Source organism: Anas acuta, chromosome 2 (genome assembly GCF_963932015.1).
Source record: "Anas acuta chromosome 2, bAnaAcu1.1, whole genome shotgun sequence".
NCBI classification, from domain to species: domain Eukaryota; kingdom Metazoa; phylum Chordata; class Aves; order Anseriformes; family Anatidae; genus Anas; species Anas acuta.
In genome coordinates, this window is record NC_088980.1 from 29,597,881 (window position 1) to 29,886,238 (window position 288,358).

General features: G+C 35.7%; 1 protein-coding gene and 1 long non-coding RNA gene across 7 annotated transcripts; one reads left to right on the plus strand and one right to left on the minus strand.

The window, feature by feature from the left end:
* Window positions 1–43,866: 43,866 nt before the first annotated feature.
* Window positions 43,867–159,740, plus strand: LOC137852381 (uncharacterized). Of its 2 annotated transcripts, XR_011093788.1 has the most exons (5): window positions 43,867–43,915; window positions 97,437–97,502; window positions 150,029–150,121; window positions 150,861–150,937; window positions 157,103–159,740. It is a non-coding gene; the product is annotated as an uncharacterized lncRNA (long non-coding RNA). The 2 variants fall into 2 exon arrangements; XR_011093789.1 differs by lacking the exons at window positions 43,867–43,915; window positions 97,437–97,502 and adding an exon at window positions 145,252–145,595.
* Window positions 159,741–213,513: 53,773 nt separating this feature from the next.
* ETV1 (ETS variant transcription factor 1) lies at window positions 213,514–280,511 on the minus strand. Of its 5 annotated transcripts, none has more exons than XM_068674081.1 (13): window positions 280,493–280,511; window positions 279,574–279,707; window positions 278,695–278,782; window positions 276,919–276,966; window positions 266,926–266,979; window positions 246,167–246,296; window positions 244,460–244,648; window positions 240,541–240,788; window positions 228,270–228,338; window positions 225,829–225,897; window positions 222,556–222,725; window positions 218,833–218,934; window positions 213,514–216,365 (listed from the first exon to the last, which is right to left on the minus strand). In XM_068674081.1, the coding sequence occupies exons 2-13, from the start codon at window positions 279,616–279,618 to the stop codon at window positions 216,144–216,146; spliced, it is 1,434 nt and encodes a 477-aa protein (XP_068530182.1). In that variant the 5' UTR covers window positions 279,619–279,707; window positions 280,493–280,511; the 3' UTR covers window positions 213,514–216,143. The 5 variants fall into 5 exon arrangements, with proteins under 5 accessions (XP_068530182.1, XP_068530180.1, XP_068530181.1 ...); XM_068674079.1 differs by lacking the exon at window positions 280,493–280,511 and adding an exon at window positions 280,219–280,404; XM_068674080.1 differs by lacking the exon at window positions 280,493–280,511 and adding an exon at window positions 279,844–279,975.
* Window positions 280,512–288,358: the final 7,847 nt, after the last annotated feature.

Below are 288,358 nucleotides of genomic sequence, written 5' to 3' on the forward strand. Positions count from 1 at the left end.
AGGGGTTCTATTTCTTGTATCTGATGCTATTCAAACTGCAGAGCACTAATTCATAATCTCTTTAAAACAATGAAAGAATAATGAGTAAGTGGGTCACTGAAGTTGTTTCAAGGCTTCTGCACTACCAATACTTTAATTCATATGTTATATATGATTGAAGCACTTTTCATTTCCTGAACTCTTAAAATTGTCAGGGAGTATAATCCATACTTTTTTCTTGCTATTTTAGTAAAGGCTGCTGATTCGGCAGTAAGTAAGTAAATTAAATTTAATATTAATACACGTGTTAACTAACTGAGTAATGACACCTACAGTACTTCCCATCGTTAATCTTTTCTTAAGCAGATTATGAACTAAGGTAAACATTACACACATATATATATGTCTATATATTCATATATGCACACATATTTACACATAATCCCAAGAAATATAACAGTATGAGAAGACTGATAGAGTGTAATACTACCATAAAACTACTGAGAATAACTCATTACATTTCTCTACATCTCCATTTATGCATGTGAAATAGGCTAGCCAAAAATTTGAAAAATACAACATTGTCCAGCTGAAAGCTCCACAGAGAACAAACTAGCTCTTAAATTGCATATTTTATAATAGGCTATTATATGTACTAAAACAAATTTGAAAGTGCCATTTAGAGATCATATCTTTTATGAGCTTCAGACAGGTAATTAAACTGTGTATAAGAGACTGAGATGATTCCTTTCCAAATTGTTGTCTAGGATTTGTTGTATTCAAGTATCAGATGTGATAGCCCACTAGCTCAAAACCAGCTATGTTCCAGATATGATTACTGTGGGCAACCTGATCTAGTGAAAGATGTCCCTGTTCATGGCAGGGAAAGTGAACTAGATGATCTTTTAAGGCTCCTTCCAACCCATGCTGCCTTTCACTCTCTCCTCAAAAGAACAGAGGGAGAAAATATGATGCAAATTGGCTCATGGGTTGAGATAAAGACAGGGAGATCACTCACCGATTACTATCACGAACAAACTCTTCTACCTTATCCCTTGTTTGAACTTACAGTTGAGCCTGCTTTGAGCAGGAGGCTGGATAAGAGGCCTCCTGAGTTCTCCATCTTCCAACAGCCTCAGTTATCCTGTAATCCTAAAGATATAACTGGATACCTACAGAGATTACTGTGCTGTACTGGAGAATATGTTTGTTCCCTTCCAGTGTTGCTTTGTTGTTGTTTTGGGGTAGTTGATTTTTCTTTCTTCTTCCAGAAACAAGTAAGAAAGCAAATTTCTACATTTTAACTTTTTCAGGGGCTTTGAGCAACCTGATCTAGTGGAAGGTGTCCCTGTCCATGGTGGTTGGAATTAAATAATCTTTAAGTCCAACCCAAACCACTCTATGATCCTATGGTTAAATAAAAATAAAAGCATGTACAGTAGAAATGAAATTGAAATTTAAAGTAATTTCTATTTAAAAAGCTTTTAAATTTCCCCAAATTTATAAGAAAAAAAAAAAAAACATAATTTAAAGAAAAATATATGTTATTGTGTTTTTTTTTTTGTTTGTTTGTTTTTTTTTTGTTTTTTGTTTTTTTGTTTTTTTTTTCTCTAGCTATCTTTTTTCTTCAGAAACGGGTATGAATCATGGTAAGTTTTTAATAGTAGTAATCAAAAGGCTTTGCAACTGAAACCAGTCAAATTATGGCTTCTAAATGTAGACTTTTTGTTGTTGTTGTTGTTAAATGTTTAGTATATCCATTCAGGCAAACATAATGTTGTTTTATGCTAACTAGCACAGATTGAAAGTATTTTTCAGTCTCAATGTTGAGTTCTCTAAGAACCTTTGTTTATATTGTATCCTATTTATGTGAGAAAATGAACTTCATTTTAAAGCTGGTATCTTTGAAATAGAGGATAATTTGCACTGCATGGATTCTGTCTGCAATATCAGTAAAGTTTGCAAAGAAAGATAGTGGTAAAAACAGTAATGTTTTAAGCAGTCATCTCTAATTTCTGTACTGATACAACTCTATGAATTAGAGGTGTGACAATTTACCTAAATATCATGCCAGTGTAAATCTTAATAACTTTTTGTGGAATTATATCAATTAAGAGTTAAATAACCAAATATTGCTTATGTCACTGAGGACTGCTTGCTGGCTTTCCATTTATGCTAAAATACAGGGTACAACCATTACATTCAGGAAATCACTCCTACAATCCCATAAAAAAATCTTTCTTGGGCCATTTCCAGAAAGGCTGAATTCCTGGCAGTCCTACCAAATGGGAGATTTGCTCTGTTTCTTGAAATGAACCATAGTTTGAAGACAAGATTATGAAGGGATTGGCTGATCCTGTATGAGATTTTAGGTATTTGAAAGGTACATCACTTTTCCCAGAGAAAACAAAATTTATCAGCCTGGGAATGGCTACGTGATATATAATTGTGGGCTTTTGCGCTTTGGGGTGCAAAACTCATGTATCAATATCAGGCTCACATCTAACCATCTGCATTGATAACGTCATATAACTTTGCTCCATGTCTTTAAAGCAGAACTCACGATTAGAAATGCAGAATCTAAGAGAAGATTAAAGGTCTTGTACTTCATGGGTACATGGCTACATCACTGATATTGTCTTTATTTTACAGAAAGAATTTATTATCGTAGAATCATATCATAGAACAGCTTGGGTTGGAAGGGACCTGTTATAATCACAGTGTTCCCTTCACCATACTGTTGAGTATCGCACAATAAAAAGTAGTCTTTCTTCTATTTCATTCTCAATGGATATAACTACAGTAGTAGATTAAATAGAGAAGGGGTACAAACTTAGAAAATGGCATCCAATTGCCCAGAAAGTTTAACTGTTATTATCATGCTCCTGGGCATAATTTTCTGTTGAAGTTTCTAAAACTTTCCCAGGCACTGTTAAGCATAGTTTGGAAGGTAGTTTGGAGCAAGGATTGTCACCAGTAAGCATTTTTTATTGACCAGCATAGAATCTGATATCTGTGCCTGAAATCGCTTGCTGAAAATTTATGGCTAGATAAAAACATATACCCAAGCCTTCTAGGACTTTTGCTAATGTCCTGGCTGATAGGCCATTATCTCTTTTGCATGTGGTAGCGAAAAGGAGCTTAGACAGCATGGTGGCTTATAAAGCAACCATACCTTTCCTTTGGTCTCTGAGTGTCCCTGCATATTCTGTTTTTCTCTGTTTTCAGAGGCCTAAATCTACAATCGTTTACTCCTGAAACTTAGCCCTTCAGTCTCTGAATAATCATATTATATTCACTACATATATAAGGTTCTGCTTAAACAGCACTTGGAGGATTTAATGAATAGACTGTGAAGTCTCTGGGACACAGCTTTTCTTATTTTTATGTTTGTAATTTATAGGGTCAATTCTCTTTGGATTTCATCTAAGCCCCAAGGATACAGGTGCTCTGTAAGCCTGAAATACATTCCTCACCAGTCACTCTTATTCTTGAGTACTTCCGATGCAACCAGACTGAAATGTGCCTCTCATATTCCGAGTGGCCTGGCTTCCTAACATTTTTTAAAGGGTCATTCATTTCAGTGAGAGTTTGCAACTGCATGAAAAATTCACTATGTTTGATTTTAAATTCTTAAACGTTAAAAGGACAACAATATACGAAATTATCTCTAAGAACTTAAAAATTACCACACCAAGATCGAATTATAGGCATGATGAAGAGTTACATCTTACCCATATGAAATACTATTATTATATGTTAGTCAATATTAGTATACCAGTATGAGGCCAGGAAGATTTTCAGAAGTCCTTAGCATCTAGATCTGGATGAGACTCAATGCATAGTTATCAGCAGTCTAACACTGTAACTGAACTAGATTTCCAAATGTTTTTTTGTCAGTATCATCCACTTTTAATGGGAGCAGGTGGATGAACACATTTGGAAATCTAATCCACTGCTGTACTGGGAGATCAGGTGTTTTCAAACACAGATATATTTGTTAGTGCCCTGAAATTACACAAAGCTGTCTAGTTATTTGTATATATTTCAAACATTTGTGTAGCAGAAAGATTGTGCTGCTCCCCAAAGGCCAAGTATTAGTCCCAAAACTAAACATGAAAAACAGTGATTCTTTTAGCTATCATCAGTTGTCTCATTTGCCACCAATTACAATTTAACCTCATAAATCTCTGGGTATTTAAAGAGTAAAGCTTATAAGCTTATGCAGCTTTGAAACTTTTTTTTTTTTTTAATTATTATCTGATTATTCACAGCTTGCTAATTCGTAATTGGACTTTTACAACTCAAAAACCTCCAGATTTCAGAAAAACTAATTTATTTTTTCTTGGTTTAATTGTGGTATTCACACTCAAAACTGTGGAGTGAAATTGCTTCTAGTAGGTTGTATGCAGTGTTCTGGAACTAATAAAATATATTATTGATTGCTTAATGAAAATCACTGCATTCACACAGATTTACTGTGGCTAAGGATGGCTACAACAGCTACTTCTTATTCTGTTTTGAGGATCACCTGCCATTTTACTTGGGTATATTGCTGCATATCAAGTGTGCTTTTAAATTAAGTTATGGTTGCCTACAGGGCACTATGTTGGGTGGTACCATTAAGGTACCCTTATACCTTTCCTTCCATGCAGTGCTACCCACTGCCTTTAATTTAGCCTAAGATCATCAAAATTAATTATGACAGAGTGTATTAAAAATTGAAATAGAAAATCAAAGAGTTTTATTAAGTACCCTTTAGATTTTCTTATGTGTTTAGGGGCTTTAGCTTTTTATTTGTTCATCATTGTCTAATTCATTGTGCTTGCTATGACAAGGATTGGTAAAGTAGAATAGAAATGTCTAACTATGGTGGAACTGACTCTCTCAGTTCCTACCTGGGCTTGAATCAGTTATATCATCCTCACATACTCTCACTGGATACCCCTTCTGGGGGAACTAAATGTACAACCTTTCCATCAGTGATAGTGGCCATTTGTACTTGTTGTCTTTGCCCTGTCAAGGTGTTTGGTCTGTGCACCAAGTAAAGGACTGATTGTACCTAAGGCATATGAAAATGCTGCTGATCCTCCTCCATAGTCCTGAAGGCAAAAATTCCAGAGCTTTATGGCACATCCTGACAACCATCATTGCACTGTGCTGAGTGTTGTAATGGGGGATGACTTCCCACAGTACCTACAGGAGGGACGTGGTGTGCCCACTGAACCAAGTGGTTGGAGCTGGATTTATTAGGATCTTTTGTTTCATAGTTGGTAGGAGCTGGTTAAGCCCCATCCAGTGGTCCCCCTGGGTGGGCCTGCTTCTGTATTATGTTGGTTGATGTCCAAGGGCACAGACCCTGTGATGTCCCTCATATAGAAAATTCTGCTGGGAGTTGGACTGTTAACTGGACCATTAACCCTGTGGTTCTAGCACATAAACCTTTAACCTCTTGCTAAAACAGAGCAAATTTTTTCACACAGATGCCCAAGCTTGCTCAGCTCTCTGCATCTTCTGCATCTCTGTCCGTGTCTTGCCACCTGGCTTCTGTGGCTGTAGAGATTCAGGACAGTGGGATGCATCTCCAACTGGAGAATAAGATCTGTCATTTTTTTGTGACATCAGATATACAAAACTCTACCCATGAGGCATAGTAACATCCATAGCAGTTTGCAAATTATTCACCTAACAACTCAGTATGGTCTTTGGTGGATAGGCTAACTATCAAATCTAACTTGCAAAAGGTGCCATGCATATGGTTCAGGGAGTAACTATTATGCTTTCATCTCATATTGCAAAGTCAGAGATTTGTAAAGGAAAAGACATAACCATCTATAACCACATTCAATCTCCTGCCTATTACAGGACAAAGAACATAATCCTTTAATTTCTTTAACATGCCACAGTTCTTTTGGCATAAAACATAACAACAACAGCAAAAAACACACACACAAAACAAAACAAAACAAAAAAAAAACAACACAAAAAACACCCAGACAAGTGTTACATAAGTGACATAGTGCTGGATGATAGTCATATCCTTTTTGTTCCAAAGTTAAGTCTCTGCTTCAAATATTGTCTTTGCTTCTAGTCAAATTTTGTCTAGATTCACTTGGGATCTTGCTGTACCTTTTCCCACCAGAATAAAGTCTTACTATCAGAAATATGTTTTCCATGTAACTAATGTGCAAGTTATCTCCAGGTAATCTGCCTGACAGATCAACCAAATTTGTGCTTTTTCCACCTCTCTCAATTAAGAACATTTTGAAGGCTGCATCTTTCCAGAATCACTTCCAATACTTCATTATCCTTTTAGAGCGATAGACATTAATTCTGGACACAGAATTCCAGTATCAATTCCAATATCATTAATACTATCTTACCACTTTTACCCTTGCCTGTAAATCAGTTAAAAATCATGTAAACTCACTGAAGGACACCAGTGTCAGCTGGTCATCTACCATGACAATAATTTTTCTTAATCTGGAGACAGAATCATTACTGTCAAAAATAGGTTTCCTCATCTTACAAAAGCTTTTTGTTTCTAGATAGACGACTTTGCATTTGGCTGCATTAAAACATATGTTTGCATGTGAACTGACCTCTCCAAGTGATCCAAGTCACTCTGTACAACTGACCTTTTCTCTGTATTATTTACTATTCCACCAATAGGTCACACCCAGTCCTCTGATTAATTGAAAGTAAAAGGAAATAGATTTTTTTTTTTAATATAAATTAGTTTAATGCATGACCCAAAGCCCATTAAAGTCACTGAAATAATTTCTATTGAATTCAGGGAGGTTTAGATAGGTTTCTGAGTAAGTTGGAGTTCTGTTATTTTAGAAATTGTACTGACTCCAGGGCTGAACAAAATACATTACAGGCTTTCCTTTTTCTTTTTCTTTTTTTTTTTTTTTTTCCCCTACCAAGGTACACCTGAAACATCCTGTTGAAGTTCAGCAGGACAAAAACTGTCTTCAGAGAACACATTCAAATTCAAAATAATTTTCAATAGCATAGAAAACTAATGGACTGTACACACTGTTTCTGGATCTATCCGTATCCATGGTCTTTAATGTGTTCTGTATTTTCTTAAAAAGTTAATTTGTTCATTCAGTTATTTGCCCAAAATCATACTAATAAGATATTTTATTTATTTATTTATTTTTATAATTCTGAGTTGAAACTCACCCAGGTTGTGAATTTTGTGGTAAAGTACAAAATTTCAGATTTTAATTCAAATTTGACATGCATTTTTAAAACACTGGCTAATCTTATAGAACACCTGTCCTTGTTGTAAATATCTCTGCAAAACTGATAATCCTTAATAGATGGCAAGTCTCGATAAAGAATAGAATACAGATTTTAATTCAAATTACCTGAACCTCACTTTCCAAAGGGAAGGGGAATGTGTTTCATTTGAATTTCTTTTACCTATATGAGTTACAAATTAATTTTTTTTCTATGACTATTCCTTAGTGTTTTTATGGTAACTTCTAATGTAGTAAGTCCCCGATGTCAGTTTAGATTAAGACACCAGTATAATAACTAATAATATTTTTTCAATTGAAAATAAGCTGTTACAGAAATAAAGAGGGGTTACTTTAAGGTGAACATTCTTCAGCATTGGCCAAAAGCCATCTTCAACAGTCAACTACATAAAGATTTATTGGTCAGATGACTTTTGTATATACAGCACAAACTAAAATCCCAATCTTGGAAATTTGTGTAACAATAAAGCTCTGGACCATCACTACATCTAAATTGTTGTAGAGGACATTAAGAATTCACACGAGTTTAAGAATTATAGCAATTTTCCTCAGTCCACAAATTATTATCCCTATAATTTTTCCTCAAAATCACAAGGGAGGTGAAGGACCTTTTCTGTGTTCTTTTCTTAATATTGAAGATAGTACCTACAAGTTTCTCTCTCTCAGTAGTTACAGATAGAATCTGCTAATTGTTGCCTATGTGCTTTGGCACACAAGGATATGTCTTAAAATACCAAAATAGTTGAGTAAGCTAATTACACTGATCCTAAAAGATTCAGTGCCTATAGGCTTTCCTTGGTGTATTGTGTATTTATATCAGAAATTAAGCTTGTCTTGTTTGCTTGCTGTGCTGTGCATGGGTTCTAAGCCTCCTGCTAAGATCCTAGCTATTGATTTGGGTTGGCTCTCTCTGTAGGTGCCCGGTGTGATTCATGATCCTTTATTTCTCAGAAAGCATTAAATACCTGCTTCTGAAAATTGGGAGTTTTGATAGTATTTTAAGATAGACACTGAACATTGCTGATGGCATGGAGTAACTTGAGCAATGGCAGTGGATGTCCTGCCCATTGTTGCATTGGATGGATGGCATCCTGGCATGCAGTTGATAGTTTGTTTACTAGTTGGTTCTATTGCAGCTTCCTGTGTTTATTTTATTTTATTTTTTTTCCCTTAAATGCTTCTTAATTTGTTTCAGTAAAAAGATTTACATACCAGGGGATAGCTAAGTCTTGCCTGTATTTATATAGTGTATAATCTGTTCTGTAATCTGTGTATATACTGTATAATCTGTTCTTCCATTGCACTGATAATTTGCAGTTCAGCAGGTGTATTTTTATTTGTTCATTCCTCAAGTCTGTTGTGAAAATGGGAGGGGAGAGAGACTGTACCATTCTCTGTGGTTTGTGGAATTGTTCAAAAGTAACAAAGGGGAAGTTCTGAAAACTTGTAGTGACAACACTGGGTGCTGTTCAAAAGTTTCACCAGGCAGTTTGAACAGGTGAAATGTCATGGCAGAAATAGCAAGCTATGCAGTAGGAAGGAAAACCAGGCAGATTGTCAGAAATGTGGTCCTGACTGAGTGACAGAGACCCACTCTAAACAGCATGCAAACGTGTGCAACTACTTGTGTGAGCAGTGTTGCTGAATTGAGGGAATGTCCAAAAATGAAAGATATTACTACAAATATATATATATACCCACGCATATATATATGTTTCAGGCTTTCAGCCTTCAGTCTTTAGAAAAGCTTGGATTTTATTGATCAGCTTTACAAAATACATTGAGAATACATTGATAGAGGCAAGTATCTGGGTAATCAAAACAGACTCAACATCTTACATTGATATTACTGAGATTCATAATATGAAAAATATGGAAAGCTTTGGTACAAGTAATGTAGAACATATTTGTTTCAGTTTAATAACCAGTAAGTTTAGGGGGCAAAATATTTACCCATTTCATTCTATATTTTAAGGATAAAAAGTTTCATCTTTGTTCCTCTGCTTAGCAAAGACTGGACAAACAGAAAATCCTGGTCTGTATTTGTTGCAGGTTGCGAGTAACCACTAGGAGGAGCTGACTGCCTTAAAGAGAAGGTAGTGGATTGATTTACTAACAATTCCAATAAAAAGTGTTAATGAAATGAGTTCAGTACTAAAAGTAGTGCTAAGCTAAGATAAAGTTGAAGTGTTTATATATTATTTACGATTGCTACACAATAACTTATGGGTAAACACTGTGTAATACTAATGTACTTCAAGGCAGCAAAGATATTCAAGGGCCTGATTTAAAAGCAAAGCTCAGAACTTTTCTGGCCTGAATGATAGGATCTGATTCATATCATTTCCTTAGAATATGCCCTGTATTTTATTCACCAGTGGGCTACACAGATAAAGTATCTGATTGAATAAAATAAAGAAAATATATGTATAGTATTGAATATCAGTCTATTAAGCCAGGTGGCTGTGTTCACAAGCGTAGTTCTTGGACAAAACAGCTTCTGAAGTCCATGATAGTTATTTTTTTCCCCTGCATTATAATCTCTTTATATATTTAATACCATAAATAAAACAGTGGCATAGAAGAGAACTATAAATAAAACATCAGCATAGAGGGGATATGCCAAAAATGATCTCTCAGCTTGTTTCTTAATATCAGTCCTGTAACTAAAAGAAAACTCCGTTCATTGCCAAGGGATGAGGGAGCAACTGTTGCAAACCATCCTAGACAGACAAACACAAATAGTCACATCAGGAAATTTACAAATGGCATTGTTTTTACAGATTACTACCAATTGAGGCTTTATTTTTCCCCTCCTTCCGGTTGAACTAATTTGTCATGCGAGGTGCCAGAATGATGATACTGACCTCTCATTAAGAGGTGCTTTGGAAAACGTTGCATATTTCAATCAGAGGGTACACACTTTGAACAAAGTATGTGGTATTGCTCTTCTCTCCCTAATTTACAACACTAGAAATGAAGAAGTGTGTTTGGCCCATGGCTGTAATGACTTGTACTTGTTCTGGTGAAGTGTACTTCAGGGCAAATGCATCCTGGAAATATTTTATTTTATTATTATTAAAAGGAAGGAGAAAATTTAATTTAGGAAGATAAATGTGAAATATAAACACTTCTATTTTCTTTCCATAATTTTATGAGAGTCTTGAAATTAGAAATATAGCAGCTGCCAAACTGTAGCCAAAGAAGCTTGGTGAAATAAGGCTAATTTTAGAGATCTGGAGAAAGAAGGAAGGAAGGAAGAGAATGGTAGATTCTCTAAAGGCAAATTTCAGTGCAGATGGAGATGTTTACTATAAAAAAAATGACCAAGAATATTCTTCTTTGGACAGAGGGTAATTATCAGGATAAAAAGGGACATGAGCTGACCACCTACATTGAACAGAAATATATTTTCTTCCATATTCAAAAGTATGTTTTTGTGAGTTAAAATCATTTCTACACAAAGGCAATTAGTATTAGTACAAGAAACATGTTTGTTTATAAGCGAGGAAAAAAAAAAACAACAAACAGTAATAACAAAACTAGGGCATGGTTCCAAAGCATCCCTTTGCTCTATGAGAAGGCAAGTCTCTGCCAATCAGCAGAGCAGTGCTTGTAAGGAGGAAAAAGCTCCTGTTCCCTCTCAGTTCATGTAGAAGATGAGCATCTCCCCGGTACAGGTTGTCCCATGCCTTCAGTGATGACTTTGGAGTTGTTGTTTAGCCCAGGCAGGCAGCTCAGTATCACACTGCCACTTGCTTACTCTCCCCAGGTGTGATGGGGAAGAGAATCAGAAAGGTAGAGTGTGAGATCTCATGGGCTGAGATAGACAATTCACTAGGTAAAGCAAAAGCTATGCGCACAAGCAAAGGAAAGCAAGGAATACATGTACATTCGCTGCCTCCCATCAACAGGTGGGTGTTCAGCCACACCCAGGAAAGCAGGGCTCATCACGTGTAATGTTTTCTTGGGAAGACAAATGTCATCACTTTGAATGTCCCCCCTTCCTCCTTTACTCCAGCTTTTATTGCTGAACATGACACCATATGGTATAGGATATCCCTTTGGTCACCCTGGATCAGCCATCCTCGGCTACTTGTGCACCCCTAGCCTTCTCCCTGGCAGGGCAGCACAAGAAGCAGAAAAGTGCTTGGCTCTGTGTAAGCACTGCTCGGGAACAACTAAGAACAGAACTAAGAACAGTGATGTGTTATAATCACTTTTTACATCAAAAATCAGAAACACAGCATTGTGTGAGCCTCTATGAAGAAAATTAACTCTATTCCAGACAAAACCATTACAGGAATAGACTGAGGAGAGCTGGAAACTACTACTTTCACAGAAAAAAATACTTTCACAGAGGCAAGCTCTTGGTTGGGGGGGGGAGGGCAGGAACAACTCCTGATGTCAATGAGTTCAGAATATCAGGTGAACAAGGGTCTAGGCTTTGCAAAAAGGAATTCAAAACTTGGTGGGAGCTTCCTTAATGCAGTGTTTTACCTTTGAGAATTAAACATATGGAAACTGCCAGATCCTGCTTCATTGTCAGTTCAGTTGAGGTGCTGTCTCTCAATGATCCTGCAGTGCCTAGACCTTGCCAAACACAGGCTGGGTTAATCGAGGAAGGTAGCATTTCAGAAGAGGAAGGGCGGTGATACAGTATACTGTCCCATATCAACTATTTCATATAAAAAATGTTTGGAAGAGTTCTTTATACATAGACTCCACTGGAAAATAAAAGACTCAATCTAAATATCCTTATTAAACATTTTTGAAATTAAAAAAGGAACAAAATGTTTTTCTAGTGTTGTTTCTCAGAAAGTAGACTATTCAGTCCTGCATGGTGAGTCCTGCTGTATACTCACGCTAAATTGGTTAAGCTAACAGATACTTTATGGGCAAAAGTAATGGCTGGCCTAGCACCAAAATTATTTCATTATGAGAGCTGAGAAGAGCTGTCCTTGATATAACTTAGTGCATGACAATGTCAACCAGCACACCAAGATTCCCACCCACTCTGTCACCTGACTTATTACAGGGATAGAGATTTAAGATACTTAAATGTCGCTGACATTCTCTCTATCTCTTCTACCAAATCTTTGTATTGTATCTGCCATCATCATTGGAAAACATCAAAACTCCTAGACCGTCTAAAATGGCATTCAGCTTCTGTGGAGCCTCCCATAATTAGAAGACCAGTAAAGTACTCTATTGGACCAACTGGTGAGTTGTTGGCAGGTGAATGTAGAAATCATAGAATAGCTTGGGTTGAAAGGGACCTCAAAGACCATCTAGTTCTAACCCGCAAGTCCTTGCATGGAGAGCATCTATTTATTGTTATCCTGAATTTACTGTACTTTAGCCAATTAATAAAGAACAGAAAGTCCCCATTAGAGACCCAAACTTATCCGTTTGGGTTTGATTTGCCCAGCTTTTTAATAGGTCACCAATGCAGCTTGTAGGCAACAAAGATAGTATATATTGGTTATACTAACCAAAAAACTTGAAGAAAAGCAGAGATTTGTAACTGTAACAACAGCAAGTCATGAAAACTATCTTCCTCTTTGAGTAAGGTTTAGTGTTTAGAATATGGTTGCCCTAATTTTACTTAGAAACTCTCTTATTCTGCTTATCTGCATCTTTATGCAAAAGATTTTCAAAATAAACCCTTCACAGTCCAGTACAGGAATTTTTCTTTTCTCTTTTTTTTTGCCTTATGGGAAATTGCCATGCAACTCAACAGGATCTTATTTTACCAGAGTAAATAAGGTAATTGTGATAAAATCAGATAATAAAATAAGTGAAAGTCCAGTGTTAACTTATGTGACTTCAGTCAAGAACTTTTTTTTCCATTATAAAGGTTTGTTTTGCATCTACTCACATTTTTATAGAAAAAAAAAAAAAAAAAAAAACTTTCATGAGTTAAAACATTTCTGGCTTATCAACTTTTACTTGAAGAAATAAAAGTTTTAAATTAAATGCAACCTTTCTTGTGTGAAAGCTACATTTTGTAGTTAATTACATGAATTCTAGATTGTTTGTGGACCATAGTTAAAGCTTTTTCTGATGTCAGTAAAGCTGAATTACTGGCTCATGAGTATTAGTAATTACAGTCCTAACCACTGTTTAAGAAACAACTCCCTGACAAATTCTCCATGTAAGCACATAAAGCTGATGGTTTGATGGATTGGGAAGTGCCAACCTTTTCTGTAAATGATCCTTGGTGCCACAGCCACTATTATATTTGAGAAGAGACCTTTTAAGAAGATGGGTAAACTTGATGCATCCAAAATCATTAAACACCTGATCCATTAATGACATGGAATTTGTCCTGTGTACAATTGCAGCAGCTTCCATCTGACAGTTCATCTGAGAGAATTGGGCCTAATAAGGAGGGCAGAGGTTCTGAGCTAATGAGCAAGTCAAGGTTCTGATCTATTAGGTTAGATATAAACTACCCGCCTTTGAGACTTAAAATAAGATCGGGTCTTTAGCCTTGTTTTCAAACATTTATTAATCATCAGTGGCTTAATACTGCAGGACTATTCACCTGAAATCAGTGGAACTATTCACGAGTAAAAACTGCACTATTGGGCCACAGAAGTACAGCACCTTCCCTGTGACTTCATTAAATCTTCTTCAACCTTTCAGCCTCTCTTCCTCAACATGCTGGCTCATCATCCAGAGAGGACGAGTTCAGTTTTCATTTTTTTTTTTTTTTAACTGCTCAACCCCCTCTTTAAGCCTGTGAGAAATGTAATAATTGGAAGAGTGATTCCTTATAATCAGAATTCTTGACTAGTAGAAAAGCAAGTGGACTTTTTATTTTTTTCACACAAAAAAAGGTTCTGTTCTTAGTAAAGTGGTAGTTCATCATGCTGACTTTTTACTTTCTTTTCCAAAAATTTAAAATGATTGAGATAATAATTTCTATTTCTGGAAAATAGTAATAAAAATGTCTTTTTATATTGGAGTTTTCACTCACCACATAAATAAAAATAGTAGTTAATTATTTGTGAAATAACAACAGATTTTGAGCACTTTGCTGCAGTGATGTCATTGTGTAGCAGCTTTGGTCAGAGCTAGATTGTCCTCTGTGTCACAATTCATTTTATTTTGCAGATGGGCCCTAAGAAAACTATACTAAAATCTCACAGGGACTTATCTCCACTTGAATTCTCTGAAACACAGTCCCAAAAACAATACTGAGCACCAGACTTTTATGCTGATAGTATTTTGAATATGACTTGGTGATTTATTTTTGTCACCAGGTATTCTGCTAGAGGTGGTTAAAGCACAATATAATGGAAATGTCACAATACTTTGAAACCTTTAGTATTATAGAAAGAAGAGTGGAAAGAGGAAAATGAGCTGAAGCTGCTCACCTGAGTGATAGTCCCTGACAAAGTGGTGGTAGGCCCACAATAATGAGACTGTTGAATGGAAGATAAAGGCAGTTTGATTAGAAAAGACTCAAAAGATCTATTAGAAATAAGGTATGAGAGGCCTGATGTGACATACAGTGTTTGGTAGGTCATGTGTGATGCTTGCCCTTATTGAACAATGCCTAAACCCCCAGTGATTTCACAATTACAATGAGTCCTTCAGCTAATGGAGTACATGATATTACAGTTTTGCCATGCCACAGTTAGCAGATGTACCCCATAAGAAATTGCAGCAATACAATCCTTTGAAAAATTGGATATAAACAAATATATATATATTGAACTAATTCTCACACATCTGCATGTAATAGTGCCCTCAGTATATACAGACCTGTGCAAAAAATTGTTAAACCACGTTGCCTTCCATGGCCAGTAGTGCTCTTGAAGGTGTTTTGGGTGTCTATCCTTTGTCCTTAATCTAAGACCTAGTCGGTAGCTATACAGGTTTGGCTGGTAGAACAGTACAGGTATAGTTTGTTAACATCAGTATAATTTCTATCTTCAGAAAACATTTTGTCTATATGGTTTGTGCTGATGAAACAGACACTATGCCAGTGTAACCATCTAGAGTATTTGGTAGATAAAAACATTATTACAGAATTAACCCTTAAATAACATTAAAAGTTTTAAATGTTGGGCTAGATTGAGATAATTGTTTACTGTTGATCTGACTTAAGATTTATTATCAATAAATACTGTGTTAAGTTAACCTGTAAGTAGTGCCACCAACTCCTGTGTTCCTTGGATGACTCAAGCAGAAGACTAGCCCACCTTACAAATATATACTCAGGCCAAATAAAGATAGCTATTATAGTGCAAAAAGATTGGCTTTATTCTCTATTGCACAGCTTGAATTATTCCCTGTTCAATGTGTGACAAAAGAAATCCTATCTTGTGGTTTCTAAATCTACGTAGCACAAATTCTGTTTTCACTTAGTCTATTAAGCAAGTCTGGTCTCACAGTGTAAGACAGCAATACTCCAGATTGTGCTAATATATATACTCTATATAAAGTACTATGTATTTTTCTTCTTTTCATCTTTAGAAAAGTGTAAGAAATGATTTAAGATCCTGGACTATATAGAGACTGCTTTAAAAACCTGCTGACTGGTGCTTCTCTGACATCAACGGCAGTTTTGCTAAGGCAAAGTAAATGTCATAAAATGTTTTGTTCTATAGCAGACACTGGCAAATAATTGGCATCTGTTTTCTGTTGTCTAGCTGCTAGTCTGTTTTCTGAAGCAGAAGCTTCAATTCTCATCTAATTCCTTGTTGAATTCAGTCTCATAAAGGACTGAAAAAAAAACGTTAAGGAAAAAATGTGAAGCATTCTGTTAAAGGAAACATAAAAAGTTTCATACTGATTTCCATCCAATTAATTGTTCAGACTACTTGGTATTTCTTAAAATAATCCAAATAAATTCTCAAAAATGTTTATCTTGACAGCTAAAAATTTCTTCAGCTAAATAGTCTAATTCCTTTTGCTCTTGTCTGGATATTCGTAATAAATTCCAGTGGAATACAGATATTTTTCTCATCAGCTTTACTATTTTATCAAAATGCAGCATAAGATTTTTGTATACAGTAGGTAGATTTTTCAATTGTATCCAACTATTGGCTGATAAGATATAATATACTTATCAAAATACGTCTGTATTCAGCTCCTTACTGCTAATGTTTTAAAGCAGATAAAATAGCACTCTGACTTCAGAAATTCTTTTGGCTAAACATAAGACATTAATACTCATTAACATGCTTTCAAATATATTGCCAGAGTGGTAATAAAATCAACACCTTCTAATTTTTATGTTGAAACTAAGCCAAAGTGTATTTGGTCTTGTCACTACATAGCAGTGTGCATGATACTTAAGATATCAGCATAAACACTGAATAAAAACATAATTTCTTTATTAAGTGAAGACATGTTGCAATTTTATCATAAACAGACATTGTTTGACTGCATAAGCAAAATGCATTGTAAAGGACCAAGAGGCAGGCAATAGGATAAGAGATGAGATTAGCTTTTGTTTTCATACCAAAATGTTTTCATAGTTTGTTACGGTAAGATACCAAATAACAACCAGAAAGCTAATTCTGTTTTTTATACTTACTGCTTGCCATGTAGATGAAGGCTCAAATAGTCTTAAGTTTATGGGCACTTAAGACACTTAAGTTTATGGGCAAAATTTGCCTAGAGTAATCATATACATTTTATAATCATATACATTTTATAATGCATAACCATATACATTTTCCACACTATTTCAGATCAGACCAAGATACATACATTAACTGTAGAATCTGTTCACAGCACTCTTAGTTTCAGTAGAATTCAAATTCTACAGTCTTTTAAAATGTGCTGGAAATCATCACTGCTGTGAAATTAAGATACAGTTTTAGATAATGTGAACCTCTGCTTATTTATGAGAAGTATCACTAAATAATTTTAAGATATAAATACATAAATGTAGACAGATATTTGCTTCAAAAGCCCTGAATCTTCAAGATTATCTTGGATGAGCTACAATTTCTTGTGGGATCATTCTCTTTTCATGTATAGTACATTTGAGACATTTCTGCATCAATCCTAATAAATGGCCCATGAGAATTATTGTTGTTTTTTTTTTTTCTGTCTAGTCCCTAGCAGATTTAGAACCCGAATCACCTCAGAACTTTACCGGATAGTTTACTGCGATATCACAACTGTGACCTAGAACTGATAGGCCAATGACACACAGGAGAAAAACATAGTTACTTTTTGAGTCAGAGAGGCTCGGTACTAGCAGAAAAATATGGAGAAGCTTTGTTTTGTAAAGTCCTTGTATTTCTACTAGTTTTGTGACAAAATTGCAATAATTTCATTTTGGGAACTGTAAATCTGTGTCAATGAAATAATGAGGTCTCACTATTATTTCTCCCAAACCATACTGTTCTATTCTTGGTCAAAAACAGTTGGCTGAGACTTCATTTTAGCTTTAGCATTAGTTACCCAGCATCCTGGTATTTCTCCTTTTCCATCAGTCTTAGTTACTCTTCCTAGTTTTCTATATGATATTCACCTCTCTTCTATTTCACTTCTTCCTACTTTAAAACTTCCATTACAAAGTCGTTATGATGTGTCACGTAAATTTTTGGTTAAATGTTTCTATAATGCTTTCAGCTCTTTTAATATCAGAATATGTACTGCAGTTTTGAACTGATTTAGTATTTTCAGAATTTTTCCTACATTCTATTATTCTAGTTCAAGACCAAGAAGACTAAAGACAAAAAAGAACAAAACCTGTGTTATGAAAGAAACACAAGTGCTTCTTCCATTAAAAAAAAAAAAATATATTTTTTTTTAGCATATCACACTTTGTTGCTTCTTTTGACACCTGAAGAAGAGATCCTCAAAGCAGATCCTCAAAGCTTTTATATATATATATATATATATTTCAACTTTACCAGTTTATGTAATACAAACAAGGTCTAAGAATCCTTGCTTTTAGATCCTAATGGCAGCAGCAGCACTATCACTGTGTTAAAAGTATTCTCCTTTCTACTGCAATTTATAGCAAATAGTTTTTGAACTCGTATCATAGCATAAGCATATTGTTACTATTCTCTGCATCACAGAAATAACTACAACCAGGTATCATAAAATAGTTTTCCCTGTAGCAGGAGGAAACACTCTGGTCAATTGAAGTTTGCACATTTTTCTATGACGTGCAAATCAGATAAGCAAACAGTTTCTGTCCTGTGACTCAATAACTATGAAGGTGCAGCATACACATAAAGACATACACATATGCAGTATACACACAGAGATATATAGCATAATTCAGTGAAAAGGGAGAAGGCAGAGTAGTTAGAATTTCTTCAGTTTATTGCAGCAGAACTGTCTCTAATTATAAATTTTGATTTGTTGACACCCGAATTATACTCTATAAACAGTTTCAGCAAAGTTTTTTTCATAATATTTGTAGAAAGTAGAACTTCTTGCTTCTTTTCTGTTGGTCTTTTTTTTTTTTTTTTAATGATTTCAATAAAACTGTTATATATTGTGGTATATTATATTAGAAGTTTCAGTTTATTTATCCACCTTTACTCCTTTTGGGATAGAATATAAATCTCTCATAAGGCTTACTTCTAGTCTTCTTCCTAACAGAGTTGGAGGTTTGTTCATAGGAATCATATGAATGAAGCAGTTGTAACTTGGCAAAGTGTCTAGTGCATTAAACATAATAAGTTCATTAGGATCAAAAGATAGGATTTCCACAATAGATGTTCTGTTATGTACCTAATGTACCTGTAACGTACAAATAATTGAAGACAATTCATTTTCAGTGATTTTGTCCCATCTAAAAATAAAACCAGAAAATTCTCAATATTTTGTTCTGAATTAAAATAGCAGAATGAATTGTTTCTTTGTGAAAAAAAAAAAAAATGCAGATTCTGAAATTAGAATCAGTATTTCAACCGAGACAGATATTGAAATAAAAAGGCATTGTCAGTATGCATTTTGAAACTGACCCTTTTATTAAGATCAGTGGAGCAGAGCTTAGTGATGGAAAAAATATGGGAAAATACCATTTAGAAAGCAAGGAAATGTTTTATGGCAGAATTGATTTAATGGAAGTTTCAGTGAAAACATGTTTTTTCTGCCAGCTATCTTAGTTCACTTCTAGGCTGGCCAGCTTCAGTCTTCTAATATGTTCAGGAATTTAAAAAATCTTTTCCAAAACTGGTATTTTTCCAGCTTCTTTTCATGGAACTAAAAAGATTTCAATATATTCTTCACTTTCACTCTCCCAAATTAGAGTGAACTGTTTTATTTTTGAGGCTTATCCGCTACATTTTTGTTGTTTTAATTTATTGTTATTGTATTATTTGACATATTATTTCCTGCTACCATCTGAAATGAATGAGTGAAGATGTAACTTCATTTCTGTCCCCAAGTAAATTGCTTCCTTTTCTGATGTCTGCCTTTTTCTTGTAGATCAGAGTTCCAATATGGCCATGCTGTTGAAAGGAAAGCACTGAATACACAGCTCATTTATCAAGGCAAAAGTGTTTAACTATGACCTTAAGCACATGCTGCTGCTTGTTAGTTTAACTGAAGCTACACAAACATGATAAAAGGTAACTGACCTTTATTCTGTGCTCTAGGTATCTGTTTGATGATGATCTCACTTTGTCCAGAGGTTTAGCAAGTGTTTATTTTTTAACTAACTCTCTGATTACATGATTCTCTTTTCCTGACTGTCTTCCTTCATCATATGATACAGCTTTTTCTTAAGTCTCTGACATTTCAAGTGAGGGTCACTGTATTTATGCAGTGCCAAGAACTAGGAACAGTCTTATGTGTTGAGTGTGCTCTTCCCCATTGTTCTGCAAATTAGTCAACATGAAACCAGATAGTGATAATGTGTTGTTATGATTAAGGTTAATAAGCTACTGATTATCTCCATAGACTACAGATCCAGACACATTATTTAAATGGACTGTTTTGTTGGAGTAGTTGATAAAAGATCAAAATTTTCCCTTGTTGCGTTAAAAGATGTTATAAATCTGTAGAGGAATAAGGAAACATTACACAACAAGAACAGTTTACTATGTCCAGTATATTATATTATATTATATTATATTATATTATATTATATTCATTTTATGATTAGTACACTGTAGCTCCATGAAATATTGTCGAGTAACAAAAAGATGCTCTTCTATGTCTCAAAGTTTAAGCCACCCAACAAAAAGCCTGTCTTAAGTGAACTATTGTTACATTTCTGATGCATGCAAGAAGTTTAAGAAACTATGTCATTCATTTAACCTCAGTTTCTAAACTTGATCAACTTGCAAGGCCACTAGTTGAATGTAATTTATTTTGTTTTTCCCCATTTCCCCAGGAAAAAAAAAATCCCTAGGAAAAAAAAAAAAAGTGTTTTCCATCATTTCATCTCCATCAATTAATTTAAAATGAAAATGAAAAACAAACAAACAAACAAACTAGAATTTGATTAATATAAGAAAAAATACAAAACTTTATTTAAAGAAAAAAAAAAGAACACCACAACTCTAGCTGAGTCCCTGGCAAAACTACCAGCTTGGAAAAACACTTCCTAAACCCTTAAGATTAAAGAAAGTTTTAAAGATTATAGGAGTAAAAAAACAACAAAACAAACAAACAAAAACTTCATACCACGAACATAAACCATATACCATGAACATAAATCTCAGATCAGAGTTTTTGGGTGGGTAGCATCTTAAAAATTGGGATTTTGGCCCAATAGGAGTTTTACAACTTATTTTAGATTATTTACTAATTTTGAAAATACTGACAGGAATACCATTTTCTTCTCTAGATCTGCAAGAAGATAATTTTCTTTGAAAATCACAGCCAAATATAGATTTCTTCTAATGGCCATGCCTCATGCTATGTTTTTCATTGGTCCTGGGCAAAAAGGAAAAAAAAAAAAAAAACAAAGCAGAAAACAAAACAGAACAAAACAAAACAAAACAACAAAAACAACAACAACTTGGAAGAGCTTGGAAAAGTCTCTCACTTTTTAGCCAAGGGTTCTGAATACCGCCAACTGGGTCATTACTGAGAAGCTTGTGTATTTACACTTTATCACGCTAGTTGGCAGTCACACACCCCAAAGAAAAGGACCTGAATATAGAGTTGAGAAAGGCCACTTGTTCTGCCAACAAAGTGCATTGTGCAAAAATACTTTGACAATCAATTATTAAGTATACAGAGATGACAACTCATATACATGTATATAAATCGATAACCTTTGGGCACTTAATCCCCAGGGATCACAGCAGACAGTGACAGAAAGTATCAAGGTCAGTTATAATGAAGTCAAAGTGATAAAGAACAGATGCAACCTGCTCTAGCCCTAAGAAAGAACACATTAAAGACGTGGTGAAAATTTTATTTTTCTTTAGTGAAATTGCAATATAATATCTCACTATGAGTATTAGAAAATAAAGATCATATTCAAGAGCTGGTGCTACAAATATTCAATTTTGCATGTGTAAGATGGGTGCTTGAATTCATAGCTTTATATCAACACAGTATGTTTCTCAGCATGTCTCCGTTACTTATGTATTAAATCTATGTGTACCTACCTATATAAGATCATTAGTCCAACAACACACCATGATCAATGAAATGATCACTATTATAGTTAGGATCAAGAAATAGTCTTTCTAAAATACTTATTCAAAATTCATAGGATAAAATTAGGGCTACAAAATTCATCTGCTGACAAAAATTGTGGAAATTATGTACTGTACAGAAGATGTATTTTTATTTGCTGTACTTTAAAAAAATGTGCTCATTACAATTTTGCTAGCTAGATTGGAAGTAAAAACGGGTCTTAAACTGTATCAGATATAAGCAAAAAGTGTCTTTTTCATTAACATAATTCTCTCTGTCTTTTCCTCTGAAAAAGGAAATTTGAAGATTTCTTTAAAACATCATATGAAAAGGAGGGAGAGGTTCTGGCTCTTCTGTCATTTAGAAAATACAAAGAAACCATATTGTTTAGAAAGAGCCAGTAAGTGATGTACCACTGTGATGAGGTAAAAGAGAACATCCTGTGTGTGTGTTCCATGCTGTTGTAGGAATGGGATATTCTATCACTTCAGAGAAGTCATGAATATTCTGTATATATACATATATAGACATGAACTGTAAATCAGAAATCATACATGATGTGGTCTGAGAGAATAATTTGTAGAAATATTATGTGTTTTTAATGTTTTTACAGTTTTTCTAATAGGCCCCCATTATTATTCTATGTCAAAGTTGTCATATTAGACTCTGTGGGCACCTCTGAGTTCCTGTTGACTACAGCCTGGTTTTAGGACTGATCTTGTCAGAAGCCTTAGTACAAATGGGAGCTAGAGACACTGAGGCACCACGTTTGTTTGCCTTGGCAGATTTTGAGTGTATTTGTGGTGGAAATAGTAGTGGAAAGAAAATGGAAAAAGATGAGCCTACTGCTTGGGCACACCAGGGATATAAACTTCTAAAGTATTTCAGAGTACTCCCTGGAACAAAAGGGGAGCAGGGAAAGGATGTCTCTTGGGAGTCATAATTCATGTTCCAGTCTGCTTATTGAATGGGGCAGCTACTTGAAAGATTCATAGATTTTAAGGTCATTTATGATTGTCTTGCCTGGCTTGTGTGACACAAGCCATAGAATTTCATCCCTTCAGTGTTGCCTTCCAGCCCATTAGGATTATATATTACCCCCAAGTATATATGTACTTAATGATTCTCCAGTACTAAAAGAAATAAAAAATTAATGGCCATAAACACAGCAGCTTGTCTAGTGGTGCTGAAGAGCAGAGTGCTCTTGGTGCTGCTTGTCAAGTTTTAAGTCATGTGAGAGGAAAAATAAATACCTAAAAACACACTGAATGCTCCTGATAGCTTTTCTTTGTGTAAATTGAAGGTAGTGAAGAGAAACAGAGCAATTTGTCCTGTTATATCTCTATTTGGGGGAACGATATCTATTCCCCTATCTGTGCTTGCAGTGTCCTTTGTGGAGTTAGTGCTACAGATGTAAGCAAAGGGGCACAGAGAAGAAGCAGAAGTGGCAGTATTATCATTGTAGAAGATGAATGTAGTGGCACTTCTAATTTATTTAGTATGCAGGATTTCGACTTTAATTAGGATTCTTTTGTCACATCATTCATCAAATACACTTGAAAGAAATGGAAATTAACACCAAAGTTTCTGTTGCCTCAGGCATGCTTTTAGTACTTTTACTCATTTTGGTTTATTATTGTTCAGTTCAGTGAAATAGTTTACTTGTGACAGTTCACTTGGCTGTAACTGAATTTCAGAAAGGGTAGAATGAATACATGCTCTTTAAAAGAGCTCTTTTGTGAAGCTTCTAATGCGTCTTTTATTAAAAAACAAAACAAACAAACAAACAAAACAACAAAAAACACCTTTTGTTCTGTTTTGGTTTTGGATGATTGGCTGTGTTATATAATGTAACATAGTACGCCAGCTTTTGCCCTTAATAGTAGCTTTTGCCCTTAATAGTCATTATCAAACTAACTAGCAGACAAAGACCTTATGACTGCTGGAATGCTTGTAAGTCATAGACTGTCTGTAACTTATAAAGTACACTTGTGTTTAGAGAAAATAAGTTATTTGCTGAAAATATTCCTATTTAAAATGAAGCTCAGTTTATCTACAATAGCACTGTTTGCATGGGGAAAAGTTTCTACATTATTTACCACTCCAGCTCCATTCCTGTTATTGTAAAATTTACATTATCCCGGCATAACAGCAGCTGTCTTAATAAATTATTCTTCTTATATCCAGAGTTTCCATCTCATATAGCAGAGGTCCAGTCAGACATTTGAATAAAAAGAAAGTGAACCAATATTAGTCTGAGATTATGCACTGTGCCAGCTACTGATTCTCAGCACAAAAACCATTAGTTGGACATCAAAATTCATGCTTAGTTTAAAATCAAAACTTTTAAGTAATTAGTTCTCAGAGCTCTGTGATTGATGATGCCTGATTTGTGGTGCTTATGGCTATGAACTGCAACATCTAAGCAACTGCATGTTCTATCAGTTTTCCTGCAGTTTGGAACACTGAAGTTTTTTTCCTCATGAATTCTCTGGTGTCCAATAATATGTAGTTTCTCCATAAGAAGGATCTCTTTCTCTCACCCCTGCCAATATTGAAGTTCAAAGAAACTTTGTCCCTTTTTCAGCCACCCTCTCATATGCAGCTGAAAATGAAATGGAAGAAGAAATATTTCTACAGACCTACGCCCATATAGTATTTTCACAGGGAATATTCCTAATTCCCAAAGGTAATATTTTGAGGGTATTTAAAAATTGCATTCTTATTACTAAAACTTTTTAATAGGTCAGGAATCTCTCTCCAGCTTTTTCTCCATCTTAGAAGTGCTAGAAATTAAACTTCAAAAAGGCAGACATTCTTTTAGAAAACATATGGTGATGGAAGCTGGATGCATACTGAAAAGTAAAGACTATAAAGCCTACAACCCTGCCAGTGTTTGAAATTGGAGATAGGCTTCTGCTTTACAAAGTGTTTAGCACACTTTTTGGTGGTACTATAAGATAATAAATAAGACACATCTGAGACAACCAGAATTGCCTATAAATTCATCTAGCTCCTGGTGGAATCAATTACACATTTCAACTAACATAAGTAGGAATGAGACCCAACTACTCCTCATAGGTTTTTGAACACTATCAAAAAGATAGGACACCATCAATCAAATACAGGAAACTAATGTTTCAGACCTTTTCTTTGCACTGAGTGACTTCTGCAGTGTATCAGCTCTGAAATAGAATACAATATTTCGAAGAACTCAAATGAAAAAAAAAAAAACACACAAAACATTATTAGTATAATGCAAATAAAAATTATGGAGTCTATATGTTTTTAAAGTTTGAACAATTTTAGCTAATTATAAAAGATTATTTCAAATAATTGGTATACTGGAACATATGTATATTGGTGAAATTATTATGTTTAGTCTTAAGGACAAACCCTGTCACCACATACTGCAATGGTGGTTCTAAGATCTCTTTTATTATAGGACATCATGAACATTGATATTGTGGGTGCCTAAAGCCAGTTCTGAGTATAAATAAATTGTAGCTCTGAGAATATTATCTATGTCTTGTACTTCAGAGCTGTCAGTCAGTATTTTTGATCATTAGCCATCTGTGATTATTTTAATTTTTGCCAGCAGGAGAAGGAACTCTTTTCCACCAGGGAGCTCTGTTATTACAATATAATTTATATGTAAAGAGCTCATTTCATTAGAGAAAAAAAAAAAGGAGCTTTAACATTTTTCCCCAAAGTTTAAGAGAAACTTGTAGCATGAAATATTTGTATTGCATTTCTTTTTATATTGATATACATAGTCCATGTAAAAGTAATGTTTTACTGGAAGAGTTAACAATAATTCTGTGTCTTTAGCTTAGGTTTCGTTTAACACCCCATACTAGAGAACAAGAAACTGAGGCAGTTGTGGATATATAACTAGATAAAGTACTATTTTTCAGCTCCACTTGAAATTACTGCGTTTTAGACACTACCTATGTCTTTACCACATGCTAGTTAAAATCCTTACAAGGTCATTTTTGATTTACCTCCCGTCAGTCTGTTGAAAGAATGACTTTATAATGACCTTGTTTTTACTAGAAATGACTTGCTGAAATGAAAATGTGGCATCTCCTTGATTTACTGAAATGAAACTCTGCCCAACATTATAGTACAAAGCTATATTTTTATTGACATTGTAAATGCCGACATTATAAACTGAGTTAAATTGGTTCATAGGAATACTAACATAAAATAAATTAGTTTATGAAATTTACTTAGCTAATTCTGTCTTTTTTTTTCCAAACAATCCTCGTTTGTCAATGGTGACAAGTACCTGTTGCCACTATTTTCAGCCTGACTTCAAGGTATTAAACTTTGTAAGTATTTAGGTGAACTTGAAAATAAACTGCATCGGTATGGCATGAATTGCTGCTGTCTGCACAAGATGCCTGTATTTAACTTCCTCAAAAGGGAATGGAGTTCTATGTATGCCAAGAATAGTTCCTATGCTTTTAAACACATACGCTCAAGTCTTCTGTTTCACGTGCCTTAACTGTGGTACAGATATTCTCTGTACATTTAGCTCTTCTCTTACAGATCTTCAAGAAGCCAGCCATAAAAACAATGAAAATTGACTACTGCAGTTGAATTGCCTTTTAACTAAGCTTTGAAGCTTTAATTATATTGTTCTTAAAGTAACTTATGCTATGTATTTGACTTTTGAATTTGAATCAATTCAATGATCTACTAATTAAGGCCAGATGAGTAGTGTCTGTCAGTTTTACACATACTTCAGCGTTTACAGAACATTTCTGTTTTACCCCATCTGATTGTCTGGTTTTATGGCATACAGATATGTTTCACATAACAGTTTTTCCAACATCTTTGATCAGAAAGATAACATGGATTTTAATAAGCAGTGAGACAATTATAAAAGACTCTCTAATTAAAAAACAAACAAACAAACAAAGCCTGACATTATAAGGACATTCAATTGTCCTCTATAATCTCTATAATTAAATTATAAAGCAAAGAATAAGAAGAGAGATATATTTAAATAGAAATCTTTGATGTACTAACTAGCTACTTGTACTAACAGTTTTAATTGGACTCAGTGTTCAAATCTTGTACTCCCAGGCTCCTTAGATTTGCCCAAGGTATGTATCACCTTGTTGTACCTTCTGATAATTCACAAGGAGATCCATAAGCAAGGGAAAAAATGTAAAATGATTTCTGTTCTTTTTTCCTGTCCTCACTCTCCTTCACAATCCCCTAGTGAGGGATGTGCTTTTTAACATTTTCAATGCTAGGCAATACAAGGTTCTCTCTTCCTTTCTCAAAATTATAGTAGCATATGCTGTTAGAGCAATTCATCAAGACTAAGTATATAAGGCAAAAGAGCTGTCTTGAGAATATACACTACAAATGATGGAGGGATGGATGCCTCTGATTATTTCAGCCCATGAATTGAAACTTTCTCTGGGATCTCTGTGTCATGTTTGCTGAAATTGTCTAGCAGATCTGTTAGTATAAGGATATAAACAGGTCTTGCCCAATTACATCACAAATATATATAAACCTTTTTTTTTTCCTAACTAATAATCTCCAAAATGACAAAAAGTTTAATGAAGATAACGTTCTATAAGCTTGTCTGAATGTATGATAAGTTTTGGATTAAAAAAAAAAAAGCTTGGGAAATTGTAAAAACTTGCAATTTGTATAGTAAACAATGTAATGGAAGAATCAAGTAGTAAAGATTTTCTGTATTTTTAACAAAACTGCCTTCATAGACTATCTTGGTTCTGTTAAACAAAAATATCCTTGGGACAACCTGAAAGTAATTCACTTTTTACCTCAGTATTGCTAAATTTGAGTTGATTTGATTGAGTCTATATTTATCCTCATGTGGCTCCCAGAGCACTCACGAACTTTCATAATATCAGGACAAATCTGCAAGTAAAAAACCTCACTTTTACCAGCAGGTATTCAATGAATGGCAGGTGGCAAATAAAGCACTTAGTGAATTGTTTTAATTGCATTTCTCTTGTAACTCTCAGAAAAAAGTTTCAGAAAGCAGAAGAGGAGCAGGATGGATTTATTTGCTGCTTTCATTTTGTACCAACACTGCTTGCTTTCAGAAAAGACATGCTGATATAATTTCACTGCCTTTCTGCCTTTCATGTATGGATGATATTTAAACAGGTACAACAAAGGGTATATTGTAGTGCAGTAGATAAGGACATCACAACAAATATGAAAGCAAAGAACTAAATTTACTGCACCTACTCAAGAATATAAAGAAGCTTTTAACCTAAGCCTGCTGACATGGAGTGCAGAACTAAACCCTTTTTTTCTTCAGAATTAAATAGGACTGAAGGTTAGCAGGTTTAGCTGTAGTTACAATTTCTGACACGGTTTCATTTCGTAGAATTGCTTATGTAATTTCAGGTACAGCCCACTGAAGTTAATATAGTGGTACAAAAAAACATTTACTGGAAAGCTCAGACTGCCGGTGTTCAGATCAAAAGTTTTCACTTATATAATACTTTTTTTTTTTTTTTATACTATTTTCCCTTACTTCATGCAACAAGGAGAGCACAGAGTATAATGCATATGCTGTATTAATGAGGCTTTCAGGGTGGGCTGGAGATTCTTAAACAAAGTTCAGTCAACGGAGCTGTTGAAGGTCCTTGCATATAATCTTTGTTTATGGATGGAGTGATTAAACAAGCAAACAAACAAAAAAACCCAACAACTTACCACAACTTAATTTCATGTTTAATTTCTTTATTTTCAAGGCTTTTGATTGGGACCCGTCTAGGACTGGTAAATTTAACCTTTGAAATATTAACTGTATGCACTGGAAAAATGTGAAGGAATCTTTTGGCATATAAATGTGGCAAGAAGCTTTATCCTGTAATAATTCATACTGCTGAAGTAGCTCCATAAAATCATGGAGAGTTACTGTAGTCTGGAGATATAAGCAGACTGAGGATCAAGGGATGGTAATTATGCTCCATTTTTCTTTGATCTTTGCAAAGATGAGTGATACCTACTTGTTCCTAAGAAAACTATGTGAAACCTTAGATAGTAAGATTAATTGTGATAAAAGATAATTAAAGGAAAGTATATAGATAAAGGGATCAATTAAAACAAGATGAAACTATTACTTGACTTATCTTTGTTGTTCAGAATTAACATGGAGTCAGTGCATCTGAGGGCTGTTTCATTTTTTGAGTTTTAGTTGTCCAATATTTCATGGCATGAACTTCTACAACTTGCAGTTGGATCTAGATGGCATTGGAGAGAGCTTAAATGGGTAATCAAGTGCCACCTGTGAAATGCATTGTCCTATAATATATATTTAAAAAATTGAGCTGAGAATGTTCTTTTCTTAAATCATGGTTGAAACGATGTTTCAGGACCAAGTCAAGCAACACTTCAGGGTAGTTGCCTCAGCTTGGAGATTTTCTGTGAAGTATGGTGTCAGTTCTACTATTTTTTCCTTCCCCTGTCCCACCTTTGCAGTTTTTCTCCATGTCCCGTATTATATTGAATATGCAGTCACACTATGCTTTCTATCAGGGACAAGTACCACATCTGAATTTTTACAAACTGATGATAATGTTTTATTAATTTATCTGAGATCTGTTACATTTTATAGCTTTTGGAATTTAAAATAAAATAAAAACGCTTAGAAAAAAAACTTCAATACAACTTAGTTTATCTACTTTTGCTTCTTTTGCTTCACAAATCTGTGTTAACTGTCAGGTAACTAGAGACACCTAGAATTCCACAACCTGTAGAAAGGTCACAAGAGAGAATTTCTCTTGCAGAAGTCCTCTTGTGTAGGTTCTGAGAGAGGCGGATGGTGTGTGAAGAGTCAAGGATTAATCTTTTCCTTTCCATTTACGATTAAATGTGTAACTTACTGATGTTGGTGGCATGCTACTCCTATGATTCAAGTGCTAACATAGGACTCAGAATATGAGAAATCAGTATCCTACTTTGCTACAGACTCATTAAGCAAGCAATCTGGTGTTTTATTTTCCGATCTCTAAAAAAGGCATCTATTCACCTATACTCTAGGGATTTTATTCAGGTAATTAGACATTATTATTCTTATGAGAATTCTTCCTCTTTTTATTATTATTCTAATCACAGAATCTCAGAATTCTTTGGATTGGAAGGGACCTTAAAGATCGTCTTGTTATAAATAAATAAGAATTTGTCAAGATGTTTCTACAGTTTAATTCCTTTAGCTGGAGACTGTAGTCTATATTCAAATCTGAATTTATAGTGTTGACTATGTTAGGAATTTTGCTCAAGAATGAAAATGTGTTTTATTACTCTGAAAGTTAACAGGACGGTTTTATTCCAACTTTATATTAAAGTTGGAAGTTTAGTTGCAAGGCCAGTATCAACCAAATAGATTATTTAAAGAGGAAGAAAAATGCAGCGTGCTAGGCATTCATTTGCTTAAAAGAGTTATTTGTTTCACAGTTCTGGAGGAAAAAGAAAATATTTGTAGGACATTCAGTTACTACTTTAAAGATTACAACATTCCTGCTCACTGAAGAGAGGCACCGGAGTGATTACTCAAAGAAAAAACTGAAACGAGTAATAATAAGAGTTAATGGGGAATATTCCAACCATTGAGGTTCAAGAGTTACCTTCAAAAGACAATTAAGAACTTTATGGGGTTGAAATCAACTTCAAGAGACACTCTGGGGCATTCAGTTTCTGAATTTTTGTATCTCAATTTAGTATTTAAAGTTAGGTAGTTAAGAGTCTGTCCACTGCTTTATTCTACTACTTCAAAGAATTATCCAGACTGTGGTAATTGCATTAGCCAGGATTTTCCTTTATCCCATAAAAGTCATGATGTTTTCTTCTTCCATATTTGTTACCGATAGTTTCACTGATGAGTTGCTGTGAAATCTCATCATACTCAAAACAGGAGAATATATTTCATGGCATTGTGGGAAATTATTAAATGTTTTAAAATTATTTCTGATTTTTTTTCATTATACTAATGAGTAAAAAAAAACAAAACAAACAAACAAAAAAAAACAACACACACACAAAACCATAAAACTTCATCAACAAAAACATCAAGCAAAGCAAAACAAACAACAACAAAACACCTCCCCACCTCTTTCCCCCATTCTTATTCCCCCTTTCAGTGTCTCCTCAGCAAGACTACAATTCTCTGGAGTCAATTTTCCTAACAGAGTCTTCCCTGACTATGTTGGACAAATGTCACGTCCCCTGGCTCTCTCAATCTTGTAATGAAAATAGACCTATTGCCAGCTACACCTTGCTGATTGCTTCCTACCTGCTGCTAAGGATAATTTGTGCAGTGTAAATGAAGACTTCAGCAGTTGCTGAAAGAAAAAAAAGGTACAAGAAGGGACTGTTGTTCACCATTTACATAAGACAGCCCACAAAGAAACAGCTCTATTTAGATGAAAATATATAAAGTGTATAAAAAATCCTTAAGTTTTCACAATCATAATTATAATAGACATCATAAATAACTTTTTCACCTGAAAGATGTATTACACATGCTTTCAGCTTTTCATTTCCTTAATCCCATACCAAGGATTTGTGTGTATGTGTTTCCTTATTTATTCTGGCAAACTCATATTACTGGATGTGATTGCTTTTGTTCATTTAAAAGTAAGCAATGAAGAAATTTCTAGTTGTTACTCTGCAGAGGATTGTGTCCATGCAGAATGTTAGTGTTCATATTTGTTAATTGTTCCCAAATATTCTTTCAGATAACTTCTTGTCCCTGAAAAGAGAAAGGAGATAATGGTGCTACAATGGGGAGGTACTGTGAGGAGGTGAATAAGACACTGAAATACCGCCATTTCCAGACAGCAAACCTCTCTGCTTTGCATGGTCTGGCTTGCCCTGTCCCTACTGTGTAACAGGTCATACTGCCTTCTGTTTGTCCTGTGTTATGAGAACAGTCAACACACTTGTGGGAGCAGGAACATTTCCTTTTCCTCATTCACCATGTTTGGAGAAAGGGAAGCATATTATTTCTACCTATTGAAGGACTGCTGTTGCATTTTACATCCATTTTCTTGGTACAGCCTGAAATTTAATTGGGAGTTACTGGGAATAGAGGTGGAAACAGTCAAATCTACCTCTAAGAAAGTGCATTATCTTTGAACTGAAGAGCCAGCTGACAAATGCTAGATGAGACATTCAGTACATTCTCTACAGTAGCAATTCAGATTTGTTTGGATAATTATCTAACCTTTTACATGCTGACTCTACATACAGCTTTCACGTCTGTCTTCTATAAGGAGACAAAAGAACTGCATCAATAATCAGCATATTTTATATACATTACCACTCTTTCTTACTCTCATGGGCTAGGGTCCTATCTACACATATACACACACACACACACTTTTCCTTTTTTTTTGTTGTTGTTCTAAGTAATGCTTGAGGCATCGGCTAACAGTAGATTAAAACACTTTCTGCAGTTTGACAGCTTGTATCTCATCCTGATGCTTTCTGCTTGTCCTTCCAAATTTGTGTCTCTTTTTGCACGTCTTAGCCTCCTCAACAAATTGTCTAGATATTATAAAGTTCTGATCCTGATTCCTAGTGATACTGTTTTTTCAACATGCCTAGACATTCTTTTCTTCCTTTATCTCTTTTCATCTCTAAAGACACAATAATCTAATTTACAGTGCTTTTTCTGAGACTCAAAAGCAAATGAACAACATCAAAAAAAAAAAAAAAAGAAACAAACAAACAACAACAACAAACTTTTACATATACTACAGATCAAACTGGAAACATCTGATTCACCTGAGTGCTTGGACAGCAACAGCAGATCACTAAAATGAATAGTAGATTTACACATTGGTCTGAAGTGCCTGAAGCCTTAAAACACACAACCTGCAGTCTACAGTAAGAAAAATAAAACAGTTTGGCTTATAACCACTGAAGATTATACCGAACTCCAAGAGGACCTGAAAGATCTTGAAAGGCCTCAGCCTTCCTTGGGAATTGGTAGATTACCTCTCTTTTCAGGCTTCAGTCCACTCAGATGATAGGACTGTCAGACATGTAAGACAATAAAACTCTCAGCTGCATCTGTTATCCACACTGCAATGAGTCAAGTTGGGTTTTAGGGGTTTACCAGTTAAATCTTGACTTTTCTACACACCAGAATTCATCACAAGTTACTGAAGGATTTTGTTTTATAAAAATAGGGCCATTTTTTATATTTACATTTTTTACATCTTTTTTTGAGTGTTTGCTAAGTTCTGGAAGGGTAAGATGGAACATTTTGATTTGTTTAATTTTTCTTCCAATGAGCAGTGCCTGTGTAGGATTTCACTTCCCATCAGAACTACTGGTAGCATCATTCCTGCCCTGAATATTGGAGCTGGTTTACCACTGTTTCTGAAAATTTTTTGATGTTCCCGTGGGCCAGAAGGCTTGAGGTATCATTTGAGTGCATTGGATGTCATTTCTGTTCAGCTGTAATGACATTTCAGGGTAGCTCTGGACCCCAGAAAAGAGGAATTATGCTCTTGTCCAAAGTCATCTTTTCCAATAACCAGATCATTGATCTGCTGGTGGTGGGTGGTGGACTGAGACAAACTCCAACACTACAAAACATTTACTGTTTTTCTTTTGTTTTTATCTCTCTCTTGAAGATGATGCTAGACGAACCTTTTTTTTTTTTTTCCCTTTTAATAATAACAATAATGCCGAAACCGAATCAGTGAGTTTTGCATGCATTGAGAGAAAAAGGACAGCAGCTGTCACTATTAAGAATAATTTATACATTGTTTGATTTACCCTTCTGAGGTTACAAATGTTGACAAGTTAACATCAGGGCAAAGGTAGATCAGTCTGTCAAGTTTCTGTTTTCTGCTTCTTGCTCTTCCACAAAGTGCTGCAGTGATTGATTGATTTGATTTTAAGGAGTTCAGTTACATCATGATGACACACTCCTCAATATGAATTTAAAGAGTAAAATTGTTTGTTTAACTTGTTTTTATGTTGACAGGATCTTTGCACTCTAGACAATCACTTTGTTTTTCTTACAGCTTTGCTCTTTAGCCACCCAAATGTTGAATGTCACTCAACCTTGTCATATGTTTTTCTTGATGTTCTCTATTAGTCCCAACCACACTTTTCAAGGCTCTAACAAATGTGGATACCCTTTTGCCAGTCATTTGTCTGATTGTTTGCCATTTTAGGCTTTCTGTCCCTTTGCTATACTAAGGGGATTTCATCATGAACATCATTTCCCTCTGTAAGATTTCAGCTAAGCATTTGAGAGAGAAGTTACTGCAGGTATGATCATTTAATTAAACCAGTATAAATGTCCAGAATGAAAATTACACTTTTGAACTGTCACCCACGGTTGAATTTTAACTCACCTCCAAACATCATGACGGAATAAAGTAGTGATAATTCCATTATGTGTCTCACTGTATTTGAGGTCTTTCTGAAAATGAGATTTAAATTTCTTCAAAATAAAACTTAGGTAATGCAAAATTCTGACCATTTTTTACAAAAAGGACTGTCCCATTGATCCTTATCCATCTCATAACTTGTACATATACTTTTAATTTCTGTCTTACTCCATCTTATGAACTCATTTTAGTATGACATTCTAATTCACATATGCATCACTCTTATTTTTATACATATGGAGAAATGAGATGAAATGCTCAAAAGAAATTCACAAGTAAAAGAATATGAGGCGTATTATGTATAATACAGGAAAAGAAAAAAAAAAAGCAACCAACTAACCAACCAAAAAAAAAAAAAAAAAAAAACCAAAACAAAGCATGCATTCTTGATCTTAATGGTCCTTCATATGTAAAAGTTTGAAAATAGACTATGAAGTTGTCACAATGAAAAAGAAAAACAACAAACAACTGTTGTGTATGTAGGAGCCCTTATTTGTTTAAATCCCAGTGATCTGAGTCAGGTTTAGTGGGGTTTAACACTTAAGTGTTAAAAAAACATGGGCTGGTAAGTATTAGGAATACAGAGTTCATCGTTATTTTTTTTATTATTATTTTTTTCCCCTCAAAAATGAGAACTTAAATGTGGGGTTCTTTCAAAACCACAGAGTTGGAAAGAAATTTTCATCCTAGCAAGCTTCTGCTCTTTGCAGCTGCAGTTTTGCTGATTCTCTGAAGTCAGAGTTAATTGATAGACAATTTGGCCTGTGGACTTTAAATAACATACTGAAAATCTCTGCTTTGGGGAGAGGAGGGTTTAAAGTTGATTATTCCCCAGAATGACTTTTTCAAACTGAGTACTAGAGCTGGCAAAAAATATTACTATTGAATCAGACTTCATTTCTGTAGATTTTTTTTGTCTGTCATCTAAGACACAGGAAGTGAGAACACTTTTCCTGAGATAGGATAAAGTTGTTTAGCACAATGAAATACATTTGTCTACCTGAGCTTCTCCAGTTCACTTTTCAAAGACAGTTTATAAACCTGAGTTAAGCAGGCACAACTCCTAAATAGTAGTAGCTAATTGTATGTTTCCAGTTTTGATCCCAGACTTTTTGGGCTCTTAATTTCTGAACTACACTTTTATCCTTGAAAGTAAACAGATTTTTTTATTTTTTATCCTTTGGGTATGTGACTCTCCTTTCCTGACTTTAAACCAAGCTCTTCAGTAGGTTTCATTGAACTTTTTAGAACCTTCACTCTTGTTGTGGAGGGTTGTGTTTACTTAGTGTTCTTCTAATGTTTTTTCCCCACAGTGTCAGCATTTATCTCTGACAACTTGTATTACTGCCCATTTATATTGTTTTTCCATTTTTTCTTTAAAAAAAAAAAGAACACAGTAATATCATGAACCAAATTAGAATCTATTTTATTCAGGCATTTGCCTCTTATGGTAAATAGATTCCATATTTCTCAGTAACAGCTGCTTAGTGCTTCAAGGCAAGATTCAATTTCTATGGCAAATACCACAGCTTCCTGGAATGTTTTGGGCTTTTTTTTTTGCTTTTTTTTTTTTTTTTTTTTTTTTCCCTTTCTTTCATTGAGCTTAAATTGAAAATCCAAATCAGTTGTTAGACATGCCCTGAAAATATATCTCTGTAGCTTTTCTTCCAGTTTATCTAAGGTTCTTGTTTTTACTTCTTGACTATCTGTTCAGCAGAGAATAAATTCTGGATTACTCATGGAGATAAGTCTTTTCTAGATTGCTAAAATGCTAGTTTCTTTGAGGTTTTGCCATTTATTTTCTCTACGAAGTTATACTGGTGATCCATTTGTTTTAAAATTAAGAGGCAATTTACAAATAGATGTAAATAGATGGTTCATATAACTGTATTAAATGAAGGGCAGAAGTTAAGCCTACAAGTGTCAAGATGTTTTAACATGAGTTAAATATTAATTATCTAGTCTCTAATTTAGTTTGGTAATGATATAGCTCTAAATTTAAAAGATGCATGCAATGAAATATGCATGGACCTACTGAAATGTTCATCATTATAGCATAAAATGGGAACAATTAATTAAATAATTCACATCAGAAGTTTAAGGGTAACAATTGTTTACCATACTTTACTTATCTATCATAATTTTGTTCTAATCTGAATGACAAATAATGTTATCTCTTGCAGAAGTGGTATTTTATTATTTTCTGTTCCTTTTATGTTATTGTTGTCTTTAGATAGACAGATACTTTATACATTAGAAAACATGTATATTCACTTTTGGCTACTGATTGACTGGCTGCATTAAATTACAGCTTTTCAAAAGGGAGTACTTGTCATAAAATGACCAACTGTTTGCCTTTCCTTATATTCACAGGAAACAAACAAACAAAATAACACTCAGTAGCATTATCAATAGTTTCCGAAGATTTCATCATTATTTCTTTCAAATTCAAAAATTTAAAAATTTCCTTTGTGCACTCATTTCTGAAAATATGGGAAAAATCCTACATACTTGCCCAGAGAAGTTTGGATTTTAATATTTAGAAACTGAGAATATGTTTGGAGTGTGTTTGTCAATAGAATTCATGGAAACAACTTAAGGAGTTAAATATTTCATATTCGGACATCCTCAAATTTTTATAGCTTTTGAGTTATAGATAACACGAGGCCTGACCTGTGAGCCCCCATTTCTTGGTGAGTTTGAGTTTTCCATATCAGGTCTGTGTTTAGTAGAAAAACACACATTTTGTTGTTCATGTTTGCATTCATTTGCATCATATTTGCAATTTGTAATTAATTTTGTAGTCTATTTTTTCCTGAAGTACTTCTCAGTTTATTATTATTATTATTATTTAATATAGCCTGTGGAACACTGAACACTGATTAAGTGTTGTATGCTTTCTGTTATCTCTGAAGCATAACCGATGAAGTATTGTGAATTTGGCACTGTGTAATGTAGCATTTTGCTTGCTGTGCAGCACTAACAAACAACACATCAGTAGTCATGCCTGTCTCTCATTTAAATGCAACCTCAGAGTTGCGCTGCATGTTACAAATATCTGGGAGCTGTGTGATTAGTTAACATCTTGTGCATAACCCTTAAAATTATAGCAAGTTCTCAGGAGATAATTAGCTTTCTGGATACCTCTAGTGAAATGAACTATAGCTTAGCAAGTGTATGTACTATGTGTGTTAAGACTTCAAGGAATGGTGGCATGAAAATGCCTTTAAAGCATAGCTTACATGTTTTCAATAGAGAGAGAGACAGACAGACAGACAGAAAGAAGTCCTTACTTATTTATTGCATGTTATCAAGATTCCATCTTTTAATTTTATGTTCTTTCATCTATCAGCAGTTCTTGTAGTGTAAATAAAGGATGTTCACCAGGTACCAGCCTCCCTCAATGAAGTCAGCTTGCCTTTACCCTAGAGTCCATGTCTCATATGCTATGTGTGAGTAAATAGACAAAATACATCACAACTAAATAATCAGGAGGCTATGATACAGTGTTTTTTCTTAGCAAATGCTTGAGACTTCAGTTCTTCGTATAGATCTAGCAAAAACAATGTTTTCCATACTTTGTTTCATGAAAGGATTTCCCAGCTATATCCTTGTGCAAGATGGATTTTAAAGCTTTTAATCTTATTTTGAAAAGACTATTCTAAGCTTTCAGTGTTCACAGTATTCTCTTCTAGAACCGGAAGTTTCTGTATAACAACTTCACAATTAAAGTGTTTTGGAAGCTTCTAAATATAAGTTATAGCTGCAGCTGTCAGGAAACAGCATTTTGACAAAATTGAACTTTATGAGGAACATTTATGAGGAACATTCTCTACATTTATTGGAGTATGATGTTGCCATTTGTTTCAAAATTATTTTTCGTTATGAGATGCATTTAATAATGTGATATATAATCAAGAGTTGAAGTGTTTTTAAAACACCTCTATATTATTAAAATAAAACAGTCCTATTGATCATTAAATGATTCCCCCCCTCAAATATTTGTTTTATAATAAACTTCAAATTTTATTTTCATTTTATTTGCTCAAAAATCTATTTTAAATGGGCAAAATTTCTTATGAAATTCCTCATTTAATCAATTCTTGTTATATTTTCCCCACTGAAACAAAACCAGTTGGTCTGGTTGAACTGATTATGCAAAGATATAAGTCTGCATTTATCTGTAACCATATTGGTCAAATTGAAGTGCTCAAAATAATTCAGTGAGTTTTCATCACTGGATCTTTTCCAATGGTTATATTGCCCATGTAATTCAGTCATCAAATTTTAGCTTTATTATTCATCACCTCTTTAAATGAAGGCTTGGTGAGCTTTTCTGAGAGTGTTAGTGATGAAAAACATAGATGTACAGACAAGTCTGAAGAGCATCAAAGGCTCAAGATATACCATGGAAGGAGGCCTGAAGTCAACCTGTGAGTAAGGATGGCAAAGGAGAAATTTGCCATCCTTACCTATTTCTTTATTTTGTATTACCAATTTCTTACCTAGAGAGGGGGAGTCATAAGCCATAGTCCATAGTTCTACTTTTCTAAAAAAAATAAATAAATAAATAAAATAAAATAAATAAAATGAACAGGAAGGAGTTACTTTTTAATATCCAGATGTTTCACTGAGGATCCCACTAGCATTCTAAGGATCACTCTGTATGTGCAACCATTTTTCTCACGGAATTCATCTTTTCAACATCTCTTCCTCTCTATAAGTAACTATAAAGCAGGCTACTAAAATTTCTTTGGAAGCAAAAGAGTGAGGATTTCATCTAGTATTGGCTTTGTCAAATACTGATGACATCTAACATGGCATGAAGCCAAATATGCTTGCTGGCCCTTGCTTTCCAGATGGAAGAATCCCTGGTTAGGCAATGAGGCTCCTTCCCAAGAGTACTAACAGAGTTCCTTAAAAATTAATTGAAAATTGAAATAAAATCTAAGATGTGTGAGGCTAGCTATACAGCTACAGACTTAACAAATGCTTAGGACAAGACTCCAAGCTCTACAAAACTTCAGGACAACACGTCTTTTGTGTCCTTCTGAGGCTTAAAGAGGCTTAAAATTCTCTCTTACAGAAAAGGTAAGGCCTATTTTGATGTTCCTAATTTGTGCTTGCTTACACCTGTTCAAATGCATCAAGGGGGAAAGGTCAATATTTCCTTCAGTTTATGTCATTCTCAAGTGCATAGTTAATTGCATTGTGAGTAGAAACTGGGAGTGTCCAAGATCATCTCACCAGATCCCAGATTGATATGCCCTTCTCTGTCTTCTTCAAAGCACTTCAAATGTTCCTCATAAAGTTCAAATACCATTTCAAAGACCACTGAAAATTTGCTGAGCCAGATGGAAAGAGAAGGTGTGTGTGTGGAGGGGGGGATGTCTTAACTCTGTATCTGAGCACTAGTTCATAAAGAGAAAGATGTGGTTTCAGGACTTTTCTATCAAGACAGTTGCTGTGTTGTTCTGTAGGAAAGTGAGACATTCTTGCTAACAGGAACTGAAATCCCAGTCTTTCTCTATCATTACCACTCCCTTTCTGCTTTTCTTTCTCATATTCACAAGACATAAATTATGTGTTCATATACATGTATATATGTAAGATATCCTTGAATCCTTGCTGTTTACCCATACTTTAAATTAAATTGAACTAGCTGGCATGCATTAGACTTGTTAAATCATTACCTATAGCACCTAGGAACTGCAAACAAGCAGCAAGAAAGGTAGAGACAGAATAGTTTGTTGCTCTTTTTCAGGATTGCATGGGAGTTTCCAGCTTAATAGTTTTTCACCAAAGCAGGTAAATTCTACATAAATCCTATTTTTTAATGTTTAAATCTCTACTGGATCTGAACCTGAAGGTCAGACATCTAAAGTTTCCTGATTCCCATCAAAATCACTAGGTTGAGTATCCTTCCCTTTTATAAATGCAATTATTTGTCTCTTCAGCCGTACCTCCCTTGTGTATAAAGTGGGAATAAAGGAATATCTCTTCCTTTTTAGAGAGCTGGAATTTATTAACTGTGGTAACAGAAAGTACCTAAAATCACTTTACTCAAATTCTTCACAGAGGTCAATAGACAAATGCTATGTGGCAAAATAATTCTCTGCTCTCCAATCCAGAGCTGAATTGCTAAACTGAAGGACACACACTCTACTCCATTACCCAGTCCTCCATATTTTACATTTTTGTCAATAAAAAATAAGGTACAGATAGAGTGTGAAATTTTGTTCTGTATGGCGGGCCAACAAAAGGCCCATGCCTCACCAGCTTTCCAGAAGAGAATGACACTTCTACAGGCCAGTCAGTGTTAATGGTTAAAAAATGAGACATTCAGATCTTATATGTCAAATATTTAGGGGCAAATTCCTGACCCTCACTGAAAGTCCTGCCTGGCTGAAAAGGACGTGTAAGACAGAAAGCTGCCTTTGGCTGAAGTAGGTGATCATAAATTGACTTGAGAGAAATGGCAAATATTCTGGTTTTCTTTCTCTCTTTCTCTCTTTCTTAATTTTTTATTTATTTATTTATTTATTTATTCATTTATTTATGATATTTTCCTTTGTAGGTACAGCATGCTTTCACATTCTCTTTAATAGAAGTTAAGGCATTCAGTGTCTTGACCATAAAATAGGTCCCATTGTCTCACTATATAAATCAGACACACACAAGACTGGTTTGGATTCCCATGGAATGTTCCATGACACTTTTACAAAGACAATCTTTTTTTTTTTCAAACAGTTGCCTAATTTCTAAGAAAGAGGATTGCAAAATAGTGTAGTTCTTCATTTTTCCTCTTCATTGTTTAAGGTAATGTTTTTAACCTTTTTTGGTAAAATGGAAACAGAAAAATTCTTACACTGAGGAGATAGCACTAGTATAGGACAATTCAGCCTGACATTGGAGAAGTAAGGTTATTCATACAATTTCTTCCACCCTTATTCTTGAGATACAAGAGAAAAAAATATCAGTAAAAATAGATGTTCTACCTTAATACTCAGTCTCCTAACATTCCCTCAGGCAGCTGTTACAGTTTAGTTTCCTTGTTACTTGAACTGGATTTGGGCTTGGAAAATAGAGTTAGCCAGCAGTTAAGTTTCATGGCTTTGCCTTTGTGAGTTGACATGTAAGTAGCTTTTCTCAGCAATATTAAAATAGCTGTTCCTTCTTCATCTTAAGTTTGTTTAAATTCTGTAGCTGGTATTAACAGGCAGTATTTACATCTGGATGAGTCAGGTCTGTAACTGAAGGGAAAAGGGAAAGGAAGTGAGTGAGTAGTATATTCAAAGTTTAGCAATACAGTGCTTTAACCTGGAGTTGACTGCAACAGGGTGTCGTGTCTTGCTGCAAAAATAGCAGTGTCCCATGTATTCTAACATGGTCACCAACTGCTCTTCCTGAATAGCACTTCTGCTATTGCAATGGAGTTGTTGTTTTGGCCACTTGTGGAGGAGATGATTCACTGCAAAATGCCATTTGTAGCTAATGATCACCTGCAGTGTTACAGGGTTTTAAGAAAGGTAAAGCAAAGAAGAAAGAGCCACTGTTGAATTAAAATCACACAAATTTTTATTATAAAATTTGTAGTTCTACTGTTTCTTGTTTGTTTGTTTATTTGTTTTGAAAAGATCTGCCAGTTCAAAAAAGTCACACAGAAGAAATAGAACTGTAATAATTGACAGAGTTCAGCATGCTGAGGGAGCTTTTTAATGGAATGTTTTGAGTTTTATAACTAATCTTCCCCTTGCAGACCTCAGCTGCTTGAGAATTGAGTTCTTAGTTGTCTTTTCACAATGATTTTGTTTTTGTAAATTAATGATCTAAGTGATTTATTATTCAGTTCTTCCACTGCTGCTTTATTTCTGTTGATCTTTGTTTTTCTGCTTAATTTCTATAAATTACCGTACAGTTTCCCATAAGGTATAATTAAGCAGAATTGCTAAAGTTTTAATTATTGTGTATTATAGATGTTGAAAGCAACATTAGCACTTAGCTTTTAAAAATGTGATAGTATATTTATAAGAGAGCATTTATAAACACATTTACATATAGTTAAGATGAAAAAGGTATTTGAATTGTAGTCATTAGCATTTCTTCAAACATATGGCATACCAGCAGAGGCCATGGGCCATGCCTTCATTAACTGAACACTGTTTCATCAGTATCTCAGCTTCCTGCTGTGCCACCCTGTGGCGTACCCTTCTGTCCCTGAGGTTTCAGTGACAAGGGACAATATGTCCCCAAGGTGAAAATCTGGGAAATAACGCAGATTAGCCCTTAGAGGAGTTCTTATGATTATTTAATCATGCTTAGGAAAGAAATACACAGTACCACTAAATAAAAGCATTAAAAATCCTACTGGCCTACTATTTCCAGTATTGCAGGGCATGATGGTCTCTTCAGTGAACCATCAACATAACTACACGGGAACATGACATTTTTATGCTGCCCATTATAATGCTGGCCTGTTTCAAATTTGCTTGTATAATGGGCAAAACCTACACTGGTAGTAATAAGTATCATGGGTCAATTATCATTCATTGATTATAATGTTCAGGTGATAGATCAAGATTTGTCTTCTCTTAACCATGGAACATGCAACCATTTAATTTTATTCCCTAATAAAAACTGGAAAAGGAATAAAAATACTCATATAAATGTCACGGTCGTATTTTATTTGTGCATTTCTCAGGTATATAAAGATAGGTCAATATGACAGGCATAGCCATTTATCTTAAGTCATTAAGTTCTCTCATGCTCTCATGCTTTACCTGTCATAATCATATTATATTCTTTGTTAAATATATATATAATATGCACATATATTTTTTGAAAAGCTCTTAGTAGGAATTTAAAAACAACTAACACGGTTTATTTAACAATATGACTCTGAAAATAAGGTTAGTTTGTTTGCTTTTTTTTTTTTTTTTTTTTTTTTTTTTTTTTGTAAGATGTGTCTTTTCAGTATCTCCCAGCCTAACTTTTTCTTCTCATTGTGGTATCATTGTGGCAACTGAGAGTAGGAAATACTGGGAAATCAGTATCAAAATTGTTTATGCAGTTTGCTATGGATATGGGTCTTCTCTCTTGCATTTATATCTATTTGCTTTAAGAAGAGCTAGAGAATCATAGAATATCCTGAGTTGGAAGGTCCCTTCCAACTCAGTGTCCTTCCACAAGTGTCCAATTCCTGGCTTTACATATGACCACTCAAAAATCAAGCCATATGTCTGAGAGCATTAGAGCTTTATGGATGTCAGTGAGCGCACTCCCTCTTTGGAATCCAGACAGTAAAACCTGCTCTTGGATTAAGGAGTGGCAAATATCAACTAGCATTGACATATTTAAACTATAATTATGAAATCAGCTATTGCAAAAACTTTAATAATAGAAAAAACACATATTATGGTATAATCAGTCCTATCCTTGCACCTATATAAAAAGCTATTTTTGAACATTCATTTAAGTAAAGGAATATAAAGTCTATTACAAGTTAGGCTACTGTAGATAGAGAAAGTGTGGATTTGTAAAGCAAGATTTACTTCAAATCATTACAATTATCTGATGCAATTTATGTATTTTAAATATTTTCCCACAGGCTTGGTCAGGCCTGGATGTAATGATGACTGAAGATTTAAGAACATTTTGGTAGGTAATCAGAGTATTTAAACTGGCATCAGTCCATTTTTACCTTCATTCTTTTTACAAAAGAGGAATCTGAAAATCTTTTGCTACAGTATCCACCATTAATCAATGGTGCAATGGAAAGCTCTCATTAACTTTAACCCTCCGACCCTGACATTAGTCTACTCATCACTGCAATCATTAGCAAAATGAAAAACAATCAGGCAGGGTATCTACATTTTAATAATATTAATGCTTTCACTCTATTACACACAAATGTAAAATGTGACAAAAATCACTGAACTTCACATATATACATAACAGATTTTGATATATATAACGCAGCAGTTTTTGTTATTCTCACTCAACAGCAAAATTAAAGATACACTGCCAAGGGGGCCCATACCATTTGCAATCTGTAGCATTTCCAATGTATTTTCAACAATATTGTAAATATTTATGGAGTTTATAAAGACTCTATGCTTCCTTCTGTTTGTGATGCATCAACAAGACTCAGTAGGATATCATAGGCAGATATTTACTTCTGGGAATTCCCTTTTGGACTCTTTTTGGTTGAAAACCGCTTCATGACTTACAGTACAGCAAATCCCCAGAAATGTACCATGCTATTATTGCCAGCTGAGTTCTTCCAAGTAAAGATGACATCAGCCATCTGTCATGTTATACTAATCCTAGGAAAGAAAGCCAAGTGAAGAGAAAATAAATACCTTTCATATCTATTAGCCAAATATTTGTATAACAAAAAAATGAAATGATTAAAATCTTGCTAGTGAAGCTAATTCTTGTAAGTGAATAATCCTTTCTGAGTAAACTACATACCTAAAATGTATTTGTCTTTTTACCTACTTAAAGCAAATTATGCCGTGAACATATGTTTGAAATGCTGGTCTCCTGCTACATATTGGTAGATAAGGAAATGCACCACCAAGCAGTGATTTTCCTCTGGTCCTGCTTACTAAGCCCTGCCAAGTATCGCGAAGCTGTGTGACTGTTCTGTACTATTCTGCTGAGGTAAATGGAAGTTTCCCAGGATCTAGCAGAGAATAAATTACTTTCCCCATCATGAACAATGCTGCCAATCAATAAGGAGTGTGTCTAAATTAGCAGTAACATCGTAATGAAATGTTTTAAAAGCCTGAATGGTGTCAGGTACCTGCTTCCCCAGAGAGCAGGGGAGGTGTCAGTGAGGAAAACTTTTGGATGAGCTGTATGACTAATTTATACAGAGACTAATTCTGTGGGCTTTTGCCTTGTTTCTCTGTCACGGACAGTTACTCAAAAACATACTTCCAGCAGTTCAAATATTAATAGTAGTGTCTAAAAGAACTGTTTGTGAGAAGTCATCACAATATAATTGGGGCAAGAACAATAAATATCAAGAAATAAAAAACTAAACAGTCAGCTAGACTATTCCCTGATAACAGTGTATTGCAATAGAAAGGGATCCTAAAGCACATTTATGTTCAGCAGTATAGGTGTTAACACTTTTAGCACTGTAAAGGTTATTTTCTCTCATTTAGAGCTGTAGAAGCAGAAGTACAGAATTAAGCATTGGCACACATAACTACAAAAATGAATAAATGTATACTATCCCATCTCCCCACATTCCCCACCCCCTTTCTTTGTGCAGTATTTTCCACTTAAGCAACAGGCATTGTGAAGGAACAGGCTTTCTTTCCAAACAAACAAACAACAACAACAAAAACAACAACAACAACAACAACAACAAAGAAAAACACATTTTGGGATGTATATTCATTATAAAATGGAAGATGGTGACAATGGAAGTTTCATAACTAAAGTTATGTTTCTTGGATTGTATACTCGTTTGACCGATTTCTGATAATATAGAACAATGAGGTAGATGAAATGAAATCTTTTGTTAGCTAATTCATTTCTACAGAGGTAAGAATCAATAAACAGAGGATTTCCTTACAAGTTCTTCCTGAGCTACTCAACTGGTCTTCTGATGGTTCTAGCTGGTTTCTAATACTTCTGTTTCAGGGCCTTGAAAACTGATGGGGAAATATGAATCCTTTGTCATCACCACTCATTTGATTTTTGGTTTGGAAAATTCATTTGATGTAATTCTTTCAATCACAAATTTACCTCTGTATCATACATATCTGATTCTTAGTATTTGTAAAGGATAATCAAGCCTAGTAGAAATACTACCTTTTATGTATGTACTACTTGCTATCACAACTTAAAATATCTTATCCATTCTGGAATTTGATGGTGTATTTAGGTAACTACTTTTGCTTTGACACATGCTCAAAAATATTCATAGGAAACTGTTTATGCTAAGCTAGACGACTTTAAACATTATGCAAACCCATCATCAACTCAAAATTAATATTGACTGAGACACTTCTGATGAAGAATGTTTCTTCAACTAGTATTTGTTTGTTGAAATACTTTGATTTAAAAAAAAAGTTCAAAGCTTTTAATTGAGTGTAGTAATATGCTGGAGAAGGCTGTTCAGTGTCAAGATAACATTTTTAATGCAGAGTAGGAGAATCATAAAAAGTCATATACAGTAGTTTGGCAGCTTATGTCATCTCTCAGAAATCTTTGTTCAAAATTACTTTTCTTATATTGCCAAAACAATCCTGGACCATGACTGTCAGGACTATTTTGAATAATACTTTATTTTTATTTATTTATTTATTTGTAGAAAGAATTTAATATTTCAAAGAAGAGGACAGTCTGGATCAACTAGTCTGGGAAACCTTAGTCATCATTTTTTTTTTCATACTTTTTTTTTTTTTTCCACCTGTGTTAATACCCTTTTTTTCATGTGCATAGCATATTGCTTCCCTCTCACACAAATAAAACAAAAAATTCCAAGTGCACTTATGATATGTGTAAATAACATACAGACAAATTTACAAAACAGAGCTTGCTCTCACTGTGGAGCTAAGGTTGCATGCAGCCACCTGAAGCAATTATGCACCATAACATAATTGATAGTTTCATAGTAAGAGAAACCTTGAAGCTGGATGAGAGATAAAAATTTTAGTTGTGCTTGATAATGTGAGTTAATGACTCCAGAATCACAGTCAGTAATTATTTCCTCAGGTTCTCTAAAGATGTGATTGTCTGAATACTTTTTTTTTTTTTTTTTTTTCAAGAAACAGTAGTTTGGTGTGGATACTGAGAAGATTTTATATGTGAAAATAAATAGTTGTTTCATTTTTTGTTGTTGTTGTTTTGTTTGTTTGTTGATCTATGCAAAATTAAGGTTTCTTCAAGAGAAACGTAACTTGCAAACTTCTTTTTCCTAAGCTTCCTATGTATAACTTAGGTTGGAAAGCTAGAGATCTACATCTGAACCCCAAGATAGGGAAATATCTTGAATCAGAACCTACTTCTACCAACTCCTAATTACTCCAGATTTTTCCATGTCTTGCTTATTTATTTTTATGATTTAAACTTCAAGAAGCTTTAGGTTTGTCTTGATACAAAAACTGAAATTTTTAAATCTGTGTCTGCATATATAAAATTGAGGCAGTTAAATTTTGCTTTCCACTAGTAAATAAATTCTAAAATTCTAATTACCCAATCAGATATTTAACCATTTCTATATTTCTAGAAGAACTTAGGTTTTTACTTTTCAACAAATTCTACTGCCATTTCCAATACTGTCAAACAGCATTTTCTTCAAGGGGCAATTACCAATTGCCCCTTGCCAATTAGTCAATTTAATGTGTTCAGAGCGTGTATCTCTAACAAAAGATTCTCTCATGTTTGTGTGCCTGTAATATCAGTGCTGAGAGAACAAATGTTACTAATATAAAATATTGAACCTCTACATTTATCATCCTTTTGTAGCAAGTGAGCCCTTTCTTGGGCAGGGTTCCAAATGCATTTCTCCTGAATGGGGTGCCTGAAAACTGTTATGTAATAATATGGGGTTGAAATTTTGTAGCTCTGGATTTTGTCCCATGAGGGTTTCTCTCCCTCTGATCATCTTGAAACTAAGCCTAAAATAATTTCCTTTTACTTCTACTACTATAGAAATCCTCACCTTTCCATAGTTTTTAATAAAAAGGACTTCTGAGAGGATCAAAGTGTGATTTTTCTGCTCACCTTATTTGGAGGAAGGGAGGGGAGCCTAGGGCAAAATACTCATTAAGATATGAATTCTGGAGGCATCTGATTGAATTTGAATGCCCCCCCCCCCCTTTTTTTTTTTTTTCCGGTTTGCACTTTTGTTTATGTCTTAGTTAAAAAAAAAAATAAAAAATCATTATTATTGAAAATAATTTATAGCAAAACGTGACTCGGTGTCAGTCTGCAGCAAAACATGCATGGCCATATGGCTTTGCAGAAGCAGAGATGCATACTGTCTCATGAAACCTAACATGATTGCTGATGATAGACCTGCAAAATACACACACAGATTCTGTAGAACTGAAGATGAAAATTATAGTGAGCCATATCCAGTCCATTCTTCCAATGAAATACATATTATCTGTAGGAGTATAGAAGCACACACCTGCTGACAATGCAATTTGATTTCTCCTGGGATCAGGAAATGTGTAGAAATGGAAACTAGCTGCATTGCCACCTCTTTTCCCTTCCTCTTCTGTTCCAAGAATATGCAGGAGATTCCCTGATTACTTTAAGGGGTGAATTTCTTGGCTTTCCCAAGTTTTTACTTACATGTAATAAACAGTAACAGCATGACTGTGTTTTGATTTCTTTATTCTTTCTAAAATATTGGACTGGATGAAGCAGAGGCAGGAACTGACTGGAGTTACTTTGTTCTGAATTGTTACTTAAGATCTTAGAATCAGAAAAAGATCATCTGAACTTGGAAGGCAAAAGGTGTTTCAAGAAAAAAAAAAGAAAGAAAGAATACACGTATTGCATATAGGCCATTCTGTATGTCAGTCATAGTAAAAAAAAAATACACATTTATGTTGGAGTGATTTCTTCAAGTCATCTTTGTCAACCTGTATTGTTACCATTCTTTCACCATTGAAAACCCTATTGAAAAATAAGATGTTATTTTTAAGATATCATTTTTGTGCCTTCAGCTTGTTTACAGAGTTAGGAACTGTGAATTTATTAGCGATCACCTATCTCAATAAGAATATACCTATTTGCTTTGCAACCCCATAAGATCTGGAAAAAAAAAATAAAAATGTTATCATCTTGCACTGTAAGACTTTATTCACAATAAGCCATTTCTGAACCCAGAAAAACTTTAGAATTATCACCTGCAATATAATATCTCTTTATTGAATACAGTAGCTGAGGAAGAAAGTTGAACTCTTATTAAAGATAAATCAGAAGAAATAATAATTTTAAACCTTTGTTTTGCAAACAAAAATAATTCCATGTTTTAAGTAATAGATTTCATATTAAAAGAAATTATATTTTGTTTAAATTTTTATTTCAGTTGTCTCTATTTACTAAAGAGGAAAAATATAAAAACTGGAGATTTCATGCCTCCATTTTTCATTCTGAGATATTAAAAAAAAATAAAAAATAAAAGGAGCAGCTTAGAATTTAAGCAGAGGTAAAAAAAAAAAAATCTGAAACAAAAAAGAGAAAATAGATCATTTTTTTTTCATTCAAATTTCAATCAAATTAAACCTTGATATAAAAATGTCAGGTCACTAGTTGTACAGTGATCCATCTCCATTTTGAAGTACTTCCAGCTCTGTCTATGGTACTCGTGTATATTTTTGTATTGGGTATATTTGTGCTTCTTCAAGAACATGAAATTACCTCTGAAGACTATGTTGGATGAATTATTCCAATCATTTCAAAAAACAAAACAAAACAAAAACAAACAAACAAACAAAAAACACCACTGTACTGGAACACTGTAAGGCTTGGTTTGCTCCTTTTTAAATCATCATGATGAGGTCTGACAGTAACTTTAGGAGGTTGCATCCTGAGAATTGCTGCCCCAGCCTAGCATCCCATGAAAACCCTTGCGTTCATCTGGTGAAAACACTTCTTTCTCATGAAATAGGTCAGTACCTCTCTGAGATTAATGTCTGGGTGAAGACAGCTGCTGAATTTGGTCTTGAAAAAGATAAATTGAGATATGCATGGAAAGACTGACATATTTTGATCTTTTTTTTTTTTTTTTTTTTTTTCAATGTTTTCTCCCCTTAGTTCCACACAATGATTTAGGCCCCGAGTCTGTCTGGTTTCTCTGCTGCTACATGTTCAAATGGATATGAGAGATGAATTAGCTAATGACCTTCTATGACTGACTAGAAGAGTGATGTCAGACTGTTCATATAACCCATTCAGCGAACATGAGAATGGTTATATTTACCTTTCTAACTTCCAGTTGGACTATTAAATTTTAAGCTATTTCAGTAGAAAAATGAAGAAATCTTGTTAACGTAGAGAGCAAAAAACTATTCCAAGAAACCTATTGACATAGGAAATTTAACCCATCATAGATAAGACTGTTGTCAAAAGGGTAGAAAAAGTTCATTTCTGATTTATTTTTTACAGTTGTCTATAAATTATCTAAAATTAAGAATGAAGAGACAAGAAGCTTGTTTAAGTGATTCAGAGAGTTGTGAAAAAGAGTCAATGGGTTGTGTAGGTTAAATCAACGGAGAGAAAGTAGAAGGAAAAATATACCACCACCCTAGTTGGATTTTGGCTATTTACTCATTAGGAGGCACTCATATACTAAAAAGTCTCACTGGACAGATAAATAGCAATGTGCAAATATATACTGCTGCATATATTTAAGAGGAAAAAAAGACATTACTAAAACCTGAATTTCTTTATTGAATAATTTACTTTGTTATCATAAATGTAATGCTATATTGCCTTGCAGTAAAACTACTGGAGAGATGTGTTGGTAAAGCCCAGTCCCAAGAGAGATAGCAGAAGAATGATCAAAAGCTTGGATTATGATTTTATTTATTTATTTATTTTTGCTTAGGTTGTTATTATCATTTTGTTTTCGTTCCCTGGATTTCATATTAATTTTGCAGGGACTGTCATAGACTGGTTTTGGGACTTCCTGTTCATTTAGTTTAATGGATGAATATTTTTTTCTACAAAAATTGTAATTGTAGGAAAAGTTTGTAAGAGCATAAGCAGCAGACTGAGGAAAAAAAAATCAGAAAGAAAATATTTGTTCCTGCAAAGGGTCAGTGATTAATTTTGATATCTGTGGGTCTCTGAATGCACAAGTCATTTGAAACTTTTATTTTGTACTGACAGTGTTTAATGTATGTAGCTCTTGACTACCAGGGCTTTGATGGTGTCAAACACCCGTGCACTTATTAACAAAAGTATGCAAAGTTGGTGAAAAGGAGTCTGGGGGAAGAACTGGTCTCCTTCTTTGAGTTCAAATTTAATGACCTTCCAAAACTCAGTGTTGCACATGACCAACTCTTCCTGCTTGCTGTGTGAATAATCAGTTCATAAAACAAACAAACAAACAAACAAACAAAAAAAACAGAAATTTTGTTTACTGGTTTTCCTAAGTGGTAAGATTTCAGTGCTGTCTGCGGTCTACTTCTAGTTTAAGAAAAATGAATAAGGCCATCCTCATTTCCCACACTCCAGAGAAAAAAAGTGTAAGAATGCTAGAATGTTCTTGGTAACTAATCCATGTTTCAGCAAACTGAGGATGACCTTTATTTAGTAATGTGGTGATGGCACATGCCTCATGTTGCAAACATTTAAAAGGATCAAGTTAAAAAGCTGTAACTTTGGTCCAAAGTTTTCCCACAATTATCCTGGCATAAATTGATCATAATTGAGGTCAGGCTAAAGCACATATTATGAACAAGTTTTGGAGTATTTTGTCTCAATTTGGCGGAAATGAAGATGGCTGGCTCACAGAAAATCTGGGATTTAAGCCTAAATATACTTCCTAGCCCTAATCTGAATACCAGTCCCTTTGCTAACATGGGTAATTGAATAACCACATGATCTTTCTTTTGTTTGCCAATGTGAATGCATTATTTTATAGTCCCATGCTGGTATATAGAAATAAAGTTGTCTCTGAGTTTCAGAAAGGATAAATTTCTATCAAAACGGAAACGATGGTCTACTGAAATTTGCCTAAACACCAGCACAGTGTGCCCCATTTGTGCAAACTGGTTGTATAGATGATTTGCAAGAAACTAATAGGGATTTGGGATTTTTTTGCATTAGTAAGAGATCACATTGTGATTACTTTTCCTGTGTTTTTGATGTCAGTTACTACTTGTGTGTGTGGATTGATTTGCAGGCATCTAGTATTTCATCATATATGAAAGTAGAATCTGATCAAACACCTCACATATCTGGGACGTTTGAATGAAAATTGCAAGGCTATCTTGTTTGAGGTGACAGACAAGATTTAATTTCATTCTCAGAGTACTTTCCTTGGTTGCAAACAAAGCACTATACTTACTCTAAGTATGAAAGGAGCCATTTTTCAAAACCTTCTCCAAAAGCTTGTACCCATTGATTTTCTTCAGCTCAAATCATGTTAGATATAATAATATTGCACAGCTAGCTGTAAAATATATGTTTTAATTTTCCCAAATGAAAGAAAAAGTAGTGAGGATTACTTTTGATAAATGCAGCATATTTATATATTGTAAAATAGAATACACTTCTTTGTATGTATTCATATAATAGTGTATATTAAAAAGTGTATTTCTTGAGAACAGAGGAAAAAAAACTAAACATATCTGCATATTTTAATAAAAAGATAGAGCTGTTCCATTTTCTTTCAGCATCTGAGGGATCTACCTTCATGAAGGTCATTCTGCTGTAGGAATTAAAAACAAAAACAAAAACAAAAACCCTATCCTTTTACATTTTGCATGCATGAACAACAGGATTTAAATATTTAATTCAGGTTTAAGGTAGGGGATCACATGGGTGGATTTGTAATTGGGTTCTGTAGGACAGCACAACTGTTACAGATAACATTTCAAAAGTGTTTTCATTCTAACCTTCAGGTGTCGCTCCTAATTTTTATTTTTTTTTTCTTTCTGGGGGGGATGTTTTTAGATGCAATCTCCCCACATCCTTGCTCTTTGCTGTTTACTTTCTCCTTAGAATTTTATTTTAATTTTGCTATTGTATATTTTAAATTTAACTAATTTTTAGTATGGAGAGGTAGGGGGAAAAATCACTGTCTTTAAAGCTATAAAATAATTATGTAGCTTTTTTTTTTTTTTCTAAACATGAAAAACTGCAAGTGATAGAACGCAAGATGTGCTTTGTTAGTGCAAAGAGAAACACTTTGTCTGATGAAACATAGGTCTGATGAAAACCTATGTTGATTTGACAGAGTTTTCGGCCATTCAAAGCCGCCTTCCTCATCTGAACACTGTGCTTTTATACAAGAGCATTCAGCTTTGTTCATACTTTCTTTGCAATGGAAATTTAATTGCTGCTATTTCAGTAGAAATAACACTGGGTTAGTAGTGAGCATTTTGGAAAGAATTGCATGATGAGAGAAGGTTATAGAGATAGATACTGCATGGGTGCCTGGTGTTATTAGCAGGCAATGCCTTTTGCTTGTTAATGATGTACTTTTGTGTTCATGCCAGGAGGAGTTTCAGTGAAAAGTAGATTTCTGCTCCAAGATCCAGGTGAATACTTTCATGGCTGACTCATCATAGGTAAGATTGCTTGAGAGAGAAAGCAAACTGAAAGTGTTTATATTTGATATCTATTCAAATATAATGTGGTAGAGTAAAAATAAGCTGACCAGGAGCATTGCAATAGAGGTTATAATTAAGACCAACCTTTCCACAGAATTAGACTCTTCAACTTGGTGAGAAAATAGAGAGAAGACAGAACTTATCTCCAGGACTAAAACTGTAAGCATTTTAGCAAAAGGATCTGAGGAAGAGTCTAGTGCCATTTTTATGTTACTTTGGTTATACAACGGGATATACTAACTAAATTGTTGGTGAGGCTCCTCATGGTTCTCTCTTTCGTGCTTATGGAACCATAAAACCCTGCTAAGAATCTGAGTCACGCAGTGCAAAATCAGTAAGCAGATTTTTAGGATCTCTTGCCCACTGTCAGTTTGTTTGCTCTCTAGATACTGGAAGGCAGAGCAACCAAAAATCCTGTTCCTTTTATTTACTTGTGTACAAGCAGTTTTAAATAAAAACTGTCAGAACTGAGAAGTGTGGTATGAAAAACTGGCAAGCATTTTGCTTGGAACATTCTCTGTATCCCGTTTCTGAAAAAAAACACATCTTTGTGCATATCTCTTGTAAACAGATTATCAACAGAAGGACATTGCTTTAACGCAACAATGTAGTGTCAATTATATTTAAAGATAAAAAAGTTAGGCTTTTGTTTCTACGTATCTTTCTTTGTAAAATAGTTGTATACACTACATAAAATTGTGTTGCAGTTTTAAGTATGATCTGCGATGGTGTATCAAATATGTTCCTCTTTGTTTCTCCGTTTCTCACAAGTTACACTGATAAATGAGTGATCCTATCTCTCTTTGAATTTAAAGGGCTGTCAGACATTGGCTGATAGATCAGAGCTGAATTTAAAAAACTAAAACAAAACAAAACAACAACAAAAAAAATAAAAACAAGCAAACAAAAAAAAACTGTCCCGTGTAATTTATAAACCAGGACATTTAGGATTAATCTGCCTTCTGCAGAATGTACCAATCCCAACATTTGGGAAGATGTCCACATTAAACAGAGACATATCTGTGGGAGCCACAATACAGTTACAGCCAAGTTGGGTTCAAGTCCAAATGCTAAAATGTTCTTTATTCAGCTAAAAGGGGGACTTTTAAATAAATTCTGGAACATTTTCCTGTAATAATCTCCACATGTACTTTTTATAAATGTAAACATTAGCTGTTGCTATGCCCCGATTTTATTTTAACCTGAACTGTATTTACTATACCTAAGGATAATTCACATGGAGCAAAGAGCCCTAATATTTGTATTTTAGAATAAATATTATGAATATCTCTCTCAGGGGAAGAAAATGTTTAGATAACCTGCCTTTCACACAGAAAAGCTGGCTGCTGAACCTTCAAGCCAGCAGTTCTTCCCTGTCTTTCTCACTGAAAGACAGTACTACTTATGAAAATTCAGTGCCTCCTGGCCATACTTAACAAACCCTATTTCTTTGTGATAGAAGGAGTACGTATGGAAGCTGTAAATAAATTATGATTGCCGAAGATCAGAGGAATTTTTGCACAGGACCAAAGCAACTTAAACTCATTTGATACAAAACTTTAATAATTTAACACAGTGGTAATTTTGGTATTGCTAGAATTCCTAACAATTACACTGGTCTCCAGGTTGTTAGTGAATGATGAACAATTGTTCTAAGTAATTAGCAGCTGATCTCTGCAGAAGTCATAATTTGCAATGTTTCATTTAAGCAATCGGCATGCTTTCCTTTCTAAGAGGCCTTGAAAATCTCTGTGAAAACACAATGCTCATTTGAAGAGGACATACTATTTATTTCTTTAATAAGTATTTTGTAGTCAGATATCAAAGGTAAACACTCTCTGAGTCTCTTTCTCAAGTTATTCTGAAACGTGATTTAAAAAACGACGCCTTAATATAGTAGCATGGTGGCTAACAGAGAGAAGAATCAACAAATCTTCTGCATCCTGTCTTTCCCAACAAGAGTAACTAGAATAAGTATGCACTCACAGAGGAAGGATCATCCACTTTATAAGCACAAAAATTTTACTCATATGTTAGAGACTCACACCGAGTCCATCTTCAAACAAATATAGGTTAGAACTGGGACACTCCTATGCAGGAAGATATTTGTTTCTTTTCCTCCAATCTGTCAAGTCCCAGGCATTGAGTCTGATGTATTGGACAGTATCTTTCTTGTGCTGGCATGCCTGCACCTCACACATGTGCAGGGCAGCACCCCACAGCCCAGTACTACCCATGCCAGCACATATTGCATAGCAGACCCCCTGGAGGGAGCACAAAGCAGGAGGGAGCACAAAGAACTTCACAAAAACAGTATTGACTGCTTCCTAATGAGGTGCACAGACCAGGCAGCATTCTTCATCCCGCCCTCCTTCTCTCAGTGTTTTAACACCCCATTGTTTTCCTTTATGATGGGACTCAGATAAACCTCAATGCTCTTTTAAAAGTCAATCAAACTGCCATGTGTACTTTTCTTCAGACCAGTCAAGGGGTGACTTGCACATTCAGAAGCCAAGAACTCTGACAGGCCCATGTATTGAGGGGGCTAAACAATTTGAAGTGATCAAACTTTCACACTGGAATATAACAACAATAGACAATTCAGAGTATTATTAAGGCAAAATATTAAACCAGAAAACACAGCAAAACTATAATCAGTTCCACTTAGTGATCTGATCTTGCTTAGATACTGTTATTTTACCGTTTGTTTGTTTTTGTTGTTGTTGGCTGGTTGGTTGGTGATTTTTTTTTTTTTCCTCGGTTGATGTTAACACTGTAATTCTATTGGAGACAGTAGAGAAGCCTGACTGGTATTGGCTTAAGTTCTGGACCTACATTTGTAAGCTCTCTTCTCTTCTAAAACACCTCTTTGTTTTTATTTTATTTACCTAATGCTAATAATAGTCTGTATTTTTTTTAAATAGCACATAGACGGGTGCACTTTTAATAACAAGTAAAAGATTCAAATTCTAATTGAATTTGAAAAGGAGAAAAAGAAATAAAGAAAGAGAGATAAGGAAAGAAAGAAAGAAAGCATAAACAGTAGCGAGCTGGCAAAACAGTGAACTTCCAGATGTGCATTAGTTTATTTTCAGGCAGGGTCAGTTAGCATATTTCTGTTCTGGCATGTGCATTCATCTTCTGAACAGGGTGGAAATTCAACATAATGAGCACCTGATCATCCATTACTAATGAGCCAGATATGCCCTGTTATTTAATTTGCTCTTTCATAATTTCATACACTATATATTGTGTTTAACACTATACCAGTCAGTCTAATGGAGAAAGCTTGTCTTCATCCCTTTCTCCCTGCTAGTAAATGGATTTAGAAAAAGAAATGCAGTCTATTATTCAAAGATGGTTTCTAAGATGGTTCACAACAGGTTAATGAATGATATCTCATATTAGACCAATCATATTAATAACAGAGAAGAGCACATGAGGGTCACAGTGCTAATTGCATAGGAGGTCCAGCCAGAAGGCATCTTTATCTTAAGATTCAAGACGCACCAAGTTTGACTAATCACCCACAGTGTGTTTGCAATTAAAATAACACTGTATTAACCCTGCCAATGTGAGGTATCAATATTTTATGTGTGGCTTGACAGTTCTAAGCTGAACATTTGTGGTGCTTGATATCATGCTCATATAGAAAGCATGCAGCTCTTGCTCTGCTTTAGACTGCAACTGAGGTTGTTACAAAGGTTGGAAATTTAAAGGATTTTTTTTTTCCAGAAATGTAATTTGCTTTTATTATTTTTAAGTAAGGTATTAAATTCTTCAAAAAGAAGGATTTTTATAACTTAGTTTGCTTTATCCACCACAACACAAAATTCAGGTGGTTTTGAATGTGTTGAATGAAATCCTATTGAAATCAATGGTAAGACTTCTCTGACTTAAGTAGTCTTTAGCTCCACTCTGAATTGAGGGAGAGTAATATTTTTATTTTACTATGACCTGAACTGTCAGACAAACATTTTCAAGGTAGGCATAATGCATGTTGAATTTGCAATAGCTTCTTGTGTGACACAGATCTTCACCCAGTTTAAATTGGTTTGGGGCTCATGGCATATATATTATGTCAACCATGTAAGCCTCTGGTTTGCACAAGCAATGTGCAAAGTATGAAGCAGTTTAACTTTCAGACTGATCTACATTTCCCAAATCTTGTTGGCAAAGAGGAAAACATTGGCTGTTCCTCCTTAGCCCACATCCCAAACACCCTGCTCTACTCTCTGCTGTACGTCTCGTTTCTATTTGCTCCACTGCTGTTATATTTGTGATAGCTCATCAGTAGCAAACACAGCCACCATTGTTTGAAAACCCACTCAACCTTCATCATTTATGACTTAAGAAAATAAAGACCCCCCCCATTTCTTCCCCAAATTTTGATGAGTTTTGAGGGTACTACAAATGCAGAATCATTGCATAACTTTTTATATTTTCTTTAAAAGAAGCATTATATCTGAGAACCAGGTGTTTTTTTTTTGAATTCCACTAAGCTTGTTACACAACAAAATAAAAACTGCAAGACTCTTGAAAATGTCTGTTCACAGTGAACCAGCTCTTGCTTCTTTGTTAGTTCTCAGATGTTTTATATATTTTTGTGTCAGTAGATTTTTTTTCATTCTTGTTGGTAGTCTGAACACTTTCAAATGTTTGTCAATTGATGGTCTATACATAATGGGTACAATCTATATCTGGGTCAGACCTCCTAGTTCAGATACAATAGCTTCACTCCCTAGAGCAGTGATTTTTTTTTTCCTTTATTTTTCATATAATAGATTTGTAAAGAACTGAAATGATGCCAAGTAGACTTAAATGGTTTTCCTCAACTTTTGCAAATGGTTGTGCTTGGATCTTCTGCAGACAAAATTATATAAAATTATTTCAAGTTTTAAAGAGAGGCCTGTGAGACATAAAACTAGGAATAGATTTTCTTGTTATGCCCCTGTGTCATTGTATCTGTATCTATCTTCAGAAATGCCTTACTGATTTCTGCTCTTATAAATGTAATCTAGGTTTTTAAACCACAGACAGAAAACCATAATGTAAAATTTGTAGCAAGTTTAATAAAAAAAAAAAAAAAATCATTTTTTCATGGACATTTTGAAAACCACATTTTTTCCTGCCCCAACTACAAACCCTCCCAAAATGAAAGTTGAAACTATGAATCTTCAGCTTTCAAAGGATTATGGCAGTGTGTGTGTTTTTAAATCAGACATCTGGAATTGATTAGAGAATTTCATTCCTCAGATTTGAGGGAAACTTTTCAACAAAGATACCAATTAAATCTTCATGACTCCACAAGAGATTCAGACAGTGAAACACAGGCTTTGCTCAATGAACAGAAAAAATGTGCTGGCCACATTGGGCACCCAGACCCCAAACTAGCTTCAGTGTAATTTCTGAGAGTGCAGTGAGCATCTCTGATCATGTTATCCATCTTCAGAAACCTAACTTAGAGAAGTACCGTATCAGTGGAATCTGGTTCTCTGTCACACTGGTCTGTGTGTGGGTGCTATAGCAATCTAGAAACTCTTGAAATTATTATAGTGGCAGAAGGGCATTAAGGAATATTCATACAGAAAGATTTATATAGCTCATATATATGTACATATATGTGTGTGCATATATGTGTGTGTGCATATATATGTATATACACACATTCAATCTTATATAAGCAGAGAGTTTCAAAAACTTCATGTGCATCTGAGGAGAAGCACCTCCACCTCATATCCCCTCTTGCATCAGGAGAGGAGGGGCAGCAAGTTGGTATCCATGTTAAACAGCCAAAGTATGAACACCAGAGGTGGTGAAAGAAGTATGCATCCTAAAGTTCCTCCTTCAAAGGGTTGCTGTCCTGCTATGCTTGGCACTACAGCAACAAAGCAACACAAACAACCACAACAGCAACAAAGGATATATATTGATCTACTCAGGTGTATGAGCATTCCAAGAAAAGCTGAAAATCCAGTACTTTATGCAATTTATACAGGTAAATTCAGACAGACATTGCCTTGTGAGGATTGGTGGGTTTTGTTTGTTTGTTTTGGGGAGTGGGTGGGCAGTGATATTGTTTTATAAGATTTGGTGTATGTTTATTTTCTTTATTGTTTTAATAGGTGTTTTGTTGAATTGCAAAAGCTAAAGGTAAATGCAAAGTTCCTTATTGTATTTCAAAGAGGCATTGGAGAGTCTACAGGTCACACAAACAGGATAGTTTTTGTTTTGATTTCTAGGCACGATTTTGTTTCGATTTCTAGGCATCAATTTCTTCCGCCTGATACTGGGGCTGAGAGTCTCCTGCCAAAGTCTCAGAAAGTTAGAACATAACAGAGCAAACTGACAGGAACTGGATAGCAACAGGAACACAGCAGTCAGGAGGGAGAGCACGTATATGCACATATGCAATCACAATGGTAGAGTACTCAACACTTTTCTGAGAACCAAGAAAGCATTTAGGAAACGTCTCTACCTCAAATGCAATGAAACATGTATGCTAGGACAGGTTATTGTCTCAATATGCCTGCTTATCAGGGCACTGAACTATATAATTTTTTCTCTCTCTCTCTTTCTTGTTCTTTTATATTATCAGGGGACAAAAATTCCCTCAGGAAGCTGGGGAAAAGGAGTACATCAGGCAGTAGGGCAGTGAGCTAAAGTGTTGTTAACATTTCATTTATTAACATTTACTTGGTCTACTCAGTCTCTCTAACCACAGTTGTGCACAGAAAAGAGAGCATATGCCAGCCTTGAGCTAAAAAATTCAGTGTGTGGCTGTTGATGAGTTGATCGCACTCTAAAGTGCCTGATGAATTAGGCATAAAGATCTGTATGATGAGGAGGGTTCATTAGCATGAGCTCTCCCTCACCATTGTAAATCATACATCCCCAGACTGCAGGATGACTAAGGGGAGAGGGAGGGCAGCCAGCCAACTCCTTGCCAAATCAGTGGCAAAGGCAGGGAGCAGAGTTGTGCTCCCACTGTGACCTTTCACAGGGTGGCAGACGGTTCAAGCTCTTTGTCATTAACCCTACAAGGGACTGAGTACCGGAATTATATAAAGAAAATCACAGAATTTGTTTATCATTAAAAGTTCACTTTTTTTTTTCTTCAAAGTTTGTTTTTTTTTTTTTTTTTGAAAGCTTATTTAAACTTTTTTTTTGGTCTGGAAACACATCCATACGTGAATTTGGGTATTTCCTGGTTTCTTCCAGACAAGAAATCATGCAAGGCTTTGGCCTTGATTCACCCTTATATTGGGCATATGTTCTCTGTACTAGCACTAGGTCCCTGCAGGAACTCATCCTCTGTGATCTTCACCAGTGGTCTTGTGTGGAAGTGACTCATGATAAGGGCATCCCTGGTCATACTGGCTAAACACACTTTCTGTTACTGCAATACAGCCTCAGCCCTCCTGGAAAAAGGATATTGCTGGGGTCTTGCATCTGAGGATAAAGTAGAACCAAGCCCTGTGTTGCTTACATCCCACTAACTAACTAATAACATGTTTTCTATAGGGGATACTTTGCAATCTTGTTAGCAGTGTATATACTATAGTGTTTTATTACAATTAAATTTTATTCACAGTCTTTAGTAATTTTTTTTTTTTAAACCATCAGGCAAATTATAATGAAGTAACCTGTATCTGAGCTTCATCTATGGTTTATGACAGAGAATTTGGGATTCAAATTTAGGCAGAACAGAGATGCTGAAACAGCAGATACTTCAAATGCACATGTTTTCTTCAGGGAATGAAGAAAATTATAATCATTTATTTTATTAAGAAAACTTCATAAAGTTGAGTTAGCTTTTTAGAACTGAGCTGTTATTCATTGAAAGCAGTTTGAAATACTGTATTCTATGCAAAAGACCTTAGACTGAGGTTATATTGGAAAACAGATCACTCTTTTGCCCTGGTGAGCTTGCAGATTCAAGTGGGAAGGGGGAGGGAGTCAAAGTGTTGTTTGAGGTTAAATAAACCATTTTGTTTTGATATGTCTGTGTTGTAGTTTTTTTGTTGTTTGTTTGTTTTTGTTTGTTTTTGTTTTGTTTGGTTGATTGTTTTCTTTAAAAATTTATTTAAAATAGTATGGAAGGAACTAAAATTTAGGTCAATTTTAAATGAAAATTAATATGGTTATTTTGAAAATGGTGAGAAGAAATATTTCAATTCCATTTGCTTTATCAGAAAAGAGATGTAAGGCAATGATAAACTGAGTATTGTCATTTCTTGCAGAATAAGGTAAAAATCAAAAGGAAAAATGTTGAACTGTTACTGTTGTTTTAAGAAAGATTATAAAGATCAGTTTTTAAAGGTATCACACTTGAAAATGTAAATAGGCATTTTGGAGAAATTTTCACTCTACCTCAGAATTGACGATAGACACACAAACAGTTTGGAATTTCTCATTAGGTAACTATCCACATTTTAGATCCTTCTGATTCCCCTCCCTTTTTTATGTGACTTAGAAATCATGTTACCTGTGAATTTCAGCAAACGCCTAAATCAGCATTGAGAACCTTGATTTCTAAGGATTAAATTCAACATATGTATGTAGCAGTGTCCACATGGTCTTGAATACATAGAAAGCTTCAAAAATGTCTAATATGCATTTAATATGCATGCAGCCTAATTAGGATACCTAATACATACTTAATAGCACCTCTGAAAAACTAGCTAGTTCCAAGAATCATAGGAAAATTTGAGCTCAAAAAGGAAGCAGTAACCAGCAATGTGCAAGTATTTCTTTGTTTTCTTCAACTGTAGAAGTAACTTAGAAGGTCATAGCACTCCTACCTTCCTTCATGCATGTCTCTACAAACTAAGTGAAAAATAAACCTGCAAAATCTTTTGTATTTTGTCTAGTTCCAGCACAGGAAAAATATAACAAAATATATGGCCATGGGGTAGTGGGAAGTTGTGAATAGCCGTTTTGGCAGAAGAAACATCTTACATATCATCTTACATAGGTTACAAAACCACACTTAGATACCATCAGTTGAATTCTGCCTCTCTCTTTTTATAGGCTTTCAAAATCTTCCCAGGGTAGATAAGAAAGCTCTTAAAATATCATCTCAGGTGTTCACTTGTCCTGGATTAAGACATCTAACTGTTGTGTCTTTGAAAATAGTTCCCTTTTATTTTAGCCTAAACTTAAAACAGACTCAGTAGAAAACTCTAGGATCCAGGGGTGCTTTTTGTCATGATGACACAGTTTATAAGTCCTGTATGAGACTCAAGTTTCCAAGAGTGATTAGAATGGTCTGAGTTATATCAATCTGTGTTTACAGTTGGATATTTTTGTTCGTGTATTTATTTTAATATTGTACTCTGCAAAACATAATTGGCCTTTTTCCACCCAGTTTAAATGCATTAGATAAATATATAAATTTAGCAACCAAGGTTTTTAAAAGCTACCTTTTGGATTTTGACCCCATGGGGAATATTTGTGCAATCTAATGTAGTTGTTCTGAATATCGTCCTAAATAGGAATTTAGAAGCCTAAAATAGGCTTCTAAATAAATAAAGTTAGGCATCTACACTAAGCAGAAGGACATAGGCATTTCACTCAGAGGGTGGTGAGGCTCTGGAACAGGTTGCCCAGAGAGGTGGTGGAACAGGTTGCCCAGAGAGGTGGTGGTGTCCCTGGAGGCATTCAAGGCCAGGCTGGATGCAGCTCTGGGCAGCCAGCTCTAGTGGCTGGCAACCCTGCCCAGAGCAGGGGGGTTGAAGCGAGATGATCTTTAAGATCCTTTTCAACCCAGACCATTCTATGATTCTACGATTTCTAGAATACATGTATTATTCCAACAAACTAAGTTAGATTCCTGAAAACGGACAACATGCATATTTCCTCATAATTTGACATTTCTGTTCACTTTGAAAGTTCACATTTCTAAGTAAATTTGGTTGAAAATATGGCAAAATGTTTTTTCCTTTCTCAGGTTCAGAGGAGCTGCAGTGTAAGTCTACCTTACATTTCCCAATCTGTGCTTTTGCCTAGGGAAGATACTATATCTAGCAGGAGTTTACACATGTTTTACTGTGCCCCCGAATTCAGTCCACTGTGTTCAGCAACACTATGTTGCTGAAATGGCTTGCTTATATAACACTCTGGCTCTGCTATAGCCAAATGCAGTGGTAGTTTTAGGATCAGAGCATTGGCTGCTCCACTATCTGGAGAAAATTTCAGTCTGTAACAATGCTGAATTGAAAGAGGAAGGGTCCTTTCTGTTCCAGAGTAATGACTGCTTTCTCTTTTGCCTGTGGGCCACAAGAAGTGCATTTGATGAACCCACAGGACAGATCAAGGTTAGAAACTATAGCCTGCTCTGTTCTCCAGCCACATAAAAAACATGTCAAAACCTATTCAAGGAAGTCTCACAGCCCTTACCAACCAAAACCCAAACTCCTTATTTTGTTTTGCTAATTATTTTTATTACTACTTAAGAATCACATAACAAGCCTTTGGATGGAAACAAAGTGAACTCAATAATGAATTCTGAACTGAAGGCAAAGTAACATTCTTTATCCCTCAAAAAGTCTCTAAGTCATTGTTTCAAACTGATTTTTTAAATAAAGATTTATGGTACTTGCCTTCTAAGAAGTGACATTAAGAGGTACTTGAATGGTTAGTGCTGTTTCAGTGAAATCCTAAAATCTCATAAATCTATATTCATATTTTTACTGACAAAATATATAGTGTTTTAATTGCATGGATGAGATTTTTGCATTCTTCTCAAGAGACATGCTTATAGTATTGTAAAGATGAGTGTTTGTGGCAGTAGAACATCATAAGCTTGTTTTTAAGATAACAAAAACATCATACATGAAGATCTAAAAATAGAAAAGTAAGTGTAAATTAGCAGTGTTTTTCTTTAAAAGCTAAAACATTTTAGTCAAAGAGTTCAATTATTTATCTTTCAGATAAGATGAAGGAAGGAGGAGTAATAATGCCACTCTTTATTTTGATAGAAACAAGACTATGAACACAGTTTTTGGAAGGGAATATTTCAAGATTGTTCTCAGTTTCTTATATTGAAATAGTTTTATGAAGAATTCAAATACTTCTGGATATAGGAGTTGGAATTCAAGTTTACACTTCTAGGGGACTGCCCAGAGTGCTGAGACAGAGTCATTCTACCTCTTTTTCTTTATTTGAGCTGAAACAAATTATCTGGTTCACTACAAATGTGTTTTGTTTTTTTTTTTTTTTTTTCTTTTTCTTTTTCTTTTTAGGTCTGGTAATCAAAATGAAAATTCAATTACTTACAATGTCCCAGTCAACCTAAAAAAAAATCTGTCACACCATAACTGTATTAAATCAGTAGAATTTATATGCTGCTTCATAATATGTATATAAAAATACAGGACTCTTCAACTCTTCTAAAAATAAGTGGAAATGATACCACAAATTCTTTTTTATGTGTGAAGATTTTACATTTATCTGTATCTGAAAAATAAGAAAGGGAATAGGAAACCGTGATTACAGAAGAGATCTCAAATAGTATATTAAATCTTGGAAAGAATGTTTCATTTTTATTGTCTAATACTCATCTGAGAGAAAGAGTGTGATACCTTTATTAAAGTAACGTAAAGCAGAGCTCATCCATAATTCTGAGCTTAATACAATGATTTCAAAGTGCCACTGAGTATCGTAAGTATTATTTTCAGCTGTCTTCTAAAGCACAGTGTTAGAGTAATGTTTCTGTCTGACTCTATCATCTTAACAAGAGTAGCTGCATGCTATGATATCTGATAACTCTGCACTGTCGAAACAGTGCAGACACTTCTGCCCAGCAGGCACTTCTGCCCAACACAATTCACAACACATTATTATCACAGCATTTTTTCCTAGTATTTTGTCTTTCTATCCTTTTTGAAAAATAAAGTAGGAATATTTTTCTTCAGTTGTCCAGTACAAAATAAATAAATGAATAAATAATGATAATAATATATATATATACATATTTTGTTGGTACTAGTGCAATGGTGATTCAGTAGCCTTCTTAACAGCTGTTGTTAACAGGCACAGTTGGAAATTTTCTTATGAAACATTCCCTTGGAATATGCAGTTTGCTGAAAGTGAAACTTTTAAACTTTTTTCCAAGATCATATGAACCTATTACAATAAGGCAAGAATTTCTGATCAGGGAGAAGACAAGTGCACTGGAGTAAGACCCATTATTCACCTGGCTCATTTAGAATATTTAAATGTGTGAAATGAGTCTGGGGACAAATGTAAATTTAAAGTGTCTTTATGTCACTAAATATTATAGAACTACTTCAACAGGTATCAGAAATTCAGGGATTGTTGCACAAAGAGGCCACGACTGCATGTCTACATATAGAATGGAGAATAATATTACTAACCTATAGAGTAGGCATGGAATAACCATAATCTGGAAGCAGTATGGTTGTGTCAGCCTGCTGCTGGACCTACATATTTTACCTGTGCTGAGGATTTCAGTATACTGGTTCAAAATCACTCTGTTTTCTTTTCTGCCTATTTGTGTGGTAGGTTTCTGGTAGTGTCACTGTACCTTTTGCCATATTGATTAAGTCAGCTGTAGCTCAGGATCTATTCACTAGTATTAATATACATATATATATATTATATATATACACACACACTCTTCTGAATTTCTTTTCATACTTCCCATCCCAGCTTTTTTCCTCTCTGTTTCCTTTTTATTTGATTTGTTGTTGTTCTCCTGGTTCAAAAGAAGAAAATTTACAGAATCTTGTAAAAACTTCCCTTGATTGAGAAAACAGCTTCCCAGACAGTTCTAAACACTGAAGTATCTGGATGGAGAGTAGGGAGGAGGTGGAAAGTAAGGCGGCTGTAATATATATTTATAGCTCTATCTGTTAACCTTAGCTAGAAGTTTGATTGAAAGCATGGTTTAAGCACAAAAACTGCAGAGTGAAATCCTTATAGTATATTCTTGTCTTCTATACGCTAATGTTAATATATGGTTCCTATGAACATTACTGCTTTCGCATCTGAAGTACACAGTAGTTGCCAAGGACAGAAATACCGATTGATAACAAGTAGTGAGTGGTATTTTGTCTGTCCTCTACAGAACCTAAAAACTAACAGAAAGTCTTAACTTTAGGCTGATGCTTAACTTTAGTCCTTTGCTTCTGAGACTGTTTCCTTTATTAGACTGCAGTCCAGTGGCATCTTCCTTTGAAAAAATACATGATAAATGCTTAAACTAAGCCCCATGGTGAAAAGGTGTAACATACAATGAAACTGCTAATACCCAAAATGTACTGTCAACTCTTCCAAGCATGTAACATAAAATAAAATAAATAAAATAAAATAAAATAAAATAAAATAAAATAAAATAAAATAAAATAAAAACATTTGGTTCCTTCTGTCCTCTCTGTCAGGGCCAAAACTTCTTTTGCTTTCACTTTAAGTTTTAAAGCAACTTTTAGACTGAATATTTCCTAATCATGATCAACTTCATATACACTGCTGTTTTTAAAGAATTACTGTTTTATAACTTTGTTAGATGAAGCACATGCAAGCAATGTGAGTTGTTTAAGGACATATAATGTATTTGTAACACAACTAGAAAGGCAATCTGAATCAATTGATTCTCAGAATTAATCTCTAAGCAAGAACGAAATTCTTAACATCTAATTTATAATCCAAAGCTTCATGCTTTTGTCCCCAGGTATTTTCAAGTGATACTATATATTGTTAAATTTTCTCTAACTTGACTGCTGGCTGTCCTTTTTAGGCAGGCCACCAACAGTATTATTTCTATCTTACAGCTAAGTTTAAAGCTAAAGAATACTTGTCAAGATTATTTCTTTATTTTTTTTTTTTCACTTGTCACATCCCTGTACCTAATAGGAGAATAGTATTCTATTTATAGGACTGTTGGGTTTTAGTTCTGGGCTAGCCTATCATTATTATTTGTCTGTTTCTCCATACCTTGCTAGAGGGTCAAGTCCCAAGAACAGGCTGGGATCACTGGTTGAGTGTTTGTCTCTTTTGTAAAATCTGGCCTTCTTATGCCAAGATAAAACCTTCTTCACAGGCTTCAATTTTTCCCCCTTTTTCTCAAAATTATGCTCTTTTCTGAAACTTACATGTGTCTGCCAAAGAGGCAAGCTCTTTAAAATGAGATGAACAGGCGGGGGAACCCACCACCAACAAAACACTGACTTGTTTTCTCCGGCTTTTAGCTACAAGTTGAGACCCTTGCTTTGTTTTCCTCTAATTGGATGCTTTGGCATGAAGCATCCAAAATGTAGATTGTTGGACTTGTTCATGGTGTTTCAAAGAGAGTATCATTTGGGACATATATTAGCAAGCAGGCGAGTAATTAATAACAACACACGTGGAAGCAAATGAATGTTTTGCTTATTGAAACAGAATGAGAAAGTCAGACAAAGGCCTAGGCTCTATGTCCTTGCCCTCCACAGCAGCAGAAGAAATAATGTTATGAATAGCATTTAACTTGAATTTGTAGCAAACTGCTGCTTTTATCATAAACAATTGCCAGATGGTATACATTATCTTCCTTTTTTCTCCTTTCACAAAAGCAGCATTAATTGCAGAGCAGCCCAGGGCTCCACTCAGCTCATCAGTGTGATAACACTTCATGACCCTGATTAGCCGTCAGTCTACTCAATTAAAAAGATCATTTAGACATTCACCCAATCATTTGCCTATCGAGCCACCTGGGCCTCAACCAGGGGCTCCATTTTTAACATTCTCCTGCCCTCTCTCATCTCGCCTAGCTTTTTTACATATCTCCAAAAGACGTAATTGAATTAAATAAAGCGTCTCAGGGGCAGCTGCAACATCTGCTGTTTGTGGTATGTCAAGCCTTCAGCATTAAAAACAGTTACATATGCTCCAAATTAGCAGGTCGCAGAGATGAAACAGTCGATGATAGTGTTTTTGTGCCAGCGTGAGAAGCAGCTCACAGCTGTGTGCAATTTACAATTAAAGGCTTTATCAGAGCTCAATTGTACTAGTGAATCAAGTGGTGAGAGGTCAGTTAGTGAATTAGACCAATTAGAGCTTGTACAGTTAAATTATCTGTCTTATTACCTACTGATAAACAGCCTTGTCATATCTTTACTCAGATGATGAAGCTTGGAAGTATTTTATGGGGTGATATTGTACTTTTGTGGGTATGTAATGGAACTCAGTACGTCAGCAAAGTTAGTCTAATGCAACAAGCATATAGCAGACAACTTTTTGAAATGTAGATAAAAAAAAAAGTCTGCAATTAGAACCTTTAAGCAAAATTGTTAGAATGGGAGTTAAGATTACAAATATTGGCTGTATTTCAAGATATATTTTTCTGCTTGGTAAAGTATAAATTCATAAAGTTAACTGAAGGAAATGCTATGCTTCTGATTTCTAGGATTTATTTAATTACTCTCTTGCTCTCTTTCACTCCCACTCTGAAGGAGGGATGGGAGGTAAAGGTGAGAATTCTCATAAAGTCAGGCTCTGATTTCATACTGTAAAGTAATACAGTAATAATAGACAAAGACAGAAGCTCCTGCTTCTTAGTCTCAGGATTTACAAAATTCTAAGAAGCTTCACTTGTAAGTCTGGACAGAGATGACTAAAGATGGGTTAATTGAACTCAAGTGAGCCACTACAGCCTTTTCAGAAGTGCTATGGATACAAGTGTGTCTGCTTATAGCTGGGTGGTATTAAGGATCTGTTATTGTCATGCCATCCTACTGTGTGAATGAGACACAAACTGCATCAGATGCTGTAGCATCAATCTTTTGAGCAGCTCACCCTCAGAATGAGGGACTTGCTATTAGGGGCCCTGAAAAATCTCGGGGAGTAGGAGGTGGAGGACATTAAGATTAACCAAAATTTTGACAAATGACACATCCTTTTACCAGGTTAGCTTATATAGAATCATTGGTGACAGTGTTGCATGGCAAATTCTGTTTTTCTTCTGTATTTAGAGGATCAGAAGTTTCAGAAATCTTTCCTATCTTTGCTTTGTACTTGAAAATGAGGTAAGAGGTGTGTCCCAGTTCATTTCTCCCAGGGAATAATGCTGACTCATTTTCTTCAAGTTTGGGACTTCCATTTAAAGAAACTCTAATCAGCATGGAATAGGCCCTCTTTGAAACATCAGATTTAACATTTTAGTGTCTTTCTTCAGTGCATTGACCATATTGCTAAGCTTCAAAGGTTTAAAAAAAGCAGCTGAAAGAGATTTTTTTGAACTTGTGGATGAAAGAGAAAGATAGAAATATTTTTGGTGTTTAAAGGAATGTATTTTTCAACCATCTTGTTCTTCCTAGTAGTAAAGCATAGAATCATAGACTATTGTGAGTTGGAAGGGACTCACAAGGATCATTGGATCCAACTCCTGGCTATGCACAGGGCTACCCAAAAATCAGACCATAAGCCTGAGAGCATTGTACAAATGCCTCTTAAATTCCATCAGGCTTGCTGCTTGTCTCAGTGAAGAAACCTTCCCTTACACTCAACCTGAACCTCCCTGGTCGTAGCTCCATGCCACTCCCTCGCTCCCTTGGTTCCTGTTGCTGTTACCAGAGAAAGATCAGTGCCTTGTGAGGAAGCTGTAGGCCCCTGTGAGGTTTCTCCTCAGTTTCCTCTAGGCTGAACAAAGCAAGTGATTTCAGCTGCTCCTCCTGCATCTTCCTCTCTAGACTCTTCACCATCTTTGTAGCCCACTTTTGGACACTCAGTTTTATGCCTGTGGCACCCAAAACTTGCACACAGTACTCAAGGTGAGGCAGCACCAGAGCACAGCAGGACAATCCCTTGCCTCAGGCATCTAGCAATACCATCCCTCATGCACCTTAGGATACGGTTGGTGCTTTTGGCTGCCAGAGCACACTGTCAACTCATATTCAATTTAGCATTGACTCCCAGATTTCTTTCTGTGTCTGGTCCCCCAATCTGTATGTATATCCTGGGTAATCCCCTCTCAGGTGCAGAATCTGACACTTGCTCTTGTTGGTGATTGCCCAGATTATCAAGATTTCTCTGTGAGCCCTCTCTACCCTTGAGGGAGTCAACAACTCCTCCCAATTTAGTTCTGTCTGCAAATATACCTAGTATACCTTCAAGTCCTGCATTCAAGTCATTTATGAGGACGTTAAAGAGAACTGTCCCTAAAATGAAGCCCCAAGTAACCTCACTAATGGCTGCTAGTCTGATATAACCCCAGTTACTGTAACCCTATGAGCCTGACCTTTCAACTAATTGTTCACTCATTATATTATGTATTTATCTAGCTGTATGCCAAACATTTTGTCCAGAAGGATACTGTGAGAAAGAGTGTTGAAAGCTTAGCTATATATATATATATGTGTATATACATCAGCTGGTTTCCCTTTTCCCTTGGTCAACTAGGTGGGTGACCTTGTCATAAAAGGAAGTTAAGTTTGTTGAAGAGGACTTTTCTCTTGTAAACTCCTGAAATCAATGCTATTAGGCCCCATAGGCTTATATGCATTAAAATATGTATATTTAAACAAATAATAATATTGCCCTCAAAAGGGCAAGACACCACTTCCATTAAATGTTCTTTCTTCATGGCTGTTTACTTCAGAATTCTCTTTAGTATCCCACTCCCAACACAACTTAGTCCCTAAATTTGTGAATGTCATTGACTAGTCTATAGTAGGGATAAGCTTCATTTGCATGTGTACTGTTGTGATTGCAGCAGCAGGACTGTATCATTATGACACTCTTGGTGAGGGTTTCTCCATCATCACAGTGGAACATGATCTTGACAGTCCTGGTCTTCTGGGAAGGACAGTACCTGCCATGCATGCAGGAGCTGCAGTACTTGGGATGGTATTTCATAATGGAACATCCAACATAAGTAAACTTCACTGGGCATAAGGACTTCTTAGTCTTGGTATATTTTTCTTCCCCTTAGGGAGGCATAACTAAACTGGCCACATGGCCCCACTTCACATATCCTGGTGTCTTTGATGAGCTTGCAGTCAGGATTATCACTGGTAATGAACTTGTGGATGAAAACCTAAACCTACCCTCTTTCAGTTTAAAGCTATTACCTCCTGTCCTATCAGGGGAAACAAAATCACCATTTTAAAAAGGGAAAAAAGTAAGACCCAGGGAGCTACAGTCCAGTCAGTCTCACCTCTGTGCCTGGCAAGATCACTGAGCAGGTGCTCCTAGAGACTATGTTAAGGCATGTGGAAAATAAGGAGGTGATTAGTGCTAGCTAACATGGCTTCACTAAGGGCAAACTGTGCCTGACAAATTTGGTGGCCTTCTATGACAGAGTTACAGCATTGGTAGATAAGGGAAGAGCAACTGATGTCATCTACCTAGACTTGTGCAAAACATTTGACATTATCCCACATGACATCCTTGTCTCTAAATTGGAGATGGATGGACTACTCAGTGGATGAGGATTTTGCTGGGTGGTCACTCTCAGAGTTGTGATCAATGGCTTGATATCCAAGTGGAGACCAATGATGAGTGGCATTCCTCAGGAGTCAGTATTGGGACCAGCACTGTTTACATCTTTGTCATCAACATGAGTAGTGGGATCAAGTGACTCCACAGCAAGTTTGCCAATTGACATGCTGGAGGGAAGGGATGCCATCCAGAGGCACCTCAACTAGCTTAAACCCATGTGAAACTCATGAAGTTCTATAAGATTGAGTGCAAGGTGCTGCACCTGGTTTGGTGGAGAATGGAGTGAAAAAAGTCTTGGAGAGAAGGACTTGAGCATACTGGTTGATGAGAAGCTCAACATGAACCAGCAGTATTCACTTGCAGCGTAGAAAGTGAATTGTATCCTAGGCTACATCAAAAGAAGTGTGGCAGGCAGGTTGTGGGAGGTGATTCTCCCTTTCTACCCTGTTCTTTCTTCTATAACTTAACACTGTGTAACAATCACATTGCTTCCTTGCATATCACTGCAGTATAGATGGATGCATCCTGATGTCACTACAAATAATAATAACAAAAAAAAAAACACTCTATCAATGACAGGTGCTGCCAGTCTTCCTCATTCCAAAAATCTCTATTCTTCACAAGCCTGCAAACCACAACACACAACACATGCTGTGTACATGAAAGTCAATAGCAGTGCTTGCTTTTTCCTGTCTGATTCAATTTTGTTAGCATCTACTATTCTAGCATGTTTTTCCTTGCCTGTCATGCAACACAGCGTCAGTACTAAAAGAGATCTGAATTGCTCATGAATTGCAGCTTGGCTCCCTGGCTGGGCATCTCTGACCTGAGCAACTCAACCACAGTTGTTTTCAAGAGTGCATTACAGAAAATTGTCTGGGACTGTTAAATGTTTAAGAACTAGTATATGATGATAAATATATCTGTTTAAATCATGACTAAGAATGTTTGAAGAGGTGAAGAACAACTGATGTAGCAGTATTTGTCTCATTGGAACAAACAGATCACCCAGGGAGAGGTGCTTATATGCTCACAATTGTTTTAATTTTTACAAATAGTGTGAGTTTCTTTTTAAGATCCTTTCTTACCTATTTCCTAAACAGCACTGCCACAGAGATACTAGGAATATTTGATAATAAAAATTTCAGTGAAATGCAATAAGACAGTGGAGTAATTTGGCAATCTGGAATGGTAAACTCTGATTTATAACTTGTTTTTCAGATCCTTTCTTCCTTTGCAGTCTTCCAAAACTAACTTCACTAAAACTCAATGACAGGCTTTTTTTTTTTTTTTTTTTCCTGTCCTCCCTTCCCCTCCCCCCCCATTGTTACTTTTCCCTGGCATAAAACTCTCTTGCTTTGCATAGCAAATCTGAGCTGTCTGAGACGAGAGGACAAAATCTCTACTATTTATGACTCTGAATAACTTTCCTTTTTAGATAGCCATAGTGGTTCCTTTATTTGTTTGTCTACCCACGCTACCTTCAGAGTTTCCAGGCTTGTCTTGACTGTTAATATAGAGCAAATAAATCACCACAGTTTACAGTTCAGCTCATTCTGTTAAATTAAGGATTTCAGTGTTTTCTTTAACACACTACTGTGTTAAAATATATATATAAAAAAATTACATATATTAATTTCAACTTTGTAAATGTTGCATAATCTCAAATTTTTGAGTACTCAGACAGTGATAAAAAAAAAAAAAAAAAAAAAAAAACAATTAAGAAACCAGACAAACCTTTCTGTGTTGTGAATGCCATTCATTTCAAATATGACTTGCTAGTAAAGTGCTGTTACAAGCAAAGTGAAATTGTTAGTGTCTATCGAAAGCAGATGACATTTTAGTAATATTCAAATCGTATTTGTTTTGGCAAACATTTAAAAGCTTTGACATGTTTGTTTAACCACCCCAAAACTGTAATCTCTGGTGTTTCACTGTCTGCTAGATGAGCAGGTTACCTGCCCTTGTACTGGGTGAACAGACAGAGGGGCAAGTGCTACACAGTTGTCCTAACGTAATTGTTCCTAGTGATGGATCAGAGACTTTCATTTCAATCTCCAAAACTTATTCCTTTTGCTTTTTCCTTAAAAATCCTAAAGTATGGGTAAATCTGATGCATGTTTTGTGTCTATGTCATCTTCAGGTGTTTGCTTTCCTGTGTTTGTACTACTACTTCTTATTCACTGTCTCATTGCCTGAATATTTTTAGTAACATACAGTTGTGTCAAGGGTGAGTAAATATATGAATTAATGTGGGGAAGATCCATGCAGGATTTCTTAGTAAGCTTTTGGAAACAGTTGGCAGGAGATGACTGTATCAGAGGTCTGGCAGAGGTGGTGAATTTCCATTAGAATGGTATGCAGTGGAATGGCAGGAGATCAAAAAGACACTGGAAGCAATAACAAATGTGTTTTTAATTAAGTATACATAGAACTAAGTTCTGAGGTTCATCATTGATTTGTCAAACTGAGTAGACACCAAGTGATTCCTCTGTAACACAGAAGCTTTACCTACTTCTATGCAAGCATCTGAGAGTTTTGGTCTTGACAAGGCAGGTGGAAGTACAGCTCTGAGCTTCTAAACTTCCTTTATGGGTTCTTCTTTGTTATCCATGTCCCTCTACTTTCTCTATGGAAAAAATGCAGAATAAGTCTATAAGCAGTTCCATTCTATTATTCTATAAGTCTATAAGCAGTTCCAAGTCTATTAAATCAGTTCCACCAAAGCAATCTCTATTAGGTTACATGGGTTCACAAGACATGAAAGTATGGTAACAGTTTAAAAATGTGGCTTTATTGCCTTTCTGATTTGTAACCCTCTAAGTAACTTTCAACATTTACACTTCTTTCCTCTTCCTTGGTCATCACAGAATATGGAATGTGCAACAGAGAGTGATATAGTTTATCGGAGTATTAGAGTTTATGAGTAGTTCCCAGGGTAATCATTATCAACAGGATAACTTCTCTGACTACTTGACAACCCCATGTCAATTCAAGGAATAACTTGCCCATACATTTGTAAACTCTTTTTTGGATATAGTAAATAAACTGTGGTTTTACTGCCAGTCTTCAATTTCTAATCCAATTTATGATCCTGTCCATTTAGCAAAAATAAAAGATAAATGGGAGAATGAATCAAAATAGATCTTTGGGCTTACATCACAATTCTGAGATCTAATAACTGCTTTTTTAGAATGCACCAGAATAATGTAAAAATCAAAATTATGAGCACATTTACAATATTTGCTCTCGCAGTGAAAAATATCTACTAAATAATGTTAGATACTAAATATCTAACTCTCTTTGTTAATTTAGATAAATGCAGGGTTTTTTTTTTTGTTGTTGTTGTGTTTTTTTTGTACCACACCAGACCATCGTATTGCTCATGAAAGTTTAATTCTTGTTCCATTATTATTTTTACTCTGTGTTAATAATGTATTAGATGTGCTTATTGCATATCTGTAGATGTATAGATGGGTACAATTCGGTTAGACCAGTCAGAAGTGTTGAGATCACTCTCACTCCAAAAGGATTCTAATGCTTATTGGTTTCATGTTTTAAGAGAAATGAGTCACTGCATGAAGGAATTTTATTCAAGATGTACTTATTAGATGTGTTGCCTTAGTGAAGATTATACTTTCTGTATTGATCAAACCACTCTCCCCTGGTGTACAGATGATTAATTCCCTATTAACTCCTAAGATATGACTAACCCAAAGAGTATATTTTAATAAGTGGCACTGCTTCCTGCAAAGTGCACACAGAAGCACTACATTAAAATTAAGTCCTCTAAAGCCTTGTGTGTTCATTTTTTACCTGTTTACCTTGATGTGTTGTTTCTCTTAATATAACACTTTCCCCTGATTTTGTTGAATAACTTCTCTTTACTTTGATATTTCTGGTGTCAAAGATACTTCTGGTGTCTTTACTTTGAAAGATACCAGGTATGTGCTCTGTGCATTTTTGTATCCTTATGAAGATACAAAATGAGATAGTGATATGTTTAGAACTGTTTTTAAGTTAGATGAATTTTTAATTGAAAAAAGAATTACAACTCTGCAAAGTTTTCTGATGCTGGAAATTTCTGCCTTCCTGCCCTATATTAACCAGATGTTCCATAGGGAAAAATATGTATATAAAGTCCATAAATCCTTGCTCTGACCAAGTGAGACAAACTTGTGAACCAAACACCTGAACCTGTGTTTGTGATTCTTGAAAAAAAGTATTTGGATTGCTGGTTATTGTGAGTGATACTCTTCCAGTTTCTTCTATTGGTTTTGTTATGTATTGAAGTTTGTGTATATGAAGTTTGTACATGTAGTTTTTTTTATGCATAGGGAGTTTTATTTATACAAAGCTGGAGGAATAACTGTTCTGAGGCCTAATGATTTAACATTTCATATAATCTGTGAAAGACCTAGGTTGGTCCAAGTAGCAGAACTAATGAAAACTTTGTCACGGAAATCTCTAACAAAAGACAGAAGGGGTCTTAATTCAAAGTAATCTATTACTCAGTGATCTTGGCTTGCTCAGACAGTGCGAAATGGCAAAGCTGGAACTGAAGCCTTTATGAATGAGTCTTTATATATGTACGAGAAATTTCAGAAAGGTCATGATTTCATCCTTCTGCAGAATAGAAAGAAAATAAATAAACCTAACAACATCAAATATGAAAACTAATGCTCTCATCTGCAGAGAAAAAAAAATCCCAACATTTCATAATTGCCTAACAATACAAGCCACAAACTCAAGGGTAGAGTGATAGGCTTTCTGGTCTATCAAGGGTAGGCCTTGAAAAGGTTTTAATCAGAAATGGCTTTTTTGATAACAAGCTCAGAAAAAAATAACAAGCTTTTTCGATAGCAAGCTCGGAAACCTTTTATCTGATCAAAAGACAAGGAGTGAGAAGTGTAGTCACTCCAATCTCTTCCTGGCAGATACCATTTTTGCTACGATATGATAACTTGGTTACTTTGTGTGTTATCTTACTACACATGGATGGGATGGGCTAGGCTAGCAACACAGAGGAAAAACTTTGTACTTTGTCCATAGTGATCATATGAGAACCTAGAACTTGAGAATAAGATATGCCCTGCCAATTGACCTGATGAGAATCAGATCAATCACAGTTGATCTGATGAGAATCCACACAAAGGATTCCTTATGAATTGAGCCCTTGGTGATTGAAACTCCTTAAAGACATACATTTTTTCAAATGCTTTCCAGGTTTTGGTAAGAGGCCCTCAGAATTGTTTGCAGTATTTCTTGATTTTTTTTTTTCCCTCTTTGCTAAATCAAATGAGACAGAATCTTGTTTTCGGTGACTCTCTACATACACACAACTGAAATTGTTATTTTATAAAATTTTATTTTATAATTTATTTATTTATTTATCTCTTATATGATCTCTCTTGCTGTTATAATTCTGCTTTCAAAAGAAATTAGTAGTGTTTTTTGTTTTTGCAGTTCTGTTACTATGGTTGCTTTACCTAAATTTCACATTAGCTGCTTTTTGTAAAGCTGTTCCTGCAAAATGTATGTGTAGGAGAAAACTTGATCATATGAGCAAACCACTAACACAGTATACAACTTGATAAGAGCTGTAATTTTTTTTTATTTTGTGTGTGTGTGTGTGTGTCTGCCATTCTTTGTAAAGTGTAGTTTTTAATTGTCTAACATCTCTAAAGTGGATCTAAACTTGACATCTCTGTTTCTGGCTGTGACAATGTCTTCACAGATAACAGTAATCTCTGATTTTTATGACTGTGCAGCTTTGTCTTTTCTTACAGATCATGAATGAAGCTGTTAGTCTGAATCTACTACTCGTCACTTTGTCATCTCATGAAATACTAATGTATTAAACATCAGCCCGATTGTCAAGTCTTTTCCTCTAGCTAGGCTCACAAAGTTATTTGAGGGCTTCAGAGGATTAGTGAATGCTGCAACATGGATTAAGTACAACTAAGACTTTCAGTGGCATTATGAACAAATGAAGGAATGTTCTTTGTTTTGTTTTGTTTTTGTTTTGTTTGTTGTTGTTGTTGTTGTTGTTTTTTAATTTTGCAGTATCCCACCTTTTTTTCCTGACAACTGTTTATTCATATCATATTATTTTATAATGTTGGTGCTATATATTGGAAGCTTCAAATAATATACATGGTGAGTTGCTTTAAAAAATCACAACCATCTTTTGTTGTGAATTAAAATGAAACAAGTCTTACTTTTAATTACAAGCATTTTGAAAAGTGTCAGTTTCCTCTATTCAGAACTGTTTCAACACAAGTATTTTAGAATGAATTTCATAATCCATAACAAATTAATCAGAAAATAAAATGACAGCATTGGCTATTTTGTCTGTTTTCTGAATATGGTTCACAATTTTTAGCCAAAATTTAAATAATGAGACTGTGGATTGTTTTAAAAGACTTTAACTTAATTTTAAACTGTTAGATTGCCCTGACTAGACAACGCTTCTGTTTTTTGTTGTTTGTTTGTTTTTTAATACTTTGCATATAACCTCTATCAGCAGGATTCTGTAGGGAAAAAAAAAAAAAAAAAAAGAATTTCAAATAAACTTTATTGAAACTCTCCAAAATGCCTGCTTAAAATGTCATAGCTTGACGAGCGTATTTTACCCTACTGTGAAAATAAAAACGGAAAATGAACATGAAAAGTCAAAATAACAGCAAAAAAAAAAAAAGGGAATAATTTATTTTTATTTTTTTTTCTCATCAATGCTCATCATTCAGTATTCATCTAATACTGAGTATTCATCTAATTCATTCAGTATTCATCTAATACTGAGTATTAGATGAATTAGGTCATTTGGAGTTTAAATAGTAGGAAATACCCCAAAACATCTTTTTAAAGCCTGCTGAAGCATGACTTAAATTTGTCTTTACTAAACGTCCTGAAGTAAATATATATTTTTTAATTATTGCATATATTTATTATAATATTATGCTATAATATACATATAATTTATATAATTATATATATTATATAATATATATTTATATCTATATATTATATGTTATTGTGTGTATATATATATTTAATCATATATATTCTTTTGAACAGGAAGCACAAATATTTCTATAAAACTCTTCTAGAATCAAAGAGACACAGCAGTAAATATCCCCTGCTTTATCAATACAAAACAAACTTCCTTTGAGGAGAACTGATCCATAAGTCCATCTTGTTCACTCTTCAGCACTGGAATAGCAGAAGCCCATAAACCTGCTCACGAACTGGGTATGCTCTCCAACATCCACAATCAATGGATGAGGGATAATAATAATAGGTGTGCCCACCTATTTCCTTTGATATCTACTTTTTAAACTGTTTGTCCATTTATTTCTTTATTTTCTTCTTGAATGTAGTATCTGCTCCAACAGTGTATTTGACCCCATTACAGAAGCATTATATTTTGTATAGAGAAGAACTTTGCTATGTTTTTTATCCAAGCTGACATCCAGATTCAGCAATTAACTCTAGTTCTGGCTAGTGTTGTGAGATTTGTTGAACAGTGGTTTTGCCACTAGGATCTTTCCTGTCACCTTTATCATAACCTTTCTCATACTATATCCTTGCACACTTTATCTCTCCAGTTGAAAAGTCCTAACACTTGCTAGACTTTACCTTGCAACTCTGTCAAGACAGCTTCACCATGACTTTAAATACCTTCTTTGCTCTTCTCTTTGTCTTTCCTAACTCCACTACATCCTTAGCATGGAGACCAGTAATGCACACATTTCTGCAGTGACAATATAATGTACTGTATCCGTTCTCAGAGGAAGTGATGGTGCACAGCAGTTTATTTTTTGTTTCTTTTTTTTTTTTTTTTCTTGCTTGTTTGTTTGTTTTTTGCCTCTGTTGGACTTTGAACCAGTGGATTTACAGAGCTGACCATGACATCTCTGGCTACTTTTTTTCTGAGTATTTAACTCTCAGTCACAAGTTTTTCATGTGCCTAAAACATTGCAGAGGGCTCACAGAAGATAAAACAATTTCATAAGGAAAGTCTGCAAGGCAGATTTCAACAGATTTTTTTTTTTTGGGAGTGGGTTCATAAAGGAAGTAAAGTTTCACATTCTGTAATACTTTCTTCATTCTATCAAAGGGTACTGTTTAGATAGTTAATATATCAGAGCATCTGTATGTGGAAGGTTCCCTAACAAACCTACACACAAATATTTGCCATATGTCTTATTAATTTCTCAAAATACTAATACAGAATTATTAATATTATATGTGCTTTCTGAACAGGATGAATAACTTGATGTGGCTACATCATCATAATGCAACATTTGATCTGCATTACACTGTAGGATCAATTCAATATAAATATCACAGACTAATTGTTTAACCTATCTTCCCCCCCTTGTTCAGAGCACTTCAGTGTTAAGTATAAAATGTGCCAGGGTTACGATTTCTGGCAAATCAATGAAACTGAAAAAGGATTTGGGACCAAAGCCTTAATTGTCTTAACAAGAGCGTGTATGCCTCTCAAACTAATGAATCATCAAGTGTTATTGGATTTTTTCTCCCCTTAAAGTTTTTGAATATGCTAGACTTTTTAAATAGGAGAGTAAATGTTAAAAGCTTTGCAAATTAGCTGCAATTTGGTACTTTGGACTATGACACTCATTATGAAACTTTTGTTCTGTCATTTCCTTTCTTTGATAAATGTGTCTGGTTCAACTGTTTCTGCATTTTTGTTTTGTCTATTTTATCTCTTCATCAGTGTGTACAATGGAAGAGTTTAAGTCAATGTTACTAATTACACCTACTGTATAGAAGAACAGACCTCCCCTTACACTTTTCATTTAGGGCAGTATTGTATGGGGACATTTAACCAATAATGAGTTTACTCAGATGAAGTTTAAGGTCTCTGAGCCTGGGTAAACAGCACTGTGTCTAGGACTCTTGTGAGACCATCTATGTTGTGTATAAGCTGCTCCTTTAGAAAGGATGCTTTCTTCCTCAGAAAAACATATTTACACTCATGCAAGTATTATAGCAGGGTTGGTAGTGATCCTTCTGCTTACTGCTGAGCTGTTGTGGAAGCTGGAGGACAAGAGGAAGGAGATAATTTGCAGCAAATAAAGAATGCAGATGATCTTTCCAAAGCTGTTAATGAAGTGTTTCTTCTACATGGAATTTTTGTTTACAGTTTTAATTTTCCTGGGCCCAATTAAAAAACACAACTGTACATGTACATTTATTTTTCTTTAAGTAAATGCTTAAATCTATTTTAGTAGGATTTTTCATATGTGTCAGGAGTAAAATCATGGACTTATGTGCTTTGATAAGTGAGTGTAGACTGCCAGACCAGGGCCTTAATGTGTACATGTACTTTTGCCTTTAAGAAGCCTTCTCTTTTTAAACCTACTGAAAAAATGTTACTTTTAACTGATTTCTAGTTGAACTGGGTCTAGCATAATATCAAAGTGTGTTCTAGAGGCCTTCAGCAAAGTACTATGATTCTATATTTAAGTCCATGAGTAGTTACACCTGTAGGGAAACCATACCAGACTTAAAGTCATGAAATGCTCTATATAGAGAGAGGCAAGATTTAGGTGTCATTGCCCTAATGGACTTAGAAGCAGTGAACAGAACAAACATAGCAGCAATGTGATCAGCTTATTTAGTATTACCTAGAAGGTTAGTTTGCTTTCAAAATTGCTGAAGAAAATGCAGAACACCTCTAGGAAGCATGGCATAGAGGACGTAGTAATAATACCTGCATGTAAAAAAAAATGGCTAGGTAAAAGCCTTAGCACTAGTGTTAACAGACTATCCCTACAGGCAATAATTTTGAAGTGGCTTTAAGAAAGATATGATCCACCAGTCTTACAAAAATAATCTGCATGGAAATATGTGTTTCTAGAATATCCATGTAGATTTTTTTTTTTTTTTTTGGTTTAGATTTTCCTTCTTATATCACATCTCTGTGAAAATGTAAATGTGAGAAGCTATTCGTATTTACCTAAGCAGACACACAACTTTCAGCTTGTAGATCTGCTCAGTTTTCATTGATGATAGGCTACTATCATTTTTCTGTGATGTTTAAAGAACAATCCTGGTCTAATACACTAGAAAGTAAGTTTATCTTATCTTTACAGACAGGATTTATGTTACTAATTTAATTGAGGGTTTTTGTCCCAGGAAGTATTATTCCTCAAGTTATGGTGTAAGTTTAACCAGCAGCAAAAATCCCAGAGGAAACTTCAAATGCAATTAACACTAAACATAGACTGAAAAACTAATGACATCTATGCAGAAGTTTATCAACTGTGGAAACTCAAAGCTTATAAATGTCTCATGCAGACATAAACTGTTCATGCTTGATTCTTTTCAATATCTACGAGACAGAACTCATGCATACATACACTCCTGGGCAGGTGATTGAGCAGATTTCTTATCAGATCATAAAAGACTTAATGGTAAGACCTCATCTTAGAACTCATAGTACAGTGATATAATCTGGAGATGGCAAAGACAGAATAGTTCATTATTGGTTTGATTCTGCAGGACAGTTGACAATGTGAATGCTGAATATAGCTTAAGAATTTGATTTGATTTTTTTTTTTTTTTTATTATTATTATTTTTAAGTCCAGGGCAGCTTCCTATTATTTACTGGAGAATATTGCAGACAGGGAGTCTGCAAGTTTGCAGATTATTTACAGGAGTTAAAAAATAAAATAAAATTATAAAGGACTACTCTAAAATACCATTTCTAGAGTAAGGAAGTACATAACCTCCTAATCATAAATAAACCATGAAGGTCATGGTCAACACACAGATGACAGAATGCAACTGAAGGACCACTTCAGTCAACTCAGCCTTAGGCACTGGAGAAAAATTGTACATAAGTGTACTGATATGTCAGAAGGCAATAAAGAACCAGAAATGCCATCAACTTCAGGATGACATTTGCAGAAACCTGAACTCTAACAGCATTGATCTTATGTGTAAAGGCAGGCAGAAAATGATTGAAGTTGACAGAAATTGTGAATTTGAAAGACAAATCTTAATCCTAAATCAGAAATAATGAAACTAATAGTGTTTGTGAGCAATGTACTGTATATACATATAACATAATTGAACATGCAACACCAGTGCAATAGAGAGTTTAAAAATAAACTGAAAGTAATCTGATGGCAGAGGTTACTAAACAATTTGATATGAATTATGTACCTTAAAAAGGAAAAGTAAAATATTTTAAGAGAATATCTTGAACTGCTGAATGGCATCCAGATTGTCGTGCATCTGGAAGTATCATTGCTAGTACCACTAAAACAATCTTTTAAAAGGGTTTAAAAGTTATCTTTCATTTTTCATCTATAATTAGGTATACTATGGATGTAAATGACAGTTTTAAAATATATAATTATCTGGGAACACCTTTATATTTTCATCTGGTGAAAATTGGCATTTGCTTGTTCTGAGTCAACTGACTTGCAGGGACATATAACAGCTAAGCCTATGGCACTTTTTTTACCACTCCTATCTTCAAGCTATTTCCATTGAGAATTTCAGGTACAGAAATGCAGAAGCAGTCTTTCAAAATGAATTTCTAATATTTTAATGGCACTATGTGTTTTCTGTAAGAGGTTTTGTAGAAACCTATTGTTCATATATTAATCCTAGTGAAAAGCTAAAATATCACCTACTGTGGTAGTGAGCCTGAACTTCCATTCCCACAATACTTAAAGCAAGATAGTGTGTCCTTGTCTCTGAAGCAAACACCTTTGATGGTTCTTTATACAATAACCAGAGTATAGATCTCCCAGCCTCTTTTCTTATATTTCTTGTAATTAGATATATGCAACCTTTTTATTTGACAACAAAAATTAAATGAGCATTTAAGAAAATTTAGAAGCTGTGAAACACAGTTCAGTATGTTTTAAAAAGACTGCATTTAACTGTAGTATAATACCACATCAGATACTGATGGTTAAATAGGCTTTAGGATCTACCTCTTTTCAGCTCTGATTTTATGAGTCCATATAGATTATATTCTTGTTTTAATTTCATACAATCAAAAAAAATAGTTTCTGTAAAAGTGGAGAAAAGTGAGATATTTTAGTTATGTATGAACCAGTAAGATTTTTTTAATATAATGCTCTTGTGTTCTCTACAGCATTTTAAAGTATATCACAGTATCAATAGCTGAATACTAATTTCCTATCTACTTATGCGTTAAGTCCACAACACACCAAAAGTATTCAAACAAAGCTTGCAAAGTTAAGTGACTCTTACTGGTTTATTACTGGAGATTTGACAGCATTGTGAATATAGTGTCTCAAATTAGATTTTAACAAAACTTTTTTATTGATGTTTTATATTGTTTTGTATAGGTTACTTATTTTTATTTCTGCAAATAACTAAGCTTAAAAAAAGAAAACTCTACAAGTGAAGTATTGAATAAGAAGTGTTTGTAGGAGCAAAAGGCAAAGGAATTACAGACAATTCACTCAACATCAAAATTGGTCTACATTCTATTCTACAAGGTAGTGGATTAAACGCTGTGACTCCTACACTACACTTCATCAGGTGTTTCTCATAACATAGAAACATACTGCTTGGTTTGAGCTGTGGGGAATAATTGCAGAACCATTCTCTTGTACTGAAAGCTAATCAGCACAGTTCAGTCAACAATCACTAGATGGAAGAAAACCTGAGTCCTTTAAATATGCAATCATCTTATATATTAAAAGAACCACTGCCCTACATAAAAATAGAAAATTGGCAGTACATTTGCAGTGGATGAAGACAGCTGGTTCCTAATTTTAAAAATATAGTATCTGTCCAAAGTTCTATTTTTCCTCATGTAGGTCTCTTACCAAGTTCACCGTCTCTTAGTATGCAAGTCTAATATAATGGGGAAGACATTCTCATAAATATTAATGATTTGTTTCTGGAAAGAGAGGGATATGACAAAATGAAATAATTTCAGCTCAAGTTGGTGATGCTAAACATTAAGCAACTGACCTATAAAATTGCCTTAGCTATCAATACCTCTAAACACTGAATTTGTGAATGTTGTCCGTTGTGTTAGCTTTAAAAAGTCTGGTCATTACCTGGAGTTAAAGGAAATCCTTTAATCTTGAACATCTGCAAGCTAGGACATGCATTGTAGATGATATGACAGCTAGAAATATAACAAAATAAATATGTTCATTTCACTTTTTTTTTTTTTTTTTTTCCCAGAGTCAACTATCTAAACTGAGTTTTGTTTAACTTTGATGTTTAACCACAATTTGTTTGCTGATTTGTTTGTGACTAGAGGACTAATAATCACCTTGTATGCTTTGGTAAACCAGTTGGCTACAAAAACAGAATATTGCCCATTGCCCATGCCAAAGTAAACATTTTGAAATCCTATCAGAATCCAATTCTGGTTTAAACTGAAAGAATGCAAGAGAAACTAACGTGCTTATAGGCCTCTCCTCACTTGCAACAACTCACATTAAGGCCTTAATGAAACTCATTTGTTTTCTGAAGTTTTCCCCTATCCAAATACCTTTAACAAATCAAGATCAAATCCAATTCAGCGGCTGCTGTGACAGGAGCGAAGAGTCCATTGAAAGTCAATACCTTTCTTGTCTTTGTCTTGGGCTCATCATGGAGGATCTTAAAGAATCACCAACCTAATCCCTAACCAGAAAATGAATCTAGGAAACTAAATAGCTCATCTGAGTCAATATTAATTAAAAAAAAAAAAAAACAACCAAGCAAACAAACAAAAACCTTCCCTCCTCCCCTATCCAAATTTATCTCTTCTGTCATCTCAAATATTTGAGAACTAATTTTAAACTGAAATTATTTTCGGACTTTGATTCAGGTGGAATTAGATCTAGTTTGAAAGAAAAAAGAAGCTCTCCGGTTTTATCTCCACAACTATAACATTAATGTCTAAGGTATTCTAAAGATATTGGTACATATTTTGACTCTTTTGCAACTAATTCACTTCATAACAACTAAAGAGAACTAAAAAGAATATGATTGTATCTTTAAAAACAAGCAATTGTTTAAAGACTTTCATAAGAAAATTACATAACTGTTAAATTGATCTGAAAAGAGAATAATTGCTCGTGTTATTGACCTATAAGAAGAAAAACAAACAAACAAAAGAAAATTGAGTGCTAAATTTATAATGTTGATTTATTGCTAACATTGACTAAAGCTTTAAAAGTGTTCTCCATTAAACATAGCTAGAAAATATTTTTCAACTTCAATATTACTTCACTGTTCCCATTACCAAAACTGAAATTAATCCCCTTTCAAATGTTTTCTCCTATTCCTTCCTTTAGTTCTTTCTTGATATGAGAGGACTTGGGTTTGCCAACAGAGGGCAATAGTCAAACTGGGAAAGAGTGCATCCATCATTTTTGTAACTTCTAATGAGTCAGAAGGACACATAGAATTCTCATCTGCTTTTATGGATATTGCTGTGTAATTGCAGTGTAATTATGGCGCACAACAGCTTCAGAAAATTATCCTCGAAGAAAACAGCTGGTTCTCTTTAACAAACAGAGATGAAATCTTGTCAATGTTAAAAAAAAAAAAAAAAATCCAAAGGAAAACTGCTAAAAATATATGCCAATAATAAACAGGCAACAACAACAACAACAAGAAATAACATAAAAAACCTGAAATGGATAAATGAGAGAAACTGCTATGAAAAATAAGACTAAAGTATAAAACATTAGAAAATTACAATGATATGAATGAGCTTTCATTATAAAGCTTTATGCTACTAAGCAAACAGGCTCACTGAAAAGATTTCCATTTTCCTTTTCCACTCTTATGTAGTATGTAAGACCCCAATCCTGAAAGTTCTTCTACATGCTTTCCACACAGTAGAAGAAATCCCCTTGGTTTCAGTGGTGTATGATAAGGCCAGCCCCATACTATAGCTCCAAAGTCATGAAGCTTGCCAAGCCTTCATCTGCCAAATAAATACCAACACGGTCTGCAGGTGAGTTGGCGGGGGAGGGTTGAGGGACAAAGTCAGGGTGCTGATGCCTGGGGCTAGGCCTAGGTGGCAAGATGAAGCAGGAGGGGAAACTGTGAAGAGCTGGGCATGGGTGCAGTGGTTCTTGGGTATGGGGAGCAGAGCTTGCAAAGAGCAGGTTTTACGCAGTTTGGGAACAGGACCAAGCCACCTCCATCACTGGCCTGGAAGTATACCAACTGACATTATCTATAGACATGGCTGTTTAGTGTAGTTCTATAATATGGAAACAACAAAAAAAGGAAAAGAAAATGTTAGAAAACACTTTCTAGTAACTACAACAGGTGTCTCCAAGATTTTTGAAATCTATATTGATATACAAATACAATTATTATTATGTAATTAAACTTTATTAAAAACTACTCTAAAACAACAATACATGCAGAAACGTATACCATAAAGCAATTGTCTGTAAGGCCTAGGGTGAGCAATCTTTCAGTACTGAAGATTTACATTATTTCCATATGGTAAAGTGGTGAATTGAGGGAATAGACTTATTTCTCATGGATTAATTTGCATACCTGTTATGTGGCTCTTCTGTAGGTAATAAGTAAACAGATAAGAAGAAAAAAATGTACATGTACGTCATACCAGCTGTACATTTCACAGATTTGTGAAGTAAGTTGGACTATCATCAAATTGACTAAATTAAACTTGAAAGCCAAGGTTATACAGAAGAATTTTATTTGAAACACAATATGATCTGTAAAACTTTGAAAAAGATTGCATCTTTTTGTTTATCAAAACCATATTAGCATTTCCTAATTTACAAATGTTTAGAAATTTTATGAACATTTGAAATATACATTAATTCTGTAGTCTATGTCTGTACTACATTATTGAAGTATCACTTGTGGCTCCTCAGTTAAGGATGTGTTTTGCACTTGAAATAGGGTTATTAAGGTAGAATGATACATTTTCAGTCAATAACATAACTAATACTAAATTAAACCCACAGCATATGCTATGTGAAGAAATTAGCATTTCTGAAAGAACTGTTAAACTTCCTTAATGGTGCATGACTTCTTAGCTTCTTGCATTCCATTTTCCTATTTGCTTAAATTTGGTGGAAACTGTTTAGGCTGAAGAAAAGCTCAAATCATAGAGAGAATTCATGCTTGAATATGTGAATATGCTTGAATATGTGAATATGCTTGAATATGAATATCTTCTCTGTGTCTGATGCATCATGAGACTTGCCCAAATATTTGTACAGGTTAGTCTCTAAAAGTTGATCCACTCTGTGAACAATGTTATTGCTCCATTGAATTGAAGTCTGAATTTAGTTCAAGGGGTTTGAACAATATTGGGAGTGTTAGAAGTATGAACAACTGGAAATTGGGTAGGGAGCCATGTACTTGTATCAGTGGCCTAAATTCTACCTGCCATTTTCAAATGTGCATTCTGGATTGGCAAAGTGGCAATATGCTTAAAAAATATGAAGAATATGTATACAAGCAACATTGCTACTAAAAAGTAACTAACTTAAGAGAAGAAAAAAAATCTAAAACTTAAACTAAAAACCATTTTTTTCCAGTCCTGTGACCTGGTTACAGGTTTATGTATCCCAGGTAAGTAGAAGTAGCAAGCACCTACTTCCTTTGCTTGGGTGTGAGGGCTCTCACAGTGGCCCATGTGTTTTGATTCCTAGTTTTTGTCCTCTTGTTTTCATACAAACTTGTTGTGACTCAGTTGCTTTTTATACAGAAACTTAGGAATTGTGGCCTTCTTTGTGAGAAGGCTTTCATGTCTGTGTTGCCAATTATGACACTGAGAGAAGAAATGGAAACACTTCTGTTGGAAGAACATAACTCATATGAGCAGAATGTTTGTGGGGAGTAGTATTTCAAGGCCATGTCTCAGACTTATTTTTCATCATGCAGAAAGGCATAGTAGAGTAGATGTAACTCTATCTCAGTGATTATGGGAATGTCAAGATTTTCAGTCTTGTTTGCAGCTCTACTTAAAATAGTTTTCTGAACTTCTGCTAGTTTAGGTGGTGTAGTAACAATGGAAGTTTTTTCAAGTCCTCTATTTTATTTCTACTTGTAGTGAGATGTCAGTTTTAGAAAATACTTTCTTAATGCTTGTTCATTTCAAGGTCAGATAAAAGAAAGACTGTGTTTGCATCAACTCAGAAAATTAAGCAAAATGTGTATTTATCTGAAGTTCAGACATATATGAGTATTTGAGATAAAATTCATAAAAAACTCATTTGAGACTGGTGAGATTTTCACATCCACATAAATACCTTAAAATATGGCTTCAAAAAGATATTTAAAGTAAGACATGTCTGTAATCATAAGTCTTGTATCTCAATAGCTTTGTTTTAGGTGAGATTATTCCATAAATCTTAATGACTATATTCTTTATTTTTTATTCCTTTGAAAATGTATATGGAATTTAGTTCCCTGTTTGTTAATGAAGTTTTGTAAGTCATCCCAAATCTCATTCCAAATTTATATTAAATTTAGAAGACTTCAGAAGGCAATCACTATCCCAATTGTTTCAATTTAGCTTGTACTATCAAGAATTGTTTGTTGTGAGATATCTTCAAATAGTATTTCCCTCAGCCATCCTGAATCTGCTACCTGGTAGTAGAATGTCTCAGAGAAAAGGGCAGGGCACGGAAGGGAAGGGAAGGAGTAGATTGTCTTTCTCTTTGCACTAGTTCTGCAGTTGAACATCACTTTTAACTGTTAGGTGAGAAACACTTGTTTTCTATTAATTTTCTATTAATACCCTTACCCAAATCTACCCAATTCTAAAATGCAGGTAGTCAGAAGCTCCATGAATATAGCTTAGCTTCTCAAGGAAACCAACAGTCTCAATCAATAATTTATTTTGATTTTTGCTGCTAATTTTTGAAGTCAGGCTAGAATTACATCACTGCATAGAAAAATGTGTTGTCTTCCTAAAGAATTCCAACCAGTGCTATGGCCTGTTCTGATAAGAACCACACAGCTACAAGCCAGCTAAAAAATCACTGTCCTCACTCAAAACATTGCAAATGATTTAATTTTTTTCCAGCTAGAGAATCTCCTATTTCAAAAGAAGATTTATTTTTAAATTATCCTTAGTTGTGAAGGGGAACACAGAACATAGGTGAGCATTTCCAATATATTTCCTGCTACTGAGACCTCCATCTTCCATCTAGTCAATTGCAAGTACCCAAAGTTGGCCATGAGCCTGTTTCTGAGAGACCTTCTTCTGAGAGACCAACATATGGCTGTGCTCAGAATGATTGCTCTGGCCTTCAGTATGTTCATTTACATCTAATGAGGTCCACAGAGGTGACTGTATGACTCATACAATGAAGTCATTTTTTCAATTAGTATTCTGACAAATGCATTATAAGTAGAGCTTCAGTAGGTCTCTACAGCTGGGGGAGAGATCAAATATCACAAAATACTCAGTTACTTTCTTCTGATCTGATCAGAGAAATTTCATTCACTCTTGAGTATGACTGTTCGTACAACAGATGAATATTGCATGTCTGAGGAGTGTGACCCATTCCTAAATCAAATTCTTTCTGTATCTGCAAGCCAAAGTGCTCATGCAAGGCACAAAATTAACCTTAGACTTTGGTAGGTAGTCATAATGTTCATTCTAAAAAAGCCTTCCTTTTTTTAGGAAGTCTTTTATTCATTATTGTGGGATATAATGTTTAGAAATGTAAGCAGCTGACACCTAACGGAAGAGTTTTAAGCAACTAATTGAAAAGACATGCTTCCTGTGTGCCTTTTTCTTTTCATTGTTATTTGTGAACGTTCACTAATACCGATTTTGTTGCATGAATATGCAAAGAACAAGGGAATCAGAAATCACCTAAAGAGTATGCATTATTTTTAATTTGTTATTGGGTAAGAATTATTTATTTTCACATTTAAAACTCTTTGTCTATTTAGAAACCAAAATCAAAACCCAATGATTTAGATAGCGATTATGATCTACAAATTGTGAATAGTCAAAGTAAATTGTCAGCAAATCACCCCAAGTACTGAAGTTCAATACATAAACTGTTTGCAGATCTAATGAAAACAATGAATAATTTTATAGGCACTTAAATTCTTTACCAAACAATCTGGAACAGAATAATATAATATGCTATTTTAGACAATTTATGCATTATGAACAATTCAGCTATCACTAATTGAGAATTTTCTATGTTAAAATAAATAATTTGACCCCACTTGATAAAAGATTGAAATTTCTATGAACAGTTTATTTTTCAAAAGTCTATTCAGTTACGATATATTTTCAGCACCACTGCCAAGTTAAAGCTGCAAAGAATTGTACAGAAGCTGTTTCAGAGAGGAAAAACAAGTCTCTGACTTGACTCCACAAAGCAACCAATAACTCAACCTATGTCTCCCTTCTTTTAAAACTAGTCTGTTTCAACAATATTATGGTGCATTCCTAACTTTTTTATTTCATTTTTGTCTTTATTTCATTTTAAATTTGAGGGTATGTTGTATCATGGAAACAGATGGGGAACAGGACACATATAACCAGTTTATCCCTACACAAAGAAACATCATTTAGCCATGGTTCATTAAAATAAATAAATAAATAAATCATTAATTAATTCATTAATGATTTAATTAATAATCCCTTCTATGTGATATATCTTTCACATTTCAATAAGTAGATCATCTTCAACCATGTAGGAGTACAAGTATTAGAGGTAACATGAAGTCGTATTTAGTTTTAATGTGTACACACTCAAGCAAGGAAACCGTCTCAAAGTAGTAATCTTGCCACAGGGCTCTGACATACTTGAGGTATGATTTGGAAAGTGTGATAGCATCTGTTATTAGACCAGCCACCACAGTTGGGAAAAAATACCAGGTTTTTGAATGCATAAGAACTTCATATTTGAAGTAGATGAAGAGAACTCCATAGCTAAAAGCACTTCATGTGGTGCTTTCAACACATGCATAAACACCTGGAAAGTTAATATGACTCAATACAAATCCACAATAGGCAGTTTTACCTAGACAGAGAAAAAATCTAAAGGGACTGCAGTGACCAAATAAAGTATTTCTGGATGCAGTCTTTTAAGCAAGTTTTACTAACTCATATCCATGAGGATAGGTAGCACAGCTAACTGATCCTGAATTTTAGCAAGCCTTTGAGTGATTCAAATACCCTTGTCCCACTGATTTTCAGTTACAGAAATTTCCTTTGGGAATAGTAGTCTCCTTTCCTATTAGGAGATTCAGTTCACTTACCTGTAGGTAAGCACAGAATAAATATCTACACCTAAGGCTGTTCCCACTATGGAAGTGAAACAGAAGAAACTTGAACAGAGTTCATCTGACCCACCTTTGGTAGCAAATTATTTCAACAGCAGGTGACTTGCTTATCAAACAAGGGGCAAGAGAAGTCCTCTCTGTTAACAGAGTGCCCTCTAGAATTACAGGTAAGGGGTATAATCCATGTATTTTTGTTTGTTTGTTTGATTTTGTTTTTGCAGATCAGGAAACTTTGTTGTTTCTCTTTTACTCCCTTCAGTAAAATAGTTTTCTAATGGTCTCAGTTAATGTAATCTGCTGCTAGCATTACTCTTTACAAGCATGATAGTGTAATTTTCAGAGATCCAATAAGTGTATACCTCCCAGTAACTTAAAACTAATCTGCTAGAATATTATTTGTGTATCTTTTTCTCATATGTACAGTCTATAAACAACATTCCCCCCCCCCAAAAAAAACAAAAAGCATTTAAAAAAAATAGTCTGACAGAAAAAAAAATAAGACTAAATAGTCTGACAGAAAAAAAAAAATAAGACTAGAAATGGTAGTCTAGAAAAAAATAAGGAAAAAAAAAAGAGAGAGAGAGAGAGGGAGAGAGAGAGCAAGGTAGTAGCTTTCTATGATTACTGAGGAGACAATATATTTGATGATCTCATCATGAAGGTTACTAAATAAAAGAAAGTAAATGGCTGGTTGATTCCCTTTAATTCAACATGTGGTGTAGACACTTCCTTCCCATTCCCTCACTATAGTACATTGGATCACATTAGGCTTGACAATACGGATTGACTTAGTGGTTTTCAGTTCTGTGTAGTGATTTTGGTTCTTTTTCAGAATGATTTACTGCTTGCTGTAATGTGCTTTCTAACTCCTCATTTTGTTGGTGCTGTTTCTGTTAACTTTATTTTGGAAATTGTTACTAGAAATTTATTGACATATGTTAGAAATTTTCAAAATCTCCTAATTAACTACATATATATATTTTTGTTATTAAATCATGGTCCTTTTAGTTTTCTATTTTTTGTTTGTTTGTTTGTTATGGTGGCAATTTTTATTTCACTTATTTATTTATTTATTTTGCACTACGCCTTAGGTAGATGATGGGATAGACATAGTTGTCAAAGATAATAATAGGCAACCGAAGTTACAATTGCATTAAGGCAGGTATGAATTTTAAAGTGTGCTTGACTTGAAGCAGGAATCAGTACAAATGCAAATATTCCCTGGTGTAAAATAAAGCAAATGAAAGGAAATGAACAAAGTACTGATTCAACATAATCAATGCTAGTAAGGATGTTGGAATGGATGGTTTAGAATTTCTGAAGATGGTTACACAATATTAATCCACTGTCTTGAGTTATTTAATATGTCCTTGATAGATGTTAGGCATTGGTGAGGCTTTGCATATATCCTGGAATTAGTGTCATTTAAAGAATTATCAGTTTTTATCACCTCTCTTCGCAGTCAGTACAAGTTAACTTATTAGATTGTAAGAGACAGAGAATGATGGAGACTGCAAATTCTTCTTCTTTTTTTTTCTTTTCTTTTTTTTTCCAAATTTCTCATAATCATCCTTTTATGTGACTTTCATCCTTATTGCTTAATGACTATGATCTTTCTCTATTTTATTAATGGTAGAACTTTTGCTTTTAAAAATTGGTTGACCCAAGCAAGTCTTACAAATGTCTTCAGATATTTTCATGTACCCAGTTTAATTAATATGTTACTTACAGACTTTAACAAAAGTCATTAGATATGGGCTTTTTCACCATTAAATAATTTAATGGCTAAATCAGTTTCTGGTTTATATTATTAATATTGATTTACTTTCATTTTCCAAAAATACCTATCTGATAGCGCAGTGCAATGGTGCTGATACTTCATTAGTTTTTAAGTCAGCTTTTCAAAGAGATTTTGGTCTTAGTCAGGACTGTTTCAGCTAAAGTAGAATGATAATCAATAGAGGAAAAATAATGTTGCTGTCCTTTTGGGATAAAAAAAAAAAATTGAATTTACATCTATATTTTAAGTAGCTAAAGCAAAAAACTTCTTCCTAACTTTTTTTTTTTTTTTTTTTCCATTCAGTATAAAAATGGGAGTGTAGCCAGGCCTCTTAGGTTTTTTGTTTTACCTTAAACAGACCATGTTTTTTTATTTCTGCACATTTTCACTTCTGGAGCACCCAATGCTTTCTGCTGTCTCTGCTCATGTAGTCAATATACCTCTTCAGCAGTCCTGTAATCTGGTCTGACTGTCTTTGAAGAAGGAAGTTATTTATTGTAGGTAAAGACTAAAGAAGGTGGGGCTTAAAGATCATATAGGCAATCAAACCTGTTCCTGCATCTTTCAGTGAACAGTAACTGGAAGCACAAGCAAGTTCTATTGATACTAGCAAGTATTGACATTAACATGATAGCTGGAGGTGTAAAAAATGTTCACAATGAAGCCAAACTCCTCTGAAGGTTCACATTTGTCTAAAAGTCTCCCATGCTAAATCTGAACTGAATCTTGAACTGAACTGGATTTTGATATTAAATTTGGCTCAGAACTTCATCCTTGCTTGAAACCTATTGAGAGGTTTGTTATCCTACTTCTGACTGCACATAAGCACATCCAGACATTCAGAGCCATGACTGAGTCCCCTGACCTAGTATCTAGAACTATGCAATGTTTAAAATGTCATTCCACATTCTGGGCCTTAAGTTATCTTTAAAAAGAAAGAGAAAGGGGAAGGGAGGAAGGGAGGAAGGAAGGAAAATGCCTCTATGCCTGCACTCCTGCTGGGCCAGTTTTGTACTTACATAATTGTGAATATATGTAGAACACACATTTAAATTCATTTCTGTGAATGACTGCATCATGAAGCCAGTGAAACTCAAGAAACTATAAAATATTGCCTATTTTATGGTCCTATCTGTTTATGGTAAATATGATGAAGTATGGAATGTAAAATGACTGTAGTATGGAATATGTGAATATGATTTTCTTTGCCTTTGGTAGGTGAGGGCATCACCAAGCATGTATTCTCCCCCTCAGACGTGTAACTTACCATTGGACCAGAGTAAATGTGCACTGGAATGTGGGATTTGTGTATTTGTAACAGAGGGCAGGGGCATGGTCTAGACATGGTCTAGTCCTACTAGACATGGAATCTTTGATGCAGTAAATATTCTCAGTTATGAAGTCTAAAGGGAAAGGGGAAGGTAGGAAAGTCAGATTGTGGCTGTCTAAGGAGGTGAAAGGAACAAAGACTGCTTCTTCCTTTGTACTCACCTAAACAGTGACCTGTGGACAATTTCTGCCAGCACCATTCTGACCTGTTGTGAGGGTACACATAAGAGAACAAAAAGGAGAAAGTTGCCTCCATCAGCTGTTGTATAGATGCACAAGGACCAGGGACAGATCTAATCAAAAAGGACCTGGTCTGATCTAATCAAAAATTCTGATTTTTCTATGCATATTTCAAAAGGTAATTAGAGCTCGTAATCCTAAATAAAAGTTTGTGTCTCTTCTGATTCTTCTGATTTCGCTTTACTGAATATTTGAAAAAATATATATTTAAATAGAATTTAACTATCAAACAATGAATGAATTTAATTTTCCTCTCTTTTTCTTTTATGGAAAATCATATAACTTGCAACTTAACAAAAGCCTTCAAAATAGGACTCTGACTCTTCCTTAAAAAAAAAAAAAAAAAAAAAAAAAGAGTGAGATATTTACTCTAGCACACTGTAAAGATCTTATCAAAGGATTAGCAAAACGTATCACCTGCTTGGACCTGAAAGCTGTGATTTCCACTCACTTTTTCCACAGAAAATCCCAATGTAGAAATAAATGCCTATGACTCAGCTGTAAGACATTTCACTACATGAGAGCCTCCATGTGCCATTTAAAATGTATAAGTGTCATCATAAACCTCCCACTCTCCTAAGAATAGAGCTATCACTGGACCCTGTTATCTCGCAACCCCAAGGTACAATATGGTAATGATACTGCATAACATCAGTGTGTAGAGAGAAAAAAACACTGAAGATGCCGCAAGCATCTCAACTATAAAGAAAATCAAATTAAAATATTAATTTACTGATTAATATAACATTAGATGACCCATTTCTCCAGCTTGTTAAACAACAAAGACTTGCAAAACTAAATAAAAGCCTAAGAGATAAGTGTTTTAAGAATTCCCATAGAGATGTTTAGCTCCTTTTTAAGCATCATTAAAGATGTACTTTGCATATAACAGGCAGTTGTGTTTTTTTTTTTCATTTTTTTTTTTCTTTTTTTTTTTCTTTTTTTCTTTTTTTTTCTTCCATGACAAGTCCTGCTTGTGTTTATTAATTTGCTCTTTCAGAAAAGGTTATAAAGTGGGGGTTTGGTCATAGAGACTGAACCAGATCACACTGCAGAGTGATAGAATGAGACAATGAATTCAAGGCAGTCTTGTGAAGAAGAAAGAGAATATCTTGCATGTTAATTGTGAGACAGAGGATCCAAAGTTTGGTGTTTAAATAAGCTACAAAATTTAACCACTTGTACCCTCTGTGCCTCTATTATCTGGCTGTAAAATGAGGATGAAAAACGTTCCTTTGCTGATTTTTTTTTCTATTTAAAATGTCTGCTGTTCAGTATCATAGGAAATGGAAGACATGTTTTGTATAAAGGAAATGACAACCTAATTAAAAGTAACTTACTTTAAAACTAAAAATAAATAAATAATGGTGAAAGACAAAAACAATTACTATAAAATATCAGTAATATTGAGCAAGGTTTTTAGAAAATGTACCTGTCCATAAGCCAAACCCTAATAGCATTAGAATTGTTATTGTATTCCTATGAGCCAACCTATGGCTTATTAGGGCAAGAAACTGTGCATCTTCTGTTCCTATGGATAAATGCCTCTATTGTTTTCTTAGTGATCTACAAAGTACCAGCCTGTGAGCACAGATGTTCACCTTGCATCTCTTAATGTTTCTTAAATTTATCTTTCTGCAAAGTTTTACAGTTCTAACCTCGGCCACCTCTTAAATATTTGATTACATAAAATAAGAATAGGGCGAATCAGGCTTCTTAAAACATTGGAGTTGGAGTATGTCCCACATACATACAGCACGTATCTCTTTTTTTGTTTTTGTCCCCCAGTTGCTGCCTCCAGGGTACCAGCTATCCTTATCACTGCTCCCATGGCAACAAGTCTCTGCTCCAGAGGTAATGGCTCTGTCTCTTCATCTTCTCCCTCTGCAGCTATGTTCTACAACGTGGAAGTAGCTTGATTTTCTTGCACTACTTTCTTTCCTTTATTTATCAGGCCATCTGTGCCTGTTCCCAAACTTCCACTGTGAATATACAGATTTTCTATGTGGCTCAACTTTAGCAAAAAAATGACTGTGAATTCAGGCCTTCTTTCTTCTCCTGACATACTCTGAACTCTTTTCTTATATGCTTGTATATCTGAAAGAGGAAAGAATTATTATTTTATACATTGTCCTCCCACATTTCCATGGCAGGATCAGCATGAATTGAATTGGAAACTAAAATATTTTAAAACTTAAATTAGATTAAGAAAGGTTAGAGTTGTATGTGCTTTAAAAACACTCCAGCTGGTACCAAATTATTTTTGTTAGACAGTATGTGTACAGAAAAAAAAAAAAAAAAAAAGTTCTTATTTTTAAAAATAACTTGCTAGCATTAAATGAGGAAAATATTTTAGAATAGCCATTCCTTTTCATTTTTTGTTTGGCTCCTTAATATTCTGAAAGGCATTTCATAACACAAAATATTCATGTGGGACCATGATTTAATTGTGCAAACAATCCAGTAAGAGCTAGCAGTTCCAGAATCAATATGCAGCCATCTAGGAATGCCAAAAATACATGGACCAGAAATGATGACAACAACAACAACAAGAGAGGATCACAATTTAATGATAGGGAAGAGAAAGAGCCAGTTATCTGGGGGAGTGAAAATTCCCAGGAACATAGTAAAAGAATCATATTATAGGTAACAGTAAATATGTCATTTTTAAATAAAGCTGTTGACTTGCACTTTTTTGGAAGAAACAACGTCACTGTTAATGAATACTTCACTATACATTACAATCACTAGCACATTATTCACTTCTATATTACACTGTCCTTTTTGTTTTCTATACATCTTTTTTTTTTTTTTTTTTTTTCTGTTTTTGTTGTCCTTCCTTCCTTGCTTTCATGTTTTTCTTGCTTTTCTTGCTTTCTAATATCTAATGAGTTTGGGATATGAATGTTCCCTTAATCTTAATGGAAAATATAAGATATTTAGTAGATGTCAGGCTGCAGTCTCATGTTAATATGGCATTGAATAGATTCATTCTCCTGAGATATAACTAACTGTATCTTAGACAACCCTTTGTTGTGTTGTTTTCAGGGGAAGTGATGTTTTTAAATCTATACAAGTTGGAAGCCAAATGATTGGAAGCAGCTAGAGCTGTAGAGAAGGACACTGGGATCCTGGTGTTGAACATGAGTCAACAGTGTGCACACCAAAAGTAATTAAACTCCATACTGAACTGCATTAGCAAATGCACAGCCAGCAGCTCACAGAAAATGTTTATTGCTCAGTGAGCTTGTGTGAGTGCTCACATCTGGAGTGTCATGTTCAGTTTGGGGCTCCCCAGTATAAGAGAGGTACAAACAAATTGGAACAAGGCCACAAAATGGCAACCAAGATAAGCAGGAGCTGGAGAACATGACATGCTGAGAGAGGGACTGAAGGAAAAAAAGGAAGGCTAAAATGTGATTTTAATAATAATTATTTTTTTTTAATTTGATATTACAGAGATGGTTGATTCAAACTCTTTTAAGTAAGTCACTTAAACTTCTTTAACCTTGGGCAAACAATAGAGCCCAAGGTTCCAATTTTCCTCCAGTAAAAATGGAATGAATAATATTTCTTTACATTCTTCCTAAGAGTAATTCACTTTTATGCATTAGGGTTTTTTTACAGACTAAACAAAATCAGCTAGAGGTCATAGATTCTATGGTTTTATAGTAATTGTAATAGTGTTCATAAACACTAGTATAGAATCCATGGATAAAAGGGGTAAATAAATGGTCCCATAGACTTATAGAAAACTGTTTTGTGTATGTCTGCAACCCAAATAACTCTTAATTACTATGTCTAATAAACACTTTGATTAAGATATAAACACAAGGAAACAAATGTCTTTATCTCAGCCTTATGACTGCTGGAATTAGGAATTGTATCAATTTTCCATAAATGTATGCTATGTATCCATGTACCCCTTTTCCATATATTGATGCTTCAATACCTTTTCTGCCCTAAAAAAAATACCATCTCCAAGTCCTTCCTTTATGTTCCTTCCTGCTATTCCAGGTGGAGTGCTCTGTTTCTTGGCTGTACAGTGGGACACTGTAGGTGGCAAGTCAGTACTTTGTGAATGTTTTGTGGTTAAAACCCAAAGATGTGATTTGTGTTTATAAGCTTTAAATTGCCTTCCTGACAAAATATGCACAAGCTGAAAGCTTCTGGTCGTGTAAAATTATGATGGGTTGCATTTTATTGGAACTTATGAATAGCTGTTTGATTTGAAACAATTAACCATTTTAATGCCTTTATGGTGGGATAAGGGTATCTGTATCTCACCGTCACCGCTGTCAGAGTGTAACAATAAGAGATCATTTTTAAGGAACCACACATTCAAAGGCACATATATGTATGCACACATATATAGGTATACACATGATCACATGTTCAAATTTACAGAAAATGACAAATAAATTAAGTTGATTTTTTTGTTTTCAGAAATAGGCTCAGCACTAAATATTCAGAATACATGGAATATGTAGATATATGTCTATATCAGAATATAGACACTGTATTTAGATATATGCATGTACAAAATATAGATACGGAACTTAAAACATTATAAATTGAAAGAACTAGAACTTCTCTGAAAACTACTTTATGTTTTTCACCTATAACTAGGTTAGTTAAAATATTATAATAAGAAACAGAGATAAATATATTTTTCCCAGGACTTTGATTTGTGTGAATATATAGATTTATTAATGCAAATATACCTCTTTGTATTTCTTTACATCTAAAAATTTATTGTCATTATTTAAACTTTTATTCTCTGCAATGTTTACTTGGTTTGGCATCCCCAAGTTAAAGATAAGGAAGCATGAAGTGAAGGGAGTATAAAATCAAGAGTAGATTCTTTCTTCTCAGTGGAGTCCTTCAAAACAGGAAAAAATGTTTCATATGTTTGTCAGGAAAAGAAGGAGAAAAAACAGAGTTAAAACTGTCTGTGAAAGCTTGTTTGGTTGTTTTTTTTTTGTTTGTTTGTTTGTTTTTGTTTTGTTTTTCTGGCTAGGAAGCTTTTAGCAGCAATGGTTAAATGTCAAATATGATTAGACAAAACTGCTGTTTAAAACTGCAAATAAAGTGGAACATATTTGTGAAGACTGTCTATCAGAAAAGTAGTGGTGCATAATTTATCAGCATTAATAGCCTTGGGTGCATTTCTGAGGGAATTAACCTAAACAGTCAAACTATTTATCACATTACAATACATAAAATGTACTTTTAATTAATAAATGGACATTCTATTGTCTTTACAGATACAACAAATCAATCCTCCTTTACCTTTTGTCTACAGTTTGGGTTCCTTTAATGGGTTTTAATGGGTTTTACATTCTACACTCACAGAGCAAAGCTTATTTATTTGCTTCCTGGAAGACTTTCTGTACTTTGTGGCATAATCTCAGAGTGTCTTTGGTATGCTTCCACCAAAATATCACTATGGACATAAATAATAACTTTGTTACCCTAAAGCATCATTCATTACTCCAGAGCTGACGTTTGATTCAAGCCTAGTAAGTAATGAGGTTACTGTAATGTATTGTAGTTCTCGTTAATAGATTAAGTCTGTGAAGTCCTTCAGTTAAATCTTTTTTTTTTTTTTTTTTCTCTCTCTCTCAAGGAAGTAACTTGTTTTCAGTTGCTCTGAATGGCTAAGGATAATATACTTTGATTGCATAGTGTCAAGTCAGTTGTCAAAGGGGATCTATTCCACTATTTTACACAGAAGGAAACCAGGTTGATCCAGATAGACCAGATGAGCCAGATAGACAATAATTTTGTTGGGACATAGTGACATATGCTGAGATAACAATTTAAGATCTGAGGGTTGTAGTGCCTTTTTTTTTTTTTTCCATAAAATGTTTTGTCATAACTGCTTCTGTGATAATATTATGATACCAGACAGTATTTTATTAGTCAGCCTTTGATACCTGGAGCATGCAGTTAGCTAAAAGAAACCTACAGAAAGTGTAGCAAAGATATAAAGGCATACGCATAGTGGAAATTCTTAGCCCTTCCAAATTCTGAAAAAAATAAAATAAAATCCAAATACCTGGCATGGTCAGAATTCAAATAGAAGACAAGAAAATGCATCTTCCATTTTGCTTAAGTTTAATATCTGTTGAATGTAAGTGGAAAGAAAATAAAGACTTCAGTGATGTTATAAAACTACTGCAATTTGTGACTTATGTGCCTGTATTGTTTTGCCAAGGTATACATGTAAACTACAAAATAGCCAAAAAAAAAAAAAAAAAAAGAATTATATTGTCATTGAAAGATTTCCCACACTAGTCTCACATGAGCCATGTTTTCTGGTTTGATCCTCGGGATAGTTTTTCATATGTAGCACTGCTAAGAGAAATCTTGAGACAGTCCTATGGAGTATTCCAGAAAAGAAAAATGACTCGTTTGTATCCCTTATACTGCTATAACGGTGTTAAATGTATTAGATGCTGCAAAACATCATTAAGATTTTTCGCCTTGTTGTGAGTCTCTGTTCTGCCTCCATAGGAATGAATTAGAGTATAATTTAGCAGAGAACAAAACATAATAACAAATATAACTAATCTGACCTCAGACAGTATGTATGCATACATTCATTTAGACATAGATAAATCATCTTTGGAAGAGTTTCAAGCATAAAGAAATTAAGATTAAAAGTATATGTTTTTATATCAAAATATTATAATTGAAAACATGTGAATGTCATGAAAATGTAAAACTGGTATCTTTTTATTGCTAAAACTGTGCTATAATCCCTAAACAGTTTACCATAAAACAAAGGAAGGTACAATACTGCTATTAACATAACAGGGGTGGATACACAGAAACATATAGAGACAGTTGTTCACAAAGCAAGAAAATGAAGCCTGAAATACTAACAAAACAACAACAAAGTCATTTTTCCCTTTCTGTCTTTTCTTCATCATTTCCATGCCTAAAACCAGATACATATCTCAGGTAATTAAGTCCTGCTGCTCTTTCATACTTCTCACAACTTCCTTTCCACTCTATTTTAAAGCAAAGTGTCTGTGGCTCTTTAGTATTTATGGAGATTCACATCTCTACTTCATCTTTTATAGAGCTCACTCACTGAACCAAGACCGCATACCAAATTGACACCAGCTGTGACCCATAATGAAAAATTTATTCCAAGAACCTACAAATACCATTTTAGAATTTAGCCCATCATACCCAAACCTAAACTGTTGACATGACAAAGCCTATATAAACCACTCAGAAAATAAAATATCAGACCATGTGTCTGAGAGTGTTCTCCAAACACTTCTTGAAGTCCTGCAGGCTCGGTACCGTAACAACTTCCTTGGTGAGCCTGTTCCAGTGCCTGACTACCCTCTTGGTGAAAAATCTTTTCCTGATATCCATCCTGAACCTCCCTTGCAGCTTCAAGCTGTTAGCCCAGGTACTATTGCTGGTCACCAGAGAGAAGAGATCAGTGCCTGCCCTTCTGCTCCCCCTCATGAGGAAGTTGTAGACCATGATGAGTTCTCCTCCAGACTGAACAATCTAAGTGACTTCAGCCACTCCTCATAAATCTTTCCCTCCAAACTCTTTACCATCTTTGTTGCCCTCCTTGGGATGCTGTCTATCAGTTTTATATTTTATACTGTGGTGCCCAAAACTGAACTCAGTACTCAAGGTGAGGCCATACCAGTGCAGAGTAGAGTGGGACAATCACTTCCCTTGACCGACTAGCAATGCCATGGTTGATGCACTCCTAGATATGGTTGGCCCTCCTGGACACCAGAGAACACTGCTGGTTCATGTTCAGCTTTCTGTTGATAAAAACTCCCAGATCCCTTATGTGGGGGATCTCCACTCTCCAGCATCTCATCCCCCCATCTGTATGGGGCAACCAGGGTTGCCCCTTCCCAGGTGCATAATTTGGCATGTGTGTGTGTGTGATTTCCAAATTTCCAAGTAATACTAAAAAGCAAAGTATATTAGAAGGTTCTGAGTACAGTACAGTAAGAGTTGTTATTGTGCATTGTGAGAAGAGGTTCATATGTTAACTCTAACTTTTATGATTGTAAATGTTCAGCTGGCAATGGCTATAAAATACCTTTGAAGGTTTATTTACTTTTAGGGCATTGCATATTTTGAATCTGTATGTAAAATTAGCTGGGACTAAAGTTCTGATTACAAAGAATGGAGACTAAATTTTGCTCACGTTAGACTCTATATACCCATGGTAGCATTTACACAGTAGTCAACTTTTTTTTTTTTTTTTTTACCATGATTTAAATTCCATCCATCTTTGTATCTCTGCAGAGATATATGTATAATCTTCAAATCTTAAAGATCTGTAATGAAACTGAACAATGTTTGGTGTGATTTCTTCACATTTCTTTGACTTGCTTTTTGTCATAACTAAAATAAGTAGCTGTATAGATTGCTACCTCTATTAGCAATGTGTGTTTTATATTCTGAAAAATGTATTTTCCCTTCATATCATCACACATACTTCATAGACTTTCATCAGGGTGTTGATGCAAAGCCTATTGTGTGACATATTTTTGTTAATGAACCATATAAACTTTGAAGAATAAATTAGATTATCATCAGACTAACACCATCTACAAAACACTGTAAAAGGTTAAACTCTCTTATATGCGGTTTCTGGCTTTTTATATGGAATTACAAATGTTCCTGTTAGAAGGTTATCCTTGTACCCATAGATTAAGGCCACTGCATGAACACTTTTTCAAATCAATATTAATTAAAAATTATTATGATCAGAGAACAAAACAAAGGGCCTGTGCTGCTAAAGAAAGGGTATGCCCCAGTGACAGATCACTGTTAAAACCTCTCATGCCATTGGGTGATATTTGCCATATGTCCAATGATTGATAGTAAGATTTAATGAGTTCTTACAAGCAATTAAATAATCAAGGGTTCCTGCTGTTACATGGCATAGCTTGATAGAACAGTGACAAATGAGAGAATATCTGCAACCTAATCAAAGGGACATATTTCCTTGGGAACAAAATAATATTATCCACCAGTGCAATCAAAGGACAAAAGAACACAGAGAGGACGCAACAGAATGAGATAAATTTTGTGCTCTTTTCATTATTCTGGCCATACAGTTTCCATTTATTGGATCCTATTAAATCAGAAAGAAAATTAGGCTACTTAAATATGTTTCATTTGTCATACACTGTTAGCTACTGGGTGCATATCCATATCCAGTCACCTCAGTTCTCCTTTCCCCAAAACACAATCTTAGGTCATTCTTATTTGATATTTATTTTTGTTGTGATGATTGAAGTCTTTTTATGGTTTTGTTTTTATATTCACTTTGACTAATGGAGTAAAAGTCACTGCACTATACCAAATAGTATATTTTTGATTAATTAATTATTTTTAATGTCTTTATTTATGTTCTCTTAGAAGAGATGGAAACTAATAGCTCATCATAAAAACTGGAAAGGTCACTGAATTCATTTTGAAATTGCCTAGATTCTGTTTATATATACATTTTAATTTGCAAATTAACAGTATGGACCTTAATAAATTTGCGGGCCCCTATACAATTTGCAGAAGAAATAAATAGTTTTATACTGAACTGTATCCTAAAGAGGCAACACACTATTTTCTTAGTTGCTTTTTGTAAGGAAGAAAGCTTTAGGATGACCGTTAGAGGACATTCAGATAACTCAGTATTTCACAGACTATGGACAGAAAATCAGTAGACAGATTTATTTCCCTATTTTTAAGTTAAAATTGATTGCATACAATGGGTATAGATACATATAGATAGCAGAATATAGATCCACTTATTCACACTTAAAAAAAAAAAAAAAAAAAAAGAAAATACCCTTGTGATTAAAGAGATCTACCTGAGTACCAATTAATTAAGCCAAGCTGTCCCATTAAAATCAAAACATGAACTTCTGGCCCAAAAGATGTCAGTAATAAAACTGCCTTTGATTACAAGTAAAGTCCATAGTTAAGTGTTCTTTCAACTCTGAGTTAATTTTATGTTAGCGTTAGCTCCACTCTTTATGTAGAATAGCACAATATTTGAAGAATATTTTTTATTTAAATATAAACTCAACATTTTCTCTATTATTTCTGTCAAATAGAAATAAAAATGTTCCAGTACTACAAGCTGCTTTAGAAATATAATTTTCACCAGCAAATTTAAACATCAGGCTATAGCACTTCTCTACTATATTTCAGTTAGCTGATGTATAGACTAAAATTTAAAGAAATGTATTGGACAACTAATAATAAAAGGTACGCCAAGTAAAGGTGGATTACATTCAAAAATATATATATATATATTATTTAAATATATATATGAATATATATATTATTTTTTATTAAAATTATATATATTATTTAAATATATATATAATTATATATATATATATATATATATATTTTATATAATCCACCTTTAGACTGCATAACACATAAACTTTCTAAATACATACTGAGGCCTGAGCTCAGTCTGTGTTGCTGCCATGTGGGAAGAGAGTGAGATCTTCTGGAGAAGACTGACCCCAGGAGAGAATGTTTCAATTCTACCACAGATTCAACCAGCTTATTTCTCAGACTGGAATTTAAAAAGTATCAAATTGATGGAATAACATATGTGTACTTAAAAGCAAGAACTCTGTTGTCTTTGGTAACTAATATATGGAATTTTCATCTATGTGTCTCACTTCAAAGGAAAGATCAAAAACATCTTTCCCATAAAATCTTGAATAAGGTGAAATGGGATTTATTTTGTTTTATTTTATTTTATTTATTTTATTTTATTTTGTTTTATTTTTGTTTTATTTATTTTTCCAATTCAGGATGAAAACAAGTGGTAAAACCTTGACATTTTCACAGAACAGAATACTTGCTTTCCAGCCAGTCCTATTCAAGAGTGAGGGATGTATCTCACTGATTCTATTTTTTTCCACTTACCAGTAGATTTGTTTTGTTTTTTCATACACAAAGTAAAACGTTTTCCAGAGTATGCAGCATATTTTAGAGATTAGTCATAATTGTTTAACATTGTAATGGAAGACATCCAGATATTACGGAAAAAAAAAAGTGAATTCAAATAAAAAATACATAAAAAAAAAAAAAAAACCACAAACAGATAAACCCAAATTTTGGGAATCAACAAACAATCAAAAAATTTCTTAACTTCTTAGTGATTTGAATATATTTAACTACAGATTATCTTCTATATGTAAATGTAAAAACTTCCTAAGCCAATGTCAATTTTTTATAAAATATGACTATGAGAAAGTTGCAGTTCAAAAAGTACTGTAATTTTATGTTGGATTTCAACTGTGAACTATTCTACTGAAGTCAGCAGTGATTCATCATGAAAGTGGGATAAAAATGCTTAAACTAAGATATGTTTTTTAGATTACAAATGTCTATTGAGTTTCTGTGTGTCTTAAACGTAAGTCGTCTGCCAAAAAAAAAAAATTTGCTTTCATGTTTTAGTCAACTACAAATATGTAAGGTCAAGAACTGCATAGAATCTCACTGTGGTTACCTGGGGACTTAGGAGATCATGACACACACTGCTGCTTGGCCACACATGTACAGCATAACTTTAATGAGCCTACCAAATGATACATCAGAATGGTTTTACACTGGACTGAAGTTCTCCTGCTCAGCCAGATCACTGATTGGGTCACCTCAGATCTGAGCTTAGTTAGGTCTGTGCTTAATCTGAGCTTGATTTATTGGAGACCATCTAAATGGGTTCCATACATAGTGGCATGAGTCAACATCTCTTACTAAAACAGTAACATTGTCAATGCAGAAAGCAAACAACCCCTCAGAAAATCTGGGAGAAATACTAAGTTTTTGGCACCATTAAATTCCTAAAGACTACTCTCAATCAATAAATTCACAAAAAGTACACACCTCATTAGATTCTGTACAGATTGCAAAACTAGCTATAATGTAAAAACAGGCAGACAGTCTGTCTCAATATTATTACAGGAAGGCTTGGTTAAATTAATAGCTTCTCATTGATTAAAAAATCTTGCATTTTACATGTTCTTAAGTTGATTCCCACCATTACCTTTCAATAACAGAATATGAGTCTTTGGAGAAATGTGGTTATATTGAACTACTGTTGAAGTACAAAGGTAGGCAAAATAAGTTGTTTACATTAGCCTGTCATTGTTTCCTGTCATAAAGTTCTGTCAACCTGAAAGATAAAGACGATACTATCAACATGTTCTAAGCATATTTATTTATTTATTTATTTATTATATTCCTAGGCTGCTAGGAATAGGGTTATTTTAGAATGTTCACTGAGCATGACCTTATGAAATTCTTTCACATCTCCAAGTGAGAAATCTTTGTGTCCATGCAGCATTTGCTGTTGCATATGATTCTCATATTTTACTCATTCTTAATTAATTAATTCTTAAATCCATCTAACAACAAAACAAAGGCTGTGATCCACCAAAGTACTTTCCAAAACATCCATGGTTTAAGAGTTTGCACAGAGCTCTTTCCTGGTTTTTAATGGCAGTCAGATTATGAACGTGCCATCAAAGAATGTTCTGACACCTTCTACACAGAAGTATTCAGGTGTGTATCATTGACATGTAGTGTTGAAAGACTTTTCTCAACTCCACAGGAGCATCTAAGCTGAATTGTAGTACAAGCCCACAGCATATATATATATGAAAAAAATTAAGGTGTCATGATTAATTCTGCCTTGTTCTTTTGTACTTGTGCAAACTCAGTCTGCACCACAATTATTCTTATGGGTCAAGTGTCTGCCAGCCAAACAACAGATGGATCAAATCTCCAAGTATGTCAATATGCTAAGACCCATATTTCAAGAACAATTTAATTTCCTTTTTTTAGTGCAACATATATGTTATATTATCTTCTCTTTTCCCAGCAGAAGCAGTATGTTGTTTGCTACATGGCGAACAAATGGAAGCTTCTTTAACTCCTGTGGCATGGCTGAGGTTTTGGGCTGTGGAATGGAAGAGACAAGAAGGTTGATTTTATGGAGCAGAACACAGATGAATGATTTCCATGTGTCTCAGACAATGGAACATGACGTACAGTAATGCTTTCAAACAAATCCTGATTTCAAATGCTTTCATTTTGAGGCCATTTTATTGCTGTAGCAGATGAACTGGCTATCTGTGGTTTTGATATTACCTCTGAAAAGAGACAGTAAGGTAGTAAACAAACTCAGAACCACTTCTGCTCCTCAGATGGTGAGGCTTATGCAACTTGTCTTTGAAAATATAATCATCAACATCATCTAGAGATGGTCTGGTCTTTTGCCAGTGGAGCCTTGACTATAACAACTTCCAGTAGATGAATTTTCCATTGCAAAAAGAGTCCATGTGTTAACTGAGTCCATTTTGTTATCTTACAACTGTGCTTTTGATATATCATGTAATTTTGTACAAGTCTTCAGGGAAATACTGAATCCTTATATTGAGTTGCTATCTTATTTTCCTTTGTTGACCACAGTGGTGTGTAGACAGTGTTGAAATGAGATTTTCCTCTCCCACGAGGTTGAGCCCCTTCTACATTACAGGGCTCAAGTTGCGTGTCCTCTTCTGGCTATTCCCCTCGTTGGCAGGGTGTTTGCAGACACCTCTCTTTTCCTTCCTCTGTTTTTAATTCATCAGAGCCCCTGCAGTGCAATGAAAAGATGTTGCTTGGTTGTCAATGAATTCTGTGGAAGTACCAAAGGGAAAGAATAAGCATCTATATTTGGAATAAATACAAACTATTATTAGACAGAGTTTTTGGAAGTAGTTGTAATTTATCTGCTATCAGGAGCAATAGAAAACCATATGGATGATAAAAAACATAACCAGGGCAAGGTCCTTCCTGTGTCTGTTGACAACTAATATGCACCAGGAGGGCAGTGCCATATGTTTGCATGTATGTTACCCCAGGGGGCAGTGACATATGTTCACACGTATGTCACCCCTCTGGCCTGCTGTCATAAGGCTGTTTCCCAAGGGGCATGCTCCCTTGAAAAACAGAAACCAAACCCACAAATGTAAGTTGCCTACATTTTCTTTGTCAGCAGATTCTCTCAGACCAACTCTGCATTGGACAGCAATCAGAACAGCTGCCCCAAAATAACAAAGGTTTCTGTAGCCCTCTCTGGTATCCTTTGAAATCAGTCAATGACAAAGAAGGAAAATACAGTCCCTCTGCTACAACAGTCATCCCTATTGAAATACTATAACAGACCCAAACCCTCAGGATGGTAAAGACCTGCTCTTCCCAAAATATTTTGTTGACAGTCCTCTTCAGTTCCTTATGGACTGAACCCAGTTTCATATAATAAGTACTCCTTGGTAAGATAAAAAAGTTTGACTACAGAGGAGTGCCAAAACAACAAGTGTTGTTCATGATAATTTCTTCTGTAGTTTTTGTGGGTTAGAGATGAACAATGCTATTAGATTATCTTGACCATTCCCCCGTCAGTGCAAAATTATTTCTTGCAATGTAATTTCTAGTGTTTTGTTCATTCCATTTAGTACTAATCCAAGCAGATAGCCTTTCTGTTGTATCTCTTGGGAGACCATTTATCCTTCAATCCACTTATTCCACTATTAGGTAGATTTTCTGAAATTTGCAGCATATTTTTCTTTGCTTAATTTCCTTCCTCTCTTTAATTATCCCTTTTGGTGCAAATGTGGCTCATCTTTATATATTTGTCCCCTCAGAGGTCATCCAGTCTAGTGCACAGAGAAGGAATTCAAACTGCAGTGTGAAATTTGCTTCTAGAAAAGGGTAACCAATGTGACATATTGTGTGCTGTCATATGACTTGTGACTACTGAACATTTTGGATGACATTGTGGGTGTGTATCTGTTTAACTAAGTCTTATTTTGTCTATGTCTGTTAGATTATTTAGACTTGACTGCTAGCAACCTTTCCAAGGGCTCTCTGTGAAAGTTTTAATAGGAACATACAAAGCTGCCTCCCAGTTTTATGAGGGAAATCTCTAAGTGGGGAAAAATGGTGAGAATCTTGTTTACTTGAGAGCAGCTCTGGGTTAGCTGAACAAAAGTCATCTCCTTTTTCTGAACTGATGCCAAGTCTAATACTTCAACATCCGACAGACATTATTTTCCATCATGCATAGCTGATGAAGCTATGCTTGCCCTGCATTTTTGTAAAGATTTAGGTATTCGCTAGTGCCTTGTATGAAAAGGCTCTGATTTTGGCTTGTCTCCTGCCATTTCTATTCCTTTTCTACCTTGCCTCTGTCTTAGTGTTCTGACAGCAGAATTACTCTTTTCCTGCACAGTAATTTCACCTCCTCCAGTGTCTGGAAGCTTCTCTGTGCTTTAAGCAGCTGTGTTTATAGCTCCAGAACCTCTCAGACAAACTCAGCAGGAAACAGAAAAAGGCAAACAGCTCAGGCAGATCCAGGGCATCATCAGAAGTTGTTCTCTGGGAAAAGAAAAGCAAACTGAGTGAGAGTCAGTCATGGAGAGGAAAGAGAAACCATGATGGGTTAGGTGGAGAGATTCCTTCTTTCTGAAGGAATAACAGGGTCTGCTCAGGATAGAAACTTCTGTTTTAGAGGATATGGAAGACAGGAGAGAGTCACAAAATAGAGATGGGGCTCTGTGTCTCAAGGAGAGAGTTGGAGACTGCTGCAAGAATCATAGAATCATAGAATCACAGAATATCCTGAGTTGGAAGGGACCCTTAAGGATCATCAAGTCCAACTCTCAAGAAGCGATAATGAAACAGCTCTGGCATCAGAGATGGCAGAAACAATAAGTTCCCAAGGATCAAAGGCTACTCTGCAGTTTGCTGCTAATGAAAAACCCACCAAGTTGACTAAAATCAGAATGAAAAGGACTCTCCATGCAAGGACAAAGTAATCAGGGAGAGATTTTGTCAGAGATTTCTTTATAAAGCTTTCTCTATTTCTGTCTTTCCTAGTCAGCCTAAGTTTTTCACTACTTAAATAAATAAATAAATAAATAAAATAATAGAAAAAAAAAAGTATTCTCACTTATATTAATAGAAAATCTAGATTTTTGAAGTTGCATATGTTTTTAGTTTTCCATTAAAATGTCACATTACGAGAAAGATCTTGAGCTCCAAACCCAGAGGGTTGTAATGCTAGCACCAACAAAACAGCCCTGTTCAGTGTTTTTTGTTTGTTTGTAGTTTTGTTCAGTGTCATATGGTAGAGGTGAAATTGGTACTTGGATTTTATAATCGTCAATCGTCATGTAGTTATGATCACATTATCTATCCTAACAAAGTAATATATAACTTTCATGAAGAACAATTCTTCCTTTTACAAAGGATGAGCAATGTAAATCGGTCATTAGCTTAAATGCAGCTAGTTACTATCCTGCCAGGATACTTTTGTTTCTCACTCTTGTATTTGTAAAAGTTCACCCAGTTGTCTGGCTGTAAGTCATACACATAAGACTTAAAATACTGACAAAGTTCTTGGTGTTAAAAATTTTCACACAAATGTAAGCAATCATTTCAAAAATAATTAAAAAATAGACAAAGCTGTAATTAGCTCATGGGTACTGTACAACAGGAAGAAAACTCTGAACTTGGATTAAGTATTTATTCAAAGCAATTTGGTTTATGAAATAAAGTAGGCCAGAAGTAAGGATACAAAATAGGTAAAAGTAGATACTGGATATGGAGATAAACCCAAAGAAAGATAGGAAGCACACCATTGTTCATGGAAATGGTCATGATGAGGGAGTGCAAACTGGACAATAAACAGCTAGGATGTTGAAGGTTTTCAGTGCTGTGACCAAAGACAATAATCTAAAAAGCCACAAAAAGATGTTTCATTTTGTTTTGTTTTGTTTTGTTTTAAGGAGAAGTTCAGAAGTTCTGAGGAAAAATGAGAGAAAGCGTAAGATAGCTCTGAAGATGACAATCATATTAGCAGTCATGCAAAAGAATTATGATACCTGTGTCAATCTGCACAGTAGTATTTTGAGATATTAAATATATACAGAGTTTAACTGACATACCTTTCTGCCAGTGATGGATCACACTTTCTTTTATGCTGACTAGAGAATTGGTTATGAATGTCATAATCAAGTTACTCTCTGAAGTATTCCCCTTGTTATCCATGTTATTACAATTTTCAGAGACTTGGATTTTAAATATATATTGCCCTTTTAGATTCTCGTTTGGGTGTATATGTTCCAAACAAAGGGTAAATACTGATATTCCAAAGTACTTTTTTTGTGAATGTGTGCTATGAACAGAGTATTGGAATTTATTAATGTTACAAACTAGGCATTAGAATATCATTTCAGCTTCCACTGTGCTTGCACTTCATAGAATCATAGAATGGCTTGGGTTGGAAGGGACTTTAAAGATCATCTAGTTCCAACCACTGTTCCTTGGGCAGGGATGCCTTCCACTCCATCGGGTTGCTCAGGGCTTCATCTAACCTGGTCTTGAACACCTCCAGAGATGGAGCATCAACAACTTATCTGGGCGACCTGTTCCAGACTCACCACCCTTTGAGTGAAGAATTTCCCCCTAACATCTAATCTAAATCTCCCTTCTTTCATTTTAAAACTATTCCTCCTTGTCCTATAATTATCTGTCTGAGCAAAAAGTTGCTCTCCATCTTTTTTATAAGCCCCCTTTAAGTATTGAAAAACTATGATGAGTTCTCCCCAGTGTCTTCTCATCTTCAGACACAACTTTGACTGCTCTCTCAGTCTTTATTCATAGTAGAGGTAACTCCAAGCCTCTCATCATCTTTGTGACCCTCCTTTGGACTTTCTCTAACAGATCCTTCTTGATCTGGGGGACCCAGACCAGGATTCAGTACATTAAGTGGGGCCTCATGAGGGCAGAGCAGAGGGGGACAATCACTTCCCTCAACCTGGTAAACATTCTTCTGTTGATGCAGCCCAGGATGAAGTTGGCCTTCTGGACTGCAAGAATGCACTGTTGACTCATGTCAAGCTTTTTGTACACCAGAACCTCCAAGTCCTTCTCTTCAGGGCTGCTTTCAACAAATTCTTCACCTAGTCTATACTCATCTGGGATTGTTCCAACCTAGGTGCAGCACGTTGCACTTGTTGAACCTCATCAGGCATTAGGTTCACATGGACCCACTTTTCTATCTTGTCCAGGTCCCTTTGAACAGCTTTCCTTCCTTCTGTTGCATTGACTGCACCACTTCCTTCTTTTGCTCCTGCAGATTTAAACTACAATGGGCAGAAGACAAAAATGCACCCCTTAGAACAAATAATATCCTAAAGCTTTGTCATTTACTTCAAATTGCTTCTTGGATTTCTTCGTTGGTTTTGTTCATTTGTTTGTTTGTTCATTTGTTTTATGTTTTGTTGACATTGTTGTTTTTATTTTGTTTGTTTTTATTTTGTTTTTGTCTCAGCTCTGAATCACAGTACCAGACCACCCTGGCTTTATAAACCAGAGAGAATTAAATCCCATTCATCTCTGCAATTCACATAGTCTGTGCTTCAGTAAGTTCATGCTTACTGAAAGTGAGCTAGGTTAGTCCAGACATTGGCCAGCTTAGAAAGACAGACTGTCCTTGTGATATTATGATTATGTTATCAAGTATTTGAATGTCAGTTTAATATATGAATCTTGGGACCCTTCAGATTTGCTGAGAAAGTAGATTTTCCACGGCACTCTTGTGTTGCAAAATCCAGACTAAGATACAACCTGGGAATGCAGAAGTGATGCATTGCAGTAGGATAAACAGAATGGTATTTTGTTGTCCATGAGCAGTAGTAGTTATCTGGAGCAGGACAGGGTAGAGATTTGTAGTGAAGAGAAGCAGCCTGAACCCCTGGGTTTGCTTCTTCTCCTGGGGCGGAGAAGAGGCAACAGGAGCTCTTGTAAGGGCTGCTTCCCTTTCCAGACAGCAGTCACTGATGAGATACCTTTTTTTTCTGTTCCTCTTAGATATCATTTAACCTTTATCTGCATTGAACTTTTTCCTTTATTTCTCCCACTGTCACTTTTTGCCATAATGTCCTTCCTCAGTTTTTCACACACTTTTGTACATGTTAACAATATGTTTGCATTATCAACACATGTGATTAACTCACCATGATTTGGGAATATTTAGGGAATGGCAAGAACTCTGCAAGCATACTGTCATTTGGAAAAAGGTTCTAGAGATATCACAAAGCACATGGGCTTGCTCAGATTTCCACAGCATTTTACTGACTGTGCTCTATCTAGATGTTTGTTTTTTTCTTGTTTCTATTGTCATAAAAGCAATTATCCTGTGTGAGCCTTGAATTTGTTCTTCACAAACTCTCTCTTAACCTAACCCAAAAAATAAAATAAAAAGTATTTAACTGCACTTTCTTTCACATGCACAAATATCTCCTGATCTCCATGGAGATCTTAGTTCAACACATAATCTGAATATTTGTTTGCAAATATTCCTGCAATTCTCCAGAACACTGGGTTATCCATAATCCTGTATATTTTCTTATCAAATATATATATATATATATTTCTTTCTGAGTTCTGACTCCCTGCAACAAAGTTAGTGTCTTGAATGGATGTTCATCTCTAAATTGTAAACTTATTGTAAAAATTGACCTCCTTGACATTTCTACACATTTCTCCAGAGTTTACATCATCCTTTGAATAAGATGGCAGGCTCAGAGCCATAGGATATGCCTGTAGTCCCTGCTGTTGTTTGTATTTTTGTATTTATTGCGCTTTTGTAAAATAATTTGGTGGAATTGGTAGCTCTCTTATTTTTCTGAGAGTGTAAAATTGTTTTGTCTTGCTACTCTTTGCACCAAGGGAGTATGGTTTATAGTTTTAATGATGGAAGTGGCAATTAGTGCTGCTGAGCTGTAGTGTCAGGTTTTGGACAGAGCAGCTGAACTTATTAAATTATGGTCACAGGGAGACAGGAGCAGCAGAGGGGGGAAGGAAGGCCTCAGAATCTGCCTAAGGAGCACATGAACTGGTAGTCTAGTGCATTACATCTCTATTCAATAAATGTCCATTTCAGTCTCTTTTTGCAGTCAAGTGCAAAGAAGAAACATCATCTGTAATTAATAACAGTAAAAAAAAAAAAAAAATCCATATGAATACAGTCCAGCACAAGGAATGAAGCAGCTGCAAAAAAGAGCTGGAAAAGAGAATAAAAAGTACTTCAAAATAGCGAAGGAGACTCAGACAACCACCGTGTGAGGTGGACAGAAGCCTCTAACACAAAGCTTTGGGAGAAAACATCTGATCTAAAGGTCTTTTTAAGACCAAGTCATATTTAATGAAGGTTAAAATATATCATCACAGAGTTTATTCTGTGTCTACAGTGTGTGTCTGCAAGGTAAGGTGCAAATCACCTTCTCCACGCATTTGTGCGTTTCTGCAGCCAGGATTGTCTATACATAAGCACGTGTGGCTGAAAAAACACAGAAACTTGTCCTTGTGTGTGCGCACAGGGGCATGTCTTAGTTGTAGTTGTTTATATTCCAGTTGTATACAATGTATGGCAGACTCTGTGCAAGTGATTAGCAAGAAGAGGCTTTGAAACACAAAGACTACTGTCTTCATGAGCAATAATCACAAATGGAAAAACAAACAAACAAAAAAAGCACCACCACCAAAAAAAAACCACCACCCATAACCACCAAACCACTCAAAATGTGGTCCAATACTTTGCCGTTGATTACATTTCTGCTTTTTTTAGAGTTGTAACTATTCCTAGTGTTTTCTTAGTCTTAACTGGTTATGTTAATATATATTTGGCCTAAATTTCAGAATAAGGCTTTGCATCAACATATGAACTCCTGCTGTTGTTTTCAAAGGAGTAAATATTATCTCAAGTCCAAATACTACTAACTACTAGTTTCTTAACAAAAAATATTAGTTCAATTTGAGAGGACACCTATTAGAGATGGACTTTCTGGAAAAAGGACAGTGAAATATGGCCTTAAAAGCCATCTCACCAGAAAAGTGAGAAAAGTGATGCATGAGTCAGGAGGGAATATATCTAAGACTAAAACTGCCTAAGACTTTAGGGATCTACATGTGCTCTTCTCCCTTCTTTGTGCCTGCTTATCTTTTCTAAGTTTACTATACTAACAAACTATACAAAGCCAGAGTACAAACTCAACTCAGACACTTTATTTATCACATTGCTTAATAATTAGCACACTTATTGGCATGATATTGGCACAATACTACTTGTAGAATTAGAGTTCTCAACCAAGTACTCAGCTCTCAACAGATGATCTGAGTGTAGCCTCTCTCCTCTAAGGAGCATGGAACAAAGCTGGATGGGTATCAGTCATGCCATGCCACATAGTCTCTGGGCCAGGGAAAATAGGCTTTGTCCCAATTAGTGCAGATATAATCTTTATAGCCTCTGTCCTTGTGATATCTTACAGACTGAAACTGTTTATCCTTTCTGTAGTCCTTCAGGGAATAAGGGGAAATGCACTATCCTCACACTAGCAGCTGGGGAGGAAACACAGAGCTACTATCTGGTAGAAAAAAAAAGAAAAAAAAAAAAAAGTCTATGCAGAAACAGTGGTGAAGCTCCAAAAGGCAAGATTTTTCATAAGGCTATGCCAAAGTAGTATTTTCTGCCTCTATTATTAGTGCTGGCAAGTAAATTGGAATTCAGTTTCGGAAAAATGTTGGGTTTGTTAGTTTAGTAAAAAACAAAAATCAGCTAGAACTCTTTCACACACACAAAGGGCAACAGACATACTCAGTTTCTGAATGAACTGTAACCCATGGTCATGATACAGCATGTTTATAGGAAACCCAGCTGCAATTTCTCTTCTGACCAAAAATTCAATAACTGAGTTACCAAGTGGGTCTCTGAAGTGCCATAAAAATGGTTGAGAGGGGGATTTAAATCTGCTGCTAATCAGTCCCCACTACCCAAGATTTTATCCAAATATTGCAATCATCTATTAAATATTCCAGCTTTTGAAAAATTAATACTTTCTGATTGGGGGACAGCATGTGTGTGAAGTCTTTGTTCAGTTTTGTTCATTACAACAAGACTGATTTAAGTTTTACGATTTGTACCGAATGCAAGAATGTGCTAAATCAGCTCACTCTGAATCAAAACTTGAGTGAGCCAGCAAAAGAGAAGTACTTTGATCTGACTTGAAAAGTGCTTTTCTCATACTCAGAGTGTCTAGCAAAAGTGAGCTGCTTTGAATGTCTATTTTGATGAATTCCTGTCTAAAATGCATCCCAAGAAGCTGAAGTCATTTTGCTTCTATTCCCTTATTCAATATTTTAAGACACACACATATTAGACTTCCACAGTGCAGGATGAATATTGCTCCCTTTACACAACTGACATGGTCTTAGTATATTTGCTCTAGGGACTTTTTGCATGACTTCACTAGTAACACATTATTTCAGGTTTCATTGTATCAGCTAGCTCAGCAAGAATGTCAGTGACTTTCACCTTGTTCCAGGTCCCTGTAAACATAATAATTACCAAAATTGTATTGTCTTTTAATCACTTAACAAACAATACTTTTGAAAAGAAATAGTCTGACATAAGAAAACATAAATGCTAGCAGACTGAGTCGTGAGTCTCCCATGCTTTCATATGCAGTTTCTGGCATTTTAAAACCAGAGAGCGAGAAAACTGGAATGAGGAAGAAACATCTCAGTGTATATGATCTAGCTTGGACTTTCCCTATAAATGTTCTATTGTTATTACTCTGTGCATAGTTTCGCCTGTATGTATGTAGCAATACATACATGCAAAGCACTGATGTCATCATCTATCTGTGCTTTCTATGGAAAATTATGTCATCATGTTCTTCTGTTATTTTGTTTAGGTCTTGGTCTTGTACTCACATTAGTACTTCATATTATCCAACACACAACTAAAGGATTTCAGCTCCTTCCTAATGTATAACTTAGTTCTTTTTAGGTAAAGTAGTAGACACTCTTCTGATGCAAAAAGACTTGAGCAGTGACTATCTAATCTACTGTATGTATTTATTTTACTTATTTTTAAAGACATTTTGAAGAAACTCCAGACAAGTATGAGACGACTGAAGTTCTCTAATTCTAAACTAATTCTAAAGCTTTTTTTTTTTTTTTTTTTCTTTGTTAGGAAATATTTCATCTTGCTTTAATAAAAGATGAAATATTGCTATTATTTTTAAGGACTGTTCAAAATTTAGGAGGTAGTAATTTAGTAAGTTAGACTGTTAAAATCTGGGGAGCAGACACTGTCCTTCTTTATACCTTCAAATCCCTAAAAATTACCATATGCAGGTTTCCCATTCTCCTCTATCCCATTGAGCATATATTAGCAATTTGTAGCATAATCTATTGGATTTATTCAGACAGTTCACAGAGAGTTGTTTTTATAATGAAAAATGCTATGATCTTTTAATGTCTTCACTGTTATAATATGTACTAAATTAACAGAACCCTGATGCTCTGATCATTTACACCACAATGTGCTATTTAAAACTGGAAGCCCAGCAGGAAATTTTATTTTTATTAATTTAGTATAATTTTAAACATTACAAAAATAGCTGTCTTACAGCTTCCCTGCTGAGCCCTAGATTGTTGCCACAGCCTCTGTAATACTTTATCAGGAGAGTAACACCACTATAAATACTGCATAGTTGATTCTGGTTTTAACACAGAATACAAAAGGATATGAAAGGCTGAAGAAGAAACAAAGAAGAAACAAGGGTTGTTCTGTTTTGCATTTTATTTATATTTTTGTTAGTTTTTAAAGGTTCTCTCCTCTCAGAACATTGTCCAGACGGTCTCTAACAGGAGGTGGGAATATGTAGTCAAAGACTAAATGCTGAGGTTTCACATCATAGCTAACTTCAGACATATCACACAATGCTACTGTAGGAAAACTTTTCACTATGGCTCCCTTGTCTATCATATCTTCTCCGTGACATTCTTCTATGGTCTAAATGCTACTGTGCTGTGATTTTTTGCGGCTAATGTGCAGTATATGAGAAATCTCACGTGAATTGCAACTTCAAAATTTTAAATAGAGAATTGGTTTCCATTTGCTCACATTTATGTGTATTTACAGAGTTTTCATCTGCCTGAAAAAAAAAAAAAAAAAAAGAGTGAGAAAACAGACTGATTCCATCCCTTGTACAGATGAGATTAGACATGATAACTGAGTCAGACACATATAAATAATATCCTCTCCAACGGAACCTGAGAACCCTCCATAACAGAGAGGTCTTGGCAATGAAGCAATCTTTGTTAAGCAACAGGTGTGTTTTGGGGCACCATGGTCCTGGAGTCATCGTGAGAAGTTGGAATAGACTGCTGGGGGGAATAAGAGACTATGGCTGAAGCTTATTTAAAGTAAAGAAGATGAGAGTTACTAGACTTATTGTGGAACTCTTCAGTGTTTGTATGGTTTAGTGGAGGACTTGCTAGTGTTAGGTCAGAGGTTGGACAATGATCTTGAGGTCTCTTCCAACCTAGACAATTCTGTGATTCTGTGATTCTGTAATTCTGTGTATTTTTTATACTCGTTGATTGTTCAATATTACACTTTATACTAAAACAAGTTATACAGCATTATAGAGCTATGTAATGTATTAATTTTATTATATATATATTTAACTGATTAGTGGTCTTATAGATAGTGTTGATGCTTTCCAGGTACAATTCTTAAAATAAAATCTGAAAACTGAATGAAACCCAATTTCAAGTTGTTAGGAGTAATCCTGTGACTACATAAGGAAACACATATTTTACTGACAGGCCACTCATTCTCTTGTAAGACCCTTGTAGCTTTCATTAAAAATTATTGATTTGGTAGATCCATGGTGCAGAAGTGATTGGCGCATATGCCCTCTTTTTGCATTTGAGAGAGGGGACCTTACATCCAAAATACCTTGACACTTTGATGTTAAATGCCATATAGGTATTGATTGACTGACACACCAACAGTATCTCAGACAGTGGCTGCATGTTGGCCTATCTGGGGCATAGAATGCAGGCAACCTTCCTCTTTGATGACCCATCAATTAACCCTAATTAAATCAATAGTTTGTTGTTGTTGTTTTTTGAAGCAGATCAATACTGACTAAAATGCAGCCATGAGCTCTCAGTCCATACAAGTGGGCTAACCAAGTGCCCATTAATCAGCTAAGGTAATGATGTTCATCAACAAAATGTTTGTTGCTGGAAAATATTGCCACATCTCTGTTGCTGTGATGTTTTCACCTGTGTACCCACATATGAGAAATATCAATTCATTTGCAATTCTCTCCTTTTTCTGTAGCTTCCAGGAGAATGTGAGTGAGGTAAGTCATTCCAAGGATACTGGAAGAAATGTGGCTTGAAATAAAAGTTTTCATGCACTCTTTGCTGATCCTCAGAAATGTAAGGCAGCTCACTGGATTAAAGAGAAACATCCAGTCATTGAGTAAAGCATGAAGACAATGAGGGATGAATCATATATGTGACACACTCTCCTGTCCAGTGTCCTCAGAGCTATCTCTCTGAACACATGCACATGATAATTACGTAATGCCTCACATGCTATTTTTCTTCTTGGCAATACCAGGGACATAAAATCTAGATTTTGCAGGATTTGGGATTTTTTTTTCTTTTCCATCCTTCCTTCTGTCCATCCATCCTTCCTTAATATTTCTTGAACTGAGTGTGTGCAAGTGACAGTGTCACAAATAATTAAGTATTGGGCAATTCTCTGTTCATAATATTTTTTAATACTAATTAAATTTAACAAGTGGATCAATCTCAGAAATTTTCCATCTGTTTCATGAACAAAAGCTAAAGGACTCTGAAAAGTGTTGTGGTGTGTATTAGACATCTTCCTGTAGAAACAAAGTAGGATTTTGCCATTTAACATTGGAATTCTCTTCATCTGAAGTAAATACCTGACACATTTTTCACTCTCATCAAAAGTAGTTGTGCTGTTGGCTCAGTAGGCTCATGTGAAGAAGTGACGTCAAAAATATTACCACAAATTCCTAGTGGAATAGGCTTGGAAGATGTCGGCTTGGAAGATTTGGGGTTCTAGCTCTGCGAACTATTCTCCTATATGATAATAACTCCCCTGAAAGGAAGATTGATGTGTTTATGTCTTTGTTGTGTCTTTTGTTAGACTGCAACAGGAAATGTATTAGTGCAATATTGATTTGGTCAGAAGGATTAAACTCAGTTTTAATATTATCTTCCCATCCAACCAGAAATCCTCTTCTTACTTATCCAAAAGGCAAAAGTCCCACAAATTTCAACTAGAGTAAGTTCTAACATTGTAGAGCTATTCCAAGATAATAGAAAATATGTATTTTTCAAGTTTTCTTTCATACATAGTTTATAATACTACTACAGAACCATAAAAGAGAAGATGTCTGATTTTTGTTTGCTCATGTGCCACTTAACTGTATATAAAAACAGCATACTTAAATTTCATAGTTTGCCCCTTTTATGAAATGTGGAATTCTACAAGAGTATAGGTTTGGATAACAGGCAATGAATTCTGCTAAAACACTACACAAGTCTATCAGTTCTGGAATATTATAGTTTGTTTGCTTGTTTGTTTATTTGTTTGTTTTTTAAATTTGAAATTAAATGTGTTGTCTGTGAGAAACAACACATTACAACTCTCAGAGCAGTTGTAAACAATGTGTGATATTGTCATAAAGAGAGTTCATATAAATTAGCTTAAAATAATCATTGTCATATATCATATTTTCAATTATGGATACAAAACTGATAGATTAGATTAAAAGTACATAGATTTTGATCAATTTTTTGAATTGGAATTTGCTTAGGCCCTCAGATATTGTAAAAATATTCTAGATATACTAAAAAAACTGCTTGAATCGTTCTCATTGTTTCTTGGTAAGGCACATACAGCTTTTTATTAAATTATTTTCCAAATGTTATTTTGTAAAGAAATTTAATAAAATTTACTACTCTGCAATCCATTGAGCACTTCCTAATTTAATTTTCATATTCTGCATTTCCTGGGATTTACAATTAAAATTGTGATGAGCCAGACATTCAAACTCTTACATGTGTGAGATTCTTTTTAGCTGAACAATATCAAAAGGATTTTGTTTTTATAAAATATTTTTTGAACAAAAGAGTCCAAGCAAATGCATTTTTTTTCTATATAGATTGTAAAGTTTTTATTTATTTTGACAAACATTTTCTTGTATTTTTCTCACTTCTTTACGTACTTAACTCTTTGGCAATGTTGACTGTTTATGCCAGTGCCAGATACAGTTAATAGAAAATAATAGTTCTGACTTTTTATACTCTCCAACATTGATCAAATAAAAATAAATAAATAAATAAATAAAAAGTATTCTCTAGAACAGGCGCTGTCATTAAAATTCTTGCAGATTTATTTTCATAAAACTCAGCATGTGTGTAACCAAGAATGAGCCATTGTTTTCAAGAGTTAGTTCATATTACTACTATTTTATCATGCAGAGTTCATGGAGATCACTAAAGATAAATATACTTTTTTCTCTTGTAGTAATAGTTATTTATTTTTTTATTTTTCTGTAATCTTCTTGAGCTTTACAACATATTACAAACTTTTCATTACTTATTAAACACTTCTAAAAAAAAAGGGGGGGGGGGGGGGGAAGATACCATAGTGCCACTAGCTGAGAAAAAGAAGCACTCCAAACAAACCCTAAGGATACTAGATCACTTTCATGTTCTTTTGATCATGCTAGATGCAGTCATTTTTCCTAACCTGAGATGGTTAAGAATCTTTGAGTAGTCCCTTTGCTGAGTTCTTATGCTCTAAAAGCAGTAAATGCAAAAATACCAAAGTTTGTTCAATAAGGTAATCAAACTCTATCCTTCAGTCTTTCTAGGAGGTACTTTCAATGTATTGAAGCCTCCATCATTTTCATATATATGACTCTTCTCAAAATTTAGCACTTTGAGATTACACTGTGTGGTTAGAAACTAACTTCTCTTTAGAGTTTTATCAAAGCAAATAGCAAGCCTAATTTATAGGAGAACACAACCTGAATCATTTGAGGATTGAGAGTCTTCCTAAAACATCCACAACATGGCAAAAAAAGTGGACGAGTTTTGCCTTTGTCACTAGGAAAGCATCGTAAATAATTGCCTCCAAATATGTAAAAGCACTCACAGACTAGTGCAGTGCCAGAGAACATGTAAGCTTAGAAGGCTTTGTATTTTGTCTGCTGTGATGAAATAACTTTTGTTAACATTTTGAAAACTCAGGTGTATTAATTTTCAGTCTGTCTCATCTCTTCACTCAGTGTTGAAGGCTCTGTCACTGGCTTTCTATTGGTAGTGTGTTGTTCCCCACTCTAACTGGGAAGGAGTGAGAGAGAAGTCCCACACCTCCTGATAACTGGGGTAAGGGGTGTCTTGGCACAAGCAGCTACAGCTGGTCCCACTTGTTGCAGGACTCTGCTCACAGAAGGCTGGGTTTGGCTGTATAACTGGAAAGAGTATCATAGTTAATCAAGTACATGTGTATATATTGTTGTCTCCATTGTACTGTTTCTAGACCTTTCAGTCCTATCTCAAGATCTGTTATGACAGACAAACTTGCTGAATTAATAATAACAACATAATAATGTTGTTATTAATAACAAATAATAACAACAATAACAACATGTCTGAGGCTATAAACGTTAACTAGGGCTAATAAAGCAAGCTGCAATTTCAAATGTAATTCTTAGCAATGTGAATAAAAACAAGATGAAAATGCTTTAAACTATTTTTCTGGTTAACACTTATCTCTGAATAGATTCTAAACTTTACCTACAATTCACTGTTGACTGCAACATAAAGGAGTGGCAGGTAGTTTGCAAAGAAGACAAGAAATGATAACATATTTGCACTAGATTTCATTAATGAGTAGCTTTCTGATCTTCCAGTTTTCCCTCCAGGATTTTCCAAAATACATGTATATAACACCTACCAGGAGAGAATATTTTATAATAAAGTAGATGAGACAGGTGAACTAAATGTTCAAGTATAAATGTTCAAATGAACAAAATGAAGCAAGTGCTTCATATTACAAGAAGCTAAAACTTTTCATCTAGATCTAATTTCTGTCTCAGCCACAATAACATAAAAGGAGAATCGAGGAAAGCTGCTGAATATATATATATATATATATATAATACTTTCTGAGTTGTTTGGGACAACTTTCGATTCTTCTTATAAATAAATAAATAAATAAATAATAAAGTCTGAATAACAACAGCATAGTCTGTTAGAAAAGTAGTAATCTTTGACCTGTCTCAATCAACTTTCCATAAGCTTGCTCATATATTATCAAGGCATTATAAAGGCATGCCATTAAAATGAAATTGGTACCAGAAAAAAAAAAATACTGTGCCTCTAACCGAATTCTAATATAATTCACAATATGTTTATTTAGTGACAGAAAACATTCCTCTAGCCTGGAAAGTAAATTTTCTGATCTCCAAATGGACATTTTTATCCTCTTTCCAGTCTGATCTTGTGGTAACATCATGAATTTTATAGCCAGCTTTGTTAATCAGCAGAGTACTCTAGAAGAGATCATTATTGCTTAAAAGTAAAGTTACTATTTCCCTTTAAATTTCCATGCTCCAAGCTCACAAAACATCCCTTTGGATCTAACACCTGAACACTATTGTTATGTTTATGGGATGCAAGAAACTAAGATGGGTTAAACTATTTCAGGTAATACTGAGGTTAGTTCAGACTACAACTTATATATACTTTTAAAATATTATATATGTCATTCTTTTTTCTTTTTTTTTTTTTTCAGTCTCATTGTTCCTGTGCCTTTGCTCTCACATTGCTACGCTTTTGCTAAAATTGCCACTAATGTTGCTACAGATTAAGAGAAATGTAAATTACAGTCCATGTGCCAGTGATCTGCAAAATAACAAATATTTTGAAATATGCATTTCCTCAAAACTGATGAATTTATCCCTTTCTCCTCCCCTCCCTTTCTTTTCCTGTGATTTAATGGTAAATGCTGGCATTTATTCTGGTTTTCTGCTATTAGCTTGATATAAAAATTCACATTAAGATATTCTGATAAACTTTTCATTTTAGAATAAGAAAAAATGTTCTTACCAGAGAACATCATAACTAAATAGTTATACATGCTCACATAAAGTGAAGCTTTATGTTTGTTCCACTGCTGAAAATTTCAGTACTGTCAATTGTCACTGAGAGTAAGAATGATATCATGTCTATAGAACAAAAGTAATCTCAAATGTTTTGTAAGCCATCAGTCACACACCATAACAAAAATGTGTCACACATCATAACAAAAAGCTAATGGGTTAAAATATGCAGTTAGGTTTGTCTTCAAAAGACAGGAAAAAAAAAGAAACTGATAGGTATTACTTTTTGGTTAGACTGGGAACCTATTCTAAGTTAAAATCTCTACATCCATCGATGAAAGTTTGTCAGCTAACTTATTTTTCATCTTTTATTACTTTTTATGTCTTTATTTTTCATATTTTGGATGGAAGGTAAGGAAATATCAAAAATTTTGTCTGAAAAAACATTATTATCATTTTCAAAACCTCCTATCTGTCTTTCTTTGTTTACATGTTAAACAATGTTCTTGTTCTTTTGTCAACATTACTGGGTTTATTTCCACCATAAGTATGCGCTAAAAATCATAAACATTTTATTGAAGTCTATATATTATGTAAACACCAGCTATATTTATTTTGCTGGATTGTTTTTCGTTGTTGTCTTTTTTTTTTTTTTTTTTCTGTGAGACTGGAATAAAAAATGAACAATTTAGTTTACAATCTAATTTTGAGGGAAATGAGAAGTGATGAAATATCATGAAAAGAAAAAAAAAATAGCTGAAATAAAGCAGAACTATTTCACCACACACACAAAATATCTCCATCTCTGTAGCTCATAAACAACAATAATGTCCATTGCCTATTATTCACTTATTTGCAAATAACTGGCGTTATGCCTGTGCTTAAAAAGTCAAGCATGTCACTAGTGTGGGCACCTGTTGCTCCTTTGCCAGTAATGCCACTATGCAGCCTACAAAGTAAAAGGGATTCTGATTCTTTTGCCCGCCTCAGATCAGCACAACACTGCTGCAAGTTGGGAAAGGAGTTTGCTGGGCAGGAACATCAAGGGCCACACAATTTGTGCTGAAAAATAAGTGTACAACTGTCAAAGAGAAGGGACTAGAGCTGGCCCATGTTCCCTGCCCTGCAATATTTTCCTGCAGCACAGCTTGTGCCATTCCAGGCAGTGGGGTGGAAAGGGCAGCCTGAGTTCAAGTGCGCTCAAAGAAAAATGCAAATATTGCTAGTGTGGAGGGAAACTCTGCTGAAGCTGACACTTCTGCAGGCATATTCCTCAGCCCTGTCAAGAGTGAGCTGAAGAATATGAGACAAAATCTGTAACATCTCTCTGCATCACATAAGACAGATATATGTAACTATATTAATTACATTATGAAAATTACCATTATGAAAAATGTCATCAAGCAGCAATATCCAAGTTATCACAAACAATGTCTGTTTTATACTATTACATTTCTATGTAAAATATATAACAACAACAACAACAAGTTGAAATGTATATTTTTTTATATTTTTAAATCATAGGTGTGTATGAATTATTTTTCTTCTGGTTGCACGTATTTCCAAAGTGCCAAAGTCAGCCTTGGAAATCACAATCCTTAGTAATGTGCTTTTGAAGCAAGGCTCATAAGCTAACATCTTGGCTTTTAAAATCTCCTAAGTATACTTGTACTATCTCTTCATTGTCATCTGCTTTGGCATCTAAAAATGTACACATAATTTATTCTACAGATAATTATTCCAGAATTCTGTTCTTTTCAATCATTAGTATTATTTCTATTTACTACTTTAAAGTAATAACATTACCTCCCCTGCCCCTGAAAAATAATCATTTTACATTTCTCCAACTCAGTTTCTGGAAAGACTTTCTAAGATTTATTTTTCACCCCAAAATTGTTTATGCAATGGTTTTGTATTAAGCATACTTTCACAAATACAAGAAAATTTACATCTGCATTATACAGTAATACAGAACACACTTTTGTCTGTTGGAAGTTGTGGCATTGCCGTACAAGATATACAAGACTTTAATATCCGTGTTATTTCTTTGCAGAAGTCTTTATGTATTTTTAAAGACATACACATACACACACACACACACAAAAAAAAAAGAAAAAAAAAAAGAGAGAGAGAGAACTATCTAACAGATGACTTGTAAATATTTGTGTCTTTTGGTAGTTATCAATTTTGTTTGTGATGTTTTTTTGGGGGGAGGAGGATGCATCACAAATTTTCTTTTAATACGTTATTAGTGGTAATCAGAAAAATTGGCCTTTTTTTGTATGTCGTAACTTGTCTTCATAATTGCCTGTTAAGCAGTATATGTAGCTCAAGATTCATCTTTCCTTTGATATTTATTTTGTGGAGTAAAATTTTATGTAGTATTTAGTTATAAAGCAAATTTCTGTCAATAAGACTTTTGCTTAAAAATAGTAATAACAGTACCCTGATGTCTCAGTCAAATTGATTTTTCTGATGAGAACCTAGAAGGAAGTTATTGTTTTTATTATTATTTTTTTATCCATCAGTCAGTCTCTACATGAGAATAAACCATTCATTGATATGATTTTAGTTTACTTTATGTCTCTTCTTCATGACACTATAGTTTGTTCATTCCCCGCCAAAGAACAACCAGTCGATCAAAATTTATTAGCTTATGTTGACCTATCTGGAGCTAGTTAAAAACTGTGGTGTCCTATGTTAACCATTTAGTGAAATTTTCTATGTAGCTGACCAGAAACACTGTTATGTTTGAGAATTTGCATCTACTTTAGTGTTCCCCTAAATTTAAGGGCTTAAGAATTAATTTTGGACTTCCTATTGTGCTATTATAGGGGTCTTGTTTAATTTATTAAAGAAAATGGATTTGTTTTATTATTAGACCAGTAGTATTTTATATAAAAGCCTAGGAAGGATGTTCATTTATAAAGGCAACTTTTCCCAGAATTTAAATTGGTGGTAACAGATAATGGACAGTTAAAAAGTGGTGTCATCACTTATCATGAGATATGGCTGAAGAGGATGAACACCTCTGAGTGCACTATTAAGATGAGCATTTAAGTAAATGATGGAAGAAACACATTCTGATCAGACTCTAGAGAAAGCAAGATATATTTAAGTTTTCAATTTAGTTTAAAATAATAACACAATCCCATGAGTATGTATGCTTAACAAATAATTAGGTTTAACTCCAGGCTTACAATGGTTTTCTAATAGGAGAAACTGAAAACCGTTTGATCTACACATCAGGGAACTGAAAAGTCTTTGTATTATTCTGGACTCCTAATGACTGTTTTAGAATAACTTAAAATCTGCAGTTTTTGGACCAAACTCTGTTTTGTTCTTAGAAATAACTAAGAACATGTAAGCAGCACTTCAAAAGGAGCCTAAATAGATATACTGTATTAATTCTAGGTACTAGATAAGTAATCTCATAATTAGAGATATTCCTAGCTGAAAACACTGTTAAACGTTGCCACTAATTAAAACATTCCGTCTATGAATCTGTTAATGTCTATAACTGGCTCTCCCATCCATCAAAAGGTACCAAAAATGCTTACCAGAAGATGCAAAATTTAGATGGTTTGTTCAATGAGGCCCTTAAAATGTGATTAAGTGGATCAAAAAGACCATGATTAGCTGTGCTCCTCCAGACTCTTTAATTAGTCAACTAACATTAAGATTGGAGAGTGAGGGTGTTTGCAACTCTTATTGTCAACAGTGTGAAAGTCATTATGCTTTGGCAAATTTGTTACTAGAACTTGCTGGCCAGCCTTTTCATTAAAGCCCAATGAAAACACTAGAGGGTTCCTGAGAACCATGTTTCCAAAAGCACCTTGAAATGGCTCATAGAACACAATTCCCTCCACTTTTCTAAAAGGCAGAATTGTCATGTCCTATTGACAGCACAAATATTTCTGTTTTTTTCTATTTTTAAGTACTGAAATAACCCTAATTTTTAGAAATTAATTATCTAACTTGCTCCTAATCTGATGTTTGATTTATTAAGTATGTCATTGGGTAAATCTATCTGTAGCTTAGTGTGAAACCATGTGCCTTATATAAACTGCCTTTTGTAGTCTTGCACTGCTGCTTTTCCTTTCTTAAAAACTTGAACAAAAACATATCATGAAAGTCAAGTCCTGAAAAGTATTTCTAGAAATAATTATGATTTTGGCTGTTCTTTACACACAAACAGGACAGTTCTCAGCACATGATGACCTTCCAATCAGATAACCTTAGTTCAGTAGTGACTTAATTTATGTCCTCAACAAATAATTATATTAAAAATTATCTATTGGAATTAAGTAAGAATATGAAAGATAAAAGAATAATTATTTTCATTCTAAAGTAGCCCCTCCAATGACCAGGGGCACATTGATTATTCTGCCAAAAATTTGCTAAAAGAAGAATACTTTGCAGTTTTGCCTGCCATAAGTCTCTACTGTTCTGCATTTGAAGCTCTGTGCTCCCAAGGCTTGCATCTTTCCTTTATTTTTGGTTCAATTAATTTTCAGGATAAAGGAGGTTGGGACAATTTTCCATTGATCTGTCTTGAACCTCTAACTTCCTTTTGTTCTTTCTGTCCCTTTCTCACCCATATGCACAGGTAGAGTCCTTCTTGTAATACATGTATATCAACTGCTAAATCTGACACGATAATTCTCTTTACCTATCAAAATTGTTTCTTAAACAAAAAAGCACAACAGATCTGTATATAAAGTTAATCCTCATGCAAATGAATGAGATTCATCTAAGAAACTTGCTTTTGTTAACATCATTAAAAAAAATCTCTTTCCTTTTAGGTAGATTTCCAATATACATATTGTAAAAATGTAATACTATACAATACACTTCTAAGTGCAACGAAGAACTAGTGATTGTATGTCTTTGTAGGTATGTGCAAGCTAAGATGCAGTTTATCCTGAATGTAAGCAAAATGAAGATATTCACATCATACAATAGGTGCATATACTGATGTACATTCATATTGCTGTTTCATGGCCCAATGTGATCACTTTGAATGCCACCAGTGACTTCTGTTTTAGTGTCATAGTGGATACCTTTTCTGTCTTGAAATAGCAAAGAAGCATTCATTGGTCTCTCAGGAAAGATCAGCAGCAATCCCTCCATTCTCTGCTCCTATTGGAGGTTTTCACACATGAGCTCAGATGGAGCAGGCCACAAGTTGTCTGGCACCTGCCTGGCATTTTGCAAATTGGATATTCCTACAGGGATGCGAGGCCCAGTGACTGTACCCACATAATCTAAGCATCAAGAAAAATATCACAATAAATAAACATAGCTATTACCCGAACTCCTTTTTGGAATAGTTTCAAAATAAATAAATAAATAAAGGTGTCGTTTGTGTAAAATTTTCAAATTTTTCCCTGATAATATATCTTATGATATCTTTTCACTAAAAGGTATCATATTTGACAAGATACGTATTTATCCAAGACTTCAGGCTTATGCCTGCACCAGAGACACCAAGCAAAGTCAGAATTTTAAATATTTTATGATTTCCATCCAAATGAGCTTTTCAAACTTCATTCTTAAAGACTGGCTAAAGAAAATCTAGGGAGAAGAAGAAAGGTGATCAAAAGTAAGCAGGACACCTAAAAATGTGTTTTGTTTTTTTTTTATCTCTTAAGTAAATAGAGCCAGTAATCCTCTAATTGATGTGAAAATTACTATTTTTTTACAAAATTGTGGGGGCTTGTTAGGCATGGATAAATATGAATCTGTAAAGCAAATAAGTTATAGATAATATAGCAGCCCAATCTCAAAATCCACTGATACTAAATGTTTTATACAAGTAATGAAACTTCACTGGGACAAGATATTAAATAGAAGGAAAGAATATATAGTGCTATTCTCCCACCAATCCAGTCACCAATACATTTTAAGAAATAGTTAGCCACAGTTCATAAATCAAAAGAAAAATTACATTGGAGAAGACAGACAGACAAGAAAGAAAGAAAGAAAGAAAGAAAGAAAGAAAGAAAGAAAGAAAGAAAGAAAGAAAGAAAGGAGGGAGGGAGGGAGGGAGGGAGGGAGGGAGGGAGGGAGGAAGGAAGGAAGGAAGGAAGGAAGGAAGGAAGGAAGGAAGGAAGGAAGGAAGGAAGGAAGGAAGGAAGGAAGGAAGGAAGGAAGGAAGGAAGGAAGGAAGGGAGGAAGGAAGGAAGGAAGGAAGGAAGGAAGGAAGGAAGGAAGGAAGGAAGGAAGGAGGAAGGAAGTTTTTGTTTTGTGGAAAAATTACTGAAACTCCTGAAACAACCATGAAGGAATATTTCAAAGTTCTGGCAGTGGCTCAGAAATGTGAAACTATTGTCATATTGACATTCACCTCTGATAAACATGATATGCACATTAAATCAAAATCAGTATAAAAGTTTGCCATGTGAGTAATATTTTCCATTGAGCTGACCTGTAATGAAAAAGTTAATCTTCTTCTTCCTCCTCCCCCCCAGCTAACAAACAAACAAACAAACAAACTGCAATAATATTGGTAAAAAGCTCAATAAATTGTCAGAATTGATTTCTAGTGACTTATAATGCCTAGCAATTTAAAGCTTTATCTTGCCAACTGTTTAATCTGTACTACGAGTAAAAATGTTCCATATGCATAACTTCTCACTTCAGTGATGATCCTGTTTAAAGATTTGTTCCAGCAGCATTTATTTAATGACCTTTATAAAGAATTTTCTCATTCTTCTGTGGGTTATATTTAAACTATGGAATAATAGAAATAAAATGCACACTGGGAGAAAAAACTGCCTTCCCCACTACCTATTTTTTTTTTAATATAATTATTTCTTAGGTAGCATTAATGAGGAAGTCTGGGAATATAGGCATTACAGTGTTAGAAACAATAATAAGCCAATGGCCATTATTTGCATCCTTATAATGTCAAATTGTATGGTATATTTTTTTCCACATAATACCTGTATCACACACACTGGGAGCCACAGATATGACTCCCTTTTTCTATTGATTTAAATATCCTTTTGCTTCTCCCTCCTCAACAGGAAGTATGAGGTCATTGTTATAGCTCAAACACATGTCTTGATAGAGCACTATTCAAACCAGATATGCACCATACTTTATATCATATTTTGAATTATTTATCTATCATGGGAAATAACAGGAGAGGAAGGAGTTAGCTGGGTGCTTGAAATGAATGTGGCAAAAGCATTAACATGCGGGTTCAGCTGCACAAAATCAGATGTCGAGTCCTGGTACAAAGGGTCAGAGTCAGCAATGGCAGTAGAGCTCTTGGTAATACCAGGAGAGCAAAGAGGCTCATAAATCCAGCAAAAGGCTATCACATGCTATAAACTAGAAATAGGTGAAACAGAGTACTAATTTCCAATGGGCCAGGGAGGACGGCTGCCTGAAACATACGTTTAAAACTGACATGTGCACGCAACCCTGCCATTCAAAAACTTCCATATACAGTATTGAGGAAAAGGTTAATCAACAGTGCTGTACAACTTAAGGAAATGCATAGGGTGGCTGACTGATTTGATTCATATGTTCCAGTGACAAAATTCTTTCCTGGAGATCCATAATGTCTGGGTTCTTAATTATCTGGTCTTTTGGAGTGTGTGTGTGTATTTAAAAAATGGTGAATAAAATGTCAGCCAAGAAACACACTGTTCATTCCTTTCAGGTTTATTTTAAACCTATTGCACTTAGGCTCCAGCTAAATCAATTTTTCATGAATATCTACCCTAGTAGATTACACCTCAAGCCAGTTCAGATCTCCAGAGAATTTGAAATAAAAAAAAAAAAAAAAAAGAGAGAGAGAGAGATTTATCAAGTAACAAGTAACACCTCAGGAAAAAGAAACAGGGTTTTTAATTGCTTTGTGTGCTCCATAATTGAAGGCAGGCACCTTCTTGAGGCACTCACTGCCAGGAGGAGTGTGACTCCACTTGGCCCTGCCTAATTAATCCTGTGATACAAACCTTCTGGCTTCAATTTTCACATTTCTGTCTCTTTTTAGAGGTGATAATAAAACTAAAAATTTATGTTGGTTACTGTATGACTATAACGGTGCCAGCAGAACACAAATAAAGCCATATGGATGAAAGAGACCTTGTCTTCCCATCCCTGGCTTCTCTGTTTTGTGAGGTGTTCAGGGGCACACTTTGTGCTAACAAGAAAAGGTAGAGAAAGATTCAGTAGCAGGAAGGAAGTGCAGGTCAACTGATTCTTGTGATAGTTTGCTCTGCTAAGATGACTCACTGAAGCATATGTCTTATTTGTTTATTGACAAGATCTCAAAATAGAAGTACACACTCTGGAAGCTCAACTGAGCTGGCTACAAATCACAAAACTGCACAACAGCTCTTAATGAAAGACAAATTGTGCAGCTTAGCCTTTAAAAAGCAGTTGAGGCTGTTTGTGCAGATGCCTTCAATCTTAATAGCTTACATACTGTGACCTGTGCAGAATGCCTTCCAGAGTCTACTGAAAGTAATAGACTATCTTTATTTTCCATGGAATGTGAAGATCTTCCTATTATTATTGAGAGGCAAGGCTTTAATTTTTGAGCACTGAGAAATTATATGTACACATAGACGTGTGGCAGTTACAAGATATAGCAGTACAAATGCTTCCAGTAAAATTGAGTGTGTTTTCACTGCTTGATATAGAAAGTAGACCTAGACCTTATTGCATTAAAGTGGGAGGGTTTTATCTTGTCAACAAGAGGAATATTTTCCAATGTATCTGCCACATTTATTCAGAAGCTATTAGTAATGACTACATCACTGGCCATTCTCAGTACATTCTACTCCCAGGAACCAACAACGCAGTTCCCTGCATTAGATTTTTTTTTTTTCTGTAGCTGAATATAATAGGATTTTATTGTGGATTTGATCACTTTCACTCAGGAATTTATCTGAGGGGCTTGGGGGTGGGGGGGGAGGGGAAGGAAGATGACAAAAAAGAACATTTTTCTTCATTTTCCTGCTATGTTCTCACTTCCTTGCCGTTGTGCCATGATAAGAAGTAATGATCAGTCACCTTGTTCAGGACAGGGACTGGAATTTCTTTCCATCCCCCTCTCTTTCATTAATCCTCTATCCTCTCATCCTTACTACAACTCTGATTAGGATGTATAATTTTGTTTTATTAGTTAAATTAAACTCAGAGTGCTACATGTATCTTTCCTTATAGGAGAGATACTGGTGGCATGTTTGTAAGACATTACCTGTCTCTAGGGATATTATTTTATTTAGATAATATTTTTTGGGTAAGAAAATGTTTCATCTTTGTGGTAGTATGCAAAATGTCTGCCACACAAGAGTTGGGAGGCTCAAATCTTTGGGAGGCTCTAATTGGAAACTAAGAGAATTTTGCTGCCAGAGAAATTTCTACTGAGCATCTACAAAATATTATTATTTTTTTTTGTGAGTTCAGAGCTTGTGTACATTGGGGCAAAAATTCTTTCTGGATGACAAAAACCATAGCCCTCAGCAATTCCTCAATAATTTCAACTGCTGTTTCTGAGACAAGATTTTTTCACCTGAACGTTTTTAAGAATTTACCCTCATGTCTGATAAACCTTGTTTTTAGAAATGGCATTGCGATTACAGCTGGCATTTTCACCCACAAGCAGGCACCAACTAAAGAAAGTTCAACCCAAGCACTTGTAAGCAAACGTAAGAAGAATCTTATAGGACCAAGTACTAAACAAATGGGACAGAGGTAAATGTCTAATGCAAGTATGTACAAGAAAAACTATATGGGAGTAGTATCAGAAGCAGAAGAAGAGGTAATTACCCCCATATTCAGTGGCTCTGACTGGGCATAACCTAGGGAAGAAGTGCTAAACTATTCCATCAGGATGTTTTGGAGAAGAGAGAGAATTTGCTTTGCCAAATGGTTTAGGGAGTGGAGATGAAGAGAGGGATAGACTCTCCGGGGATTTCCCTCTGGAAAATCTGAGGGGATTTTCAAGGAAAGAAAAAAAATCAGTATCAGTAAGAGTATGTGGAGAATGGGTTGAATAAATTGGAAAAAATAACACAATTTATATTGGTTGATGTAGCTAAGGAAGTTCATAATATCCAGGTATGTTGATTTAGCCAAGTTTCTATCACATTAATACAGGATGTTCTAGAGAAAAGGTTGTTCTATATTGATTACCTTATTTATCTCTTACTTCAAGAGAATCCAGATGGTTTAACCTTTTTTAATAGCATATCTGAAGCCAATACAGTGTGTTTTACTTAATTCTCATGAAATTTTGTATGTAACTGGAGGTAATCTGCCTGGGAGCAGACAGACCAGATCATGTACTTTGGTTGGTTGGTTTTTTAATTAAAGTATTTAAAAGTGTTGTTTTTTAATTGACAACAGTTCCTTGTAAAAATGTATGTGCCATCTGATAAGTCCCTGTGAATGGGTTGCTTTGCAATGCTCCTTTCACTAGAATGGAAGTAGCATATACATGTATACTACAAGGGATATATGTTGAAGTTAAGGCACAGACAGCATTTCACGGTTAGAATGACCTCCCTTTTCACTCATCTATTCTTATCCCCAGGCCTCAGGACCTACTCCTTCAGCTCTGACATTTATTGCTGGAAACAGAGCTGTCTCAGTAGTTTCTGCAGGATCTTCATGTTTCCCCCGGGATTTTTAAAAAAATAAGTAAATATAGGATCCAGAGAATGCTGCTCTAAAATATGCCAGTTTTGTTTCTAATTTGCAACAGCACTTACAGGAAGTGGGGAAGAGTTCAGTTCTTGAGATGGCAGGACTAGGCCACTACAGTTTTCTGAATGGATAACAGTAATCAGTCTCCAATGCTGTTTTTCAAAACCTTCTCAAGAATAATGCACATTCTTCATGGGCAGTGTCCCACAAATAATAGCGCACAGAAGTGGGTTAAATCTGGTTTTCTTGTTCCTTGCAATGTCTGGTCTACAACACTCAGTCTAAACTGCTCTTTTGTTGGAAAACTTGAGGATTTTTTGAAGCCAGAAATTGTGTTGTTCAATCTTCATCTCGCATGAAGACTTGTACTATTTCTAACCAAAGTATGTCTGTTTTCAATATCTTTTTGAGAAGTTGACACTTTTTCACTGGAAAAAAAAAAAAAGAGTATTTTTATGACCAATTCCATCTTTAACCTCTCCAGTTACATAGGCATGTGGGATTTTTATCTATCCCTCATTAGAGACAGATTTGTTACTGCAAGTCCGTGTGATGAATTTTCAGTCTTCAAAAAGCATATTAGCTGTCATCTCCTAGCTCTCAGTATATCCTGCTGTGGGTAGACCCCAAAGCATTACACTGGGGGTATAAGAGAGGAAAGTAGTGGCTATCCAGCTGCTTGTGAGAAGTCAAGCAGCCCAGAAACAACAGCAGAAAGGGACAGTTTACCTCTGGTGGAAGGGAATCAGATCCTCTTAGAAAAAGAAAAAAAAAAAAAAGGTCTACTGGTGCAAGTCCTATTACCTGAACAATGTCTTCAGTAATGTTGACATAAATGCACAAGAGGAAGAGGCAAAAGAATGATAAAGTTTATTTGGTCTAATCATTTAGTCCTGGATTTTAAATCTATCTTTTTTATACTGGGATTATGTGATGTATCTGGACCGTTCCTATCACCACTCTTTGAATGACTGGAATCAGTGCAGCATCACATTTCAAGTCAGGACTCATATAGCATTCCAATTACACTTCAATTTAATATTTTCATAAAAACATTAATTTCATGCCATTTAAGACCATTTCTAATATTTGATGGTGGGGGAAGCTAAAGTTAAAATGAGAAGTATAGAACTGCCTAGCCTGCAATTAAATTTTTTTATATGGATATTAAAAACAAAACAAAACACAGTTTTTCTATTAATCACTTTTTTAAAAAACAGAACTTCTCCAGAGCCTATGATTTAAATAAATTTGAAATAATACATTTAAATGATAGTCAGTATTTCAGTAAAGGAAACTATGGTATGTCTTACTAATAAAATCAAATGTAGATACTTTTCCAAATAAAAACGTAACTTATATAAACTTAAAATTATAGATGCATATAGTAACTTATAGCCAGATATATTACAGAAGTAATTTAAATAACCCAAGATAAAAAAGTAATGAATCTGGGAAATCAGAACAGGGTTTAAACTTCAATGTAATCACATTACATTAAAATATGAAATCATACTGATTATCTCAGCTCTGTTAATGTTGCTATGCAGTGACACACATGCAGTTAATATGATTATAATGAAACCACTTTAGTGTTTTTGTTCTCCTACAGTATTAAAAAAAAAAAAAATTGAAAGACCTTTTCTCTTCAAACTGCTCCCTCCCTGCTCCCAAATAAAGTGCTTTAAAATTTTATGCAGTTCTGGGCAGGTCAAATGTATGTAGATTATAAAGTGTTACAGTGATCCACAGATGTTTTACAAATTATAGTCCCAAATTTTGACCCAGTTTGCATGCCTATGCAGGATAGGAGGGAGAATAAAGGAATAAAACACTCCTTTATTACTAATACCCAGGGGAGCTGTAAGGGGTGAATAAAAAGAATAACCACAATAGGGAATCTTGCACTTCATGACCTAGTTGCTCCAGCATGTAAGAGCTCAGGCACTGAAAGGGAAAACCAGGAGACTCATTGTATCTTTGAGACATAATTTGCCTCTCCATTTACTTTAAGGCAATGCAAAAATATGCTTGGCTTTGTTCATGGCTCAAGAGCAGTCAAAACCTTGCAGCAATTATTTTTGGGAAAAGTATTTGATTTCTATGAATAGTTTTGGTATTTTTTTGAAATATCAAATTCATATAGTGTGTTATTCTTTATAATTAAGTATGATGCTTTTGCCGGTGTCATGTCTTCAACAATTAAGCCCAATCTATAAACTTCATTCTTTTCCATGTAGTGGTCAAAAGAGCTTGGATTCTTTTCCTGCCATGTCTTTTTCTTTTATTGAAAACAGTTCCACTTTCAGCAGAGGCTTAGCTGTGCAGTTGAACAAATTACTTCCATCACATTGAAATGCAGCTACCTCAAACTAAAATGCAGACTCGTGACTACATGATATATCATCTCATGTATACAGCAGACTACATTAAAAAAAAAAAGTATCTTTTTTTTGTTGTTGTTGGCTACACAAAGACACAATAGTATTCTTAATGTGTGTAATACAACGCTTTTTAAAGCAGAGTACTCAGGTAAAGTTTGATGCCTAGGAGTTGTGGTATATGCAGTAGAAAGCTGTGAAAAGAGTACCTGGCTATTATTAAATAAATAAATAAATAAATGGTACTCCCTAACCATAACAGAAATCATAATCAGATCATTTTAGTGATAATTCTTAACACTTAATCTTTTTATTTCACTTTTTCTAAAGTTCTCTGTGTCCTTCTGACAAGCTCTTCCTCTTCTCAGTGGGGGGAGAGAGTGGTCTGTATCTATTATGCTCTTTTCTATACTGCTTGCACATGCAGAGCTTTGATCAAGCAGTGCTCAATGAAAAATATATGTCACTACTATTCAAAGTCCTCAGTGATGTTATTAGTGTTTTTTTGTTGTTCTTGTTTGTTTTGTTTTGTTTTGTTTGGAGGGGTTCTTTGTTTGTTTTTAGGCTTTATTGTTTTTTGTTTGTGTGTTTGTTTGTTGAATGGTGAAAGATCAGATCTTTTGGTTTGCCTGGAAGCTTCCTTTGTTTCAGCTGTCTGGTTCCCCTGAAGAGCATAGTGGTCCTTTATAAATTTCTGGTAGTTACTAGAGGTGATACCTACCAGTTCATGTTATATTTAATTCACTATCTGTCAATATACATAGTGTTTAAAAATCACGAGATTAGCTTCCTTAAGGACAAATTCTTATTAATTTTACATCATCCTTCACCTACTGTATTCATTTGTTTCATATGATCATGAATGTCATCATGTCTTAGCAATAATGCTTTTCAATTGGACAACCACTGTTTTCAAATCTCCACTGGATTCAGTGGGATTTTACATGCTGCAATGTTTGTGGAAACTGTACCCTATACTTGAGCACCGTGTGGTACACAGGGAAACTTTCTCATATGATGTTGCAGTATCGTGATTATTGCAATTGTTGCTCCAATCCTCATGAGACTTCTAAATAAACTGTAAGATATATCATAGTATTAAATAATAATGTAGTCATTATACATTAGACATACACTAAGTCAATCAAAACAGAAAATATCTGACCCACATCCAAACTTTACTGTGTTTCTGAATTTCTGGTTAGAAGACATAATATATTAATGCCTTGCAACTTGCACTGTGCTCACTTTAAAATTTATATTAAGTAGATTGTTACATTATGGTAATGTACTAAATTACCTAAAGCAAAGTAATACAATGATTAACTGACCATAAACAGTGGTTTATGGTCAGTTTATAAAGTATTACAAAGATTAACATTATGCATTTTCATAACAGAAGAAAATTGCAGGATGAAATATCTGTGGATTGACTCGGTGCTATTAAGAATAATAAAATAGTGGTATAACTCACAACAGTCTCAAGTTACAGCTTGCAAGTAAACTTTGTTTTAAATCATCTTTTAAAATGGCAGAGATATTCATCGTTTTAAAAAATGCCCAAAGCTTTCCAAGCATAGAATAATGGTTTCCAGTATATGTTTTCTAATATATAATGTATTACCTTTTTTCCCCCCTTGCTTACTCAACATATCATGTCAGATTCTGACCTGGCATAATTGCTCTGATATCAGGCATTTTACCACCTCTTTTAAGCATATTATAATATTTGTCTTAAAAACCTAGACAAAATTGAAAACCTAGACATGATCAAATTAATTTAATCATGTACAGGCAAAAATTATCTTCACATATTATTCTAGGGTTTCATCTGGTCTATGTGTGAGTTCAACTCCATGTAAACTAGATTTTTAGTAGGACAGAGACTGAAGCTGGGGGAGAGTAAGGGAAGCATGGCCTGTGGAGTCAGGCATGGGACAAGGTGATATGGAAGGATCTTACATGTCATTTAAGAAAACAGAGCTACTTGAAACTCATCTCAAATGCTCAGGGTACACACTGCTCAGGGTACAGTAATGTTTGTTTGCAGTTACAGATTTACAATGTCATCAAAATTACAGATCTGGTGGACCACCTTAAGCATCTGCAAAGGTTTGATACAGATTTTTGAAGAAAAACAGGGGAGATGAGGAGCAGAACATTGCTCCTCATACTAAAGTGATGTGGTGTATGCACGTACCTCCTCCATTGGATGGGTGATAGGTCCATGGAGGACTTGGGGCCAGGATAATGTGGGAGACCAGAATGGGGAATACTGCAATGGATGTGAGTTGCAGATCTCCCAGTGAAATAGAAGAGGTATGTAATGTCTTTAAGCATCTGGAAGAAATGCTCCTATTACGGGCTTTTCAAGAGAGCAAAATTTGTTGTTCAAGAAATTGACAAGGCATATCCTACAGGGTGGCTGACATGAAGGGTAAAAAGAATTCCAGGAGAGTGGATCAACCTTTGAAGACAACTTCTTCAAATCACAAGAAGTATTCATCCTGACCTGCAAAAAAGGCATCCGTAAGAGGGGGACAGTACGACTAAACAAGAAACCCTTGACTGAACTGAAATGCAAAAAAGAAATGTACAAGATGAAGGCTACCAAAGAGGAGTACAAAGATATAGCTTGGGCATGCAGGTATGTAATTAAGATGGCCAAAACCTTGATGGATGTAACTGTTGAAGGGCATGTGATAGGCAGTGGAAAGGACTTCTGCAAATATGTAACAAGCAAAAGGCAGACAATGGAAAATGTGAGACTGTTGCTGAGGAACATGTGACCTAAAGACAAAGGATATGGCAAAGGCTGAGGATCTCAGCGTTTTGTCTTGGCCTTTGGTGACAAGGTCTGCTCCAAGTCTCCTCACAGTTCCATGCCTATAGCAAAGCTAGCAAGAAAGAGGTACTATCCAAAGTAATGAAAGTACAAGTTATGGCTTACTTATACAAAATTCAAATGCAAGGCTATGAGATCAGAAATGACACCTGTGGGCATTCAGAAAGATAGCCACTCTTTTGCATCTTTGAAAATTTTTGGCAGCTAGGAAAGATCCCTGATGGAAAATAAGAAACAGGATTTTGGGAACTACAGGTGAATCAGACTCACTTCAATCCCAAGAAAAATGATGGAGCAAGACCTCCTGGAAGCCATAAAGGGTAAGAAGATAATATGAAGAACTCAGGATAGATTTACCAAGGAATGGATCAACATGAGCATCCTTGGAACTCAGCAAAGACAAATGAAAACTCCTGTACCTGAGATACAACTCCTCCATGCATCCATCAGTACAGACTGGGAGCAAGCTGGCTATAAAGGCAGTTTGCAAAAGCAGAGCTGGGGCATTCTAGAAGACAATATGCTGAACACAAATCATCTGAACACCTTGCAGAGAGGAAGGCTCACAGCAAACTGGGCTGCATTAACAAGAGCCAGCAGCTCTAGGGAAGTGATTATCTCCCACTGCTCAGCCTTTGTGAGGTCATGTTCATAGACCAGTCTGGGGCTCCCTAATGCAAAAGAGATACTCAAAAACTGGAGAGAGTCCAGAGGAAGGTGATGGGGATTTAGAGAACTGGAGCACTTGACATGCAAGGAAAAGCTGAGGAAACTGGGTTTGATCAGCCTAAAGTCTAGGGGGGTATCTGTTTGCAGTATCCTGTTGCCGAAAATAGAGTTATAGAAAATACAGACAGATAATTCACAAGGGTGCACAGTGAAAGGAAAGAGGCCATAGTCACAATATGCGGAAGGGAAAATGCAATTTGAGGAAAAAAAAATGCATAAGAAGGATGATAAAAAACTTGAACAAGTTGTCCAAGAATCGGTGGGATACTGTCCTTGGAGGCTTTTCAAAACTTGGTTGGACAAGCCCCTGGGTGACATGATCCAGTTTGAAATTAACCCTGATCCAAGCAGAAGGCTAGACCAGATGGCCTTCAAAGCTCACTATAACCTAAATTTTTATATGATCCAATGTTTTTTTTTTCTGTGTTCCTGTATTAAAAATGCAGTTGACTACCCCTGCATTAAGATTCTAGTATTCTAAAGTTTAAAACCAGAGGTAATATTCATAATACCTCAATATAATAAACCTTACTTTTTAGAGAACATTTCAAAACTCACAAAATTAACATTAAGGACTTCTTTTTTCCTTTTCTTATCTAACTACAGGTTTCTGGTATGCTGAAGTGAATTCAGCTTTCTTTTTCAGGATTTTCTGTGCATTTATAAGGCCTAGAAATGTACTTTATTTTTAAATCAAAGACAAGTACTATAGGATAAGAGACTTTCAGAAAGTAATCAGTTAACACAATGCACATGATAAATTTGCAAGAAATGGTAAATGAATTTTTTTTATATATTGTTGATAGTTTTTACTTTCACTTTCTTTCTTCTTTCTCCTGCTTGTAAAGCTTAAAGATTACAAAAATTTATAGTTTCTATGCCATTTAATTTTGATTATGATTATCTCTCCTGATGTATGTTGTGTCTTTTAATAACCTTTGCAATATATGTATTTGCTAATTTATGTAGAGGTTCCACTTGTCCATACTGAGTAAGGCATTTTAAACATTATATAAACATCAGACACATTGATAATATATCATTGCAGGTTGTGATGTACTTTTCTGAAGTTCTTGACTAGAAGATCTTCTTTATTTATGAATGTCACCATGTCCGTTATAAAACCAAGGAAATCAAACAATAACATTGCTTCTGACTATATTGTGAATATTGAGGTTTCCTCTGGCATAAATTTTGTGAGAGGATCATCAAAACATAAGAAAGGTTTAGTATGTAGATTTATGAAAAGATGGCAATAAGGCAACACCAGAAAGCATAATAGAAGCAATGACATTTTACTGAGAAAATATGTATCCAAGCTTTTGGCTTTTTGGATTGAGTTGTGACTGAAATAAGTTCACCACAAGTATCTTTTTTTTTTTTTCTTTTTTAATGGCATTATTTTTTTCTACTTTTTTCCACCTATGCACATGGAAACATGATTGTACACAAGCTAAATAAGGTGGCATCACAATTACCTAACTGCTACCAAAAAAAAAAAAAAAAAGGCAATGTTTCAAGCCATAAATTTGTTGTAGCCATTCATGTCAAAAGAGAGGATCAATATTACAGACATTTACAAGCCCACTAGCAGCAAGTTGCAAAATAGTCACAATTGTGGGTATATATAACTTGTTATGTAACATACCTTTATTTTCTGTGGCATTTGATTATGAAAATCATGAAAGAACCTACTAAATATTTCTTAACTGTAGCTCTAGATTGAAGTCGGCCTGTTCATTCAAACTTGACTTTTTCATGCCTGTTTTCTGTTTGCTTTCAATCCCATTGAGAAGTCATTTTAAATAACTCCTTGATTCCATAGTTTAAGGAAACAAGTGTAGGGTTCCCAAAAGGTGACTAGAGGATGCACACATCTTTGCATATTGCAATGTGTAGGGTCAAGCTCTCTGATTCAGAGAAAAATGTGATCCCTTGAAAAGTGCAATGTGGTTGTTATTTCATCTCAAGCAGAGTTACTTTCTAAAGTAACTTGTGCAGTTGGGCAAGCTCTTACTGTAACCCAGCAGAACAGTAGCATACAGATGGTGGTTCATTTCATTCTATCTGAGGTATCTATTGCTTGTTCATGTTGTAAATACCACTCCTAGTGTTGTCACAAGTGTTATTACAGTAACATGATGAACAGGTCAGGTAATTGATCCAGACTGAAACAAACCTTGCAAACAACACATTAATGTTAATCCAGATCAGTTTCCTGATGTGGCCCACAGTTATACAGTGCAGCATGAAAGAGAAGACGTCAAAATTCTGAGAATAAGAAACAGGAGAGTAGTAGAAGGTAGGACTGCCCTTCTTGAGATACAAGCTTGGGTAGCTTCATTTCTATGAAACTGTCAAAATAGTTTAGGTAAATCTCCCTCTGAAGGTGTTCATTTTCTACTAGCAACTACAAAAGAGATCTATACAGTTATCTTAAGGGTTACAGGGCTAAAACTAATCAAAAGACCCTTTAAATACTGGACAAGTTCTCTTACAATGAAATGTTTAGAGAATAAGCTGATGTCCTTTTGTTTGTTTGTTTTTGTTTGTTTGTTTGTTTTATCCCATGTAAATTATAAACATTGTCACCGAGAGATATCTTGAAGCTGCTGCATTTATTACAGTTGATTCCTAAACATCAAAATATTACACTATATTTATATACACATTTGCAAGTAGCATATGTGTTATTTATTCATTAGGGAATAACGTATGAGCAACATCACCTGGTGACAACTGTCAAAAAATAAAAATAAAAAAATCCAACATGCAGTCTTCTCCTGTCACAGTAGTTTTGTCTGGCAGCATCTGTCTCTTTCCATTCACATGGGCATTTTCAGGAAGGAATGGGAGATGTGCTAAGCAACTGAGGCATTTCAAGTATTCTTACCCAAACTTCTCTGTCTAGCCATGGTTTTCCCAAGAGACACTTGGGAATGCTTATTCATTGACGCAATTAATATCATTCTCCATCTCTTCCCAGAAGCAGACTAATTTCCAGATCATTCCTTAAAATGCTCTACCTTAATATGTAATCGTTAAAACAGCTATCACAAATGCTTATGATGTTTTAATTGGGCCATTTCATATTTGATGTTTCATGACTAAGTTGTAGTTTAAATTTATCCCTGAAAGAATTAAGACAAAAGCTGCACAGAGTGCAAACACAGAAATAGGGCAGCATTAAGTGAAGACTGGAATCCAGAGAGAACATAAGGTAGGTGACTGGTTTTAAGGTGCAAGAACAACAAAATAGGGGACAGAGATCTAGTATCAACAAAGCAGACAGACTTGGGAATAAGCACCAAAAGTTGCAAGAAGCGCAATTACAGAAAACAGGTATTTAGAAAACAATATTCTGGTTTAAAGCTGGCACATGAGAAAGAAAAGGAATATTCTAAAGAAGGTTATGTCTGAGAGGGATAATAACAAAGGTATCAAGGACAGATTTTCATTCCTAAGAGCTTTTTCCCTAATACAAGAAAGTAGACACTTGCATTTGTAAGTACAGAGTATGAGTAGTAGGTTTAGGGGATATATGCTTCTCAAGTTAAAAATTATAAAGCTTTATTGCTACACTGACTATCTTCAAATCCATTCAGACCACATTTCTTTGTTTGCACCTATCCCACCTTCAACTGCCTCTATAGGCATGAGTGGGTGCCTGAAGGCCTGTACTTAATATTTTATTTCAGTTGAGTGGGACAGATTCCCATGGCACAAAAAAAAAAATGTTAGGCACAGTTATCTCTCTGGTACCACATAAATTAATCCAGGAATAGCAGCATTTTCAGGATCTGGAAGTGCAACCTGAAAATACTCTTACAGGGTTGATAAGATGCATATCTGAGGCCCCTGAGTACAGTGGAGTTATTGTGAAGTTTTAAGTATCATCTTCATGGATATGAAGGCTAAAATCTTTCCCATGCATTATCTGAAAGATTTAAACAAAACCATAATGGAATTTTATTGCAAAAATATATTCAATCACAAGTTTTTGAGAATTATTGTCTATCTAAACTGTTCTTTGAAAGGAGAAAGAGAGAACCCAGGTTTTTACTAAAGGAAAAGAATGGTATTTGGATTGTGCATATCTAACCTTGTAAACATCGTAATGTGTTGCCCTTCCTTATGTTACCATAAACTATGAGTGCTGATTTCCAGCTACAAAGCTCTACTATTATTAATCTACTATTAAGATCACCATTTATTATCTTAGATGATATCCTAATTTTCATTATCAGAAAATGGCTTTGTATAAATGGCTTACAGTATACACTGCTAAGTGGAGTGATAAATAATCATTCTTGATAAATAATGAAAAAATGTTCTAAGCTTGCTTTTCTGGCTTAGAATTCAAAGCTGTCATGCTACTGGCTCTGAAAATTTTCTGGCAACAGGCTGAAGGCTGGGTAGAGGTTCATGCTTTTAGTGACTCCAGAGAAGTCTATTAGTCCCAACAAGCCTTTAAATTTTTTTAACTATTAAAAGTATGTGCTTTGATGACAGGTTATTACCTCTGGATGCAGTTATACTGAGTTCTGAAGTTCCACCTTACAGAATATGGTCACAACAAACAATAAACATGAGAGTATAATTTAAATATTTTATGCTTTGCTCAAAGGCATTTTGTAGTGACTCTGCTCTGTTCTGAATTTCACGTTTTCTCAGGGTTCAGGACAAAAACCTCTAGCTAACACTTGTTTTGATAAAGGTATTTAAAAACAGATATGTTATAATACAGACACTTCTTTGGCCACTTCCAACTACTTGAAGAATAGCTACAATGATGGCATGGCTAAACTGTTCTGTTGGATGAACTACCAAGGAACAGTGGCCAGGGAATGTAACTCGAGAGGTTAGGCTGTGCAAAAAAATATCAAAAGAGTGAGGCACTGGAACAGCACATGGACCATGGACTTGAATCTCTGTCCTATGTGTTCCCAAGGCTCATCTAGACCTTCTGGGGGGAAGTTAGATCAGACTACTTCCAACCAGCATTTCTTTGGCTGTTTTCTCTGCTGAACACAACAGCTTACCCAGGCACACAGGCAAGTTTCCACCTTTTCAGCTGTCCATCTTTTGTCTTCAAGCAGCCTCTTTTCAACTAGAAGAAAATTTTGAACTAATTGCAAAAGAACTCTTTTGGCTTTAACTGTTGTTCAAAGGAATGTATTATGCCCTACATTGTTGAAAAATATTGCTTCATTCCCTCCAAATACACAAAATTATTCTTAAATTGAAAGGGGATCTAAGGAATGATGCTTCAACCAATGAAATGAAGAAAGGTCCATACTAAGAATGCTATTACTTATCTTACTAGGATTTTCATAGGCATTGCCTGGCTTTTAGATTAATGAAAATAAGCCTATAGTGCCACATAATACAACCAGCCATGATGTAACAGGCAAAACTCAACTAATAACAATGGTATGACTGCATGAATTCATGACTACATGAATTTTGCCTGGAATAACTTAATTCACACAGCAATGACTTTTACAGAGAATTTGTGAGTAGAAGAGTAATTTTCTGGAGGTGCCTTTGTAAAAACAGGTTAATGGTTCATTAAATTTTATTTATTTGTTTATTTTCTTATTTTAAATAAATAAATAAATAAATAAATATTTATTTTAAACATCATTAGTCTGGATACAGGTTTGCCTAGCCAAGTAGTCTTGGTCTTGGAACTCCAAGTCTTGGAAACCTCCAGCCTCCTCTCTTTTCCTGATAAAGGAAAAGGACATTGTTGAGAATTGAGATCTACAGTAATATACTAAACTTCAATGAGATTTCAGGTCAAGATACAGGCAGATACATAGAGACAAGGTGACTGCATGTCTGAACTTTCCTCAGCACCATATCTTAGAAACAGATTTAACCCCATGCTAACACGGTTAGAAAAAAACATTCATTCTTGATCCCAAAAAGTGATGGTTGTACTGAATGTTATCTCTCTCTCTCAATAAGTAAATATTAGCTCGCTAGTTACAAACAAGGGAAGAGAGGAAGAGAATATAACACTATTTTTTTGCAAAAGCCATCTGAGTCTAAGGAGGCTGTTTTATGGCAGGCAGAAAAAAATAAATTAATTAAAAAAAAATATACACTAACACTGTCACTTCTCCACTCAGCACAAAGGAGGAGTACCAAGACACAGTGCTAACCATGACTCTAAGAGCCTTCTCTCACATCATCTACACATACATATCCCTGTTGTTTTTTTTTGTTTGTTTGTTTTTATTTTTGTTTTTGTTTTTTTCTTGCTCTGCATTCTAACTCCCTCAATGCTGACTGCTGTGGAGATGGGTTGTGTTTGTACTTGGGCTGGCATTTTCTCATGATTGTCACAGCAGTCTGGGATTCCATGATTTTCATATCTTTCAGACAAATATCCATGACTTGTGACATTCTGGAGACCTATATGACTGCCTTCGGTCAGGGTGGACGGAGTAAGCCTGATTGCACAGAGTGGAACAAATATAATTGAAAGCAGTAAAGTTAAACTAGTCACTGTCTGGGATGCTAATAGAGAGCAGGAGCTCAGCCTGACAAAGAAGTCCACTAGCCCAACTTGAGATGAAGAGCTTCACATGATCGCACAGTAGAAAAAAATTCATTACAAGCCTTGATATCAACATTTTAAAAGCTTATATAAGTGGGTCAAGTTCACAACGAAAATTTGCTCACTACAAAAACACATTAATGATATTTGACACTTTCTGTGCCATCAGAGTTTTCCTGTCCTTTAAAATCCCAGCCTTGATATGACATAATTGCTCAGGTTCACTTAATTGTTTTCTGTGTTTGACTAAAACACCAAATTAGATAGGCTAATGATGGTCTATTCTGACAGTTTCGACATTAAAAAATGATTTCTGGGGATACTAGGTGTTTAGGGAAATGCTTTATTTTGGATGTACTGAAGGAATTAGTAATGATTTTGAAAGATAAGTCTGTAATTGAACACCCCTGGTTGTTTTTGAGAAAAGTGGCAAAAGGTGGAAGGTGAAATTAAAATAAGATATATTATTGAATATAGGTATATATGTATGACAAATAAAAGGCTAGGCCAAGTGAAGTTGAAGTCTTTTGATTCAGGTTCCAGTCTTTCTTCTTCTTTTACTACATGTTTTTTTTGCCATTGAAGTTCAACTACACTGTGAATTTGCTCTTTCAGAAAATGCCTTATTAAGAACACACCCTGGCTTATGGAACATGAAGAAGCTCAGAATAGCTTATCTTGCACAGCTCAGTTGCTTTGGCACAAATGACAGTTATATATAAATATTAAAAAAAAAAAAAAAAAAAAAAAAAAAAAAAAAGTAATACATAAAAGAGATATGAAAGAGATGCAGTACCAAAAAAAAAAAAAAAATCAACAAACCAAGTAGTTTGCCTAAGCTCTGAAGCTTGGGACTCAGCAAACCACTTAAGCATATCGCTTATTTGTAGCACATGTTTAGGTGTTTTTCTGCAGTAGAATTAAATAGAGAACCATTGATAGAGTTTAAATCTAAGTCTCCTGAATGCCAGGCCATTTCCTTAATCATAAGGCCACCTTGGCTATATGTGATAAACATTAATGGAAATTGAATATGTTTATGTCTGCAAATTTGTTCAGATTTTTGTTTTGTTTGTTTTGCAAAGCTAACTGCAAGAGAACTAATTCAGAAAGCATCTCACTTTTTATGGAAGGACATCATGACTGGCATATGAAGAGAAAGCAGACAAAGGTAAGATGTAGAAATTCCTTTAAAAATGAGAAAATTGAGATTGCAAGAGATCCCTGCAGTGTAATTCATAAATAGGCCTGTCATCCTTGTTAATACTATGTCATGTGTTGTTTCTACAGTAAGCTGATAATGCAGAAGTTATCATCAATTTGATGAAATGCATTCATAACCCACATCTGGAGTTTAGTGTAGTTTTTGTAGCTCCAGCAATAAAATTGGTCAGAATTGCTCTTCTATATGCAAAACAGTCTTTGAGTATGGAGTATGCTCTATCTCAGGAAAAACACTCAAGAACAGTTTCAGAAAACATGTACAACCTCTTTAATAACAGTAAACTAAGAATGGGATATTTCCTTTCCTATAAATGCCTAGCTGCATATTAATCAACCTACATTTTCACTTATATAGAGGCCAATCTGTATATATAGTCTAAAACCCAGGTCCCCAGGAATATAGCTGGAATGGGGTAAGATGCTCTGGTAAAGATCATGAAATAGGTCTGCTGTACCAATGATAATACCTGTAAGATGGAGCACTGATGTGTACACTGAATCTTCATGTCTTATAGTGTGATTCTGGCTTAGGGATTCTCAATGATGCATGTGTGTTTCATCTATTAACATTTTAAAATTAACATTTTAAAATTTCTTTTCTTATAACACTGTGTTTTCTTACGTTAAAAAAGATTTTAAGAAATATAATAATAACAATAATAATAATAATAATAACTTTCCTTGTTATTTAAGGTACCTAGATCAAGACATCCAGGACAAGAAAAAACACACCAATTTGTTCCCAGAGAGTTGCTTGTTATTCTTTGAAGGTGTGTACTTAACCTGCTGGAATCCTTCCTGTTGAACTGAGATGCCAGCAAAGTAATCCCCAGGGCCCAGGCAAATGTCGTATAGTAAAAGAAGGGTATGAGATATACAATAATATTAAAAAATAATAATACTTTTAAAAATTGCTGTATACTTGTCTCAGAATCAGAGACTGTTAATTCAGTTAATTTAAGGTCGAGTTCTTCTAGCAGAAAGCATGGCCAGGACTTTAGGGAGTTTTGGTGGTTAAGGAGAATTCCCAAGAGCTGTACACAAACTGTAGCAGGTCTTTTCCAAGCACATAAAAGAAGAGGTGATTAACAAACTTTCCATCCTCAGTTCCATGAATACGAAGTGGTGGCGATACCACCACCACTTTGTATTCGTGGAACTGAGGATGGAAAGTTTGCTCTAACAGGAGAGGCACAAGGGAAAGAACAGATACTGGAGTCAGTTTTGCTATGCATTACGTTCAATTAACATAAGTATATAGGAATTTATCTTAGTGACACAAAAAGTAGTTGACCGGGGACCAACTATTGCAGGACTGAAATTGCTTCAGAAAGTTTCAATTCACTCCCTGGATCACTGCTTATTGCTTTGTATGCTGTGTCAGGTACAGTAAGAAACCAAAGCCATAGGGTCTCATTTCTTAAAAAAAGACAGGTGTGGCTCCCACTGACAGTGAAATTATGTGCTGCTATCTTGTCCTTTTAATATTACTCAGGTAAGAAACAGTTTCAATAATGGGCTTCAACTATCTATCCTTTTCCAGTAGAATTTGTGAATGACTTCATCACTCATTTTGCACACTGCATGTAAAACATTCCTTATGGTGCTGTGTAGTACAAACAACAAACTATCAAAACACTTCTCCAAAAAACAGATCCATCCCCAGAAAACATTCTTTCATCCAATCTTTTGGGACACAGGCACTTGGATAATGTATATGCCTAGCGTATACTTCTCTCCCCAAATGCAGCAGCTGGAATGAAACTGTCTTTGTAGATAAAGTTGATGTTTTAATATATTTTTTTTCACCCCAAAGGATGATATATAATGTAGCTTCAATTTTCATTAACAGTGGTATAGATTGCTATAGGCTATATTCATAGCTCTTAGCTATGAATAAAAGTAAAGCAGTGAAACTCCACAGAGGAAAGTTTCAGCTAAATGCCATCCATGGTGTTTTTCAGCTATGCTAGGCATGGATAGGACTACAGCAATTATGTCTCTCCCCAGCTGTTCTAATACTAAATTCACCAGGATGATGTACTTTTTTTCCCCTGTTCTCAACCTTATGCCCCTAGGTAGCTAGAATGCTGGTATATCTTAATTGAAAATGTAAAAGGATCTGAATTAATAGATTTAAGAAAAATGGGATGATATTCAGAAAGAAAAGTTAAAGCTGAATATAAGGTATTAGAGAGGGAGAATTCCCATCTCTGAAATTAGAGTAACCTCCAGCAACATTGTTACTTTGGTAACTTAACATAGATATGTATCTCAAATACTCAAAAACAAATACCATACTGAATAGTTTAGGCAAGATGAAAAGTTTTTTTTTTCTACCTCAGGCATGAATATTAGTGACTGTGTTGGATTGATTTCTGAGCCTGTCCCTGAATGATGTAGTAGCCACAGACTTGTTTACATCACTTTCCAGAATTGGTGGAAGACTGCCTTCTGTCTTATCAGAAACTACCATAAACTTTCTGGTGACTGCAAACTTAATACTAAACATTATCAAATCAAATGCAGTCTTAATATGCATGACTGAGACATCATCTAACAATTACTGTGTTTGCTTTTTGGGTCAGTTGATTATACAATAAGGAGTTTTATTCACAAGCATGAACTGCTTAGGAAAATGAAGGCCGTTTTTTCCTTCCAGTCTCCTAAAAAGTTATTTTATGAATGGGACAAATTTCACAGGCTCAAATATGGCTGTCTTTAGGAAAGTCTTCGAACCTAAAGTAGTCCTTACATCATTTTTCAAAGCAGAATATTGCAGCTTTTATTTGCAAGACAATTCTCAAAAACATGGCTAGATCTTAGGAACACATGAGTGGTTTTGTCCTATAGGGACAGACAGAAACAAGGTCAGTTTCCACATTTCTGTTTCTTTCTTGATAAATTCAGAACTGGGAGCAGGGAAATTCCTCCTCAAATACACAAAAGAATTGTCAGAAGAGACCATAGGTATGGGAAAATTAGTTCTCATAATCAGATTAGTGATATCATGTACTATAACATTTACTGTTAATTTTAACAAAGAATGTATGGTCTAGCAAGTAGATTTCTGTTTTTTCCTTATCAATGCATTGAACAGTTTCTTACATGGAAAGTGAAATGGAAATTATGCAGCTTATATTTAAGCAGTCTGGCCCAAATAAACATAGCCTATTCAAAATGAGAGATTTATGCAGAGGACCTGTCTTTCCAATGTTGTAAATAACTTTAATTTATTTTCTTTATTCCTTCCTATTTTTAAGTACTTATTTGCCTAATGCTTTGAGACATCTCTGTGCTGATGGGGAAACTAACCTATAAGCTTCAATGATCAGAATGATACTGACATAAATTGAACATATCTTTAAAACATAAATTATGGATGTATTTACTGCTAAAATAAATCTACAAACAAATTTACCATAACATACATAAAGCTTTTCCTAGGCTTCAGATATTAGGAAAATAATATTCAATGGGGATCCATCTTGATCAAAATACAAAGCATCATTTTCTTCCTTTTCAGTGCTGTGTCAATCTTAAAAAGTGTGCACTTTCTGACTTGCTATTGCAGGACTACTTCAGGGCAACTTTTGGAGCAAGTGGAACTCCTGATTATTGTTCTTTCTGTCACAATGTGCTCTAAAGGGCTCAGGCACAAATCAGCTCATCCATGAGAATGCTTAGTGTTAATCCCATCAGTCCACAGCAAAGGGAAGGGGAAATAATTTAGTTTAAATCTTTTCCAGATAAGCTTCTCAGGCTCATGCCTAAAGGAAAGCACCTGTTGAGACCTTATTGTTATACCAGTCCAGCGTCCCTTGCCTCCTATGGTTTACAAGTGAAGATAAGGGCTGGAATCTCCACTCATGCTTGCTGAAGAGTACCCAGCCAGCTTTGATTTATTTCAAGGCTTTCAAAAAGCATGTTAAAATTTGCCTGCTGAATGTTCGGCTTATTTTACTGTTGAAAAGCAGAAGCTGTAATCATAAATAATAGTACTTTAATCTATTAGTGGCCTTACTAACAGTTATGTAGAACACTTAATAATAATAAATAAATAAATAAATAAAACATTTCAAGCTATAAATACTAAATCAAGATGCAGATTGTCTTATACCTCAATATAAGTTGCAGATACAATACCACCTAAAATTCAAGCTAAGATTTAAGATGATTCCCAGATACTTAAATTCCAAGACATAATTTAATATGGGTTTAGCTAAAGTACTAATGTTTAATTGCTCCTTACAAGAGCTCTTTCAACAAAAGACTTGATTATGCCTAAACCAGGCCAGAATTATATTAAAATCATGCTGCAGAGTAATATAAATTTGACCTATCACTGATGCAGTTCCATAAAGAATGGCACCATTTTCATGGAGAGCCATTTATTTATATTTTGCACAAACTTGATAGCTATTGAAAAAGTCTGAAAGGAAATAAGCTCTCAGAAAAAAAAAAAAAAAAAAAAAAAAAAAAACAGATGATACACTGAAAGCTTCCGAATTTGTTTAATCAATGCATTTCTTTTGCAATCAGATAACATGAAACTGAGCTACCTTAAGTATCTGTTAATACAGATAGTCCCTCTTAAAAAAAAAAAAAAAAAAAAAAAAAAAAAAAAAACACAAATAAATAAACAAATCCATAACATCCCATTATATTGTGGTATATCCAAGTAATCACAATCAGCAAAATATCAGGTCTGAGGGGATCTCAGGAGGTCTTTGGATGCTTCCTGCTCCCTTGGAGACAGAAACACATGCACCTCCATCTTTCCCAGCAGGTGAGCATTTACTTACCTCCACTGCATCCCCAGGAAACCTGTGTGTGCTTCACTGTTCTTATTGGACACTTAGAAAAAGCTAAGCTAAGTTTTTCTTGTTGAAATTTAAACCTACCTCTTGTTCCATCCTCTCTAAAGATAGATTATTTTCTGCCTTAAACTGATTTGAAAACTTTCTTCATGGTTACCTTTGCTCCAGAATTCCCCAGAATGAGCAACTCCATTTTTTTTTACTCTTTTGTTCCCAACTTCAAACCAGCTTGTCTTGAGTCATTTGGACTTCCTCTCATTTGAATCCTATTGTCTAAAACTGTACATAGGTAAACTGGTGGAGAGAAACTCTCCAACTGTGGTTCATATTCACATATTAAACATATGTTTCACTTCACTTATTTTGCATACTAGGGACAACTCATCACACAGCCTAGGGTAGTATTGCTAAGGTATATGCTAAGTTACTCTTTCCTGATAATTTCTGAACTGACAAGTTCCCCATCCTTTGTTTGCACAGTTGATTATTCTTGTCTAACTGCAATACTTTGCACATGTTCCTGATGATTTTCTTCTGGTTTGCTTTTACAAGCTGCTGCTTTGTTTGTCAAGATCACTTTACTTTTTAACCCTGTACTTCAGCATGGTTATTGCTACACATCGTGTTATGATGAACAAAGGTCAAAAGTAAGCTCTGGTCCTTCATCCAGGCCATTAATGAAAGTACCAAACACAATCACAACCAAGACAGACTATTAAGAAACCAACTCCTCACATATTTTCACAATTTTTGAAAACTGCTCTGTTGGTGTATTTATTGCTCAGTTTTACAACAGTTCTCTGTTAATTAAATCAAGACCATGCTATTCTGTCTAAATAATATAAAAGTGTCAAAAAACTTTGCCAAAGTTATCTACTGCTTTTCCCTATTTGCATAGTCCATAACTGCAAAGGACAAAATAAGACATAAACAATGTTTGAAGGCAAAAGTTTGACACAAGTCATAGAATCATAGAATTTCCCAAGTTGGAAGTGACCCACAAGGATCACTGGGTCCAATTCCTCGCTCCACACAGGTCTACCCAAAAATCAGAAGTCAGACCATATGACTGTGAGCACAGTCCAAATGTTTCTTAGATTCCGATAGGCTTGGTTGGTGCTGTGACTACATCCCTGGTCAGCCTGTTCCAGTACACAACCACCCTCTTGGTGAAGAACTTTTTCCTGATATCCAACCCCTCCTGTCACAGCTTGACTCCATTCCCTTGGGTCCTATCACTGGTCACCAGAGAGAAGAGATCGGTGACTGTCCCTCCAGTCCCTCTTGTAAGGGAGCTGTAGACAGCAATGAGGTCTCCCCTCATCCTCCCGTTTTCCAGGCTGAACAAACCAAGTGACCTCAGTTTCTCCTTTTATGTCTTCCCCTCTAGGCCTTTCACCATCTTTGTAGCCCTTCTCTGGACACTCACAGATAGTTTCATGTCCTTTTTGTACTGTGGTGCCCAAAACTGAACACAGTACTCAAGGTAAGGCTGCACCAGTGCAGAGTGCAGTGTACAGACAATCACTTCCCTCGACCAACTAGCCATGCTTGATGCACCCCAGGGTATGGTTGTCCCTCCTGGCTGCCAGGGCAAACTTCTGGCTCATATTCAACTTGTCATCAACCAAAACCCCCAAATCCTTCTCTGCGGGGCTGCTCTCCAGCATCTCATCCCCCAGTCTGTACATATAGGAGGGTTGCCCCTTCCCAGGTGCAGGACTGTCACTTGCTCTTGTTAAATTTTGTGCGGTTGGTAATTGCCTAGCTCTCCAATTTGTACAGATCTCTCTGCAAGGCCTTACCACCCTCGACAGAGTCAACAGCTCCTCACAGTTTAATATCATCAGCAAACTTACTCAAAACACTTTCTAGTACTACATCCAAATCATTTATGAAAACATTGAAAAGAACTGGCCCTAAAATTGAGCCTTGGGTTGATTATATCAACTGGATTCCCTTGGGTGACTAGATGGGTGATCTTCTCATAAAAGGAAATTAAATTTAAGCACTACCTACCCCTTGTGAACCCATGTTGGCTGTGACCTATGACTGCATTGTCCCCCAGGTGCATTTCAATAACTCCCAGGATAATCTTCTACCTAATTTTACCAGGAGCAACCATTTCCAGTACTGCTGGAAATGTCCAAGTGTACCTGAGGCAAAGCTCCCAGTGTTACAAGAGTGCAAAAAGTAGAAAAGCTACTGGATGGCCTGGGGAACTTCAACAGCTGAGGCAACTCACCTAATGGTTAATTTTTCATTAGCCATAAAATACAAGTTTTATCATATACCTGTTAAATAAAGTGTAAAGACCATATTTTGTCTTCTATTTGTTGTATATATTAACGTTCTGTATGTTCTTGTTTATAATGAATTTCATAGAATCATAGAATGGCTTGGGTTGGAGAACATCAAAGATCATCTAGCTGCGACACTCCCATCATAGGCAGGGATGCCACCCACTAGATCAAGTTGATCAGGGCCTCATCTAATCTGGCCTTAAACACCTCCAGGGATGGGGCAAATTGGGTACCTCATTGTGTGAGTCACAGCAGAAGCTGGTGAAATTTGAATTCTGTCTATGGAGGAGATTTGAACTCCAGAAAGGAGAGGTTTACAAGAGTTTTCCTGGGTCTGCTAGGCTTGTAAAAAAAAAAAAAAATGGGAGAATGAAACAGGAGATTTTGAAATTATTGCTTAACTCCTGTATCATACCACAATACTAAAAAGAAACAAAAAAAAAAAAAAGAAAAAAAAAGTGGGTGGGTGGGCAGGATATTACAGGATGTTGTTTAATAACTTTCTACTTTACTATAAATATTAAGAACATTATCAAAACAAGGGTATTTTTCCCTAGATGGGTATTGATTAGAGAAATGTTCTCTAAACAAGTATACTGTAACTTTTCACCTGAATCCAGCAGCACATCAGCAAGTCCATAAAGATGAACCTGGCCACACCCTGTCTAGTACAAGATAAAAGACAAGGCTAGAGAGTTAGTTTCTTAATTAAAGCAATTTGAGTAAAAATAATGAATACGGAAGTCACATTTCTGTAAAAGCAATTTGGCTAGCCCTCTACTTTATAGTACTTCAGTTGAAAAAAGGAAGACGCTATTAGTTGCTTTCTTTCTTAAGTGTTTGAATTAAAACCTTGGTGCCACTCATTTACTATTTGCCAGTAGCGCTGAGTGAGTAATTCTCTGACTATAATTTCTTTGACTAAATTAGACTCTTTTTCTTCTCATGGAATATCCATCAGCAGATCATGATTTTCTCATTTAAATGTACTCAACAAATATATCTGAATTTTTAGCCTGTGAACTGATTGCAAATATTTTAAATTCAAGTTGCATTGCCTAGTTGGGATTGGTAAATCAGGTCACATTGTTTATTCTCTCCGACTGAATGAGTTTGAGAAACACCACTTCTTGAGCAAACATTTGTGTGGTCCCACTCAAAATCATTCTTCCATAAATGTTCATGTGAAACAAAATTTACATTATTGCTTTTTATAAACCTCTCTGCTAAAAGTAAAATCCAACTGATTGTTCTTTCACAGAAAAGTGAATATGAATGTGTTCTCTGTGACTATAGACAAAGAGAATTAATTTAAGAGTTTTAATGATTACTTGTGGACATTTTTTGTGTTATTCATGCAGTGCTTGTTTATAGACAAGGAATGAATTAGATAAAAACTGCCTGCAAACCACATCACATTCTTACAGAAGACAGGGAAAGGACCAAAATAAGAAAAAGATACAAAATAAATAAATGTATCCAATATTCAGAGATGTGACTGCTGAGTCCTACAGAAAATTTCTGCAAAAGCAGAAAAATATGAGAAATTCAACCCCTCTTATTGTGCACTATATATCAAAAACTGCATTTTAACAAGCCAGAAATAAACTCCAATCTACATTTTCTGTTTTCTTTCCACAAAGCAACAGGATTCTTGTTAAGGTGGTTCCTTGTGGACTGTAATTGCTATGCTGTTTGCAAATGTTGATATAATTTGGAAGTGTAAAATTATTCACACATGATGGTTCCATGGATTCAGCCAGTCCACTGTTGAACAGAGAACAAGCAAAAAGGATAAAAGAATATTCCCAAATGTGGTCATTTATTTTTACAAGGGTTTAATTATTATAAACATAAGCATATATTTTCTCTCTAAGTATTTTGATAGTTCAGAGAAACAAATAGATTTTCTGTGAGAGCAACAAGAAAGAAAGGAGGGATTGTATGCAGATAGTGAATAGCATCATGGAAAAGCTCATAAATAAATAAAATGAACATGAACACTCACAGGGCAGTTGTCCTAGTTCCCATCTTCTACATGTCTCTTCCCTACAGGCCCTCTATTCCTCTTTACCCCTCCTGACCTACATGTAGGTCAGCTGCTTCCCCTCTCTTTAAATCAGCCATTGCACAACCAAATAGACTGTCCTAACCAAGACTGTTGGTAAGCACAGGCCACCCAAATGTTCTGCCACCCAACTTTTCAGGCTCTGCTCAGCTGTTTCCCAGCTTGCATACCACATTTCCTGAGGTGTGATCCTACCTAGGGACCAGAAATTGAAGTGTTATTTAGTTAATTCATGACTGTGTATATAAGGAGTATCTTTACTGCTCTTCCTTATAGCCAGCCACTCTAGTAATTTTACTGGGGACATAAAGCTCATATAGGTTGTGTACTTTTCAAGATGACTGACATAAGGAACATTCAGACTGCTGTACAAAATTGCTGGCCTGACAGACTCCAAAGGTAAAATATTCTAAAACAAGTGATCAGGCATCTGGACTTGATCTTTATAGGTCTCTTCCAACTGAAATACTCCTATTCTATTCTATTCTATTCTATTCTATTCTATTCTATTCTATTCTATTCTATTCTATTCTATTCTATTCTATTCTATTCTATTCTATTCTATTCTTCATTAATGTTAATCATTTTTGGCATTTTTCACATTGAATTATTTGAGTAAAAAAATATTCCAATACAGAATTCCGTATCTTTTCTAAAAAATATTTTTTTGGAAAAAATCTGACCCATCCCTCAGAAACACCAGCCATCTCTGACTTGCTGATGCCATTCAGACTTTCTATCATTTAAGCCACCAATCTCAGCAAAGCCCATTGCACGATCTTGGAATGTTTTTAAGATTCTTTCTACGTAGTTATTTTCATCTATTATGTTTCAAAACTGCCCCATTTTGAATCCCAGTTCCAGAATCATCATGGATATCAAACAAGAAATGCCCCTATTTAAACATTAAATCAAATATGTAAGTTTAAGTACTTAATTAGGTGCTTTCCCAAGGAGGGTCTCTAAAAATCATAAAAATTAGTAAAAATAAATAACTTAAAATAATATTTTTGCATTTTTTGCACATTATCTTAATAGCACAGCTTTACTCAAAAAAAAAAAAAAAAAAAAAAAGTGAGATCACAGGTTTCTATCTGTCTATAATGTTAAAAAAATTACCCATGGAAATGCAAATAAAAACAGAGAAAGTCACAATGGAAACTTTTTTTTTTTTTTTTTTTTTTATCAGTATCTCTGGCTTTCACATGTTTTTGCATAATGATAGGGCTAATATAACATAACAAATCCTAAACTGTTTTCACAAGGAGTGGAAAAAAGATGTGTAAAAGTATGCTCTGTCTTGCTTCCTTCTGTTCACAATGTATCTAAATACAACAAATGGTGTTCTTGCTCTTTCTGTCTGTTTCTCAATCTGTTTGGAAAGTAGCCATCATTCTGCAGCCAACCATAATATTTGACACTTCCTGACATCATGAAAGCCACCATCTGTCTATCATTGAAGCCCTGTACTTTTTAAAGACTGCTTGGCCTGATCTTTAATGAAGCTTCACTGTGAATGCACAGATCAGTTCAGATAGAATACTGGGGATGTCTGACAAAAGGAATCTGTGTAAAATCACGTTTTAGTTAGATTCAGTCACAAAACAAATGGAAATATCAAGACCTTCTTGCAGGCAGTAAAGAAAAAGTTTGGTTGCTTTTCAATTAGACTGAGATCCAAATTCATCATGGAAAGTTTGGAGGATGAAACTGAGTTCATAGGGAAAGAAAAAAAAAAAAAGATGAAACCTAAATTGTGGAATACATTTTCCTTCCCTCAGCTATATGATAAAGATATTTATCATATTCATATATGACATGTATCAACATCACATATTGTATATAATATGACATATATTATATATAATATCATATATCATATACTCAATATATCAATATTTATTGACATACTTCCAGTGCTTGTAAGGAGTATAAACTATAGAACATACAGTTCATTGGAAATTATCATTAGAGCTCATATTTAGTGATTATGACTATCTTCAAATATGAAAAACAAACAAACAAACAAACAAAAAGCTTCTCTATGGTTTTGACTTTTTATGTTATATATATATAGTATATATGTTTTATATACATATTTCAAGACTCTTCAAGACCCCAAAGGTAGAAATCTTGGTCTGTTTTGTAAATACAGCCTAGGAGGAAAGAGTAAAATTTTAGCCCAAGATGTAGTTTAAGAGGGAAATGTGTTCCTTGTGATATTTTAAAGCATGTGTTATTTCTATGATTTTTATGTATTTATTTATTCACAAAGCAGTAAGTCAAGCTGTAAAGGCTCTATTTAGTTTGTTTAGAACAGATTTGGATGCAAACCTTTAGAAGCCTGACTTGGAAAATCATGACCTTTGAATACCCTATGCTCCATTTCCTTCATCTACAAATTAATTCAAGTATCTCCTCGTGGTTACGGAGGCAGAACACCCCTTGCAACCTTCAAGACTGTTGCACTCCTACGGAGGTACAGCTCCAAGAGACACATAAATTCCTGGAGAGAGACCCTCGTCCCCTCTAGCTACCATCTCTTCTTTCCTCCTTCCTCAGCCTGCCCCCTCCACCAGTGCTGAGAATAGAGATGAAGAACTTCCCCTGCTTTTCTCAGCACAGTGCCTCTGAATGTGGCTGGCCCTTCATCAGACAATAGAGGTCAGGAGAAAGCCCTATGCACGGGCTGTGCTGCTGCCTGTATGAGGGCCAAGAATAACATGACTCACAACAAACCTCACAGGGTTACAGTGAAGAAGCAGCATTCATCAAGCCAGGAAGCTGCTTGAGGTCTCAGAAAGAGCATCTAGAAAAGAGCTGCACCTCCTTTCTTGCTGCTACTAGCTCTGGAAAACATTGCTGCTAAGGAGGCTGATAATGGGCTTGAGGGCATGAAAGGAAAATGTCTGCCTTACTACAATAGATGACAATAATAATAATTATTATCACTTAAGTAATTATCCCAGAGTTAGCCATAATAATTCCTAAAACAAAAATTGAAGGTACAAGCCTGCATTTTGTGGTAAGAAAAAATAAGGAGCCTCATGGTTTGAGTTCCTCTCCAGATCCCACATTCAGTCTTCCGACTCCTACTGTGTACACCCTGCCACCATACACTGCAGTGCCTGGAAGTTGTCCCCCTGTCTCATGCCAGATTTATACAGCTTATGTTTCCTGCTCTCCCGTTATACCTTCCCAAATCACAGCTGCAGAATTCAGTCTGCAAGAAAGCAGTTGTTAGGCATGCCTTCAGGACAGGATCAAGCAATATCTAACAAGATCTAGAAAATTACTTCTATCAGTTTTGGGTGGAAAGTATAGATTTTCAGTGTTCAGGAGCCAATTTATGTATGGTGTACTAAATGTTCTGCGCTCCCCCAAACTCACAAACACAAGACCATTTTTATCTGAAGCAGGCTTTACATGAGAGCTTCTCTATTGCTCATCTGTGGTATCTGTGGTATATGTCCACCAGGACTCCCTTCCTCCTTTTTTTTTTTTTCCTTAGCACCATGAATGACACCTAAGTATTTCACTATTTGTGATTAATCTATCCAAATAGTATTCCTGTGGAAAATATTATTGTCTACATCTCCTACTATCATGCTCTGATGGCAGGGAACCTTAAGCTTGCCCAGCACCACACCAACTCCTTGTAGCAGAGCAGGGAGCTATAAATTCCAGCTTTCCCAGGTCCTAATTGTACTGGCTAATTGTCCCACCAGTAGTTCCCATTGAGTCTTCCTCTTTATATGAGTCTTCCTCTTTATTGCTTTACCACCATCTTCAAATTTACTTCCTTTATTTACACCTTCCATTATTTTAAAGATTATTTCTTACTGTAGGTATTTTTTTTATTTAGTTATTTTTTTACATAGTTTTCACTTTATAAAAAATTGCAGCTGCTAACAATAATCTCTGGTTTGCCAATGTATATAGAGCAATGGCAGTTGGTTTGGTTGATTAGGAGACTTCATGAAAAGCAGAAGTGGAGTCATTTTAAAGAACAGGCAACTGGATGATGATTACATGTTGAAAAAACAACTAAATATCATATCACACATGGGTACAGCCACACAGTGGGGAGCAGGCATGCCTTCATACTACCAGGATAACACTGACATAATTATAGTACACTTACATTCAACACTATGAATATTGCCCCTTCCAGCCCCAAACTGCATTCAAGGAATCCCCTGAGGTCCTTTTGGTATTCAAGTCTGAGGACAGGACTATATATACCAGCTTCATCCAAATCCTGTACCAAGGGAACTTTCTGCCTGTGTGTTTTATGCTGCACAACAGACACAAAACAGAACATGGCTTTTTAGCTTTTCCTTGCAAAACACACTGAGAACATTTACCCACCACTTAAACATAAAAAAGAAAAGCAACAGACATTAATGCCATCTCTCCACAACAGAGAAAAGAGAGTGAAAAATAACCACTTCTAGCTAACACTACAAAGCAATAACAAAGTGGACTTCAGCTTTGGTACATTTTTCTCTTCTTGGGTGTGTTACCAGGATCCAAATTAGCAGGACTGATCTGGGCTTCTGGTGTGGATATCTCCCCAATTACATTAAATTAAAAACAATCCATACCTTATTTTATTACTGGGTAAGAGAGAGGGATGCCATCTACTGCAAATATCAGCATCAGACACATTCACTGCTCATTGCTGTTGTCTGGGAGTAGAGAAGTGTAGAAAAAGAGGACAGGTCTCAAAAGGAGAGATGAAAAGAGAAACTAGAAGAAACAAAGGAAATTGGGACCCAGTAAATAAGTAAATAAGTCATCCAACCACATACATAATAAGTGTATAAGTGTATAAATGCTTCATTCCTATCACTCAACAAAACAACATTTATTTTTTTCTAAGTTTTCACTTACAAACCAAAAGTGAGATGTGATTTTATATAGCGCTTCCATTGCTATGGAGTTAAGACTACTGCGTTTAAATATGGGTATTACAGCTTTTAGAACAGTAAACTGCATGGAAAAATGGATGCATGTTGGTTAAATAAAGAAAAAAGTATTTGAAACAGTTGTTCTGTTTTGGAGACTATTATTTTTTTCAATATTGATTAAAACCTCTAAGTCTGCCCTTGTTTTGGGCACACACAACAAATTATCAGTTAAGGTCTATTTCATACAAAAAATTATGAGGACTAACAAAGTTAATTATGGCCATGAATAGCTATATCTCTATACCATGAATAGAGCATGAACGCCTATAACATATATTTTGGTTTTGTTCTTGACCAGATTTATTCAGTTTTATTCTGTCATGCACACTTAGGAAGAGAAAAAAAAGCCGAAACCCTAGCAACCCTTGCTGCAAGTAAGGGTTCAGAGAGTAATGTATTCAGCCTTTGAACCTGGAGGCCATGAGAATTTATCATCAGTCAGTAATTTCCGCTATTTTAAGGAATTTTGAAGAAAAAACAGATTATAGCTCTGCTGAAATTATGTTGCATGCTAGCAGTGACTACAAACCTCCTTGTATAAAGACCTACATTCTCAACCTATTACCAGAGCTAATACAGGAATTTGCTGCTGGCATATTTTTCTGATGAAATGAGTAATTATAGAGCTGAATTGGATGGAAAGTCAGGAGATCTAGATTAAATCCTACATCTGCTACCTATTCCTGCATGACTGTGCACTGACTGCTCAAAATCTCAGTGCCTTGCCTTCCATTCTCTCAAATAGGGATGCTGATATTTCTTTTCCTCTCTGATTCTAAATATCTTGTTTCCTTAGAACATAAAACTCTGAGTGCAAAGGCTGCTTCTCATATATCAGTTCAATACTTAATATCGGATGTGCCAGCCTTAGTAGGATCAGTTACACAAAGTTTTAAGATAAATAATCATATTCCAGGTCCTATCTCAGCATCGCATATATTGTAAATATTATAACAACCTAGGAAATACTAGCTACTTCTAAAGAAGATTAATGTGAATTTGAGTAAGATAGTTTAAAGTGACAAGAGAGTGAATTGGGCTGGTCTTTTAAGGTGTAGTGCTTTTAATATCTGTCACTGCTTCTCTCAATAGATTCTGGAAAGACCTGTGGCATGAAAAGATGCACCTGGCATCCTATCTTCCTTTATTCTGAACATCTTCAACTCTAGAGCTCTTTTCTCAATAAAGTGTGAATTGGAGAGAAGGATAGGAAAGGAAGAAAGGAAGGAGAATCTGTTGAAGGTTAAAATATTTCATGCTAATGTTTGCATTCCTTCTGGAGTTCATCCAGTCACAAACTATTACTCTTCAATTCAGTCCTGCAGTTTTACTTCACTGTGGTTACATAGTGGATCAATTTATAGGCTCTTTTGCCCATTGTCTGTTTTTCTTCCTTTCTCTACATAATTAAGCATCTGAATGACTTTTCTCCTATTAACTTGGTGATTCACAAGAGCAGAAAATGTAAGGAAAAGCTTCTGATAACACAGTTATCTTCATTTTGACCTCACATTCAGGGGATCTGGAGATACTGACAGCCTGGTGCTTCAAAGGATCAGGCCCATAAAACGCTCAGTAGTTTGTATTTATGCAACAGAAGTTACATCCTGAGATAGCTAATCTACCGTATTCCCCATGGAGACATCCCAGCATCAGCTACATTTGCTATCTCTATTCCTGTTTAAAGGTGTCAGCCTAAATTCAAGCAGCTGTCAGCTACCTAGTGGGCTTGGCTCTTTTCTAGTAGTTAATTGTGCAGACACCATTGATTGGGGGTATAGGCCACTTGCACAGTCTTTGCTTTGCAGGAAAACAAAGAGGAAGAAAGAGAGGAAAATAAACCCATTCATTATATATAAGCCAGACCTAACAAATATAACCTCAAGGCTATTTGTTAAATTAGCTAAGTGTACATGCCTAATGTGCAGATTATTTTCTATATTCTGATTGTACTATCACCAAGATGTGCAGCAGAAACAAATGAGAAGTAAACTTTTTTTTTTTTTCAAACTTGTTTCTGATTCCAGTTAGTTTATTTTATAAATAATGTTCTGATGAGACCATAACCTTACAGAGGAAATCAGATTCATAAAGTTTGATGGTCAGAAGGGTGCATTAGTCTGACCTCTGTAAATCAAAGGCCATTACATTTCATCCAGTTAACCCTGTATTGAGCTCAATAACGTGTGTTAATGTCCGGTCACAGCAACCACTCCAGAAAGATAGCTAGTAGTATTTCCAAAACTGGAAAATGAGAAGTATGCAACATAATTAGTGGAGTGTTAAAAGAAATTTAGACTTGTTTCTGAAACTTTCTAGGCCAAATTAAGATTAATTAGTGATTTTTTTTTCCCCCTGTTAATGTAGATGTGTGAGTCATATTCATGTCACATGAAATACTATTCTGTCTTGAGATAAGGGATTCCTCCTTGAAAAATGGGTTTTAAAAGAATAACTTAAGTCAACTGTGTGATACCGGGAAAGTGCCTAATTCCTTCAGATTTCAGTAGTAATACCCATGTGTTACCAAGCAGTGAATGACTTTATGTACCCAGACCCTGGTAGACTTGCTCCTGCAAAGCAGTGGACGCCCTTTCTAAATCAGCTGATACTCCATGTGATGTCACTCTTCCCACAGCAGTGAATGGGCAGTCAAACACACCTGGCTCACTCTGAGGAGTTAAATAAAATAATACTGAGCCAGATAAAGCAGTGATCTAGATGGTGACTCGAATAGTGATTTTGTTAAATAGTTCCAACTCAACAACAAGATTCACCTATATTCGCCTCCCCTCACTTTTATAAGTGCTGACTTCTTACTAGTCTTTCTTCTGCAGGGGCCCCTAGCTTGTGCTACCAGTACTATAACCTCTGTGATTTCCCATTGCCATCTCTCATTTTTCCCACAGATGGATGTTTCTGATGTAAGTTTATCAATACCCAGATATCTAATATCAGAGTGTTCTATTTGTTTGCTTCTAGAAAGGTTCAGAAGACTTTTTTCTAGATGTACAAAAGACTTTAGTAAACTGAAATTTCCTATCCTTAAAGCCAACTAAGACAAAAGAAAAAGGTGAAACAAGATAAAATGATCTGAGAGTGATATTCCTCTCTTCCCCCATCCCAGTTCATTTATTCCTCCCAGAGAGGAACATGGGCATTTGTTTTGGTACACACAGTCTTTTTGCAAATCAGACTGATTGCAGATTGAGCTTTGTGTGCAACCACTTTGATTTGAAAGAAACTACATTTTCCAAAATAAAGCAAGGAGAGCTGAGAAAGGAGAGACAGCTGTATGAATCTACATGTCCCAGCAGTGGGTGCGGGTATTTTTCCTCCTTCAAGATACTTGATTCTTGGCTTTTATGCCCTCAACGGTTTCCTAATTTTTATTTTTAAAAGTAGGGGAACTCAGGGAATTTCTACCTTAAGGTTGCTGACTCTGCCTAGGAAAAAAAATTCTCTCTGGAATTTTGTCTGTGAATCATTTCAGTGCCCATATTTCTGTTCATACCAAGTTTAATGCGGAATTTAAAAAAATTTCCTGGTGCAGAGAGTGTTTGAACTAGTTTGTGGCATCAGAAAGGACACACACAAAGAAAGAAATACACTTTTTTTATTCTCTAAACTATCCTTTTAAATCTATAGGCAATTGGCACCTAGGTCTCTTGAGAATAGTGCCCCACCTTGGCGGTGGGCATAGTGCCATCCTAGCAGATGGGCATGAGTGTTGGCATGTTGAGAATTGGTATGTGCATCACGTTTGCGTACAATAGGTCAGCATCTCATCCAAGTACGTGGGAATAAGAGTGTTTGTGCAGAGCTTCTGTGCCAATGGTTAAAGGAATACATCATCATTAATCTAAAAGATAAGATTTTTTATTTTTTATTTTTTTTAATTAAGCCATGCTATAGCTACCTGGGAATACCATTTCTTCCACAATGCTGTGATTACTGAATCACTAATATAAGGAAAAATACATGTGCATACATGCATGTAGCCGAGCCAGGGAGACACCATCTTGTTTCAACAAAGATGCGTTTTTGTCCTATCTGGTTTCCTGGCTGAATGGTTCATCTAGGTACAAAAGCCAGATCCACAGAAGCCAGTGTATAATTTCAGCTGAATAGAGCCCTAAGAGCACCACAGTATTTGGCACAAAATTTGTAATAGAGAATTTAAAGGGGCTTTCCCATTCTGGAACCAATGGAGACTAATTTTGACTCAGTAAAAAGAAAAAAAGGAAAAAAAAAAAAAAAGAAAAAAAAAAGCACCTTGCTGAAAAAAAAAAAAAAAAAAAAAAAAAAAAACAGAATAGACTTTTTCAAGCTCCCTTTTCTAATCACTAATCACATGTGGAAAGTTACAGAATAGTAGACACCCTGTGGACTCTCTACCAAGCTGTCAAAACACTTTCCAAGCAGTATGGAGACTCAGGGCATTTGGACTGATTGGATTGTCTTATCACAACCTCTTTCACTACAAAATGTGGACAGCAAGTAAGATTGTCATTGTCAGTCAATGGTTTCTCTATTAGAGAGCATACACTAACAGAAAGTCAACAGTAGTTGCTTCTCTAGAGAGATGATGACCACTCAGACTTATTGATGTTCTTTGGTCTTATGCATTTGAAAATATGCACAAGATGCACTGTAATTCATCAAATGTCTTCTTTATGTCATTGAATATTTGGTTAGTGTTTCACAATGCCACTCCTATTGGAAAAGTAGACAGTTATGCCCAAATGAAATAAATAAACCTGCTGTCATCAGTTTTAAGCAGAGCTATAGAAGATATATATATATTATTTTTTTTTCCTGGATGGTATACAAAAATTCTATTTTTCTAGCTCATGTGTATAATCATGTCATGACATTTTAAAACCAGCTTTATGACACAGTCATGAAAAATAATTCCAAATTTTGTTCACTACCTTTCTAGTTGTTCTTGAGAATATGAGAGACTGATTATAATGAATCAGTGAACAAGTGATGTGGAAGAACTAAAGTCATATTTCAGGGTTAACTATTCTTGAAATGATCTAAGTGTTATTTGTTTGTTTGGTTGGTTGGTTGTTTTCTGTACCTCAGCTGAAAACAGATAAATGTAGAGGAAGATCTCAAGTCTATGTCCAACATCTGAGCCACAAAAATCTGAGCTTTGTGAATACAGACCTGTTCCTTGGAGGCAGCTCTGTTAATGAAGATTATAAAAATATTTGGGGTTTAGAAGAAGTCTATTCAGGATTAAAGCCAATAATATTCAGGTCTCATACCAACATGGCAATTAAATTTTACATAGGTAAAATGCCCTTATATTTTCAGAAGATCACTGAATTTTAATGATGTGAATTTTAAATCTTTCTATGAGAGTTCAGTAGATAATTTAAGTTGTTCTATCTTTTAAAAATCTCTCCAATATCCTTGCTATTAGCTTACAATACAGTTACCAACAATAAGTAATTGGAGCAAAGAAAAACTAGTCTTACCTTGTCTGCTTATGCCATTAGGAAACGCAGTTCCTAAGTGGCCTCCCATATCTTAGAATATAAAGGAAAGAAAAAGATTACACGAGAGACTGGTCTTCATTAACCTCATTCATTTATATGGTCTCACATTTTCCTGAATAAAAGCTGGAGAGAGGTTCACAATGTAGGAGATTAAATTTCTGAGTTTCTGATCATGCCTGCATTTAATGGCAGGGAAGTAGTAATGCAGATGAAGAAGAAATCACATTTTTATGAAAAACAAACAAACAAACAAACAAACAAACGAACAAACAAAAACCACAAATATTTACAGTCTGTAGTATTATTATATATAACAATATATGCATACAACTTATGACAATATAAACTGCTATAGTATAATATATATACTATATATTATATAGTATATATTATATATAATATATAACATATATTATAATATATAATATATAATGTATACAATAATATATATTATATAGTAATACAATAATATAACGTATAATACCATATAATAATTACAATGCTATTATAATGCTATATATATGCGTATAATGCTATATATAATGCTATTAAATGTTCTATATTATAACTTTTAGAACTAACAAGCACTTAGTGATTCAGAACTATAATATAACAGTGAAACCTGAAATCCTTGTTGAAGAGCTGAGAAGAGAATGTCTTTTTGTGTGTTAATTATGCATTGGGCAGATTAGCAGAATGAAAATTAGCAAGCTTTTACTGTATCATTTACTTAAGTCTTTGTATTTCAGACTTTACTCAAGTGAAGAGCTCCATCTGGCCCTTACAGTTTTAGTAGCGTTAACCATGCAATAATTGATTCTTCTTCCTTTTTTTTTTTATTTTTTTATTTTTTATTTTTTTAGGGAAAAAAGAACTACAAAATAGTTAGAATTATCACTATATTGGATGATATCATTGGTTCGTAGCCCTTTAGAACATCACTGAATCTTAATTAATTTTAAATTATTATAACTGGTATGTTACAATTTTTAAAACTCTGTGCAATGCACAGCTTGAGTTGTTTTCTTCCCAGTTTTGAAGACCTTCCCAATGCCCTTGCAAATAATTGTTTTGTTAAATAAAATCATAGAATCATAGAATATCCCGAGTTGGAAGTGACCCATAAGGATCATCAAGTCCAACTCCTGGCACCGCACAGGTCTGTCCAAAAGTTTAGACCATGTTACTAAATAATCAAATAGAGCAAGATGGCTAGTTCTACCATGTCTGTCTGTAAGAAACATGTCTCTGTCTGGCCTTGTGTTTCTTTAGAAAGGAAAGGAGAAGAGAAGTTCATAGGAGTCGCCAATGTGTCCTTGTGGCAAAGAAGGCCAATGGTATCCTGGAGTGCATTTAGAAGAGTGTTGCCAGCAGGTTGAGGAAAGTGATCCTCTACTCAACCCACGAGTATTGTGTCCAGTACAGCAGAGGTATGGAACTCTTGAAGAGAGTCCAGCAGAGGGTTATGAAGATAATTAGGAGACTGGAGCATCTCTTTATGAGGAAAGGCTGAGCGAGCTGGACCTGTTTAGCTTGGAGAAGGAAAGGCTTAGAGGGGATCTTATCAATATATAAAAATACCTTAAGGGAGGGTTTCAAGAGGATGGGACCAGACTCTTTTTGATGGTGCCCAGTGACAAGGACAAGAGGCAATGGGCACAAAATAAAGCACAGGAGTTTTTCCTCATCTCCGTATGAGGAAAAACTTCTTTACTATGAGCATGACAGAGTACTGGTACAGGTTGCCCAGAGAAGTTTTGTAGTCTACTTCTCTGGAGATATTCAAAACCTGGCTTGTCATAATCTTGTGCAACGTGCTCTAGGTGATCCTGCTTGAGCAGCAGGGTTAGACTAGATCTCTAGAGGTCCCTTCCAACTTCAGCTATTCTGTAATTTGGTAATAAAAATAGAACTTCCTCAAAAATAATGGTAGTAGCTGGAAAAATAGGACCAATTCTAACAGACTTCACTTCTTTAGTGTCCACAACCAGATGGTGGGGGAAAACATCTCTCTCCTTAACAATGAGGTGGGAAGACTCTTCACATTTTCCTGCTCTCTTGGAGAAAGGGTCAGGAGATATAATACAAGAAGTTTTAGATTGTAGTTCTCCTCTCTATTTTTTCCTCAGCTACTGCTTTGCCTAAAACAGACACACTGGAAAAAAAAAAAAAAAAACACTTTGAAAATCATCAGAATGGTAGAATTTATAACTAGAATGACATTGTGGAACCAAACTGTTTTATTTTACAGGATAACAGTGAGGACCCTGGAACTTCTGAGTCAGGAAGTACCATCCATGAAAGCAACTGTGTTGGTGCTACTCTTTCCATTAGCAGAGAAAGAATTCAGTCTTGCACCAGTTTTCTATTCATAATTTTATTACTTTGGTAAGAACCGCTGAACTGAGTGATCCAAGACTATTTTTACTGCCACTGGTAACCAAAAGAAAGATAAGAAAGTAAAATATTTTTAAGTTGTTAGTGTAAAACTTGAAATTTTAGCAGATAGGTTTTATTTATTTTCCTAGAGAAAATTGTCATTTGTTACTTCATCTATTAACTTCAGTTATATAATATCTCTTCCACATCTGCTTAGCAAACATATAAATTAAGTTCCTATGTTAAGCAGTAATTTGAACATAATGGCCAATTTTCATTAAATGTGGCTTTCTCTGAGAATTATCTATTTTCTATGCTTCCCCAAAACTGAACACCTTTCCTGCTAGGCATTTCTCCAAAAGATTTGAAACAGCTGGGACAGTGACAAAATAGTAGAATGCATTTTTGGAAAACATAATTTTCTTCATTAGTAAAATATTAATAAGTTAATTAATATATTTGTGTCCTTGGCTAATTCCTTTTTTTTTTTTTTTTCCTTCTGTGTGTGTGATACCATACAAATCCATACAAATTTCAGCTCCATAGATGACTCTGCCAATGTTTTTTGTCATACTAAGTTCTGTAGATGCTAATATTAATTGCACCCCAGGGCTATCACATTGTGCATGAATAGGCACCCAAATGAATGGCAGTGTTTGAGAAAGAAAGAAAGGAGATTTAGATGTATTCCCAATGACGGCTGCCAATAACATGATAACTGACATGCTACCCAATTACAGAATTTCCAATCAAGGCTATCAAAGAGTCAGCATTTTTTATCTGTCATGCCTTTCTTACACAAATTTTTCTGATTCTGAAAGTTCCTCTGTGGAAAAAATATATATATATATAAAAAAGAAATAAAATAAAAGCTTATCTTCCAAATTATTTTTCTTTAGAGCAGCTAGGTCAGCACCACAAAAGGTGATCTGTAGTCTGTTGCTTTTTGTTGTTGTTATTGTTGATTTGTTTTTAAATCATAAATGTTATTACAAAAATAGTCATCCAAGTTTCCCTTTTTCTGTTATTTGGAAGTGAATAACCAGAGTCTGTGGGGATTCCACATCAGAGTATGTCTGTTAAAAACTTTAGATGGATACAAAGATACCTTCATGTAGCTTGAAGCAATCTGACCTTGCTGACAAGACCAGGCCTTGTCATGTTACAGGAGCCCTCAGAATTGTCATTCTGGTTAGTAAAAAATTACTAAGAAATCTGCACCTTATCACAGCACAGCACATTGTTTGCATAACAGTTCTGCTTGTAAGGCACTAAAATAGCGGTTCAGTTCCTTCAGCAGTCTTTGGTATGTGTGTGTGTGCATGTATTCCATCCAATATGCGCCTTCACCTCCAGAAGCAAGACTCTAGGAGAGTCCCAAAGGCAATGGGACTCCCTGCAGCATCCATGCTGCCCCCCTGGGAACAGGCAGACACTCAGTAACCACAGGGCTGGATGAGCATCCCAGTTTGTAGGGCAGTGGTGTTCCTCAAAGGTCTCTGACAATGCTTATCTGAGCAGAAGTGGAGGGCCTGATTTCAGGGTCAGGTCTCACTTGTCTGTTTGTTTGTTATTTACTCAGACCATTGAAGGTATCAAGGCATAAACAGTCCAGTAAACACAGATAAAAATCCAGATCTAGCACACACCATGCCAGTGTCCTCAATCAATAAGCTAAAGATTTGCTGTCCCACTTATCTGTTTTCATTCTGGCCATCAGAGTTAGGCAGTGATGGAAAGCAGACTCTCTGACTCCCTCTTTTGAATTTAGATATCTATGTTTTATCAGACTGACTGGCCTTGTCTGTAAAAATGTCATTAGTTGTCCCTGTTCATCAGGAAGCTATGATTTCCCTATATGCCAATGATACAAAACAGAATTCCTGAGAATTCAGTCTGGTTGGTGATGACTAGTAGAAGACCTCCAGGAGCAATTCTAACTTCCAAGTCCAAGGTCATTTATATGGAAAGAGTGGGGAATCAAAATCCACTGCAATACTGGTGTTAATGTTTCTACTTTATTGTGGTATTTAGTCAAGTCACCATTCCTGCTTTATTTCATATATACTTTGTCTAAATAAAATATTCTTTCTCAAGTACTCGTACAGTATTTTATTTATTCCTTCCTCATAAATACATTAACTTTATAATAAAGACTGTTGTACAAAGAAGTGAGGGCAGCAAACTGAATTGCTTACTGTATTATAGGTCTGATTTTGATCTCATCTGATTAGTATATATCAGAAACAACTCCTTGGAAGTCCAGGAAGTTACACTGGCATAAAACTTATGCAAGGCCACTGGCTGTAGATTTCTTACACATGAAATTACAGTTTTGATCCTCTGCCTAGTTCTGTAAGTGCTGTGTATTAAGGAGAGGTTAGAAATTTATGAAGTCAGTGGCTGCCATGTAAAAACAGTTCAGTTCTCAGGGTAATAACAAGCTGACACCATCCAATAATAAAGATAAAATTTCCCTGTATCTTAATGTCCTCTCCCTGAGCCCTTTGAAAAGAGTCATATTTTATCAAATCCAAGATAATTAACAAATCTAGGTGAAGAAAAAGAGCATGACCCAGAGCTAGAAGCTGTTGTTACTATTCGTGCTATTGCTAGTGCCAGGCACCTCTAACCCCCCAAGTGGAGTTCCAAAACCTGACACAGATGCCTAATCTGTCAGTGTCATTTAGGTAGAAAGTTAGGCACCTACAAAAAATGCCCCCTAAAGCTTCATATGGTGAAGAAAAGGTACCTAAGAAGCTGAGAATATCCTATGTCTAACTAATAGGAAATGCCAATCATGTCTACAATCCATTCTCTCCCATGGAATTTCAGTTTCCAGGTCAGGGATTTGAAAAGACAGACACCCCCTTCCACCTGGGACTCTAAGCCTGAAATCCTCTCCTTAGCAATTGCTCTTTGAGCAGACCTCATTGCTTTATTTCAAAAATAAATCCAAAGGAGGAACCACATGTAATAGCTTAGCGGTTAGAGGCACTCCCCTAGGAGACTGGAGAGGGACCACGCTCTCCTCTGCCTGAGGGGGCATCAAATTAGCAGCTCCAGGAGCTGCTCCAGCCACCAGGCCCAAGAGGTCCTTCTTCCTCCCACCTCCCTTGATGCTGTGCACAGCTGAGCAGCATGAGGCTGAGGGCAAAACAAACACAGCTTTTGAAGCCAACTCTGAACAGCAGGTTGTTTAGTTTGGCTCTAACCAACAAAGTGGTGGATGGCCACAAGTTGTTCTACCTTCTTGTTTTGACTTCCTCAAAAGGAGAATGTATAACACAATATCACAGTCTACTTGTCATACTGCAGCAAAGGACCCTGTAGTTATATTTCTTTCAGCAAAAGTCAAACCTGATTCATCCAATAGCATGGTAAATGAAAATTGTCTTCTTTCTAATGTTGACCGTTCTTATTGCACTTCATGATTATTTATTGGCACCTGTAATATTTCTCATTCACAATGCTTAAATAGAGAGGCACAATAACATGCCATTATACTGTAAAACAATTTACACATAATTCGTCAACAAAAATGAACCAAACTAGCTAGAAGAACAAACCTCATTGGATTGTGACTAACAACATCTAGTGGTTTGCAATTAAATTGTTATTAGTGCTTTAAAAACAAGAGGTAGAAATCTCTTAAGAATTCCTCATATACTTCTTTTTATTTATGTTTTATACCTGAGCACTCCAAAGACCAATCTAACTACATTTCATCACATTCTCTATATTCATTCACTATGCATTATGTCACATCAAAGGTCAGAATAACTTTCCTACTCAAGAACAGTAGATTCTAATATAAAATATATGTTCAAAGAAAAAACAGATAATTAGTGGATAGGATAAGCAGGAGATTTTGTCTCCAGAGAATTCACTCCTCACAGATCTCTAATTAAACCAGAAGAAATTGCATGATGTGCATATGCTGTTAAGTATTAGCACAAGTAAACCTTGAAGTAGGATGGTAAAAAGTGAGGTAGGATATTTTATTTGCTTGTTTCTCAACACTTCATACAGACAAGACCTCTACTTTTACTACAGCTGCTAATCAGCTTGTCTGGTAACAGGATGTTTTTTGTTGGCATTATTCATAATTATTCATATTGGCTTCATATTTAGGAGACCTATTTACAAACTGAGGCTAGGCTACTCTTGCCAAAAATACATTCCTAGCTTCAGAAGGATTACAATTTAAGGACGTGTCAACACTGCACATAAGACACAGAAGACAGCTCATGACCATACCATTCCAATTATAGTTATTTCAGATATTTTATCTCTATTCTGCAGCTAGCTTTGTTAATATTATGTATCATACACCATTGTGTATGATAAAAGACAACAGATGCATACAGATATATGAGGGAACACCGGGGGGGGAAAAAAAAAAAAAAAAAAAAAGAAAAAGCGAAAGAGAGAGAGAATAATTGTCACTAAGACTGATAGGGGTCAAAGCCCATTCACATTTTAAGTGTTGTCAGCTGTTTGCTAAGATTTATGTCTCCCCCAAAAAAATGTTTCTAAGGAGGAAGAGAAAGAATGATGATAAAATAGCTGTGTATCTAGTTACAGGGAGCTTTTCCACGGTAAGAAGAGCAGAGAGAGAGAAAGCACAAAGGTGACTGAAGATACAAAAAGAGAATAGAGAAGAAGTCATTATTGGCTGCTCAGATGTGAATAGGAAGGATTTGGAGGAGTGGAAAGAGCCTCTGGAGAACCTCAAGGGTGAAGGCAAGCTGTGCAACTCTGACACACACACACACACACACACACACAAAAAAAAAAAAAAAAAAAAAGTGGAAAAGGAAGCAAAGAAAAGAGCATTTTGATCAAATAAGTGAGTTAAGAAAATGATTTTAATAGCATTTTACATGAAGTGAGACCAGACTATCTAGTGAAATTTTGGCTAATACATTACAGTCTTGGGTGACTAGTACTTGGTATGCAAATGACTGAGCAACCTTCAGGGCTATTATCTGCAACTTGTCTAGGATAGTTGAACTTTCCCACTCCATGTCATTGTTTTAGGTTACTAAATATCCACAGGAATTAGGCCACTGGATTTATATACGACTAAGATCCCTGTGGACCTAAGCAACTCTTAGACAGAAAAGTGAGACTGACAGTTTAGGAAGATAATTTGTCTTCCCTGCTAAGAGACCTAATGCGAATCTCATTTCTGCTAATAGACACAATCAAAACCTTTCTAAGCACGTTTTCAAAAGACTGTGTTGGGTTACATTTTTTTTTTATTCCATTTTTTTAATGCACTGTCTCTGTTACATCCAGGCTTCCTGTCTCTTCCTGTTCTCTAAAGGTTATGAAGTTAATTTATCAAAGTGGTTTTAAACATGAAGTGGTAATGAATATTTACACACGCTATGTCTCTCTTTGATGACATAAAGTGTGAGGATTTATTAAACAATTTTCCATTTTCCAATTAAAGATAGTCTGCAAAGAACAGCAACAACAACAAAAAATCATTGGGAAGGGAGCATCAGGACACGTGGAGATGTTAAAAGCTTATGAATTTAAGGAGTATTGCCCTGCATACTCCTGAAAAAATCTACACTTTTTTTTTTCTTTTGGACTAGGTCCAAAAACTCCAACATAGCTGTAGGCATTTTAAGCAAAAAAAAAAAAAAGTGTGTTACATCTTATGGTACCCTCTTGCTGATGGTTAAGCTACCATTCATCTATGAAGGCATAAAAATATACATTATACGTAGCTGACAAGTTATTAGACATCGACAAGTTATTGCATATTGTTGCTCTACTTCAGCCCCCGGTAAAGCAGCATTATAGTTTTTCATGCTTCAATATCGATTTCAAGACATACTGTCTTCTCAAAAAATAATATGACAGGTCAAAAAAGAAGTCAAGGTCAAATGTCTAATAACTGGAGCAAAAAGGTTCTTCAGCAAAATAAATACCACCATTGTTTTTTCTAAAATTTGGTGGGTTTTCTTTTCTTTTATTTCATCCTCTTGTTTTTAGTTATGAAACTTATGAGGCAAAATCTCAGTGTCAGCTTTGGACATATTAGTCTGAAGCTGATGCAAATGAAACTAGTTATTAGCTTTGGATAAAGGAAATAGATCTTGATAAGTTTTTTTTTTTGTCAACTATGTGACAAAAACACTGTGACTGATACATATTCACAACTGGGCTTATGCACTTTTCTCCTTAAGTGCAAGTGATAGAGCACAAAATTAGTTTATATTTCTTAAATAATAATTTGTAGCCAAATGAACAATTCATGTCAGTTTACCTTCTAAGACATGAGTGTAGTATCAGACATTTGGCTTAATCTGGTCAAAAGAAGTAACAAACTTTTAACTGTTCTTGTCATTGAGAAGCCAGTTGTCAGCCTGTGCTTATATTAATGTAGATGCTAATGCATGTGTTTCTGAATTTGGAAACTCATATTTAACAGGGTTGTGCACTGCAGTAGTTTGAATACAGGAAAATGCATGTGATGTAGTAAGAACTGTGACTCAGAACACATGATTTTGATGCTTCAGACTGAGCATGTCTAGTCTGGTGAAATCTCGACTAGGGCTTATAGGCTGGTATGTAGTAATAGAGATTGTGAGCATTTTGTATCCGGCAACCCTCTGAAAACCATTACATGACAGATTTTAAGCTCTAGGATAACTTGAGGTTGCATTTGCCACTGCAAGTTTCTGTAGTATATTAGGAAGACAGATGGGCAATATCTGTCTCGATATATGGGCCTTGAAATGTTTCACCATCACTTTCTTTAATAAAATGCCTTTAATAAAATAATAAATTTACAAAATAAACATTACTTAAAATTATTTATTTAATTAAATATTTAATTGGTATATTAGTAAAATTGTGATTAAAGCAGAGTATAGCTGCTGGAATATACTTCATAGTTTTTGTTTATTTATTTTTTGTTTTATTTATTTATTTTATTCTATTCTATTTATATATAGAAAAATATTAAATAGGAACAATAACATATTTGAGAAAAAAAAAAAAAAAAGTTTGAAAAGGGATTGCCTACAACTTCTGGCATTTTGGAAATCATCTCTAGTAATTATTCCACAATCTCACAGGTTCTCCATGGAGACCCTAGCTGGCAGTAGAAAGACAAATATGTAGCAGATAATATTAGTCTAAATTAAAACCACTGTCATTGTAATTGAAGGAAATGTGAACATAGGCAAATTCAACTCCCTGAAATTTAGAGCCATCACCTATTCAAGTCAATGGGTCAGCATTAATTTTAATTTAGGCTCATAATTGCAATGGATAATGAAATTTTAAAAAGCAGCAGAGAAAAAGATTATATAGGTAAGGGTTTAAATCCAAACATATATAGAGTAAGTCCAATCTCACACCATCCCATCTCCCCCTCCCAACTCTAACTCTTGTAATAGGTTCTCCTAGATGCATATACTCACTTTGCACCGCCTTTGCTGCCAATATTCTAGCAGCCTGATGGTCTTTGTAGACCTCCCCTGTATCCTGCATGCATCCTATTTCAGGCCAGTCTATAGCAACTGATGACATGATGCAATTCCAGTAGTTTCCAAAGGGAAGCTGACATCCAAAACATTTTAAAGGAACTGAAGGACAATTTATTTTCACCGCCAGGACTGTACTTCTTGTACCTAGAGGTACAAGGCTGCTGTTCAGCTAAATGCACCCCTTTCCACTCTCACTTTAAGAGAAAAAAAAATAATAACAGACAAAAGAATAAAAAGAAAAAATAAAAGAAAAAGAATAAAAGAGAAAAGAATAATAATAACAAACAGTTAACTTCAAACAGATTGTCTATGAGGGTAGCTACTGAAAAACATTAACAGCTCTAGTAATAGCTAGTTTAGAAAATACTTTTCATATCTGAAGGAGTACAAACAGGATCAATTCAAAACTTGATCCCAACAGAACAAACATCAGGCTATGAGACCCCTGCTTGGCCAACCAGAATGCATGAACATGTGATTTAGAGAGAAGGGGTTCCATTTCTTTGCTCAAAAGAAGGATCCTGAGCCAGATTGAAGTTGGTATTATGTATGAAGAACAAGACTTCAGTCACTGTGATAAAGCTCTAGTTTTGTTACCGATTTTGCTGCTTTGCCACAGATCTCCAAGATGAATGTAGTCAAATTCACAGCCCAAACTGTCTCAGTAGACTGTTTTCAGACCAGGGACTGTGTTTTCTTGCATGTGAAAGAGTAAATCTTTTGCAGACATGCTGTAGCTCTAGGAGAGCTGGATTAGTTAAGATCTTTAAGATCTCTCATTTACCTTGCAGAAAAAAATAAATTACTAAGGATGCAACTTGAAGCTATTGCAGCTCAACTGCTCCTAATTCTTCCTTTAGAGGAAGAATTGCTCATTTTTATCTGCAACATGTTTTATATTTACAGACATTGTTATACAGGCTGGGGAAAAACATCAGACTTAGCCTTCTGCTTATTTATGTACACCTCTTATCTATGTTTATGTCTTTCAACATACCTGGAATTAGAAAGAATGGGTCTGACACCTATGCATTTCCATTAGTTCAAAGAGGACTGGCCTCCAACCAGCAACAATGCAGTCAAATTCGAGTTCGATAGAAATACTGCTTCCTAGTTCAGTGAATGTAGGGTTAGACTCTCTTATATTCAGATAAGTAATTAACAGGCAAAGAATAAACTGATGCATGTTCCCGAAGGCTTCAAGAAGACTGAGAAGGAAGCATCTCTTACAGTTCAATTATCAAAGGTTAAAAGCTTAAGATATCTGATTACAGGACTTGTAAGCCTCATACATCTAGGACATACCTGCAAGTTAAGCAATGTCTTTTGTTTAATTGATTCTAATTAGACATGAAACATAGAGCTGAGCCAGCTGGTCATTGAATTCTGTTCAGGCTGAAAATCAGAAGTCATGTCTCATTTTACTGTTTTTTATTTGTTTGTTTGTTTGTTTTTTTCTTCTGCATTTTACTGTCGTAATCTGAATTTACCTCTATCTGCAAAAAAAGTCTTAGCTCCTCTGCAAGCTAACAGGGAGATGTTAACATCAGTCATTCCAAACTCAGACAAAGCAAAATCAATTTTGCTTCCATCATTTGCCAAGCCCACAGATTAATTTTATATCAGCTTTTTAAATCATCTGACTTTTTTTCCCCATTGCCCAGTTTGCAACAGTGAAGGACTCAGCACTCTTTTTTAGAAAGGAAATTTTTCTTCATGCTAGTACAATATCTTGGATCAAGACATCTTCAAATGTTTTATAACCATGCAGTTACCTTGTTTCATGACAAAGGGGATTCATATGCCTATTCATATAGCTATATTTTATACACGTGTAAATTCTTTCAATTTGTATAAATATTTTATTAACATATGTATATGCATGTAAAACAATACATATAAAAGTATGTATATGTATTTTACAATTTTACAACTTCAGATGTGGGTGCCAGCTAGACAGACGTAATCTTTCAAGGAAGTTATGGAGCAAGGTAAATGCATGGTTGTGAAATATTTGAACATACCTGACTCAAAAATGAAAGTGTTGTCATCATTGTCCCTACTCATGTACAGAAAAAAATATAGCACACAGTAACTTTCTCAAAATCATTCATCAAATCATGAGCACAACTGGGAATAAGAGAACCTCACCATTAGACACACTTTATTTTTACCAAAGTGCCGTACTTTGAGAGATAAAGGGCATTAGAAAGGGGCACTGATACAACAGTATCCAGTATGAACTGCAAGTCTGCGTCTTCCTTTCCCTCATTTCCTCATTTTATTTTTTTTGGCAGAATCATATTTTTTGAGCTTTTATATTCCCTTTTTAATATAGTGCTTCAAAACAAGTGCGTTGGAAAGTTAAAGTGCAGGAAGATCAATGAAGCTTTTTAAATGGTTTCTAAAAATGTGATAAATCTTTCCTCTAGTTTCTTCTATAATAAGCACAATGTTTAGCAAAGTAGTTAAAGCAATTCAGGGCTCCTGTAAATCTGACTTAAACTGTGCTAGCATTAACATGGGGTGAAACATTAAAGAATTAGAGGCATACGTCTTAGCAACTTTGAGTCTATAGCTGAATTATTCACAACCAAGGAGCATATGCTAAGGCACTCAAGGTATTTTTTTTTTGTCTGATTAAACTGCAGTTAAGAAAATATATAAGTAAAATAGTGGTAGCCTGTGATTCGTAATCAATGTTTATTAAGGTAGTATGGGGGTTTCTAACTGCAAACCAGATACATATAATGTTCTCTTAACAGAATGTTAATGCACTTTAAAAGCAAACAAACAAACAAAAAGAAAACTTATCATAAGTGGGCAGCAAGGGATTCACTGATCTTCTGCATTACCTGCACTATGTTAGTATTACGGTTTTGCAGCTGTTCCAGCTATCTTTCAGTTGCTGCATGCACAGATGATAAATACAGTTAAATTAACACTACTTTTCAAACTATGTCACATGGTTTCTATAACATCAAATCACCTAAATAGGATGAATTTTTTAACATCTTTTATGACCGAGCCATGTTAATTAATAATAAATATATTTCAATAAGTAAAAAACAACATTGACAACAACAAAAAACCCTCAACATGTTCAATTTAATAGGTAACTGTTGGAAAAGTAAAATGCTTTTTCTGTGCTTGAAAACAGTCATCTGCTTGTTTGTTACTGTGCGAATATGAATATTCTGATGAAACTGGTGTAGCTGTTGCTTTCTGTTGCTCTCTGTTACTCAGTGTTTTCAGAGCCTGGGAACAGATGGCACACCACCTGACTCTGCACACTCTAATGTAAGATTCATTGTGCTTCACAGGAAATCAAAGATCAAGCAACATTGCAGAAGGTGAAGCAGCACCTCAGCAACCAGCAACACAGTATGATACAGTCAAGTGGTGGAGCGAGAATATAGGGAGAGAAGGGGAGAGAGAGAGAGAGAATAAAAGCCAGAAAGACTTAGAAGGAAGAAAAAGAAAACTGAAACAAAAACAGAAATCAATCTACCATTTTCTGTCTTTCTCTTTCCCTTTCCCTTTTCCTCTTTCCCTTTCCTGTTCTCTTTTTATTCTCAAGCTGATACTCGATTCTTTGGGTAAACAGCCAGCTGGTTCCAAAGAAGAAACATTAATCCTTAGGTTGTCAGAAGTTCAGACCTGTCAATCACAATCTAAATGCTTAGAAGCAAGAGTTATTTGATTTGCTTGTTTTCTTCAATTTCAATATAACAAATCCCTGTTTGTAATATTAGCATCTTTAAAAATATTTAAAAGTTCATTCAAAATTTCAGATTGTTTTAAAGTGAATTTAAACAGAATTACAGTTAGCTGCCTATCTCCACTTGTTAGTTATTCACCATATATTATCTATCTTTTCCTCCAACTTTCTCTGCCTGTATTCAGGTCTGGACCTCTAAGAAAATCCAGAGTTGATAGGTATGTTGTAACATGCAAAAAAAACCAACCCCTTCCCCAAAATCTAGGCTTTATCAAATCAATAGGGGGAATTAAGCATGGGATGGAAGGGTCTTTCAAAACACTTGTCATCCCTAAATCTTTTGGGTGAAAACTGGGAGCTCTTGTCTTGGGCATATCCACTAATGTCAAGTGATACAATTTCACATGAAAACTGGGGGTCATCCTGACACAGAAGCACATTTTCAGGAACTAAAAACACTATTCTATTCCAGCTGGCATTTTCAGGTACAGAGTATAGCACCAAGCAGAGCAAAGACCATCCTTTATATCACTCACTAGAGATCGGTAACTATCCGAAAGGATCATCCCCTACTTTCTCTTTACAGGATTTTGCAAAACTCTATATGTTTCAAGTATGTATACATCTCACCTCCTTGCATCTATTCCTGATCTAAGTCTAATAGCAAAAAATACTTTATGCTCATTTGAAGTTCACAAGTATAGGCCATGTAGTAAAATATCCAAGGTCTGTCTGTTTGAAATGTTTAAAATTTCAAGAAAGAAAAGTAAGAAAGGGCAGGGATCACTTGAAAGGGACATCTGGTAAAGGGTACTCAGCAAAGATCTCATGCACTCAGTCTTCAAACCTATTTGTATGCCCAACCTGCACTTAGGTATCTAATGCCCATTGAATTCAGAGTGAAGTGGCAGTTAACTGCCTTTTGAGGATATGGACAAGAAGACTATCCATTCGGCAAACTTATCAATGGCATCAATAAATAAATGCAGGCTGGTGCTATTACAGAACCATGACACTATAAAGAAGATCAGGCATCACACTGCAGAAAGACTACAACAGCCATGACTCCACTCACTCTTTTGCTTATGTTGAGTTTCAAGAAAACCAGGCTTATACCTGCTGAATGTATGAGTAGTTATTTCTGAAGGGGAGGGATCTGCAAGAAGCACAAGTCCACTGCATCCTCTTAATCGTTAAGAAATTACAAGAGGTTTCCAATTTTTCATAGCCTGTTTTGCCAACTCTCCCCTTTTGCCCTTCTGGCAGAATTGTCCTGCTCTTTCAGGTCCATGCTCATCATTCTTGGCACAACCAAGGAAGCAGGTGAAATTTAATTCAATTTACGAACCCTTAAGACAGGTCCACCTAGGATCATATGAAAAGTCATACAAAAAAGTCATATGAAAAAGGTCATATGGAAAAGTACATAGCTAAAGAAAATAAAGTATTTTCCAACACGGAGGAAATATGTGTGAAGCTCAGTACATTGCAGTATCACACAAGCAGAAAGCATGCTAATCCTCTTAGAGACAGTTTAATACATCACAGAAAACAATGCACAAAACAACATGTCATGTGTTTCACCATGCTGCATGGAGAATTGATGAGATGACCAAATTTATACTTTTCTATGGCATTCACTTTTGAATCACTCTGCTTGCTTTCTGGTTGAATATTTCAGCTTTATGCTCCCACTTTTTGCAGTTATAAAAGTCCCTATGTTTACTGGAAGAATGCATAAAGTGGTGCCAACTGTAGCAGTGAAACACTTGTGCAGGACTGAGCACAACTGATGTGCCATCAACTCCAGTTCACTGCAGGTAGGTTGTCTGAGAGTTTCACAATGGTATAGTTAGAGATTAGTGCAATTATTCTACCTGATTTCCTTATATGAATAATGTAATATATAGTTCCTTTGGTTGGGCACATAGAGAACAACAGCCTGGATAATTAAGCCTCAGGATTCATAAAGTAGCTAGAAATACAGGGGAATGTAAAGATAGTTGTGCTATCAGTATGATAATCATAATAAGAAATATCATTGGTTTCATTTCTTCAAAATGCCTTTATCCTAACACATAGAAATGATAATGGAAGTTAAAATGACAGAAATTTTATTTTTATTACCAGTTTTTGGATGAAATCTTCACATACAAGGCACAGTTTTAAGCGAATGATTATCTGCAGATGGGTTATAGCTCTTTTACATAAAGTAACAAAACCAATATTTCTTTTGCTGCAAAAACAGCAGTCTTGGCACTCTGCATGTAGAAGCAATTTTATATTACCAGTATACATTACCAATTATAGTGTAAGTTTTTCAAGTAATGTTTCACAAACTCCAGCCCATGTAGGACTCTACACTGAAAAGTGAATTGTTTGAAATAATGATATTTCTATAAACAAATAGCAAGTGAAAAAGTTTGAAATATACACGGCACAAAGGAAGAAACGTAAATTTCTTCTGATAAAATCCAAAACAACTGAAAGAGCAAATTCATCAGTCACTTCAATATAATTAATTTTTATAATGTTATAAAGTTATTTACATTAATATTATTATTCTGTACTTCTGAAGTCACTATAGTAACTCTGTTCAGAACTCTTGTAGCAGAACATGACATGGAACAAGAGAAGATACTTTAGTTTCATTTTATCCACGACTTATGAAGAAAAATACTCTTACAACAAAAGCATAAGGATTTAAACCAAAGTAACTAATCAGTTTGGGAAGGAAAGACCTATCTTTCAATATGATTGCCATTGTTATTTATACTGTGTTCTAATTATAGCCTGCAATTATAAACTATTTTTAATGTTCAGTAAAAATACTTTACGAATATATGCCTTGCTTAGATGCCAGAGTCACTTTATGTGATTCCTACTGAGAGAGGAATCCACTCTTCATCAATATCTACCAAGTTGAAAATAAGCTACACTATATCTCTTTCTGTAGTGTTTTTGACACAATAGAGAGAATTGAAACATGGGACTGTTAAGTCATACCCAAATACAAACTAGAGGGAGTTCTGTCTCCCCCTCATCCCTGCCCTCATCAGGCAGTTCCTCTCCTTCCTTCTCACCTGCACTGGTGTTTCTGTGATCAATAGTTCATGGAACTGAGCCAGTAGAAAATCACTTTCTTTTCTTTTTTTTTTTTTTTTTTCGAGCCTGGGTGAAGATAGGTTTCTGGCCTTGGCTTGCTACATACTGCTGTGAAAGAACACCCTAAGTCATGAGGTAAATACTTGCCTATGCCAAAGCTTTTAACCTACCTGCAAATTTCCAGGAATTTACTCTTCGTGGAAGGGAAATAGGAGGAACACTTTCAGAAACTCAAAAGTTAAATTTAAAATTATATGTACTTTTATATTTACCTGTTTTCCAAAAGTAGTTGTCATAGCACCTTGTTTCATTCTGTCTACATATCTGAGCTCACACCATTTAGGATGTCTTATGAGTAACACACTCTTTAGACTAGACTCATTAAAAATCTAGGGGTACTGATTTTTAAGTAACTTAAATATTGATACCTAGGTCATGAATCACCTTTCCAGAAGCAACTGAATTTAGAAAGCTGTTGCATATGCCTGTGCTCTTCACCATCAACCTCAGCTTTCAAGAGGAAATTCATTTACTTTTTCCTCTCCTTACCAGGAATATATTTATTGCCACTACAAAACAATTTGCATGTATCAGATTTCAAATGAATACAGAGAGGACTGGACTTGTCAGGAAGGAGATGAGCACTTGTCACAAGTAAGGCTATGTATTCAGTACAGAGTGCTCCTTCTGCATCACCTTTCATTTGTACACATAGCAAAACTAAAGCACAGGGTTAAGGGATTCCACTTTAAAAAAATAAACAAAAATAAACTGTACACTGACAATAAGAAAAAAAAAATAACTGGAGGTTCTTTCTTGTCACAGGTATGTGGTAAATATTACACCTAACCTTAGTGTTAGAGAACTTACTTACTTTGCTTATACAGTTCTTTCTTAAGGTACTACTGCATAGGGTGAAGCTAACAAACTAGAGAATAATTTACCATGAGAGGATTTCAGTAGTTTTGATAAGAAATAATAACTGGTTCTCTTAATCTAAAACTGTTATTAGATCATCTTTACAGCAGTGCAGCTAAACCCAACACAGGAATGCTGAAGAATGAGTAGATCCCAAAAATGGACTTTGTGTATTCCCCTGAGTCTTCAAACAACCATTTCTTTGGAATAACAATATGAATACTCACCTACAAATATCTTTGCTGGAAAGAAAAAAAAAAATCATTATTGTAATCATGTCTTTCTTTTTAGTAAATGATTTTCAGAAAGATAGCTTAATTGATCAGCCACAACGATGCCTCACTATTATTACCTTTTTGACCCCCTATGGAGTTAAAAATATTGAAAACTGTGGTATTTAGCCCCCCTAGAGGTTCACATTCCCTTCCCTATAAAGACTTCCACTTGCCCCCTTCTCTCCCACTATTTTCTTTTCTCTGTCCTCCCACTGTCAACCAGTAACTGCTTTTCTTCCACTTTTCCTGGCCTACCCACCTGTCCTGCATGACTTACACAGATCTCCTATCTTCCTTCATATGTACCTCATCATCCACACCTTATTTGTCTTTCTCAGACAGATATTATCTCACTCCAAATATTTGTCTTTCAGTCTATCAAGACTAAAGACTTTATGATATCATGGCCAAAAGCAGACAATGACAGCAATGGCACACCACTATTGTCACTCACAGAAGAGGTTGTTCCCTGTAGGTGTCCAGCCATGCTTCATGTCACCATGCAGGTTACCTCTATAGTCTAGACCAGCTCTGCTCCTATTGGGCTTTATCAACTCCTTGTAGCCATTGCTTCTTGCTTCCCAAAACATAAAGCAAGCAAAGATTCAGGACCAAATTCAGGACTGAATTCAGGATGATGTCCCCAAGGACATTAGTCCCCAGGGACATTTGCTGCCAGCTAGGATTATCAGTAAGTGGCAGTTTCTACCTCTTTGGGGGAGGCTGGGATCCTGAACACTCCTAGTCTTTGTGTTGGCCTTCATACTAAAATGACAAATGAGTGCAACCGTACTGCTATATACTAGGTGGGGCAAATAGATCTTTCATGGTTTACATAGTCTTTATTGCTTGAACCAGGACAGAGGAAGATGAGATGTATTTTTTTTAATATATTCATTAATTTTGCAGACGGTACTGTCTTTCTTCTACATTTCCCCCTCCCCCCCAAGGAAGAAATTATGATAATCAAATATGGGGGATGTCTGCCAGCAAACCAATGTTTTGAGATCCAGCAAAATATACCTAACATAGCTTCATACAAGTGTATATAGATTGAGGACTAAAAACCAGAAGGCAGTAAACATGGAAGGATTGCCTGTTTCTTTGACTCAAGATTTCTCTACAGACAGCCGGGCAGCTCTGCCTTTGTGAAGAAAGGGGAGGGGGGGGAAGAGTGAATTTCATCCAGAGGAAACTGATAACAATTACAATACCAAAAAATAAAGAAATGAATACCCTCACCTCCTTGAGAAACAACTTTTTCAGGATATATCCAGATGTGAGATTCTTGCTTCATCTTCTCGTTCTGACATGTTAACAGTCTTTGCAGCTTTCTGCCATTCAGGAGTACAATTGCTCAACAAGAAATTTCTCTTTCATGATCTCCAAGACACAGCAACACTGCAAGCTTGACTTGGGTCCAGATTTCAGACAGACTGAGCTATAGAGAATGGAAATTATAATGAAAGCTTATAGGTCATGACAACTTGCTGTTGTTGTTGTTATTTTACAAGTTATTTTCATACTGTCCTTGGAAGTTATAAACAGAAATATCAACCAAGAAAGCATTTTTCTATCCTCTGGAAATCATGATATAAGTCTTGTCTTTTCTTGTTATGTTGTCAGTCTGTTCTCAGAGAAGAGCGGTGACTTGCCAACTTTGCTTCTTGGAGAATAATGAGGTAAAGCAGCTGAACATCAGAAACAGAGCTCATGATGAGTTTGTCATTTAAGTTTAACAGCAGGGGCCCTGCACTTGGTAATCATTACTACTGCCTAATCTACTGCATGTTTTCTTAGTCAGTAGAGATTAGAGAAATGGTGCTTCAGACACCTATTGGGAATAGAGCTAAAAAAGAATCATGAAAATTATGTGTAAAAATAAGAATGTATAATATACACATGTTAATATTTCTTTGCTGAATGTTGTTGGCCTAGTAAAAATGCTGCTTGCTGCTATGCTGGAGCCCCACCTTTGGGATTTAACTGTAGACATTAACAACAAAACACAGAGACTATGGGCTTTTGAGGCTTCTATAAATTTAGAAACTCATTGAGAACACTTGTCTACACAGGGAAAAGTTTTCTAAGTTACGTGCTTGGGATTAGGCTGCATGAGTGCCAACGATGTTAATGGGAGTTATTCTTGCCTCTGAAAATATCAGCCTAACTTTGTAATAAAGTAATTTCCTCCACTATTGGTTTAAACACTTCATGCCAAGTATCTGACCTCAGTTACTTATTTGAAATCCAAGGTTGTTTTTTGGATTGGTTTGTAATGAATCAGTGCCTGCAGGCAAGAAAAACAATTGCTCAATAAAATTCAGAGACAACCAGTACATCTAGGACTAATATTGTCTGCTTCTAATACATATTTTTCTACCGCTACACTCCATGAATAAACCACCAGTAGGGGACATTACATGCATTATAAATAGAAAGCCTGGGAAATAACTTCAGAGACACACACACACACACACAAAAAAAAAAAAAAAAAAAAAAAAAAAAAAAAAAAGCTGAGGGAACTGCCAGATGAATGAAACCAATGTTAATCAAGGTTAGTTTCTGGCCCTTTTCCTTGGGGGTGGCAGAGCTGTTCAGTGCTACATACAAGGAGACTAAAATGACAAATGCCAGCTTTGCACTCCAGAAAGACTGGTATCTCTTGGGACATTGTGGCTTACCACCACATTGCAGTGAACCAGACACTAGCCCACCACAGCAATCCAAATGGGCTGTGAGAGGCCATTTTGATGGTCTAGAAAAATTCACTAACATACAATGGCTCTGACAGATCAGGGAGGAGCCATGTGTCAGTACTTATCACGATCGCAAACCTAGCTTAAACCTTGAAACAAAGCTATTCATACAGTATAGTGAAAAACTTTTTTTTTTCTTTTTTTTTTTTTTTTCCAGTGGTACTACAGGTGAAGCCACTCATTTCTGGTCTCTTAAGCATTAATCTCAATTCCATTATGATACTGCAATACAGCAAACAGAGGCAAAGCTGACAGACGTTTTTTTTCTTCTATGAAACTGCCTAGTTTGTCTATGTCTCACAAAGCCATGTGATATTCTCCCACTCTTTTTGGATTTCTGAAGACACTGTAAGCAGTTGGGATAAGTGCAGTTGAACAATCATTCCCACGTAGCTAAGAAAGAAATGTTATTTAATATTAAACTTATCTGAAAATGAATTAATTTTATTTAATTTAACAAAATATCTTATAATACTATAATGATATTTGTAGTTTTGATTTCTGCACTATGACCCTGCAAAAAACATACTCAATTTTTTATGACAAGTGCATTTTTCATCAGAATTACCATGTTAATGGAAAATACCTGACAAGATCTAAATTAAATGCTGTAAGCATTTGGGGTATACATAGTGGTGAGCATCCTGGCCTTGGTCCAGTGGAGCACAAACTTAAACATAACTATATTTAACTTTAAACACAAGAACAGTCCAGAATGTATACTGCACCTGTCTATTGTACAATCCACTCTGGTCTCCAGTTGACTTGACCCTTTCCCATGAGAGGAAATACATTCAGCAGGCCACCACACATCCTGCTTCTGATTAACCAAAAGAACATGTTCAAGTCACAGATACAACCTGATTGCCTTTATATCAGTATTACTCACAAAGAAAACAAAGGACCACTCTTGCACCCCGTCCCAACATGTGGTTAGAAGCTTGTTGACTAAGGCAAATGCTTGGGAAGGAAGAGTGCAGGTTGCACCTCAGAGGAAGTTCACACCATAGTATAACACATTTACATTTTTTTTAACCATTTTTTTAACCATTTACCACAACTGCGATATTGTCCCTCTTGCACTTTGGAGTGTGTTGAGAAAGGTTACCCAGGTGTTCTTGCTTGCAAAAAAACAAACTAACAAACAAAAAGACTGTCTTAGTCATAATGTCACAACCAAATCTGCCAGATAAGAGCAACACAGCTACACAGCAATGAAACAGACACAGAAAAAAACATATAAATAAATGATACAAATGAATATATATTTTCTTACAATAAAAACATACTCAAAAAATATTTACTTTTCCCACCAAGGTGACTTTCAGTCTTTCAGTGTGTGCATCATTGTGTTTGTGTGTATGTTTGCACTTTTCATATCTCTTCCCAAACCTAGAAGTCCAGATCAGGAAAAGCTGTGAGACTCATATGAGGCCACCAAAGAGGAGAAATGGTTAAAGGTGTCACATAGATTATTGATCAGGCAGGAGAGACTGTTGTGGCGCTCACAGTTGCTGGGAAAAGAAAGAAGTTTCTGTATTTATTATGCTGTTCAGCAAAATGTCAATTTGAGAAAATTAGAGAATTGGCAAGAATTAGAGTTAGTAGCAAGTTAGCAATACTAAATTTGTCTGCTGGGAAATTTGCCTTCTGTCAGTTTCCCAACTAAAAACTGTGAAAATGCAAGTTGACTAGACTGAGCAAAGAAGAACCAGCATTTCCAAAGGGGGATGTTGCCTTGTATCTGCTGATGAAAGACTAGATCTTTGGTCTTCAGTCTTTTTACAGTATGTTATTTATGGTGTTCTCTCATGTCAGTCCTTTTATCTCATCAGGTTTCACATGAATTATTCACTGAAGCTCTGGCTATATGATTTGATTGCTCTTCTAGAATGTATGTTAAATTTAGTTATGCTGCACTTTTCTTAGTGAAGCCTTATTACTGAAACTCACGGTTTAAGATTCAGTCCCCTCCTCCCACCTTCCAACTGCTTTTTTTTTTTTTTTTTTTTTAAGAGGATGCCAAAAACACAGTGCTAGACAGATCCTCCATTTATACTCTGAGGCTGCATTTTCATCTAGGTTTTCACCTCTCAAAAGGTCTCAAATGTCTTGAACTGTGTTCTATTCAAGTGTGTTTCTTGTGGGATGCCAGCTGCTTTCCTGGCATTAGACATGGACGTCGCTGCTAAATTATGCTCTCTAACATGGTTGCTGACATCTTGAATGCAATCTTTATAACCCTGACCCCCCATCTGAATTGAGAGGCATGTTGTGGATTATTCCTGTTCTGGCCCATTCGTTCTTGCTTTTACTTGTATTGTGTTAGATAACTGAACTAATTGCTGTGACTCAAAAATGTCACAACTTTGCATGTAGGGGCTTGCTATCTTCCTCCCAGACAACGAACATCATGAATAATGTTCTATCACCAAGGTTTGGAAATAAGCATGATTTTAAAATATTATTTCTAACAGTGAAACAAGAGGTTATTTGGAAGATATCTCTTCTATTGTCTGTCTAATGAAAATTTTATATTGGCAAATAAACATTTTGTACCTCTTGCTGCCAGTCTTTTCAGGACTGCCATCCAAATCTGAAAAATCTGCCCTCTGTGAAATCAAAAAAGACTTTTTGCATAATTACCTACTGAAATGAGGGTGGTCAATAAATTCTTTTTGTGAATCTAATGATTTAGTCAAGTGTCCTCACCCCCTGAGATTAGCTATGCTCTGCATACCTGAATTCTCCACAAAGGCAGAGCTCTGAGATTCCCTTTCTGTCCCAAGTGGTGTGGAGAATGTGGCTTTTCATAACACCTTCAGCAAAGAGTGCCTTGGAAAAGTAAAGAATATGACATACAAAGGAAACGAGCGATTCATATTAATTGTAGTAATGCTTCAACATTGTGATAAGATTTGAGTTTTAATGCTTGGACTATCCAAGATTAGCATTATGAAGAAACATACAATGTTCTTATCAGGAATGCTACCTGCAACTAACTTTCTTTTAAATGATTTAATACAACATTCTTTTGTTTATAATTCCAGTTTGAAATCAAGAACATCTACAACCCCAAGCATCAATGCTCTTCAATATCTAATTTCACAGTTTTCTTAACACATATCTCATGTTATTTATTATAGTCAGTGTCACCCCAACACCTTTGTCTATTCTTGCTACATTTTAAATGGTTTATCTGGCAAGACATCAATCATAAATCATGAAACATATTTTAATCTCAAGTAATGTCACTTTAGAAAGAAAACAAGTATTGTATGGACTAATTGGTTACATTACTCATATCTATAAGTGATAAATGCCTGTTCTGTGAAAGAAAAGGCATTTTTTATTTGTTTGGTTGTTTTGTTTGTTTTTATTTTGTTTGTTTTTGTTGTTGTTGTTGTTGTTTTGGTATATAGCAATAGACAGAAACAAAAATTTCAGTTTCTTTATGGCCTGGAGCAACACAGCTATTGATAAGTCCAGTACTTTTAATACTAGAAAAGCTCTTCAGAACTAAGCTTCATTGTTCAGAAATATATCCTTTGTTTCATCAAAGGAAAGTATATTTTTCCTGTTATATTTCAATCACTAGGTAAATGGAGAAATGCTACAATTTTAGGAAAAAATGAATTCTAGGGACAAAAAAGCTAGAATCAATGTTTTCATTTACTTAGTATATTTTAAAGCTTCCCCTCCTGTAAGTTATCATATATAAATGTTTCATCAGTTGATCTTCTCTGAACTTAATTCTGATGCTATAACAAAACAAAGTTATTTTAAAAATATGAACCTATATTGTGAATTGATAATGCAATTTTCACTGTCTGGTATTAAAGAACAACATCAATTACAAACTCACAATGAAGAATTATAAGGAAATTAAACTTTCAGTTAAAAAGTGCAAAGCAAATACATTTGGGAAAGATGACAATAATTTCTATAATGTAATTTTAATTCAAAATAAAATAGATATTTTTACTTATTCCATCAGGTCAATTGTACTGGCTACATGAACCAGGTGATGCTCATTTCATTTTACAGGTAATTTATTGCAACTGAAACACTGACTCTGAGATGGTTCACAAAAATAATTTACCTTAAGTAAACACCATTTGCCACTAATGATGGGGCAAAACAAACTTGCAGAGCATTTATGAACAGTAACATCTCTCTCCTTCAGTACACATTTGCAAACCGATCTCTGTTGTTTGCAGATGAATTAAGCATGGCTTGAAAAATCATTAAAGCCATCTGCTTTGATGAGAAAAAAAACTGCTGTGATCATTTTATTGCACTGACAGAGGCTAGGGACCATTTTACAATATTTTTTAGCATCATTTACCCTAAATTTGACATCCTGTCTAAAAAATGAGCAGTATTACCTGCTCTCATTATACCTATTTAGAACTGCATTCACAGAGAAGGCAGCTTATACAGGTGACTCAAGGTATTTGTTTTGCTGGTCTCCAACAGATGGATGAGCCTGTTTCTCAGTCATTAAAATCTGTAGTTACAACAAACTAAATGTTTATGGGTTTTGTGGAAAGCTTAGTCTTCTGAAATGATAGGAGCTAATAAGCATAAAAATATCATCAGTGTTTTAGTTACAAATTATTTCCCATGGTCCATTTAAATATAACATTTTTCCCCCAGAATGCTCCGCAGTTATTCAAAGTGTAACAAACCAGTAGATTAATATAGAAGTTTTTTACTATCCAAATACATACTTTTGAGACCAAATTATCTCATTTAGTTAGCAACTTCTAATAACTTTCAGAACGTTAATACTTCCTTTTTTTCTAAAGCCCTATTTAAACTGTTTTTAGTAGATTTTGTCTCAAATAGCTTTCAACAGTATTTCTCTGACTGAATTCTACCATGAATGACTCACCTGAAACTCTCTGCATTATTTGCAATTACAGCGTTCCTCCACCATTAATACTGTCCTATTCTGTATTTAGCTTTTCTATGACTGAATCTACTATATTTAGCAAACGTAGAAAAAAATGCTGATGATAAATCCAAATGCCTTCTAACATTAAAGGAGTCATATTATGGTGTTTTTATCATTACATAAGGAGAGTGGTGGATGCACCACTTAGAAAATGTCACTTTTTCCATTGGTATCCTAAACAGATACTATAGGCCACACAGGGACAGAGCTAGGAACAGAGGAAAGAGAACAAAGAAGCAATCTGAGGCACCACAGAAACTCAGGGAGAGGTAAATGATTTTTTGGACCTAAGCTGGAAATCAGAAAGACCTGGAAGTCTCTGGTGCTGTCAAAGATAAAGGTACAAAGATATATGGCTACAGTTGCCAGCTTCACTCCTTGCACTGTTCCTGCTGCAAACTCCTTTTAATTTAAAGAGTTCTGTTTCTTAACATATTTATGGTGCTAGTCAGATATCTTTTTATTGTAACCATTGTACTCATTTCAGTCTTTTTGCACATAATAATAGGAGACTTCACGGTCTCCTGATCACCCTAGAAAAACCATGTGCTAAGTATTCCTTTCTGTACATCCATTGTAGTTAAAGAACCTTGTGGAAGTACATACATGTAACTAACAAAGCAAAACACAGTGTCAGGACTGATGGTTTTCTAGGTGACAATTTCCTTGGTCCAGCTTAAAACCACGTTTGTTTGTTTGTGACCATATTACTTCCATATTACTTCCTCCTGCAGTAGGTAAAAACATTCAAGCTTTTTTTTTTTTTTTTTTTTTTTTCTCCCAATTCTGATCTTCACAGTGTAGTAGAGAACTTCATTACTACTAGGTGTGAAATCCATTGTCTTTTGAATTTGATTCTAATCATTACACTGATTAAATTATTTCCAGGAGTATTTTGATCAACTTCCATTTTAATAGTCATCTATCTTTGTGTCATCATCCTTTGTCAGAATATTTTCATTCTTATGTAAAGTTATGATTGTAAATACAAACAAGATAATCCAAAGATAATGTATAAAGGAATTCTACTGGTAAACACTGTTGATCCTACTGTACAGTCTTTCAACATTCCCATTGTTACCTCTCCTTTCTTTACCTGCCTTAAAAATATTCTAAAAATCTTTATCATCTATGTCTTAATAATTCACTAAAGTAGTTTCTTAAAGTAGTTTCTTAAGTCTTACTGGTTTTTTTTTTGTCTCAATGTACTGCTTTTTGGTGACTTCGCTGATCACATTTTTAAAGGTTTTGACAACTTCTGATATAGTCATAATGTATTAATTCAGATGATGATTTGTCCCAACGTGATGGACAACCATATCCTGAAAATATAATCTGTATTCCCCTGTAGCTGCATGGAAACTGCTGCAAGGCTAGGTGTTCAGAAAGATATTTCAAATAAGGAGTCCTTGTTCATGTGCACCTGCCATTTATTTACTTATGACTCTCCACTTCTCTTCCCTCCATTCTCAGTAATTCCTAAGCATTCTCTAATCTCTACTCCACCAATAACCCTTCAACTTTAGTCACAGAACAATCCTTTCCTCCTTTTCTTTACTTTCTTTCCACTCAGTCTACCTCTTTTCCCATTTGTTTCCCTCTTCAATATTCTCCAGGAAAGTATGCATTCTCCTCTATACATCCCCCACTTGCCAGTCCTCTGTCTTTCTCTTACAGTCACAACATACATGTGTTCTGTGGATATCAAGAACCAGCTTCTAAAAATCAGTCAACATTTTGATAAAAACTATTACATTTTCAGTATTTCTGGGATGCTTAGGTTTTTTTCCCTCAACCCCCACTGGAGCCATTTCTAGATAAAGTTAGTTTTCGTAGAAGGCTGAATAATTATTTTCTGTGTTTAATTTTACTATATACACTTAATTTATGAACATCAGATCAAGGCAAAAAGGAATATTATTCCCATTTTGCAGCAATAGAAGTTGAGTACAGAGAAATTAATACCATGGTCATCCCTGTAAAGTCAGGTAGGATCAGAATGAAAAGACAAGTCTCTGGGCAAAAAAGCATTGTGGGTCATTCATTTTTCCTAGACATCTGTATCTCATTTGACAAATATTTTACAAAGATTTTAAGCATATTTCCCCCTGATATACAGTAAACAAAAGTCACCTATCTTCTTTCTTACCTAGATAAAAATATGTAACATAGGAAAACCAATTACTCTTTTAAGTGTGAAAACATATTGTTTCTTTGATAACATCATGCAACCAAAGAAGCTGACTGACAAGGAGCAGAGCAAACCAACTGTATGCACTGGGTTAAGAGTTGAGCCCTTGGGCTCATTCATTTCTCATCTTCTCTCAGGTGGTTGACCTGTAATTGCCATCATTCTACCTTCCTGTCAGAGAAATATATCTGCTGATATACGTGATTTTTTGCAAGGTCCTACAAACACAGTTATGTTGTATTTCTAATGGTACAGAGGAACTGGAAAGAAATCACTAGAGATTTCTTTGCTTCTGTACAAGATTACATGAAATGTTTTACGACTGCATTAAAAAAAAAAAAAAAAACAACAAAAAAAAACATATTTATCTCAGATATGTAATAGTAGCGGTTAAATTCTATTCAGTATCACCTGTGCAACTATAACAACTTAGTATTTAGTTCTTATTACCTATTCCATGCTACTTCTAAGAATAAAACATCATATTTACATGGGAATATTTTCTCAATTACTCAGCAGTGTTTTTAAAGGCAGTTGGAAATTAAATATTTTTAAAACAGCAGAATGTATATTGTATGAAACAGTCACAGAGAAGACATCTCGGTGAGATAACCCACGTGCAATATTTTTCTATCACTAGTTACACAATTTCTATGAGCTTCTGTGATCAGGTATATCCTTCAGTCACAGAGTTATGAAGTTGATCCCTGAACATCTCAACCTGACCTTTAAGATTAACTATTTCGATTGAGTAAAGTGCTTTGGATCCTATTTATCCAATAGGTAACTTCCTTACTTATCAACTTCCTTTTAAAAACTTTTCAGGTTGTATCACATATATATACAAAACAATAAAAGCTTTCAAACTTAATTGAGGCAGAGAGTTCTTATGCATGGTTTCAATGAGAAAAACTTCATCACTTCACTGCTCTTCCACTGTTCAGCTAGTCCCTTTCAAGTGAGTTTATTCTTTCATTACCAAGATGAGATGCTGAATGGAAGATGGAAATTGCATTGTAGTGAAAACTTACCACCATTTTATATCACAGATAGGATTCATAGTAGTTGTATTTGATTCAAAGTAGTTGTTCCCTATGTACAAGATGCAAATATACAATATACAGCATATAGTATACAAATAGCGTTACATGTAGCGTTAGCTAATCTTATAATTTCTTTTAATCATCAATCAGTTAATATAGTTTCTTTTATATTCTGCATAATATAAATATTCTGTATCCAAATTTAGAGCCAGAGCCAACTTTTTCCAGCTGGTTAAGAGTTTAAGGAGCACTGCCAATACTTGTTGATTCACAAAGTCACGTTACTTATTCCCTCTTTGCCTGTCTCCCATGTTTTTCCTACTCTTTTCTTTACTTTTCTCATCAGTGATGTACAGAAACCGCAGTCTTATTTTTGTGTATGTGTTCAGGAAAAAAAAATAGAGTTGATGGTTTTGATAATGACCACGATATGTCTCAAAATACATATTTCAGTAAAAATAAGAAACTTTTTTGTCCACCCTCACATCCTCAATGTTCTATATGAACAGGCTACTAACTGAATTTTTATTTTATTTATGTTGAATGGGAGCCATCTTATTTCTAAAGAAACATCCAACATTTTCCTTCTTTGCGTTCTTTTGCTCTTCACTTTTCCCAACACTTAGAGTTTTCATTGCGTGAATATGAAGGGAGAAAGAGCTGCAACCACAAGTGACAAACTAGAAAAAAAAAAAAAAAAGAAGCAACAACTGTAGGTTCCACAGTAAAGCTCGCTATTTACAAAGTACATTACATAATTGCTATTTTTAGTGCAGCATTAAAAAACAAATTCCAGACCTCACTTCACAAAATACTGCATGAATACATAGTAAAAGAGAGCTTTACTTCAGAAATCTTGTTAACTCAGACCAACCTACTGTAGACATCAGTGCAAATAGTCCTAATAATTTTGTTTACCTCCATGTTGGTTTGGGCTTAATCTATAATTTTTATTACAATGGCTGTAACTCACACCTCTAGAAAATGCAAAAGGCTTTTCAGAGCACTTCCAGAACAAAACAAAACAAAAATAAAACAGCTGAAGATATTTTCCCTATTTCACTTTAGGCAACTAATTTAGGGATGTGCCTAATGCTGCTTCTAAAAGTCAAATCAGAATAGCAAGGGTTGGAGTAAATCAGAATAGGAGGGTTGGAGCACTGTCTATTGTCTCAGTGGTGAAACCCTAGTTTCTATAGCAAGCCTATAGTAAGACATGAAATTAAAACAAACAAACAAACAAACAAACAAACAAAAAAAATGAAATTTGCACCTATAAGAGGAATGGAAGTATAAGAGAATGTGTTATCTGGACACACTTGACACCATGCAAAATGAGCTGATTCATGACTGAACTACGGCACCTGCACCAGCCAAGTGGTTCCAGCATTCAGTGCTAACTCAGAAAGGGGACATCACAGGTGTGAGAAATAACAAACCCCACTGGCTGTTAGGAGGAGCTGCTAGAGCAGACTTTTCACTGCAAACCACCAGAACTGAAGGACAGAAGGACATGGATTTACAAGGGAAAGATTTCCTCATCTTGTAGAAAAGCCCAATAGAACTGAACAGGAATTGAATGACACATTCTATGACGATGATTCCAGTTGCCATATTTTTGAAAAAGATATTTTTCAAAATCTATAAATAATATTTCCTGTTCTGTTACATTCAAAGATTTTCCTAATACATTAAAGCCAAGAGAAAGCCAATGGCTTCAACCCTGCTAACTTCTACAGGGATTTTCCATATGGAGAACAACTATTGTATTGATCTGTGATAAACCCTTAGGATTACTGTAGTCATTTGACCATGCATATACAATGCATTAAAATGCACACAGTGCTCAGTGTTTTTTCCATTCAAACTTGAAAAAAAAATAATAAGCTAGTCATTTCTTCTCTGAGAACTTTTTACCTCAGTAAATGATAGAGGTATGTTTCTGGGTAAAATAAAATAAAATAAAATAAAATAAAATAAAATAAAATAAAATAAAATAAAATAAAATAAAATAAAATAAAATAAAATAAAATAAAATAAAATAAAATTCTAGGAACAATTTTCTATCCAGTGACTCAAATCTCAAACGATTGAAATTAACAGTTTTCACATTTTTGTAAATTTAAGGAAAAATTTGACCTTCTTGACAAAGAGTCAGAAACCATCTCCTCTTTCTCTTACTCTGTCTCTGAACCTGAGCTAATTTAATTCTTGGATGGTACTGATTTCTTTGCTATTGCACAAGTACAGAATTTGACCTTATAACTTATGAAAGCCTGTATTCAATGAAACTGCATTGGAGATGTTTTTACACATCATTAATTGATGCTTATTGGTGGCTGAAGGGCTGATCTTTTAAAGTTGTGGTATCAGGCATTTCTTGCTTGTGGGCCTTTGCAACATGACAGCAAGTACAAAGACTATTAAAATCTCTTTGTGAAAACACAGAAAAATCAATCTTCTTCCACAAGGAGGTGCCCTCCAGCACAATCAATACAAACTGGTACAACAATATCTTGTGATGCTCCTCAGCTACTTTAAACCTTTTTGCTCAGTAAAACTCACAAAGTGCTGTTGCCTTTCATCTCTGCTGGATTGTGCCAAATGAAGATGTATTTCTAAATGAGTTGCAGGGGCAAATGCTGCCATCAGTTACAGGCATCCTGCACCCCCCTTCAAACAGCTTTAAATTCAACAAGGTTGTAAAGGACTGAATTCACCTTGGATTTAGTCCAGTAGAGTTAAAGAAGATGGATTTGTTTACTGCTTTGAGACTTTTCCTTCCTCCTTCACCTTTAATTATATTACAGGTTCTTGATGGAAATTTTTGTTCTTCATTGTGATTCTGGCATGTTAGAGAGACCAAAACCAACTGAATCTGAGCAATAAAAGTCAACAGATTTTCACCTGTCTTGTATTATTGATCAATGTTAATAGCTTTAATTACAAACCATTAGAAACAAACTTGTTCAAGAACTATATGCCTTGATCAAGTGGATATCTATCAACTTATCTAACATTGTTTTGTCTCCCTTTAGGATTGTTGTATGCCAGTCACCACACTTTTAACTCACAGCTTTGGAAAACTTCTGCAGTAATATTCTAGAAATCAAAGATTTTCCCTAGATCACTGTGAACCCTGGATGGGATTAATTGAGCTATTTGGTTCCTACTGCCTATCATCTAGTATGATCAGTTTTATTTTCTTCTAAGTATTCCTTGAAAATAAACACCACAAAGACCAGAGTGATAAAAAGCTCTAGGTTTACACCTTCAAAGTGTTAGAGAGAGGAAAACACTCCGCTAGCCTAGGACAAGATCATTGCAAATATATTTAATTAAAAAAGACCCTTAGTAGGCTTGTTAATTGAAAAAGTGGAAAAAATAAACAGTATTCTCCATCCTTGTGCTGTATTTCTTTATGCAATGAAACACCAAACTCCATGACTGAAACCAAATCCCATAAAATCTTGTCTAAACAAGCCCAATCAAATCAAAATCCCTTTTATGGATATTAACCTTCTGTGAGAAGAAAAGAAAACTCAACCAAATAGGCAGCTATATGATACTGTAAATCAGTACATTAGCTTTTCAGCCTTATAAGAAGAGAGTTTAAGTTCTGGTATTAGGCACAAAAGCAAACAAATTTTGAGCCAAAGAAAGGTCATTGTGATCTGGTTGCATCACACAGTAGATTTTTAACCTCTGTTTTTATAAACAACTAAATGAATTTATTAAAAATAAGAGTGAAAAACAAATGGTTGTCCTGAATTCCCCTCCTCTATGTGTAAAATCTATGCAAATGCAACAGAACCTGATTAATGAACCAGAGAATGGTGTTACTTATTATTGCTCCATCATTCCCTTGACTCTACAAAATACATTAGCAACAAATGAAGTTGTAGGAGGACAGAACAACCTCGTAGTAAACACAGAGTATGTCTAATGTGCAAGCACTCTGATTGATCTTTTCTCTTTTTAAGTTTACAAATTCTCCAAAAACATTAAAATTCTTTTCAGTTGAGCTGCCATTAGGGGGGCATCTCCCAAAAACAGTCTTCCAGAACTCAGGGATCAGACAATACGTCAGATGCCAAAATGTCTTGTGGGCATTTCAAATTGAAGTAGGACTAAAAATGAAAGTAGAGCACTTGGATCCCAGAACTGCTTGCCTCACACAGTGACATGAAACTGCTGCTCAGCTAAAACACGGCAGATTTCCATAGGAAAAGCCATAGGATCTTTCTCTCCCACTGTGTTCCTGCCAGCTATTTTGATGTCTAGTTTAAGAAAAAGTCCATGAAACTACATCTGCAGGACTGCTAAATTCCACAGCAGACAGACAAGGTTAGGCTGGGATTCAGTGCAGGAGCTCTGCCTAAATGCATTTCTGCTCACAGGGATCACATAGCCCCCATTAGAATAATTCCCTCAAGATTCTTTGTGTGGAGAAGTAGGAAAATGCATCTAGTGCTCAGCCACTGAACTGGATGCAGCTGGATTCAGCTATAGATCAAACAAATCTTAGTATGACCATTCCTCGTGCATATCTCCTCAGTTTGTACATACAATGCAGGAAAATACTTTCTGATGCCACAATATTGTCAAGAAATATTGTTTAACTCTGAGTGCAGTTAGGAATCTTACAGTTAAGTTTAGGAATATGGAGAACTTCACGTAATTGCTTATCTTTTTCATAGAAGTATAGAGTCATTTAGCTTGGTAAAGACCTTCAAGATCATCAAATTCAACTGCCAGCCTGCCCTACCAAGGCCCAAAACTAAGCCATATCCTTTAGTCTACACATCTCTTAAATACCTTCAAAGATGGGTACTCCACCACTTCTTCAGGCAACCCATTCCAATGCTTGACCAGCCTCTCTTTGAAGAAATTCTCTCTAACATCCAAACAAAAGCTCCCCTGGTACAATTTGAGACCATTTCCTAATGACCTATCACCTGTCACCTGAGAAAAAAATGACAAAACCTTTTTCACAGTGTCTATCTCCAAAGTATACAACTGACTTCAACTCAACTGAGCTTTAGTGACCTTTAGTAAGATGATAACTTTACTAAACAGACCTAACCTACTCTACTCTATCTAATTCTAATAACCTAGAATAACTTTGCACCTGACTAAAGGTTAATCATGGACAGAAACACATGCTAGGAAAGGAATCAGATGATTCCATCTCTGATTCTGATTCTTTCACCATCTCTGATGCAAACATAATTTTACACTTCTCTTGCAATCTTTACAGTGTATTAGTCACAATATAGTCAATATTTCATTAGAAAGCTGTGTTTCAACTATATACTTTAATTTTTCTCAAACATGTTGCCTTAAATATAACCTTAAACCCACTTATTATTATTCTTTCTTCTTTCAGTCTTATGAAGATATTTTATTTTGCAGTTCTTGGTGGAAGCTGTTGTGTTTTTTTTGTTTGTTTTGTTTTGTTTTTGTTTGTTTGTTGTTTGTTTTATTGTTATGCAGAAACTAGCAGCAAATAAGTAGACTGTCTTATACCAGTAACAGAAATTTATTAAGTGTTCTTCCCCTCATAACTGCTTTTCAGTCTTTTCCTAATTTTCAATTCCATTTTGAAACTGGACAAAATTTTATGTTTATTACTTATTATTATGTTATAAATCAATGCAGTTCTTCCTCTCATCTTTTTCTAAAGATCTGACTTGTCAGTTTAAGTCCTCCTTGATACACTTCAATATCGTCTCACCAAAATTTAGCTTGTGTACTCCCTTTCTAGGACAATGAGACTGGCTTCTTCTAAAATTGTGTGCAGTTTTATTAGTAGATTTTATGTACTGGGAGGAGCTTGCTCTTGCCTTTTTTTTTTTTTTTTTTCTCCCTAAATATGTCAGACTGGAATAAATGTCTTGTGGAGATCACACTAAGTTGTAACTTACAGCTTCAGGATGGCAGGATCATTAATGACATCTCTTAATAGAAGCACTTATATATTAATAATGTATACATTAATTACATGGCTATTATATAAAGTGCCTATAGAGTCTATGTACATGAATAGTATCCATGTAGTAAATCACAAAGCTATATGTCAGCTATAATTATCCATGCATTTTTAACTTCTTCCTGCTCCACTGGGCAGCCTCACATCATTCCAGCATGTGGGATAACAATCTTTTTATTTTTTCTTTTTTCCCCCAGTAAAATTTCCCTCCTTTTCCAACAATGTCTAGTTTCATTTCAAAATTACAACAGACTACTGATCAAAATAGACTAACTTGGTTAAAGCTCAGATTCTCCTTATAAACAGCTTTTCTCAATCTAGAAGATCATTTAGAATGTGATAACTGACATCTTAGTGAGCTTTTAGACACTGAGATTTTCAGATAGCTAAAATACAATTTTAAGTTGTCAAAGCCTGCATTCTCAAGGCATTGTTAAAGCTTCTAATATTTTATCTTGATAAATTTCTAAGATGAGGTGGTTGTTTCTGAGTCTTTCTACAGAAAATAGATGTAGTACAAAATATAAAAGTCTCAAAACTCAACTTCTTGTAGATATAAGGTTTCTTCTTTCCTATTGTCTGCTCACTTCCACAGCTGCAACACAAAGGCTAAAGGCTTGGACAGGTCTACTACTGAGGAACCAACAGATTTTCTGAGATTTTCAACACCATGGGCAACCCATGACAAGACAAATTCAAGATCATCATTATTGTTTTAACAACACAGAGGAAGAAAACAGTTGGAGATAACTTCAACCACATTAATTTAGCTTCTGGAAAATGTTTAGGCAAGAGACGAACCATCAACTTATATCTGGTATCTGAAATCATTGATAACTTTTCCTGAAAGAAACATTTAAATATATGTGTATGTACTAGCTAACACATCTTTGCTGCCTCTCTAAGCCACTCTATCTTATCCATTTCCAAATCCTTTGTCACAACTTGAGAATTTCTGACACAGTGTGAAAAGTCTGACAGATTTCATAGGCAGACAAAAGATTAGACCCATGCTATTATTTAAAAATTTCTAAGAATTCTATGAATAGTTTTTGTTTTGCTTTGTTTTGTTTTGTAACATATGAGGCACAAAAAAAATATATGATGCTATGAGAATATTGCTATAAAAGCCTTTTTTATTATTTTTGGCATGGTAATAACAAGCAGTATAGGCATGAGTAATACATCTCCTTCACATTGATGTCAATAAAAACATTATACCACACTGCTCTATGATGTATTCTATAATTGTGGCATAGCAACAACTGCATACAGTAAAGAGTGGGTTACAGGTTTCAGCTTTAAATCTTGATTCCATCTTTCTAACAACAAGAATCAAGAAAAATATTAAGAAGCTTGTTAGCTATTGGATTTTTTAGGGGAAGATGATTTTTTGCTCATAAAGCAGAGTCTTGAAAATAAATAAATAAATAAAATAAAGAATGCTATCCCATATTTATATATTTATATATATATATATAAAGAACAAACAAACAAACAAGACACCACTGGACTGGATGACTGGACCAGGTTGCTTTTCTTGGTATGTATAAGTCCCTCTAGATCCTTTTTTTTTTTTTTTTTTTCTGCAATACTATTACTGTTTATGTACTGATTCCCATATTCAGTTTTATCTTAGCAATAAAGAGATGTGGGTTTTAACACGATGAATATTTACTTTAATGTATCTGGCCAAATATTCCACATGGGTTTATTCCTATTAGCAAATCTGAGACCATTTCATACAAATTCTTGCTGTTTTGAGTTACATATGTCTCCACATAGAATGAGGTCCTGGATATACAGTGCAGCAGAATCTGTGCTCATCTGATGCCCCAGAATTAAAGATCTCTGAACAAGACGTTCTGAGCTGAATTTTACTTCTCATGAGTTACAAATTACACCTTGCAATTGCCAATTTGCAATACTGAGAACTTTAATCTCCTTTTCTTATGCTTAATGTTCTCAGGAGTCTTACTTTGCCCCTCCCTACAGGATACAGACATATGCAACACAATGTTCTTTTAATCTATGGAACTGCTGTCTTTCAGGGCTTGCATGAGAACTCAGCTCACACTTGCCATGACATTTTGGACTGATACCATTCTGGGACAATGAATCAGCAGGTCACACTTCTATAGCTAGATACACTATGTACATCTTCAGAATATGCAGAACATCTTTAGATACGCTATATACATCTTCAGAAATACAGACTTCCCATTACAGTTCATGCACAAGGTGCATAAACTTAGCCTGAGCTAAACCTGAGCAACGCTTAAATTAGCCAAATAAACCTGCCCCTTGTCTTCCAAAAATATTACTAACTGAAGACACTATGCACGTATATTCAGAGCTTTTTCTTCTGAGTCTCTTACTGTCTGTATTTGTCATAATCATCCCATCAAAATCCAAACCATTTTGTCATAAGAAATCTGTGTATGGATCCGCACCTGCTTTCAAAGAGTCAGATGCACTGGTCTGTTGATACAATTGATATAAATGCATGAAGTCACCTAAGTTTTTAAGCAAGAGTCCAAGTCTGATGAAATTAGGATATGTACTGCTTAATGTTATCTGTTGAGGATGGAACTTAGAGCATTATGGAATATGTTATTGATAAAGTTAGAGGTAATATGAGAAGAGAAAGACATTCATTAGTGTTTTCTTCTCTCTCTCCTTATTTTGGGGGAAGAGGGAGGTTATAATTTCTGAGTCCTGCTTCAATTCTATATGTCACTAAACATCTTTAGCTCTCTCTATACAAAAATGCCATGCAGAGAGAAAACATCATGGTGAAATGTTAGGTGTTAAGCGGCAAGAATACAAAATGAACCTATTACTCACAAACTTTTTTTTTTTTTTTTTTGAAAGACACAAAGTTCCCAGTCAAATACAGGTGTGGCAATGCTTCTCTTCCTTTAGAAATAACCCTGATCCTAATATCAGCAGCTTAGTAATCATGTGCAAGTTGACAATAGCCCTTTGTAAAGAAGATGTTTGCTAGAGAAGGAAAACAAATTCTAGAGACAAAGTTTCAGATTTACAGACTTTGTGTAGAAATAATACACAAACTACTTCATCCAGTTTTGTTATATACTCTGTTTAGCATAATCACAGGACCCAAACAAAATGCAGGATACAGAGCACCATCTTGAACCAACTGAATTTTGTGCTTCTGTTTCAAATAGTACTCACCCATACCAAGTCCTCTTCTGTAGCCAAAGGTCCATCTGTCCTGGGATGGACACCAGCAGTATGTCCAGAAAGACATTATGAGAACAGGGTAACTCAAGTAGATCCTCTGAGGGGCTGACAGGCTCTGTGTTAGGGACTCCTTGATTTGGAAAGTTGAACTTATCATTGTAGCCAAGAATCACTGTTGGCCATTTCTTCCATGATTATTTCTAACCAATATTTTAATGCTTTACTCATTTAGGTTTTGTGCCACCCCAAACAGCTTATGTCAATACATTTCACAAATTAATAGTTGTGCCATATGATAAAGTACCTCATTTATTTTATTTTAGTGCCTGGACTGCTTTTTTCTTTCTATTGCCCCCCAGTAAATTTTTGTTTTGAGACTTGGTATATTATGATTCCCTGTTTCTCTCCAAATATTTCATAATGCTGTAGACCTCGATTTTCATCCCTTCTCAGCTATCTGTCCCAAGGCAAATCCCTTTTATGTTTCTGCCAATTCGCAAGCCACTTGCAAGTCTTACTCAGTCTTGTGAACTCTCAGTATTTTTCTAGCTCTCCCATGAGGTGAGATGTCATGATCAGAGCTGTAGAAGTGGCCAGAGGGACAAAAGAAGTGATTATATGGAACTGCTTTCCTGGCATTTTGATGGCATAAAGCAATTAATAAGCCAAGTTTAGCTTTTGGAACTGGTTTTACCACAACCAGGCTGTGTCACTTACCAGTCAATAAAGATTATATAAACTACTCAGTTTAATGGATTGCATAGTTCCAGGAACTGACCTTTCCTTTTGGGGCCTTGCTATTTCAGTCACTAAGGATGGATTCACAAAGAAACTTTAGGTACTGTGAAGTTAAGCATTAAAGCATCTAACAGATAATATGTTACTGAGTAGAATATTCCTCTCTATGTTAGGAAGAATAAAACAACAAAACCCAAATTAATAAAGCTTGAATCTTGAGAAGGTACATGCAAGCACTGAGAGTCCTACTCTAAGAGTAGGCATCTGTTCTGGGCTCCAAGGACAGCTTTAACTCCTATAAGCAAACTCTTGCAGTGCCATGCTGAAACTCTTTCTTTAAATTCATAGTATAAAGGTTCTCTTCACTTCATTTCTCTGTAGATGCAGATCTAGGTTTTCACTCATTTTGTGTCTTTCTCCCACATTCCATTCTCAGAGGAAGCAGAAAAGCCCTGGTTCAGTTGACCAGCATTTGAAAGAGTTTCTGAAGGCCTTTAGATAACCTAATAACTTATGTCTGGGTTCACAGAGCCTTATAATATGGAGCATAGCAGTGGCAGAAATTCCTTTGACAGTCTAACCTTTGTGGGTACATCTGCAATGTACCTGAAATTTGTTAGTCCAGAGAATGGCTGGAAGCTTAGTGTGCTCAAGCTATCTGCATGTCCACACAGTCTTTATAAACAGCTGGGAAAGCAGTCTTACCCTACAGAAACCTGCTACCTTTGCAGAGGCCAATACTAAGCCACCTATAGCAGAGACACATGGCACATACAGTCTGCCAGCATTGGACACAAAATGTCACTGTAAGAGTTAAAGAGATGCATAGAGCTCCACCGCAGAGAGCTTTGTACCAATAAAAAAATAAATAAACAAATAAAAATTGTGTTGTTTACATCAGTAGAATTAAGAACACTTTTTTTTTTTTCACTTAATCTTTTTTTTTTTTTTTTATTGGTCTTATGCTATTCCCAGACTTTTATTCATTTGCATACCTTTCTCAATAATGTAACAAGTGAAAGTGTCCTATGTAGATACCACATCTAAACAGGCATACACATTACTAATAACAAGTATTGGATTCTGTTTGGATAAAGCTACTTAGCTGACTTCAAGGAAATCAAAATGATTTACACCAGCCTACAATCTGACTCTTTATCTTTTTTTTTTTTAATATATATGTATAGTAGGACAATAAAGTCACTGCGTTTATAGCCCAGAACACTCTCTGCATATGCCAGTATGTTGTTTGCTCTTTTAACAGCTGCCAAACACTGTGCAGATGGTTTTACTAAATTATCAACAATCGCTCCAAAGGCAGTGCTGATATTCCTGTCCTTGGGGCTGAACAACACACCCCTGGTGCAGCTCTGTTGGTGCAGCACATTTGGCCCACTGACCACAAAGTGTACTGCCTCCAATTACCTCCTCTCTTCCTCTTATCTCAGTTTACTGATTCTGTATTTATCTTGGTCCCTTACTTCCTTATCTAAAACTCTACGATCTTCCAGGTCCCCTAATGTAGCTCATGATTTGACTCCTGTTGTTCTCATCTAATATTATTGTCCCTTTCTGCATTTTACTTTCTCTCTTCCTTTTCCTGAAGCACTCCCTCAAGCACTGGGGTCTTAAAAGTCATTACTGTTTACAGAGTTTATTACTTTCCATCATTTCTTATGATTCTCCTGCAGCATGTCTTTCAAGTAATTATCTCTGTGATTTACTATATCGGTCATACAGCCTCCTCCTTCCTGTACTAATCAGTTCTGGATTAGCTACTTGGTAGGGCTGGATTGTCACCAACCGGCTTTTACCCATTTCTGTGCCTCTCTCACTGGCATCATGCTTCCTTTGGCCTTCTACATGGACACAGACCTCACCGGGCCTCCCACGGCACATTCACCCCAGCTCACCAGGCAGCAGCCTTAACTGCATATTTGAGCAGAGCTCTAGCTCTGAGGAGCTGGTGCCTCTGCGAAACCACCTCCTTCTGCTGCCGTTTGGGCTGTGTAGCCATATGCCACTTCCCAGGCAAAACTGACTGAAAGCCACTGTAGAGAGCCCTTTGTGGTACATCTGAAACACTCAACTCTCTGTGCCTGAGCTTCTATAAAGTGTTACTGTTCTAATGAGGGCAGTGTTAGCTAAAATACTGGGGGTGAGTGAAGAATTGGTTTACAACATCTTCATATGGATCAGCTGCATCCTACCGGGGGAGGAGGAGGGGGGGGAGGAGGAGGGGGGGAGGGGGGAGGGCAGAACACACACACACACACACAAAACAACAATAACAACAACAACAAAAAACATTGAGATGACTCCTACTCATTGCTTTCTGGGGATCTTGAAGAAAATTAACTGCCACAGCCTGCAGTACAGATCACACAGCAAACATGCTATTTTAGACCATAACCATTTACCTGGTTATTTGGAGTATGGAAAGAGGCACCGAAAGGCATTTCTTTTGCAACAAAAAAAAAAAAAAAAAAAAAAAAAAGGCTACTAGCAAACTAGTAAAAATAAAAATAAAAAATATGAATATCAATGGCTGTAATAACTTCACTACTGTGCAATTAAAAAGCATGGACAGGGGCAGAAATGCCCAAACAGCTTTGCAAAATCAAAGACAGAATTATGGATCATTAAATCCAAACACCTGACTGTGACCCTGTCTCAGGGGTACCTTCCTGTAACATCTAATAACATCAGGATGTTCAATGCAAAACAAACAAACGAAAAAAAAAACTTCAGAGTAGGCTGTGTATTGCTGAGGTCAATCCAATGACTTCAGTATCCTTCAGTAAGGATTATACAGCAGCAGTATGAAAAATGTCATACATTTCTAGGATAAATAATGCTGTAATCTTGGAGAACATCATGTTTATCTACCCCTTCTTTTGGTGATTTTTGGTGTGTCATTTTCACACACAAAAATAGTTCTTTGGGAAAATGTCAATGAGATTCTTCATAGGAATTTTCAGACTCTTATATAACAAGATGGCAGAAATATTTCCTTCCCACAGAAATTAAATTGGTATTCAAGGAGAATCAAGTATTTCAACCTCCTGAAGCAAGAGATAAAGTTAACTTTACCTACCTACACAGTCATGAAAGCTGTGTGGTAAGCTACAGCCCTCTGCAGATGTACTCATGATTCTTAGGGATCTAACAGATATCCTCTGGGTAATCTTGTAGTTTTAAAATGCTCCGGCCCCTACCTAGCTTTCCATCCCTCCCACTCTGCCACAAATTACCATTCCTGTAATGATGCACTGAAGTACTTTCTCCATAAGAGAACAAGGAGAGCAGGGTGCATTTATGTATCACAGATGCTCCAGGTCTCACCCTGGTACCTTAGTAAAATGAATACAGGGAACTCTGAGGTACTGGCACCTGCTCATAGCTGCTACTCCCTTTTCAAGCAGAATAGCCTCTGATAAATAAATAAATAGATTGGAGTGATGATTCTTAGAGTGTAGGATACCACATTAATGAAGACTCCCAAAACGTTTTTGAAGGAGATTATTTGGAGAAGTCCTTGGTGCTGTTAACGTGAGCACTGAATAGGGTTGTTCATGATTGCTATTACCTGTAATATATAGATTGAAGCTAATGTGCTTCAGAGAAGAAAGTATAGCCATTAACAATTCGGAGATTTCATCATAACCTTTTGCACACATTGATCTATTTCCTGCTATTAAAAAGAAAATAAACAAAACAAAAGGCAAAAATATTTACTAGATGATATTATCCTGTGATGATGGACTTGCAGTTCAATCCAGTTAGATGTCAAGGGGCAATAAATCTCTAAGAATTAAGCCCTGGGAATGGTCCTAGATATCTGGGAATCCAAAGAAGAAAAGAGCCTGAGCTAAGGGTTTTTCAGAGAACACTGGACAAAATGTTTCTATACCCCAATTTTTCCTCACTAGTACAACAGCTAACTGTGCAGCAAAGCAGACAGATTTGGTCTGGAAAGTGTATGAACTTCATGCTTTTAGAAAATACAATGTTAAGATTTGCACTGTAGTTGATGTACAGGAAAGTTACACTGGTGATCTTAGAGAGTAAAGGCTTAGGCTCTATTCCTAAACCAAAATTTGTGCATTGCCATACAGAAAACTGTAACCTTAACTCTCTTAAATGGATTGAAGTTTGTCTGCCAAGTCCTTATCTATTTGTACCTCTTCAGTTTCTGAAGCAACTGAACTGTCACAGTGGAGAAAAAAATGTCCAAGCACCTCAGTCATCCCTCCGTGCATGGGTCTTGCAGTGATGTGTCCTAGATGTGCTTCACAGTAGCACTACTTTGTGCTGCTCACTACTATGGCAGTAAATGCACACAAGCAACCATGCACAATCTAACTCCAAAACAGTTGCTCCTAAAAGAGAGGTGAAGCCTGTTTTTCTTCCTTCTGCTGAAGAAGCAGCTTGAAAACAAACAAACAAACAAAAAAAAAACAACCAACCAAAAGCACCCCTCCCATTAACCCCAAACACACACAATCAAATTCAGTAGGGCATTAAAATGCTCTGTGAAAATGTGTATGTGTTTCTAGTTGGAATCAATCCTTCTCTAAATTTACAGAGTCCACCCTCCTCCCTTTTGTTAGTCAAATACAATGCTTTGACAACCTAAATACCAGCTATAATGTATAGCTATAATATACTTAGAAGTGATTTTATGTACTCCTTTTTTTTTTTTTTTTTTTGGGGGGGGGGGGTGAGGGAGGGGGGCTTACATTTCCATTTCGTGGGATGCTTTCCTAGGCACTGGGAACAGACAATTGTCAACTCGTCTTCTAAAAGAAGAATCTTACTTCAGTGGCCAATCCAGTCTAAATGGTTAGGAATCCAATACACAACAATCTTGCAGAAATCAGCTGCCAGATTTATTATTCTACCTGAAAACCCCAAACAAACAAACAAACAAACCAAAAAAAAAAAAAAAAACAACCAACCAACCAAACAAAAAAAAGTGGAATAAAAACAGATTTTAAATAAACCTCTTAGGTACATTTTAAAAAGGGTTAATCAGTTCAGTGAAAGACTTTTATATCTTCTGCTGAGAGATCATGGTAATGTTGGTCTGATTGCTTGTTTTGTTCAGTGAGTCACTACCGTATACAGATATATATATATATTTCTTCTTAAATATTACACATTTGATGCATTTTCTTTTTTTTTTTTTTTTTTTTTTTTTTTTTTTACTTTTTCCTTTTTTTGTCCAACCCCTTTCCCATACCCACATCCTGCCACAGGCAGGAGGCGCTCAATGATGACATTAAAAAAACAAAATCAATCCGAGGACTTTTCATCAAAGCATGTTTCATTTGAACCTTATTTCAATGGAAACTACGTTTGTTGTTTTTGTTTTAAACAATCTTATTTAACCTTTTCCCTTTCCTCCTTGGTAATTATGCAGTTTGAGATTTGTAATTCTGGGTTGATCACTGCAAATTTAAGTGCCATTGAGACTTACAGATAACAGAATTAGGTGGCGTATTAAGGCATACACACACTCCCATAAAATATGTTGTCTTATGTATCTGAGTAAATTAAATACCTGCCCAAATGTTTTTTATGCACCCGTGGTTTCTAGTGATCACTACTTCTGTACTTTTGATTAATTGCATGTTAAAATATTCATAGCTTAACTCATGTCTTAATTGACACAGGATGGAAAATTAACCCACCACCTAGGATTGTCTTTGAAATCCATCCATTGTGATGAAAATTATTCTTGTTTTATGGTTATGCATTCATTTTCCTCCCACTTCTCATGAATACAGGAAAATGAGGCAATCCATATAACACTTATTTAAATTTCACTGGGCAAAGAAAGAAATCCACATCTTACCCTCTCTAACTCCCTTCAAACTAGTAAATATTATATTTAAGAAAAGGTGCTCATACATATTTAAAACTTTTGCTTTTTTGCTTTCTTTTTTTTTTTTCATTTTACGTACAGAATATTGCGTGTGGCTTGTATTCAGATTACCCCTCTCAAAAAAAAGAAAAAAAAACAATGGGGAAAAAAAAAAAAACTCAAAATTTAAATTTTCTTCCGAGCATATCAGATCACATTTACATTTAGTGTCCAAAACAAGTTGATTGGTAACATCAGTGCCAGCACTACAACGTCATACAGCGACTTCATGGTATTCTTTGACAGTTCGTCTCTTTTCCACCGAAAATTACAAAAGGCTCTGCAGAGCTTTCCTCAGCAAGCTGAAGCTTACTAGTCATTTGTGGATGCGCATAAAAGCTGCTTATAGCACAGCTATGGCGTAAGCTATTTTCTAAGCAATAAATGGTTCAAGTCATCTATTTTGTCCTGAAATGCTACCTGTAGTTACAGCATTGCTTATAAATGGTCATAGTAAATTCAGCATCAAAGAGAATATTACAGAAAAAGACAGCAGCAGAAGCATTAGCATTATCTAGTATTTATATATGTTATCAACATAACACAGCAGTAAAAGGTTTAAATGCATATTAATGGGTACCGTGTCTAAAAATTACTAAAGTACCTATTTAGTGTATTGGATATTTTTCTCAAGGAGTGCTTGCTGTGTCTAAACAGCATAATTAGATATGTGACTTAGTACAGTTAATTCCTATTGATTAAATAACTTATTTATGTACCAAAGGAAATGGAAGGATACAAAATGTTTTCTCCCTCCTGATCATAATCCTGTATTTAATGCTGACATGATCATCAGAAAGCCTACCACATGTAATTATTACCCTCAAATGGATCTTGAAAGGTCTAAACCATAGCATGGGCCATACATGAATAGCAATGTGGCACCAGTTACAGCATGCAGCTTGTGGTCTGCAGTCATGGATTTTGTTGTTTAGTCACTGTACTTACAGCCAATCTGCCATTAAATTGGATTTTTTGAAGCCCTACCAAAAACAAAAACAAACAAACAAAAAAACAAAAAAAAACTCTCAAGATGCTTGTTTTTAGAGGCAAGGTGCAAGGTCTGCCACTTCAAGTTTCTAAATTAAATGCTATGGTATATGCTTTGCTTCTCTTTTATAACTGTAGAAAGACAATTAAGAATGGCAAGAAACAAATGCCCGAGGCATGCTGTGCTGATATCATCAGCAAGTGGTTATTTTGCACAATGAGAATTAACTGTACTACGGATACCCAGAGAAAATGTACAGTATCTTATGCTGATATGAAACAAAACAGACATGATATAGCTTTTTTTGTACTTAAAACCTGTATGTTCCCTTCCCAAACTTAAGTAAAAAGCAAACCCACCCTTTTCCTCCTGTTACACAGAATAACGTTTAGGTTCCAACCCTCCCCTTTCAAATAAAGTGCGCTGTCCATGGCAGACCATAGGAGTAATGCAACAGGAAAAGCCCCTTTTAGTGTACTATTTAAAAAACAAACTGAAGTCGTTTCAGCTTTCCTCTGGGTCTTGTGAAAGAGGAGAAGCCTAAAGGAGGGGGAAAATATCCCCTTCACTGTCACTGTTGTTAATAGACGTAGCCTTCATTATAGGGGTGGGTGTTGCAGCAGCCACCGTCCTGCACGTAGACCATGCTCTCATCAAAGTGGGACAGAGGCACAGTGTCCTCCTCATTGATGTGGCGCTCCATGTCAGTCTTCAGTAAGGGGCGCTGGTTGTCTGGAAAGGCCATGGAGAAAAGCGCTTCAGGGTCGCAAACGAACTTGTAGACATATCTTTCTCCAGCAACCTTAGGATAACAGAAGTAAGAAAAAAAGTGCAGTGTAAGGCTTTGTGGTTTTGCAACTCCAAGTTCAACAGACTTCTTGAAGAATACACCCTTTCACATAATAATGAGACAGAAGAATGGGTAAGGCAATGACCTAGCAAAACCAGGGATCTGCAGAAGCAGTCTGCGCAGATTTGTCTTGATTTTGAGACACATGATATCCTGTTGGAAGATGAACTAGCTCTTCTACTTTCAAACTTTGTTTGCGGTTGTTTCCTATACTTAACCACAAATGGAACTGTTCATATTGGAAAATGTAAACAAATTGTCACTACAGTGGCAAAATAAAATGACTAAGTCCAACACACTGTGAAGTGGAAAAAAGAATCACATTGCATGATAGAGATCTGAATTTCACTTTATGTAAATTGATTCATACTTAAGTATAAAAGCACTTAGTTATAGTGTATGCTGATTGTACAGGGACAGCGTAAGCAAATACGTAGGTTAATATGTACTTAGCAATTGCTCATGCAAAGCCTGTGACATTTGGATTTGCTTATGGAGGGGCAATTATCCAACAATCCTAAAGTTTTCCTTTATTCAGAAATACCATTAAATGGATGTGCTTCATGTAAAAAAAAAACAGAAAGCTGGTCAATCATGTCTTCTCAATCACACTAAGGAATTATGGCAAAAAAACACGTTGCATGCTCATCATTTATTAAAATTATTTGAAAATAAAGATCATACTAATTCCTGCAACTAGAGCTAGTATGGGATTGAAAGTGAATGAAGGTGGCAAAAGTGCTGCAAACTTAACAGTATTCTTAAAGGTATAAGATAGTCTGAAGCACCTCCTTAAAGTTTCAGCTTATTCATTTACAAATAATGTTATGTCTTGGTAGGGCCTTGGTATATCTGTAATAGATTTTTTCATCAAATTAATGTCAGCATGTTTGACAGACTGAAGTCTGCATTTGAAAGCTGGACATTTGCATAGCTTATTACCATTGCCTAACTTTAAACAAAAGGGGAAAATTGTGCATACAATTTTTTAAGTAAAGAAGCCTACTGCAAATCTATAATCTCCATTAGTTTTTTAGCATATAGTAAGTGGTCAGCTAGGATGATCCCAGCGGAAAATTCAAACATTGCTCTGCCAGAAAAATAAATATTCAAATTAGCTTTTGAAATGTGTGTTAAATACACTCGTGTAGATTAAAAATAAAATAAAAAAAGGAAAAAAAAAGTAGCAAAGAGTTAGCAAGCTAGCTGTCAGAAGAACTTTCCATATTAAATGTATACGTACATATTATATTCCTGTTCCCACCTATTCAACTAGTTTCCCCCTGTTTGCCACTTACTCTTGCCTCTGTGCTGCCTTTGAACTGTGGCCATGCATGCCTCTGGCTGAAGCACTGCCGAGCAAAACCAAGCATTTTTGCTTCTCCCCGATTGGATCTTTTTTCCAGTCCACTTTACAAAGACTAAATGCAGAGGTAAGTGATACACAGAAGGGGATAAGGCACTGTGTACCATAAGCCAGTACTAGCCCAGGCTGACCAAGCAGACACCCAGAGAGTGAGACAGGCAAGCACTACAATGATCCCATAGTCATAGCTACAGAATCTGGAGCAGGCAACTCCAAACCCAGACTTCACAAACCCTACAGGAAAAGTTACCCAGCAACTTGAGCAGAGGACATTGTTTTTATTCATGGAATTGGCAAATGGCAGGTTTAAACATGTTAGTCAACACAGATAACAAAACTAACGTGCCAGGCTATGGAACAAGTTATATAATACAACGTGTTTCTTATGATCTTTGATCATATCTACAAATTTCGTTGATGCAGAAGGTTTCTCCCAGTGACTTTTCAGTCTAGACTACAGCATTACATAGGAAGATTTAAAAACATATATGTAAACAGCAAGCCACAGGAAGAGGTTGAATACAGTCAGCAAGACAAGACTGATATACATAAATTATTGTTAAATACTTCTCATAATTCAGCCTATTATAAAATATTAAATTCCACTTAAAAAATAGTATTATTACAACATCATCAATAAAATATTAAAGTATTTGGTATTTTAATAGGTATAATTTTTCTCCCTTATCTTGCAGTTACCAAAGTAGCCAAGCACTGGGCAGATAATTTAGATCTGCAAAATATTATTCATATTGTATGCTGCTGTTTGCTTTTACCAGGTGCCAGGAAGCTCTTTTGGATATTTTTGAATGTTACCTCTTTTCCTGTAATCATGATGTGCATTGTGTGAACTGAAACCACAGACATTTTTTACATTGAAAAAAATATCTTGATGCATATACCTGGTAGGTGAAAAATATAGCTTATTGTTTGTCTAAATAGATGAAAAACCTATCTAAGCAATGCAGTTACAAGTACTCTTTGTAAACTGACTTAACATGCAGATTAGCATGCAATATTCCAGTGAAATTTAATACAGAATTAGATGCTCACCTTTTGCATGATTCCTTTTTCATAATAATAGCGAAGTGATCGGCTAAGTTTATCATAGTTCATAGCTGGCCTATTTTTCTGAATCCCCCAGCGACGTGCCACCTGCCACATAAATGGATTAGCATTGATTTGTTAAATGCATTTAACAAGCAGATCTTATCATCAGATATTTTATTTGGGGACAGAGCGGGGGAACCCTGCAGGTAAAGTGCATAAATAAAAGAGAAAATGTTGCCATGACCTGAATTTCCCATGTACTAACATGATTCTTAATTGGACTCACCACTCATCTGTTAAACTTGAAACAGACTTACTCATTAGCAAATGTGACTGTTTTTTTGCTTTTGTTTTGTTTTGTTGGGGGGGGGGAGAGGAGGATTGTTTTGCCTTTTTAAAGAAAGCGATGAAAAATTCAAGTCATATAAAGAAATTATAGACAAAAATATTCATCCAGCTTCATCAGAAAACTTTCAAAAAAGATGAAAACTCCTCTTAGTTTGAAAATATGTATAATTGTTCTTGAGTTTTCCTTCCTGTCTTAACACTACCAAATTCTATTAAACACACATACATACAGGCTTAGTTCATGAACTAATACAGACCGTAACTTGGAATGACGGCAATGCTGAGATGGCTACAAGATAGGAGTCAAAACTGAGGCCTAAGTACAATTTCAGCAAAGAAAATAAATTATCAGAAGAGGAAGGCTAATCACCTGGAGGAACTATATGGCAATATGAAGAACAGGATAGAAACTACATGATTGTGGTTGTATTTCTCTTTAAAATTAATATTAAAGGAAGACACAATTAACTTGAGAAGCCATTTCAGAGAACAATATGCCTTCTGCTCCTATGATTTCTACTTGCCTCTGTGCTTCCTGTTTTATTGTCAAAGGTAGTTCTGGAGAAAGACAGTTTTTGTTTAAAGAGCTTAACTGCTTATTCCCCACCCAAAATTACAATCGGCTGTTTGTGACAATTTCATTTACTGGCTGTACAAATGACTATCATGTCACTGGAGGGGAGAAAAAAAAAAAAGATTATGACGAAAAATAAGAGTCAATGAGCTCTTTAGAGCAAATTTTATAAAAATGTTTGTGAGGTGCATATGCACACAGCTCTGGGAAAGGGAGAGAGAAGCCAAGCAGCTTCTCAGCAGACAGCTCTACAAAACTTTCCCACAGGTGTCTGGAGTCATTTGATGCAAACCATAGATGACATGCAGCATTGAGAATTGAAGGGGACTAAATAGCAACAGCAAAAGCCATGACTTTGATCTCCATCTGGACAATAATTTTTAAAATTTCTTTTTATATAATTATTTCCTTTCAATGGTGCAGCTTTTCAGGCTTATGTAAATTATCATGGCTCTGCTAACTTTAGCTATGTTACAGCTGTATCAAAACATACCTCCAAATCATGTCAATTTATTCCAGCTGTAGATTTGGCCTAGATATGTAACCTTGATTCGCCTATTCATCTTTGCAACACATGCCTACATCTCTCTTTCTTTACTCCTGCCAAGTTTTATTCCTGCATTAAACAAAGTCCTAAAAATCACTACTGTATCAGGTTTGCATAATAAGTAAGTACACAGCAAAGTTTTCTATAACAAAATAATCATTGAGAATATGCTATATTGTGTGGTATCTTGACTAAATGAATAGGCAACCAAGTCCAGAATTGGTCTTGGTAAGAAAATCTTCTTGTCCCTCAACTACAACATATATCAAATCTTGCTCCGGGGAAGAGATTCAGGGTTCAAGGCTTCCACCCCACTTTTCTGTTGAAGGTTACTGTGCCGGTGATAAGGCAATGGAAGTGGACCTATGCCAATTCTTAACCTCCACAGTTCACAGTCACGTGCTTTGTGAACGAACTATGGTGCCTGAGAAGCTGATACATACTTGTTTCTGTTATCACCCTTCCTACATAAACCTCCAGAAAGGGATGGCATAGAAAGGTCATGCCACAAACATCCTCACTTACACAGCTGAACCAACAAGGTCTTTGACTTGCCTTCGATTTACACTTGGCAACCAACAGAAGTGTGCAACTTCCCACAGGCTATTCTTATTCTAATCAACAGCTTTTGTCAGATCCATGACATTCACATGAAAACAACTTAGTCTTCTTTGCATTCACAGAGAGCACAGAGGAGCAAGCAAGTTTCAAGTTGTCTGCCTCCTCCAGATCTTAGATGCAGCGCTGCTCAAAACCACAAAGCAACTGCTGTGCAGTCAGACAAGCAGATGATCTGGCTAACTTAAATGTGAGTATCTAATTCTTCAGGGAATTCTGCAATATGTAACTCTTGGGGCTTTATTTTGTTATTTTCCTTTCCTTAACTAATTAAATCTATAAAGTTTTTGCAACATATGCTGGGAAGCATTGTTCAATAAATCTCTTTGATCTTGAAAAATACTGGACATACCTTAAAGACAGGACGAAACTTAGAAGTTAAAAAAAAAAAGCCAAGATTGGCCAGAGGAAAGAATCAGATGTTCTGTGATCAAATCCTCAAATGCACAATGTGGATCTGCATGGCGACTATCACTAGCATGGGGGATGTTTGGACAGAGCAGAGCCGGCACATGGGTCCCTGCAGCAGCCTGCCCCTCAGCCAAACCATGTCAGGAAGAAAAGGAACATCAGTACCATCTCCATCCTCAGCTACCCTTAGGGCTGTTGGCACGTCATGTAACTTAAATGCAAGAAAGCTTTCATATCGCTTATGGCAGCAGATGGATGGCAGAAATAGCTGGTGGAACACAGAAGCTGCCTTACACCCCCGAAGCTTCTGACTCAGAGAAGATTCTGAATGAAAATTTACTGTGGTCTCCTCTAATACTCAAACCCTTCCAAGGGGCAAACAAGTAAACCAGAATGATACTGCTTTTTGACAACACTCATCAAATCATCCACATCAGCATTATAATAAAATTCACACACACCAGATTTTCTAACAGTTTCCACTGCTGTTTAGAACACAGCATAGATTATTTAATGTTAGCTAGTCAAAATAGTTTATGTAATAAAATGTTCAATTTATTCCTGTTTATCACACAAGTGAACTAAGTCATGGTTCAGCAAATGTTCATGAATACAAGTAATTTTATCTACCCCATGAGTCCTTCATGGTTCAGGGAAGCTGTGCATGTGCAAGAGTGTTTGCAACACTAGGACCTAAACATGCACTCAGCAATCTAATGATACAGTTAAGCAAGAAGGTTCTAAATAAGACTCTAAAGAGAGAGTTTTTATTTATAATTTCAATGGGATTTTACTGCATAGCATTCTTAAACTCCTTTGTCAGCTGTTTCAGATGGGGTCTTTCATTCTACAGCTAGAGTTCCAACTGCCCACACCTTTACACTAAAGAATATTTGGCACTATTCAAGACTATTCAGGGACAAGTTTTCAAAGTAATTTGGAATGATTCTTCCTGGAAAATGGTTCTGTAAAATCTGGGCCCCACAATTAGTGCTGAGTATTATGAAATTCTGTTACTTGCAGTATTATTATTATTACGTCATGTGAGTCAAGTCTATGCTCAAGCATGCATGTGTCCCAACACTTCCGCTACCCGTTCTCTCCATTATCCTTCTGAAGTGTTGTGAAATTAAATATTGAAGGAAAACATAGCCTAGCTCTGAAGAAGCACTCTTAAATTTGCAGGATGGAGCAGTGGACATTGAGACTTGCTGTTTATCTATCTCACCTCCTCAGGCTCGATCAGCTTGAATTCCATGCCTCGACCAGTCCATGCTATGAAGTGAGAGTTTGATGGGTCATCAAGAAGTGCTACCAAGAACTGCCACAGCTGAAGTGAGCCTCGCCGTTGATACGTGGGTCCCTCACGGTACATTCCTGGCTCCTGTTTGACGTCACCTGCACAGAGTAACAGAGTGTTAGCTGACCAATGCACAAAAAGCATCATCACTCAGTTTGTGTAATAAGCTGGCAAAGCAATCATTAGGGTTAATAAAATTAAAGAATTCTTACTTCCCAGCTGTCTATAAATGCAAAAGTCCCCCTCCTGCTATTAATTGTAAACACTCTTACAGTAACATATTCGTATACGAACAAGTACCTAAATTCAGTCACACTTTATGGAAGTCTCCCTAAGCCTACCCCCATTCACTTCTGATACATGCAAATCTTGCTTGCAAACCATTTTGTAATATCCTCTATTTGAAAGAGCATGAACTATTTTTGTAAGCAACTCTGATGTCTGAAGAACTGCGTTTGTGTACTGTACTTCGAACAAGCCCCTGTTTGGAAATGTAATGTATGCTTCATAAAGCTGCAAAGCCCTATTGAGTGAAACTTCTTTTGCATGCAAATTCTCTAGAGGAAAATTTGACAAAGTATTTGACTTGGATTTAAACAGCATGTGCTTTACGTATAGGTATGCAAATCCTGCAGATATGCGAGTTCCTCTGTGGTATATTGGACTTGCATATAAGCACACATTACTTTTACTTGTATCTACATATTAGATTAGTATTCCCCCTGAAAAGCAGTAATGTTTTCTAAAATTTCAAATCCAGAGGAAGCTATTAAAAACCAACAATAATATTCTGTTGTTCCACAAATTGCCAATGAAAAACTGTCCTGCTTCATCCATACAGTGTCTCTGTTGTTTTTAAATCATATTCATACTAAACAACTCAGGCAAACAGAAACAGCTGAAAGGTCTGATGTTGAAGCAGAGATTTTTTTTTTTTTTTCTTTGAATAATGACAGCAATCCTTGATAAACTGGTAAAACTCCTCATTTTGAGTACCAGAACTGCAATCCTTGCCAATAAGCAGAATGACCTGTTTAATACAGAAAGCCAGGATGTTACATTCAACCACAGCATTAGGATGCTCTGATGGCCATTACAGAACAGCTCCAAGTAGTGAAAGTAAGAATAATAGTATTAAAAATTGAGCATTTCCTTTTGTAATCAGGAAAGAAAATTGAGTCAATAGCTGTGGAAAACAAATAAATCAGCACAAGGCTTTTGGGTTTATGTGAGGTTCAAGTTCCAGTCCTGAAAGGCCTTCTTTCTCAAGGACAGGATTTTTCTTTTAATGATAGCTGAGCAATGTGCAAATAGCAAGTGCAGTATTACCGAGGATCAGATTCTTCGCCTATTTCGATCTTTGATTCTGAATGAAGCAGCTGAGAATCTACTTCTGAAACAACAAAGCTACTCCTAGGCTTATCCCATTTTATCTTTACTGGCCAAAAAATAATGACACATCTGCTATTTTTTCCTCAAAAGTCATCGTGCTACAAGTATAAACACACATATTTGTATCATGACATCAGTCTCCTAGAGTACAAGGTGTTATCTCAATGGTCACTCGCAGCAGCTAGTAGCAGACTGCCTGCTTTGCAAGAACACAAATATTTCCAAACTTTTTTTTTTAAAAAACTTTATTTGTATTTCTTTCCCATTTTCATTCCCTTCCCTGGACAAAACCCAAATAAACAAAAATGCTTTTCAAGAATGGCATGAACAAGTACTCATCTGAATATTTTTATCTTCTTGTAGAACAGGGTCTGATCCCACGCTGATAAATATAAAAATGATTTTGCCACTGATACTGAAAATGTATGAGGCCCACAATGTTTTTTGGGAGGGGGAACCTGACACAGTGCACTTAGGAAAAACAAACAAACCACCATCATCACCAAAAAATAAAATAAAATAAAATAAAATAAAATAAAATAAAATAAAATAAAATAAAATAAAATAAAATAAAATAAAATAAAATAAAATAAAATAAAATAAAAATAAAAATAAAATGAAATAAAATAAAAATTCCAAAGCCAACATATAAAGTAGATTGTTCAATAAATTACCCTTTCAGTGAATATATAAATCCTGTGACAATGCAATACTGGACTGAGCAATATTTAGAGTTAGGTCCTCTATTTATTTCTTACTATTCCTCTAATATCCTCTATTTATTTCTGACTATTCCTTACCAACCCTGAAATGCACATGACACCTCAGTTTGAGAAACATACAATTCTTCAGGTTAATTTCATTTTAGAGTCTCCCATTCTTCAGTAAACACAACAAATTCTGCTATACACACAATAGTTTTGCAATCCATCTAAGTGATTCTCAGGGGAAAACAAACAAAATAAAGCAGGAGGGGAAAAAAAAATAGCACCATAAGTTCTCCAGCTTTCCTTTAGCTATCAGAAGGTATATAATCCTTCCTGCTTAAAAATAAATAAAGCTGGACATACATACACTAACTTAAGAAGCCACTCCAGCAAATTTAAGTAATTGATCTCCAAATTACTTCCCAAAGTTGCAGACTAACAGAGTCACCGGCAAGAAATACTGAGTCCATCTACTTCGTCTGTAATGAAATAAATCTGAAATCAACTGAGTTACACCAGGAAACTGATTTTACATCAGAGTAACTGAGGATAATTCAGGCCATTTATTTTACTTGATCCCAGAACCCTTCTGAAAAATAAACCACTAGCACAATGCCTAATGTAGCACAAACACACCAACACAGAAACATCCTACGGACTCACTCCCCCCTATTCATATCTTCACAGACAATGTGACAAGAGGCTTACTTCTCACTAAAAACAAAGCTGCTGCCGTCTCCTCTGTTTTGCTAATTATAAGAGAAGCTTTCATTAAATCTCTAACAACAAGCAGTATGTGATCATCAGTGCAATGGAAATCCTCCTATTCCTTCTCTTCCAGTACAGGAACTGAGCTCCTGTGCCCCAATATTGGATATAGAACCCTTCACTGGCAAAAGTCAAACGACATGCTATTGTAAAGGAGACTTTGGTTTCAAGAGACAAAGGTCAGCTTTGGTTGGGCGCTCTGCAAATGGTGTGTTAAGGAATCCTAAATTGGAACGTTACTGGCCTTTTTTGATCACCAACAGAGAAAAGTCCCTCATCTCTTTCTTTTTTATCTTGCCACACATGAAAAGACCGAGAGATGTGTCATACATACCGTCAAATTTCTCTGGAACAACGCAAGTGTCATCATAAAACTGCCTAGGTCCCTTTTCATACATACAACCTGTAAGTTAAAGAGGTGTTTATTTAAAAGATGCATGGAGAAAGACGAGATCACAGGCTTAATGCCAGAGGGAACAGTAAGTCATACAGGAATTAGATTTATATCCCACATCCTTTACACACCACCCAATCACAACATTTTGGCCTCAGTATAGGGGTGTTTAATTAATGTGTGCATTCCCAAAAGACTGCTAATCGCCACCTGCAAAAATGAAAAAGTACTCATTTTTCTTTACACTTTATTCCAAAATGTTTGCTTCATTTCCTATTTGAATTAGCATGGCTTCACATTTTAACCATTGGTTCCTGTGTGTCTTCTGCCTGCTAGACTAAAGAAGTTCTACTCTGTATTTTCTCCCCATACCTAAGTCACTCAGTGGATGTTTCTTTCAATTAAGATCATTTGAAAATTATTTTTTTTTCATTAAAAGACACTCCCTGCAACCTTGCACTCTTTTTAGGACCCTCTTCTGTGCACACTCCTATTTTGCAGTATTATTTTGACATTTTTGTTAACCAGAACTGTATTGGATGCCAGTATCAGCATTGCTAATGCAACTTGGAGAGACAAAACAAGTCCTCCTCTCCTGCCTCCCTCCGGCTCTCCGTTTGACTGTACAAATATTGTAGAAGGGCTTTTTGCTGTATGGCTGCAATGTTTGGTTGGGCTGATTTCCCATTGCGAAGCTGAGGAGGAGGAGGCCCATCTCAACATCATTTTTTCCAATATACTGTTTCCCAATTTCATAGGCCTGGTCTGCATTCAGTGTACTGAAAAAACATTTTCTTTAACATGCCCAGATTACCATACAATCGAAACTGCTTTGTGTGACTGCCCTGTTCTGCCCGTTATTTACCACTGTGCCACACAGTTATCAATTAACATTTTTCTGTATCTTTACTGAAAATGTTGAATAGCACTGATATCAATTCCCACAGAACTATACAGAACTGTAATAGAAACAAATCCATTCTGTGATGATTGCCCAGTGACAGCTACTTTTAGATCTGTCAGTAAGCCAGGTCTTAATGTATTTAATGTGTACCTTATTGATAATGCTTAGTGTTAACTTCTTAATCAGAATGTAATACAGTCGCAAATTGAATGCCATATAAATGGCCAACTACATGATACAAGAGACAAGTATCTTTATCAATCAAACTTTTAATCTCAACAAAGAATGAAATCAGATTTCTTTGACATGACCTTTATTCCATAAAATCATGTTGACTGATTTCCAAATACAGAAAACAAATATTGACCCAAACATGGCTGCTTTTCCTACGTCATTCATAACAAATTTACCACCTCCAAGAGCTTACGAGTACATAACATGGCTAAGTCTGTTTCTCCCCTATCTACGCCACGATTAAAACTCAAATCTGTTAACCCTCGCCCTGTAGTTTGTGGATTTTTCCCTGATGTCTTTCACCTCTCTTATCAAGCTTATATACATCATAGAATTTCATATACCAAGGCTGTTACAAATTTCTACCTGCTTTTTCATCCTCCTTGTAATACACTAAATTTCATTTCTATTTTTCTGCCTTTATTCCACTCCGGAAGCACATGGGCTTTTACTTAGCTTTGTTATCTTTCCAGTTGTGTCTTTTTACTAACGAATGAAGCCTTACTACAGGACTTTCACTCATACATCTGTTTGAATTCCCATCTATCTCAGAAACAATTTTCCTCGGGTTTGTGAAATTCGCCCCTTGGAGGAAAAACAAACAAACTCTAAACAACAAAAGAATCACATATTGACAAAAAGTTTGCATTAAAACAGGAGAGTGAATGGCATAAGCTATGTTTCAGTGGCCATTTTTGCTTAGTTCTGCTGGCCGTTTTAATATGTATAAACTGCTATCACTTAGAATTATTAATTTTGACAATGATCTTAGCTCTTCCTTACTGAAGTCATTAACAGCTTTTGCATATATTAAATGGTCTAAAAAGCACCAAAACATTGAAAAAAAAAACAAAAAGACAAAAACTGAAAACTTTTTGAAGTGTAAAATGGATTACTTAACTGTTAACCAAGCTTGTCACACTAGTAGCCTGGAAAATATCATTTAAATAGAATGGGTTATGTGGACAAATTTGTTAGCATTACTTCCATTCAACAGCTGGAGGCACTGAACAGCAGAATGAATAAATTCATAACAAAGTTGCTTCTATCCTAACCAACCTGTGTCACTAGAAGAAACTACAAAAGACCAGCTCAGCAGAAATTGTAGACTGGGAAGGGAAAGAAAGACGACAGTGTCTTTCCAGCAGCAGGATCGAACAAGTGAAACCCAAATCTCTCCAGGCTTTAACCCCCACGCCCCCCCATTTCTCTCATAATAAGTGATACATAATAGAAAACTTAACTTCTGTTCTGTTTGGGTGAGTCAGGAAGCCTTCTTGCCTCATGTAAATGGAATGGCAGCTAGGCACTTCTGAAAAGAGAAGACAATGCTAGTCAAAAGACTGTCTGGAATTGAAGTGTTCAGGTTATCAATGACAAGAGCTGCAGGCAGAAGAACACTAAGAAGGATGCAAGTTACAGCAAGGGGGAAGGAACCTGACAACCCCCAGTAAGCATTTCAGAGCAGCATGCACAAGGCATGGCGAAAGAGAAAACCGTAAAGATCACAGAACCCACACAACATTGGTACTTGAACTCATACCCTTATTGCAATCAACCTTGCTAAAAGTTGATTCCCACAACACATTTGAGATCATTCACAGACCAAAAAATCCACACAAACAGTATGAATATTTTAAACTCTGTGCTCGTATATCTGTCTTTGTAACTAATTCAACACACCATTTTTAATCAATTACACAGTAAAGCCTGCCAATCACAGTAGGCACTTATAAACTCTACAAATACAGTATCATTAATACAAGGAATGTCAGGATGAATCTACAGCAGGTTATTGTTTATTAGACTCTGCTTAAGGTCTTGAAACTTTAAAGAAATTTTCTGCAAATGCTAAGCATTTAAACTAGGAATTCAGCTGCACCAATTTCACCCTCTGCTTGTGTACCCTTAACCAAAAAAGAAACCCCTTAAAAGTAAAAAATAAATAAATATTGTGCACATTTTAAATAATACACAAATCTATTTGCAGTTCCTCACGTCTACTCAAATATGCAAGAAGAATGAGGAAACAAGCAAACAAACAAACAAACCAGAACTAATTAAAATGGTATTCTTTAAATGTTTTTGTTTGTTTGTTTGTTTGTTTTCCTCCTGTGTCTTACACTGTCTCCAATAGTGACATGTTGAGCACAGGGACTTGCAAACACCATATACATTTGCCCTTCTAGACTATGTTTAAACCGCTTCTTGAATATTGAAAGTCTTGCTTACCACCATCTATTCAATCTTGGGATAAACTCCTACCCCAAACTACAATCTGACACCAGTAAGTTGTAACTCTTTAAGAGATGCAAACAGAAGTGAAAAGAGCAGCCACTATTTTTCCAACGCTGCCTACCTACTCTTTCAGAATGTGATTCCAAATTTTGTTGTTCACTGACTACTGATGAGTATCAAAGATTTGGCTGGCTAAGAAAATGAGGTTTGACACTGACTTCACAAAACAAGTGAAACACAGAACAGGAATAATAAGTTTCCTCTATCAGTCCGCAATCTGTCCTGCACATCCATGCCAAACTCTTTATTACCTCCTCTCTCGATTACATGCTCAGTGCCTGCCTGCTCAGGCCTTGAGGATCTCTAATGTCTCAGACAACTATTCTGAGCAGACACAGGACTCGGTGACTCAGTGATCACACAAGTCAAGTATAGCTCTGTAGAGTAGAAGTCAAGGCTACAAGTAGTGGTTCACCTGCAAAGAATCACTCATCTTACCAAGTAGATTGAATTTTAAGGAGAATGGAAAAATCTACGTAAAAAAAAAAAAAAAAAAAAAAAAAAAGGAAGTTGCAGAACTGAAACAGATGCTATTTTCTATTTTAGGTAAAAATTCACTAGTATTGGCAGCAAAACCCTTTTTGACTCATGAACTCCACTCTTGCAAAATGATACAGCAGAGTATACAGAATAAAGAATTATGTATGAATCCAAGAAGCTGTGTTTTTAGCCAATTTGGGGTTTCATCTCATATGCTCCTAAAATCAATTATAATTAACATCTGGAGTCTTTTTAAGACAAGCATTGTTTGTACCAACATTACTTAATCTTTTGGTTAGTTTGTGCTTAAACAGTCCACAGAGGGCTGAAAAATACAGCAGGCAAGAGTTTATTTCTCGTAAAGTAACTAGAGTCTTGTTATCCTAAAGTGCTATCAGTTAATTTATGACTATCAGAGTGGGTCAGACTCTAATCAAATTGTAGAAACATTTCCAAAGTGATTATTCAATCAAATGACTAACATGGTTAATTAGGAGCCATAAACATTGCTCTGAAGTTCATCAAAGTAATGACTTGCCCAGAAAAATTACTGCTAATTAAATTGCCTGCTGCTTTCATTTCTACCTTATCTAATAAAAAGTCCAACCAATGAAATTTAGCATTGCAGTTTTAAATTGTACTAAATGCTTGACTAAGACCCAGAAGTATTTTTACTAGCTAAGCGGAGCTACTTCAAAAGAAAACATTTTAGTGCAGAAATTACAGAGCAATTATATGTTTTCTTCGCCTTAAAGTATTGTTTTAAGACAACAAATAAGACAGAATTAGGCATAAAATACCACCAGGGCAGGGTCCAAGTATTTGAGGTGACTGATTCTACCACCTTTTAGTAATTTTTAGTCTTTGAAGAAAAACGCGCCTGGCTTTAGGACTCACGATAAGCTTATTTCAGATTCTTAATGAAGTAGTTCACATTGTGAAGTTACATCATCTCAAGAACAGCAGAGTCCAGCTTTTGTTGCTTTTTTTTTTTTTTTAAAACAAAAAGCAACTAAAAATATGGAGACAAAAAAATATTTTTATTGTTAATTCAGAATACCTAGACGTCATCCTTCATTGCTCCTCTTGCTAACAGCAACATAGCAGTCATCTTAAAACAGTGAACGTGGTCTTATACCATGTAGCTCTGGAACTATTTTTCCACAATAGGTGTTATTTTAAAATTACATGTAATCTATATAATAAATACCTTCTCATCTAGGAATGTTACAGAGAATCCACTAGAAATATGCTCTGCTGTGTTTTAAAATATATCAAAGCAGAAAAAGGCCAAATAGACTTCCCCAGAAAAACCTGCTGCCAAATTCAGCAAGCACAGGTTCTAGGTTTCATTATCAAATAAAGCACTTGAGTAGTCTCTTAGTAAGGAAGCATTTTGCATTAATTAATATAGTGGAATTTAAAGGGTTAGGCTGTCTCAGCCCTGTCTAACTCAATGTAGGTAGAGAATCATTAAATCCTTTCCCAAGTTTTATGCAGACGTAAGGACCAGGTTTCAGACCCACAGTCACAGCCTGCACAGAAACAATTTCCAGCACGTCTCCCTTGCTGGGGAAGACACAGGGAAAAGAAAGCTTCTTCAAGAAACCGAATGAAGTGACTTTCTCCTCTTGAGTGCAGCAGAAATTGGGAACCCGCATCAGGATTTCTTCTTTGGCTGCTCCTGTGACTCTGACACTATGCAGCCTTCCTCACTGTCTCACAAGCTGTCACGTTATGCTCTGACTCTGAAATACTTTTCAGTTCACTTTATCATCAGCATCTTAAGATGTGGAGGCCCAGGGCAGGACCCACATGGGTGTAAGAGTGCAAAGTGTGACACGTGTACGTGCACTACACATGTGCATGTGCAGAGAGGCAGAGACCAAGGGTCAGCAGGTGCATGCAGGCTTAAGCTGGGTGGGTGAAAAGACAGCATGGCAGCTTCAGTGAGCAGCATGGTGTCCTGACCAGTGGCTACCTTACGTGCTGAGCCTGTGAACGAGTTGCTCACATTCATCAAACACCTCAACCCACATGTGAAACTTGTCTCCTTCCTGACCGGCATCAAATATGTGATGGCACTAAAACTGGAACCGTGTTACTATTGCTTACCCAGTTCTCTGATTTACACTTTATTACCAACTCAGTGATATTAACAACAGGAAAAATTCCCCAAAAGTTTTCAGGGACTCCACTGGCTGTGGATAACGCCAACCCTGTAATTTAACTTACACCATATCCTTCTCAGTTGGAAACTGAGCCACAGTTGGAAACTGAAGCCTTCTCAGTTATCCTTTCTTGGTCTGAAAAAGAATTACAGAGGCTTTTGCTCCTATTTCAGTGACTCAGAATTGGTGTTTCTACATACACTTAAGCGTGCTGTGCCACCTCTCTTCCCAGAGGCAAGAAATCCAGCACGTGCAGACCCTTTCACTGGTGCCACTGCGTGCAGGGGGGCACACACAAGCCCCTCAGGGGCTGGGACACTCAGCTGCCGGGCAGATGCCAGTATGTGACAGCCCGACCCTGCTGCTGTGCCAGTCCTGCCCACACTGCCTCCTCCCATCTTCTGCAGTGCAAGCTCTGGTATGCACAGAGATGGCTGGGGCAGTGGGAGAGGTTTTTACCGCATGCAGAGACAAAGGTAGCCTGACAAAATTAGCCTTTTTAAAATAAAATCAGCAAGTTAAAAGGCATTGTACTTTCAGCCTCAAACTTGGTAATGTCTCAATATGACTGCAAAGAACTTTTCTGTTCATGTCTTTCCAAGAGCACTGACAAACTGTTTACACAGGAGCGCTTAATCCACCACTGAAACACTTTTAGCCTCATGGTGGAAAGCAGTATTTACTGCCACCGAGAAGCTCTGACCAGCTCATAGATCAAGAGCAATACTAAAATCATGGGAAAACGGACAGAATTTTTCAGGTAGGAAAGGCAGTTCTTCACACTAGATCACAACAAGTGGCACCAGGCATCACTAAGGAAAATGCATGATCTGTGTTACGTGGGGAAACAAACCTAATGATTTTATCTGATACAGAACCTATGGTTTTGTAAACCTGCAGAACACAATGAAATTAAAACTCTTATATCTCTGCATAAAAAGAGATTCAGGTAGAAATACAAGAGCTATTGACAGTTTTCCTAAACAGGAATTGCTTATGCATGTTCCCAGCTCAAATGCTGGTGGATCAGGTTTTAGTCCAACTGCCTTTGAAAGCACCGTCCCCTGAGAAACTACATGGTTCAGAATGCTACAAACTGCTAAAATCCTGGCAAAACAAAAGTCAGCACTAATGTCATATTAGCAGGGTCAGTATGAAATATGTAGATGCACTGAAGTTACAGAGGTAAAAACAGTCACTGTCTCCTCTAAAAATCCATCTAAAAATTAATCTTGCTTTTCCCAAATCATTATGCAGTTTAAAAACATTCAGAATAGAAGGTTTCATTCTTTATTCTGCCTGCTACTAACCTTCACACCAGCAATTAAACAAACAATAACACCTACACGTATGTGCACTCATAAATACACACACACCCTCCGTTCTAAAAGATAACTAGTTTTGATTTCTTAAGCTCGATTTCTTGCTTTTTACTTGACAAAAATCTAGGCCTCAATAGCTCGTGTCTAAGTGCGATTATCACACACACACAGAAAGAAAACCTTAAGCAAACAGCTTCCTTTCCGCAACTTTGGTTTTTAGTTCTATGACAACATCTAATGCATTTTCTGAGACCAGATGTCAACAGCCTGTCTAGGCGATGTGTAACTTTTTATACAGCAGAACAGGAAAACAAAGGCTCATACATTCAGCTCTGAATTGAAATTCCACATGGAACTGATCTTTTGAGCATACTTTAAAATCATGCATTTGCTTTTATTAACCTCAGTAACTGTAAAATGTATTTTAAACATTGCTTCCTTTCAAATTCAACAAAACACAGCAGTATTTTCACTCTCCCTTTCTCCTTTTGTTGGTAATCTTACAGCAAAAAACTGTCTGTGTTGCTTTTTCTCCCCCGCCCCATCCCATGCCTGTAAAATCGAAGTTGGACAAACACTGCACGGCTGAAGTGACATATTTGAATGGAATTCAGACCAACCAGTTCCTGTTTATGTTTCTGATTTGAGAATGTAGCCTTCTCATTCACTATACATTAGAAACACACCAAGGCCATAAATGGAGTCAGGTTACAGGCAGGCAGGGCCAAGGAGCATTAATCATTACTTTAAGGCAACTGGAAAAAGCAGCAGCTGAGGGAACACTACACCCTTCAGCTTCGTATAAATGGACATTCCAGGGTTTGGTGCGTTTCTTTTTTTTTTTTTTTCCCCTTCAGCATCCATTTTATGAATGAAACTTCAGGCTGCACAAAGTCCATTCATATAAAAGCTGTGCTCACAGGGCTCGGTCTCTCGGGATCAATCGGTCTTGGGTAAGGCTGATGTGATTGGTTTAAGGCAGGCTTCAGCCTTCCATTACTGATTTAAAATGCAGCCTGTGTCCATTTGACCTGCGTTAATGCACAAAGAGTAAATCCAGACTGTGCTCTCAATCCTCAAATCAAATCATTAGCCAGTGCCACTTACTGTAACTGTAGATTTAGAGAATATTTATCCGTTTCTTTAAAAAAAACAGGGACTGCAGGACAATTTTTCAGATCATATTGTCTGCTTTGAAAGGAAAAATAGATGTATGGCCTCCTGCCTATATGCTTATATTAACTCGGTGTTCAGATTTCCCTTTGTTCATGAGGATAACATTACAAAATTAATTCTATTCTAAATACAAATTTCTTGTAGACAGAATTAGTGAGTAGAAGGAATTGGCTAGATAGAAAGCGAGAGAAAAGTTCAAATTCTGCCTGCCACTGCAATCTTCCTATGTCCAGGTTTTTCAAATTCCCATCCTCAGATGCCATTATTTTCTACTGTTGTACCATCCAACAGTAGATTTGTGTTTATGTGTTTTAAGAGCAAGTACAAAGTGCAGCACAGCTTAACAACTGAACGAAACCCATGTTCATTCACTGAAACAACACACTAAAGACAAGCTCCTGAAACAAGACAGTGAAATATTTTAAACCACAGAAGCGAGACTCAGGAAAACTGCAAAACGAAGAATGAGGAGGGGAGACTTTGCAAACCTTGAACTAAAGAGCAAGACCTTGGCCCTTATCCCCTCCTGCCTTTATCCCAGCCAGATTTTCATTCAGAACAATTGCACCGTGTAAAAGAATTTCTTTAAGGCCATAAGCAGATGCAATTTTGGGATGCACGTACTGAAGGACCACATCCTGTAAAAGGATGAGGTTAGTTCTGTTTCACATTTTCACATTTTAAAAAATTATGCTGAAAATACTGCAAATATTTGCAGCCTGACTTAAATTAAAAAAAGGGGGGGGGGGGGGAAGGAAGAAAATATAAGAAAAGAAAAGGAAAAACCTAGAGAGAATTTGAGGAAAAGATTAAGCAGCTAGAGGATTTATGAAGCAGGATCTCAACAACAATTCACACAGACAGACTTTAAGTATACATGCAGACTGTCTACAGAGATTTAGAGGTGGTACGTTAATACCAAGGAATTGTTTAGGATGAGCCAAAGAGGTGTAGCTATGAGCAGTGGAATGAGACTGATCAAAGGGAAAATTTAGGCTTACTATCAAGAAATATTTCTTAACTGTGAAGTCTGTGAAATAATCTCCCAAGGGAATAACTGTAGTAATAATACTTAGCACTCACACGGTGCTTTACATTTTCAAAGCACTGTGGAAAAATTAGCCAATATAATTAAAGACAGTAGAAGTACCATGAGTTGTCATTTTAAATACTGCATTAGTCAAGGCACTAGAAGATATTCTGGAAAAAGCCAACCTGCATTGACTCTGACTGCCAGCTAAGATTTCCTTTCTTCCTTCATACTAGCATCTCCAAATGTCTAACCTGTACCTCCAAGAGGTACAATAAAATATCCAACTGCTGTTCTTAAAGAAAGAGGGAAGGAGGGAAGAAAAGGAGAAAGGGAGAGAGAGAGAGAAGGAAAAAGAAGAAAAAAGAAAAAAGAAAAAAGAAAAAAGAAAAAAGAAAAAAGAAAGAAAAAAGAAAAAAAAAAGAAAAAGGAAAAAAGAAAAAGAAATGAGAGAGAAGGAAAACTGCAAATAAATATACTTCCAAGAAACACATTTAAACTATTTTTTCCCTTGAAATTTTAATTCAACACATTCTCTAATGTTGCTCTTGCAACTCCCAAATTTCAAGAGATGTCAGCTGATCTCAAGGGAAGAATGTGCTACTAGGAAACTTTTTCAATGTTAATTTGCATTGATTTGCTTTTCAAAGAGCACTGTATCAGGTATTTGAAAGGACTCTTGCTTTTTATTCTGTTCCAGTCATTAGGTAAATACACCTTTATAGCATGGATAGTAGAATGCTAACAACATCTTATACCTAAAGGTGGAGATGTTGGTGGTTAGCAAGTGTCATAATTACATCTTCCTGGGCAACATTTATACAACTGCTTTGTTGCTAATGAATTATGATATAGCCTTTTGTCTCAGGACGACTCTTGCGTCTTGAGTGCACAAGTCAAAACTGTTTTGGGGAAGGAGAGTGGTGCAGTGAACAGCTTTGCAGGTGGAGCTCCTGCTTCAGTTGTTACAGACATTGGAAGTTGTGCCATTAACAAGGCAGAACATTTCAAGAAAGGAAAAGACAACCTCAAGATGAATATCTTTATCAGTATTGGAATGGCAAATTTTAGGACTCAACAAAGGTCGTTCCAGCTCCAATGAAGTTTGCCAAAGTAGTCATGTCATCTTGGCCAAATTTTTTTCACATTATGTATTTCTTATATTTGTGGTCCTTGGACTGGGATACTAATCTGATGTTTCTATACTTTCTCACTACTAAATACAAAGGAAGTCCCTAGGAGCTAAATTTTGAACTTGTCTAATACATAGTGTTCTTTAAGAATTTCCCAGTGCTAATTGGGTACCTCAAATAAGCAGGTTTCTATCAAATGTGTCTCTGCCTTCAAACGTCTCTCTTACCCTTTCTTGGGTGCTGCCAAAAGGTTGTGAGGCCTCAGAAATTAGAAGGATGAGCAACCCAGCAAGGAAGACATAAGGGCTAATAATTCTGTCTCAAAAGTTCATTCCACAAGTGATGTGACTAGTAACTCAGAAGAAAATTTTGGAAGTGACAGGGATAGAATCCAAACTTTCTAAGGTCCATTCAAATGTATTACTCATGAGACTACACTGAAATGCAAGAACAGCCCTGTCAATGCCTCTAATCTGCTCTGGAGAGACTGATTTGTCTAGATTTCAACAGATGAATTCCTGGCAATCAGTAATAAGTATATACAAGCAGCAATTTGTCTACTAATCTCTGACTAACACTACCTTGTGACAGATTTAAAAGTTCTCAGTTAAAGAAATAGGCACAAAAGAACTTCCCAAACAAAATAACTATTTTTTATCGGGCAAAACAAAATGTGAGATTTAAACTGAAACTGAAGATGTCATTGCAAAATTATTTTTATTATTAACCTACATGCATAGCTAAAGTCATTACTTGGTATATTTGCAAATAGACTAAGTGAAGTAGGAAGCATCAAGCCTTCAAGGGTCCTACCTCAAAATAAAGCCTAGAACAGAGGAAGCTCAAAGCTCCTGAAGTTGACCTTTTCATTAAAATAACCAAACACATGCACTGAATTGCAGAAGTACTAACTGTACAAGAATTTCCATTATTAACCCTTGTAAACAAATATCTTGGGAAGGCTTCTAGGGCATATTCATCAACCATGTAAAATCTCAAAGTTCTATATGTTGCTGGATATACCATTAGGTACTAAATATATCTGTGACTAGCAGCCCAAAAAAATTGTGGCAGAAAAAGTCTGATTGGACATGTATGATGCATCGTGACTTCTAGAAGTGTAGATGGATAAGGAAGAGCTTCTACTCTGTTGACATTTTTCTTTTTCCATTATCTCAAACATTCTGCAGTAGAAATTGCATACCTGCAATTACAATTACAACTAATTGATCTGCCATTTCCCATGTCATAATTAATGTCATGTTTTAATAGAGTTATAATCATTCCATAATAATGCTTTTCATTCACCAGCTTCCCACAAAGTATAAAAGTATAGTGCACAAAAGCAATGAACTTTTATGAGGCTCTTTCAAAAACATCCCAAAAGGAACATCTTGGTGCATTACAATGAACTTTTTAAATATATTTCTATATTCTTATCCGAGCTGCAGTAAAATAGCATGCAAAAAAGACTTTTCACTCTAGCATTCCTCCTTCCCTGAACATCCATAGGTGAAAAATGAAATCAATGATTCAGTGACAAATACATTATGTTTCCTAAGGGGTTATTTAATGTACTCCTAGTAAGGATGGAAAATGATGGTTTCTAGAGAACAGATGGTAACAAGACAAAATATCAACAGACCACAGTTGTTGACTGCAATTTATGGAGTGTACAGATGTGTCAACTTAAATGCAGTGATTCTGAGGCCAATAAAAGTACTTCCTGATACCAACAGATTAATTTTTCATGACCACTGGTTACACAGCTATTACATTTTTAAAAACTAATTATTCATCACAAAAGAAACAATCTTCCTCAAACGTCATTACTATAAAGCGAAATGTTGTTCTTGCTGGCACAAAAATAAAATAAAATAAAATAAAAAAAGAGCATTTTCGAATTGACACAAGTTTGCACATCTTCCTTTCAGAATAAAATTTGCTGTTTTTTTTTTTTCCCGTAAAGAATATTACAATGAAAGATGAATGCTAGCAGCCAACCCAGATTTAAAGTAATAGCATGCAATAAGGAGATCCCACTTCCTAGCCAAATATGAAGCATGCTTACAAAAGGGCCTTTTTTCACCCTTTAATTTAGCAGGATGAATAACGGTGCTTGTGAAGGTTGCAAGGGACTGGCAGTGCCTGAAGCTGCAGTCCCCTATTTATTATCCATAGCCACATTAACTATGCAGACAGTCTCTCCCATGCTGTTCTGTAAGACTAAAGATACACAACTGCCAAATCCACATATCTCAGAACCTTAATCAATGAACAGGTTTAGTTCTAGCTTTCATCCTTTAATCTGAACCTATGTTCATGTTGTCTTATACTTCAGCTTGGATAAATATTTCATATTTCCTCCTTATTCTCCTCCTTGTATATGCCTAACTCAAATTCATCAAAGGATTGGTTATTTGCTTGCGAAGAATAAGAAAGGAGAAACTCTACTTTCCAAATTCCCCTGGTCTAAGATAGAGATCAATTCTAAAGCAAGCACTTTACAATAAAGATACCAAAGAATACTCCACTAAATAGACAATGTTAAGTTAGCTATAGAAAAGATGATAAAAACAATTTTTTCACTGTATCAAACTGCAAAACAATTTGTCATAGGCTAAACTTCCAAAGGAGACCTCAATTCAACAGCCACGCAATGTTTGCAAAAGAAACTGCAAAAGCATCTAGCCACGAACTGAACCAGAAGGTAAGCACTGGAGGCACTGCAGTGCCCAGAAGTCAGGCAAGGCTCAAAAAGGCTCAAAAAGACCCTGCCCCAAATTAGGGTATGTGTGTATGAAAGCGATGCACCCTCCCCTGGGAGTGCCATAAGAACTCACTGAAAACCCTTCTCTTTAACAGTGTGGCATACACGAAGCAGGAAGCAGGACAGAGGCATGGACTGATGAGGAGCTGCAGAAATCGCTTACATAGGAATTGAGAGACGTGTTTTGACTGAATTTTGTCAACACCATACTTATCAACTGTTTACCCCATTTACCCTATGCAGCCTGCTCCATGCAGTTTTAACCTTAGCTTCCCTCTCCTCGTTACTTGGTACTCATCACTAAACTCTGTTTTTTGCTTCCCCAATTCTCTCTCTCTTTCCCCAAATATAATATAAATATTATTTTTAAATTGTGGCAAAGTAACCTAAAATTTCAAATGTTATTCCTTTGATTCATGTTTTTATCCTTTTTGATCAGAAGCTATTCAGAGTGGGCTCTGCCACCACCTCCTCTATTTTGTAAAGCAATAACGCTCATTTTGGTTGCCCTATGAGCACAATAATAATAATAAACATTATTAATAGCAACAGCTTATTCTCTACATCAGCAATCTGGCATCACAGATTATGTACCTCCACAAAACACAGCAGTATGCACAAATTGAGAAGCTGACACCAATTTGGCTGATTCTTCTCCCTCATTGGTTTTATAGCAGTATAAACCCCACTTCAGCGGAGTTACTCCTGATTTAAAGCAGTGCAGGCAAGAGGAGAGTCCTCTACTTCTGGCAGACAAATGAAAGAGCTCATAAAATGGAGCATACAAATTTAGAGGTCAGAGATGAGATAATGCAGAGCAAGCCCCCTCTTAAGCAAAGCTCAATTTTGCACCCATGATCATTTCTTCTCCAGCTTCTTTAACCTGTGTATTGTCTGGACAAAGAGTTCTGGGAAATGAAAACCTCCACAGAGCAAGACAAGGCAACAGTGGCACAAGACACCTTGTACTATGTGGCAATCTCACTACTTTTCAAGTTATATTGGACATCAATTACTTTGGGAGATTTAGAAGACAGAAGAGCAAGTTCCAATTCATAGGATCAAAACATCAATAGCACTAGCTTGGACTGATTTATTACTTTACTATGCAGAAATAAGGAGAGTCTCACCTACCTGAATCATATGCAAAATCTCTAGGTTCCTGTTTAATCATCAGAGGAGGGGGGAAATTTTGACTGGCTGCACTGCCAACCATAGCGTTGTGTTCATACACTGGATCGTGATACTCCTGCTTAAAACCTTGAGGTGGGAAAGGGATGTTTGGCTCAGACATCTGCCGCTGATATATTGGACGTCCTTCCCTTGGCATTGCAGGCAGAGGTGGAAAAGAATTGCAAGGTTCAGAGAGCTGGCGGCGAAATCTAGGACACAAGTTAGAGAGGTCATGTAAAGGACTTAAGCTACATTCCATTTCACAAAGATCTTCACAGATCATGATTAGCAAGAGGGTTTATCGCTTCCTCAATAGTAAACATTTTGTTTATGATAATGCCAAATGCTGCCATCAGGATTATGATCATGGCTGTGTTGCAGAACAGCAAGAAGCAAAGTAACATAGCCCCCACCTATTAATACCAGCTCTAGTACCTGCCCCCACCACCATGCTCTTTTCCTTCAGTGTCTTCTCTCATCAAAAGAGGCCAACCAAAAATGTACCAGCTTCAAACCAGCAGAAGGACTGACATTTTCCTACCACAGTAACATGAAAGAGGCTTATGTGGAGTTCTCTGTTGTTTCATGAGAATGAATGACGTATTGCTTGTACTCTAATTTACTCTTGCAGTTCTTACTGTTACATGGAAACCATTCTGACCATGACAACAAACACAACCATTTTGAACAAAGAGTATTGTCTGTTGAAACACCTGGAATCATGCCAGGGTATAAGTCCACAGTTCTGTTCTCTTGGGGACAGCGCCGTGGGAGGTCTACCTGCAAAACTGGTATTGTATTCCAGAAGAGAATATAAGCACTCCAGAAAAAGGACAGCATACAGATTTTTGTTAAGAGAAGCAAAGTCTAAGTATTTTCCTCCTGCCTTAACTTCTTCCCATAGTTATTTCCACATAAAAGAAGTAGTCCACACAAACCAAGCTGCCACTTACTACTCCAAAATACACTTCAATAAGCATAACATGTGAGAATTCGGTTTTAAATCAACTTCATTTCCATGCAGCACTACTCAAGAACCTACATTTGTTGTTCCTTCCATAAAACAGGAATGAAAAGTTTAGAATGTAATTATTAGGACATCTGTGGGTTCAGAAGCCTAGGGAATACAAGGATGCTATTTTCCCACCATGCTCTGATGAACTGCACAAAGTGTTCCTGTCATCTCCTATAGATTACCCCAGTGGTAGTAACCATCGCCACCAGAATTGTGTCTGCACTAATCCACAGCAAATGCAATGTTCTTGCAACAAACTGCTTACTAGCCCTGTTATCACTCATCATGAAAGCATACTTTTTTCTTTTTTCTTTTTTTAAAAAAAGAGAAACCTGTGTCTTTCTCTGCCAGTTTCACACCATCACACTAAAAATCAAGAATTAATCACTCTTCAGCTTCCTGTACTTTGCAGCAGAACTGACTTTCCCTCATGACAGCAAAAGCAGACATTCTCTAGGAGAAAATGGGGTGAATGAAGAAAGGAGGGTTTTGATTGCATAAGCAACACAGTCCTTGAATATCATCTTATATGTAGTATGTGTTTCTGAAACATTTTAAACCCTACTAACATCTGTCAAAATACTGCTGTGAACTTGGTCTGACAAATATTTACTGTCACAGCTTAATTACAAATACTGTGGGAGCTACAGGGATAGAAACTATTACAATGTAGCACTGGAGACAAAATTATTTTTTTAATGCTGCTGTAAATATTCTGTTTTGCAATAGAAAGAGTACTGCACTGTAACATTGGTTTTTGCAATTCCACCTACACCTGCAGAAAATAAACTTAGAAACTCAAATGTATTATGAAACAGTTAGGCTGACTGGCACTGCATTCATTTCCCTCTTTTCCTTTTTTCATTAGCCAAAAAAAGAAGCAGAAATTATCATTAAGAACTGTCAAGGAGTGAATCAGAAAATTGCAACTTGAAGTTAAAATAAGAAACAGGCTCACTCACAAAGCCTCAAAGGAAGTTAATAATACTTGTTGTACTGGAAGCTTTGTATGGAATCAAGCCATTTGTTTATACAAGTGGATTTGATTCCTGTTGGTACTTGTTAGGACCACTTATATTCATGCCCTGTATGAAGATGTATGGGCTGTATGTTCCAGATACTGATCCTATCTTATAGCACCAATGCATGTTCCAAAGAAAAATGCTTGGAGTTATAGATTTATATACAAAGTTACACAGGTAGGTTATTTGTTTAAATGACATTGTCTGAATACATTCATTGTTGTAGCTATCATCTTGTAAATCAGGGAGATTTGAATTGCACAAAAATATCAAGTACACATTTGTTTCAAAAAATGGGGAAAATTCAAAGTAAAGAGGAAAATGGTGAAAAAAAAATAATATGTATCTTCCACTACAATCATACTTTCTTTAAAAAAATAGAAAAATGAGATTTTTGCCCTGAGTCAGCTAATTTGGACTTCACTAAAACACGTTATGTTCTATCACTGAAGGAAAGCATCAGTGCAAAATGACCTAAAGAACATGAATTTCAAAGACATGGGGAAAAAATCATGTAAAGAACTCATAAAGCTTGTGCAGAACAAGAGTTAGGGTTATAGGAAAATAAACTAGGGTGTATGCAAATCTTTATAAATATTCAAATTAAGGCTGACATACAGCTACAGTATTGTCTTTACAAGTTGCTCTAAATCAAAAGATTTTTTCATCCGAAAAATACTATTGATCTCTGCACAGAAGCCATTTAGCTTTTGGAGATTTCAGTCTCCTGACAACTTGGGTGTATATACAAAAACACAGTTATCTACCCTCCTGCAATCAAAACTGCATCCTGGCTTCACTGAGGGCTGGTGTGGTTAGACCACAGTCCAAGGATGGGGGAAACAGCATTATGGCAGTTTACAGGGCTGATTCAGTGTTTCTTTACCACCAGAAAGGCATACAGACCTTGGGTAATATTTAATACTATCTCAGCAGAGCACAAAATGGCTATATAAACTGTAGCAACCTCCTCCAGATTTGATCTGCACAAATCCCTGGAGATAATAGCCCTTATTAGAGCAGAAGCATGCAAATCACACTCCCGACAACTGTGATTTTCTTTTCAGGTGCTTCTTAATTTGTTAATGTGTAAGTGCTAAGACAAGTCTCTAAACATATATATCTCTATATATAGCTGAAATTCAAAATGCTCAGAGGAATCACACAACACAGCAAACAAAAACAGGTTCATGTAATAAAGGTTAGGATTAATAGAATTCCACAAACAAGTGTTTGGTCTCAAAAATAAGGGAAATTCACTGAGCATATTTGTTGCAAAACTGAGCTAAAAAACAGTCAGTTGTCTGGGGACTTCTAACATACCGAAACAAAACAGGGTGACTTAAGGACAGTTTAAGCTTTAATTCTAGTCTCCAGTTTTGTGGCTTTTACTCAGACTAATGTTATTTGAACACAGTTTATGTTGGCATGTAAGTTTGTTTGAAATACTATATTTCTAAAGGGATTGGAAAAATGATCCACCCTTCCATTGAATATTCTGAAGCAGTAGCACATATGGCTACTTATCTCTTGGGCCGGTAAATTTCTTAGCAAGGAGCCAGATTAGCCAGGATCATGCCTGCTGATGACTTCATCTCGTGGGGCTTACTGGCCTCAAGTGAATCACCCTCAGAAGTCAGCAGAAGCAGGTCACTAAAACCGTATCGTTGCCAATATCAACTCCTACTGAAGCCCCTCAAGCAGGGTGCCAGTCTTTCATAAAACATACATTTCTGACATTCTGACCTTACCTGGCTTGAAGCCAGTGCTGCCCTATATGAGAGACACGCATCTACCATTGAAATAACTTCTGCATAGGTCCTGCACACATTCTGTGTTTTACCTGTGATCCATAGGGAAGCTGTTGTCTTGAATGGACTGGGATGGAGGGAGATGGGCCGGGAAAACCCGGTCAGGTTTAGGAGTCTGAGCTGAGTTTGGGGAGGCATGGTGCAGCGGCGACACAGGAGTGCTGGATGGTGTTGGTGGGTTGGAGGGCCTCATTCCCACTTGTGGCTTCTGATCATAGGCACTATTAGAAAAGCAAGGAGAAAGAAGGTTAGGTTATTTTCTCTGCAAAAACATGTAGCACGTATGTTCAGGAAAAAAAAAAAACAACATGCAAGTATCACATATAAGCTTTTTATTACAGATACTTTATTAAGCAGTTTGGGGCAGAGAAATTCTCTACACAAAGAGGAGCACAGAAAAAAATAGTTTTAAAGGCAAGTTGTTCAAAACAGCATTTTTTTCTCTGGGGTCTAGAAATGTATTTTTAAAGGATTCAGTCTTACACTGACAATCTAACAAGAGATACACAAAATACACAAACATGGTATTGTATTATATGCACCTGGACTAGAGTGCGAAGAGCTGGCAGTGCCTGTCAAGACTCTTTTTTAGAGCTTGCACAAAACCACAAAGTAAAACAGTAAAACAATGAATGCAGTTAGAGGGAAGGGATCTGACCCAGAAAAACAATGCTATGCTGGCTTAGCTACCCACACTAAGATGTCAGCAGGCTCTCCTGATAGGTTTTCTGTCTCAAAAATAAAGTTTAAGTCCTGCAAATATAAAGGAGTTCCAGAACAGGAATGGACTTTAGTACACTTCGATTATTCTTGTTTCTGAACAGGAAAAACACAGACATAAGGCAGATAGTAAGCATGAACTTGCATACTTTCCTGTGTCAGATCTCCCAGCACCCATCAAATCTGGTAATGGTAATGGTAATCACTTGATTTTTTAAATCAAAACCATTCCTCTATGACTGTCGAAGGTGCCAGTCTGTTTTTAGTTTTCTTTCACATGTAAAAAAGTTAAATGCAAATTATTTAAGTGCTATCAGTTTTAGTAGTACGTTAATGAGAACAAAAACTCACTAGCAAGATTAAACATTCTAAAATTGACTGAAACGTCAGTAAGACATTTCACTGCTAAAGGAAGGAGTGACATGTAAGTGCAAACCAAAACAACGTCAATAAAGAATGCAGTCATATCAAGCCCCCAGAATTATTAAAGTTTTTACTATTTACCCTTATAAAAGACAATTTGCTTTTGAAAAGATAAAGATGCAGATCCTAATGAAATACTATTTCAAATTGTAATCATCCTTGAATGCACACATATATAATTGCAAAACATGTCAAATACCTCAGACCTGCCAATCTCTTGCTTGTTACACAGATCTTGCTCTCTTTCCTAATGTGTGTAATGCAGTTTGAAAGTACTTTCAACACAACTCATAGAAAACCAGACACTCCTTCCGTTTCACACTTGCACCCTGAGTTTCTAAATTCTGGCTATCTCCCATGAAGGAGGAATAGAGAATATGCATTTTGATGAAAAACACTGCTTTAAAATAGTTATATGTTTGATATAACTGTAAACAACGCCATCAGTGTTCATCAGCTAAATGCATTATCTCATCAGGCTGCTATCTGCTGAAGAGGGAACTTTTATAAGATCTCTATTATGGCTTTATAACTCTTTAGTCAGTCCTCATTTAAATCAGCAGTTCTCACTGCAAACATATTCCTGATTGCTTTACCTGACATTGTACAGGCACTTTTCCCCATAACTGAACTTGAATGGTTGTTCTTGACTGCAAGCAGAGCCAAGTTCCGAACATGGGCTATGGGGTTCCTTCTTGATTTTCACAGGGAGACCATGAAAAGCCACTGGAAAGAGAAAGAAAATATAATTGAAAACCAAGTACAACATTAACAATGAGCTTTCTCAAGTAAACTAGACACTGCTAATTAAGCACATGATTAATTAAACCATTGTAATACTAAAAACAATATAGGAAATAAACATTTCAAGGATTTCTTCATGTGTCAACTGAAAAATAGACACCAGAGATCCTTTGCATTGGCTATTAGCACTTTTATTGTTTAATAGAATGATGGCCAGGATCCCATCTCATTAGCAGGAAAATAACAGCCTACTTATATTTGGCTTAACTACTGTAAATGTTGTCAGAGGCAAAATACTTCCCAGGCACCAAATGTTTCTAAGTATTATTAGTGAGGTAGCTTTTAGCTATAAATGCAATAGCAGATCACTTCAAAGAATGCCACACAAATTACTCCAAAATAAATTTCTCATATACCAGCCTCAGGTTTATATTCGGTCACCTTTTTCTCCCACAGAATGAAAATTTGCAGTGAAACTTATGAAATTGGGTGATTACGTGTTTCTTTAGTTATACAAATAATATCTGGAAAAAACACATGAGAAATGCCTTCAGTACACTTTCTCAGAAATGCACAATGTAAAATTTGGGCCTCACCGAAGTCAACACTAAATGTGACAGACACAAATGGAGAAAAAAAATAGCCATGCTTTTTTAAATAGCCAAAAGAACCTGGGAGTATGACAGAAATGCATCGTTAATGAGAAGCACAAATTGGTCTGGATTAAGCTAAAGGTCAAAGGTAAAGATAAGGTTAACTAGCATATTAGTTTAAGCCAGCCAACTTTCCTTTATTTCAAAGGTAACCTTAACCAAAATTAAAACAGAAGAAAATTCAAAGTTCACCTAATGTAGGCAAATCTAAATTTAGTGGCTAGGAGGACAAAGGACTAAAGACAGGTGTTTAACAGCTTGAAAACATGCCCTTCAATTTTTTATTTTTTATTTTTTTTTTAAAAAGAGATTTCAAATCCATTTTTGAACTCTGAGCAGCCTAGAGTTTGGGGATCAACTCTCATGACTGGGTTTTGCTGTTGTCACCAAAACACCAGTTTGGACATCATGCTCCAGCCTGACACCAACAGGTACGCCCCTGCAGAAATCCACATATATGCAAAAGTCTCTGTTAGAGAAGCTCAATGCAAAATTACGTCATTATTATTACTGTTAAGAAGAATTTTGTCCTTTCCCTTGCACCTGACCCAAAAACAAGTTGTTACATGCCATATACTTTCTATTAAGGGACGTGCATGCACGTGGACAGGGTTGTTGTGAGGGAAAGGTAAATGAAACATTAAGAAGTGAGCATTAGAACAAATAAACCCCAGTTTATTATGCTAGATCTTGATTCCTGATTCTCACCACTGGTTCTCCCACAACTGGGCAATGTTCAGAGAACTTTTTCACAAACTGATCATCTTCCTCTTACATGACAGCTCATATTATTATCTCTCAGCTGAGACATCTGCAAGATATCGCTGGATTATTTTCCCATGTATTTTCACAGAATGCAAAAAAATTGTCTCTAAGACTGCTATTCAGCTATTGTATTTGGTGGACAGTAGTAATCTATCTAGAAAGATTACATAGCAAAAGCAGAGAGTAAAACAGGCACAGAAACACAGCAACACAGCACAGTAACTTAAGAAACAAGAGATGAAAAGTGGTGAACAACACAAGAGAAGAAATCTTTCTGCATACAACTGTATAAATTTACAATAAAACAAAAGACCATTGGGACTTCCTGAATCAAGGTTTTTAACCGTAGTAGTAAAGCAAACTGCAGCCCATGGTCAGCTTTCTATTGCAAAAGAAGCTGACATCCAGTAGCTTGGTTTGGGTTTACACTAGTGAACTTTTACTGCTGACTATCTTCACATGTCTTGGTCAGATAATAATGCACACTGTGCGTTTAATGTGTATGATGGAACCCACATCTCCAGAACCGTGGCTCCGGCACAGAGGCAGGCAAACTCTTTGACTTGGATCGGAGAATTAAAACCACAACTGTAACAAGACTTTTCTAAAGCCAGTATCACATACTTGCACAAAGGCCACACGCTGCTCTATTTTTTTTATTATTATTATTATTTTATTTTAACTTTGCTACTTCCTCAGAGTTAATCTGTTATGAAAAATTACTTCCCTTATTTATTTTTAAATAACGGGAGTACAGAGACTCCCACACCACAGCCCTGTGCGGAGAACTGGCTGGGTATTTCATCACAGCGCTGAGAGCCTGAACGTCTGCTAACAGGCAGTTTTCCAGCTCACTGGCACAGGCACAAGTGAAAGCAGCACATTCATTTTGTGCAATTTGCTTTACCTTCCCACATGGAGTTGGTGCATGTAAAAGGCTGTTAAGTACTAAATTATTCCTTATCAAATCACCATCATCTGGAGTCATGATCAACACTAATTAAATTACTTTCACTGAACACGGCTCCAGCCTGCTGCCTCGGCTGCGAGGTACATTTTATTTTGCTTACTGTACAGTCCTAGCAAGGTACAGGGCACAGTGCTAGGAGGCATCTGTGCTGTAGTTTTAATTAAAGTTTACCTCACCTTCCTCCCAGCTTTATAAGCTAGGGTAAAGTGTATCAAATCAAGTAGGTTAACGCCTTCATTTCATTTAGGGAAAGCATTATAGTCCAAAGTGATTTTATATTAGATCTTTATCTTAACTATGTCCAGAAAGATAATGTAGCTGTAAAATTTAAAGCCTTCCTCCGGCAGTCCCCTGACACAGTCACCATGCTAAGCTTGATCTGTAACTTTTAAGTGTATGTTCTATAGGAAGAAAGGAAAAAAGATAGTCTGAGAAAAATACTTTCTATGCTTGGGGGGGAGGGGGCTTTCATGAAGGCTACTTGACCTTTGAAACCACATCTTAAGTGTGGCTGAAGATGACAGACTTATTCCAACTAAAAAATTTCAAACATTTAAAACAGTTCCTCACATCATCACTGCCACCTCCACCCATTGCTCTTCATTTTAGTATGGCACTTATTTCATGGTGTACCTATTAAAAGAGTTTTTAAACACACGTAGTTTTGCGAAGCTGGATTTTATATTACTTTTTTCATTCACTTTTCATTTGATGAGAGCAAGGTTGCTTATTTATATAAACTAATTTTAGTGCAGCATACCCAACTACCAACACATCCAAATTAAAAATACGACATTTTGAGCAACCAGCTCCTCACCACTTCATTCTTCCTGATGGCAAATTCATTTTACTTAACCCCAGAAGTGAGTCTCAACCCTATTACGGCAACAGGCACTATGCCTTAATAACGACCTTATTAAGAAGTGACCAAGGGCCAAGATTTCATCCCAAGTGATTACTTACAGATAACTACTTCCCAACTTGAAGGCAAACAATCTTAGAACCTGTATTTAGATGGCCGTCTTCAAAACCTCATCTGAAATACTGGGGAAAATCAGGATTATTAGCACCAGAACGGGCTCAATGCTCCTGCCTGGAGCTTCTCTGAAGCCAACATGCAGACATAAGGCAAGCAGAAGGACTGCTACCATCTGCAGCAAATTGATTACACTATAATGCATTACTGTATGCATATTCTCTGTGTATAGATATATCTATGTAGCTTTGCAGAATAAGAGGAGTTGTATTTTATATCTAATATGGTGTTCCATAGTCTTACATTAGTATTCTGTGTTTTTAAGTGTTTTTATAGTAATCAATGACTATGTCACCATGTTATGAACTTGCACAGAACATGCAGAAATATGGGCTGCTACCCCTCATTTTGAAGTGTTCCGCTCCTTGGAGTGCGGATTAGTCTGCCAAGAGGTAACGACCACTTTGCTCATAACAAAACCCAGTTTAAGACCCAAATAAAGAAGAGTATTATTAAGAACTTTGAAATTAAAGAAGAAATCTGTCTTAGAGGAGACTGATTTGTATACTCCCTAGGCTGACAAACAGGAAATGCACCATCATGGACAGAACTGAATTTCTTCTTTTGAGAAAGCCCCAGAAATGCACTGCATCAAATATAAATGCAAAGTTTTCACATATTTTTCTATTCAAGAAACGATTATTCAAGATGAAGAAATCAAAAATATTTTAAATGAAATTGAGTCATTTCTCCTTTGAGCAAAAAGCTATTTTATAACAAATATTTTATAACTTATTTTATAACAAATTTCAGATTCCTACCCATAGCACAATATAAAATTTGATTTTATTTTCTGGGGAACAGATTTAAACATATTTTTAGGGCATTAAATATTTCTGGTAATTCAACGATGTTGGTGAACATCAGGCAATCTTGACTCCACAGACCAAAAAAGACAAAAACGTCTTATTATCAACATTTGTAGCATTTACTATATGGTATTAAATCAACTAAGAACAGTAAATTCACTTGTTAGTGAACTCCGGTGACTCTTAAGTAATACTACTTTCATCTTCAATAAGTTTGCGAGCTTTGTGTACCTGCAGAGAAAAGGATGCAACATGGAATTCACTGTAAATCATGCCCTGGACATTTCTGCTCTGTGTTTCTGAATTGCTTTTCACTTTTATGCCCTCACACCACTGTCTAAACCCAACTTTGCAAATAAACTGATTAATTTTTTTTTGATTAATTGAGACAAAACTGTTAATAGGCAACATAAGTTTACAGAGCTTTCCTGAATACGTTTGAATAGATAGGGTTTGATTTTCATAAAAGCAAGACAAAACCAGAGAAATTTCTGTGTGAATACCACTACAGCTCCAGGTGCTGGACTAACTGAAGTTAGTACTCAGTAAAATTTCAAAAGCAAGAAAAGCAGGTCCCTGTACTGATAAAGCCAATACTGTCACACTTTGAATCCATCTCCTGATGCACGCAGAAATGCAGCAGGCACTCCAGATACATCAGAGTCTCTCAAAGATTCTTTTCCAGTACATTTACCTCTGCCAAGCTCTCCCCTTCCCCCAGCACACAAAAATCCATTACTAAAGGGTCTAATCTCAGCTATCAGCACAGAGTGCCTTTTATGGAGCCATTAAACCATTTCTCTTGTTTACAGTGCCTGAAGAAAGATGTGAATTATGTCTGTGACAAAACAGGCGATAACATTTCTAAACTGCTATCAAAATGCAAACTGAAATACACTTAAGGACAGAGACCCTAATACGTGTTTTTGCAATTTTCCTCACTCAGTATAACTGAACAGCACTCACCTGATGATTCAAAGAAATTATTTATGCTATAAGTACAACAGGTAAACATTTTAATTAAAAAAAAAAAAGGGCAAGAAAGAAAATCTGTTTTCAATAAACCAGCATTTATTGAATGGTTCATTCAAGAGGATAAAATGATGGTTACTTATCTGATAGCAATGACCCTAGGTGCTCTTATTAGCAGACATTAAAATAAATAAATAAATAAAGCCGATTATGATGTGGGTTCATCTGAGGCCTGAAACAATCTAATTCTGCAACAGTAACTTACCATTTAAACTGTACATTCAGTATAGGTGTTTAAGAATTTGATGCAATGAACTATGAAACTAAATACTTCCTACAGGACCTTCCAAGTGGGATTGCCAGAATTTATACGCATTTTCTGAAGAGGTTTCAAAAATATGCATTTAACTTATGGAATAATTGCCTTCTGCATTCTGGTGATTATTTACTGAATATTTATTTCTACATCATTTCGATTTGAACTACACACCTTTGAAGACAGCAGCTTTCTGAATTTCAAGAAACGTTGAATAGGTATCTGACTATAGACAAAAGGATGCCTAAACAGGGTGCTCTTCCATTTCATTCCAATATACTTTAAGATGACATGTTGCTGGTAATTGGTGGGATGCAGAGGAGGAATTAGCTGAAGCAGGTGCTGGACCCAGCTGACCACTCCTTCGTACTCTGGAGGTTACTGATGCTACAGCTGAATGTGGCATACAGCCTAGTGTACTAAAAAAAATGAAATAAAAACACCACACTGGGCAGATGCCAGGTGAGGAGAGGTTGCAGGACAGAAGGACAGTAAAGGGTGGTAACTGAGTCATTCCAGTTAACCTGTTCCCAGTGATTTTGAATGATAGCCTACACATATAGATCACTGCAATAGCTGAAGACAGAAGTGACTGCAAACACAGATCAAATCAAGTTCTGCAATTGTTTTCACCCTGCGCAATCTCTTGGCTAGGCTAGGCAATGGCTTAAAAATAAAAAAAAATAAAAATAAAAAAAATCTTTTGCTTCTGACCACTGAAACAGCTATGATGATGAGTAAGACTTGAAGACTGTGGACTGTTTCAAAAGCGACTGAGCAGATTACATCTACACAGTCCACCAAGTTCTCCATCCATTTGATCTATCAAAGTCACTGTTATCAGATCTTAGCTGAGCTCCAGTCAACTGGATTTCATTTAGGTCCTGCTCTCTGCCAGATATTGGAAGAAACTGGTGACAAATTGGATATCTGACACACAGATGTGTATCATCGCTGTGGTTTCAGAGACTCTTCTGGAAGTTTATATAAAAACTGAACATAGACAAGAAACCTGAATTGTCAGGATCTCATGAACACAAGCTGCTAGAAAAGCGATATCCCTAAACAAACCTGTCATTTATTTTTTTTTTAAGAAGAAGAAATATATGATTTTGATATGATGCTACTGCCCATCTTATAGTTACACATACAAAATCAGAACTTACTGAAGACAGAGAATTTGTCCCTAAAGACAACTGGCCTCCATCTAGTCCCACTGCATGGGTGGGGTTCATCCACCTGGATCAGAGCTTGCATCAGTGTTTGGGCATTTGTGTGCGTGCAAAGAGAATCAATTGGAAGTAAACACAGTGAATGTGTATGAATGCCTCTGCAACAATACAATATGTACGGTCAAAATACATATAATACTGTAATAAAAGGCAGTAAGGTTTTTATTCTTTACATATATATATGCAACTGTGAAGAATATGGGGAAGAGGCATGCAGAACAAGAATTAAAGGTATAATAATTCACTCTAACTAGTCCTTTCGTATGTAAGGACCTGGCTCTAAGTCAAATTTCTAAGGAAATCTGTGCATGCATCACTGTGAATGTTCTGCCATCCCTCACCTTGGTGCTCCTTCCCAGAAAGTGGAACTTCATGACTGGGCAGTACTTGGCAAACCTATTAGATATGATTCCATCAATTCAGTCTTTGCCTTGGCTTCAGATCAGGTCCTTCCAGCCCCTACCAGCTCAATAGATAGAAACAGCATGGGATCTCATTTTTTTGGAAGCTAGTTCTGAACGATGAGCCCAAGCACCAGCTTTCAAAGCCAACTGGCAAGAATAGAATACGTGGGCAAGATGGATCTATTTGAGAACCTTGTTTAACAAAAAGAAAATACCAGCTTTGAAGTAATCTGTCACCTTTACTGGAAAATATGCAACTACAAATGCACTTTAATAACAGTTAGAACTCACTCTGCAAAATGAAGCAAATTGCTTATTTTCTCTTCCAGCCTAAAGCATACAATACTGTGCATGTCAATTAACAGTCTACTTGAATACTGCATTGCCAGAATGCTACAAAATAGTATAGTCTTTAAAATCATCGGGGGGTGGAGAAGGATGGGGGGTTGAAGAATAAGAGACAGTCCAAAATTGGGGGATTTTGCTTGCAAAATCCCCATGGACTGTTCTCAGATAACATGCTATAAGAAGAAAAAAATACTGATTCTGAATTTGAAATAGGAAAAAGCAGTAAGCAGGTGAAGATGAACTGCACTGAAAGCAGTAGAGTAGTACTGCAGAGTTTCAAGATGGAAAATAACAGCATATTTTCCTACAACTAATACTGGATAATTCTGGACCTTAAAGTCGGCAGTAATGCCCCTGCATTAACAAGGATTGTTTGCTATAATAAATTTCTCTTGCTTAGGAGTAGGGGGAGGGGTTTTCTTTTGTTTTGTTGTTTTTTTGTTTTGTTTTGTTTTTTTCATTTTTTTCTTTTTTTTTTTATGCAAACCACAAAGCATTACATATTAAGGACTAAAAGACAAAAAACAAGTATTGATGAAAATCAATTTTAAACTAATTGAATTACCTGCTCATCTCTAGATTATGTTAATTCTATATATCAACCATAATTATTCCATCTTTACTATAATCTGGCATGATTATAAAGCATTTGAGAATAACAATAAAACCAAAAAGAAGGTTTATTTAGAGAACAGAGAGGGGTTCATTGTACCTACAGCATGTCGAAATTGTGGTAAGGTTGCATCAGTATCCATACAGCAGGTTTACAGTAGGGCATTTGTACATGGGAAAAAGCGACCAGCAAAATTACAATTATAGAGCAGATGATTGCCACTTCCCTACAGTACAGTTTGCGTGACTCCTAAAAATGATGTTCCTGCCTCTTTTCAGCAAATAAATTCTTCTAAACACTTCTTCAGAACTGGAAATAAATGTCATTCTTTAACTGAAACATGCTTTCCTAAAGCTTCTCTGCTAGGACTCTAAAAATTGGTGCCAGTTTAGCTATTTCTGGGCAACTAACCTAGGACCCCCCCTCACCCCCCCCCACATACACACCCTACACACACTGCTGCAGTGGATGAAGCCTTATTGAGAGGCTGAAGGTGACTCCACCTCTGTGTGGAGTCGGGGATACAATATTAGAGGTTGTACCCATATAATTTAATAAATGGTTTAGTGCCCATTTTTAATAAAAAAATACCTATCCCTTGTTTGCTTGTCTGCACGGTTGCAATTTTTGAAATATTCATTAGAGTTACTGAGGGTACCCCTGCAGCTTTCTGATGCTGGCAGTGCTGAAGGCACCACTGAGATAATTTGGATATTTGTAGCCACTTGGCTTCTCATTTAAGAGGGCCATGCGGGTTGAAAATTGAAGTTGCAAGTATGTTCTGTGTATCAAAAAAATAAAAAGCCAACCCTTCCCACCTGGCTAGAGAAAGGGGAGGGGGAAAGGTTTCAGAAGATATCAATACAAGTTAACCTACTCCCCAGACCCAAAGAACAATTACAAGGCAAACTTTTCAACAGGCTGCTGGTAAACACTTTTGGACTAAACTAACACTTTATTTAGACAGCTGCTAGCAGGCTGGACTGCCCCATGGGATTATAAAACTGCCTATACTCTACCTCCAAGCAAAGGACTAATTTGACACAATTTTGCCTAGCTGACCCCCTCTCCTCATCCACCCCCAAAAGATTTCAGCTTCTAGTTAAGAATTGTCCAGAAGGTATTTTTATTCATTGGGAGCTGCAGTCACTGACACAGTTTCTTAGCCTCCGAAATCGGCAATCTCACAGAAATGCTGTCATGGGCACTGCTTTATACTGATTTACGTCCCCTTCATGCAATGCTCTCCTTTTCTTCCAGACATTTACCTGTCTGACTTCATGAGGCCTGCCATGCAGGCAGCCCAGGGGAAAGCGCTGCCATAGGGGTAGAGGCCCCGAACCTGGACCTCCAGGGCAAAAGTTAACTTGCTGATAAATACCACAGACACTCGGTAACTCTACGTATAAGGTAAGGAAATTTGCAGAATATTGGTAGGAGGGAGAAAGGGAGGATTAATATAGGAGGAGCAAACTGTCTTGCTTTAGTGTTTGAGGAGAGTAGGTGAGGCAGGAGGAAGAGATCTCCCCACTCCCCTGCCCCCAAAACAAACAGAGGCTTAGGGCTCTCTGAAGGAGGAAGCAGTAACCTCATAAAAATTAAACCAACTGGGATCTAAAACCCATGGATAGCATAACATGATCACGAGGGAAAAAAATCTGAAGAATTTGTAATCCCCCTATACCGGACCTGGCAGCATCCAGGACCCCAGAGAGAAAGGCTTGTTCTTCATGTGCATTAGCTTGTGGTGTTACAGTCCTGGGAGGAGATCAGGAGCATTTGTTCCTACAGTTACTTACAAGGTATGTGGCTCCAAAGGCTCCCAGGCAGGGTGTAAGGGGAGGCAAAACCTCCTTGAAAGTCTTAATGTAATATCAAGCCTGGGAGAAAACTTAAATTGTATTCCTACCTGGGAATTATCAATAGAGTTAAATGGGAAGAAAAGAAAGCTGGCCACTAAATCAGGGTCTGTGTGCTTTTCTGAGGACAGGAGTTCCATTTGCAGCAATTTCCAAAATTTAATTTAAATTGCAAGAGGTAATGGCTAAGTACTACATAACTTCCATTACTAAAATATCCAAGTGAGATAATATCCCAGCGTTTTATACACACGCAATTTTGACTTCAGGTAAATTAGCAATGTGAGGGTTTCAGGTCTGGATTTTAATAGGATACACAGACAGAAATACAATGAAGAAAACTTTGGAAATTCTAACAAATATATTTGGCAGATATAACACTCAGCTGTAAAATAAACTTTTTTTGTGCATGTATGTTCTGTTTTAAAGGTATGAAATCTAGAAATTTAGGAAAGCATGTTGACAGCAAAAAAAAACAAACAGGAACTGATTCTGATTTATCTCCCTCTTATACAAGTTTCAAGTCACATCAACCTAGTTTGGGTTTTGGTTTTGCTTTGTTTTGTTTTGGTTGTATGTTTTCACACATATTCATACAAAGAGCTAATAACCACCTACATGTGAGAAGGCAACTGATCTTGTACCTGCAGCTGAACAAGAAGTGAAAGCTGGATTTAATATCTGGTTCTGCCATTATTTGTTCATAACCAAAACATCTTTTTGGTGTTAGAAGATTGCTTCTAGTTTTAAGTATCTCAGTCTTCGGAGCCTACCTTCAGAGGCTCATAATCAGTGTGTCAATTTGATTCCCTGTAAAATAGGAATATCCTCATAATAAATGAACATCATAATAATAGATTACCCTTAAGGATAATCACGCCTGTCTGTCAGTTAGCTACTCAAGAGTATGTGAAAGCAAGAGAAGCCAATAAATAATGGACTACACAGTTACCTCTCTAGCATACATTAAACAACTAATTTAAAATATTCTTTACAATTTGTTTTTATTTTAGCAAATCTCAAAGACAGGCATCAAAAGGAAGAAAACTGCATTTCCAGCAAATGATTTTTAATTTGTTTCTGACTTTTACAGTAAAAACATGCATACATTCATAAAACAAGTACACACTAACACAGGCTAGCTAATGGGATTTTTGTTTACTTTGTTGGAAGAATGAGACTGTCACCATCCCAAATGTATGTGTCTTTCATACTTCCATGCTAAATTTTCAAGAATACTCACCAGTAAAGCAACTCTAACAATCTTAACCTAATCTGTTAAAAAGTGAGGCTGAAATCTAAATCCTTAGTCTACTACCAAACTACAAAAAAACACTGCAAAACCCTGCAGTCTCCACTGTAAAAGGTGCAGGCCACTGAAATGAGTCAACAATAATACTCAGCTCACAAGTTTTTATCACTGATTCAACAAGGGAACAAAGAAGCCATTGTCAAAAGTGGTTACGTCTGGGAACAAAAAGTCAGAACTTAAATAAGTAGCCTGATATTTAAAGACACTTAGAAAAGTGCTCTTTTTGAAGCTGGTGGAATTTTGACCACCTGCAACCAGACTCTGATTTTCAGCACAGACGTTTAAAGGCTTCTGCCACTTTAAGCATCCTTTCTGTAGAGGGGGCTCACAATGGAATACACAGAACCATTACATACATTACACATATTTTCTGAAGCTCATCATTCCTGACGTTGTGTGATTATTTTACACATGAATGCAACCAGTAAGACTGAAAACTACATGGCGTGTACATTTCCTATATACTGAACATACAGGTACACTTTGAAAATGCGCACTTGTACAAATCTGGCTCACAAATTCTACTCTCAAATGCTTAAAACTCTTGTACTTTTCTAAATATTGGCACTGTTTTGAAGTATCTCCATTTATGTTAGTACTTTGGTTATGTGAACTTCGCTTTACGGATGGGTTAATAAGAAAATATTGCACTCAGTTTCAGCAAGAAGACATTAGAGAATGAAAAAAGGGGTTATCTTTTTCAGATATACATTAGAAGCAGAAAAGAAACAATATTTGAGCAAAGAGGATCAAATTAGTAAGACTGGGAATTGTTTTTGCACATGTAAATTTTTGAATGTCCTTGATGATGACTCATAACATATAAATTTAAAGACAACAACCTGGCCAGTCAGTAACCTTCCTATTCAGAGACTGCAGGACTTGGCAGTAAATGTCATTGTTAAAAAATATTTCACTACATTAACTTACTGGCAACCACATTTGCTGAATAAGTTCATAAACAGTCACAGGAAAAAAAGGGAACCAGAAATAAAGTTGCTAATCATTCACTCTTTTCTAACATGCATAATCCTCAGTTTACAGAAAAAATAGATACATAAGAAAAAAGATATCCTTCACCAAGACAGTTCACTTCTCTTTTCACCTCAAATCAAGGTCCAATTGTAATCCAGAAATGGGTAAGAGTAATGTGTCAAAGACACGGAGATCAAGAAGAATAAGTAAATGGAAAAGAAAACTTCTTAGGCAAAAGACTAGAGCAGATGCCTTTAAAAAGGAATCAGTTTTCCATTTACAAGTTTAGACTAGTTTGGGTTTATTTCTGGAAAAAGCATTGACCATTTCTAAAACCTGAAAAGCTTAACTTGCCTACTTAGTACATTGAGTAGCTAGTCTAACAAATATTATAATTTATGCATATTTAACAGCTTATAAAAGGTTCCACCCAAATTACTTCCCAGCACTGAAGTGCATAGGACCACAACAAAAGGATAGAGAACCTCAAGCAAGGGGCATATTTTCCTGTATGCTCACTGAGGCTAGCAAAATCAGTATTGCATGCCATGAATGTATCACTAACTGTCCAACACTTAATGGATGTTTTGAGGACTGTCACTCTCTCCTGCCTTTTTTTCCTTCTACACCCTTTGAAAACTTCATGGCAGTCTGTAGGAGAGCCTGACTTCTGTCTTCTGTTGCTGATGCAGCAAACAGTAGGAAAAAAAAAAAAAAAGACACAAAAACGATACAGCCTGTAAATACGTTTTACCTATGGAAACACAAAATAAACTGAAGCAGACTCAGCTTGCAGACTGCCTCTTTATTTTACACCATTCCAGAGCTCGTGGATTTTCAAATCATTATTTAGGCTGTTCTTGGAATACAAAACACTTTTTGCAAAAATACTGCGTGGAAATCAGTTTAAAGAGAATAACGATTTTGTATCAAACAATCACGGAGACCCTTCAGTCTGCCTTGTTTGGTTTTGATTTCTCTGTGAAAATACAGTAGAAAAAAAAATCTGCATACTTTGTTTAATACAACTGGAGCTGAACAGATGCTCTAATACATATACATGCTCCTGTTGAAATTAACTAAACAACTATCTGTTTTAAAACAGAAATAACTGTTGTGTTAAGAAAATACTGCCGTGACTACAAGTTACAGCGTGAGGCTTGCCTGTATTTCCACAGATGGGATCTTCACAGAGTCCTTATGAGGATGGGAGGAGGGGAAGCTTCCTCAGAGAGGAAATGGAAGTTTTTTTCAAAACTAAAAATCCAACATTTTGAATAAAATGTGTTTAATGCTTTTTATTTTTATGTAAACAGACCTCAGGAAGTGATCTGACAGCCTTAAGAAATTACCATTTGAAAGAAAAAAGGTCTACATGCTTCATCTTTGATCTACGAGACAGATTTATCACAGGACAGGATGACTGAAGTTTATTCATTAGCTGATAACCTCCACATGCAACCCAAGCCTTTAATCTGCAATAAAACAGCAAATGAGGATGGGGCTCTGAGGAAAGAGCACCAAGTCAGCTTGGTCTAACAAGGACGGGCGGGTGGAAGGCCAGGGGAGGACAGGGTGACAAAAGTCCCACAACAACAGCCCCATCCAGTTGCTTAGGATCCTCTGTACATCAGTGCTGGAAACCACGGGTTTCACAGCCTGGCCCTGTGCTGTTAAACCACATCTACGTAATATGGTTGCATTGTCACAACTGGAACGCCCAGGGGTACCTCACAATTAGCAATAAAATTCCCATCACGGCATGTGGAGCACTCTGAAAGGAACAGCTTCAACTTTAAAAGTTTCAGAAAGAAAAAGCCACGTGCTCAACGATGCCCTGTCATTTGTTTCACAGAGCTATTGCCACCGCAGGTACTTGCACAATTTGTGACCCAGTGCCACTGCTACAATTCAGGAGAACCTAAATCCTTCTTCTTTCAAAGGTGAAAATGTAGCACCAAAATACAATCAGAAAATCATATAAACAGAAACTAATTTTTAAAATCAAGGCAAATCAACATTTTTTCCCTGCCATTAAGGTCACAAATTAAAGGCCTTAGAATCCACCATATGCCTCTTGGTAAAACTTTTCCAAGAATTAAATCTTGCAAGATAGAACAGGTCATAACTCCAGTAGAATTAAATATTTCCAAAAATCCTCTAGAGGAAGGAGTAGGAAAAAAAATTCATATTAGCATAAACTAATGCCCAGCAACAAACCACAAAACAAGCCCACAAAGTTCTCTGAAAGACACCAATTCCAAACGTATTTTGATTAAGAAAAGAAAGAAAGAAAGAAAGAAAGAAAGAAAGAAAGAAAGAAAGAAAGAAAGAAAGAAAGAAAGAAAGAAAGAAAGAAAGAAAGAAAAGAAAGCAAGCAAAGAGTTGATAAAAGTTTCAGTCCTGCTTTAAACAAAGGAAACAAGTGCTCAGGAACACAATGAAAGAAGCAAGGCTATCTAAGGGAACCTTGAAGGGAGATAGGTGGTCAGCATCGACTCCTCAGTCTGACCTCTCCAGCTCTTACAACAGCAATTGCATTGGACTCTTTGTAAAATGCTTTTGAGATCTCTAGATAAGTGATCATTAAGAAAGCTGTATACCTCACAGCAGAGTGATACATGCATTTCTGCACCTACTTCAAACTAAGAAACAAAGACGTTAAGCAACATGCCCAAGGTCATGCAAAGCTAAGGGCAAACTTACAGAGCTCTGACTCTCACAGCCCTTTAAGAAGAATCTGTTAGTTGGGCATACTCTAAAACAAATAAATAAATGTATCTGTATTTGACAATGTCTGACCTATGAAAGGAAGTAGTTTTGAGTGGCAAGAAACAAAGCACGGCTGCAGCAGAAAGCCCTAACAGGTAATAGCTGAGTATCAAGAACTAGCACCACCCTGTAGGATATTTGTCAGACAGTACCATTCTTGCAGAAATACACTTAAAGAAAATGTAATCCCAGCCACATAGTCTCTAAAGAAAAATATACCAACAGCAGAAATGGAAAAAAAAAGAAAATAAAAATTAAAAAAAGAAAACTAAAAGCACACTGGGTATGTGCAACTTGCCACACAGAAAACCAAAATACTACCAACTGCGATTTCTAGGACATTGTGCACTACCAAGATATGACTACCAGCTGCCTATGCACTGAATCATCATGTTAAAAATGCTGACATTTTTTCAGTCCACTATGTTTTTTTCTAGAAGCTGCAAAATTAAACTATTCTACAGCACAAACAAAAACAAACCCAGTAAACAGATCTCCTTTTAACTTTGGTAGGTCCATCAGAACTTACATTATTCTGGTATTTTCTATTTCATTTTAATAGCATATTTCTTCTCCAAAATATGTAAAAATAAGTGAAAATTAAGCTCCACAAACTGTTCAAACCAGCTCTTGTTATACTAAGGCAAATAGGAAATGCTCTTCAGGTTGTAAAATTCACTTTTGAAATTTAAGTCACAGAAAGAGAAAGAAAATAAAACAAACAGAACATTTTTCTCCTGATGGTGCAAAAAGCTGTGCATGATCTTATATGCTGCAAACATGTAAATAAATATTAAAGCTTTTCCTCATTTAAACTGCATTTGGAATATCCTTAGCCATTAGTTAAAATGACAGAAGAATACAGCTACCTGAAGCCTTTGTAAAGAATCTCTCTTTAACAGGCTTTTAAAGATTGCAAGCTAGAGCATCTAAAAAGCACATCCCTGAATAATTTAAGGCTCCTGGCATCTACATTGAAAGAGCTCTTTTGCTAAACCTGGAGAGAAAAAAAAAAAAAAAGAGAGAGAGAGAGAGAAAGAGAGAGAAAGAATAAAGGTCTTGAAAGATCAGCAACAAAGTCGCTGCTAAAAAGTATTATTCCTATCTTAAAGTTTAATCAGACATGGAGGAGCAGGGATTTTACAGCCAGCCCTTCCCATTTACTGTCAACAGATGTGGTCTAACATTAACACTTACCCCTTGGCAGTGTTAAGTTAAGACTGTGATGGCCAGGGAAATGATACAGGCACAAAAGGAAAGAGCAGGAAGGACACCGGTCAAGAACACGAAGCACAGCACAAATCTTCATGAGCATAAATTCAATAATAAATAGTGAAAGCAAGATTTTATCCAGAATTTTAAATAGTAACCAATGTTTTAGGGCAGAAGAAGAAGGAGGAAAAAAAAAAAAAAAAAAAAAAGAACTCTAGAAGAACAGACCAATGTAAATACAAATTATTTTAAAATAGCAAAACATGATTATGCTATTAAGACAACAGGCAATCTGGTTTGGTGCAGGGTAATCCCCGTTTATAACCAATAGCACCAAGGTCAAATTACAAATCAGTGCACTGTTGACAATACTAAGTTTTCTCTGCCAACTACATCCTTTAGAAATCAGCAAATCCTACCTACTTCCTCCATCCAAAACCATCCAAACAATAGGAGCAAGCAATCTTCACCTCAACAGCTATTAACTTCGAGCAAACCGAAAAATTTATTCATTTTTACTCCCAGATTGGAAAGTCCTTGCTGTTCTATGGTATCTGAAAACCTTGCCACTGATTACAGCCAGTTCAAGATCTGGCTCCTCCTCAGTATATGAAAATGGACTGGCAACAATAGGAAACCTTATCTGAGGAAGTTAACACAGGTTATCCTTCTTGACATGTAAATAGAGACTTTATAAGGCCAGAAAAACAGCTTAACTAAGAATTCAGAAAAAAAGTATCCCGTAGTCGTTAAAAAAATATATCAAAAAGCTGTTTTTCTTGGAGAAACAGTCTTTGCATTTTTGCTTTATGCCACTTTTCACATAATTGCTGGAAGAAGAGACATTTGTAGGTAACTTAAAACATAGCAAACAGGTCGGCTGCTGCATGAAGTACAGAAACAGATTCAAGAGAGGGGCAAAACCATCCTGCTTAGTACAGAATGATTCCTTGCTCTTTTTTTGTGGAATTTGTATATCTTTAAAGAATAGACATGAAAGAGTAAGAAAATTACACTATTTAATATGCAATTTCCATAATTTTTCCTGCGTAATTGCAAGATGAAAACATCTTGTGATGCGTTTTTCTCACACAGAACTTAAAAAGTTCAGTTGCTGCAGAAAGCAGAAGGTTAAGAGAAACTAAATGGTGATTTGTTTTTCAAATTTCAGCAGAACAGACTGGTTGTTATCTACTCTTCATTCTTCTCACTCTGAGCTAAACTAAAAAACTGTTCTTTGTAGTATGTATTCAAGGTTAAAAAAAAAGAAGTATAATAAAAAAGTAATGCAAGATGGACAAGACAGAGTTTTGGACACTGAAAAAAAAAAAAAAGGTTTATAAGTGTAGACATGTCTAAGATTTCTCTGGGAGGAAGGACCTTTTCCCAAAAGGCACACTGGAATAACAAAATAAATTCAACTTTAAAGAGGCAAAATGAAGTTTAAAGCATTAAGGGGAAGCTTAACTAGCTAGATCCTTAGTTGTTAGGATATATATAATTCCAGCAACGTCAATAATATGACATGAAGTTATGCTAACTGTTGATCTCACTCATAGTATCTAGAGCCCACACCTAACTATAAATACATATATTATGTTTGCTTTTTAAAAACTGATTGAAGCTTAATAGCAACTCATAATTGAAATATTCATGGTCCCAAGTTAGCTTTGAAGTTAAATCCCTAAGTGGATAAAGTGGACTGTATATCTAATCTAAACTAAATGTTTCCCTTAGTTACTAATACAAATGCAGTTTCACTAGTTCAAATCATTATTACAGAAAAGAAATGAAAAACCCATGGCACTTTAAGGGGCATTTAATCCTGCTCAGTGCCAGGACACAGCACATGTTCTTGGCAGTATCACCTATTCTGCTGCCTTCCACATCTTTGCTTCCAGATTTGACTACCCTGGTTCTAACTAGGCAAGTTTTTAACCAGAGTTTCCCAGAACTGCCACTGTTACATCGTTTCCTACAATTTCTTTCCAATGTTTCAAGTTTCAATTTAAGACCTACCTCAGTTTTAAAGCCCATTTTTCAAGGAATTAAACTAGAAGTAAAATATAACTAAGATTATACCTGAGCTGTAGCTGTTTCAGAGGAGCACCTACTTTTCTTTACATATTCTGCAAATCACATTAACCCATCTCCTTTATCTGTACATGGCACCATAAATGAGCTTTTTTTCAGAAAATTTAAATGAGGCCGGAGAAGAAAAGTGCACCAAAAATGTATGGTTCGCTTGCATCTGGACCAGAAAATGACTACGACCTTCAATGGTTTAATACTTGTGTCCTTCACCATTTAGGGCCTAAATGAGTGTATCAGTACTGAACCTACATAGGTTCACTTTTTGCAATGAAAACTTACCCATCCTCTCCCGAAAGAGAAAGAGAGGGAGAAAGAGAGGGAGAAAGAGAAAGAAAAGCCAAGTGCTTCTGCCAGATTCTTGCCAGTAACAGGGTTAACGCTGCTCAGACTTACAGATTATATATAGTAAGTAATTATAATACAGTTTGAAGGCAGGTTTGGATCCTAGAGAAAACAGTCACAACCGCGGCACTTTTGCAACAGTAATTTCCCCATGGCTTTGGTTATGTTCATCTCCATTCCTGTTTTGCAGAGCCCACAGCTACATACATTATATACAAGTGTATGTCTGAAACTCCGTAACCTTTGCCAGAGTAACTCTCCAGGAAGCTCTCCTGACCTTTACTTAAGATAAAGAAAGCAACTGAAATGAAGAAATAAATGTTCCTTTGATAATACTGTGTAAGCTGTGGCTAAGGAACTTTGAAATACAACAGCATTAATGAAATAGCTATATTAGGAGAATTTCTTTATCACCAAAAGCAGTGACAAGCTTCAATGGGGCTTTTCATTCACAGTTCACAAATTGTTTTCCACGAATCATTGACTTGTTGTGTAACAATAATTGTGGGCTAATAGAAGCCCTAACTGTACTTTGTACTCTTACACAAAGGACGTATGCATACATGACTACATTTGGACATAGCTCCATATGTGGGATAAAGTATTTAATTTTCAATGTATAGAACAGTTTGAGCTTTCATATTATATTAAAAAAAAAAAAAATCTGGGAAGGCTGAGGTGGGAAAAAAAAATAATATTACAAAGGGTAACTCTAAAAGTGACCGTGCTTGCTGGTCGGTATATATAGAGGAACTTGTAGGGAAAAACAAAAACTAGGTATACTATCAGCACTCCAGGGAAGACTTTTTTTTTTTTTCTTTTTCTCCATGAAATGCTGTCACATATGCTCCATATATTGTTAAAACTGTTTCTAAATAACTGGAAAAATCCTCTACAAGACCTATACCAAAACTTAACAATTCTGAACTTGTTTTTTAGGGGTTAAAGACTATTGTAATGCATTTTTTTCTGATCTCTCAAACTTTAATCCCAACATATCAGTACATGACTGTCTTTAACAGCTATCTGGTTTAGTGAACTGCAGTAATACACTCTGATAGGATAAATTATTTAAGTTATTTAGCAAAACGGAAAAGCTACCATGCGCTCTGCTGCAATCAGCAGACACTGTTTAGAAGAGACCTGATGATGGAGAGAAGACTTGCCGTGAGGAAGAAAGATGCGTGAAGAAGCTGCAAGAAGTCTGTGACTTGGTCACACAGCATCTCTCATGCCGTATCTTTGAAATGCCCTTGAAACCACCTAAAACCACAGACCAGCACGTACAGTATTCTGCTTACCAGAATAGTAGCAGTTTAGCAGGTATGGGCAAGATTTGAGGGACACAGGTTAACAAAATAACTCTGGGGACATGTTAGTAAAATAGCAAACAACAGAAAGCATCCAACTTAATACAACTCCTGCTTTTTTCCTTTACTTCAAAGCAAAATTGTGTTTTGAGTAACAAAATGCCACATGCTAGAATTACTTAAAAATGCTCCAGCAGTGTCTGTACTTGATTATGTGCTGGCGTTTATGTATTGGTACACAAAACCTATCAAGCAGCCCAATTTCTGCCCGGTATAGTTGTTTCCTACGTCCCTAACATCTGACTTGGGCCAAAATCCACCTCCTCATATCCTAGGGACAGAGAAATCCCCTCTGCCTCTAGGCAGGACTTTTCCCTTGCTTCCCTGCGGTTGGAAATGACACTTGCTCGCCCCCTCTAAAGGTTATACCTTCAGACCAAAGAGCCATTTTTGGCTCTTTCTTGATAATCGCCGCTTGCTTTATCTATTCCTTGCACTGATGTCACTGCCCAGCAAAAAGCACCATCACATGATTACAGATGACACAATAAATAACAAATACAAAGAGCCAAATATAAATATACAAGTACGAAAGCGATGATTCATACTATACTTACAACTTTCAGCCTGATAGTCTGGCACAAACTGCTCGTCATTGTCAGGTACCTGAGCTGAAGAAAGGAAAACAAAAACAAACAAAAAAAACAACAAACAAACAAACAGAAAAAAAAAAGGAAAGAATTAAAAGAAGCCATTAAAGCATAAATAAAGACTCTTGTGCTTAATTTGAAGCGCTGCCAAGGTTAAAACTAGGGTTTTCATTTCTGTCACTGTTGGGCATGAAAATCAGGCAAAGCGGACAAACGCTGGGATGAAGCCGTGTGGTGCAGCGGCAGCCCTGAACAGCTCCGGCACAGAGCGATTGGGGCAGGAGGATGTGAAGGCTGCTCCTGGCACCCGCCCTGCCTCACCGTCCACACCAGGGTCTGCACCTGCCATACCACTGCTGAAAACCAGCAGTGCTCATTTGCAAAACATTTACACAGGAAGTCTGAGTAACACCAAATCTTAGCGCTTAACACCTATGCATCTTTAACCCCAAGCCACCGCATCTTCGGCATACTTAAAAACAATTCCAGTTTTTCGTGGCAGTCAGCCAACACAGTAGGGTTCTTTTTGTTATTATTTTAAATACTCAAAAACAACTATTTCACCAGACCACAGAATTTTGCTGGTTCAACAACAACATTTCAGACATAAAAATATATACATATATATGTTTATTTATTTAAACAAGAATCATTATTAACATACATTCATCTTCTGCAAGATCATCTTTGCTTTTAAACTTTCATCAGAAATGTGAGCTACAAAATACAATCCCGGTCTGCTGATAACGTAATTTTGCTTCTGTGGTACCACAGTTCCTTTTCACTGTGTACCTAGGACATTAGCCATACTGTCTTGAAAACTCATTTGAACCATTTAAGCTGAAATACTACTGTCCGTATGTTACAGGTGAGTACATTTGAATACCAGCAGAACATTACTCTAAGAAACGGCATCCTCAGAGCATGACTGGTTCTGGCTACATCCTACGGGAGATTCATCTTACCGTGTCTGAACTTTGTCATCTTTTGCTCAACACATGCCAACTACAATCATCACAGCAAAGCTTCATAAAGTATGTTTGAAAATATTTTAATTTACACGGTTCTTGTCTAAAGACAAGCAAATAATTCATATGATCTTAATTAAAAGTTAGCATCTGCCATGATCCAGTTACCCAACAAAATTCAAGAGGTAAATACTGGTTATATAATCATTTATTGAAACAGTGACTACCAAAACATGAAATACAGTAAATGATAAAATATAGCTTTAATGCCCTTCAGAACACTTTCTAGTTTAAGACACATATCTTTTCTCTCATATATGTACAATTGATACTAGTTTTAGCAGAATATATTTGAATTAAAAATATAGATTTAATTATAATTACTCACAATTCTATTGAATGTGCACTACAGTACTCTTCGTGGACCAGATCTCCACTCCTTACTCAGGAAATATTTCTAATGACTTATCTGGAAGATTTTTTCCTGGGTAAAGAGCTTAGAATCAGGCTCATCATACCAAAACATTATTTGCTCTCGTTTTTAAAACAAATGTTCTAGTGTCTTAACTGCAGAAAATACCTCTTAAGAACAAATGACCTTGGGAACTCTGCAAACACGGATTTTAAAGGAAGTGAGCGTAAGGTACATGAAGGGTAATTAACATTACTCTGAAAAAAAAACATAACTATTGTTGTTTTTTTGTTTTTTTGTTTTTTTCTCAAAAACATTACAGAGACTTAGAAGCCAGTGTCTCTGAGGATGTTAGCTCCTCAAAGTTTGAATCTGTATAAAACATGCATTTTACCAAACCAAATACTCCCAGTACTTTCGATGTTTTAATTTTTTTGATGTTTTAAATTTCTCTTTCCTCCAGAGAAACCACAGGACTCCTATCAGAAATGAACTCAGGTATACAACATGAGTCCATATATTAACACTCTGTAATTTCTGACATTTGATGTAATTTGCTACATTCAAATGTTAGGCATTTTCCTAATAAAAATGCGAACTATTTGACTGCCACTGAAGAATCCAATCATGAAAACAAGGTTTTCTACTTTAAAATCAATTACTATGTTTTTTTATACATTCCTGATTGTTTTTGAAAGGTTTGTACTCTAAACATTCGGAGTTTAAAGCAATTCTATCAAGTAATTTCTTGTTTACAGAAGACACATCCCACACATTGTTCCTAAGCCAGCTATCATTTTCGAATGCAGCAAGGAGGTTAGTATGACTCTAATGTTTTTTTATGCACATATGAGCATATATATATGTTAATTGGTGAAGCTGGGATATTTGAAAAAGGCTAAAGAAAGCAAAACAAAAAATCCCTCCTGTTGAAATCAGAAGGCTACATTTAGTGATTATAGAACTAGAACAGCAATCTTATATAAGTTTCTAGATCATATTCTGTGCGTCGGGCTGGTTCACCGGTGCTTTATTCTGGCTTTAGCAGTTTAACGTGACTTCAAGTAAATCTGGAACTTACTATGTTAGTAAATGAAGTCTGTTTTTTCCCAGTGAAAGAGTAAGAAAAAATAAAATACATCTGGTTGAATCTTCACACAAAACCAGTTTACTACTTATGCCAGAGACACTTTTTGGCATTACCCCTGATGTGCTCTGGAGTAAACAAGAAAAATACACTTCGTTCATGGATCTCCAAATTTTATGAAGACATATATAATAGAAATCAAGGTACATCAGTACTGTAGAAACAGGTGGAGACTGTGCTGTCAAAATGTATTTTAAACACAATACTGACATAGCCTTAAAAGCCTCCGTAGGACAAGGAATACAGCAAGCTAGGAAGTGTTTAAAACCCTGCCAAATGTAAACAAAACAAAGAATAACATCCAAAATGTTCAACCCAGGAACATACTTTTCCTACTGGAATCTATTTTTAATAGCATCAGTACCTTACAAATAAGCACACAAGCTTATAAAAAGAAATTAAAAGGACCCACTAACTGTTGATGAGAAAGTAAATTGTTCCTTCATTTAATCTGTTTTTTGTTTGTTTGTTTGTTTAAACTAGCAGAATTGCAACTTACACATGATTATATTGCATAAATGCAAGCGACCGTCAACCCAATACATAGCCTTTTTCCGACAGCATCTTGCTGTGAGAAGGCAAATGGTTTGGATACATCATCCCATTACTCAAAGGGAAGAGTGCTTTTATACCTTGAGTTTGGATAACTACAGGCAGCCTTTGCAGCAAATTAAAAGGACAGGTAAAGACACTTTAACCTGAATGTCTGAAAGGAAAACATAACTTGCAGCGTTGCAACAGTCTGCACATTTGCAGACGTATGTCATTCATTTCCTCTTTTCTTTTATTCATAAATATTGCAATTCAGCAAGGCTGCCATAAAATCTTCATTGGTCTTCTGTTAACATACTCAATACAGGACTAATGCATAAATCACAAAACTTTTGTTTTTTTTGTTGTTTTTTTTTTTTCTACTTTGCCTTTCAGAGGAAAATTGAAAAAGATACCTGAAATAATCATCTAACTGAGTGAGACTATTTCCCTGAGCTACTTAATTATGGGGGTTTGAGAAGGGAAGTATATACCAAAAGGCTAATAAAAGGTTTTGAAGGATATTAAGCACGTGGCTTTTACTGCTAATAGCAGAAGCAGCTACATCAGTTCATTCTGCATTCATAGCCATCAAGTCTCAGACTCCTGAAGTAGACAATATCTGCAGCACAAACTATCCAGCTCTGTCTAGGTTATTACCAAAAGTTTTCTTTTTCCTCTGATTATAGCTATACCACCTCAAGACGATTTGGGAAGTGCACAAAGATGTTAATGATGATCTCAAGGACATTATCAGTTTAGATTTTACAGTTTCACTACCTACTCAGTTAAAAACAGTTTGCCAAAAGCAAACATTTACAGCACAAAAATGCATAATACTTGTTTGTAGTTTTCAGAGCTTTAAAAACCTTCAAAAAGCTGAACTGACAGCACATTTTACAAGGGGAAAGCAATTCAAAAAAAAGGAAAAAAAAAAAAAGTTTTAACCCAGAGCCTGTTAGCTTGCTTTCCCTGAAAGTAAACAAAAATAAAAAGTCTCTATTAACAAGCATCCAGGACAAGAGGAGTTAATATTTAATTAAAACCAGCTCTATCCACTGTAACAATGACCTGGAGCCAAACAAGGCAGAAGATGTATGAGTCATTCTTTCTGCCAGTGAATGAGACAGCTGATCTCCGAAGCAATTCCTCAAGACAAGCAGTCAGAACTGGAGTTCTGCCTCCATTCACAAAAACACAGTCCAGCATGAACCATGTGGCCCCAACCACAAGCTTTTCATGTCACACCCTTCCAGAAAGCTACAGCAAAGTAAACTTGAACTTTAGGCATAAACATACTGATTTCACTGCTTTGTCTCAAGATGTAGCGCAGACCTGCTGAGGAACGTATTTAATAAATGAAAAGTTAAGCAAGCTATAAAGGGCTTAAATTTAACTCTTCCTTCTCCCAATTACAAACTGCTTCCAAAAGCAAAACTACACTCCAGGGAAAGGTGTTCCTGTTAAAAAACAGCAACTTTCCAGAAAAACAAGGAGCTGCAAACCTCCTTGCTTCACTTAAAACTTTATTTTGGGTATCATGACACTTCCTCTGGTGCTGTGTTCTCTGACCTCAAGCTACACTTTTAGAGCCAAGAGACATTTGTTTTAAAATATCAGTGATTTATTCAAAGTGCCAAAAGAAATTGAAATTGACAGGAAATTATACATGGCCAGTACTGTTTTGGCTGGAGCTAAAATAAGACTTCAGGCCTCAGAAGTAATGAGTCTATTGAGTTTTCTTTGATTCATTGTCAGTTCTGAATATCTGAAAGATTGTATAAATTTTAAGTATTCCTGAAAGAGCTGGAGGGGGGGCGAGGGGGTAGGAAGTTGATTTTTTTGTTGCTTTTTTTTTTTTTTTTGGCTTTTTTTTTCTCCAGAGGAACAACTGTTTCTAACAAAGGAACATTCAGAAGGCAACACAGTGACAAATTTCAAGATGGTTAAAAAAAAATTATTTCCCATAAGCACTGGATTTGCTGTCAAAACAACACCAAGCCCTTTTTACATAAGTGAGATGCTCTGACTAATAAACTTAAATGCAGTTCAAAACTAACTCCAGATCTCAAAATTCTTTCTTATGTGAATAATCCCTAGGAATATGAAGATGGGTTTGCAGAATCTGCTCTTCATTTGGTGCTATACTAAAAATGAGAAAAAAAATAGCTTAGAAGGAATGCTTGCATTTAACATTTTGCTACATCCCTCACGGTTCGCAAAGCCCATTATACCTTTGAAAATTATTATTTTGAATAAAAAGAATTTACTTTTCCAGCAAACAAGGAAAACATTAAAAAGTTTATTATTATACAAACTTTCAAACTTGTAGATTTCTGGTGGTTTTATTTGTTCTGGATTTCTTTTTAAAAGAAAACACACACACCCTTCCCATTTTGCCTAATCTAACTTTTCTCCCTTTTTTTTTTTTTTTTTGCACAAATACTTAAGATCAAGAGTTATGAGTATTTAAAAGCTGAATCTGTCAGACTACTAGAATCCAAAAAAAAAAAAAGCTATTCTTTTCACTGTTTTTTACTGTATGCCCAGAGCTCGGCTATGAAGGTATTAAGGCATCCTTTCTCAACAATTTTTGCTCCTAGGAAAACATGGATAGTTGCTGAATACGGCTACATAGCATTTGCCTTACACTGGCTCAATTTTACAACTTTTTGGCAGGAGAAAACTAGTTAGTCAGAGTAAGCTGCTACACATTTTCAGTGATTTAAATGAAACCACTTTAACTAGAGACATAATTGAAGACCTCTTTAAGAACTAGAAACTAGTCATTTTCATACCTCCTTATCCTCCTCTAGTTTATTCCTTAAGGAATAAACTAGAAGTCAACATTAGATTAGGCAACACTGGTGCATCCTTTACCAAAAGAAAGGCAGAAACTAGAAGGCAGAAACTTATCTCCTAAAGTTCACCTCAAATGTGGGTATTAATTATTTATATTAACTATAAAAATAAGTTATTTTCAGATACCAAAAACCATTTTTTAGATCCTGGTAGCCGGTAGAAGCCATCCACTTAATTTAGCTAAACTATGGTAGAGGCATGAACCCATTACCTGTAGCTATTATTTCAAACATCTTACTGTTCGTTTAAGTCTTTTGTATTTTCTCAAGTCACCCAAAGAACATAATATTTTATTTTTTCAGTTTATTACCAGCTGTACAGCAGATTATCTACCACTCTAAGAAGCAGATCCAGTCCATAAATTAACTATTTGTCTTCGCTTGGGATGCTTTTTACATATCTTTAACAGAGTGTAAGAGGAATCTGTATCTGAAAGAGTAATTTTTAATAAAAAATCTGTTTCTTGGTTAATCTATTATTCTCCCAAACCCAAATGCTTTCACCACACAAAGGAGGCTCTCACTCACTAAGAATTTGTTTTCTCTCTTCTTTTTGTTATGGAATAAAAACAGCTACCATGATGAGATAACATTAGATTAATATTTGAACCAATTTTTTCAAGTCACTGAAGGAATCGCTATCTGCCAAAACCAATCTAATTCCAAATATACGGAATCAATAAATTCATTTTATAATTTTATCATGACAAAATGTTGCCATCAAGTTATTTAAATATAAAACTAAAGATAATATCTGAATATTTGCCTTGGATAGCAAGAAGTAATTTTAACTATTTCCTTTCAAGTTTGAAGGCTGAAGCAATTATTAAAGGCTTCCCACTTTCAATTTCTGGCCTCAGGAAACAGTTATAATCTATATTCTGTCCTGCATAACAAGTGACAAGAGTTATTTAGACCAAGTTTTACATCAAAATAATTTAATTCTTTCTTGTACATTTAATGCTACACAGAGTAAAAAGCAAAACTCATTTCCATAAAAATCTACTGTGCAGCTAGCAGAACACATTTGTAAGTTTTCTGCAAGTAGCATTTACCTTGTTAATTATGGAGTAATAAAATATTAAAGAGATTACTAAATTGTTTACATTTTTTATTAATTCTTTTATATGTATGAACCTTCACCATTTTCAGTGGAAAAGAACACATTTCTTTTGTGTTTTTTTGTTTGCTACCAACTTTTCACAGGTGACGTTAAGTGTAAATGATCTCCAGGCTAAAATATGTGATGTAGTATGGATAGCTTTAGGAAAAATAAAACAAGAGCAAAACAAAAAAATCAGCAAGCATTCTTTGCATGTAATAAAATGCAACTCACTTTCTTCTCCTAACTAATAAGTAGATTTTTGACCTGGTTACTCCCCACTGGGGATCTGAACTCGTGGGAGAAACCTGGTCAGCTGCCACTGCTTTTCTTAAAAAGGGTCAAGATGTTTTAAAATTTCATGGTCATTTCCCTGGCTCCAGAGCATTATGAAAAGAAATATGTAAACATTACTGATGCTGCCAAATTGGCAGACTTCTAGCCTATGAAGGTCCAGAAGAACATAAATGGACACATCTAGCAATGGGTAAACAAGTCTGATTTCAAAATCTGTTTCCTGGCTAAGCTCATCCATGTAGACATTTGAGCAGAGCCACAATATCCTCAAGCACTAGCATGTTATAAAGACTACCAAAAGTAGTTGGTTGGGTTTTGTGTTTTTGTTTTTTTTGGTTGTTTTAATAAAATTTTGTGCTCAATTTAATAAAACAGTATTTGATTTTCTCATCTCGACTCTTCTAGTTTCAGCTTAGCCTTTAGAAAAGCTGTGCAAGGTTTGTGTTTTATGGAACAGCTAAAAACATGGCATGGCCTTAAACTTACAGATGAAGTATTTCTGGAACACCGAAAAATCTGTAATATTTTGTTTTAATATGTTGCCAAAAACATATTATTATAACATACAGCAGCTTAATGCTGCTATATGAAAACACAACTTTTTCCTATTTTTTAAAATTATTTTTGAATACTTACCAGATGATGCTATCTGCATTTACAAAGGCTTCTCCACCTAGCTGACATAGGACTAGACACCTTTCTCTCTCAAATCCTGTCTAAATTTATGAAGTGAAGTAGGCACAACTAAAGGGAAAAGAATGCTTTGAAACAATTCATTCTAGTCAAAAATAAGCATTTCCCCATTTGCCATTACAGTAATTTATGTACCTGTAGAAATTATTAAATCCATTTTATATTCCATATTATTTTTCAAACTTACATTATCTTCACATGCATTATGAATCTTCCTGCATTTTTCTGACTTATGATCAAAGATATCAAATCATTTTCAGTAACAAAAACATCTATGCCAGTGAAAATTCAAAGTAAAAGTTCTCCTCTCCATCTAAAAATAGTATCTTTCTAATAGTATTTTAACAAACTTCTGGCTAGTTAAAATGAATGAGCTGATGCAAAATAGAGATCCTTAGTAAAATTACCACAGAGAAACAGTTACAATTATATCTGATCATTATGCTACAAAAAAGAACTAAACAAACAAACAAACAAAAAACTATCTTGTTGCAGGACATTCTGTTTCCAACGACCAGGAAAGAATCATATTAATTCATAAAAATACAACCTCACTTCCATTAATTTAAAAAGGACTTTTTGATTACACAAAAAATAACTACATGCTAAAAATAATGCTAGGAGAATAATTATGTCAGCAGAATAAACAGTACCCCACAACTTATTCGTAGGTTAAGAACTTGACTAACTACATATAAAGCTGTTAAAAAAAATCAGTATGTAGCCAAGTAGTCACCAGCAATATTTCCCTCTTTCTATGAAAACCAGCAGCAAGCAGCTCACCCCAACATCTCTCCCTTCCCACAGAAGCTGAATATCTATTCTATAAACAATTGTGCATAGTCCAGTCCCTAATAAAAAATAAACATATGTGAATACCCACATTCATTTAAATCAGGACAAATTTGGAAAAATTATGTTAGCATGCATCAAAATCAGATTTATTTCAGAAGTTTACATTAAAATTTAAACCAGCAATATTAAGAACAGACAATGTATAAAAATCTTTGTGCTTGAAATAAACAGTGCAGTAAATATAAAGGGAAAAATATCAGAAAGCATTGCTGAATAGAAAAAAACACTTCAACAAGCAGAAAGCTCCTCTGCATTTTGTTAAAGTTATCTTACAGCAGCAGCTCATCTTTTTGTTACTGGTAAATGAATCTCTCAATAGCTACTCTAAATTCAGATTTCTAAATTATTGTTTTTAATCCTTCTCTCTTCAGCAGAATGCGCTCTGAAAGATTATTCAAAATACTTAAAAGCACAAACAGGTGTAAAAAAGACCGATGTCAGTTCTCTAATCATCCAATACACAATCTCACAACTACAAATAGGAAGAAAAAATAGCATGCAAAATATTTTAAGCTTTCAGTAAAAAAAATAAAATAAAGAATTAGTACTTTTAAAGTATTCCATACACACCTAATGTTCTGTGTTGTGAACAAGGTGGAAAGAAGACACTTGCACTTAAATCTTGAAGCATCCCGTCCCGATGAACCCAGAGAAACTAATTTCTGCCATCAGAAAAGTACTCCACCAGAACACCAAATAATTATATGTGCTGCTCTAAAGGAAACAGCAAGCCCAGTTCTGGCTGTATGTAGTCTCTCGAGGTACAATAATATAAACCTGATCAATTGCAATTAAAATCTGAACAGAGGCTTAGAACTTGAAGTCTTGGTGCATTAGTTCTTGCCAAAAGCAGATGTGATTGTGAGCTGGAAGCAATTTCTCCTGGTAATTTGTGATGACACTGGGTAGAGCAGCCCCAGAGTCCCCAAAGACAAACTCATCAGAGGCTCTAATGTATGCATGACACATGAGGTGGCTCTTTTAGAGCTCAATTAATTGGGCTGAACATTAAGACAGCAAGTTCAGGACTTTTTTTTTTTTTCTTTCCCTCCAGAGTTGTTTTTCCTCTTTTTACAAGCAGTTTTTTCCCTTACCTTCTGCAAGCCATGTCTCCTGTAATTGGCTCAGATCTTGAAAGAGTTCTGCGAAAAGATGAACACAGGGATAAAAGATTCACACCTTTAATCTCTTCATAAGATTAAAATATATTCAAAAATACATTTTTTTCCCCTGAAGAACATGTGAATTCTATTTTGGCAATCAAACATATAGACAAATTAGATATTTTCTGGTTGCAGTTAATGATTTTTCTACACCTGTATAACAAGTACTTACTGTATTATTTTATTGGCTCTTGAAATAATAACCAGAATATTCATCAAGTTCTACAAAATAACAGGCTTATTCAGCAACACAGAGAAAAGTTAAAACTGCTGGTATTTGTAATACAGGTGAACTATTTCTCCTTATAAATCCCAGGCCTCCTCCTGCAATATCTGCCTCTCTTGGAATTTAATGCAAGCTGTGCCTGAGCAAAGACTGAATATTTTTATTAGCAGGGTCATAATGATCATATAAAAATTTTGAAGCAACGACCTGAGGTGCTGCAACAGCAAACGGAAAACCTTTTGTACTTCCCCTCATGTTTTACCATATATGACAGGAGAATCGCCACTATTTCCTTTATACTGTACTTACTGTACTTCTTTAAAGTGAAACCACTTTCTCCATGGACTGAGTTCTGCAGCAGCATAACCTTTTTTCAGTTCACTGAAATCAGTTGGTTATAATGGGTGCATATCAGAGCAGCATTCTGATTATTTGCAAAGCTCAGAAACTCAGTTACGAAAACTCTGTTTATGGACTGCTAAGTAGGATATTTGAACTGACAAATGGTTTATTTTTAATTTACTGTATTTTGCGAATGACTTCCTCTTTTATGAATGCTGACATATAGCTATTTACATACACTTAAATGACAGAAGCTATTCATTTATTTTGTGGACTGATACCTCATGTTCGTTTTGGGAAATCATTTCGCTGACAAGCAGAAAGTGGTTTTCTTTTGCACTTGCCCTAGAATAAACTTTTGCAATATGCAAATAATTAAGGTTTTAAAAGCATATCATGGTGTCCTCATCCTGATAAGATGGATGTAGGACTAAGATTTAGGCCCCTATATACTCTCCTGTATGTCTTTCATAATTACTGACTGACCTTTTAACCTAGAGAAATGTTAACTAGACTGCAGATCTCAAGCACCGGTTATGCGAGCAGCTACTGATGGGACTAAGTCACAAACCTCTGGCTCTCATCTTCCATTCTAGGCTTCCTTAACTACATTTTCCAGGGCTTTTAACCCTATCAGTGTTATGCTGGCACTGGAACAGTAACAGAAACAACAGGAGTTTGACTACTAGCTCTACAGAAAAGCTAGAGTGGTCTCCACACCAGCATTCCCACTCCTGCAACCACCAGTGAACACGCAACAGCAAAAAAGATGTTAGAAGACTAGAGGAAATATGGAAAGCCCTGAATCTCATGAGGCCTAAAGGTGAAAGAGCCAGGTGAACTCTCTCTGTGACTTGTGTCAGACGCTGCAAAGGCTTGGCCTCAGTGCATGCCATCCATGTGCCACATGTGCAGTGATACCTAGATGCAACTGGGTAAGTCAAGGAAAAGAATATCAACTTTATCAGTTTTTGCCTTTGCCAGTTTGCTTTGCAACAGTAAATGAAATTTTCTTGTCTTGTTTATTCAGATTGATCTAGATAAATATACCTCAAAAATAAATTAAAAAAACAGCTCTCAGAAAGCTTCTCTGCATTAGTAAGTAAGAGGGAGGAGGGGAGAGTAGAACAAGCCCTCACCTTCTGAATCATGAGCCAGGTCTCTGTTAATGAATTTTCTTTTCCTGACATTTGTCGGTCTCTCATTACAGTTTCTCCCACGCGGATTCTATAAACAGGAAAGATCAGTTACTTTAGAAATCTGAGTTGTGTTTTGTTGTTGTTGTTGTTGTTTTCTTTTTCTTTTTTTTTCCATTTAATTAAGAATACTCAAAGCCAGCATGAATTCTTTACGTTTTCAAACAGGGAAATGATCGTCTTACAGCCTCCAGCTTCTAGCAGAAGATACTGAGTACGTAACATCTTCCAAAAGATTCCTGTGTCTAAATGCAACACATTTCTAGCTATCCATGTAGACAACTATTTGTGCAGATACATATGTAATGTGTTCGAGTAGCAACACAATACCAACCATGTATTTTTAGCATCTAAAGCACACAAACCTACACAATAGCACATAGATCCTCTCTGCATACGCTACGCAGGAGAATCCAAATATAAGATGCTAACTGATAGCTTTGTTTCCCTCCTGTGTTACTTATAAAATTGTTTTCAAAGTCCTGAAAGCAAAGGAAAAATAAAACGTTAAGGTTTGCCTCAACTTCATTCTTCTGAGTGTTGCAGGCAAATGCAGCCAGAAACTTTGAATGCAGCTGCTGCTCTTGCCTCTCTGATCCTCTAAACGTGTGCATGATTTTTTAATCATCCCAAAACTGTCTTTAAAAGAACACGATGCTTTATTGAAATAACTAAGAAGATAAGCCCATCTTGTAGGCAAAGCTCCCAAATGAAGAGTCGCCCCTACAGCAGTAACAAAGCAGATACTCTGTCTGCAAAACTCCCCCACAGAAATAAGTCGGAGTCAAGTTTATAAACACCAACTTTGAAGTGATCACTCACATTGGTGACCATGTAAGGCACTTGCTGGTCATAAAATCCATCCATCCTGCGGTTCTTCCACAAGTCTTAGCCCAGTGTTTTATTTATTGGGCATTGGATCTGGAGATTTCCTCGGGATCTGGCCTCCAGTCAGCCTAGAGGGGAATACAAGATGGCTTTTAGGTTTAAAAAAAAAAAAAAAAAATCATGAATGAACTGCTCGAATTTGCATAGCTAATTAACCTCAAAGAGTCCCATTCATAAAAACAACCCTCCCTTCTCTGCCTTCACCTGGGTTCCGCACTTCTGCCAGGAAAACAGGGCGCGAAAGCCCCGGGAGGCAGGAGCGGAAAGGCAGGCGAGAGGCAGGGGCTGCTCACGCTCCCCCCGGAGCCCCAGGCGAGCCGTGCGAGTGGCAGCCCCGGCTCGCAAACGTGGGCTCGGCTCGAAATGGCGATCGGCGCCGCGCACCTCACGGCAGCGCCCGCCGGCCGCCGCCACGCACACCCCCACACATGCACCCCCACGCACCCGCACCCACGCACACACACACACACACCCCCACACGCACCCCCGGCCACCTTCTCCCCCACGATCGCTTTCTCGCCACCCTCCAGCACCGCGCGATCCTCAGAGGCGCCGGGCAAAGTTGCGGGGAAGACCCACCTGAAGGCCACGCGCGGCGGTCGGCTGCGAAAAAATTCCCTCCAAATTTAATAAAAACATTAATTATCCCCCGGCACTTCCCCCTCGGAAGCGGCGAGCGCCACTGACAGAGCTCAATCCCGTGGTTTTTCCTCTCCTCCTCCTCCAGGGGCCCCCGAGCCGCGCCGGCGGATCCCCGCCGCCCATTGGTTCCCCGCGCCCCCCGCCGGATCGCCGGATCGCCGCCCGCCGCCCGGCCCCGGCCCCGGCCCCGGCCCCGGCCCCGAGGGCGAACCTCAGCCCTGCCCTCGGCTTCTCCGCCGGGGGGCTCGGAAATCACAGCTCGGATGCGCCTCCGTGCCACCACACCGATCCCGGGATCCTGCTGCGGCCGCGCCACGGCCGCCACAGCCCCCAGGTGGCAAGGCAAGCCCCGGTCTAACCCCCCCACCTCAGCCCCCACCCCTCCAAAAAATAAAATAAAATAAAGTTTAGCCTCCCTGGCTCCAGAAAGGCAAGAAAACACCCTCCCCCGCCACACTCTGCCCCGCTTTTTCTGATGGCACAGCAGTCCCACCAAACTTCGAGGAGCCCAGAGGTGAGGACGAGGTGAACACAGCAAGAGGCTCACGGCACTTCAGAGGCTTTGCACCGCTCTGTCACGACCCCGTGGCATCCCAGGGTTGTTTTATTATTATTATCATTATTATTATTATTGTTATTGTTATTATTATTATTATCAGTAGTACTATTAGTATTATTGTTGTTGTTGTTGTTACTGTTCTTGTTGTTGTTACTGTTATTATATTTTAGCTGAATCATAGAAAGCAATTGTTACTTCTCCTAGGATGACACAATTTCTAGGTTTTGTGGACAGAATTTGGCTGCATTGAGGCACCAGAGTGAGTGAGTGTGTTTTTTGGTACAGTAGTGCCAGGATTGGAAAAGCTCAGGATTTCTGATGGCTTCTCAAAGTGAGTTTCTTTCTCTGCATAGAGTGGCTGTTGGAAGGCTGTGTCTGAATACACTTGCATTTTCTGGACTGCCAAAATTCAACAAAGCAGGTTGTGTGGTTTCATACAGCAGCCATACCTATGCTTTGAGCACAGATATGCAGGTATTGCAGCAATCGGGGGGCATAGTTAGGACTCCTGACAAGGGCTTGCTGTGAGATGCAAAGTTTCAGATTTTTAAGATCTGATGCAGTTTCACAACTAACAGACAGATCCCCAAGTGACCAGGTCCAACTTTGCTCTCAGCCATTTCCGAGTTTGTTTTTTGTTTTTGTTTTTGTTTTTGTTTTGTTGTTTGATTTTTACAGCTAAGTTTGTAAAGGCAACTAAAGAAATCTCCTTTTGTTCAGATTGCCCACATTGGTATTAGCAAAATTTGGTTTACTTCTTCTAGATTAATTTGTATTGAAAAGTGACAGTTGTTTTTCTATATTCTGAAGTATATTACTTTCCTCTGCAACTTTTTCCCCTCTCTGCTCTGTTCTGATCTCACTATTCATACTCACTTGCTACTGGTCCTGTCCAGACAACAAAGACTGAAGACCCATGTTGCCACCACATCCTCCTTCCCATACTGTATTTTCAGGAAAAATCTCCACAACCCGCTGTTGGCTTTCTGTATTCTTGCTGCTGCCATTTCCCCACATGCATGCGAGCACACCTGGAATTACAGGAGGGTACTTGATTATATTCTAAACCTTGTATAAACAGATAATAATTCAATTGTGTTCTTGGCCAAATCTCTAAGTTGCTGCTCCTGTACATCACTTCTGAGGTGTGTAATAAAGAAATAAAAATCTACAGGTATAAGAACAGTTTCCTGGATAATGATTCCATCATTCTCTTAGTTACACCCATGCCCAAACTAGAGCAGCTGCTGAGTCAGGGCAACATGATGGGCTTGGAAGACAGTGGGCTCTGGCTACAGATCTGTCCCCAGGGGGCACCTGGCATTAACCCACAGACCAGCCAGGTTAGCTGCCTTTGGCAGAGCTGATGAAGCTCTGTGGTTGTCTGTCCTATCCTGTCTGAGCCACTCATCAATCAGCTCCCGAAACACAAGACTGTCTAGTCTAAATCCAAATCAGTGATGGATCGCCTTCTCTCTAAACAGTACACTAAAGATTGTTGGTGTGTGTGTTCCCCAGATGAAGTTTCTGAGGGACCTCAGACCCATCAGGTGTTTGTCACTGCCTGTGGATTTAGCTCAGCTCAATCTCATCCTGTGCTTCCCTGCACCGTGGCCTGCACATCACTGGTGGTTTACAGAGCTGGAAGAGGCTGACACCCTGCAACAGCCAAACTCTCTGTGCTCTTGGGCCGTAACTCCAAGAGTTACATGAGCATTACAGGTACTCTGGCAGGAGACATGCTGTTGTGCTTGCTGCTCCTCACATCACACGCCTCTGCCTTTCCTCATCATCATCTCTGGCCCTTTCACACATGCTGAGGAGAAAAAGAAGAGTAAAGCTATTTTGAAGCCCTCTTTATCCTCCTCTCTGTTCATCCACTGTGCTGAGTGGTACTCAGAGGAACTTCATTAACTATTAAGAGGTAGATGCTTACAGGAAAAAAAAAAAAAAAAAAAAAAAAAACATAACTAGTGGTAACCCACTCCAAGGTCCTTGTGCAGAAATGCAGCCTTGTACCATCACCAGTCATACGTACGTTATATGTAAACTGGTGCAGCCACAGTAATCAGTAATTATTTTGTAATTTTGCATTTTCGTCAGAAATCTTGAAATTTTGCTTCATTTTCATGATAAATAAAACTTTTCTGTTTTAACTACTATTTCCAGAAAACAAACAAACAAAAAACAGAAAACAAACAAAAAAACAACCACTGAACAGTTTTGATCAAGTTGAATATATTCTACACAAATGTGAATTTATTTTAAATATATTTTTAAACTAATTCAGATTTTCTAATGTCAATGGTTTAGAAATAAAATATTTGTTTTCTTTTAGAAACAGACTTGTTAAATTACAATATAAACCTTCACTGTTGTATTGAAAACAATATATTATTTCCATTTTATAATGGCAATGTATACTTCAAACACGTATCTTAATGAGGACAATGAAATATATATTTCTTGCTCAATATGAAACAAATCATTATTTTAACATAAAAAAAAAAAATAAAAGTAAATCCAGAAAGGCAGAGTAAAGTGAATAAACCTTGTTTTAAACCTTGTTTTTTTCCTGGAAAATGTAAGAAGAGTTTAACCACATTTTCAAATAAAGAAATAAATTATCATAATCCAGTGTGATGAAAACTAAATTCAATTAAAAACAAAACAAAACAAAACAGCTGAACTGATAGCAAAACAGAGAATTACACTAATAAATGCTTTACGTTGAAAAACATTAGCCACTTAAGCACCTTCAGAAAGTGCCTCAAAAAAAGGATAATCACAAGTAGCAAGGTAAGTTTTAAAATAACGTTAAATTAAAACAGAAAAATCTCTCTCTCTTCCCCCCTCCCCCCCCCCCCAACTGTTTAGCTTAACCATTCCTTTCAGGCATTTTCCCAGAAAAAGTGATGTATTTATGAACTTGCTGTTAAAAAAAAAAAGGGGGGGGGGGATGCCATCCATCCAAACAACTGTTGAACAGCAACATTTAAAGCATAGTCTGTAGCAGACTCAATAAAATAACAACTAAATGTGTGACTGACTACAGCAAAACTATGAAAAGCTAATGAGATTTCTCTCTGACAAATTAACCCTTGACCACCTACTGATGATGAATCTCAGCATGTTAGCAGTGGTTATTTTATCATAATGCTACTGGAACACAACAAAGTAGTACATAATAACAAAATTAAGAAAGCAAACAAATAAATAAACAAAAAAGATAAATGAGAATGGCAGATATTTGCCCAACAGCGTGGCTTTTCAGAAAGCCTCTGATTCAAATACAGCATCCAGGAACAAAACTTAAACTAGGAAAAAAAAAAAAAGTACTAATAAGAAGGAAACACACGATGATTATATCCATATGGTAAAACCATCAGATGTGGAAATAATAATGTATACAAACAAGTGTCTTCAAAGAAAGAAGGAAGAAAGACAAAAAAATAATCTCAGTTAGTTTTTAACATATGGGTTAATAACGCATTGCATACATCATTGTAGTTTAGTATTATCAATGCACAAACCTGGAGGCCTTCCTAAGTAACTGCATGTAAATGCCTGTTTACCTGCTAATGCAGTGCAAGGCAATTTTCAAGTAAACATTAATGTGCAAGAAACTTATGGTAGTCAGGAAAACTAAAATTAAGATATGACATAAATCATGCAAGAAACCAAATGCCCCCACCTTTTTATTTATTTATTTATTTTTACTACTGGTGAAAATTGAACCCAGTTTAATAATATTTTCAGCTTTCATCATAATTAAGACTTAAAGCTATAAAAGCTTTATTGAGGAGAAAGCCTGGCAACTCTTGTTGACAGAGCACTGTTGCAGAGCACTGAGGAGAGAAGTAAACTTACTGTGGTTCTGGCTCCACCAGTACTCTGCTGGATAATCCCTGAAGGGGCAGACCCTGGCATTTCACTGCTTTTTTGTTCCTATGAAGAGAGACAATGATTCTTCCTTCATTTGAGAATTATTGTTGAAAATAACAGAAAACCTATTCCTAGTCCAGGTTCTGACTGCACCTAGCACCTTGGATTGTCTAGGTCTTTCTGACTTGGTGGAGGGCAAAAGTCATGCTACACATACAAAGTAACTTCAACAACATTTGCTACATAAAAGAAGTGGGTCATCCAGACCTCTGAATTGATGCTCAGGAAAGAACACTCAGCTGTGCATACCATCACAACCAAAGCAGTAAGCAATCCTCTGCCACAAAATAACAGACAACAAGTTAAATGACAGTTTGATCAACTTGTATAAATCATTACTCTCCAGTCTCAACAATATTCATTTCCTGACTGATCGAGCAAACCAAAATAAAATAAAAAAGATACTAGCCTCAGACTTAACATAACAATATATGAGTCACTAAGAACAGACCAAGTAAAAACATATAAAGTAAACTGCAGTGGGTTCTTGCAGGGTCAGTGAAGTTCCTAGCTTGCTGTCATTGCAATTACACTCACAAAATGGCCAGCTATGATTAAGTGATAATGAAGTAGCCTAAAAGTCATTTGGATATCAGGCAAGTCAAAGAATTTGTGCAAAAACCCTAATCTCACAGATGGCTTTAGTCTACATGTCCTCCCTTATGAATACCAAGAGAGAATCATGCAAACACTTCAGAATCCCTCACATATTTTATGTGAGATTTCTGTCTCATTATGTCCCATGTTCATGTGGCCTGTACAAAACCTCAAATCTCCTAATGCAGTTATAGTCTAAGACAAACATGGAAGAAATATAAGGAAGAGAAAAGATAATCAATTGTGTTTACTAACTTTGCTGGAAAATCTGTTGTTTAGAAGTTGTTCAGTATACATCATGTGATTTTGGTCATGATTTCAGCCTTCTTGACAACCTGAAATCCTAAAGACAGAAAGATGATATAAAGTGCCCTTTTAGAATTGTAGATCACTATTGGACACACTCAGAATTTGAGCTCAAATAACATCAAGAGATCTGCAGGATCTGCAATGCCATTTATTACACACATACACAAAATAAATAAATAAAGAAAGAAAGAACCCAAACTTTTGAACCCAAAGAAGGACTTGTGAGCTTTAAGTTTATCTGCACTTTTTTTTTTTTTTTTAGTAATTGCATCAACAGAGCTAGCAAAAAACACTCCCTCTCTCTACAAATGTTTATTCATGAATTTTGGCAGTTACAGCAACGGTCAGAACTACTACTATTAGCAGGCAATGTCTATATTGATCATTGATCAATGATATTAATCATTGGCATATGTTATACCTATATTGGCATTGTTATACCTATACTATTCTTATATTAACTATCTGTGACTCTCTCTCCTCTTTATACCCTAGTCTCCCCAGTTGGATGAGTACAAGTGAAATCACATAAACACCTATAACCATTAACACCTATAACCTAACCTTCTGCCTTTGCATGCCTACCAACCTTAAACACAGGTGCTTGACTACAACATCTCAGTATTCCAAAAGAAATGATACTGGTGTCAAAGAAAAGACAAAATCTAAGCGCAATTCCAGGTACATTATATAACAAGACAATAAAAAGCAGATATGGATTAGTTATAGAAAGAAAAAAATTAAAAGACACTGAATACTATATCTTAATGTTTTCCTAAATAGGAAGCAAATCTTGTCTTAATAACAGAAACAAACAATAAAGACCTGAGTAAACCATGACATTAGCTGAAGAACATATTTGTTGTAAATGCTGTTTCAGACAAACCTTTCCCCAATATCTGTTTCGTTGGGAAGCTGCTTTGCTGGCAAGAGTTGTAGATGTGTAGTGCCATTTTTGTTCAGGTGATGAATTAGTTTTTTGTCTCATTTTGCAGTAGGGCATATGTGTTTGTTATGGAGTAGCTAATGTGGGAGAAAAGCACTATAACTTCTGTAAGGATAATCAGATCATATACATTAAGTTCTCAGTTTTGCCATATTGAATACATTCTGTAATTTGCACTTGCCAAGAATGCCAACCTTGCAGTAGGGCTTTGTCATGTCTGTGAAGATGCTGAATAAAGATGCCCATCTCTGCCCCAGACAGTGTACACGTATGTATGTTCTTTCATGAAGCAAATGAGAACGTGCCCTCCCTCTTCTTCCAAAACTGGTATCCTTGAGAGACAGAGGTAATAAAATATGTAGTAGAAAGGTATGGTTACTAGTTGTGCCAGACAGAGACATCTTAATCACAGGTTTAAGAAGCCTTGGAAAGAACACAATGTAAGAGGTTCCTACATTTTCTATGTGAACTTCTCCCATACGAAGCAGCAATAAAGTAGAAAACACAACACTGCAGGCTTTCAATACTGTTTGAATGGTTATTACAGCTATTTGACTAGAGTAAACAATATCAGTGTTAGGGTGAACTGCATTGTCAAGGGCCAAAGGCAGAGTGCTTCTATGAAAGATGTTTGAGGAAAGCATAGAAGCTGCAGGAACAAGAGGAGGATGGCAATACAGACAAGGAGCAAGTGCTTGATAGCACTACAAGATGTGTGCAGGCAGAGATGGCAAAAGAAAAAAAAAAAAAAGAAAAGACATTCAGAGGTATAGAAATTGCAAGCTAATGTTTTCTTGCAAGCAAGGTTTAGATTGAGGCATAAACAACAGTTTTACCCATACGATAGAAGTATGATATGATTAGTAAATGTCTCATTGGAAAGGAATTCAAGATGGGAAGAAATCACCTAAAAATGGAACCAAAAATTGTACATACAGAGGGGAGTAGGATGTAGAGGCAGGCAAGAGTCCCTCACAATGAGTTGTGCAAAACTTCACAGAAATAATAAATGTCACAAAGACATATCAACACAGTAACACTTGAACCCTCAGAATTAAGGCATGGAACATTTAAAAGCAGGAAGTAATCTTTTTGTTCAGTGAATTTAATATGCTTAAAAACTTTCATTTGCACCTCCTGAAATCTGTTAGCAAGATATGGAAGCATAATTACCCCTGTTTTTCTAAAAAGGAAAGTGAAGCTCTTGCGAGTATATCAAGGATCAATGAGAAGGACAGATGTTGCATGCTGGGAGAATTTTAGTCATATTCAAGGACTTCATTGCTTCTCTGACCTAGAGCAATTGGGTCACCAAACTCAGCTCTGATTTCAGAAGCTTTTTCCACATAGAGTGCACAAGGTTACCATCATTTGGAACTTTGCAATTCATTAGTTTTCAGTATTTGAAAAAGAGGGGAGAAGGGAAGATGTAACTTTATCTTCGAATGTTAGGAACTTTATTTATTTTTTTTTTTTTAACTCTCCTATTTTAATAAGGCATTATTTTATTTAAGTTACTGGTTCATATTGGATTCTATTTTGTAATATTTTTTTTCATTGATTTGAAATTATATTTTAAATTATCCTGCATTCAAACAAACAAAAAAATGAACTGGGATGCAGGAGTTGGAATTGAAGTTTCATTATGTGATGAGGGCAAATATGGTCTAGCCCCACTTGCTACTGCTGGTGTTACAGCTATGGATAACTTCACTATAGAG

Coding starts and splice junctions, on each gene's coding strand:
- ETV1 (XM_068674081.1), bottom strand. CDS start 279,618: ATGGATGGATTTTATGACCAGCAAGTGCCTTACATGGTCACCAAT. Junction 266,980..276,918: donor GGAGACATGGCTTGCAGAAG/GTAAGGGAAAAA, acceptor TCCTTTCTTCAG/CTCAGGTACCTGACAATGAC. Junction 228,339..240,540: donor AGATTTTGCATATGATTCAG/GTAGGTGAGACT, acceptor TTCTCTTTTCAG/AAGTGCCTAGCTGCCATTCC.